Source organism: Melozone crissalis, unplaced genomic scaffold, assembly GCF_028551555.1.
Source record: "Melozone crissalis strain CALT ecotype California unplaced genomic scaffold, PUWL_Pcris_2 ptg000023l_1, whole genome shotgun sequence".
In the NCBI taxonomy this organism is placed as follows: domain Eukaryota; kingdom Metazoa; phylum Chordata; class Aves; order Passeriformes; family Passerellidae; genus Melozone; species Melozone crissalis.
In genome coordinates, this window is record NW_026535801.1 from 29,543,496 (window position 1) to 29,831,853 (window position 288,358).

Sequence of the window (288,358 nt, forward strand, 5' to 3'; positions counted from 1 at the left end):
CCAGGGCACACATCTTCTATGTGATCCCCTACTAAAACAGCTGGAGCAGTGGAAGGTAGCATGGACTGTGAGCAGTCAGTATGTGTTCCTTTTGTTTGTGTGTTTCTGTTTGGCTATCAAGTCCTCCAAAATATTAATATGAACTAATCCTTTCATCTTAGACATTTCTTTTAAAACCAAATGCAATCTGTTACCCCAGATTACATTATTTGCTAATTAAGAAAGCTAGATGGAGTACTGCAAGAGTATGTATTTTCACCTGAAATATTTCTAACAGCCCTTACAAAGGGAATTACTGTGGTGAGTAACAGTACAGTGAAAAAGGCATTTTGTCTATCTCTGAAGAATAATTGTGGTACAACAACTGCTGAGCAACTCCCCTGTATGTTGCTGGAGATGTCATTGCCTGTGATTTAAAGCTCTAGACGAACTGTGCAGCCTTTGGTTAAGCAGCTTGGAAGCAATGGTTAAAATACCCTTCAACTGCACTATCACTTTCCTTTTTAAAAGTTAAAACAGGTCAGCAAAGGTGACAGAAAGTTCTTTTTTCTGCTTGCCTTCATTAAGCTTTTGTTTAAAAGAGAAGGGAGAAGGGACTGAAGCATGCAGAAATTGCCTCAATACCCCTGCAGCAAACTGCCAGAAAGTTTTCCAAGGCTCTCATGCAATTGAACCGGGTGAAAGGAACCTACTCCCCTAGTCCTGCCCACAGCCCTCTTTAATAAAGTTGCTGGAGGTTAGGGTTTTTTTTTCTGAACACTTAATTGTGTAGGTCTCCCAACAAACTGGTGCCAGCCTGAGAGAATTGGAGCTGATGTTGATAATGGAGAAGGGAAAAAGCCGAGCTGGAGGGAGGACGTTCAGGGGTGCGCGGCAGAGTGGGGACCAGCAGGCTCCAGTTTCCACTGCTGGCCAGAGTACAGAAGTCACCAGTTATGATTGGGTTACAGCTCATGACTATTTAGACTTGGACATGGACTTGAAGCCACTTGGTGTCAGTACAAAGGGAGGAATGTAACACTGTCTCTCCAGTGCCAGGGGGGAGAGATTTGTAGGTTGGTATGTGACCTTCACTACTGGCCCATGCAGGTGCTGTTCAAAGGCTCTCCCCATTCAGCTCTTGATACTGATACTAGATTAAAAAGAGAGAATGAAAAAAGTCCTTGTTAAAAACTTTCCTCTCTGTTTTTTCCCTTTATCTCTGTGAACAAGTTGTCTTTTGATTTGCTTGGGTTTGTGGGTTTAGGAGGCTGTTTTCCTTTCAAGGACTTACTCTTGTACTATGTATTTTTTCCTTTAGCAAATAACATTTAACTCAGTGAAAGAAGATTTGTCTTGAGGCAATTCTTAGGTATTAAAAAAAAAAGGGTTTTAATTTGTGCCCATGCTGTCTTGTCATACTAGCTTTTTACATTTTTAATTTTAGCTCCTTACCTGTGTTCCAGTGCATGTGTTAAAAGAATCAGAACAAGAAACAGAGAAGTATTCAAAGCCAGAAAATCAAATCAGCAGGGCAATTAAAACAATGACTGGTAATAATCTTACTGACTACTGGTCAAGGAAGAGACCAGCACCCTCCCTGGTCTCTGGCACCATGTTCCAAGACCAGTTGTGTTCCCTAACAGCCCCACTGGTGTGTGCAATCGGGTGACTCACGGTGTTTAAGATGCCTTCAGAGATGATGTGTTTGTGAACTGTGCAGGGACTGTGCCTCACCATCCTGTAGTCAGAAGCAGAACAGACCAGCCTTCCTCACCTGCGAAGCAGACAGCAAAGACTTGGCTTAGCACAGATGTTCGGGACTAACTTTTGTACTGGAAAGATCTCAGGATTTCTGAGGAGCAGGAGTGTGCAGCAGAGCTAAGTTTATGTAAATGTCTTGTGCCAGTAAGCACTTAGGTCAAATTTCTTTTCACAGCCTTTTGGAAGGCTGCAGAACTAGGATGCCCACTTTTAAAGATGGTTCTTTTCCTGTGTGCGTGCTGAAAGGACCAAATGTGTAGAACAGAGTTTCTCCTTCTGCTTCCAAATTCCCTCCCTGGAATGCTGTGCAACCGAGCAAGCCTGCCCAGCCTTAGCAGCAATTTTTCCTGAACCCTCATAGGGTTTTTCGATTGAAGTGGTTGGTATAATTAAAAAGCAGCTTGACTGCTGCTGAGTTTCTTTGTTTTATATTTACTGGAGAAAACCACTGGGCTGTTGATCTGTGAGTTTTATGTTATTATTTAATTACATTGAGGGAAGATCCAGCAATTTGGATAATTTATTTTGAGTGCTATATTTTCCAGGGCTTCGTTTAATTCTCGTATTAATCCCTTTCCTTCACAGAAGTTTGCATATTGTTTTGGATTATTTATACTTCACTGTGCTTCCAAATCCATTATTAATCACACAGGTATTGAAATACATTTCACAGATAATACTGGACATACTGCTGTATTGTTTGCTCACATAATAGTCATGCTTTCACTCGGCAGGTTTCTCATACATCAAATTATCATTAGATAAGAAAAAATGTTACACTGAAGATTTGCCAACAACTTAATGCTGAATGCTCAAGCAAAACCCTGATGTTTTCCATTCCAGGTGATGACTCCTGGGGACAATAAATGAGCAGATGCTCTACTTAGATGAGAGCATATCACCTTCAGGGATGTGAACAGTGCAAGGTTCTGCTCAGTGGACCTAAAGGAAACCTCTTGTTCATTTTTTCTCCGGCAGCAGTCCAGATGACTAAACAAGAGAGATTTCTTTCATGGTTGCATTTTGGTCAGTAGAAAAAGTATTTTAGCTTTGAGATGTCCTGCAGCTATCAGTGTCTGTAAGCCTAAGAAGGTAGGGCTGGAAAGGACCATCTGGGTCATGGCATCCAGTTTCTGGGTCATCCAGCCTCTAGAAAGCCACAGGCTGCAGGCCATGCTTACCCAGGCTCCACTGCGTCATCGCAACCTCACAGCAAAACCCCAAAAACCTCAACTAAAAAGAGAGGAAAATCAAAGGAAAAAAACAAAAGTGATAGAGAGTTTTAGCAACAGTCTAGACCCTTGCAAGAGCATAAAATATTGGATAAAACTCCTTGATGATCCCAGCAGGCAGCCCTAGCCTACTGCACAGAGGAAGACAAACTTTCCTGTCCCATTTTCTTTGCAGGCTTTTCCATTGAACTCTTGTATAAAAATGGCCCTGAGAGTTTGAACAAGTGTATCACTCAAACCTTGGGACCCTGCTGAGAGCTGCAGCATTTTCCACCCTGTGTTTAGTCTCTGCCTACTGGCCACACCAAGGCCAGGTGTTTTAGAGCCAAAGGAGAGCACAGCTTTGCACACTGGAGACAGCTAATCCATGAACACATTTCCCTGCACTCTACAGAACAGGGCTGTTCAGGGGAAAGAGGTGCAGATATGCTGTGCAACACAGAGCTTCAGGCTGGGTTCCTGAGACAGTTTTTCCACCCTCAGTGTGGCAGAAATCTCAACATGGGTCCCTAGCTGTGGTATAGCATGGCACTGGCCCTGGAGTCATTCTGAGCTGGCACTGGCTTAGGGAGATAAGTCTGGGCATAAATACAGTGCAGGGACCATGGAAGAGCACACGAAAATTGGAGATCTCAGTGCTGTTCCCATGTCAGAGAAGAATCTTCAAATACCTCTCTTTTTCCATTTCCACATCTGTACTTGAGGGAGAGTAATTGCACTTTGACACAAAAGCATTTTTCTGGTCCTTGGATGGATGGTTAGTGCTGACATTAAGACATAAATCTGTTAAAACTGAGGATTGGTTAAATAAGTAAAATATTATTACAGAAACTCTCTTAGCTGTTCAAAATGACCTTTCTCCTTAAATTAGCACAAGTGAAAAAGGAATAATTGCTTTCTGTCTGCCCACAGATTCAGGCACACACTAAGTCCTCTAGGTTTATTAGACTTCACAACAGAGTGGAGGACATCCACTGTGTGATCCTCAACAGTTCCTGCAGTCTCTGGCTCTTTTCAGCACAGTAAAAGGTTACTTTCTGCAGACAAACAGCAACAGTAATAATGTCTACATCACTCAAATGGAATCTCTTCTCTGTAATTCAGAGGAGTAGCAGCACAGGTTTATAGAATTTCCTTCCAGTGATCTCAAAGGACTCTGCAAGTGGAAAAAAAAATCTCAAAATCCCCACCCAGTCACTGGGCCCCAGTGTGACTGTTTTGCAGGTGGCAAAGACATGTCACAAGCAAGAAGTGACTCATCAGATATACACATGAGAGTTGGGGCACAGCAAAGAGCAAAAGAAATTGACTCTGTCTCTGTTGCCTGCCTGTACTAGGAGCTGATCTTTAAAAAATGAAAAAATAAAAGTATAAAATAAAAGTAGGGATTTGCTTCTTATGCCATTTGAATTTAAGTCATGTGTAAATGACTGTGTATCCTTCCTTTTAGTGCAACATTGGCTTTAATTTGGCTTAGCCTTTGGGAAGGATGTTTGACTGAATTAGAGAAGGAAGCTCAGTCCACAGGTGACTCTACCAAAACCATTTTAAAGATTGGCTTAAGTTCAGTCCATTTTGAGGATTCATGAAATCTCTTTATATGGTGATATCTATAATTTATGTGCAATGTTTTTAATCTTTATCATTTATATGATTGTAATACATTAATGTGGTTGTTGTAGATTCATTTTCCTGCAGACAAGCACCACTGTGCATCCCAGTTACAGCTGGGCCAGGGTATCATCCTCTGACCCATCAGTGTTCTAGCTCAGAAAGGCCTTGAAAGCAGGAACTTCAGCTTGCCTTTAGGAGTTTCTTGGTCACAGTTTTTCCTCCCAGAACTTTGTATGAACTTTCATTGTTTTACTTGCTGGTTCAAAAGCCTCTACACTGCCTGCTTTTAGACTGTTATTTCTGGGCCCAAAATAACAGGATTGCCCAGAAGAAGCACAGGCAATTTCTTGGGGTGGAAGAATGTCTTCACTGGGTCTAGATGCAAAGCTCTCTGGGGACAGCACCACCTTCATATTTTGTCGGTTGAGCACCCAGCTCACTGGGGACTTGGTCTGGGACAAGAGATTTTGCCAAAAGCCATTTGGGTGCAAGACAGTTTGGAGCAAAAGAGCTCAAGAGTTTGCTTTTCCTGAAAGAAGGGAAAAGGCTGTAAAAATCTGAAGGGAGAGGGTTGCTGGATTTTTTTTTTTTTTTAACAGCAGCATCATGACCCCTTCCATGTTTACGTGTCATTACTTCTGTCAAAACTTGAACTATCTCCTCTGTGTTCAGGTTTGGAACATCAAAAGGACCATAGAACAGTTTTCTTTGATGTTAAATTTTTCTGCTGATGCCGTCTGTGGTCAGGTAATACCACATGATTAATGTGAAAAGATTCAATTTGCTTATTTTCCCATGTTCACTAGCAAAGCAAAGATGCAATGCATCAGTGGGATATGAGATACAGTCAATCAAGAAAATCCTCCATATTATAAAACATAATTTTGGCTTTCCAAAAATCACCCCTGATGCATTTTCTTTGGTTTTTTATTTTGTTGTACTTTTTTTTAATGTGTATGTTTGCATAATTGCTTAATATTAAAGAGAGCGTGGTTTGGTCATTTAGTTAGTAAAATGAGGCCTTGAGACTGAGAAGAACAGGCTCCTCTCACTCAGCTCAGCTATTGGCCAGGACAAGCAAGTCACTTTGCCTTTTTATAAAGTAAGGATAATGGTTCCTCCATTGTAAAGATGTGAGATCTACTGCTGAAAAGCAGTACATGAGAGTTAGGTAATATTATTTCTGGCTCTCCTACAAATGTACTTAGTGTTCAGTTTTCCCATCTGTAATGTGGGGATGTTAGAACTAATCTACCTCCCAGGGTTGTTTTGCTTAATTCCATAAAGTACTTGAAAACCTCACATGGAAAGAGTTATAGGAGCACAAGGTTTCTTAATAAAGCTCATTCATGAGTAATGTATTTTTGAAGTAAGTGACTTGAACCTTCACCCATAGTTGGAAACCAACATGAGCCAAGTCTTCTTTGTTGTTCAGCAAAGGTTGGTTGATCTTTTTTTTTCCCCTTACATATTTAATTCTCATACGGCTTTACATCTCTGGTTTCTGGCTATGATTGAAAGCAGAAATTCCAAATACCACAAGAGAAGACTGGGGTTTTTTACTTTTTTCCCCTGACCCTTCCAGAAGCTGGTAGTTTTGAAACATATAAGAGTCTCCCCCACCATCCAGTTCTCAGTCCCCCCACCATAGATGGGTGTCTGAAGTAGTTTTCTCTGAGAACTGAGACTCAGCCATCCAGACCCAGCCTGTACCCTGCACCCTTGCCACCTGCTCAGCCACCTTGGAGGTGACAAGTGACTGAGGTGTGGCAGGGCTGCTTTGTGCAGTCACTGGGTGCCTCATCAGCCCTGATCTGCCCTGCCTTCACACAAACCACATTCAGTCTCATCTGCTGTGCTGTTGTTGTTGTTGATCGCTGCTCAGAGCACGGGGAGGCTCTTTAGAGGCGCTGCACAAATGCTGAGGCTGAGATGGTCTTTACGTCAAAGGGCTGTAAGAGAAAAGTAGCCAAAACTCATTTATCTCCGTGTCAAAATTCCTCCTAACTGGGGAGGAAGCGAAGTTGGACCAGGCTGGAGGCTGCCAGGGAGCCTGGCCATCACACCGTGGGATGCATTACAAACCCGGATTTGCGGGATCTCTGCCTGCAAATAATCCACACTCGGAGTGCTCTGCACATATCATTTGATGTGTGTAACAGAGGGATGGTGCCAGGAGCACAGAAGCTAACTTGGAGCTTGGGGAAGTTTTCAATCGGTTTTGCCAGGGTTTCCCTCGGTGGGAAGGCAGGACGGCTTTCTCCTGCCCCCTCCTGGTGCAGCCCTCAAATGTGGCTCTGGAAGCGGTAGGCTGGAAAAATGGCACCTTCATTTTCCAGGGGATTTGCACCTGGCATATATGGCAAAGCTGGTCTGTTTTCATGGCGCGAAAAGGAAGCCTTATCGTTATTTTTATTTTTTACTTCTTGGCATTATAAATCCAGTTGAGCTCTGTAAAACATAACTGAAGCTGGGTCGTGTCAATGCCAGTCGAGGGGAAAGCAAAAGTTAGAGTATTTCAGAGGTGTGTGATCTAATGCCTTTCATCATGGCAGTACACTGCCTTGCAAAATATTTCTGTATTTCTTTTTAAGCTGGTGTGATACTCAGCCAACCAAAAAATAATGTAGTGCAAATAATTTAAAGAAGATAGATAAGATTATGTATCTCCTCAACGAAATTCTTTATTCTTTACTCTAGGAGACAGAAGCAAAATTTCTCCTGAAGAGTCAAACTTGGCAGTGGCTGCAATGCTCCCACCCTGCTCTTGAGCAAAAGGCAGCCCCTGGGCACTGCACTCTGTGGAGGAACAGGCCTGGGGGCAGTGCCCAAGGGCCCAGACTCCTCCTGAGCTCTGCAGCACCACTGGAAGCACAGACCAATGCAATCTTAACTTTTGCCACGGGTACCCACCAGTAAAGCATTAAATCAATTAATAGTAAATCAAAATAGCTCCTGTATGGGATCACCTCACCCTTAAACCCTTCAGCCTTTTGGATTGAGCACAAGTGTGAATACAATTGACCATAAACTAAAACAGAGTTGCCTAAAAGTGGACATCCTAAGTCTAGGCTATCATTCTCTCTTCATATCCGCATTAAACTTATTTCACTTTGTAAAATGATTATTGTTTACAAAACCAGAAAAAGATTTTCAGTCCTTTTGGTTACCATATTTTGAAATAAGCCTAAGATTTTCCTGTCTGTGGACTCAAAACTGTGTTCTGCTCTCAATGTAAGTTCTCTGGACATCAACATGTTTCTTAACCAAAAAAAAAATTCCATAAACTTAGTGTTTTTTAATTACAGAAAAATGCATGTATATATATCTGTATATGTATGTATGTATGTATGTATGATTGTATGTATGATTGTATGTATGTATCAGGCAGTTGTGATTGTGCTGCATTTTCAGAGGCTTTGTATTTCCTGGGAAGGTGTTGAACTTTGGTTGTCCAAACTGCTGGGAGCACGCTTTCTGCACAGCCACATCCTGAGCTGAGCTGAATGAAGTTAGTGCTCAAGAGGGTGTTGTTTCTTCAATATATTTGTTTGAAAAGCACATCTTGTAGCACTAATGATACCGATTTGTCTCACTTAAAAATAGTACCTTTTTTTGTAATGTGTTTTGTAATGTATTTTGGCTGAGGAGTTTCCATGTGAAGTGAAGCAACTCAGCTCCCTTTCTGTACAGAGCTGGAGAAAGGTGGGTAACACTGTGGTGCTCATGGCTGTGTAGCTGCAACATTGGGCCTGAGGAGACACAGAAAATCACATCATTTCTGCTAAATGGACAGTATCAGAGACAGGAAAAAGAGGTAGGAGTTTCCTTTTTTTTTTTTACTCATGTCCATTATTCTTAAGGAGAAGGTCTGGCTGCACAAATCTTTCTCTGCCTGAATATTGTTTTTTAGGCAAATGTGCAGAGAGTAATTCCTTTCAATGAGTTTCTCTGGGCTTTCCCATTGCAACTTGTATCTGACCAGTTTTTGAAGGGCTGTGACTCTCTGATCCATTTTGATACTATCTGAATCCATCAGTGTATCTCTTGAAGCTGAAATGCATAGAGAGGTCTGAGCAAAGCCACAAAAATTTTGGGAGGTGAGTCATTTGTTCACCACTCAAAAATTCTATTAGGGGTGGACTTTTGAAGAAAATTTTCCATAAATTTATGTTTATATGCAACAGACCACAAAGACAAAACAATTTCAAATCAAACAAAACAGTTTAGTCAGACTGATGAAAATAACTTTTTTTTTCCCCCCATAGTTCTTTCCATCAACAAACAGACATGAACTTCACTTCAGGGCAGTGTGAATGTATTTTCTCCCTTCAAGTTCACCTGGCAAACTGAAAAATTAGTTATTTGTACAAGCCTGGTTGTGAATCATCTTGACTCAGATGTGTCCCTGCTGGGGAGGACACGTTAGCCCCTGCCACCTTTGCGTGGTGCTTTGAATTTTCAAGTTCACCATAATCCAGTTTGGCCTCAGATGACCTGAAAAATACCATTTCTCAAAAAGCACTTGAACTGCTACAGGGCTTCAGGGCAGGTAAGTACTGAGATAGGTATTAGATAACCAGAACCTCAATTTCTGATCTCAGACACTGGGATAACAAAAAGCTGGCTGATGGACCTTCTAGAGTAACTGAGCTAGAGAAGTTTTGTAACATCACATAATGTAATGCTCAAATTTTTATTCTGTTAGACCTTCTGCATAACAGAGGTCCCATCTATCCTCATTACTTTTAGCATCATGACCATGACTTTTACTTGAACCATAGCACAGAAATGATAGCAGTAGGTGGGACTCAGGAGGTAATCTGGTCCTATCCCTTCCTAATCAGAATCAGTGTGATAGAACAGAATAGACTATTCCAGTTGAAAGAGACCTACAATGACCATCTAGTCATGACCAGTCTGGAGCTGATCCTTGTCGGTCCCTCCCAACTCAGAATAATCTGTGATCCTGTGACCAAAAGCTAAAACCTGTTAAGGACATTGTCCAAATACCCCTTAAACACTGACAGGCTCAGGGCATCAACCACCTCTCTAGGAAGCCTGTTCCAGTGTTTGACCTCCCCCTTGGTACAGAATGGTTTCATAATGTCCTGTCTAAACCTCCTCTTAGAATAGTTTTGAAGCATTCCCATGTGTCCTATCACTGGATCTCAGGGAGAAGGGATCAGCACCTCTCTCTCTGCTTCCCTTCCTCAGGAAGCTCTACAGAACTACGAGGTTGCTCCTTACCCCCCTTTCCTCCAAGGAACTGAAAGTGTTTGAGAAAAGAAGCTTTAAAAACTTCAAGGTTTCTACAACTTCCTGAGAAAATTAGTCTGCAATGTTTAAAGCTATAAGCAATTAGTTCTCTGTCTCACATTTGTTTTGGTTTTTTTTGTTTGTTTGTTTGTTTTGTTTTGTTTTTTTCAGTTTCAAAAAATTTATTTTTAAAAATCCAACCTAGATGTACAGTTGTTAGAGTTGTAGTACCATCAGCATGTCCAGTGGCTAATAGTCACTTTATTACTAATTTTTTGCTCACTTTCAAGTTTGGTTTTAAAATCTTTTCCTCTACTAGATTGCATTGTTCTACCAGACTAGAGGTAACTTTCTTGCAGACATCCAGAGATTCTGCACTCAGAGAGGACCATGCAGTCATCATATTTTCTCTCCCACATGTCACAGACTTTTATATTTTTTGCTGTTACCCAATACTTTGCATCTGAATTAAGCATAGCTTTTATTTTGGCTAAAGTATGTTTTCTGGAAAAGCATCTAATTTTGATATGAATACATCAGGAAATGGATAATCAATCATTTCCTTTAGAACTTTGTTGCAGTGGTTAATCGCTGTCACTGTTTGAAAAATTGTGACCGTTTTGAATTTCTGATTTCAACTTCCAGTTACCGGTTCTCATTATGCTTTTCTCTGCCAGATGTAAGAACCCTTTAGTATCCGTATGTTCTTTTCTGCAAGTAACTACACAGTGTAATCAAGACATCACTCATCTTTTTCTTCACAGTAAACTCAGTAGATGGGTCTTTAAATCTCTCACAGTCAGGTGTCTCCTTCATTCATCAGGTCAGTCTAATACCAGTTCTTTCTTGCCATTTCTGTTGTTTATAGAGGTTGGTAAAAACTGGACCAGACTTCTGTGAGATGTTGCACTGTGAGAAGAAAAAAACACATAACTGCTTGTTTGTGGGTATATGGATCATAGGGATAACCCATCCTTTTTTATAGACTTTCTGGAATTAGAATTTTCATGGGTTGTTACTTGCCCACTGTGATTGCCAAACCATTCTCCAGAATCACAGCTTTCCAAGGTCCTATCAGGTTGTTTTGCTCTCTGCCTTATAGCTCAGCTTTGTACTTGCCTGCATTTCGTTCAAATGGGCTCCCTTTAACAAGTGACCCAAAATACTCTCAGCATTAGTATTTTCTCCTCATCGTTATTTACCAGGCTGCTAATATTTGTGTCAGCCATCTGTCTATCAGTGCTGACTTTATATTCCCTTGCAGAGCATCAGTGAAAACGCTGAATAGCACCGAGTATACTTCAAAGCCCTGCGGAAAGCCAGCAAAGAATCCTCATTTGATGATGATCTGATTGACGCAGCTGGGTTTTGAGTTATGCTAAATAGCCATGTCTTAGCCATTTAACATAAGTTTCCTTCATGTTATAGAGTGTTTATCTAGTAAGTATGTCATGCACTAAGTCTAAAGCCTCGAGAAAGCCTGCTACATCTGTACAGTTGGCTTTTTTTTTTTTTTGCAGGCAGAACATGAAACCAGTTTTATTTGAGCTATTTTCCATAAACCCACATTGACTGGCAGTAATTAAAATCTTGTTCTTTCATGTTTTAGCAGTTCAGTCCTGTCTCAGTTTTTCCACTCTTTTACGTGGGATTGATGTGAGGTTAGCTGCTCAATAACTCCCCTGTAATTGCACTTGGTTTCCTGTTCTCCCTCTCTCCCCTTTTCTCTCTTTATCTCTATCTCTCACTTTCTTATTTTTTTCCCCCCAGGTTACTACCCTGCTTCCAGTCACCTGGAATCCCTCTGATATTAAAATGTATTAAAAATTAACATTAGCAAGCCAGAGTTCTCCTCAGTCAAATATTTTAGGACCCCTGGGTGTTATTTATCCAGGCCTGCTGATTTAAAAATGTTTATCTCTACTGGATGATGTTTAACATCCTGCTTATTTCCTAATGGGCTGGAAAGTACTTATTCAAACTTGCTCTCGTATAAACACCATTGAGATATTACTTTTCAAAATACCAAATGGAAACATTTATTGAACAAGTCTGGCTTTTCGTATTGTTGTTCACAATTCTACTCTATGCAATTCAAACACTCCTCAAAAAATCCTGCTCAGCATTGCCATGGGCTAGTTTTTCACAATCTTTTTATTTTCCAATATAAGTTTTCCTTCACTTCAGACAGTTGCTCTATTTTTCCTATTTGTTGAATATTTAAAACATTTTCAGTTTACCAGTGGAGTAGTTGAGCCAGTCTGTCCTTGATGATGCTGATGGACTGACTATTCTGAAAGAACTTCTGATTTCCATTCATGTTTTCCTCTCTGATTTCTTCCTCCCACTCACTGTTTTCTCATAATTTTCCTCAGCTGGAGGATATTAGCCATTGGGAAGTACCAGCTACAATTGTCTCAATTTTGTCCACTTTTAATTACCAGCTCTTAGGATAATGTTACTTGCCAGCTGTATGACTGCTACATTCTCTGTTAATCAGAATGAGTTGCAAAATGAGTAGTTGATGTTGGATGCAGTATCTTTTCCTGATGTAAATGCGTAAGCGCAGGTTGTCATCCCATCACTTCCTGACTCTCTTTTGGATGAACTGCCTTGCACCCAGGATTAATGAGATCACTAAGATTTCTCCAGAAACCTGGGTCAGGTCTGGGAATCGTGCAGTGGATTCAGGCCTGAACCTCACCTCCTCCGGAGGATAACAGACATCAGGCTTTGCTTTTCAATTTGGCCTTATCTCATATTTGGTTCATTCCTCTCTGCCTAAATTGCTCCATATTCTGATGCCTTCCTCAGGGCTCACTGCTGCAGATGGTGTATTTATATTAACTTAAAGATTGCATTCCATTCCATCTTTCAAATGAGATTAATATATTTTTCAGGCCATTGTGGTTACCCGACCTGACCTCCCATAAACGCAGCCTATAATTCTTCACCCGGATTCCAGCATCTGGTCCTATAACTCATACTTGAAACACGGCATGTCTTTTTTAGAAAAGCATCTCGTGGACATGTAAAGCCTCTGTCATTTGGATATTTTTCCTTATTTAGAGTAAAATCCAGTCTCTTGATGATGTATAAACATCTCACTACCTATGGCTGTTTATAAGTATACAACAGTGTCATACTTCTAACTGTGTTTCCAACCCTGCCTTCTACCTACCTAAAATACTGCCCTTAGTTTCTTCCAAGTGGATGTTGTTCTAGCCATGAAGATGGGATCTGGAAGTCACTGAAAGATACAGATGCTTAATGAAAGATGCATGATAAAAACCAAAATAATCCAATTATTTATGGTGTCACACTTCTTAGACACATGTGCAGGGGTTGACTGTCTGTATCTGATTGCTATGTTTTACATTTCTGTAATGTCTTTCTAATGAGGATGGAGATACAGCTGCTGGAATTAGGAGAGCATTGTCATTTGCTCTGTGAAATGGACACATGTTTTTGTATGTATGATTAGTGTCAGAAAACAGGAACTGGAGCAGAGTGTTCAACATCTTTGCTAGTACTCTTGGGGTTTACACTTATTTTTTTATTTCATTTAATTTCTTTTTCTCTGGTGAGATTTTACACTGAACCCTAATATACTCCTGCAGAATGGCATTCTCCTGGGCCTATTTGAAATTCTTGATCTTTTCTGCATCTGTTTAAATCCTGCATTCATGCACGTACAGTACAAGGTCAACCCTTTTGTTTGTTATTTTTATGGAGTTTAAAGAAAGTCCAAATACCTGACCGAGGTACCTGTCTGGTGCAGCCTTGTGACAGTTGCAAAATCTTCAGGCTCAGAGAGTCACATGATTGAGTGTTTCTTGAGGAACAGAGGGAACCATAAAACCAGGGGTGCTCGCTGCAGCTAACGGGTGGCTGGGGTTGGCTCCCCACCCATGAGAATGCAGGAGGTGGTTTGAGAGTTGCCTGCTCAAAGGAAACCAGCCAAGAGTGCATTGCTGAGTCGTGCTCCAAACAGAGCCCTGCGTACAGGGAGGTTAAGAGCGGACAAACAAACCACAAAGCTTAGCTCTTCCTTGGGTTTATCACCTTCCAATTCAATCTTACCCCACAGCATAGCTGACCAGCTTCAGAAGACCAAAGGGTATGGAAGTAAAGATGATCTGCTAAGAATATTTGGAGTTATTTCTGCAGAGTCTAGGACTGGTAGTTTCCAACTCAATATCGAACTGAGACTTCAGTTCAGTGTTATTAGAGATGTCAAACTCCTAGGGGGTTGTTGCTGATCTCAAACACAAAGCTGGAATGCCTGGTGTGCAACTGTCTGCGCTGCTAAAATCCCCAGAACTTGCTCATGAAAGGTTTAGCTTTGGAATGGCTACAGTTAGCCCTGAAATTATAATTACTTTCAATTTTTATCTGCTTGGTTTTTTTTTGTTTTTCTTCCCAAAAGATAAACTCCCTTCAGACGTTTGAAGGGATTTTGTTATATTTCTGCTACATTTTGTTGGTGTGAATCTCTGGGGAGAGGCTGATGTCTAAAGGAAATTTATTATTAAGAACTAGCTATACTGTTTCCCAGCAGTGAGCTTGTTACTGACACATCTTCGTCTAAACTCTGTAATTGGTAATTATGTTTGTCTGACCTACATTCTTCTGCGTAATTGTACTGAGATATGGTGTCTTTCAATTCCTGAGTAAAAATGTCCACACCAGTTGTGAAGTGTTGCTGGGCAGAAGCTTTCACCCTCAAAAGGCAGTAGTATTTTTGTGGTGGAGGATGCATTTTTTCAAAATGTATGTAGCACTAGAATCCTATGGGGGTAAAAGGCAATGTTGAAATAAGTTAGATATAATGACATGATTTTTCAGAACCTAGGAAACTAATGGTCAATTAAGTCCCAGTGGAGGGTGTGTATTAGCTTCCTAATTTGTTTTGGATCCATGGCTGGAATGTATACGCACATGCTATTCAGTCTGGGGCATTCATGTGAAAGATCCTTTGGGTAATTTAACAGCTACAAATGGAACTTCCATCTAAAATTGTGTTGTGTTTCTGCACCAATTGAGCCTTCAGTAACTGATGATTGATCATCAGTAACCAGATCTGATGATCAGGTTAGAAAATTCTCTCTCCTATTGATTTTATCATCAAAAGAAGGAAAATTCAGATTCCTTATAAGGTTCTTCAGTGAATAAAAAGCCATCCTTTCCACTTAACAAAAAAAAAAAAAAATTATTTCCCATAAATAACATGGGAAATATCTCTCCTACTGCTTCACCTCAGAAGTTTTTCAACATTTTGCACCCATGAAGACTGAAGGAACTAGTGGATTATTAGCATTTCCCAGTATATGGACCAGATAATTTGACCAAAAACCTTGTTTCTGAGCCTTTCACTCTCTGGCTTATTGACCCAAAAGTTTTTCATCCGTTCCTTGGGGGCTGCTGAGAATTCTGATATTTTCTCCATCTGTTTCTCGAAATTTCCCTTGTGAGCACTCGGCATGTTTCCCTGTTCCTTCCAGATGACCCTCTCTTGCTGTTCCCACTGGGTGTCATAAACTCCATGACTCCTTCCAAGAAACGTTAAGGTGAGTCTCATTTTATTTATTGTGCTGAGTAATGCCATTAACACATTCCAAATTGATCCATCAAAGAACTCAGCCTGGAGAGCCTGCTCAGTGAGCAGCTTCAGGTCAAATATTTAGGTGGGGCAGTGCCTTTCACCTGAGCACCCTGGGAAGTTGTTATTGAAGTGTATCACCTAAAATACCCCTTTGGACTCCATGGAGTTGCTGGTCTGTTCCATGAAGTCAACCAGCTGCTCCTTTTAGAGTACCCCTCTGAAATGTGAGCACAACGCAGGGAAATTGTTGTCCCACCAAATCATTCACCTGGAACAGACATTATTAACAAAGGATGATAGACTTCCCATTGATATGGGATGAAGGGATGTCCATTTTATGGGTGGTTTGTTTTATCATGTTTTGAGCCCAGTGCTGAGCCCCTGAGCACAGCCTGGCAGAGGCTGAGTCTTGCTTTAGGGAAAGTGCACAATGTTGACACTTCCAATGGCTGCATTGAATGCAGTCTCTTCATCTGAGGGAAACCAAAGGAGTAAAAAACAACCCAGAATCAGATCATTCCTTGTGATGTATTAGAAATATGAAAGCTGATGTTGGGAGCTTCTCATAAATTACTTATTTGTCCTCAAGCTGTCTGTGGGGGACAAGAAACAGTTATTTGTTCTCTAAAAACCCAAAGAGATTAATTTAATAAAAAGTTATACTAAATCTATTTCTCCTTACATATTTTGCTAGGTGACTTCACTGAAACTCTGTTGTTCCTCTTGATCCTGCTCTCTTCCAGCTGTGCACCCACTTTGGTCTGCACATACCATAATGTTTCATGATCCACAGTTTGGGAGAGGGGGGAGCAACCCTAACAGAAGTCCCAGCCACAGGAGTGCTGGGCAAGCTGGAAACCTGGCACACGGGGGAGAATGGGAAGAACAAGTCCACAGAATGACAGTGTTCCTGGTTACCAGGGAAACAATCCTAAACTGGAGCTTTTTTTTTTTTTTCAATCAGAATATTTGTTTTCATTTGAAATATTTTGATAAGGGGTTTTGGTTTTGATTTAAAGCTAATAATTTTCACGGGAATGTCTGTTTTTAAATTCTTAACCTTTTTAAAAAATCAGTATTTATGACATACAGATTTCATTTAGAAAAAATATGGGGAGCTAAGTCATCGTCATCTTTTCATAAACATCTAACCTTGTACACAACTTCATAGAAATGCAGAGATCATTGATGCAGCTGCAGGGACTTAGAGGGGTCCACTGGTACAGAAGAGGATCAACCACACCTGAATTTCCCCCACCAGGTATTTAACATGCTTGCAGGGAAGCTCCCATTGTGGAGATTCCTCAGTCATCTTAGGCTTCCCTACCCCCACAGTAAGTAATTTTTTTTCTGATACCAATCTAATCTTTGTCACAATTTTAAAACATTTAAACACAAATGTTGACTTCACTCTGCAAAGCAATCTTTTGCATGTTTGCAGATCATTATATATCCTCTGCCTCTTCCAAATACCGTAATGTTAACATTACTTTTCTGGTCAGAGGTCTATAAATCCATGACCTCTCACGCTTGTTCTCTTAATGCTCTGTATCTTTCTGGAAATGTCATGCCCACAGCTCACATCAATGGTTTTATCCCAGCATGCACATTTCTGATGCAGAAAGGATCCTACTTTTTAAGCAATATCTGCATCTTTTCCTTTGAGCTGAACAGATATCTCACTATATCCAAAACTGTGTGTTTAAACATATTTTACCCTTCATGCCTATATAACAACAATATTTTGACAATGTAATTCGTCAGTAGCATCCTCCTGTTAAGAGCTATCATCTATAATCTGAAGAAGTGATACAAATCTTAAGTACTCATAACCCTCTTGACTTGTTCATCGAAGATGATCTTACGTAGCCTTCACACCTGCCATTTCTCTGGCATTTTCCTCCACAGTATCCATTTGATGCTCATTAGGTTTTCAAGTTATTTTCCCAGCTTTTTAACTATGTGTGCAATCTTGTATTCTAAATAAGGTTGTTTATGCCCCATGTGTTTCAGTGAGTATTTTGGTAACAGTACACAAGCAGGCGATATATTTGTCCTACACATCTTTGTCCCAGCATTCTGCAGTTCCTTCCCACTCGTGCCTGAAAATTGGAGTACACTGGTTTTTTTCCTTCATCTCATCATTGTTGTTGTATTTTTTTTACCCTCTAGCATTTTTAGAACATATTTTCATGTAAGTAGTGTTAATTATGTAACAGTAATTTATATCAGATAAGATCTTTTATTTTTGTTTCAATTTGGCAATTAGAATGCAGAAAATTTCATGCTTTGAACCCTGCCTTTTATGTCAAGTTGTCTGCCCACAACTGATGAGTATAAGTATCTTATTTGCTTCAGAAAAGGAAGTGAAAAAAGTACCATCTGCAAATTTATTGGGAATTTAAATATCTTGGAGGTATGGCTGGAGAAATAGATCAGGGAGTAGTCAGAGCTGTTCTGTAATACTGACCACAGAGTACTTTAATTCAGCATCCTGAGAACCATTATCAAAGGGCATCAAGAATAAATGTAGGTATTGCTTCAGACACAAGGTTAAAGCAACTGGCCAGTGTTTGATGCACAGAGAACTGCATAGCAGGGAATCTAAATGAACCTTTTTTGCTCAGGCATCACAATTTATTGGGGTTCTTTGAAGAGGTCAGCAAGCATATGGATAAGGAAGAGCCAATACATACATACCTGGATGTCTATTTATAATGCTTTTATGGGAGCTGAATAATGGTTGGAGAAGAGGAAGGACTGTTGCATGAATTAAAATAACTTAAAATGTGTAAAATAGCAGAGTAATTGGCAACTCTCAAAGTGGATTTCTGTAGGGCTATGTAGAAATGCAAATGGCAAGTCTCATGGTTGAATACTACAGAGATCTGTTTTAACCTCTGATCTTATAACCATCCCTGAGTTCTAATTTAGTCAGTGCACCACTTGCTTGATCCAGGACTCTTGACTGAATGGTAGGTCCTCACATGTCCTAAATATGTAGCTTCCACATGAACTCCTTTAACATGACTTCATAAAGATGGTGTTTGTTAGGGAACCAAAACCAGTGGGGACTCAGTGCTCTACTGCTTCGTCAGGAAGCTCAAGTTCTAACTTCAGTATCAATTACAGCAGACAGTTTAGTGCTGGGTACACAGACAAATTTGATCCAATATTCTCTGGCTCCCTTCCTGCAAATCTAGATGTTGATGTTGTGTCATCTTTAGGACATGGATGTTGTATTATCCTTAGGAGATCTTACTGTGTTGGCACAGAGCAAGCACACTAGGTTTCCCGATAATACTAGGATGATCTGTAGCACACTTCTTTATTCTTTTAATCTTACAGAAAGCATATTTAGATATTCATCTATCTCTCACCATCCCTCAGAGTACCTTAGTGACAGAGTTATCACAGTCACAGACCCTGATTTAGGAATTCTTTCCATGTTGGTAGAACACCCATGTTCTCTATGCACGGCCATGGCACTGCTGTGCTATGGAGGATGTTACTCACCACACTGTATCTATTGCTGGCAGATTTGACTGTCCTCATCAAACCAATCAGCTGACAAATAGAATGTATTGCCTTGAACGTCAGAGTAGATTTTTCTAACTAGGTCTAGCTACTGAGCATATGCAGGAGCCAGAATAGCAGTTGCCTGCCTTTATTTCATCCTCCTCCTCTGACAAAGCTAAACTAGCTGATGCTCCCTACCCAGCATGATCTTTCAGGCCTTTTAGCATCCTCTATTCAAACAACTCTAACTCTGATAAAGAGAAATTGTAACTTCAAGCCTGCTGGGAGCAGATGGTGGAGAGGAATTACCCAGGGTGGGAAGACTCTTGCACATATATGAATCAATAGATGTCATGCATTACCAAGAAATATAACCTCTAGATATCTTCAAATATGGACTTTTCTGACCTTGAACAACCACAGAACAGGCATTCTCATGACACTCTAGGCTGCACATCTAGAAAGGAGTATAACTTCATCAGTGTCCACTAAAGCAGAGTCTTTTAAACTGTTACTTTGAAATGCTGGCATTGCTGGCTCTCTGCTGATCTGCAGCAGAGCTCCTTGGTGTACAGGAAGTCCTGATGACACAGAGCCCTGATGACCATCACTCCTACACCCAGGCAGTGGCAGATCTAGCTTAGCAGGGCAAAGTTTTGTTTTGGGACCTGAGTATTTTAGAGGGGACACTTTCCAGGGATACATGGGGCTGAGGGACATGACAGCACCATAGTGCTGTGAGTAATGCATCTATTTGGTGTGTTTTCTTCACATGGCCAGGCTTAAGTCAGTCACCAGGTTTGGGCTGAGTGAACACCATTTCTACAGCAGGAACCAACACCTGTTTCTCCTTCCTATAGTTTTGTCCTTTTCTGCAGCATGGTGCACAGTCCATTTCCCAAGGACTGTATGTTCCAAATCTTGTCCACCGTATCCACCTATATAAAGTGGCCAAATAACAGTTATCAGTATTACTAATCTGAGATCACCCACTCAGTTTCACCTACAAATGCCCATGAGTCACAGAGAACCACCCCCCACCCCCAGCAGGCTGTGTCATTAATTTATCCTGTATTTGTCATCTTGCATGGTCCAGTTTTGAAGTTTTAGATCTTTGATGAGAAAGTTTAAATTGGGTTTTGAGAGCTGGTTTGTGATTAGAGATGTCTAGAGCTGGGGGGAAGGTAAAGGAGAAATGTATTTCTTTCCTTACTCACCTTTCATATACTGTGACAGGGACTGTAGAAACCTGGTCCTGATGACCCAGCTACCATGTTCCAATTCACTTTTCCCCCTCCCTTGAAGGACTGTAGCTCTTCAGAAAAAGGTAAATAACCCTTTTTCCTCTGACCCAGAAATACTTATATGAGTCATAATGTTCTAAATGTGCTTGTTGGTGTAAAACTACATGCTGATGTGAAATCCTTCTCTGGCTTTTCAAGGTTGCTTAAGAACAAAGTGGATTATAATTCTTCACAAATGTTTTACTTTATTGTCCTTAGAAACGGGGATGAAGGGACCTATATGTGGTTTTATTAACACAGAGCAAATATCTGACTGTTTACTTCCAGTCTTGTAGCTGCACCCTGATGAGGAAAAGAAGGGGAGATGAGGAAAGGAGACTGCAGAGATTTAAGCAATTCTGACAAGGACAGGAAAGAAATCAGTGCTTCTAGAGAATCTCTGTCTCCTAAATTTCTCTGTAGTGCCTACTGGACCATCTGTAATTCCCACTGAGCAGGATCTTCAGAACTATTGGAGAGGCCACTGAGACTTGAAGTCTTTTATAATTTGTCTTCCTGAGCCAGAGATACCTCTCAAGTACCTAGGTGTTATTCAGAATAAGGTTATTCTGACTCAGATAAGCAAAGGGAACTCACCTTCTAATGAACTCAGGTGGACACAACATCTTAGCTAAAACTTGTCTTAAAACTTCAAGTTCCTTTAAACAAACTCCTTTGCGAGTGGAATTAAAGTAGGAGAGAAGGGGGCAGACCAAACTGAACAATTGCTGGGAATGTGAAAATTATATAGGGCCAATAATGTGTTTATCATAAAGAAGAGGTGGCTAAAAGCTGTAGGAGGACAGTGACAGCTTGCCAGGTTTTCTTGTGGGTTTTTTTTTTTTCTATCACTATTTTAAAGTTTCAGAAAAATTATCTGTTCTACAGAAATAATGCTTTGATTCACTTTAAAATATATGTTAGCCAGCATAGTTTCTTGCAGCTCTGGAGGTGTTGTTCTTTCTGTTTCTGGAGAAACTGTGACCCTGCAGGTGTCAGGTAAAACCCCTCTGTAAGTACAAATGCTCTGCCCCACGTGGACTTTACAGAGTTGGGAGATGCTTAGCTACTTTTGGCAGCCTGGATCTGAACCTTGAGTGACTGCAGGAGGGGAGGAGGGGAGTAGAGACACCAAATGGCTCTGTCATAATTATTCAGGAGGTATTTAAGGTAGTGCCATGGACTGTATTGCTTTGTGTTCCACGTTTGTAAGCAAAGTCATGGAAGACAAGAGTTCCTCATCCTGCTGCAGATCTAAACTGGAGTTGTGAGTACAGGTAAGCAAAGTGTGAGGCAATCCTCAGTGCACCAAGATATCAGGACTAAAGAAACAATTGGATCATGACAGACCTCAAAAATTGCAGGCAACCATATTAACATACATGAAAGTATTAAAAGTCTGTATGTGCCTCTTTCTCCTGTATCAAAACCCATCTCACAGGCCATAAAATACTGTCAGAAACTTAAGAGCAATAGCAAAGGGTGTGAAACAAACTAGAACATGTTTCTGGATTACAGCAAGAAAGAGACAATTCTGCTGCTGTCCAAGGACCCTGTGATAGTCAGAAATCTCCACTGGAAAAAACTCACTAATGGCTCCTGGGAAGCAGATTATGGTACAGAGTATAGAGAGGGAGGGGAATCAGCAGCAACCCTCCCAAAGAAGTTCCCTCCACATTCAAATATGGTTGTCAGCTTGAAATTTGGGTCGGTGCATGGATACCCTGACCATGAACCAGATTTATCAATTGGGAAGAGAATGGTACAGGATGTCAATGATTTGTTACAGGCATGAAACAGAGATGAAGGGATCCTGCTTCCTAATTCTTGTGCTGATTTTACAGAGGGGTAAATTGAAGAAGAGAAACAACCATGGAGAGCCTTGAATTGTGCTTGCACCTGAAGATGCAGGGATCTGGATTTTGCTAGGAAAAATGATCATGAGAAAAGATATTTTTGAGCCAAGATCAAACATAAGGGCTGTAAGCAGGAAGAACAGTGTGATTTTGTTTTCCTTAAAACTGTTTTTGTGCATACTGTAACTGCTGTACATTGGTGCCATCTACTGCCTGGCCTGGGGCTGTCCCTGCCTGGATCTCTGAGGGCATCACCAGAGACAGGTGTAGCAAAAGTGCAACAAAGGTAGAAAAATCTTTACTCTGTTGATGCCCTGACATAACAAGAAAAATCCTACCTACCTGTCCTGATGAAAGCAGCAGTTATTTAAAGAGAACAGAGATGTTAACCAGTGATACAGCTCACTTGCCTTGGAGGTAGGACAGAAACCATGGGTTTCTTTGGCCTGAAGGAAACAGAAAGGAATCAGCTGGATTCCTTAACTATGACCGTGTACTATGGCAAAATAAGTCTCATCTGATCCCATACAGATGCCAACAGCAGTGAGACACTCTGAGAGACAAAGGGCATCCTGCAGCTTTCACAATGCTGATGGTATATGGCTGCTTCCTGGGGTCAAGACAGAGGTTCATGTGGCATCTGTGCCAGGAGACTGGCACTGGAGCATAGCCCCCAGCTCACACCCTGCAGCGACTGTGATTGTCACCAGGAGCAGGAGTACACTTCTCAAACTCCTCTTTGCACGCCAGGGCTTCTCTGTAGCCCTTATCTCTCTTTTAATGCCATTACCATAACCCACCCATAAAGCTTCCATGGTGATCCATGAAGCTGCTGTTCACAGTGGCTGTAAAAATAATACAGGTAGGGGGTGTTTCCATCAGCTGGTCTGAGCTGTACAGCACAGTTCACATTATCACAGCTAACTCAGCTGAGGCTGCTCCAGGAAACTTTGTCTGTAGTGAAGGTGGGAGAATGATCAAATGTGAGGAATTGCTCAGGCTGGTAACAGTGCTCCCTTCAGGTGGGACAGCACAGGGATCAGGAGCAGGACCTGGCATCCTTCCCTGGTAGAACAGGAATAGGGTTCATGTTCCTCTCAGTCCAAGGCATTTGTTGTTATTAGCCATCAGACTGACCATTTACAGGGCCCTCAGCACCACTGTGGTTAAGGGTTTCATCACTACACTGTGCCCTCTGTCAGTGTGCTCTCCTCCTTTCGCAGGCAACTGCAGCCAAGATTCCAGTCCCAGGTTTGTGACCAGCCACCAAGCCAGTGCCCAGGCAGCAAGAGCACAACCAGCAGCAGCAGGAAAATGCCATCTTCCAGTAGACCTGCCCAGAGGAAAAGGAGGAAGAGTACTTGAAGACAGACGGTGTTTGCCTGACTCACAGCTCAAGGTGAAGGCTCATTTAATGGCACAGGTGTCTGCTTACTTTGTAACAGAGATTGTCTCAAATATTTTCAATCTGTGGGTAAATGCTGACTTTTCTAACATGTCATTCTGAAGCCTCGTTTGATCATTATGTTTACAAGGTAATCTCATAACCAAAGACTCTTTTAAGTGCTTGTGGAGTGCCTGAGTTCAAAAGGATCTGTCTTAGTTTTCTCTGCTTCAAATGAAAATCAATACCCATCATAAGTATCCCAAAGCCAGTTCCTATCCAAGGATAAAAACTTTTGTAGGTACGAATGTATATATTTGTTATTATGGAAATTATACTTTAAAACTGTACAAATAAAAGGGGTTTCATTCTCTTCTTTAGAAATTACCTTTCTTAATAATTCAGTTTTATACAAAGTGAACAGAAACTCTTTCTGAGAACGTGAGAAAAAAGAATGAACATTTTCTCAGAGCTGCAAATCAGGGGAGACTGCCTTTCAGGAGAAGAAACTTGAGTTTCCCACTGGGAGCTGATCCCACATATGACTTTTAGGAAGACCAGCCATGGCCACCAACAGATACACCGTCAGAGCCAAACATAAGCCTTTGGGGGAATGTGATCTGACAAGCAGCTGCCACTGCTGAAAACTTTCTTTGTAGACCCTGACATCTGGTTTCGTCAGCTGCCAAGCTTGGCCTCCTCCAAGGTGCCGCAGGAGACACATCTCTGCAGCAGGTAGGAAACTGGGAGGACAAAGATCACAATTTGATGTGACTGGGAAGTAGGAGATGAGCTTGGCTGGATGTAAGGCACTAATTTGCATGGCCTTTGCAACACCTTTTATTTTCTACAGGTTTGTTCAAGAGTTTGCAGTTCTGTATGCATAAATTATTTTAGTAGAAGAAGGGAAAGGGGAAGAAGGGAATGGGAAGGGTCACATCAGAACTTTCAATCTATGTTTATATATTCAAAAGATTGATATAATTTGATGTGGCTTCAAACCAGACCTCCAAATCCAGTGCCTTGCTACATCTAAAAGGATGTGCACACCACTATTAAAGGTGTCAGCAGAACAAAATTAGATAGGACAAATGCAAATTTCACAAATGGGTGAAGGTTCAAAATGTGTTGGTCTCTTGAACCCCCCTGAATGCTGTGGTGACTGGAGACTCCCCTGAGCTCAACGTGGCAGTGTCCTGCTGCACTGGAGCAGGAGCTGAGCTCCCTGCCAGTCTGCAGTGGTTTTGTTTGACACACAGACCATGAGCACTTCAATCCTTTATAAGGTGTGGGCGAGACCAAGCTGAGGCTTTTTCAGATACTGAGTAAGCCAAGGTTTCATTTCAAGAGGGGCTCACTTGAGACCTGAATGGGGAGACAGGGTGAAGGGAAGTTCATGTTGCTACACTAGGTGTGACTGCAACGTCACAGTGAGAACAAGGTGTTTGTTTTCCCTGGCTTGCCAACTGCTAGCTGTACAGGGAAGGAGGAAAAGACCAAGATGAGTCACTCTCTGAAAGTAGGATTTCTTACTCCTTCCTCTGAAGTGCCTGTTCCCAGTGTGGGAGACAGGCTAGGTCACTGGTTTCAGAGAGGAAGCTACTTTGAGTTGAGTCTTGGCACTGTGCAAATATCAGTTTTCCAAAAAGGTTTAGATGGCTCTTTGCTTTATAATAATTTTTGCATATAATTGACTGAACTGCTTTGTTTAAAACTTGGCTCCTGCCTAGACCTCAGTGAGGAGGAAAAGTAATTGCCTGAGTTTAAATAGTCCCCTGTTTATAATCCAAACACTGCAGCATGGAACCATTGCATGAGAACTGGGAAGTAAACCTGACTACAAGCCAGCTCCTCACAAATGTGAAACAAATGTCAGCCTTTCATTATCCAAGGCAAAATGTAAAGCAAACAGCTTCTGAGGTAATTCACTTTTTAACCTATCTCATTGAAGGATAGAGGTTTTGCCTGACATGCAGAGGAGAATATTTACTAGAAATACTTTACAATGATGAAATTATAGAATGGTGTGGGATGGAAAGGACCTCAAAGACCATCTAGTTTCAAGCCCCATGCCTTTGACAGGGACACCTTCCACTAGGCCAGTTTGCTTAGTGCCCCATCCAGTCTGGCCTTGAACACTTCCATGGATGGGGCATCCACATCATCTCTGGGCAACTTGTGCCTTTGTCTCACAACACTCAGAGTGAAGAATTTCTTCCTCGTATCTAATTTAAACCTGCCTTGTTTCAGTCTAATGCCATTACCTCTTGTCCTATCACTCCATGACCTTGTAAAAAGTCTCTCCAGATTTCTTGTAGGCCTCTTTCCGTTACTAGAAGGCTGGCACAATGGGTCTTCGGCAAACATATTATATCCAGTATACAGAGTTATCGCCAGAAATTACAAAAGTTTAAACAGTACCTTTTAGGATCTACCACAAGATGGCAGAGTTGGACTTAGAACAATTACAGTTTTGGGTAAACTGATAACTCTAAAACTTCAGACTAAAAAAAGTCTTTGTGTCCTGTAGAAAAACAAAAAATCAAGAGCCAGTTATTACATCTTTCCATGGCATGGAATCGCACATCAATATAATACCAATAGTAGCAAACAAACTCATCAGATCTGACTAGACCTGAACTGGGACAATGAAATGTGGGCTCCCTCCTGAATACCCTGGCCACAGTGGAGGAAATTACCAGGATGGTGACATGTAAGAGAGCTGAGGAGTGATTTGGTGGTATCTCTTTGTTTTCCAGGGTCAGGCAAAAGCCAGCCAGCAGCAACTGAAAGTTAATTCCACAGATGCCAGAAATATATGTGATGCAAACAGCCAGTGTTACCATTAAACTTCCACAAATACATTTACCATAAACAAAAAGTTACTCTTTGACCCTTACAGATTGTCTCTCCTAAGCAGCTCCCTCCAAAAATGCTGTTATCCTACAGCTTCAGTAGTGTCTCCCACACAAAAAAGTTGCTGTCTTCAGGGGTACCCTGAGAATCAGAATTCCTGTGCTTCAAAAGGGTGGCATGATCCTCAGGATGCTAATCACCAACAGAATGATACAGGGTCCTATGGGGAAATGTGGCTCTGTATACACATCTTGGGGCTGCTCTGAATCCACGTGCAGCCTCCCTTAGCTGTGTGAGATTTTGTTGCTGGGTAGCCGGAAGGTGACTTGGGCTGTGCTCAGTTATCACGTGGATGGGACTACATGGTGACTTTTAGCCAATGTAAATACACAAGAACATACACAAGTAATGTTATGAGCATCATATATGGAATAAACACATTACATATTCATATTATAAATTTATGGCCAGATTCACTGCCCTTGGGAGGTTAAAATGCTGACTGAAGGTTGCTTCTCCATAGAGAGCCTTGTCTGTGCAACTCCCAATTTTCTAAAAGAGGTTGTTCCACTTTTGCCAGGCTTCACAAAGGTTTTTTTGCCGTCTAAGTGCCTGGTTAATGTGTAAATTTCACTTTCCCACTAGGTGGCAGATTGTCATAGTTGAAATACTCGTTCAGGTCCATTCCATTAATTGAGCATCGTCCACTTGCCAGCTTTGTAGTTGAACTGTTTTATGTATGAATAGATTGGAACCAGAATAGATATGGTGATGTGCTCTTCACCAATTAGTTTAGAATTCAACAAGTTTGTTTACTCATTGATGGATCTCACCTGAGCTCAGTTTGACATTGCAGTACCTACACTGCAGGACGCATGGTTCCTGAGAAATGATTGGCATACATCAGATACACTTTGCATCTCCACAGGACCCTCTCCACAGCTCCTCCGGGGCTCTGCAGGAAGGAGCGTGTTGGCCAAACCACTCTCCTACAGATCTAGGATGTGTGTTGTGGCTCTTTCAGATTTCTGGACACAGGGCATCTCAAAAAGCCCAGCACTATGACACAAAACAATTTTTTTCCTCTCTGATTGCTAAATGAATTGAACATACTTTCTAAGAGCTGGTAGCTGTCTTGCTCCATATTCCAGAGTTTTTCAATGCCTTTTTCCCTTGCAAGTGATGAACTCTTTTCATTTGGGCAGGTCCAGGACTTCAGAAAGTTGCAGCAATAAAATCTGCAGTCCTGATGCTCCTGTGCTTGCATGACGTTCTTCAGGTTCCAGTTCTGGCTTCAAAATTCAAAGCAAACTCTTCTATAACTACCAGATTTTTCTTGTTTCACTCAAACCCATAAATTGTTAGATACCTGGAAAGATAACCTTGACTCACAAGACACTTCTTCTGGGTGCAGATTTTCTCCCCTTGAACTTGTTACTTATAACCTTAACAAATTCTGCTGGAGCTTGTGCTAGTGTCATGCACTGAGTTTAATGGACTTTTTCCTGCCTTACTTTGGTGCAACATCGATGACAGTTGGTCCTGGTGACTTCTCCCTTACCCATGACTCAGTTTGCTACAGTGCTCTCCTGGCTCTGCAGTCTGTGCTGAGGAAGCAGATGAGCCATTTCAGGATCAAGATTTCTCCAGCTAAAACTGCAGCACAGATTTTCCCAACAGTGTTGGGGATTTAAGGTCCATTAGCCACTAAGCAGGCACTGGCACTTGAAATTTCACTTCTGAAGGAACATGTGTGAGCTTTGCATACAAAGGCAAATAACAAATTACACTTCAGGATGTGTTAACTTTGTCATGTGCTGTTGTTTCAGCAGTGGGGGCCTTTTAACAGTCCCAGAGAGGTGTGATGTACTCACACCTATCTGTATCTGTTTTCCTAACTCTAGTGCAAGTCTTTCAAACTTTCATTTGAGAGGATCAATACTTCCTAATAGGTTTTCAAGGGCATGGAGCATACTCACACTTTCCTGTGACCTAGGTAAGAACCTTGGCATCTCACAGAATTGACTGGAGCTTGTTACAACTGGACTGAACTGTTGTACCCTGGTGGCATCAAACCCATACAAGTCACACAATCTCTTTTTGAGAGGAGGAATGATACCCCAAACTGGCTATGTCCTGGAAGGTGGTGATCTCCCTTCTTCACACATCTAATTTGAATTACTCCTGTTGTGGCAGATTAGCACTGACTGGACACAATAATCAGGACACTTCTGGTGCCCCATGCTGCTGGGAGCTTCCTTGCCCTTGTTACACGGTAATCTTTTCCATGCCTTTTGCAGATGTTAAGCTGTCAAAGCAATTCCCTGGGTTTGTTTGTTCTTTCCCTACTACTAGTTTTTCAGTGTAAAAGGTGGATTTGCAGATCCATCTCTGGGGGGAGGGTTTGGCTCTTCAGAGAGCTGTACAAGTCCAGCAGATAGAGGCATGTGGAAATCCTTCATTTCCCCCAGATGCAGCCCTTCCTTCAGGCTCCCAGCCTGCTTCGAGCCCATTCCTGTTTGTGTCCATCTGCAATTTGCTGCAAGTCTTTTGTTGCCAAGTGTTTTTTGACTGCATACAAACAGAAGGTCCCTCGAAACTATCTGAATTGATCTAATGGAAATCTGAAGACTGTGGCAACGAAAAGCCCAGTTATATGGCAGTGACAGTTTTTCTGTGCATAAAAAGCTTGTGACTAAAAGTCCAATACTTCATAGACTGCAGAAGTGGGAGCTTTATATCATTTCCAGCTCACTAATAGTGTTGCCAACTCTCATGATTTTATCATGAGTCTCATGATATTCTTCTTAAAAGCTTAGTTTCTGAAGTCAGGCAATTACATGAGAATCTTTCTCTCTCTCTCTCTTTTTTTAACATTCTTTTCTTAGCAGCAAGTTTCTAGCCCTGATGCTTTCAAGGGGGAAAGAAGGGGGAAAAAAACCAAACAGAGAAAGCTTTAAAAGATGACCAGGGTTTGTCCTGAAGACTCAAAAACACCAAGAATGCAAACCAAAAGAGGTACATAGATATTACTGTTTGCTTGTTTCTTTTTAATCTTGTGGGCTTTTTTAAAGCCAGCCTTATGTCCAACTCATGATTTTTGAATGCCTGGGATTGGCAAGTCTATTTTGACAGGCCTAATGCCTATGTGTAGCACTGGAAGTCCTGTTATGGTATTTATTTTTAGAAAAGCTATTTTAGCTCATTTGGCACATTCTTTATAGCTTCATCCACCTCGTGTAGTTCGACTCATGGGGCCAGATCCTTTACTGGAGCAAATTAGAGCAAGATCTGTGATTTAAACCATCTGGAGATCTAGCTCATGGTGCAGTCATCTGGCTTTACTGGCAAAGGGATACAAAATATAGTCCCAATAACATTTTTAAAAACTCCATAAACTGTGCCTAAAATAGTCTTCTGTCGTTCTGGAGCAGATGTGGTACATACAGGGAACACAGGATGGAAAGCTTCAGAGGGTTTTCTTGCTGCTTGTGTGAGTGCATCTCCATAGCTCACTCCATCAGATCTGCCTGTCATGAGTTTTGTACTCTCCCCATGCACTGCACCACAACTGAGCTGCTGCTTAAGCGTGTCTGTGCTGGGTGCTGTAAAATCATCTTCACAAATGTGATTTCCATACAGGGAGATTCCTACTGTGCTTCCTTCTCTTCATAACCTTTTACTCATTGCAGTGGAACGATGTAGCTTAACATGAATGAAGGAGCCCCTCAGAGAGCAGCTCACATGGAAATGTCTTTGTGCTGGGCTCCCAAAACCCTCTGAGGGCAGACAAGGTCAGTGCTGCTCTGAGTTGGATTCCTCAAGGACCACAGAGGAGCTGCAGGAAGTGGTCTTGGTGACTCAGCTGATGGCAATCCTCCTGCTGGGTCAGCATTGAGACAATGCCCAGCCTGATGGGAGAAGGCAATGTTTGCTTCAACATCCTTCAGGTGAAGGGCAAGGTGGGATCTCTGACCATTTGTTTCCAAAAGATCTTACAAACCATTTTGTAGGAACAAAAATTGGCATACCCTTTCAAGAGACTGAAGTAGTCAAAAAAATATGGTAAATCAGAAAATGGATTTTGTAAAAATGTATGCAACTTATTTCCAGCCCAGGTGTTCTACAGTGAAAGTCCCCACAGCACCATATAGTCCTCCTGAACGTCACTGAACCTTTTCCCCTTTGCTGGCAGCACTTCATGGGGCTGAGCTCCCCTTGCTGAGCTGTTACCATTGTTGACTGGAGTTGTTTAAAGCCGCTCTTCCACTTCATTTTCTGTGACTGTGATGTTGGCACTGCACTAGAAGATGTGAGCCCCTCTCCTGCTATTCAGTGATTCCAGTGATGATCAGTGCTGAGAAAATTCATCATCAGTGCTCAGAGTCCTGCTGTACCTTCTGCTCAGACCCAGCTGCTTTGTGGAAGCTGCTTTGCAGTGCACAGGAGCTGGTTTTGAAGGTGGTGGTGGGAAGGAGACCACAGCTCAGCAGCTCAGCTGCCAATTGTGCAATCCCTGAACCACACTTGTGGCTGGAGCTCTTTGCTCCCAGGAAAGCACTGTATCTAGGATGGCCCATTTCCTCAGGGACTGTACCCAAGCAGGGCCCAGGGCTCACTGTGGTCTTCTGAGCTGCTGGGTTTGTTTGTTGTGGCTTTCTTGTGGTTCTGCTTGCGTCACTCGTGATTGAGTTATTCTCCTACAGTACAGTCTGGGCTTTCCACCTCTGGACTACAGGGTGTGCACTGTCTCAGGTTACATCAGCTCCAGCCTTCTGTGTTTGCTTTGCATTTTTCTCTGGACTCATCCAGAACCTAAGTTACTTTGTCCTGGGCAGTTAACTCTTTAGAAAAGCTGGAGAAAAAGGGCATTTTCTAGAGAGCATTTGGAAAGGAACAGAGGTGGGCTGTGCCTAGCACCCCTGGGAGTGTGAGTGACCTAACCCAGGCTGGTGGAAAGTGCTCTGCTATAATACTTTATAGATGCACCCTCTTTTTTTCATGGTCTTCCAAAGTGTGGAACACTTCAGATGGCAGGTGTAATGTTCTGTAAAGTTAAGGAAAAGCCTGGGCTAGGACAATCCTTCAGGGTGTATGTGACTACTTTTACTATGATTTTTTCTTGTGTGGTCAGAAGGGGAAAATGTAATTTAGTGGCACAATAAAAGGCTTACGGGGTTAAGTGTGTTCATTTCAGAAAATTTCAGGTTTCACATAATTTGGGGAGAGTGTGTTCCTGAGGGAAGTCTGAGGATGTAACAAACTGTTGGGCTGCAGCAGGATCCCATGAGTTACCATCCCAGTTCTGGGGATCCTACTGTTGCTTAGGGGTGCTGCAACCAAATGATAGAAGGACTTTTAACAGTATTCTTTCTGATATTTGGAATACACTCATAAATTGGGACTACTGGGCTGTATTCAGTGTTTGTCAACTTCTTTAGATGATCTTTGAAGAGAGGACTGTTGTTCTTTGCACTGATTAGAATCTGCATGGTCAATATGGACATGTTCATGCCATAAGCTCCTGTGGGGGAAGCTCTGCTCTCCTTGGGGCTGCCTGGATGAGTCATTCTCACCATGTTACATTTAGCATTTGGGTTATGTCATATCAGCTCTGCCAGCTGGAGTTGAGACATTTGCAGTGATACTAGAAGATTAATTGTCCTATTAAGAGGTCGTATTATCAAAGAACCAGATTTACCCCACATTTTTATATCAACATAATACAATGGGGTTTTTTTCCTCCATGTTTTATGCTAAATAATTATTTGATTGTTGATCCTGAGGAAATCAAAAACTTACAAACTACACTTTAGTAGCATAACCTCTCTTCTTGTGTGTAAAATTGCTACCAGTATATTTTCTAGGATTTGTTCACTCCAAATTTTGGAAGTCTTTAGGGATGGAATTTATTTTGCCTTGGTTTTTTTATTAGTATAAATATTGTAATTTTCATTCTGTTTTGGAAAACTTTATTTGAATCCATGCATCAGAAACAATGGATTAAAATGAATGGATGGTTAGGAGGTGGTAGAAATTAATTAATTTCTAATTTGGACTTTTGGTGAAAGTTTTGTGGTCCTTGCTAGTGACCTTCTGCTGATGCCATTGTTCTTTAAATATATTAACAGATCTTAGTTGTCTTGGATAATTAAATAGCCTCTGCATTTAAGAGAAAGATGTTAATTTTGTGCGTGGTTCCAATGTTTATCCTGCCTATGGTTATGTGACCTAGTGTATATATTATGTTCCACTGAGGACTTTATCCCATCTGCTTACCCCATGAGACATGCACAGACCACCTCCTGTGTGTAAAGCCAGCAGGATCTAGGCTATTTTGGAAATGTTTGGGGTGTTCCAGAAGAAAATAATCATATTAGTATTATAGAGCTCCCTTCCTGTGCTTATTATCCCAAAAACCACTAGCAGATAGAGAGGTGCTTTAATTCTGTGGAAAGGTTTGATGCTGTGTGCGTTTCAATGGAAATAACTTTGTCTCTGTGGATGTGTAGCTTTATAGCATCAGTCCCCTAAGTATATGTAAAACATATTCTGCTGGCAAACCACTTTTTGTGTAGTCAATATGCATATTTATTGGTAAAACATATGCACACTGTCATCTGTCCAATGTTTTACGTGTTACCCAATTTCAAATGAATAGAATAAAACAACTGCATTAGGCTGAAGTACATTGGTAAAAAATATTTATTCTCATCACAGGGAGCTCTGAAGCTCACGAGTGACTGTGGTTCCTAACACCAAGCCCAATTAAATAGGGTATAGAATGTTGCCACGGTGGCAGTTTGGGTTGTGTTCCCTCCATGCAGAGCACAAAGTAACACATTAAGTTCAGCAGCGGATCCAGAGAAAAGGGGCATCCAAGCATTAATCATTCATTGCAATGCTTCATGAAAGAAATCACAGTGAAAACAAAAGCAGGAAACTCAACTACTCTGAGAAACACTTTGAGATAGCACTAGTTTCAGCTGCTAGGTATTTGCACTATCAATCAAAATATATTTGTTTATCAGTTGAATCATATATTAAAACTCCCGGCTATGCAGAATAAAAGGCAGAAGAGAAATATTGAATGAATACATACAAAAATACTGAAGCCTACACTTTCTAGAAATAATACATAAATGTCATTTGCTGACAAGAAAAACAGATTGTTGTAAAAGGAACTCCAGCAATGACCTGACATCAGAATCACAATTTCCTGTGTCACAGGTTAGTGAGAAATTGCTTCTTTACAGCCTAACAATTCAAGGAATAATGACCTAACATTGTTCCACTGTGAATTGGGGCCAAGATATATATTTTTGCAGGTAGCAACAAATAAGAACAAACCTTTCAAAGAACTAGAATACATAAATCCTAAAGCACACCAGAGAATTCACCAGTTTTGACATAAGCAATCTATAAACAATATAACCAATTTGAAATATATTAGGTATGATTGCAAATGTTCCTTGTCTCTTCAGCAAAACTGGGCTGGACCTCTGTGGGCAGTACATAGGACGGATATTATTTAGGGATTTGGGGTACTTCTGATTCTAGATGTTTGTGCCACTCATTTATTCAACAAATGTAATGGAAATTTACATTGGCTTGATAGAGTTTTAAGACACTTCTTGCCATTCAGCCAGCAGTTTCATATATCTGTGGCCACATTCTTTGCTCATCACCATAAGATGTTAGTCAGAATTTATGGTAAAGGATGGGTATTTTGGATGCTTGACTTGAGATAACTCACAGACAACTCATTTCTGAAGAAGGCAGGCTACTGAGTACTGAAAAATTAGAGCCCTTTCCAGAACTCTTAGTGTTTATACAACTTTGGCTGTTGTTCTGCAACCCCTGGATGTGTTATCTGGAGAAAGGGGCCCTTAGTACACAAGAACTCTGAGATGTCAGTGATGTGGTCATATTCTTATTTCTAATCCTTTTATTCCTTTACAGCCTCCTAAAAACTAGGACTAGCACAAGAGTTCGTGCTTCTGCTAAAATGCCATCCAGCATGGAGGATTTGTAATTCCTCCAAAATACTTAGAAAAAAGTGATTTACAAGAGCAAATAAGATGAGATCACTTTGAATGCTTTATATACCCTTAAGTCAGGGCAGAATAAAGCTGAGCTCTGGCAAAGGATTTCTTTGTGAGACAGCATTATCTAGTAGCCTGAATTTGGGTCTATGAATTGGGATTTCCTTTCCAGCTGTATCAGGGATTCTTTATCTGGACTTGGATTAGATAAGCATTAGAGATCCTAATTAATGGTTATACAACTATGAAGTTTAAATGGATAAAGTTTTTTGGCTGGAGGAAAGCACAAACTTTTATTATAGGCACTGGCCACAGTAGATAATGTTTCAGCAGTCCAACCTCAAGGCAAATCTGTGCAAATTATTTATCAGTATATATACACTGTGTATATGCAATATGGTATAATGTGTACAGCACCAGGTTATACATTTTGTACTGACAAGGATTTCTATTTTTCTGCAAAGCCTAACAAATTTTCTCTTCCTGGAGCAGAATGAAAAGTCTTCTTGTTAGTTTTCCCTCATGAAATATAAATATAGCTTCCAACAAATCTCATTGGCTTTATATCAATGTCCGAGTTTTGCTCTCTGTTCCTTGCCAATTCCAGCTGTTTGCAGTTCCTCACACAATGCCACTTACAGGTATCCCAGTTCCTACTCTGTGCATTCCTGTCCCTGCTCTCTTCCCGTCCTCCCTATAAGGAGACAACAGATTTCCAGTAACCCAGTCAGCCCTGAGGAGAGAGTTGTTATCAGGGCCCTCATCAAATCAAGCATTTTGCTGGGGACAGATGAAGCCCAGAGGAGCCCTGCAAGGCTGCTGTGCTGCCCTGCTCCCTCCTCCACTCCCAGGCAGGCAGAGCCCTGTAGCCCTTTCCTGGCTGGCACAGGGGGCTGCAGTTAGAGGGACAGGGAGAAAAGGACTAAAGAATGAGAAACTGCAAATGATTATGAGAAAAGACCATCCCTCAGAAGCTGCACATTTTGTTTTCACATCCATGCCAGAGAGCAGTGCTTCTGCAGGGTTGGTTGTTTTCCTTTCCCCACATAAGAACAATGCACTGCTGCTTTTCTGCAGCAGGAAACACTGTGAGAAGCATAACTTATCCCTGAGCTTTTCATATAAACTTTCTGCAGTTTGAGCTTGGAGTTGCCAGTCTTAGAGCAAACTGTGCTTCCTTTTTCAGACCTGAGTGAGAAGGGCCCTCTCACAGTGTGACAACAGGCTGGGTCTGGCAAGGGCAGCCACAAGTATGGCACTTCTTGAAAACCCCGCAGACATGATGGGCTCTGTGCACTCTGAAGCTTCTGTCCTTCTGCCAAGACAGGTAAGGATGGTGTGTGTATCCCTGGTCCATTGTGAATGCCCATTCAAATGGCTTATCATTTTACAAGCAGAAATTTCAGTGTATATAGTCATGTGAATAAGGTCTTGTTTTAGCAGGGCATTTCAATTTGAAGTTGAATACAAACTTGCATGCTCTCTGAAATGACAGGCAGGCTTCCAGGCCAGTTTTGCATTAAATAGAAGTACCACCTTCTTTGCTAATATAGTATAGAAGTATCATTTTGTAATGACAGAAGACCCTAAGAAGAGTTTATGGTATTAGTTCAATATTCATGATCCAGTATAGATTAAACCAGCCAAAAATTGATCTTTCCAATGCAGCAGAAAACCTCCCAATCCTCTCCCCACAAACCAAACCAAATCAAACACAAAAACAAACAAAACTAAAGCTGCGACTATCAGGAAATTAGTATCGAAGTTATAATTTGAATATACTTTGGAGACAAGAAAAATAAAATAAGGCTTAATAAAAATGTAAAATACAGGAAGATGGCACCTGCCTTGGGAAACTTTACACTGAAGCTTTAAACAAGAGACAACACATACATGGAGGCAGATAGGAATCAGAGCTGCATATCATCCCCATGAGTATCAGCTCATTGTCTACCCACAGTTACATTTCCCCCAGGTAACAGGGAAACTTTACAAAAAGAAAGGAATTTACTGTGCCAAAAAATCTTTCCCATTCTCTTAGTAAAATTCTGAGCCAGCATTACACATGACATTGTTAATTCATTAAATATCACTGTGATTAATTACATTCAATAGATACGAGGTGCATTCAGGTTCAGTGCAACTTCATTGACCCCAGAGCTGCTACAGCTGTTTAAATCAGGGCAGAAGTGGTCATGTACTACTTCCCACTTGGACTGAAACCAGGCATCATAAAGATATGAGTTGCATGAAACATGGTTTTAGGCTTCTATCTCCTAGTGATCATCCCACATGTAATTATTTTCTACATTCTAAAAGAGAAGCATATTTAAATGTGATTTTTTTTTCCTGGTAGCTTCTACCTGTGAATATCCTTTGGAATACTCAAATGGGCCTTTTAATTTATCATAAGGATTTATGAAGATTTATAGAAATAAATTCTATAGACATGAACAGAACAGACTGGAGCATTCCCCACTGGTTTTTCAACAATTTTCTTTTAAGATGTACTTTAATAAAGAATTACAGTCCATTTTCAGAACTACATCAAACATTTTAATAGCCACATTTGTGCCTTTTGAGGCTAGTCTAACTTCCAGATTCTTTCCATTGACCTAACAGAAATGGGACAGAACCCAGATTAGCAATCCTGGACTTGGCGGTGTGTCAATCTTTTATCATTGTGAGAGGGTTTTTCTAAAATTGTGATTAAAAGACCCTCTTTCCTTAGTCCTGAACATTTTGGAATGTATCTTCTATATCCACATGATAGTGCTACAGCAAGATATAGTAAGTGCACGTTGTCACATGTCCTTACATCCCTACTTGGTTTCATCCCTATCAAGTTGTACAAGAGCAGGAGGGAAGACAAGAGGGAAGGTTTGCACTTTGACCCGTTGTTCATATTTTGGTTCTTTTATGTGTACCAAATGTCAGTCATCCTGTCGTCTATTTAATCTCGGACACCTATGGAAGATTAAGAGAGGGCAGTTCAATGAGCAGAGCAGGAGAGGGAAGGATAGATGAGCTACAGCAGGCAGATAATGTAAAAGCCAACTCAAAGTTCTCAAAAAACTCCAGCCGTCACCAGCCATCGCCAGCCGTCATCCTTCAGACAAAAAGGAGGGGTTTCCATTCAGGCTTAAAAATCTCCATCTTCTAAAAGATTGGCATGTGAGAATTCTAGAAGGGAAAACTGTCCTTCTTTACATAACTCTGAATTAATCCTTTAATTCTTCCTTCTTTTGATTTTAAATATGTTCTTGGCCAGGAGTCTGGATGTACACGTTTATAACTGTGCAGCAGGAATTTAGAACATATCTAGTGTTATTGTTTTGCCAGCTTGTCGTTTTGATCAATCCAAAACCCCGTTATTCTAACCTATCTCCTAAGCTGCTGGGTCATCTTTCCCAAGTAAAGTAACCTGGGAATAAAAGTGAGCTTTCTTTTTGGAGATCAAAGACTTTTTTGACCCCTCTTTTGGTAACCAAAGCCTCCTCTCCCTTGCATGGTGCTCATCAGTAGTAGGTGCAATGAAACTCCTCTCTGCACAAAATTGTCCACTTGGATGGGGCAAGGTTGTGCTGCTGTGCCAGCACCGACTGCATGTGTACCACGGAGAGAGGAGAGAATTTCTTTGGATAAAACACTGAGTGTATATTAATGCAAGACTTTGACCAAAAAAAAAAAGTTGCAGTGTTGGTGGTTGGCAAAATAATCTGCCTCACAGTCTTTCCCAGGCTATCTGAATGGAATAAATGCGATTTGGGAGTGCATGGGGAGCCAGTTGTCACCCTCAGATACTAGCCTTCTAATGACATCCAGAAAATAAGGGGGGAAAAAAGGGAAGAAAAAAAAAAGAGAAAAAGATATGTGTGCAAAATTTCAGACAGAAGGCACCCAAATTGGTAGCTGGTTTTTAGGATTAAAATTGTAGTATGAAGCAGTCCAGCCAGGTTGCTTTGCACAGGCTAGAAGAGGAAGGTTTCTGAGTGGTTTGTGCTCATTTTCCACTTGCCCGGACCTGGGCTGCGTGTCGGGCAAATCCGCTGGCAAATGTTAACACTGCCCAAGGGACTGAAAGTGAAGCTGGGGGCTGATGTGGCATGCGGTTGCCATGGTACTGGCCATAATCCTGCCGGAGTCAGATACCCTGATGATACGGCGAGTTTGAGCTTGCTCTGGAGTACAGCGCAGTGACCCTTCCCAACAGCATCTGGTTGCGTTTTAAACTTTTGATAAATTCCATAGCCAAAGAAATCAAAACAATTTAAATAACAAGCCCAGCCTGGCCAAAGTCCAAGTTCATGCTGCTGCGTTTCTCATTGGTACTGCTGTTTAATGTAGATCGGAGCAAAAGGGAAGATATTCGGGGTGGGAGCGGGGCACTTTTTGGAGATTCTTTCTCCTCTCCTCGTAGCCTTAGTCTCAAAACAAGAGGCTGAAACTACATTCAACCTCCGGTGAGGCTGCTTATCGCGTTTAGGGAACAGTCTATAATGAACGCGTTTCTCCCTCTAGATGTTCCTGGCGGGTAAAGCCGCCCGTGTGCGAGGATGTTCCGCGGAGCTCTGCTGCCTCCAGCCCTGCCGTGGCGGGGGCTTGAAAAAGTCGCGCAAACTCGCGGGGAAAATGCAACCACCAAAGTTGGAGGGAAACCACCCCCAGCTCCATCCCCGCCTCTCCGCGAGCGAATCTGCACAAGCCAAACTTGTGCTGTTTGGGGAGGGGGGGCAGCTTTCCTCGGGAAGGGTATTTGTGTGGGCTCGCTGCAGATGCGCTCCAGCTGAGCGCGGTGTGCGGGGGCTCCCGGCGCTCCCGAGCGGCGCGGCCGGGCCGGGCTGGCGGAGCGGATCCCACCGCGCCCCACAGAAAGCCCCGCTCCCAAAATGGTGCGGTTCGCTGAGGCGAGGGGGCGAGCCGGGATGAAAGGGGCTGGGGGGAGGAGAGAGAAGATCCGGAGCGGTGCGCTGCTCCCGCGCCAAAAGGGTGGGAAGGTTTAGATTTCCCTTTTTTTTTTTTCTTAAAGGGCGGGTGGAAGAGAAAACAGACCCTAGAGCCAGTTTTCCTCTTGTGTCAGGAATTGAAAGCGCTCCAGCGTCTTCCTGCAGGCTGCTCAACTTCATCCCTCGTGTGTGTGCATGTGTGCGTATATCTGTTATATACATAAAGTAGGTGTACGTGTGCGCGCCGTGTCCCGCCGGCGGCCCGGGCGGATGGGCAGCAGGAGCCCCTCACCTCTGCACGCCGCCCCCGGCCCTCCACAGCGCTCCCTCCTTCCCTCCCTCCCTCCCTCTCCCCGTCCTTCCCCGCCCGCCTCCGCGGAGCTGCTCCGCGCCTGCCGCCGGGAGAGCACCGCGCCGCCGCCGACGGGATCCGCGGCAGCTTTTGGCGAGGAGCGGAGCGGAGCGGAGGAGCGGCACAAAAGGGAAGGACGGAGGGAAAGTCCCTCCCACGCCCCCCTCCCCCAAGTTTATGATGGGGGTCCGGAGGAGCAGCGCTGCTCCGCGGCAACCGCTCGTCTGCTGAAAACTTGCTGCTCCGCTTTTTGGGTAAAGTTGATGCTTATTGTGTCTTTTCATTGTGCTTTTTATTCTTTTTTTCCCCCCTCCTCTCCTCCCGCTTTGGCTGGAGCTGCCCTGCGCCGGTGGGGGTGTGTGTGAGGGAGGGTGCAGTTTGGTGAGGGGCTCTCCTCGCTGCGGGTGCCCAGGGGAGCCCGTCCCGTGTCCCCCCGAGCTCGCAGGTGAGCGGGGAGGACGGGGCCGCGCGTGTGTCCGCCGTGTACCCCCCTTACCCCGCCAGACCCCTCCGGGACCGTGCCTCCACGGCCATTGTTTTTCCCGGGGGCTGCGGTGACAGTCCCAGCCCCGGCTGCTGCCGGGACCGCCTTGCCCTGGCTCCCGGAGGACGGCAGAGCTCCCCAAAGCCAGAATAGAGTTTGTCTCTTTTTTCAGAGGAAAAATGAAGTTGCCCCCTCGCCTCCTTGTCATCCCCCCATCCGGGAGGGGCAATCTTTCGACAAGTATATTTGCTGAGGAATTTAAAAAATTCCCTGCTGCAACTTGATCCCTGTGTGATGAGGAGCGGCTTGGAGAGACCCGGACTCCAATCCTATTAAGGACTTAGAGAGTTGAGCTACCCCGGACTCGGTAGCTTTAAAACAATCAGGGAGGAGGGGAGGGAGATGGGCTCATCTAGATGCCTTTTCTGCCTCAAGTGATTGCCATCATTTCCCGGGAAACCTGACTTTTCCAGCGCGGGGATTTAGGGTGATTTATCAGTGGTCCTGCTGCCGGCTTTTCCGAGGTTTACGGGCTTATTTATTTATTTATTCATTTAGCTAACCTGCAGCCAGGGCTTCAAAACTTCCCGGGCCGGGGCTGAGCCGCGGGTGCGGTGTCCCCTCCGCAGGGCGGGACCCGGCTCGGCCCCGCTGCGTGGCCCGGGTGCCCAAATGCGCGGGCGTGGGGTCACCGCCGGCCAGGCCAGTGGAACTTGTGTCTTCTACAGCTGCCCTCGCGTTTCGTACTGCCCCAGGTGCTGGAAAACTTGGTGCTTACAGAAATTAGCATTTTATTGGTGTATGGTGTTTATATTTTTACGGCCACAGATAAAGGCGCTGGTTGTAAAAGCTTGTCTACCCCCTACCAATCCCCCTTTTTTTTCTTTTTATTCTTTTTTTTTTTTTTTTCAACTGAGGCTCTTGGGATGTACAAGAATTTGAAAGTAAGCGTTACTAGCATGTGCATCAAACAGCATTTAAACAAATATTGTATTGGCATGTGCTGTGGAGTTGGTGCCAAAAAAGTTAAGTAAATAAGCCATGAAATTCAAAATACACACAAGTGGAATAGACTGATTTGTTGTAAGACTTGCTGATTTTATCTGCTTGTTCTAGCTACCTTGCTTTAAGAAAAACTTTGGAAGTCTTTTTGGGGTTGGTTTTGTTTTGGTTTTTTTTAAGTTCTAAACCTAATAAAATTAACTTCATTAGAAAAGAAACTAAATTCACCTGGAAAAGAGGATTGTGCTAGATAATTAACTAATTGTTTATGCTGCTGAGATGTTTGAATTGCATGATAATTGCTGCATACAGCAACTACAGTTGGTGAATTGGTTTGGTTCAGCTTTTCTGAATGGGTGGATATAGTAATTTGTATTTTGGCTGTAACGTCAGGAAATGGTGACACCTGTCAAACTTTGAATTGCAATAAAAATGTAGTATTGAATGTTATTGCAAAACTGACAACTTTTAAGAAGCGAATGAAATTCATTATGGCTTTTCCACTGTAAACAACTCCTGGAAATTTGTCATTTGATTGAAAGCGTGACCTATCTGTAGCACTGCAAAGTGCCTGATTGACTGAAGATGAACTTGTTAATCTATAGGTATGTGTATATCCAACCTCTGGTGTGTGTTTGTGAAAGAGTTGATCTTTAAAGCAAGTTGAGGTAAGATTCACTTCATCTCGAATGTTGTTATTGCTTAAAGTATGTGACTTTGAAGTGCCCAGAAATGCAACTGCTGTTCTTCAAAGGAAAACAGATCTCGAGGACTGTTTCCAACTTCCTTTCAATGTCTTTCTTTTTTTTTTTCTCCAGCGTGTCAAAGGGGATGTATACAGATGGACAAATACTATTTGTTTTAGGTCATTCAATTAGAGAAAAATTAGAGCCATAGAAGAATTTGAACTAGATGCATATGTCAATATAAATCTAGCATAATTTCATTGAAGCTGCTCCAGGTTATACTTGGATAAAAGAGAATAGAGCTTGACCTCAGACATCCAATACATAGCAGCTTGTGTTCCCAAATGTTACACTGAAGTCACATTTAGAAAAGACAGCCTTCTGGCTGCATATATATAATGAGCAATATTTTTGTCATTGTTTTGAAAAGCAGTGTGAACTTCAATGTCAAAGAACCATTTTTGATTATGTTTTCTGTGATTCTAATGATCTTACAAGTTTATACCACAACTTCCCTTTCAGTGGCACAGTTGTATAGAAGCTGCACAGGCTCTGGGGCTGTGTGATCAGCTGCACACAGAAAGGGTTATGTAGTCGCTACAGTTTTGTCTGACTTGAAAATACATTTTTCATGATCCTGATACTTTATTTCCATTGAGAATATTTGAATTTTTCAGTCCTCTGGACTCATCTTTTTTTTAGTTTTAGGATAGGGTAGAGCATATGACCTAATAGCAGTTGCATTATTCTCATTCTCTGTTTGCAGGTTAACTTGGTTAACTGCCTGCCCCTGTTTTTGGTGGCCTACTGTAAGCCAGTTGTTTGCCCTGTAGTCTGAAAGGTACACAGATACTTCATGCTTTTGTACTCTTGAGAAGTGCTCTGTTCATAGTGAAGTTTCCAGTGCAGATTAGTGAAGGCAGTGGATTCAGTAAGCAGTCACCAAAATCTGTATATATTTGTGGAGCAAACACCTATCTATTGCCCCATCACAAAGCCTCCACTTAATAATCTGGCCAAGGATTTCAAGGCAGTGAGTTTTTTCAAAGAAGCTACTTAGGAACATTAGATGTGACTATAGCATCAAACTAATTAGTTGCCACTCCATTTCTATGAAGCTTCTAGGGCTTTATAGAATTGCAATATTTGCACTTCTCACTTGCTGCTAAGGCATTGAGGTTAAGCGGTCTCTGCTTTTTGTCCGCTTTCTTGCTGATGGGAAAGATTCCAGGGCATTGTTCGAGAGCTGCACAACCCCCTTATGTACCTGGGTAAATATTTTAAACAGTTGCACATTTGGACAACTTGCCACAAAGCATTAAGCGGTATTTAGGGTTTGCTTCAGCTCTGCTGCCAGGACCCTTGTAAAGAAAACCAAAACAACTTGTAGGTATTTGGGAATTAATTAATGCAACACGAAATAAAATAACAGCAAAGAATGAATCCTCCTATGAATGACAGCAAGAAGGCATTGTGTTAGAAAGGCAAATAATACATGTGTGCCTGTGCATATCTGCATGTATGTACACACATTTGTGTGCATGCATGGAGTATGCACAATTCATGAGCTGTGCATACAGCAGATCCCATATATATGCAACTTCTAGAAACTAACTGGTGTTTGGTGTAAAAGGAATAAAAAATCGCACCTTGCATGGCAATCTTGATAGTTCAAGAGGCAAAATTGCAGGTTTCCCTTGTGAACAAGTGACTGGAATGGAAATAGTGGGTAATCAGGTCAAATTTTCTACAGACCAGCTCCAGTTGGGAGTGAATACATGTTCGATATGTGTAGTCCAGGAGAGGCCACAGAACTTTTGTTCATTCGCTCTTGGCTACTGTAAAACCACAACCCATAATCTTTAACTTCTTATAAACAAAGTGAACCCAGATGCACTAAAGATGAAATGTGTTGCACAAAGGGAACAGATAAATTATCCTTTAATTTAGAAGGTCAGAGCTGTAAAAATTGTTTGGGATTTATGAATATTCAGTACTACAGCAAAAAGAGGCCTCAGTGCCTGGAAGTGGACACCCAAATTAGAAAAAAATTGAAAATAGGCTCCCTTGGGCTCCTATTGTAATGAGTGGAAGCGTTTCTGATACTGTCATGGGCATGACTGCCCAAATACATTAGTCACTGGTGAATCTTTTCTTATCGTTTCACAATTATTTGTGATTGGCTGTCACCTTTCTGCAATTATAAATATTCTAAGAGGAAACAATACAAATTAGAACTGTAGGTACCAGGATCTTTGTACTGGATGTATTTCTTTTTACTTTCTAAGTGTTCTTTTTCATATGAAAAGAGTCTTGCAGCTTTATCCTTATTCAAGTCTTTTCTTTTTGTATCTACTGGGGAGAAAACCATTAATTTTGAGGAATGGTGAGAGTAAGCCTTAAGCTGTCTTTGACATTTTAGTTTAACTTGAATAGGTTAATTTTTTTTTCTTTTTTAAGAAAACAAGTTGGTGGGAAGTGTGTTTTAACTGTGAGCGCCCGATTTCGACCATTAGCATAAGAAAAAAAGTTTTAGTGCATTTACTATTGTATTGAATGAAGAGTTCCAACAGTCAGGGAAAAGAAAGTAAAAGGCTGTAAAGAAATGATGGTCTATTCAGATTATTCAGCAGCCCAGAGCTCTGGTCATCTGCCTCTGAAATCTGTGATCGGGATATCACTTTTATCTTCCTGTGCCTTTCTCTCCTCTATTTCACATGTTCACTTTTGTCAAGGTTTATTGATCACGTTTTCTTCTCTGCAAATCTGTGGAAAATTTAATGAACCAAAAACAACTGAGAAATAAAAGGAACTTTTTATTCATTAGTCACTAGATTGAATTTTGTTCCATAGTCACTACCCTCTTGCCTCCCATGTGCCTCATTGTGTCACTCCTGCAGCACTTACAGTATGTACAGTGGGGATGGCCGCATTATTAATTCTCTTCCAGGGAAAAGTTTGTTTAAAGTTATGAACTCATGGCAGCCCCAGCTCTGCTCCTTGGCTTTTCTCTGCCTTCCTGACATTTGGATTCTTGACTGTGGTGCTTCTGTCACTAAATACCTTTAAGTGTTTATTCGGCAGCGCATTTACCTCTTCAGGAATTAAATGTATTTGCTGCCTAGCAATTAAATCCAAATTTAAATGATTGCAGATTAGTAGTAGTTATTTACAGTCCTGATTGTTTTGGTGCTGTGATCCTTGTTCATTACACATCTGCTTTGCCGTGGTGCTGCGCCAGAGCGCTTTGTGATGCAAATGCTTTTGTTAACTTACAAATAGTTTCAGTATCTAGATCATCTCAGGTGACGTATTTAAGTCGCTTCTTTTTTCCCAGATGGACTTAAAAAAGCTGTAATTAAATGTGGCTTCCAGTATGATTAAGCTTTGCTAACATTTTCCATGGAATGCTTTACTCGAACTCTGGCACTTTCTGAACTTGTCACTGGAAGATTTTTTCAATAAACGCCCCTTTTAACATTAATTTCATTTCATTTAGTGCAGCTTGTAAGTGTAGGGAAATGAGTTAAAATGAAGCATATATCTGCCTGAGAGATTACTTGGATGTTTCTTAATTCTTAAGAACTTTACTGCTACCCCACATTAAATGCAAAGTCGAAGTCCCAGAGGAAGCAAAACCATAGAGGTTCTGTAGAACAGTCCTAAATACTCTCCCGATGAATAGTAGCATCAATCCTGATACTTTTAAAGGATGATCTAAAAGCCACAAAAGGGACTCTGGACTTGGGTTTGTAATTTCAGCTATAGTGATGGCACATCTGTTTTTCTGTGCATGGAGTGACTCTCTGCACTGTAGTAGACACTTGCAAGCTTCAGCTGCCTGTAAATCTAGAGAGAGGACTTTGTGCCCAGCAGAATGAGCCCTGCTGGAAAAATCTGGGCTTCTGGGGGGGAAGGGGGTGGGGGGGGGGGGAATAGTAATAAAGCATCTCCTATCCCCTGTGAAATGTAGGATTTTAGTGTAGATAACCCATTCACATGAAACTAATGAAATCTGTCCAGAGGAAGACAGACACCTTCTGTGGGATGCTGTGCTGCTCAGGGGAAGCCGGTGCGGGTCCAGCCCCTCGGAGAGGAGCCCCCCGTGGTCACAGTCCCTCACCCCCGCCAGGAGGTGGCAAATACCCCCGGCAGGGCACAGCTGGTTCTTCCCACAATCTGCAGGGGATGCTTAGCTGCACAGCGGAATTCCTGCAGTGGCACTGGGAAAACTTCCCGTGTTACCAGTGCAATTCAGAAGAGTGGAGATTCTGTAATATTACAGTGCTGTGGCTTATATTCATCACTAAGAGCCTTAAATACCCAGTCTCTGGAAGTTAAATCCTGTTTTGTTTAAATGTATATTTGATGATTGTAGTCTATTCAAGCAAGCAGATCACCTGGAAGTTGTTTAGCACTGTGTTAAGCAGTTTGATTCTGTCGCTAAAATTCATTGAAAACCCCTTGAAAACATCTCAGCATTTCTTTTTTTTCAGCTTGGAAAGTGGCATTCCTAGCTAGAATCAGTGTATTGCTCCCCTCCACGCTGACCTGAGGAGCTCTATTAGAGCCCTTTTATCACACCGTCTTTAAAAGCAAGGTCTGTTGATTGCAGCGGTGTTAAAAGAGCATCATTTCCCAACACCAAGATCGCTCCTTTTCACAGCCATGCTCAGCAATGCCCCTTTGTGCGGGGGACAATGCAATAAGTCAGACAGGACTTTCTGAGCCACCTCTATAAGGAACTGTAAGGGCTGCTGAAGTACACTTGTGTTAAGTTGAATTGATTGAAATTTAATGGCTGTTAGTAGCTATGAATGGTAATGATTTTCTAGAGTATCTTCACCATGCTTGACATTAATAACTGTAGAGTGTGTATGTGTGACGCTAGTATGTTATTCATTTTTAAAGATGCTTTCTCCCAGCCCTCTTTCCCATAATTTAGTTGTTTTGATGCTTCAGAAAAGAAAAAAATCTTGTGCTTCGAAGAGCACGTACATCTTGTCAACATAATTTTGTGCTCAAGATTTTTATTTTTTCCAATTCTAACATAAATCAGACTACAATATAGTGAGAGTGATGAATTTGTTTTACATGCCATCAAGAATTAATGTTATGCAAATAAAAGCTTTACAGGTGCCATGATTTACTTAATAATTTCAAGTTCTAATATTTAAGCTCATTCATTATGTTTGAGTAAAAAAAATAACACAGCATGTTCATATTTTAAAACGTGAAATGTGAGATTTGTGTGCATTTGCTGTGTATAGTTGCTGTGTAAGCACATTTGATGGCTAAGAAAGAATCAATCAGTGTTTGCATTCGGCATCCTATGCCTGTAGATGTTACAGAGACATTTCAAAGAGAATAATCAAATATTTGTATGGAAGGAGGGGAAGAGGGTGGTGAAATATCCTTCACAGATACAAAGAAGCAGAAAACCGCCAAAGAAAACTTTTCTGGCCTTCAGAATTTGAGCGGGGCAGCACAGTTTTGCTATGCAAAGTGGCCTTTATTTCATCCTGAGCCGTTTGCTCCCGGACCTGTCGCCTTTGCTGCACGGGGAGGATGCACTGAGGAGCTGGTGAGAGCTGTAGGCATCCTGGGTCAGAGGTGAATGGGAATGTGATGGCAGGGTTTGCAGGCTTTGATATGATTTTTAGTGTGCTTCCCAAAGGCTAAGGACAAGGGGGAGAAAGTTTGACACATAAATACATCTTGAATCTCTGAAGATAAGAATAGATTTTGATTTTATTTCTCAAAAATTGAGGTCACAGTGGCCTGATGACAGGCTGAAAGCCCATCACTCAATTTTTTTTTCTGTTTCTTACTTTTCTTTATTTTTTTTTCTATATGAACAGACAGATTTTTATTTTTGATACATTGTACACATCGAGTTAGTGACAGCATATTCAGGTTTTGAAGTTTGGGGCCTCAGGATCAAGGTTTAGCACCAGCATTCAGGCCTCCCTGCCCAAATAGTAGTAATTTTACTGATAATGCCATAAAAGAATCAAACCTTTTAAATTTGGTAACAGTGAATTAAAAGTGAATCTTTATAAAATGCAAGAGGGTCACATTTCTGGGATTGCTACAGCTCATAGTTGGGGGAGTAGACTCAAGAATTGCTCCTTGACCTCTTCAAGTGCAGGGGACCATTGGCCAGGGAGCAGAGTGGTACTTGGCTTTCAGTAATTTTGACAACTTCTCCTTTTGCTCTGTGTTCTTGAGGAACTTGGAGGAGAAACTCATTTGGATGCCCCATTCAAGCCAAGGATTTAGCTGGGTGTTAAAGGGCCATTTGGGAAGTGGCACACAGTGTATGTACCGTGATCAAGTTAATTACGTTGCTTTGGCAACCCCAGCTTTGGTATTTCCTGGCTAGGACTCGTTGATGGAATCATATTCCAATATCTGGCATCATCAACACTAAAATCTTCTACAAAACCAGGTCAGTGTTGTAAAAAAGTTGCAGAAAAAAGAGATGGAGGATTTTTCTGAGAGTGTTAACAATTCATTGTTTTACATGCTTTGTGTTGAAGTAAGTTTCTGTTTAGAATTTTTAAGTATAATTCCATCGTAGAAAATACAGTAGCAATATAATTGCTTTTCTAGTCGACTCCAAGTGATTGTTTTAGAATTCCTTTTGTGGAGAATTTCAGCATTTTGAGGTTTTGTTTCAATTCACAGTAAGTCAGATTTGGAAATCTTAAATTTCTTTGCAACTGCAGTAACTGGATTCTTAACTTTATTCACTGCTTCTGAGAGCTGTAAGGGAGCAACAGGGCTGAGCACAGCACATGTGTTTCTGAACCATGTCCATGGCCAATTTTTTCATCTTTGATTTATTGTGTGTGTTGTTGGGGTCTTTTTCCCATTTTCTGCAGAGAAAAGGGAATGAGGAGGGAAACACTGTGCATATTGGGGTTGCATTATCCCAGCAAAGCTTATAGTTCTTTAGAGACCTTGCTGCAGCACTCTAAATCTCCATTTCCTATTTGAGAAAAAATGTTCCTACTTCTGCATATTACTCCAAGGCCTCTGGCAGGGGTTGGTAAAATTTAAACTATGTGTTGGACTTCTTTTGAGAAATTGACTGATGCTGGAGGTGATTTCATCCCTCTGGGTCAAAGCACATGGGGGAAGTGGGCGTTGAAAGGCAAGTCTAGATCTGTGTTGAGAGGATGGAGATGAAATGGGGCAGTGCTGGAGGTTGCACCATTCTCCCAGGAGCATGCAGGGTGAGGCGTCTTCCTCTTCTCCATTCCAGAGGGCATTTCCAAGGTGCAGATGGCAGGAGCATCTTTGCCAATGCATTTGTTTCCTTTAGTCTCTTCTCAGGGTAGAGGGACACCTGAGAATCAGACTCCACCCAAGCTGTTGAAGGTGGGAGATGAGATCGGCTTTCTTGGTAGAGAGGAACTCACTGCTTGTGAGTTGGTGTTGCTCTCTGCTGCCCACTTTGGGCTGGCCCATTTCTGGTCACTATGGGTTTCTCTGCACCAGGTGGTGGCTTTCCAGGGAGGCACTGCCTCAGTTTAGGCTGGAAACCTTTAGTGCATTGGGTGCAGTCAGGTGATGAAATGCTCCAGCTGTCAGACTGAGGAAGGGGACACAGAACAACTTGGGACCCCTAACCCTGGTCATTTTGGTGTTTTTCTCCTTTGCTGTTGAAGATGCAACTTTTCAGCCATCACCCCACTCCCTCCTCCTGTTATTGCACGTGGAATAACTAGTGCATTAATGGGGTTTGCCAGAATCAGATCTCCAGTGAAGTGTAGGACCCTCTAGTGGAAGTGAAGAAGGCAACCACTTGGGATGTCTTCCTCAAAGTGACTTCTCCCTCCTTTGCTCAGTCACTCTCTCCTTCTGGTGTGGTGCAGCCCAGGAGCTGCTGCCTGGGACTGGCAGGCTGTTAGCCCTGCTCCAATGAAGGGGGAGCAGTTGGGGGATTTTATCTGGTTTATTTTTTTCCTGTCTTGCCGTGTGTTGTTGGGTTGCTAGGATGAGGCCTGTGGTCCTGGTGTGCTTTCTGGGTGTGCTAAACCACTTGTCCCACGAACCTCCCATGTAGGCTGGACGGGGAGTCCTTGGTGCAGCAGTTCAAACAGAGTGCAGAGCTGCAGGTGCTCTTTTGCTGGCTGAGTGCTTCAAATGTCACACCTATCCTCAGCTTAACATCTGTGCTCTTTCAACATCTCATGTGAGCTAATGCAGTTTAGGCATCACCCATTTCTCTCTCTCTCCCTGGAGGTTACAGATTTCCAGACACCCTTGAGATGCAGTTTTAAGGTCATCAGTGGCATTTTTAGGTCACAGAACTGCAGGACCTTGTCTTCTTGCCAGCTAATCAAATGACTAATTAGTTCATATATCGCTGCTGTTATCTTTCTCTCTAGCTTTGGTTCAGCTCTGCAGGATGAAGCCTGCTAGGAGATGACATCTGAGAATTACTTGATTGGAAACTTAGAGGCAGATATGGTCAAGGGAGTCCATATGAGCAATCACTGGTGCCTGAGTTAGTCTCTGTACCCCAATTCATCCATGTGTATTAATGCATCTGTCAAAGCACAGTACTTAAAAACAGCTTTGCTCTAAGCCTTTCTATGATTATGGCAGTGAATACTCAAAATATGCAGTACTCTTAATTCCATTGTAATTTGAGTAATATGCACAAGACTGTATTTTAACAGATGTAGCTGTATACATATATTTTAATTTATTTTAATCTGTGAGCAATTTTACATCTGGGCATTTTATCCTGCACCCTCTTAAATGCTCACAAATAGGGACTTGGGCAGTGCAAGCCTTTGTGCGTATCACAGCCACATTAACCCACTTTATTTCACACTTTTCTCAGGTGTTGATGGCATCTGGTTGTGACAGATGCTTTCTGATAAAGCCTTCAGATCAACATGCCTTTGGAGACATCAGTGCTCTGTGTTGGTACTTGCAGACTGCTGTATCCAAATACTCTTCTTTAATTGTCTTATTAAGTAGAGAATTAAGCTGTGTGCTTTGACTGTTTTGGTGCCAGTGATTCTTATTGCAGGCTTTGGCACGGCACCACGTTGTGTTTTAAAGAGACAGCATCACTTTAATGATGTGGGAATTGAGTTGGAGGATAAAAAAATCCGCTGAGAAAATGGCTGACTGAAAGTACAGTACGTAAAATCTGATTTTATGTTCCACCCCTCAGACTATTAGGTGGGGGGTTTAGTTCAAATGCCTGCAATGATTTAAGAAATAAAAAGCAGAAATTCTCCCTGCTGCCAGACCACAGGCTCCTCAGCGCCAGACTTGCAGACGAATGTCACATGTTGCTGTATGTTTTGAAAGCATACCATGTGTTATTCTTTAGCTGTCTCAGTCTTCCCCCCCAGCTATATCATCTTCCCTCTAGCCAATCTCACAGAAAAACTTCTAATGGAAAAACTTTCCATTCCCCCCGTCCAGCACAGACCCTAGGATGTGTTCCCCTGTACCTGTCAGTCCACGTGAAGGTCTCTGCCCACAAACTTGCAGAAGTGATTTTAACTTGACTTCATGTAACTCTGCCTCTTATGCTTTAAATCAGGCACTTTTGACACTGATATTGCAGCTTATGTTGTGCGTTAGGATCAAGAGCTCACAAATGACTAAACATATGGTTAAAACTTTTTTTTCATGAAATATAATATGTTTCAGTTTAACTCAGCTGTGGGTCTAGATAACAAACCTCCACAGTTTGCCATTAGAATAATTGCATTTCCAGAAACAATTTTTTACTCCTTCTTTTCTACTGTCTTGGATTAATGTTTCCTCCAGCTAATGACAGGACTGGACATGCAGACTGGATTAGAGCATAGTGTGAGTACTATGAGCTGAACATGCTGGCATCTCACTTTATTGCCTGCAAGGTTAAGCGGTTTACTGTGAGGTCGCAAGAAGTAAACTGAAAGCAAAAAGGCAAATTAATCCAGATCTCTTGGGTTCCGTCAGTGACGAGCGTGGCTCCCAGGGCATTTGCCTCTGAAATGGTGTTTTGCCCGTCCCCCCAGCCTGCAGCAGTGGAGCTTTCTGACTCATGACCAACTTGTGCTTAAATGGGAGGTCAGAGTCCAGCCACCCCGCGAGTAGCCGGGTGTCACTCCGGCAGTGTGGCCACGGGATGCCGCTCCTCCTCCTCATCTGCAGTGCCAGGATGAACGTGGCAGAAAAGTTGGCAGCAGCAGCCTGGTGCTGCAGCTCTCCTGAATGGTAAAGGCTGCTTTGCATTAGAGCTGCTCCCTGGGGCTGCCTCCTTGCAGGACGTCTGCTCCCAATTTCAGCAGGGGTAGGAAGCAGCCAGCACTTGTGCTCGACATCTCTATTAAGTTCACTGTACCAAGGAAAAAACAGCTACTCAGGAAAGCCACTGCTTGGGTTTCTGCAGAAAAGAGAGTTGAATTGGTCCAGTGGCAGAACTGCAGATCACTTCTCTGATAAGGAAGAAACTGCTGGGGAATAATGTTAGGATAAAGGATAGGGCTGCGAAGACCAGAGCAGATGGTGCAAGGGATCGTACATGCATCACACCCACATGTGCTAGCTAGACCACTGCTGAAAATTCATCATACTTCATTTGTATTCCTTTTCTTTTTCCTTTTTGTTTGTTTATTTGTTTGGAGTTTTTTGTTGGGTTTTAGTTTGTTGGGTTTTTTTTCTTTTTAACACTGCCATGAATGGGATTTATGCAAGTACCTGCATCCAGCTGTACCTTGTACTTGTAGGTGGTATTTCCACCTATGAGCTTAGGTGCTGGGTGTGCCATCTGATGTCACAGTTTGCAAGTGGACTGGTCATACTGGGGCCGAATGAGTCTGCTCACTTACTGCACACAAAAGCTTAGATTTGAATCCATGTTGGAAGGCTGGATCACAGCCTGTGTTTTAAGTGTGTTGGGCTTGTAATTCTCTTTTCAGTAGAAATGAAAGATTTATTGGTTATCTATGGAAACAATAATAGAAAGTTTGTGTTTCATGCTTAGGTATAGTTATGAGTGTGGTGCTTGAATGATGAGGTGTACTGTGTTCAGAAAGAAACTTGGTACCATCCCACATGAGTGCAGGGCTTCCACTGGGCTGTGTCTCTGACAGATCAATTTGACAACTCCTGCTTTACAGGGACCCCAGTTCCTCATGTTTCCTGGGGAGCTGCAGTGTTCAACTGGACTCAGCAAACCAGCTGTGTTGTAGTAGTAGAAATATTGCAGGGACGTGGCAAGTGCCCTGCTGGGACCACCAGCCTCAGGCAGAATGACTCCTGGATAGGGAGCTGACTGTATAGCTTGTATCTGTGGGGAGGAAAAATGGGTGTTGTGTTTCTCCTCTTGAAGTCACTGGGAACTTCACCAGAGTGCCACAAGGGTGGATGGTGGTTTAGCCACTTCACCCACCAGCTCCCTCAGGACCCACAGCTCAGTCCCTTAGAAATACCAGGAAATGTGGCAGCTCACCAAGGGCACAGGGCTGCTCTTTGCATCCCAGGTTCATGGCAAAGAGCTGAGTGAGTGATGACTGCTTTGTGAGACCAGGTGTGACCAGGAGGGCACGTCCTGCCTTGTGTGTCACCAGTTGCCTCTTACGTGGACCCCTGTGACCTGTTTGTACTGATGTGTTAGATGTGGATCATGGGCCTTGGAACCATGCAGAGCTTGTACTGGAGCAGAATAGTGACTTACCCTGCACCCTTCCACAAGCAGTGATACACACTCTGCTTCCCTGTGCTTTGTCTGCATACAAGTAGGCAGGAGCATTTCAAGATAATTGCTGTAAACTGGAAATGTTCACCATGCTAAGGATTTGCATGGTTGGGACAGACCTTTCCTTTGTGACACTGTCATGGTGGCACATGAAAAGCTACTTGAACCTGATCCTCTTGATTTATGAAAGAACTGGTTGTAAGTTTGATTATTTCGCATGGGGCTTCTCAGAAAGCAATGCTTTCCCTGCCCTTTTCTTATCTGAGGGAGCCCTTCCTGTGGCCTGCGAAGATCACCTTGCTTTCAGGGCATTTGTGGGACATGCATGTATTACAGTTCTAGTTGGTAACAATACCTGCGTGGGTTATCTTAGAAAAACTATTGCATTATTATGTAGGAAGTTCATAAAACTTTCACTGTCTATTTTTATAAGGGAGATCTTTGCCTTAAATTTGTTGCTCTTTAGCAGAAGAGCCAGTCCCCCAGCAGAAGGGGAGGCTGGAATGTGATGTTATCAGCTCTCTGCTCTGCTAGACCTGCGGGCTGGTACAAAACCACAGCCGGCCCCGAGCAGGCGCTTGGCTCATGAGTAGTTAAGGGACATGAAGGGGTCCCAAGGAGACAGATGCACAGACAACCTGGTGGCAGCTGGGAAAACACTGTGGGGGAAAGAAGGGATGTAAGACACCAAACCTGTAGGAAACCAGTCTTCATTATTTCTGTAACTTGTCTGACTACTTGCGCTCTTTTATTAACATTTTATTACGGCAAAAGTGAATAGAATAAAAATAGTCTAAGTGCCAAGGGGATAAACAGGAATTAAAAGGATTAAGTTCTGAACACTTTACTGCTTTTAGAAAGATGTTATTTGATTTACTAGCTTAAGTTAAACTTACATGACCAAATTACTTCTTAACTTAATAATGACTTTTGTGGGTAAAAAACCCCATCTGTTTAGGAGTTTTAGGACTTAATCCAGAATACATCATAACTCTTTAGGCCATTATGGAAGAGTGGAGCAGCTATTCTTTGTGTCATAAGCTAAATGAGTGCTGACTGGGATTTGAGTCTTCTGGAAGTCAGCATGACCTGCATGTGGTGTAGGTAGAGATAACAACTCAGCGTGTAAGATAGCAAGGGAACTATTCCCAGTGTTACATTAGCTTTGTTGCCAACTGTGATATTTTTGATTGTTTTATTTTTCATAAACTCTTGAAATACTTTAAGATAACTTGTTGGGGTTTTTTTAAATATTAAAGTCTTTGTTTTTGAAAGACAGCTCATGGAAAGTTGATGACTGACAGTGGCAATTCTGTTTGAGATCACCTGGAAGAAACTTTTCTTCTGATACCTGTCAATGTAGTCAAGCCAAGCTCCTGCCCTTTATAAGGGCTCAGAGTTGCTGGCAGTTTGTATTGGTTTCCTCTGAATCCACAGTGCTTGTTTGTGGCTCTTTCTTCTCCCCACAGCTCCTCACACAGCACACTTGCATGTTGGACAGAGTCCAAATTTCCTCCCTCCTGGGGATTCCTTTGCTGTTAATTTAAGTGATGGCAAATGCAAACTTCTTGCCAGAGCTTGCTGTGTGTTTTTTGGATGCTTTTTATAGCTGTTCCCTGAGGGGTCAGCTTTTGTCCTTCCCCACCACGCTTTCTGCTGTGGGGAGAGAGGCCTTGAACTGGAGCTGATCGGTCCCACCTGGCTTTGAATGCATCTCTGACATGGCTTCAGGACCTCACTGTCTTTAACAGTTTTTGAAGACTTTTGCTTTGTTGTTGTTTGTACAAAGCTGAGCTTTATAATAACTTAAGTATATATGTAATCTTAAAAGCAGAATTGATCATGCATGCCTATAATAGAGTGTGTCTAAGTTCTTATTAGATGGTTTTCTGCAGCACTGTGACCTGATGATTTCAGATGCTACATGAAAGTTACAATTAGGGAGGAAAATTACTATTTTTAATAGGTATGCAAAATAGCTTTTCTCTTCAAAAGTCATGTGGTGAAGACATGGTGCTGATATGAGACAGAGTGAATGTGTTGAAGAGAAGTGAGTGCCCATCTGCTGTATGCCTGAACTGTAGATTTATGGGATATCTTCTCAAACTGGGGATGTTCACACAGATCAGAGCACAGTCTAGAAAAGCACCAAGTCTCCTTTTTTAGGTAGACCAGCAGTAGCCAGGAAAGCTGAAAAGCAGCTTTTCAGTTTGAAGTCATATGTGCCTTTGCTCATTTCCCTTCAGAAGGTCTGCCCTTGTCACCAGAGGGGATTTGAGTGCCTCCCCCAGCCACAAGTTCTGCTTCCCAGGGTTATTCTCCAGGGCCTTTGTCCTGCTGTGAGGTTTGTGCTTGCACAACTGAGAACCCGTTTAGTTGTGGTTTTAACCCCTGGCAGCTGTTTTCAGCAGTCCTCCTGTGATTTGTCCAGACAGTTTTGTTGAAGGAGCTGTGCAGCAGGATGTGTTCACAGGATAGGGAGAAACAGCACTGGCTTTATGGAGATGCACATGTTGGAGGAATGTCATCTGTTTGTGCTTCATTTTGCACTGGGGTCCCTCAGGGCAGTGTGTGTTCTGTGATCATCTGGGCTGTTGTAGAAGGCAGAACATTTGATTGAGCACAGAGGTTTGTAACACCAGCACTGCATAGCTTTGGTGTCCATTTTGTGTTGAACTGAAAGTCTCTGGTGGAATCAGAGAACCATAGGAATGCTCTGTGAGGGCACCTGGTGAACTAGTGGAAATGATGGTGAAGGAGTTCTCCATTGTGGCATCCTGGATGGAGAAATAAACCCTCGAGTCTGGAAGCAGTGTGGCGGGCAGATTCAGCGTTTGGGGGAGGTGATTTCTGGAGACCATGCAAGAAGCAGCACAGCACCTTAAAATGGGATTCAAGTAGGAAGAACAACTAGGTTATCTGGGGGAAAAAAATCCAGTGGAGTGGGCATCCAGGGTGCAGCATCTATTGGGATACCTAGGTCCTCAGTAATTAATAACTGAGCGTGAAGGTCTTGCAAATTTGCTGCTTTTCATAACCTAAAAAGACCCCCCCAAAAAAGGTTTGCTTGCTTGTCCTGTGCTGAGGCAGCAGATGGGACTGAGGACACAGCACTGGTAACTGCAGAAAGTGTAATGCATTCAGGTCTGCTTCACTCCATTACAATAGAGATTGACAAATTGGAGAGAGTTCAGGAGAAAAAAAGAAGTAACAAGAGAGCTTGAGGGATTGACTTACAAGAGAAGACCGAAAGAGCTGAATATAGATAACTTGGCTAAAGGATGACAAATGGGGTGGTTGAGATATAAATCTACAAATATCTGAAGGGTGTAAACACCAAGGCTATGAAGAATTATTTAGAGTGGTACAATGGGGTGTAACTAGAAGTAATGGGATGAAATTTAAGAGAAGGCAAATTTCAGTTGAATAATGGGAGAAGCTTTTTGACAGTGTGATGTATTAAGCCATGGGCTGCTTTTCCAGCAGTAGTCCTGTTGCTCAGTGTTTAGGGCACAACCCTGTTTGCTTAAGAAGACCGAGTTTTCCAGAGTCTTTATTAGGACAGTTTCAAATCATGCCTTTTGTGTTTTATGTGTTTGATGCAGAGGCATGCAAACCATGCACCAAGCTGCTGCGCCTCTCCACACATGCACCATGTCTGGGTGTGACAGAGCAGCTCCTGGTGTTGTGGTGGTGGAGGTGATGTCAGGGGTGTGAGCAACCCCTTGAGCCACAGCTGAGCCCAGATGGCCCCACTGGCACGGCAGGCTTGGCCAGGTCAGTAGTATCTGCTCTTTGATCAGGACCTTCTTTTACCTCCCTCACTCCTCCCATCCAGGAGCTGTAGTGTTACCTTTTGGGGGTTAGTTCACTTATGGTCTCTGGAATAGATATCAAAGTTATGCTGCAGCTCTCTACCAAGAAATCTCTCACTTTGCTTCAAAGAAATCAGGACAAACAAGCTCCCATTGATGCACACGGTCTATGATCTTTTATAAATCTACAATACTGTACCTTAACTTTTCTTTAGAAACTCCCATTTCTTCTTCTGCTTTTCACTTCACTTGAAATGCAAACTAAGGTCAGAGGATCACTTTCCTACTGGCAGAACACAGTGCATTGTCTGTCATTTTAAAATGTCCTCCACAGTAACTGAGGAAAGATTCGTTTCTCTGCCCTTTATGCTTAAAAGCGACTCTTGAATGCATTTTGGTTTTCCTAATCTAGAAGGGCTAAATTAGAAAATTAGGATAACTAGCTGTGTAAATCAAGTTAGAGTTATCTCAACTAAAATGGTAGCATGGGGAAGATGGCAGATTCATGTAAATAGAGAAACAAATGCAGCTGTAGCACTTAGCACACACTGGAAACTTGGCTATTTTGTTGAAGAGAGGGAGGACAGAAAACTTTAAAGCACTGGCATTCTTGGAGCATAAATGAGACGAGCTGAAAGTGTCTTTTATAATTGTTCTAAATGTGTTTTGTATTGCTCATGCTGTCCCTGAAGGGGTCTGTGTCCATACGCTTCAGGGAAATTTCTGAATTCTATCCTCTCTCAGTCTGTGGGAAGAAAGAACTGCTGAAGGGTTTCATTCTCCTCTGCATGGGGATGAATATTTTTCTTGCTAAAAAATGCAGTTTTGGTCTCCTCAGAAATGGATTAATTTGGTGGATGATTTTCATGGGGAATTTTGTATGTGGGGAAATGTCAAAACAATTGTGTCTTCATTGCATTCCCATTACTGAGGGCTGTGGTGAGAGTACACTCCTGGAGAGGAGGGCTTTGCTTTGAACCACTTTTCACATCCAGACCAAGAGTGGATGTGTGCTCAGGCCCCATCGTCTCAGGAGAGCAGCATAACCACTAAGCTACCTCAAGTTTGCCACCTTAATCTAAGTGGTTTCCATTCAGCAGAAATAAATCATTTATGTCAGTATGACTCCAGAATTATTTTTAAAAAATTGTTTGGTTTCACTGCTGTGCAGGAGTATCAATTATCCTCCCTACCTTATTTCTGAGGCCACTTTAAAAAGGAATTTTAATTATGCAGCTGGGGGTCTCTAATAGCATTTGCAGGAGACATCACTGGAGTTTTTTTCCCCTGGAGGTTGATTGATGATACTTTTGTACCTCTATTAGTAGACTTAGGCCCAACCCCTTTACAAGGCAGACTTTCCAGGCAGGCGCTCCTCAAGAGGACAGTGTAAACCTGGTCAGGTTTCTTTTAATTGTTGCTGCAAACTTCTCTGAACCTTGATAGTGAAAGACATCTTTGCAAAAGCAAGCCTGAGCAACTGAAGGAAGTGTTTGGGGGGAAAGGGTACCTCGAAATAAACTGCAGCAAATTTTGGCCTGGACTGCTAGGGTGACCCCAGTTTTAACTTCACATTGTGATCAGGAGCATTTGGAGTATTCCCAGTCTTGTTGGTCTGAGTTGATAACCTGCACCTGAAGGGCCAGAAGATGGGTGGGAGCTATGAAGCACCAGCAGGAGCAGCAGAAATGCAGCTCCCAGAAGTCCTGGCTTGCAAGAGCCAGCCTGTGCAGCATGGCAGGTTATAAGGCACAGTAAGCATACTTTTTAGTCAGTGTAAGAAAGGAAAAGGCTGCTCTTCCTCCTTATCTGTTGAGGGCAATGAAAAATCTTGAGCCAGCTTGTGCAGGGAAAGGATTAATTTGCTGTGGATGTTTGATTAATAAAGCAGTAGTCTATCTCATTACATTTCCCCATAGTAACTGCAAAAGAGTTTCAGATGTGCGTGGCCTTTGCTGCTCTCCCCCTACTGTGAAACAGATGTCTCACTGCCCCCAGAAAGGACAGATCAGCACCCAAACCCTCCTTCTGGCAGGACATGAGGAGAAGCCAAAACTGAGGCAGGGAGTCAGCCCAAGTGCAAGGAACGTGCCTTTCTTTTTCTTCTACAATATGAGAAAACATAAACGAGTGTGCATGAAAACCAGGCAATGGAATCAGATTATATTGACTTAAAATACAGTGTTAGTTTTCTTCAGCAGCATTTAAAGGTTGGAAAGTTTTCAGCTAATTTTGCTGACAGTTGCACAGTTTCTTTACTGCCTTTTGTCCTTTTCCAGGGCATCTATCCTTCATTACTCCATACTAGTGCCCTGCCTTTATCTCTTGCAAGTCCTGCTCCTCAGTCCAGCACTGTGGGCCTCCAAAAGTAAATGTTTATAATGTTCATTTAGCTTTCAGTGAAATCTCTTCCAGCTTTCAAAGAAAGCTCTTTAGTTTGGTCTGCACAGATGTAAACTTTCAATAGGAGAAATTCCCTGTGTTCAGCTAATGGCTTCAGGACACCAAGTGCTGCTGATGCGAACTGTAGTTCAGTGTCCTTGTAGCTTCATGTAAAAACTATGTGCTACCTCTGATTTTGAGTTTAAGCATCCATAAGAGAGGATTTAGGCCTTCTGTACATGCAGCATATACTAACAGTACCTTATTTTTGTTTATGTATAAATAAGATGTCTCTCCACAAGATCTGTTGGAAGCCAAGTATGGGGTTTAAAAAGGGAATAAATAAGCAATGGAACAGTAATTCTGTCATAAGGTGCATTGTGTCAGCAGAAGTTTATTTTATTTACCTCTTAGAGTAGGAAGTGCTCTGACTTGTTTGTTTGTTGTTGCTTTCTGATGTGTTGGGTTCTAACATGGTTCTCAGTGACTTTTATTCTGTTTTCCCAAGAAAAGCCTTATATCACAGTTTCAGTTATTTTCCTTGGCAAAACTTAGTATTTTATTTATTGTTAGCTGCCATAAGTTACAGATGAACTAGCTCATGCTTAGAGCTACATATTTCACTCACTTAGTTTGCACATTAATTTAGAAAACTGAGGAGATGCTACCAGCCATAGGTGATGGAAGTTTTTCCCTTGATGCATTCTCATTTCACAACAAATCTAGCTGTGACTGAAGGGCTGAGGGATGTTGTTTCTTTCCATCAACACACATACATGTATTTTCTTCCCATATGTCTCAAAGTGCTTTAAAGAAATGCTTGAATATTATATACAGATACTTGTGTTAAGAAGCTGAGTCACAGATGGACAGTCAGGAGTATCAGGACACCTGATAATAGTGTCAGAGAATGGGGGCCCTTTGCTCCCTGTCCTGGGAATTAGACCACTGCTTCATGGTCCCCTCCTGTCCCACTAGAGAAGTGGCTTAAGATCTGCAAGAATTTCAGGATCCTACATTCTAATGCAGAGCAAATGTTCCAGGATTTATTGTGATGTCCACAAAATCAGCTGTCTTTGCAGTATGTCCACTCTGGATGAATCATGTCTTGTCACTTTTCTCTGACAAGATGGGAGAGTGAGTGGCCGTAACTCTGAGCTGTGTCCTCCACGTCTCCCCTGAGGGCCAGGAGGAAAGGGCAGTGCTGGGACTGGGTTCCCTTGGTGTGGTGCAGCTCCAGCACCTCTGAGCAGGCATCAGATGAGCAAGTGATAAGGCAGGTTCAGCTGGGTCCTGGCAGCTCACTGGGGAGGCTGAGCAGCCCAGGTCTGGCCAGCCCCAGCCCTGAGGTGCCTCAACGTGCTCCTCACACAGCACAGCCATGTCTGTAAATGACTTCCAGAGCTGCAGGCTGGCGACTTACACTAGACTAAAACTCCCTTAGGAATGTAGAAATAGAGGTGGAATAATCAGCAACCAACCAGTGCTGGAACCCCGAATTAGTCTACCTCTGCTATGGTTTACACCCATAAATTCTGATAGCTGTTGTAGGGCCATGTGTGTATGGGAGCAGGGAGAGGAGGAGAGAACTTCTGGTAGTGATCAAACTGCATCTTAAACTCTGGTTTGTGTTGAGCCAGAAGGGTTTAATTATATATATGTAACATGCAATGAAAAGCAACATGGGTCTTGGGTAGACCATGTGTCTTAAGTGCTGCTTGGGATCACTGAGAGCTGCAGAACCAAACTTTAGATTTTGGAGATGTGGTTCAGACACAGAATTGTGCTGGTGTCCCTAAACTTTCCTGGTTTTGAATAACATTTTTGTAGCTGAGGTTTTGCAAGTATGAAGCCTGAAGCCAGCTTAAGGAAAGTTTATGATGTGAAAATTAAGTTTTCTCTAGTAAGCTGCAGTTTGTCAAAACAACTGCACACATTCCTGTTGGGCTGGAGTTTGGCAGGATGCAAAGATTGCATCTCTCTCTTTGAATATCCAAAGAAAATGGAAACCTGGCATGTTAATCTTGCATAGATTTCTGCACATCCCTTTGAACAGCTGGGATAAGCTCCTCTGCTTTATCACACATTTTCCCTTGTGTTATGAATCACCACCTTCTCTTCAGGCTGTTCGCATACAGGATTCTTCAGTGTTTGGAAGTTAGTGTGTTTGACTAAGGGGAACAAAAAAGGTTGTAAAGGGACTTGCCCAAGGATAAGACGGATCTCAAATTTGGTTGTCTGACAAGAAATGAATTGTCATATAATTGGAGCTAGTGCTAACTGACATTTCTGCTTTTGGGGAAAATATTTTGTGAAAATTCACTCCATTTTCTAACAGACCTCTTAAGAGGGTCTCACAGAGAGGAAATTCCATACATTTTTTGCTCTGGAGCAAAAAAAAAGAAAACCCAAAAAACCAAAACTGGTTTTAGTTGATTACTCTGAAATGAAAGAGAACAGCTGTCTGCTCCAACTCCCCACTCCCAGGGAAGGAGGCCTTAAAGCCCCCCTTAAGCTTCATGTAGAGCTTGGATTCATGGAGCTCTCTCACGCTTTGTGCTCCTGCCAGCAGCTTGGGACAGGCATCCCAGCTCCCAGGTGCAGAAGGCAGTCCATGAGGTGGGTTTTCCTGGGAATAGAAGCTGGAGAGTTTGGGTGTGTTCCTGGACAGCTGCTGAGGAAAAAGCAGCATTCTGACCCAGCCCACGAGCAGTTACCTCTGACTGATGCACAGCCATAGACATTTCCAGTGTGGACAACCTGATGATTTCCATTGCAAATCTCTTGTGACAGGAGCTCCTGACCTCTTTTACACAGGTGTTGGTATATATGCAATGTGCAGCATATTGCTGATAAAGCTGTACGGTGCCATTAAGATTTGGAGTATTGCTGGAGCAGAGCTCAGTTGGGGAATCTGCTTTTGCAGGTCACTGTTTGGATTGGAGATTAATGGTGGTATCCAAGCAGTTGTAAGCAGGAGATCAATAAACCAGAAATGTCTGAGTTATTCCCTTTCTGCTTTGTGACCTCGCTATTTTAGAGCTTTCCCTTTTATGAAACTCGCCCCGTGTGAATTCGCTCACAGCTGTAAGAGCGATTTAGTTCCACTCATTAGTGATGAAGCAAAGGTCCATAATAAAAAAGAAAGGATAATACATCACCTAATGTATTTTTTCCCCGGGCTTGATGCATATGGAGCACTTTAAAGTATTAGTTGTTTTCAGATATAGTAGAAGTATTGTGTGTTTTGGAAAACTTAACTGCGTAAGTAATAGGAGACCTCAGCCATACGCTTCACTATTAAATCTTTTCTGAGAAGTATGGAGAAACGTGTTTGCTCTGCGTGTGTTTGTGTGAGTTATGGGCTGTGCAGATCAGCAAAATGCAAATTAGCAGTCCTCTACTGTCCTGTCATATCTCGACTCGCAATAGCAGAGTTCAGAAGTTCATTGCTTGGGGGAGGCAAAAAAAGGAAAAAAAAAAAAGAAAGTTTGCTCTGACTTACTTGCGCTTTTATGAAGACTGTCTGGAGCTAAATAACCCCTGGTGAACTTGTATCCTCCACCCCAGCTGCAGCCTTTCAGCTCCAACAAAGACCACTCACTAAATCCAGGAAATGGAGCGGCGCGTGGGTGAGTGGCTGACTCCGCATTCACACCCTGCCCGTGTTCCGGGGGAGCTCTGCCCAGCCCTGCGAGCAAAACCCTCTGCATGTGCGCCTGGAAAAAATAATTCCTCACCATCCACAGAAAGCTGCGCTTTCCATTGAGTTTTTCCAGCAGTGCAGCTTTGTAGAAACCACAATAAAAACATGGGGCTGCAGGAGTTTTATTCTTTACATTCCTCGCTGCACAAAAAGCAGCACCAAATGTTTTTCTGGAAGCAGGATTTCCAGCCATGGAGCAATGATTTAGGAGAGTGAGAATATCAGTTTCCAAGAATGTTTCGTTTGGAAAACTTTGAGATTTACTTGAGACATCACCAATCTGTCTCCTGCGCTTTGATTACTCCGTTTCGACATACATTTATTTAGCCACCGGCTGTTGTTCTTTTACCCTCGAAAAATCTGTTTTGATGCCCCTAAACATCGTCTTCTTTGTTATGCTAAGGCGGGAGATAGAGTGGCATGCAGAGAGAGAGATAAAAGCAGTGTTGTTTTATGGATCCTACGCAGTGTACTTTGCAGGAACTTTAAAAATAATTTGCACAGTGCTCCACAGTGGGATAAATGTTCTCTAAGATCATTTACAAAACACGAACAAAAGAACATTAACAAAGACGAGTAAGCACAGATTTCCTCGTTTCACAGGTGAAGAAACAAAGCTTTGTAAAACTTATTTGTTGATACAGGGCCTGGTCAGGGTTAAAAAGGGTGAGGCTCAGCCTGCAGGGCCATCATGTCCATATATCACGGGAGTTGCAGTGAGATGGGAGTTTAAAGTGGCTGAGGAAAGAAGTGGCTGTTTAGCAGTGTAGTCATTGGACTTTGCTGCTTGTGTAACATGACATTTTGGAGATGCTTTCAGGTGATGTGGATTTCTGTCATTGGGGTGTAAAAACAACTCAGAACCTCAACTGCCCCTGTCAGATTCTGTAATATTTTTTCTTAGGGAACTTTATATTTAAAAAAAAATACATTTTGTGGTTCTGAAAGACCAGAAGTTTCCTTAGGAACTTCAACACTGCAGCCTGAAATGAAGCAAGGGGGTTGTTGTGCCAAGGGGGAGAAGGTCCCCAAAGGAGCAGCTATGGAGGAATGGCTGACTGGCCTTGGCACTATCCATTTGCACTTTTTATTAAACCCAGTGATTAGTGGTTTAAAAATAGTTACGATAAAGCTTGTGAGAAGAGGTTAATGCACAGTAGCTGGAGCTTTGCACATCTTCTGACTTGCTGTTGTTCTCCAGCTGCTGCCCGGTGGCCTCTCTTGGGAGGCAGATAATTTTCAGACTCACTGGACTTGGGGCAATGCTCTTGGCCAGTGGCAGATTCACAGGAATGCTGTCAGGATGGGACTTGGAGCCCACATGCCTTGCCTGGAAACCATCACTGGTCCCCCCAGTGCAAATGCCTGCCTCTGAGAGGCTGAAAAATTGTCCACGGTGCCTTGTGGAGCCACATTCATGGACTTTGCTGGCCCTTCCACTTGCACCAGGATGCCCTAGTCTCTGTTACTTGTGAGATAATGTATTTAGAATTTTCCTCTGCAAACTATTGGTCAAAGGCAACTTAAAATGATCCAGCTGTTAAAATTGTCTTTCCATCTTTACCCTTCTGGCACTTTTGTGGTCATACATTATACACATTCTGATGCTGAAAATAGATTTTTAAAAAATTCTTCCCAGAATAATGTTTTTTTGGCTGGATCAGTGCCCTGAACTGATTGACACTGTTATTGCATTAATGTGAGCACAGGAGAATGGGAGGGAAGATGGGGGCAGGCGGGACAATGGAAGTACAGCATCCCAGGCTCAGTTTGGTGTAGACTGTCTCCTTGGTTGCTGGATCAGGCTGTGTCTGTGGTGGCTGGTGAGGCATAAATTTGAGGATAATTTGTGCAGGAGAATACAGCAAAAAAAATCCACTGACTGACCTCCCAAGCCAGTGGAGGAAATCCTGTATCTCAGCTACTACACAGCCTAAGTGATTCTGTCTTTCAGATTTTTTAATTTATTTTTTTAATCAGTTGGTTATACAGTGGTTTCACTCTATGTCATCTGTGCTTCTATGTTAGTCGTGCTTCTGCAGTGTGATCCTGCTTATCAGTAACTGGGATTATTCTGTAGCTGGAGCTGAATCTCTCATTGAGCAGCTCCAGGAGGAGGGCTGGTCCCCAGAGGCTGCTCTGAGGAGTACACCAAGGGTTTTGCAGCCTGCAAATGTCAGGCTGATTTTTTTCCTGTTGCACTGGACATTTCTGTGTCCTCATAACTGTAGGTACAGCTGCCTTTCTTCAATCACCTACCACATCAAGACAAAAATTGCTTTGGCTTTCAGTGCTTCAGGCTGGGTTGCTTTTCTCCCTCCTGTCTGGAGGAGTATCCTGGGACACAGAGGACTGTCCTGGCCTAGCCTGTCTGTGAGCTGTTCTCTGCACACTTCTAGCTGTGCTTCAGTCGAGTCTCCCAATGGGCTTGGAAGTAAACTGGAATCATCTGTCTTGCAAATGGCCTTGTCTTTAATTTGAAAATCTTTAATGTCGTCAGAGTCACACGTGGATGCCAGAGTTTGCAGCTATATAATGTAAGTTCTGTTGGCTTGCTGGTTTTGGGCATAAAGTTTTAAAAAATTATCTCTTGAGCCTCAGGATAGCAGTATCCATTGAATCCTGCTTGCAGATTTTCAGGAATTAATTCTGGCCAAAAAACCACCCCCTCTAATTCATATTTTTCCACCAGTGAATCACTAAAAAGGTCTTTGATTCATTTTCTCATCGTCATCCCCAATGGCTAGCAGACTGTTTATTTTCACCGTCTCTGTACAAGTGCTAATGCATTTTTTGTTTTGTGTTGTGTTTTTCTGGTTTTGTCCTGTAGTTAGGGATCCTGAGCCTGTTTGCTCTGTGTCAGGCATTAGCTTGTTTCCTATCAGTGCCATGCTTTTCCTGGCTGTAGCTTTTGTGGTCTGGCTGCTGCTGCCAGGTTTTGTGCATATCGTGTGCTGGGTGGCACTGAGAGAGTGATGTGACTCCAAACTGCAGCCTCCTTCTGATGAGAGACTCTGGGAATGCTGTGACTGGAGCCAGAGCAGAAGCCATGTGGGCTTCTTGGTGTACCCTCCCAGCCTCTCTCATCCATGTCCATCCTGTGTTATGGGATCCACCTTGTGCCAGGCTTCGAAGGAGCCGAGTCCAAGGGCAGGACCTTGGGTGAGTTCTTTACCAATAAAGGCCTTGAATTTTTTCTGGTTTTGCAGGACCTAGAAAAGCACAACCATGGCTTAGCTTATGGGGTTGTGGAGGAGAGACATAGCCCAAGCCTAGATGGACCACAGGTCTCCTGTTTCCTTTTTCATTCCTATAAATTGTTCCTTTATATTATAACATGAGGAAATGATGCTACTTTACAGAGGCTAATATTCCCAACTTTGGCAAACATTTTGTAGGCAAAGCGTGTTGAGTTGTGCAAAAAAAATTATTCATGAAATAAAACAGCTTCATGAGAAGTAACACCTAGTGCTTTGTCTGTGAAGGAATCAGTCTTTTATGAAAGACTATGTTCCCTGATTTATTTATTTATTTTTCCATTCAATGAGCAAGATTGTTTTAAAAAGGGTGGTGGGGAATGTCACTGGGGAAAAGCCCCCTCCTCTACTCACTCATCGATTCTTATAACATTAAAAAAATTAATTTAAATTGCCACTTGCCTCAAAATGAAGTGTAAAGCTTCCATAGTTCTGTTGTTTAATTTCCCAACTGGATATGAAATTAAGGAAATTGTAATTGTTTGACCTCTCGCATCAGGGAGTCTAGGTATTTTTTCATCTGTTTCACCGGAGTACATCTATATGAGAATAATGGCTTCCCTGGAGACTCCATTTCTTGTAAAATACAATCTAATGAATTAAAATACAATCTAATGAATTAAAATATATCTCCTCTTCTTGGTGCCTTTTCACGCTGTGACCTGCCTTGGGTTTGAGTGCAGGGTGGCTCCTGTTGAATTGTCTGAAGGCTCTCAGCATACTTCCTCCTGCTGAATTGTTCTTCCTGAAGTTTGCCCATTGATTCCATCCTCTGCCTTGGGTCGGTTGTCTTTCTTACACGGTTCACTAGTTTTTCCTCACTAAGCATTGCTAATGTGCCTTCCACAAACTTGCAGCTTTTTAAGCTTTGATCCAGGAACCTTTCCAAAATCAGCAAAAACATCTAAAGAAGCAGGATTTTTTTTCCCTCCTCCTTTCTTTGTGTCCTTTGTTACTGAAGAGGAGTGCAGATATTTAGTACAATTTAAAGCCAGACAAAAAAACCTCCTCTCATTTGGTGATTTCTCCAAAACACCAGTTGATTATTGTTGGCAGGGATATCACACTGAAAAGGACTAGCTGTTCTGTGTGGTTTTGAGGCCAGAATACTGCTGGGACTGTCCTGGTGGCTGGGTGGAGCTCACTGGGTACCTGCCTGAGAGCCACAGCGTCCTCATGCAGCAGATGGACCTCTCTTGGAGGGAGGGAAGAAGTTGACACCAAAGAACAAAGCTCTTCTCCCCCAATAGGTAAAAAAATACATTGAATATCACTGAGAAAGCAGCAAATATTGGTCTTGAGATCTCTGTGCTCTGTATGTCTGATCAGATGGATGCATGATTTTTCAGGAGGTCTAATACACTGTCTTTTAGAAAATAGCTGGATATGTCAGAGTGTGAAGTAAGGGAAAATTAAATTCAAAATTTAAAAAATGCATTCATTTTGAAGGCTCTTACAGAGAAATTTTGGCCATAAAATCAGCACTGGGAGAGGTGGGATTGGAGGATGAGTTGACTTGCCACCGGAATAAGTGTATTTTGCTCTTGAAGAGAAAAGGTGAGCAAACATCAATTTCACTGATGTATTTAGCTCTCAGTGATTGCAAGGATGAGTTTAACTGGATCCATAATCCCTTGCTTAGCTCTTATTTCCCAAACAGGCCACACAAGTGGCCTAATGCACACCCATAGCAGCTGGCAAAACAGCTCCACTTGCGCAATGGAAGAAGTTGGCAGGAGGAGACTGTCAGGAAGGTTTTGCCAGGATTTCATGGCAGAGAGGTGACTTTGTCAGTACCACACAAAAGTTGGTCCAGATCCGATCAGAAGTCAGGATCTCCTCTGAATCATTTCAGGTATTAGAAGCTCTGGTTTATGTAGCATGTGTATCTGAGCTCTTAATAGGTAAAAATCTTTGAATTTATTTCCCTTTCTCCAATCCCATTGCTTTAAAAGGAGAGGAAGTTTTCAGCGTGCCCCAAAGAAGAAGGTGACAAAAAGGCTGGCAGTGGTTGAGGGCAAGCCCCTCCATGCCAGGCTGGCAGAGGAGGCTCCCAGGAGCGGGGTGATGTTTGGGGTGCTCCGTGTGTGCTGAGCAGCAGGAGCAGAGCCTGCCCGTGGCCCACAGGCAGCTGTGAGCCAGCAGCAGCAGCAGCTCGCTGCCAGCACGGCTCTGGCACTGCAGAGAATCGAGCCCTTTGTATCTAACCACCCAGACCTAATACACTGACATGGTCGTCATCAGATACAGTTGACACATGTTTAAAGAGTGTATCTCGCTGCTTTGAACAAGTGGGAAAGTGTTCTTGGACTGCTTTGCTCTCTGCATTTCTACAGAGTTTCCCACTGTCCATTTTCCATAGTTACTTACAGCAATTAACTGGAATCCAGGGCTGCAGCGGCTGCATGCATAGTCTCTCAAACCACACCTGTGGCTTTTTTGTGTCACATATAATTCATGACTGAGTGACACTTCCTGCCTTGTCATCTTTAGTCCTGGATGAATGAATGGTGTAGCTAAATCAGCTTAGTGCCGAACTGAAGTGGTGGTTCATGTTCAGCTGCGGCTCTTGCACAAGTCGTGCAGAAACTTATTTGTGTTGGTATGGCTGGCTGTTCACTGGAGGCTCCAGCTCTTTTGATATCGGATCCACTCACAGCTTGCATGTCCTGCCTCAGCTTTATTTTCCCTTCCAGAGGCATAGATACTGCATGAATCACTGTGTCTTTGCAGAGGCTCCAATGGGCAAAGGTATTTGTTCTGAAACCTCACCAGGCTGTAATTAATCTGTAGACGAAAGGAAATGGTTTTGTGACAGCTAAATGAAGACCAAATAATGTGATGTGATGAAAGGTATGCTCAGCAGTCGGATTCAGGATCTGAAGTTATATGAGTTTAGCTTTATGGTGAGCTGAAAAGGGTATGAAAAAAGAATCGCCTCTAGTCCCACTTAGCAGCAGACAAAAGCAGAGGAAAACCTGCATGTCATTATATATTAATATGGAGAAAAGTGAGAAGAGATTAAAAAAATTACACTGTGTTATCCTGTGTATTTGAAAACATTTGGAAAACTTACCCATAAACTATATGGAGTGCTGTACACAGGAAAGCATGTGCTTTCTGCATTAGATCTGTGAGATCAGCATATGTGCCAGTGAACAGGCTGTCTTTTCTTTGGGCTTTAGTTATGCTGAGATAGAAGACATCTGATAACCTTAACAAAAATATTGCAGACTTCTGTAAATTAGGCTGAGGAGTTTGTTTTTCTCTCCCCTCTCCCGCTCTCCCCCTCCCCAGTCCCCATTTTGAAGTGTTTTGTGAAAGGAAAGAAGTTGGTGATCATCTCATTTGAAAGTTAAATATTTCTCCAGTGAAAAGTTTGGGGTTATCTTTTTGTTTGTTTTTTAAGAAGGAAGAAATATTTTAAAGTCATGTTTCAGCTTGTTCATCATCAGTTGCACCTTTGATGCAGGTTCTACTTCACGTGTAGCTGGGATTGGTTTTAGCAAAAAGGCTCCATGTTAAATCTGGCACCTTCCCTGAAGTTTGCTGACTCTGACCTGTGGGATAGGCACTCAGACTGGTTGATGCTGAGCATTTCAAGCAGCAGCAGCAGCAGTGAATCCTTAGCTAACTGGATGATCTTCCAAAGCACTGAGATTTTTCATCTCCACTTCTGCAGGATCACAGAATCCCAGAAATTTCAGGTGACAGAAAGCTAAGGGGGCTCTTTGCCCCCAGCCTCCAGCCCCAGTGGGGCCTGCCACCAGCACTGGGTTAAATTGGTCATGGCTTGTTTAGTGGAGTCTTGCAAACCTCTTTGCAAAGAGGTACCTCAGCCTCTTGAGGGTGACCTGGTCCAGCACTGCATGGTTTTCCTGGAGAAAACTTTTTTGAACACCCAGCCTGAACTGTCTGGGGAGTGTCACATCATTTGCTGCTACCAGAAAAGGTTTGGCTTTGTTATAACTGCAGATTTTTGCATTAGGTCATGTGTACATGCTTATTTTCTGTTTTATCCTAAGACTCTGATAAGGAAACTTCAGTTAGACTGTATTTAAAATAAAACCTGATTAGGATTACCAAATTTTAATGAAATCTTAGTTTCACTAGGGCTACAGCATAACTATTCCTTAGTAGCATTATAAGACTGTGACAGTATTTGTTTTCATCACTATCTATCTCTATATTAATCAGGAACATACTATTTCAGGTTGCTATCACTAATTCTGATAGCAGAAAATTATTTTTATGACTGGACAGAGTTGCATAACGGTAGGAGAATGAGTTTGATTCTCTTATGACTTCAGCATCATCAACAAAATGATCAAGTACTGTAAACTTACATTATAATTATGATGTCAGAAACAATATAACTTGGTTTTCAGGTTGACTGAGAATCTGCCTAGGGAATTTGGAGGAAATATATTTTTCTCATTTGGAAGCTGAATAAGTCCTAACAGAAGTAATTCAAGAATATTTATGTAGTTCAGTGATGTTATACTCAGCAAGTATTTTATAAATAGCTGAAGTTTTAAGACCAGAGCATCTCATTTTTGGTTCCCATTTTATTTACTTGTCATAAATGAACTCAGGACTCTGCACCTTTTGTTTTTTTTGTTTCAATGTGATTTGCATCCTACACATCTACAGCAATACTTACTTTTCTCTGAGATGGAAATTACTCATTTAACTAAGCAGGTAGTAGATAATTTCAATCTTGAGAAATGAATGTTGAAGGAAGAGCTGTTTCAGTGTTTCAGTTAAGACATAGGACAGTACTTTCCAGTCAGTGTAGAGAATTGGCTGCCAGAATTTTAGGGACACTGGAATACCTTGTATGTGCAGTGATGGGCCAGGTATCTTAACTCCTTCTGGCTCTATAATTTCCTTAAAGCATCTTGTCATGGACATCCAAAATCTTCCAGAAATGAACAAAGGTGATACCTGGGTCACTCTGATAGAGAAGATAATCCAGAGCTATACAGGATGTTGCCTGCTTTTCCAAGTCACATGAAAGGGACTGTTCTTCCTCAAACCAAATCTTTGTACCTCTGGTGACTTAGAGTGTCAGAAGGGCTTTATCTTCAAGATCTTTCTGGTTCTTCCTTAACCAAGGCTCCTCTCAGTCCTGCTTTACAGGTTTTCCAGGATGATCTGGAGGAGGTGGTTAAAGCAAAGGACACAGTGGTGTGGAGAATGATGCCATCTCTCATACCACAGTGGGTATGTGAGCTCATCTGCTGTGGTGGGAAGCAATGGCCCTTCCTTTTTGCTCCTGTTGGTGCTGGTGTCCAATACCAGCCACCTGCTGTGGAAACAGACAGCACCCACTGGAGCTGGGCGTCCTGGCTGTGCAGCAGCACAGCTCTGTGGGTTTGCTTTCTTACCTTCGTGCCTCTCTCCTCCCCTTCCCCCACAGTTTCTGCCATGCTTTCTCTTGTAGGCAGCAATATAGGATCAGACTGCTTTTCATTTCCATCACTTTTCCCTGCTGTGACTGAATCTGTTGCAATTAAATTTTAATTGAGATGCACACTGCTTAAATAGACACAAGACAGCTACAGCTATCGCTAATTAATTTTCTTCCAAAATGACAACATTTAATAATTATATTCCTTGTCACTTACATTATTTATACAAGTTTAACTCTGGGAATTTTTTTAAAGACGCGTCAGCTGTGAAAGTGCTTTATGGTGTTAATCTCCTGTAAGGCAATTGTGATTAACTTCAGAAGTGGAAGTATGTTTATGGTGCATTTATTAAAATGTAGCTCTGCAAGCTTCAGGAAAGATTGAGGTATTTCTGCAATAAGGTAATAGTGTTTCTGGTTGCAGTATACAAATCTGGAGAAGCCCTAATGGTAATAATTTGTGCTTCTGTATTATCTCTGATCTGATGATCTCTAAGCACTTTCTGACTCCAAATGAACAAGTTCACACCTTCTGCAGAGATGCTTCCCCAGTTTCTCACTTCATCTGACATAGCACAAAGAGATCATCTGCTGCCCCAGCTTGCAAGAGTCCTTGCCCTCTGCTGCCTTGCTGTAATACTGGGCAAAGCAAATGACCTTTTTGTATTTTAGTCTGAGGAATCCATCACTGGTTGCTGTCAGACAGGGTGTTGGATGAGTGGGACCATTTGTCTGTTGCCGTGTGACAGTCCTTAGGCAGTGCTGTGACAATTTGGGGGTTTGTCTGTGCTTGAATACATCACTGCTGCATCGTGGCATGACTTTGGTGTTTGCAGAGAGGTGCATCATCATCAACCTCCGAACTTCAAACATTCACAAAGCAGGCAGAAATTTCTCAGGACAACTGTGAGGAGAATTTTTCCAGGCTCTCCTGTGGGGATGTGTGGCTGTGGTGTTCCCTCTGCAGAACAAAGGAGCTGGCTATTGAAGGTGAGATGCATCAGCCCTGGGGTTTTACTGACAGATCAGGAAACTTTGGGAATGACTGAATAATCAGAAAGGCTTTTTTTTTCCTCAGTGAGAGTCATATCTAGGGTGAAAGTTTAAGCCAGAAGCTGCAGCAGAGGGATTTTCTAGGTCAGAGAAATAAATGTGGGAGGGCAGGACAGGTAAGACTTGGATCTCTTGGAGGACCCAAGACCAGTAAAAGTCAAAACTAGATGTGAAAAGTGACTGCAAGTACCTGGGTGTGCATATTTTCTCTACTAGCATCAAGTAACTCTTTAGAAATCTTCACACCTTTGTGGTCACCAGCAAAGTAAAGCTGCCCTGGAAACAGAGCTCTGGGAAAGTGTGTGTTTTCATTTATTAAGGATGCTGGGGATTAGTACTGATGTTGCAGAGCAGAATTACTTGGATAATGCAACCCCATTCCAGGAAGGCTCAATAGAGAGTTTTTCCAAGGATGGCATGAAAAGCAATTGTACTGTGTGCTGTTGTGACCAGAGGAGGTTAAGATGGTGTGGATCTAGAGGGCTGAGCAACTGGACATTTGTGATGACTCAGCCAAAGGAAATTAATTTAAATATGTTAAATGTGCATATAACAAAACTATTTTGTTGGACATTTGAGACTGTCACAATTATTACATAAATTTCAGCAGTTCTTGAAGCTATTTTTATTCATTTTATAGTGAATATATAGCATAATATATATATATATATAACATTTATATATATATCCAAAACCATTTACCTCTGTATTAAGATGGATTTGAATGAAAAGCTCTCTGGTCATCTCTCTATCCTCATGAACTGTCAAAGCAGCAAAATTGCATTACAAAAGCTTTTCATTGTCACTACACTTTATTTTCCCCTCAAGCTTTACAATAGCAAAAGAGACTGGGCAATATTTTGTGCTGTTTTGGTATCTGTTTGGTTTCTTGTGCAGTGTTGTACTGTGGCAGGGGCAGGTAAGCCGGGAAGCTGCATAGAGGATTTTTTAGAAGCAATGGAACCTTTTGCACCTTTATTTTATCATATTTCTCACTAGGCTGTAGTTTACTACACTCTTCCTAAGAAGGTGGTGCAGTTAATTAATTTTGTGCGTATTGGTAATACAGTCACAATTCTTGGCAGAGACACAGGTCTGTGTAGCGCAGTGGGGTGGGACAGCAGCGTGTTCCTTCCAAGTGGGCCTGTTCTGGGAGCTGAGGTCTGCTCCCTTGCACCTTAAGAGACAGGAATCATTTATTTCTCTAACAAATAGATCTCTTGCTATGTGTGTTTTCCCTGAAGTTACACACTCAGCCATTTGCTTTGAGGCCTTGCCTGCTGTGTAATTTGCGCGTGGTGCTGGAGTTGCGGATGGTTCGTTCCCGTGATTGCGGATTCTCACGCTCTGAGAAAGGCCTTCAGCTGCCAATGCCCTTGGCTGGCTGTGGGGGGCTGGAACCCCAAAAGGCTTTGGGAAGGGCTGTAGGTTTTCTGCATGACACACAGTGTGAGTGTCCAGGTCCCAGCCAAAGGGCCAGGCAGCAGCCACGTGGCCTTGGGGCTGCGATGTATCATTGCACTGATCTGCAAAAGGGAAGGTCTCAACATTAAGCAATGTTCGCAGCCAGCAGTCCTGTGTTCTAAAAATCTCAGTGGGCTGTGACAATGGAAACCAATCCAGCACATGCTTCAGGTCTTTCTCTGAAGGCATCTGCCTAAATATGTTCTCCAAATAAAGAACAATCTTTGCTTACAAGAGTGCTAAGGGAAGGCATCTACTGTTTTCTCAGTATGCCACTGTTGATTGGGGGATGTCCATCAATTTTTGTTTTCAAAAACTAATTTTCTCTGGTTTTTTTTCTTTTTTAATTAACATTTATAAGCATTTATTAGCAATAAACCTGTGAAGTGCTGAGTTTGCAGTGATGATACTATCTTCAAGACAGAAAATATGTTGAGATGTTTCACTTATAATACATGAAAGGCTGGGAAGTGCCCAAGAGTCCAAATTGTACCAAATGTTGAGTAGCTATGGATATGGTTTAAAACCAAGAAATTGTGTGGTCGTCTGTGGCTGGTGACAAGTCCCCCATCCCTGTGCCTTCAGTTCTATGAAAGTTTGGACTCAAAAGGATGAATGTAGAGATGGGGAAAAATAGATGTTTAATTTCTTCAGTAGAGAAAAAGATAACTGGGTTTTCAGTCAAGTGCTAGGTTGTGACAGCAATTAAAATGCACACTTGAAGAGGTTTCTCAGTGTTTGTAGTGTATAATTTTGAATGTCACTGTGTGCTATGCAGAGAGCAAGGGGATATAAGAAGTAAAATCTTTCTTTTGGTGAGGGACAAGTGAGTTATGATAAATGAGTTATGCAAGTGATTATTCCCTTACAGGAGGAAGAATAGCATTAACTGTGGAACCCTAGTACTTCTGAAAACAGAGCAGGAAAATCAGAACTGGTTCCTGATTTTTTGAGGGGATCTGGGTCTCTTATCTTGGAGACCTGTAATGAAACAGAAGGTAGCTCAAGTTAGTAGTTTTAGTGGAAAACTAATTATGAATGAGACTGGGAGTGGGCAGATATCTCTGACCTGTATGACCAAACCCACTCAAAGAACACGTATTTAGGCCCTGATGGAAGCAAGTGCATATGCATTTGCTCAAGTCTTCCTGAAGCCAGTGAGATTGAAAGCATAGTGTGGTAGGCTTTGATAGGCTTTGAAAGAGGAGACAATGGCTGAGGCAAAACAAAAGAGCATGCCATCAAAGGATGTAAAGCAAAGTGACAGGAAAAAAGTGACAAGCTAGGAAAATGTTCTTTGTTCCCACATTCTGAATGGCTGTGAAATCAGCTTTGTACTCATTAGAGCCAATGTAAAGGAACTTGCTGTAAATGAAAATGAATGGGTTAGAGGCTGGTGTTTTGAGTTCAGATGTGTAGGTGAGTGGCAGGAAGCTCAAGGAAATGCCAAACTCTGAGACACTGTGCAGAAGGAAGAAGCAAGAGTCAGAGGTGGCCTAGAGGCAGAATCTTACAGTGAGGTTGGAGGAATCTTGAGGACCACCCCAGGTTTCAAACTTGGATAACAAACAAGATGCTATCCACTTCTACAGCATTTGGCATCCTTTGCTAGCTTCTAACCATGGCCAGACTTCTGTGAGAAATATTTGAGAGATAGGCTGAAGTTTCTGTGTGGTTGGATGGAATTAGGTCCAAACCAGGTCAATCTGACAGTAAAATGTAGGTAAGATTTAGTGGAGAGAAAGCCCAGAGGCAACTGGGCTTTGAATACAGCTTAGCTGTAGTGAACAAGAAGGAAGATGGAAAGAGTTATAGACACAACTGGGATTTTGGGTTTAGAGGGAGGCAAACCAGAAAAAAGAGGAAAAAAGAAGAGAGAAAGAGCAAGGAGAGCAAAAAAAGATGATTGTGCAGGAGTGAGGTGATTGAAAGAAAGAGTAGATGAAACTTCAGGAGCAGGGAGGAAGTTGTAGATGGGAGGTAAAATAATTAGCTTGTTTTTAGTGTTTTCTCAAGGAAGAACTCAACAAGCTTGCATGCAGAAAAATATATGGATATAGAATATAATTATGTGCATTAATATGCAACAGAAATAATGTACAATAACTGCAAGGTATATTGTAACTGTTTTAGTAGATAGTTGTATATTAGTTATAACTAAATAATAACTGTAACTACAACCAGATGTATGTGTGTGTATGTATACACACATGCTCCTGTACAAGAGTTCTGTCCAAAGGAATTGATATGAATCCTTTGCATTTTGTCTTAAATTAGAAACTATCTAGGAATGAAAGCAAATAAGGAGGCAGGATTTACAGAATCTCCTCAGGCTAGCCTTAATGACTTGAGTCGTATGTAATGAAATAGTTGAAAGAATCTTCTTGTGTCTAGTGGCCACATCAGTAGCTGTGCCCTGAATTCTGGTACAGCCTCTGAAAATCTGTGCGGGCTCAACAGGTGCAAATGCAGTTTCCAGTGCTCGGGCCCTGGCCTGGCTGCCACCACACATGGTTCTTCTGCTTCACTTGTTCAGTTCCCCTGAGCCATAGCAACCTGCTGACATTTGCTACAAGTTCACTGCTGGCCTTTGTTTTGTTCCAGTAAGTTTTGGGGACATGAGATACTCTGGCTTGTCAGCCCAGCTTGTTTTGTATATGAAGCAGACACTTCAGGGCTGCAGAGGACCAGACCTCCTCATATTCCCAGTCTTCTCTGCGCTGTGGAGACACCGCTGCTGGGGTTGAGATGGGAGGTTTTCCCCTTAGCTTTTTTAACAAGAGAATGAAATAAATTACAGTGTTGTTTCTTTCCTTTTTTTGATGCTGGCAGCCACTTACCAGATCAAGAAATGAAGTGAGTTCTTATAGGCTACAATGTGAAGATTGCATGATACTCTGTTGGTGAATGGTTTTATAATTTGTCTTAGTCATCAAAATACTTGCAGCACAGTAGACATAACTGAATAGTGAAAGAATGTATATTCTGCAACATTGCCATTGGCAGGACATAAACACCTGTCCTGAGTCCTTAGCACAAAAGAAAAAAATAGGGAAGCTGGAAGGTAAACATTAGTTTTGTTGTCAGCAGAGACAGACATGCTAAAATTTAGTCATAATAAATGCAGATGTTTGGATGTGTGAAGGTATGGCAGACCAACCATTAATAATACCCTGATACATAGATGTACAGATGATCAAGGTACTGATCTAGTCTGACCTTCTCTATAATACCATCAGAGGACTTTCCTGTACTTCAACCCAAAGTGTAATTAAAACCCATGTCTTGTGATAAGTCTTACACTACAGCAGACCTCCTGAAAAATACCTGAACAAAATGTCAGCTCTGCCATGCTAGAAAGTCTAGCACCATCCTGAATCTAGTGCTCTTTTCTGTTGAAACTGGGAGCCTTGTTTCTACTCTGAATTTCTCTAGTTTAATATCTGTCTCTTAGCCTTTGTGGTTGCGTATGTGTTAATATTACTGATCAGGTCATTCTGCAGGTGCATCTCTGTTGACCTCTCTTTCATTTTTCTCATGTGTGGCCCAGGAGCCTTGGCAGTTTTCATCTCTCTGCTTGGACTGTGGGCACCAGAACTGCACATACTGTCGGTTCAGGGTTAGGCCGAGGGGCATTACAGCCTCCCAAACTTGGGGTAGACAAACACATATTGCTTTAATCGTTTTAATGTTGGTACCCTCCATAGAGCTTCTCAGCCACTGCCTGCCCACCATAAACTTCAAGTAATCTTCAGTCAGTGTTCCTCAGACAGTTTTCATTTTAATCAATTATTTTCCAGATGTGTGGCCTTGTACATGGTTGCTTTAGAACCTATAATCTTTATCTAGACCATCTAGGCATGGAGTGCATCTCACTGGTATAAAGCAATCATCTTTATTTACCATGTCAACACCCATTTGTCACTGACAGGCTTCATGACTCTGTGTGTTTCCAGTCCCTGATACACAAAATGATTGTAACTCTCCATTCATATGAATGTTTCCACCAGATTCAGTAATACCAGTCAGGACTAATTTGTGTATTAAAGGAGCTATTCCACTTCTTGTTTATTACTCATGTTCATAGTGTTACAGTCTACACAATTAAGGAACCTCTTCTCTTTGAGTCCCTTGGTACCTTGATTAATTTTAATCTTGACATCTTGATTTCTGGCTAAATGAGTGCTCATTTTCACCCTTGTCTTTTGTCATTAGCTTAATACCCTCCTGAATACTTTAGCCTGTCTCCTGAAAGACTTATTCCCATCCTCTGTAATGACAGCCAGCCACACTGAACAGTTTCTTTTCTCTGTAGAAGATGGACCTGCACTGCTGAAAACACAGGAGTTCTGCCAGTCGCCACTTACTTACCTGTTAATTTCTGGAAAAATATATAGCTTTGTAACTTGAGTCACAGCTCACAGAAATGGAATACTCTACAAAGTATTGATTGCATTCTTCCTTATGGAACGTTCCTTGCAAGGATTCTTGGTTCTCCTTGAATTTTTCTTCACCAGCATGCTTGTGTCCTTGCAGACTAGTCTTTGTTGTGGTTCATGGGCACATCCCATATAACTCTGACCTCTCCTACAGAAGCAGCTGTCAGATATTGCAACAGTTTTGGGTTTTTCAAATGTTAGTTGTGAGCTTAAGGCTGACCTTGATGACCTCCATGGTCCCCTTCCAATCCTAGATGTGTTCCTTTGAGAAACTCTTCTCCCTTTCTCATCTGGATGAATTTTTCTCCAGTCTCCTGTTTATGGACTGCCAGCCATTTTATGTGGTCTGCATCCTGCCTTCAGCTGGCAACTGGAGTCTTATAAAGACAATATGTGGAGTGGAATAAAGTGTGGAATAGCAGTTTGTGTGGTGTGTGTGTTCAGCAGAGGAAAATGAGCCAACTGAAGTGTTGCTTTTTTGTTTTTAATTACATTCTTGTTTCCTTCCCAGGCTTCTCTCTTCTGCATGCTTACATGTGTTCCTCTGGAGGCAGAATTCAATAGGCTGATGAACAGAACTGTAATGTTTAAAAATAAACCAAAAGTTTGTAATGAAACATGTTCTGAAAGAGCCTAGTTGCTATAGGGATTTTTGCAAGGATGCAGTCCTTCATCTTTCATTGCTCAAAATAAAGATTTTCATTTCTTGAGCCAAATGAGGGGTTTCTTATCCAAGCTTTGGAGCCTGTTCAATGTCATCTGGATGGACTAGCCACTACAAGACATTATTACTCATCCCACCCCTACATAAAGCAAACCCATTAAACTTCAGTCCATGTGGTTTGTATTTTGGGTTTCATTCATGAGAGTTGAAAGTGCCCCAACTACTGCAGCACGGAAGTGAAACCCCGAGAGGATTCTCCTTCAGTCACCAAGCCAGCAAAACGTTCACTTCTCAAAACCTCCCTTGAATCCAGTACCAAGGCAGCTCTTCTCCTGCTAGACAGGTCTCCTGTGCTGACCCTTCTCTGCTCTGTGGAATCTGCATAAACATCTCTGCTCAGAATCAGTTTCTGCTCCTCTTGTAGTGTGTGTAGTTTACTTTTGTAGTATCTTTTACTCATAAAACCTGATGAAAAGTCATTAGCTTACTAGTGATTTGCAATTAGAGTCTAATTTTGTTGTTAACAGTTTAATGGTCCTCCACCCTGGTCTTCATGCAGTCTGTCACCCACCCTGTTTAGCTGTAACCCACCCTGGTGTAGCTGCCAAGCACCACAGATGTTCTCTCTGACATGTCAGTTATTAGCAGTTCCTGCTCTTGTTGGAGCATGAAGACTTGATGAAGGGGGTGTTTGGGGAGTTCTATATTGCCTTTTTTTTTTTAGTTTTCTATTTTGGTGTGTGAAGGTTCCCTAAAATGAAAACAATACTTCTTCATTAGATACATGTGTGCACACATAGGTAGTATTTGTATTTTTGGTTCTGTTTTTGGAAAAAACACGGACAGTTGTGTAACAGGAAATTGAAAACTTCTTTGGATTTACATCAAAAACACAGATGATGCTTTGCCACAATTCTCTCACTCTTACAAAAGCAAACAAATAAACAAAACCCAATGAAGATTTGTGGACCAGTTATAATGGTGACGCATCACTTTTAAGCAATTTTTGTTTACCTGGTGGCATCCTCCCATATTTTTTGCTGCATGTTAATACGGATTCTGACTGCAGGAGTGTCTTGATTATCTTCTTTGACGGTTTTTTCGCATGTCGGAATTTGCTTAGTGGAAATTTTCTCATGATAAGACATGTAGGATTGGTTTTGTAAAATCACAAGCATGACTGTTTTCCTGTTCTACCACAAAAGACTCTTCCCTCCAGCACCCACTCCTCCATCCTCTGAGCTCTTCCAAAGTAAGAAACAGAGATAACTTCTGAGGGAAAGGAGGGAAAGTCAGGTACCCCAGCCTGCATGCCTCGGCATGGACCAGTGCTGATTCTGTGTCTGGCTTTGAGCTTTTATGTCTGTTAGTTTGTTTTGATGATGTATTGTGATTGTTTTTAACCCAGCATCTGAAAGATAATTTTTGTTCAAGGCTCTAAGTTTGGCAATTTGAAAATATACTGGAAGTGGGGAAACTATTCAAATGTTCTGCTGTTTTATAAATCAGACTGGTTTGTAATGAAGCAGCAATATTAAAGTGACATTAGTGTTGGTGAAAAATAGAAACATCAGGCTAAACCTGAAAAACAGCTGAAATTTTAGTTCCTCTCTTTAATATCATCTCCTTCCCAATAAATGCAGCCCAGAAAGTAAAATGGCTTTAGAAAGGGAAAAATCATTTATGTTGCAATACAGTAGCTTCAGTGCTGTCATTTGGTGCCACAGAGCATCCTAGGATAGCCTGGCCTGTGGTGGCCATTCCTGAAGGACATGTCTCTCCCACAAGTGCTGTGCCACCTCTGTCAGCCCTGCCCAGGAGCAGGGGGCCCAAGGGCTGTCTGTCCCTCTGTGCATGCTGGCATTGCCCCCTTGCTGCCCAGCACCCATCAGTGACTGGCTCCTGCTGGAAGGTCTCCCAGGAGGTGCTGAAGGCTGCTTCTTGAGCAGGTAGCTGAATATTTACAGACAGTCCATGTGGTGCTAATTTCTGTGTTACCACTAACTCTGCTGTCCTTGTGTGATGTTAGGGGAAGGCTGCTGTGGTCAGTGTCAGCGTAAGCAGGGGGGACAGCACTTGTGACTCTTTCTGAGATGTTTCCTTTCACATGGCTGGGACCACCTGAAGCAGTAAAGTCTTTTTGTGCCTAGACACAAAGTCTTGGTACTCCATGTACAAAGGGTGTGATGGAGCAGGCTGGAAGGCCGCATTCTTTGAAGCTGTTTGCCAGGCATGTTTCTTCTATCAGAGACCCTTGCATTTCACTTTTCTTCCATTTGTCTCTCTTCCCTCTGTGCCCTGCCTCCCTGTCCTGTCCCTGCCACAAGCAGATGTCATGTTGTACCTTCCCCAGCAGTGCATGTGTCTCCATCTCTTAGGGAGTCAGGTCTGCCTACAGTCTTGCTTCTTTCTCCGTGCTTCTCTGTTTCCACAGGATTTGCTATTGTCTGTGCTTCATTCACTCATACTCTTCAGTAAGCCTTTAAGGTCATCCCCCTATCCCTTTATTTCTTGTTTTCCAGGCCCACGTCCATCTTCAGGAACTTACTGCTCTTTCCACATCCATCCAATCATCCTTTCAAACATCCCTCCTTCCCTCATGCCTCCTTCCTACCCTACATTTTTCCTTTCTTTACCTTTTTGGACAGAATTGTGCCTGAAATATCCCAGGAGTTGTGGAGCTGGCTGGAGGTGATGTTAGCACAGTACAGAGTGACTCTACCAAGCCCCAGTCGGTTCTGGGTGCACTTTGACCCCTCCCAGGACTGCAGAGCAGCTTCTTCCCCGTGCTTTTGGTTTGCTGTTGCCATATGGAAATGGCAGATGGTGTTGATCAGGAAGTTAATCTAGAAGTGTATCCGTTTCATGCCGTACGCGAAGGATTTGTTCATTAAACTTAGAACTCTAATTTAAAGCCAATTAACAGAGTGATTTGAAGAGACTTGTTGTTTTTGAAGTTCAAAAGAGATGCTAAGTCTCTGATTTCAGCCTTTGTACATTCCAGAACCTGTATAACTATTGCAGTTTTGCCAACCCTACTGAGGGTATTTTTTGTCTCTTTTTTTTCCCCCCTCTCCTTTTTTTTTTCTCTTTTCATTTTTTGGAGTGGTACAACTTTTACCATGGGCTGGAACTGTTGGGTCAAGCTTTCTCAGATTTCTCAGCAATTTTAGCCTTACCTTTGGGAGTAGGCAGGCAGAACTTGTGTGTCTTCCTATCCTGTTTGCTGCTAGCATAGCTCCCTCCTCCCTCCCTTTGGCAGCCTGGTATTACTCTCCTCTGAGCAGGAGTCAAGGTAAGGGGTAGAAAAACAGCATAACCCCTGAGCAGCTCTGTGCCCTTCTAGCCCTGCTTCTGCCAGCATGGATTTGTCTCTGCTTCCTTTCATCCCAGAAGCTGGGAGGGCCCCACTGCAGAAGGTTTTTTGAGGGGAAGGGGCAAGAGTGGCCCCCAGAGAGAGAGCTGCTGCCCCAGTGTACAGCTCTAATTTCCATGTGTAATCAACACTATAGGATTGGCCGAAGCAAACCATTCCTAAGAAATGTCAAGATGGGAAACCTTGTGTCAAGAGGACCTCAAAAGTGATTAGTTCTGAATTAATATTTATGCTGCTTTTACCTGAGATTGATATTCTGTAAACAGTTGTAGGTCCTTCAGCAGCAGACAGCCTGTTTGGGTAGTCCCAAGATTTACTAGTGGCATTTAGACAGAAAAAAACCTTTCTTTCGTAATTTGAAGCATTTGCTGATATAAAAGAAAATAGAAGGGTCAAGTTTTGCTGTGGTACAGAGCCTATGACTTCACCAGGTTAACTGCTGCTACTTCCATGTAATTGAGAACATAATTTGGCTCAAACCCTGGGAGACTGAAAAGGATCACGGCAGCCACTGTATTAAGCCAGTGTTCAGAGCAGTTGGCTCACACTGAATTTCATAAGTGGATCATGCATTCAGATGGCTTTAGCTGTATGACACAGTCCGCTGAAAAGAAGAGATGGTGGGAGTGTGTCCTTGTTTATCTTAACTAAAGCAGGACACCAGGAAAAGCTGTCAGACCTGGGGTTGTACCTACATAGGGCTGATGTGGCAGAATTGTCTCCCTGTGGGTGCCTGAGCACAAACCTGGCAAGGGCTGTGCAAAGGCTGCCCTTGGTTATCCCAGCTCCCATCAGTCTTGCCAGGAGCCAGCAGCAGTGGTAATGGACACTGGCTGTGGTGCTGGTGCCAGCAGCCAGCACGCGTCCAGCGTGTCCCCTGGAGGTGACGCCACCTCACTGGCACTGCTAGGGCTGTGTGTGGGGAGGTCAGGTGGAGATGAACTCAGAATGAAGAGAGAATGCACACTGGTCTGAGAAAGCCCAAAATATTCCCAAAAAGTGAGATGGCTTCTGGAAGCATGCTTTGCAAATCCCTTTCTGCCCCTTCCATGGGGCGATCAGGCTTGAAGGTGGCACTCAGGGTTGGATCTGAGTCTCAGTGTCGCTGGCAGTGTCTGCCCTCTGCCTGAGAGGATCACTCCCATAGTGCTGCTTGCTCTTTGAGTAGAAATAGGCAAAATTAGTCATTCATTTTTCACAGAGAAGAAAAAAAAATATGTTTTCTGCCCTGTCTAAGGGAGGAGAACGGGGTTTCCTGATGAAGGAACAATCCTGAAGAAGGAAATATTTGCCTTTTTAAAAAAAAAGAGTGTGCAGAGGATATGGCTGATGAGTATCTGTTCATTCCTAAGTTTGCCAGCAGTCCTGCTCAGGCTGATGCCCTCCAAAAGAGACAGGCATTTTCGGACAGCACTTCAGACTGCTCCTCAAGCACTTGGCAGGAGGGATTGTTTTATTAGGAAAGTTTACGGCTTCTTGTTTTCCCTCAAAGGCAAATGTGACTTTGTTGTTTTTAATTCTGTTGGGATTTCTCCCTTTTAATATACAACACAGCTGTTAAAATAGCTAGGGTTGTCTAGGGCAAATCATATAGCACTTTCCTTGTTCAGATCTCAGATGGCTGCCTTTTTAGTGTCACTGCAGAATTATATTACAGGGCATATGAATAGTGCTGGTATTAGTGTCAAAATCAATTACCCAGCCCTCCTCCTGCAGAGAAAGCTACAAACCTTAGGAAAAATCTGAGTAATCCATTCTGGTTTTCTAATTCTGAGTAATGACGGAGGGCAGAGAGTTGTGCTTGAATAAGTGCATAGGGTCTTTCTCTGTATAGTCACTCCTAAATGCATGCTCTTTACAGGAAAAAGCAGGCTCCCTGTGAAACCCTTTTTCATGCCAAATGGCTCACTGCTAAGATTAATCTGTCATTGAATTTATAAATTCTGTGTGGCACAGAGCAGCAGAAAAAGTTTAGCATCAAACAGAAAGCAAAGTATGCATTGCTTAAAAAATGAATGTTGTGCTCCTGGATAGTGTGGATTGACTGCCTCCACCAATATATCTTCTTATACTGGTAATAAAAACACTTCTATAGCCTTGTGCCTCAAAGGATCTCAAAGCACTTTGCAAATAGGGCAAAGTACTATTTCCTATTTTATGGCTGTGGAAACGGGTTGCAAGAGAGGAGTTAAGCTTTTTGCCCAGGGACACTGAGGAGACTCTAGCAGGTCCATGATGGGGACCTAAATCTCCAGAGTTCCAGTACTGTGTCCTGGTCACACACTGCACCACAGGGAAGGCTGCTGGTCACCAGCTCTTGGCTGCTGTCTGTGAAACCTCAGAAGGTGGGATATGAAATCAGTGTTGGCGCTGCTTTGCTCACTGGTCTCTGTTCCTGGTCTGTGGGCAGAGGTGCTGAGCAGAGCAGGATCTGGCAGGAAGGATGCTTGTGTCTTCCTGGGCTGAGATGATCAGCTCTGGCTGTGGGCTGCTGTGAAAGGAAAATGACTTTTAGTTGCTGCTGACTTGGGGAAAAGCTCAGAACCTCGTAGTCAGCCTGCTCTGCCCCAGGCACCTTTACAAAGCAAAAATAATTATAGATTTATTACCCTAAATCCTGTGAGATTAGAGTAGTTGCATTATGTATTTTTTTTCTAATCTGGTATTTGAGGATTTACCTGTTTAATACAACCATTTATTACAAACACTTGAATATTGTTTTAAATTCATAATTCATTTGAAAAGAGAGCATTAGAGCTGCAAAGACCAGATTTTCAAATACAGGCATGATCTCCTGTCACATTCCAGTTGGATAAATGACACGTCTGAAAAACTGGGTCCCTACTGAGGTGTCTGTGGCAGGGATGTAGAGATTTTGCTTCAGGCATCTCTGGAAAAAACCCATGTCTCTAATCTGCATGTTTCACAGAACAAGTCCTGTTCCCAGTTCCTTCCTTCCCCTGGCTGGCTGCTGAGCTTTGCAGTGCCCGAGGATGCTCCCTCAGCCCCGGGGCTGCCCCCAGGGTCAGGGTGCCCAGAGAAGGGGGTTGGGCTGCGAGGGCCAGCTCTGGTTTCAAACAAAAGTGCAAAGCCTTGAAAGGAGGGACTAAGAAGAAACAGGTGGGGGGTTAGCCATAGAGCCTCTGAAGTTTATTTGCTTAACGAACAGAAGCCCAGGCTGTCAGACCTAGGTCAAATACTCCCGCAGTTTGGGTGTATTTATTTCATACGTGGCCTGTAACCCAACCTGATTCCTGGATTAAACCACTGTAAAGTCCTGGCCCCAGGAACACATCCCATGCTTGCCATCAAGCCCAGCACATGCCGGGGCAGGACCTTGAGGGGCCACCTCGGTGTTCAGCGGAGCCTTGTGTCATCAGTAAAGCCCGTAATTGTGGGTCCTGTCATTTCCAGTGCGAGCTCTGCAGTTTACAGCTGCACACTGTGACCACAGATCCATCACTTCGTTGTCCCGTTAACGTGAGCCACTCCTGAAGGCTCCAGGGATGAGCTGCTCAGGCTGCAGCACACAGCTCCATCGTGGGACACCGCTGTCCCAGAGCCAGGCAGTGGTGACAGTCCTCCACAGCCACCACGTCCCTCACAGGGTGGGAATTCCTGAAATCTTTGTGCTTTCAAGTTTTTAGGAGAGTTCACCTTTTCGTCTAGTATGTTCAGGAGTCAGTCAGTCCTCCAGAGAAAAGGGAGGGAAGTTTTGAATTGGCACAATGGGGTAAAACCACCTGCACACACACAAAAAAATGTTCTGGTTTCCCAGATATTCCCCCGATCCCATTAATTCCAGTAAGGCAAACAGCCAATGTGCTCCAGAGTATTGCAGGGCATGAAAAATTTGCATTTGAAAATTTGCATGTGAAAAATTGCAGATCTGCATTAAAATTAGAAAGGAAAGAGGAATTAGCAGTGGGTTTTCCCAAGCCCAGCCTGAGGCTGGTAGTGCCAGGTAACTGTGCTGGTTGTGTGCAAGGAGGAGTCAGGTGGAGACATGTGAAATCAAACAAGGTAAAATGAGGGGAACAAAGTATTTGCATTCAGAAACAAAGTATGCCTCTTCATTTAAGAGAAACCCCGTTACTACAGTAAATTTGGGATACCCATATATTTGCTTTTAAGTCTGAATCATGCAGAAAAAATGGTCAAAAAGTTCAGGAGCTGCTATGTTTTATCAACCTAAGTTTAAAAAACTAGGTTATTTGTATCTTCTTGTTTTGTGGATATTTCATGGCATTTAATTCACTATTTGTGGCTGATTTTCAGATGCAATTGGTCAGGATAGAAGAAGAGTTTTGAGAGAGAGAGGGATCAGTGTTTGTTAGACTTCACCAGTGAGAACTTGATGGGATATGGGATACCTGCCGTGGCTTATCCATAAGCATTGCTGCAAAGTTCTGATCATGACACTGGTTCCATACCAGCCCACAGAATAGCCACCCACTGTGGGATAGAAAAAACCCCTCACTTTGAATATATGTTTATTTGTATATTATTGGAAATTTTTCACGGAGTTTTTTCTTAGGATGGTCTAGGTCATGTATACAATGGGTAAATCCATGTTATGTGTGCTAAATATTTGTATCTTACCTGTCCTACAATCCTGGAAAGCCCTTTGGACCTGTAAACTTTACTGTCTAGCCCAAGTTTAGCTGGGGATTGTTTTTTGGCCCTGATCTTTGTAGGTCTGTGAGAACACCCAGTCCTTTACATGGTTGTGGCCTTTGTGCCTATGACTGCTGGAGTTGGGAACCCAGGAATTCTTTGCTGCTTGCCATTTGGTTTTGAACTCTGCCGAACCGTCTTATGCTTCATGGAGTTGATTTTTCCTGTTTTGTGAGTGGTGACCAGAATCTGGTTTTGTTTTATGTCCTGTAGGGTTCCTGAGCTGGAAGATGCCCGTCTAAGATGGAAACTTCTGCTTCAACAGCTGCTGGGAAAAAAGAAGGGAAAGGTGCTGTTCTGGAGGGGAATGGCTTTACAGAGACAGGGAAGAAACCCCCTCCTCTAGCAGCAGCGGGAGCAGCAGTGGCACAAGGAGGTACTTTGTTTTCCACAATTTGAAAGCAGCAGGGGTGTTTTTCATTAGACTGTAAGAGTTTAATAAGTATGATGGCATCTGTCTTCCTGTGAACACGCTGAGTTTATTGGGGTTTTTGGCTGTCAGAGGATCTGGAAGCTGTGTCCCTGCATGGCATCTAAACGTCACTGTGGTGTGATGGAGAACTGGACTGGGGTGAGGGAGGGGATGGGTGGTTAAGGGTGGCTCTGGGGGCGTTGGGACATCCCATCAATGCTTGCCACCAGCTGACTGGTGCTGCACAGTGTTGGCAGCAGTGTGCCCTCCACTCCTCCATGGTTAAAGAGCGCCTGGTGGGGCTGGCTGGAGATGGGGAGCACCTCATTATCCTGGTCAGAAAGGGTGTCATGTGCCAGCTGTGATCCTGCTAATGAGCTAAACAGACTGCGTGGTCTCCAGTCATTGCTGCTGGGGTTTCACGGTTAGAGAGGAATTTGGGAATGTCCAGACCCAGTGCAGGAATGTTCATAAAGAAACCCCTCCACTTGTGCTGTTCCTGTTCAAGTCAATGTGTTAAGCAAGATTTTGGTCTTGCTGGTTTTGAAGTCAACTGGGAAGCTCTTGTGGATACCTGCAGGCGTGGAGCCATTACTGGTGGATGTAACTGTGGTGTGCAGGGATGTTGCTCCTGCCTCCTCCTGCTTGCTGTGGCAGGCAAGACCCACACCCATCTCTGGTTCACGTGTGCTGGTGGATATCCAGAGTAGTGCCAGGGCCCGTTGTGGTGGCACAGCTGTGGGCCAGGCTGTGCACACTGAGGAGCCACCATCGCTGCCCTTGCTGGGGACTGCTTGCCATCTTTGGACAGGGTATAAGAGACAAATTTAGTCTCCACCAGTTTGGATGTGACAGGAGACACCCCAGCTGTGTAAACTTTGCAGGCAGCTTTTTTTTTTCCTTTTTGAAATACATGCTGTTGCTAGTCAGAGTCTACCTCAAAATGATCCTGTCATCTCCCCTTCCTTCAGTGCAGGGTGGTTTTTCATCACCCCAGGAGGACAGAATGACTCTTCTGTGAGCTCCTCTCTTTCTTACCCAGATTGGCTGGAGAGTTTGAGTTTTTTGTTGCCTGAGTTTTGAAGATAGTTTCTGACCAAAAAGGCTTAAATCTGCTTTATCTCTCCTTTTTCATAAAGTTTACTACTCAGGTTTCTTTTTCCAATTGACCTGTGAAGATTCAGATGCACAGAATAATGTAGGAGTGGCTAGTAATCTATCAGATTAGTTCATGTTTTTGATAAACTTTTTCTTAAAAGCAACCAGAAAGTCTTTTAGAAAATTGTTTGGAGGGAAATGCAGTTTTGTGGTCCTGGACGGGTCTGAGCCACTTTCCTTGTGAGCACTGCACAGAGTGGCAGAAAGGAAGGCTTGCCAGGAAGCAGAAATAGAGGGGATAGCAATGTGCAGAAGTTTGGCATCCCCCAGCAAATCCCTGAAGAAGCAAAGGCTGTAGGACCTACTGAGGCAGCCCACTTGAGGTATCATCTCAGTGACTGGCAGACCTGAAGGGTTGATTGGCCCCAACATAGTCCAAGCATGTTCTAAAATTCCATAGATGTGCTGTTATGAATAAACACCTTCTCCCCACTTGGCACTTGCCTTGGGAGTGCCTCCACTGAGGAAGCAGTCACAACCTTTCCAGAGATCCAAATGAGGATGCCCTGAGGTGGAGTGTCCATCAGCCCGTGTGGCATCCCTGGAGACCTAATTGGTTTTTAAGCATCCAGTATAATATGTTCTGTTAGCAGTGTGCTCTCACCTTTGGAAAAAAGTGATTTATGGGCTCAATATTTCTCCTTTTAGTAGGAGGAAGTGGAGAAGTAAGTTGAGGATTGTTTGAAGATGTCAGGGGAATTGTGATAAAAGCGTTGTGTAATGAGATGTAAAGAGTGAAATCTCTGTCACGCTGTGAAGAAAAGTGCTCATAAATGACCCAAAATGGCAGCAGTGGAGCAGCATGTGGCCGGGTGCTGGCCCCGGGACGCTGCAGGTGCTGCACGTGCTCTTGTGGCTCCAAGTGCTTCCTTTGAACTCTGGCTAGACATAATACAGGCTCCTGAAAGCCAGCAGCGTGCTTGTGTGTGTGCTTGGAAGTAAAAAAATGGATACAGAGTTGTCTTCTAACCTGAGTTAACTGCAAGGTGTGATTTAGCAGGTGATGACAAAAAGGCTGGGTAGAGATGAGACTCTACTTACATGGTATTCATGCTAATATAACATGTTTGATTCCCTAAACTGAAGTAATTACTCACAACAGGCCTGAACTATGAGTATTTATGCTCATATTTTTACAGAAGAAAGCAGATGAGGCTTGGAGATTAATTAGGAAGTTCAGCTTGATGATGGCATCATCTTTAAAGGGGGGGCCTCTGAGCTCCCCACCCTGCTTTGGGGCCATACGAGCAAGTCTTTATTCTCATCCAAGACAGACTCTTGATTTCATTTATTGCAGAGGTTTTACTCTTTGTACTAGCATATGAGAAAGTGGCAGTGAGGCTCAGCCAGTGCTGCAAATCACCAAGCTGCTCTCCAGAGCCAAACAAATGTAATTTGCAACACATTTCTTCTCCTTTATTCTACTGAGTCACATAGAAGGAGTGCCATCATAGCACGCTTTGCATATTTCTCAGATCACAAGGTTTTCTTTTTCCCTTGTAGGAATTAATAGATTCATAAGGTTTTATGTCTAATTAATGGAAGGAATAAACTGAATATTAGTTAAATAACTGAAGAACAATTTGATTCTATTATTAGTTAGACTGTATTATTATAAGGTAATATGTTCAGTCTGCATTTCTAGTTCCCTTGCTTTGGGTATTTTTCCAAAATGTTTCCAGCCTCTAACAAATTAAGTTATGGCTGTGGGAAAAGAGATCGATACTGTTGATGCTGGCAGTAGAGAAGAGTCCTTTTGTACTAAAAATTTGCATCCCAGTCTTCTGAAGCTGCCATTTTAAACATCATGCACGACAGTTTTTTTATAGTAACTCATTGATCAGATGTTCAGAAATTGGCTTCACAGATATGACATCAGGGAAGTCTCTCCTAATTTTATGTTTTTCCATAAATCATGTTGGCCAAGGAGTCAAAGCTCCTCTTTTCACTTGCAGTAGGGGCAGCTGTGTATGTGTGACTGAGATGGAAAGTGTTTATAATGACAGCATGTAGGAACTATAGACAAGTTAAATCTGTAGAAGAGGCTCTTGGTTTTATTGTCTTCTACTTCTGAAGGGCAACTTACAACAGTTCAAGTTCAGAAACCCCTTCTGTTGAATACCAGAGTCCACATTGCTGTGTGGGGTGGGAGGGTTTGTGCAGAGCACCACGAGTGGGGCTGGGTTGTGTCCTCCAGGCTGGCTCTGACATGTCCTCTGTACCTACAGGCATGAGGAAGCCCAGGCACATGACTGGGGGGGAAATTCAAATGAGCCACTCTTTCAAAGGCAGAGATATTTAGGAAGATAGGTTTCTCATCTCGTAATAAAAATTAAATACAAATTCTCCTAAATGCTAACTGCCCAACTTTAACAAGGTCCAGAATGCACCTTTCCCTCTCCACCCCACCCTCTGCATGACACAAACTCCAAGTTCCCAAATTGATGGTGTTTATGTTTGAAACATTTTTCTGATGTCTGGCTCTGTCAAGACTAATTTTAGCATTTCTAAAGCTGGGTAAAAATACAGCCTCATTACTTTGATGTCAGAGCATAGTTTACTATTAGTATATTCTGGGGTTTATCATTTTAGTCATGTTTAACACAGCTACAGCAGGCATGCACTATTAAATCTGGCTTATTTTACATTCCTGTCCGAAATTATTTATTTGGAACAATTTCCTCTCTATCAAAAGACACGGCTAATGCTGAGTTTTAATGTGTTATTTACACACAAAATAACCTATTTACAACTCAGTATCTGCCGCAGGGAGAATGAATGGGGCAGTGCTCCCTTCATCCTGTTGTATCTGAGTTTAACAATCTGGATTGCTAATAGAACCATTTATCACAGGGTGGTAATTTATTTTATGTTAGCTGCACAGGTCTCCCTGCCTCTGATCTATGGAAATACTTTGTATATAATGAAGTTCAACAAGTCATTTGGTGTAAACATGGGGAAGCCAAGCTGCAGAACTAGTAAGGCTCTGGCTGTGCTTTTTTTTTTTTTTTCCAGGAGGTAACGACTCTCCTCTGATATTAAGGCTTCAGTTGATGAAATACAGCTCTTTGCCCTGTGTGTGCTTTAAAGGCAGAGTATGGGGCTTTTCTGCAGCGGATCAGATTGGGATGGAGTTTGCTCGCTTGATTTATGGGCTGGCAGGAATGCTTAGTTCTGCAGAAGTAGCACACTCAGCCCTTTCACAGGCAGAGGAGAAGGGCAGGGAGCACCTCCCATCGCTCTCCAGAGGTCTTCCATAAGCAAGCCCCAAGTGGCATTGGCAGGGAGTCCTTATGCAGTTCAGCTTGTCTTAGTGCTGGATTATGGGAAGACCATGTAAATGAGGAGGAGGAAATGCCAGCATCCCAGCACACCTCAGCGCTCTGAAAAAATATATAGTCTGTGTGGCCCGAGACTCAGACAAATTAGAATGAGAACAGCCCCAATGAAGTCATCTCCTATGTCCACCCTGGAGGGGCAGGGATCTTCTTGAAGAATGTTTTTCATTCAGTTCACATTTTCCAGGAAAAGGAACATAACCAGTACAAGCACATTCTTAGTTTCTCTGCCCTGCACTGCTTTGCTGTGTACATCTTAAAATACTGAGAGATGTATTCAACAGAAGAGCTGGAACTGGCTCCAGGGGGAGAGGGGGCAAGTGGTTAAAACTGAGTGATGGGAAAATCCTGTAATTCAGACTGAGAAATTCTCCTACTGCACAGACTTCAGTGGCCCCCACCTTGGGTAGAGCTTCAGTGCAGTGCTGCCACAAGAGCAGCAGCAATCAAGAACTGTATTTCTTCTCTGACTGTTTCTGTCAGCCTTTCATGAAACTAATTCTGTTGGGTTCTAAGGTGTATTTCTTTGCTACTGTAGCCCTTCTGAGTGGGCAGATTGCCTACAGTCCCTTGTGTACCCACTCATGTCCCTTTGGGCAGCTGGATGTCTCAGATGCTCGGACTGGTGCAGTGCTGAGGCTGTTCCCCAGTCACAGGATATCAAGGACAGTGACAAGCTTGCCAGCTTTGTCTCATGCTGGTCACCTGACACCTGCTCTTTGGGTTGGTTTAGAAGGATTCGTGTAGAGATAAATGAAGTCAAAGCCAGGCTGGACCATTTTTGTGTTTCGTGTGCAGCATCTGGGGTGTGGGCCTGGCAGAGAGCTCTCTGGGAACAGCAGGTTTAGTTCTTCAGTTACAGTGGCAGAATTTTGATAATTAAGATTGCCATAAACTGTGCTATAAAAGCATGTCTTGTCTTCTGCCTGCCCTTTCTCTTCTATCCACAGCTTGCAATGCTGTCTCCCTAGTTTCTTCCTCAAAAGAGTCAGCCCAGGTAATCCTTTGCTTTGCTTAAATGTGTGATTGGAGTCTGACTTCTTGGTTTGTTTTCTTTTTTCCCTCATGGGGGAAAGTCCTTGCCCAGGCCTCTCCGCTGACTTTGTGTGGGAGCCAACCCTGTGGGCAAAGGTGTGACCTCAGAGTGGATAACCATTAATGTTTACAGACTTTTTCATTCAAATTGTGGAGCCCTTAGATGACGCAACAGCTTTATGGTTGGACTTGATGATCTTAAGTGTCTTTTCCAGCCTAAACAATTCTATAATTCATAGCATCAGCTAGCATTCTCTAATTGCATACAGCTCCTCCACACTGTTACAGCAGAAGTTCCTATAATTTCAGCTTGTTACAGATGCAAAGGTACTTTTGAAGGCAGTAATTGTATTTCATCCCTAACCATACTGCAGGTTTGCACGCCAAGTTGAAAAGCTTTTATGACTTTAAAATAGAAAAAGTAATTCTTCACAGGCTGGTTCTGGCATTGGTGATCCCAACCATTAAGCACCACCTGGAAGACCTTTGTATTTTGTGAGTGTATTATCTTACCATTAATAATAACTGTAATAATAATAAATTCTGCATTTCTATTACTCCGTAAGCCCCATAAGTTTATTCTGGCAAATACTGGTAAGTCTTCTTCTCTGGGGACCCAGCTTAGACTTCATTTAAGTGCCCCTCAAAGGGTACCTAAATATCACCTTTTTAACTGGTGCTAAACTTATCTATTGTGGATTGGTCAATTGTAGTCAAGAAAATCTAGTGGTGATAATGGATTATCTCCTGGATTGTCTCTTCTCCTAGCATGTTCCCATAGCTTGAATTTTTAGTATCTCTGGCAGCTTTTTGCTTGAATATCTGTGAATTTGTGCAGGTTTTATAAATCAATTCTCCCAACACCACCCATTAGCCAAGGCATTTGAGCCTGCCATAATCATGGGAGTTATTTTGTCTAAAGTTGGCTGCCTAAGTGTTAGGTGTCTAGTTTGGGATGCTTTTGCATTAGAGTGGAGTGAATCACATTGTGCCTGCTTTATTCCTTTGAGGGCTTCATGCCTGATTTAATGTTAGGTGGAAAAATCCCAGTCTTCCCAACTTTGCCAAAATTGCAGAGTGGGGTTAAAGGGAGAAACCCAGGTGGGACTAGATTAATATTTGAAGCCTTTCATTCATGTTCATCAGTCCATAGCCTGATGAGCAGTCTGGGAGCCCTGACTGCCAGCTCTGAACTGAAATCTCACCCTTGGCTTCTCAAGTTAGAGGCAAACTCAACACCCAGATGTCAACACAGCCAGGGGGGCTGCTTCCCAGAGCTGCTCCTGCTTTACACCAGGTTTGGCAAAACTAGTGTTTTAACAGCTCATTTAGAGAGATGGGAAATTTAAAATCCCCACTAAAAATACAAGGGGAAAAAACCATAGTAAATTCTCAAGGCTACAAAAAGCTCCTAAAAATAACCCAAATGGAGGAAAGCTATTAATGCAAAAGTAAATAATTATGTTAAGGGAAGCAACTAGAGAGGCCAGTTGTGTAAATCACTTTAAGGGGAACAAGCCTTAGATAAAATCCATCCTTTTATCACACAGATTAGGTCTACCTTTGGATGCTAAATAATTGATAGGGTTTGGCAGAGTGTTTCATGGCTGCCTGCACAGAGCAGTGGGACTGCTCCTGAGGTCAGACGAGTGGCAAAGAAAAATGTTCCTAGAAATGCTGTGCATCCAATACCAGCACCAAGAAACAGGGCTTGTATTCCCAGCACCCCCTAAAGAAATGGCCTTGAGAAGGCATCCATAGACCTTGCTGTGAAAAGAGGATTTGGCATTGTTCCTCACCTTGTTAAACTGCCCCCCATGAAATCAGGTTGTCTGTTTTCATGGTTTTGTGTGGTGATGAGTGAGGTGCAGAGACCTGAGAGGATACAGCCAGTTTCACTGGAGCTTTATAATTAGAGAAGATTAATTATGCTATATGGTGGCTTGTGGGAAGCCCAGGGCTTGTGGGGGGATTTCTTGCTTTGTGCAGCCCCCACACAGCCTCAACACCTCAGCATCTGTCTGCATATGAACATCCTGGCAAGACAGGGAGATGTCATTGCTCCCATTCTGCAGACCGGGAGCACAGGGGATTTTTTTCCAGGGTCAAAGTGGCTGAAATGGGTTGAGCTGTTTCAAGAGATGTCAAGAAGTGATTATCTCTGGGACTTCAGAAGTTCATATGTGGTGTACATGCAACGTGGATAATAGTGCAGAGGTCTTAGCCCAGGTTCCTTGGTTCACCATATCCACTAGCAAGCCCTTCCTCTCTCAATGATATGCCGTGTAATCATGGTCAGATGACTCAAATCCTCATGCCCATCTGCCAAACGGAGGCGTTGTTTCTTTCCCTTCAGGAGAGATGAGCACAAGTTGTGTATGCATCATCCAGAGCCTCTGAGAACATCACGATGCAGCAGTCAGCTCCATTCCTCTTGGTTGCATAAGGGTATGAAAATGCTCAGTAGCACAAATAGGTTATCACTGAATTTAAACTAACTCAGCAGTGCCTTTGTTCAGTACCTAGCACAGGGGGCTCATAATTAGTGACTACAGATTTTTCCAGAACCAAGTGAGACAAAAATTGCAGAAACCTTACATTCTGAAATAAATTGATATCCCATGAATTCTGTGTGGGGACTGTGCTTGACAGGATGAGTTCTCTGATCATAATGGTAATGACAGAGAATAAAACCTCAGCCAAGATTGTAAATTTAGCTCTTGAGGGAATGAAGGGGATATAGTATTTTAATGCAAACTTCTTCAGAATTATGTTAAACTCGTGACTTTACATGTGTTGGAAAATGACCTATGCTGGATGTTCTGTGACTCCCATAGTAGTGTTGGGTTGAAATCAGGCAAACCTTGCTGGAAAGAACTGAGCAAAACTTTGGACACATAGGCTGAGTCCAAAATGAAAATTTAAAAAATTGAATGTGATCCCACATGACCACAAACTTGATGGAAATCAATTCTGCCTTCTCTGTAGTTTGTTAGAGAGCTCAGTGGGGGTTTCTCTCCTCTTTTTTTTTTATACCTCTTTCCTCATCCTGGAATCCCAGATCTTTTTAAGATCATCCCATTGAAAATGCTTTCAATTGAAAGTAAATCATAAATAAGAACAGGAGGATTATAAGCAAAATATTTATATTTACTGCCACCAGTATCTGATTTCTAAAATACAGTGACATTTTCAGGGATTGAATGGTGCCATTTTAGCCAGATAGCTGTTCTATTCTGTTCTCTCTTCTTACAGTGATTGGCTCTTGACTGACAGATTTTCAGAAAAAATCACAGCTGGCAACAGATGCATCCTTAAATAAACAGTTAAAGTAGATGTTTTGATGGCTTCAGTTGTATTGATATAAAATATCAGTGTCTGACATTCCTGAAAACTATCCAATAGAGGAGGTATCTTCTTCTAAGCCCCTGGCCCCGTGTGTGCTGCTTCAACAATAGTTTAATCTTTTAAAGAAAGCAGAGGTTTTATGCACCTGTGGGGATGCTCTGAGCCAAGAGAGAGTGATAGGGGGTCAGCACCGCTGACCCTGGAGCCAGAACGTTGGGTAATATTTAGATTTTTCTGAAATTAAATTTTTCTATTTATGAGGTGATGAAATTACCTTTCTGACTCAGTTTTTCTACCTGAGACTCACCCTGGTTTATGGCTACTCTTTTTGGGATGGACCAGCAGTGATGGTGGGAATTTCCTACATCCTGGCTGGAGTGAATGTCCCTGTCCTGTGTTAATGTGTGCAAGTGCCTTTGTGCAAGTGAGGCATGAGGTTAAGCTAAATCTGTTTGTGTTGGTTTGCCGGTACAGCTGATGATGTTCTTTCAGAGGCATTTACTGCCACGCTATAAAGTAAAACCAGAGAAACACAAAGGTGAGGACTTTAGGCATTGGTTTGCACGTCCCGTTTTAACGAGAGGAATTATTATGTGTTGTGGGAAGCTGATCCGACTCCCAGAGGCTGCTTGTGTGAAGATACCCAATTTTTTGGTGGCTCCCTACAGTGAGGGCACAGAACTGAGCCTGGAGAAAATTAGTTTCAGTTCCTGATGAAGTCTCAAACTTCCTTCATGATTTTGGGAAAGCTGCTTGACTTCCCTTTGCTCCCTCATTTATATAATGAACTCGGGTTGTTCTTTGGGCCTCCAGGCCCATCCATCAGCATCTGGTTAGCATGTTTATGGCATTGGTCACAAGGAAACACTTAATGGGTCAGACTGTGGGGAGGTGACCATTTCCCACTCCCCACCAGCTGCAAGAGGGTGCTGCTGCCCCTGGGTGCTGCCTTACAAGTGACCTTGTTCATATGTCTTAGGTGTCACATGTATTGTCCAAAGGGGATAATAAAACAGTTTTTTAGGGTTGGGGAAGAGAAGTTTTAGTTCTTGCAGTAAAGGTGTTTTCAATATCTGCAGCGGAGAGATCATTTGGGGAGATAGAGATTGAGTGTATTCCAAAGGGCCGGTGCTTGCTCTGAAGTGAGGTGATCTTACCTGGAACTCAGCTGGAGAGCATCAAGTTGTTAATAACAACTTGTAAATGTAAATATTCTGTATCAAAACAAGAGAAAATTATTTTTCTTAGTTCAAAACAGTTTCTTATGTAAGTAGTCTGTGGGTGAGCTCCAAATACCTCAGTGTGAGTTTTGTACACATCTGGATGAATTTACAGAGACTGTGGAGAGCTTCATGGTTTACCCTGACCCAGGCAATAGACACCCAATAGACATGTATATTCACCCATTCTAGCAATAGACAGTGGTCTTAGCAAAGCCCTTTGTAATTAGACTCTTGCATGCTAGGTGATGGAAGGATAAAATAATTGTCATGGGATAACAGCTTTGGAGAGAAACTTAGTTTCAGCTTACCTTCCCATTAGTCTGCTGTGCACATGCAAGCTCTAATACTGTAATCAGCTGCAGAGGAGCTGGCAGTGCTCTTGTTTGGTGTGATTTTTTTTCCCTTTGAAAACTCCAGAGGAACCTTCTTGTGCTGTTAAAAAGACACCCTTAAAACATCTTTACTGCAGGGTCCTGTGTTTCAACTGCTGGAGCAGTGACTCTTAAAATAGATATGAGATGACTGAATGTGTGAAAAACATTTGCATCTCATATTCTGAGCTCTATGCATTCTGCATCACTTATGCAAGCACATTAAAAGGGTGGAGAGTTTTGCAAATTCTTTTGCTACTTTTAATTCCACTCAGAGCAATGTCTTTGCAGGTGAAATAATATCCAAGGCTATCTTTTGGTCACACAGAGTCACTGACACTTGAAACAGGCTGGATTTATATGTAGTTACTAAAAAATATATAGCAAAATTAAAGTTTCAGACACTGAGTTCACATGCATTGCCCATTGTAAAGATAAGTAACGGCTGTTATAAGAACCCCTAAATGGTTACCTTTGGGACATAAAAGGGATCTTTGAAGACAGTAAGTCTTAATACAGAAATGTTTACTCATAAAAAATACATTTGGAATGGGGGAGGGGAACACATTTCCTATTAATGCAGGGTTTGCCTTTTATGGCAGGTTGTAGCAGGTCTTTAACCTCTGTAGCACTTGAGTGAGGATAGAAATGAGCTTCTCTAAGTATCAGCCCACAGGGCCTTTCCTCAGTGCCTGTATCTGCAGTGGTTTTAGTTTATTCTTCCTTTCTGTGACCATAATGAAAAACTATTCTTTTCCAGCCTCAAATCCTTCCCATAGTTAAGTCCTGAGGGCAGAATAGAAATGTCCTCCTGAATTTGCTTCACTTAACCTTGTGTTTTGTGAGATACAGAGCTGATGGCCCAAACCAGTGGGGATTTGAAGGCAGTGTCAGCTGAATAAGGCACGAGAAGAGAAGAAGGAATGGACCTTTGAAAGCCATGGTTATGGATGCCAAAAAGAAGGGTTGATGTCTCTCTAGACACTTGCAAAGGGTGCAGCTGTGCCCAGCATTCCCAGTCTGTGCATAATTGGATGGTGGCTCATGTCACCTATGAATTTTCTGGTACCAGTTCTGCAGGTAGTTTTGAAATTATTTTTCCAGGCAATTATGATGTTCAGTGAGGCAAAAGAAAATGCCAGGAATATTTGATCAGCGTGAACCCCATAACTAGGGAGGATGTGATTTCTGCTTCAAAGTTTTGCAAAGTTATTACTTGATGGGGTAGGACACAGGGTGCCAGTAACCTCAGAGTAGTAGAGAGAAGCTGAGAGTCCTTTATGGAAATCATGGTGGACTAAAGTCAAAAGGTTTTACTCAGATACCATAATACACAGAGCAGCAGAATTAGCCTGGACAAATTGTGTGGGAGGAGGACTGAGCTGTGCAGAGGGATCTGAAGGCCTTTGACCAGCTGCTATACAGAGATGTGAGAAACAAGAATCTAACAGCAGTGTTAGAGCCAACAGACACCATTTTGTGGGATCCTCAAGGGGAGAACTTGGTAGCAAAGGGAAAAGTTAGGAAATACTACACACTCAGAAGTCTAAGAAGAAATTGGCTGGGTGCAGAAAAAGACAAAAGGTAGATAAGCTGGAAAAAAATACATGTTGTGAAGATGAGGTGAGATGACTGGATTTCTGATGAACCTTTTCCCTAAGCCCTTGGACCAGTGCAAAATTAGTTCTTCACATGCTAGTGACAGGGCAGAACGATTGGTGGGCTTTGTTATTCTTGTTCCAGAGCATCATGCTCATCCAGGCAGTAATCTTTTTAGGTGAGTAACAGAAATTAGGTTTTAAGTCACATACTGACCTGTCTTTGTAATTAATACAGCGTGTTCTGGTCACGTAATGAGAGAGAAGACAGATTAAATGAAAGACAGGCAGGATTTTCATTCAGGAAATTGGTATGGTAATGACAGATATGGAGTCTTGGCATGTTTCAGATAGGCTTCGTCTGGCCTCTTCAGGTAGCAGATACAAGCACGGCGCTCACTTATATTCACCCAGTCAAGCATGAGGAGGTAACAAGTTCTCCAGGGAGGCTGGTATTTAATATCTGCCAGAAGCCTGCTGGAGAATACTAATACAGATCCCAGATTTAGTGTGCCCTGGGAATGCAGATGGTTGGTAGCAACGTGCCTGGCCCAACAGCCACATCTCCCTTAGCTCCGTGGCAGAGCTGCCTGGGTTTTTATCCCCTGCTGTTTGGATTGTAAAACTGATGACTTGGCCAAAGAAGCCTTTTCTGACTTCCCTGGGAGGAGGGTTAGCAGGCAAGAGAGGGAATGACACTGGGGTTTCTGTTGGGGTGTCTCACTCATGGACAGGGGGAGTGGCACCATCAATTCCCCTGGATGTCACTTGGAGCATTCTCTTGGGCAGAACAAGCCAAGTGCTGTGAGGCAGTGAGGGCCACAGGGAGGATTTGGGCTCGAGGAGAAGCTTCAGCCAGCTCCTGCAGTGTGTGTATTCCCCTCTGAGGGCCACAGGGAGGATTTGGGCTCGAGGAGAAGCTTCAGCCAGCTCCTGCAGTGTGTGTATTCCCCTCTGAGACCACAGCAAGGGCAGAGGGAGGGTGGCAGAGCTGTGGAGATCCCGCAGCTTGTCCTCAGGCTGCAGCAGGGAAGGAACCTGGTATGAGTTTCACTTTCTTACCAAATAAAGGGAAAAAAGCCCCAAACCCCTGCAAGGCTACTTATAAATCAGGGCAATAAAACTACCGGTGGTCATGATCAAATTATGTGGTCTAAATCTATATAAAAGAACCGGAGCAGGTTCAGTGCAGCACAAATGTCCTTCGTGCTGTAAACAGTGAATGGGGGGTGAGGAGAAGGAGGAAGGGCAGGCACTGGGCTCCCAACACCAACACACCGGGGAAACAATTTGCTGAGGTGGTTGAACTACATGTTTTCAAAATCTGTTTGTGTCCATAAGGGTTTAAGAAAAGGATGTCGTCTGCTTACTCGGTAACTTGTGTGTGGCCTGTGAGTGGTTTCAGATGCCGGGCCAAAACCAAATAATCTCTCCTTTTAGGAAATTTGAAAAGTATGCATGCATCCCAAAAAAGAACAGAGATTTTTCACTGATGTCCCATGCTCGAGCCACAACGCCTTGTGCAATTGTGGCACTGTGTGCTGTTGAGATGGGGAGAGAGGTTGCTGAGCCGCCTCTGCTAGAAAGAGACCAGAAATGACTTGGGCTTTCATGAGACTGAGTTAATAGGTTGTTTTTAATGGGAGAAAGAGCTACCAGGGTACCTCGTATATCTTCAGAATTTAGCTGAGTGCTGCAAAAATGTCCATATTAGGACATGTTCCTTACTAGAAGTGAAATAACAGAACTAGTGAACTTTCACAGTACGAAGAACTTGTGGATGAAGTTGAAATTTCTGATGGTGTAGGAGAATTTTAAATTGAAGGGTTTTGCTTCTTTTTTGAGTACCTTGGTCATGCTGATGAGTTCATAAATCTCTGTGGTGTTTGACTAATATACCAAGGATCTGCACTGTCCTACTCAAAAGTGGTAGCAGCCATCAGTATTAATTAAGGGCTATATTAGAGAAGAGCAGGGGGAGCAAGAGGGGTCTTTCAAGTCTGGCAGCCCCCACTTTCAGAGGAAATGGGCAGAGACTGCACACATGCAGTCAAAAGCCAGTGTGACTCCCCATGTCTGCACAGCAGCTCCCTGGGGCCAGCAGAAGGTGTGAAAGACTCCTTGGCTGGAGGGAGAAACTTAAAATTTTCTGGGGCATGGGGGTAAAAGAAAAAAAAAGCCAAGAAGCTAAAAGCAGTAGCAGGTTTAGGCACAATCCATAGAAGACCACTGCAGGCACCAAGAAATTTAATAACCTGTTATATTTATGTAGCACATTTCATCCTCAAAGCGTTTTGCGAACTTAATGATGTGCAAACTATGTGCACACGTATCCTTTCATCTGCCAACGACTGTAGCCGCCTTCAGTGTGAAGCCTGGTGATGGCTGCTTAGCCATCACAACAGTGTAGAACAGCAAGTGGAAAATGCCTGAAGTGCAGGAAGATTTAGGGAGGCAAAACATAACCTTTGGGCAAGACAAAGGGATTGGGAACACTTGTGCTGGCAAAGTGCACATATCTTCTGTGACTACAGTCGATCAGATCTTTTAGCAATCCCATCAGATAGAGCTTTCTTTCGGGAAAGCTGGAAAATTCACCTTAGCTGTCTGGAAATCTGGTGTGAGCTCTCTTTTGTGCCAGTTGGCAGTCTCCCACCTCAAAAAGTAGTTGCTGACTTGGACTCACATGAGCTGCTTTTCCACCTGAGATCCAGTGGGATCAGATGACAGTGTTCTACAGATGGCCTTGTGATGTTGTCCATTTCTTGAATTCCACTTAATGGCATTCTCATCTCAAAGGAAGAGTGTTTATTTTTTAGAAGGGTCAGTAAGTGAGTGTTAGAGATCCAGGGAGAAGTACAAGTTGCTAGCATCTCAAATTTTTCAGAAAGGGAAAAAAAAGTTCCACACCATTATCTTCCCAAGGAAGTTCTGTATTGTCAGGCGTGATAGTTTTCAATGTCACCCTCCCTGTAAGAGTTTTGGTGTGCCATCTAATCCCCCAACCTAATGAGTTCTGCAGGGATGCACCATGATAACTAAAGATCATTTACCTGAATTGCTTTTTAATTTCTGGAATGGGAAGCTGCTTGTGCAGCAGGATAATTACATTATAATTTACAGCAATCCAAAATCAATAAATTTAGTCATATTGGGATAGAGAAGGAGGATGAAAATCCCCCCCACCATTAAATTATTCTACACTCTGTACTTGATGATCCAAGAACTCAACAATAAACTTTGGGGGATGGGAGAGAGGGTTGCAGAATCACTGGCTTCCTGAGGCTGGCCAGTAAATCAGCCTTGTCCGGTGATTTCTACAGTGAAATGACACGTGGTGTGTTTGCAGAAGAGGGCAAATACAGCAGATAATGTCCTTTTTCTGATTTATTTTAATTATGGAATATTGAAGGAGAGAAAATGCTCTGTGCTCTCTGGCACCTTATTCCAGTGGGGAAAAGCTGATGAGCCACCACCAGCTGCGAGCTAAACCTGGGCATCTACCTGAGCTCTGCTCCCTGCCTCAGTGTGACAGTGGAGTTGAGTAATTATTGGCATGAGCCACTAAGGGAGCTGCTGGGGTTTCAAGCTCTTGATGTGTTCATCAAGATAAGATTGGAAGCTTTCCTCCAAGTTAGTATTTTTGCCATGTACGAGCTGTTTGGCTCATTGACTCATCTCTCACAAGGAGAGTGGGCTGTGCAACATCGGGGTATCGTGAGCTTCCCTGTCTGGGAAGGGCCACTTGAGGGATGGGTTTTTCTTTTGGAGTGTTGAAAACACAGTAGTGCTCTGGTCACTGGAAACACTGAAGGAGGAGGAATGACCTCCAGTGAGAAGGTTGGTCTCAGCTGGCCCTTGCAGCTGCTGCCAGCCCCTCTTTGGTGCAAGCCAAGCCCTGGCAGCAGCAGTGCCAGTGTAGCCCCTGCCTGGGCCACCAGCCCTGCGGTGTGCACAGTGCTCCATGTTTCCAGGAGTCCACCCAAGACTCAGGTTTGGTTCTGGCAAGTGAGAGGAATAGCAAATAGACACAGGTAGCCCAAACACACCCCTCCCTGATTTAAGAGAAATATTATTTGAGCAGACAGTTCAAAGGAGTTCAGTTGGGCACATGGCGATTGGAGCTGTGGTTTGGTCTGGGATTTTTCCTTCTGTTTTCTTTAAAAGAAAGTATCTGGTTGTATTAGATCCCACCCATGTCTTCACTGCTGAATTTATCTCACAGGAAGATGTATTAGATGTTTCTGGACTTCCCCCACTCAGACTGACTCAATTTTATTTTTCCTTTGAAACCACAGAAAAGCTGTCGATGCTGCACCCAAAAAAGGATGCTGTATGAAAAGGAAATCACTTTGTCTCTTGTATTTGAGGAGGATTATGATCTGGCATGACCTCATTATGGGTTAGGCGAGGATATTTCTGGAAATACTAATTAAATACTTTTTCCATCCCTTGTGCCCTTGCAGCAAGTGTAGACTTTATAACAAGAAAAAGAGGGGAAAAAAGCTGTCTGCAAGGAATTTTTTCAAGCTCTTTCTCCACTCAAATGAAGGAAGTACAGTTACAGTCATGATAGCAATATTACAAGCTATTAAACAAAATTTTCCTAGTTATGATGAACTAGAGGAAAATAATTATCTGAAAGAAGACAGTAAATGTGGGATTCTTTTGGTGCTTTTGTCTATGCCTGACTTCAGGAGTCTGAATTGATCTTGTTATTTCAGCACGATTACTCTGAACTGCTGAAAGCATCCTACCTTGTGCAGTTTTTTTTGTTTAGTTTTTCTCCCCCAGTCAGGTTCAGTGAGCACAAGCAGCAGTGCACAGCCCCACAAAGGGTCCCGTTGGCAGCAGCCGGCAGCGAGCTGGGACATGGACTGCAAATCTGTTACATGGGCACAGCCAGGGATGAAATTCCATGGTACCATGTTTTAATGTATTTATTAATGGATATTCTCCTGTTATTTCTCTTGGTGGCATTTTCCTCCTGGGTTTACCCATTTTGCTCTCAGAGATCTGTTCTCAACTTGTGGCATTTCAGTGAGTTAAAACAGCTCTGAATCCTGCCCTGACTGTCTGAGCTGTTTCCTATTGAGGTCAGTGGGAGTCTTCCACTTAACTTCAGTGGGAGATGGACTTGGCCACTGACAAAATGTCTTCAAAAATTGCCTTCAGCAAATAAGCTTGTAAATGTTAGCACTAAAATAGCGACATGCAGGCCCAAATATGTCTGTATTGAAAACACATGCTATCAGATAAAAATGTGTTCTGACAAAACCTTCCGACATCATGATGAAGAGGCTGTAAAGATTTTTAAAATTTTTTGATCATATATTTAGCACTTTGGTTTGTTGTTCTGTTGTGTGGCACACAGGATTGAGTCTAATGTGGCAAACACCAGACTTGTTTGAACGAGCGGTCAGTGGCTTTTGTTTCCGGTTATTGTTCTAAGTCTAGAGATGTGGTTCTTCTTTTCCATGTGAATGTGAGATTTTGTCCAAATTTCAGTATTCCTCTGGTATGTAACAATATCCAGTCCTGCATGTTGTTTAAAGTCTCATTGCCTCCATGGGAATGAAACAGGACTGCTATATTATAGCCAAAGGAGGGAAATGGATGCTTTCTCACAATAACTTCAGGAATTGTTTCTTGACCTGCAAAACCACAACCTTGCATTGAAATATCACAAATAGAGAGAAGGTGTGTGGGAACTGTCCACATTTTTACACTTTTGCTCTCTCTGTACTTCACAATGGCTAAGGAAAAATGAAAGCTGTGGTTAGGGTGGCTTGGGGCAGCTGTTGAGTGGACCATGGCTTGTCTGTCATCAGCATTCTCAAGTGCTGCACTTGAGTGATGGTTAAGGCAAATGGAACTGGGTGATGGCTTAAATGCCTGTTGTAAATTGTCAAGTCCCAGGAGTGGATTGATAACAGATAACTTGATTCAAAGCAAAGCAGAGCATCTGTGGAAGTGGTGACTCCATCAGCCATCCCAAGCCCTGCTGCCTCTGCCCATCAGTGAGCCAGAGACACCTGGCCTTCAGCAGAAGAAAATCAAAAGATTTTATCCTGGCTCATCTGAGATGTTTGGTCTAACCATCTCCATCCTCCAGATTCAAGTCAGCAATGCTTGAAAACTCCACCCATCCACATGGGTGATGCAAATGCTGTTGTTTCCTTTGTTTCTGGTTCTCTTGCAGTAGTAGGTCTTTGTAGGGATAAAAATCAAAGCTCGTCCTCTAAAGTCTCTTAAAATGCGTTTTACTCATTGCCTGGAACAGGGAAGTATTTGTCGGGGTAAATCTTGGGGAGCTAATGGAAGCTGGAGCTCAATGGATAAAACATTGAGATGAGCTGGGGTTTGCCAAGACAAACACTTGCACTTTTCCAGACCAGTGGGACATGCTCACATACTCATATCAAGGTGTCTTGATGGGTCCCTGTGTGTGTGGTGGCAGAAGCAGCCTTCTGGTGGTGCAGCTTTTTGCCTTTTTTTTTTTTTTTTTTTTTTTGGCCAGAGCGTCTGTCTGTGCTCAGGACTTCAGGGGGTGGAGCAGAGTATGCAGGAAAGGTACCAAGGCCCATCCCACTGCAAGGGAGCTGAAGACATCCACAGTGCTTTGCAAATTGGATGTGGGGTGGCTGGTTCAGCCTGGACCCATTATATCAAGGGGAGGAGCACAGAGAGACACTGTGCAGAGAGTTAACCATGCCGCAATATTTTTGGCTTTGCAAGAGAAGGGGTCCCATTCTTCCCGTTAGCCTAGAAGGCTTTTGAGAAGCTTTGACCTTCTTCCTCTCCAGCTCTTGAGCTGAAGTAGGGCTGTTCCTTTGGGTAAATGCACTTGTAGGATAAAGGTGCAGATGGTTCAGGTCCTGGTCACTGCTGTTACAGCATGCTGTGAGACTAAATCACAGCTTGGCACAGCCACTGAGCCCAAGCCGATTATGTGAAAAAGTAACACATGAGCAAATTCAGGGTGAGGCAGGAGAACAGTATGGGATTTAAAAATCTCAGCTCTGTTATTAATTTCTCTGGAAAAGGTGAACTAATGATACTACTTTTAGTTCATTAGTATTTAGGCTAAAAATATGTTGGCTTTGAAAGAAAATGATAAAGTAAAGGGGAAAATGTAATAAAATCTCCCCCCCACTTCTCCTCTTAAAGAAATGTTTTGCACAGAGACAATTCACTGATTAGAAATGAAAAGTTGTGGTCCCGTGGGGCCAGGTTGGAATTACTGCATACCACTTGTCTTTGAAATCAAGGCCTCCAACCTTAGTGTCCAGGTGGGGAATTCCGGTGGCTTTACTCTAATCCAGGCAAATCTGAAATCCAACCCTGTTGGGAGGAAACAATGTGGGAAACAGATTCATCTTGATCTCGGCTTTGTGCCTTGGAAAACGATTAAGACCAACTGTTAAGCAGCTCCCAATAGAGTTCACAAACCTGCCGGCCTCTGTGTGACACAGATTTCTCAGTTCAGGCTTCACCCCTTAAAATAACAGATGGAACTGATACGGTTAAGCTACAAAGTGGATTTCTGTTATTCCCCAGTTGTTTAAATATTACTTTTGTTGTTGGAAATTATTTTTAATCTGATTGATTTGCTGCAATTAATTATTTTCCACTTTCTATTGTTACTTTAACAAAATCAAATGCAAACAATTTAATGCTACAGACAGGCAGCCACTCTGACTTCTGTGAGAGTGCTGTCCTGATACACTAAATCCTGTGCAGCATTGCAGAGGTCACACACATGGTCCTATCAAAGTCACCCAGTGGGGATCCTTCTGTGCCCTTTTTCCTATCCTGATCTCAGTCAAGATAACTGGTTTTATAGCAGCTTTTGAGGATTTCAAAGTGATTTAGAAAATCAAGTCCTTTGAGGTAGAAAAGTATTCATATTCTGCACACAAATAGAAGTGGGAAGCAAAAAAGCTGCTCTTTGTTAAAGCTTATTTAGGCAAATCCATGAAGAAAACCAAGGACTCACAAGTCCATTTACTGAAACAGTTGTTAAGAAAACATCCTCCAGAGAACCTGCTTCTATAAAATTTCAGGCCTGGTGAATGCTGGAAGAGCATTCTGGCTTTGCAGAAGCCTCCTGAAAATGAGCCTTAGAAAGTCTGGAGGTCTTTATGTTCCTGCAATACTGATTAAGGGAGTGTGTTAAGAAAATAGTAACCAAACATTAATGTAATCTTTGTTATTCTTATTTTTCCTATATTTATTGGATGTGATTACAATCAACACCCATGGGTAGCAAAACTTGTTGCTGGTTTGATTCTCGAGTAATTTTGCAAGTACTTACTAGCAGATTTGTGAAGTTTGGCACCAGACTGTGCTATTTAAGGGTGGGATTTCAAAAGCTTCCAATGGAATTTGGAGCACAGATCCCTCCGTTTCTCCCCTGCAAATAGACGTTTTGTTCTTTATAGTGGATTTATCATTATTGCAGTTTTGGCAAGAATGTATCAGCAAATTTTGTTTAACGCCATTCCTCAGCATTCCATTACTTAAAAGGCATGGATTGCTTTGTTCTCCCTTTTTAGACAGCCCATCCAGTAGGTGATTTTTAAAAGTGCAATTAAGTGTGCAGTATTATGCACCTCTTTTACACCATGTCAAGGATAAAGGGATTGATTCTAGTCTTCTTTTTCTTTTTATGCTGAAGGTATTTTGCTGCAGTTCTGTGCGTGTGTGTATGTGCATGTGCTGGCCACCAGTCCAGCTCCATGCTGTAGGCATAGTTCTTATCTCTTGCTAGGACCAGGAGGAGCCAAGAAATCAGAAGATTCATAGAATGGTTTGGTTTTGAAGAGACTTTACAAATCTTTTGTTCCAAACCCTTGCCATGAACAGACATAATTTCCACTAGACCAGGCTGCTCAAAGCCCCATCCAGCCTTGCCTTGAACACTTGAAGAGATGGGGTGGGTGCCACTTCTCTGCAAGTCCCTTTCAGCCTTAAAATCAGGGCAGAAGGTTTTGTCAGTTTCCCATGGGAGAATGTTTCTCCCATTAGTGGGGTTCTCAAGGTCAGGTTTGTTTTCCTCTTTACCAGCCCCTTTTTCTCCAAAGATTGCTCCATTTCACCCCTTGGAGGCTGCCCAGACCCCGCACATTTGAGCTGAAACTGGAGCTCTCTGGGTTTGCATGGTAGCTTGCAGACTCATCTGCAGCCCCACTCCCAGTGTCCAGCAGGGATGAGCAGGGCAAAGCCTCTCGCTAATCTCTTTGAGAGTGGAGGCCAGGCTGTGCTCTGCTGCCTGCAGATGCTCCTGATTCTCCTTGCAGGGTTCCAAGCCCCTTCTTCACCAAATAGCAATCCCTACCCCGCGAGTGTCAGTGCCCTGCTTCCAGTGCACTTTGCTGTGGTTCCTACTGAGTTTAGAGATATCTAAGCTGAAGTTTTGAGCACAAAAGTTGGGCAGAATGGGGATGTCAATGTAAAAAACATTATAAGGTTCTGCCTGGTTTTGCCCTTCACCTTTGCAATTCTGTACAGTTGCTTGCAGTTAAGAATAGGCGTTTCCTTCTTCTTACATGCTGGGAATGCAGTAAAAAACTAGAGAGCGTAAAAGGGAGCTCTGTTAGCACCGAGCCAGAAGTCCAGCCCAGGAGAAGCTGGAAGGAGTTTGAGAAAAAATTCACATCTGTAACTGAGTAGGTTTTTATGTAGCAATATACATACTTAATTTATGCTTGCAGCGACAGCAGTTGTATATGCAAAAGCAGGCGTGCAGTTACATGTGCACTTCTGTTTGGGATTCCAGGACTTAAGAAAGAAGCGATTATGATCATGGATGAGTTATACTGTAACGGCTCTCAGTGTTGTATAAGCAGCATCTGTATGCTGTATCATGCGCATGTGAAACTATTTTTATTATATTAATTTGATTTCCCTGGGAGATTGCATAGTAACCGTTTGTGTTTCATGGCTGCACAGAAACTTGTCTTGCAAAGAGCATGCTGTTTGTGTACGTGGCTCTTGATAAGGCAGAATGTACTGAGATGGTTGACATTTATGCACTTACAGTTAGTGTTTTTAATAATGAAAAATCCAGTTTGTTTGCCCCAGAGGAGTTGCCTTGTGAGATTTTCATTGTAATTCCAAACATACATCTTGCCAATTATTCTATTCAGGTGCATTTCTTAATGAAGAACAAATTTGTTTTGATAAAGAGTTAGTCCTCTGCTCAGTAATTATCAATGAATGGTTGGAGAAGATTGGCTGTGGAGGAGCTTTTGCAGTTGCCTGTGTGAGATCTCTGTTTCTATTTTTTTTTTTTTTAAATTTTATTTAGTTGTATGTTTTGAACAATCATTTCCTCTTAGACTTCTCCCCATGATAAAACTCACTTTTCACAGGATGTAATTTACTTCTTTTCCTGGCTCTTCTAAGGCTTAGGAAATTATGGTTTAGCAGTTCAACCTTCTATATTGAGCTACCTCCTTAAAAAACAGATGCACGAGACTTTGCCTCAGAAGCAGTGGAGCATTTAAACTTCTCCCCTTCCCAAGTCCATCCTTTAACTTGATTATTTACAGTCAATGGTGTTATCCATACAGATGTGCTCAGGTATTGTAAGACTTTTCCTGAAGTTTTGTCCACACTAATTTCTTATGGCAAAAGGTTCCCCTGGGAAGCCACGTGCTAAAATCTTTTATATTGCAGTGGTGAGTGGTGTGTTGCAGCTGACTGTCTCGAGTGGAGACTTCAGGGTTGCATTTGAACAGCCACCTTTGCTTCTGACTGTGTTTTTTCTGAGCCTGACAGCTTCCAGTTTTGAAACTGCCTCTGTCACAACCAGGAATTTTTTAACTTCAAAAAAAAACCCAGGGGAGGGTGCATGGATGATCAGCTCCTCATGGTTTTCATTCTTTGCAACACAATAGCAGGATAAAAAAATTACATGCAGAGAGATGGATTCTAAATATTATGTTGATTCAGTATACAGAGATATGCCAAGCCTTGCCGCAGAGGTACTGATGCTCTGTTTTATGTGGCTTGTACATAGCATAGAGGAAGCCTCATGAACACCACAACAGGCTTCTGAAATCTTCCAAGCGCTGTTCCAGTATCCTACTAGTCCCCTTCCAGAAGTAGTGCTCAGGCAGAATGGTGAAATCGGGAAGTTGCTCAGGACTGCAAAGAAAATTAATGTATTTTAACAGAGTGTAAAAATTTTTAGGGAGGTTAAGGTTAGTTTTGGCACTGGTAAAATAAATGTTCATCTCTGAGTTTTGTTAAAAAATATTTAAAGTGTACAGGCAGTCAATTGTTGATGTATATTTCCTTGGGGGGGCTCTTCCCATTCTTTTTCAAGGTCTGTGTTTAATAATAGTAATGTTCTTGTCATATATTTTAGGTAATGGTCATTGTATTTTCTTGACTCCTTAGAGACACTGTGAAAATTAATTAGCTAGTGTTTATAAAGGAGGACACTCAGATTCTGTTACTCTGACTAATTACTCTCTGAATACCTGTATTGATTTATAGGAGGAGTGTCCCCAGGATGGGATAATGTTCTGCAGGGAGAAGATCATCAGTGTCTGACTAGAGGTGCCCTGGGTTGCCACATGCTCCTGGTTACCCAGCCAGCTGAGGATGATAGTGACAAATATCTGATACTTACATATGCCACCTCACCTTCTCCTGCAGGATGCATTTATTGCAATGATTATCTCCCATGGTTTGTTAGATCACATAAAACATGACTTGAGGGGGAAGTCCTCAGGTTTCAGGGTCTGACCGTTGAGGGAGGCAGTGTCGATAGTAGGCCAGTGTATTTGAGTGTGTGTGTTTGGGTGCATGGATAATGTTTGTGCATGTCAGATCAGGAGAAACTTATTTCAATATGTATATTTTTCTTCCTGATCTAACAAGTACAAACTTCAACTGGTGGTAAGAGCACCACTTTGTAATTGTATTTAATAAGGAAATGGCCTGGAGCCAAGCACTCAGAGATCCCAGTACTGCTGGGTTTGGGAATGAAGCAGGTCTCGAGCAAAGCTCTCTGGTGCAGACACATCCTTTCCCTGTAGTCCATCCTGGCAAGGGCTCTGGCCCCCACTGTGGCTGAGGGTATGACCACTCCAGCTACATTTTCTCACCAGAGAAACCAGGGCTTCAGGCAAAAACTAGGCCTGAAGAGCATGAGCTGAATGGAAAAATCTGATGAATAAACAACCACCAGGTTCAGTGGATCCCTGAGTTTAGCAGGTTAACAGCTGAACTTTAGTAGCCCACACTGCAAAATCCACACCAGCCCTGTGCAGAACTATCCTGTCCTGAGGCCAAGCTCCCACACTTTATCTTGGTACAGATGAGCAGCTTCCCCCAATAAAGGATGAAAGCTGTGCATTTGTACCAAGGGGCTGGAGAGCAAGCAGCAGTCACTGGTGTAAAGGGCTGTTAGCCCTGAGCATCCCCACTTTGATGGCTTGCAGTGTCCAGGTCACAGTGCAGAGCAGAGTGTGTACAGAGCAGCGCCAGCTCCTGTGTGTGACTTGTAGCCCATTCTTTTCCTATAACCAGTCTCAGCTGAAGGAGAGTGTATCCCAGACTAGGTATGCAGTGAAGGATGAGTATTTCAGCTTGCTATGACTCAGAAGCAAAGTAACAGCTTGGGTCTGGCAGAGGTGGAGCTGGGTATATGTTGCAGCCCAAGCATAATAAAGGTCTGGAGGCTATAAGTGGGGAAAACCATTCAATCCTGACTTGGCACAGCTCTTTAAAACAGAGCTCTTTGCCCCAAGCCACAGTGCCTCCCAAATCTCAGTTGGTTCCCAGAATTCAGACACCAGTGTTCCTACAAGAAATGAACACACAGAGTTCATTTTAATAAGGATTGAATTGGCAGCTGCATGGAGTATTAGTTACAAGAACATAATAGACGCAGTAGAGGGAATTTTTAAGCCACTAAAAGTGACTACAGGGAATATCCTGTCACTCCTGGAGTCATTTTCCTTTGGCTTCTTCCAGTCATGCAGCAGAAGTGTGCAATTTCAAGGAGGTGAACATGTGAATACCTTGTCAGTGGGACAGTGCTGCTCTTGAGGCTTTCACCCCTTCCTCGATTGCATTAATGGCTGTGCTTTGCTGCAGCCTTTAGAGATATCTCTGCTTTTGTCGACCTTTCCATGTCTGAATATATTCTGGGAGTTGTGGCCTTTGTGCACAGCATGGTTTTGTGTGACTCTTATGATGCTGCCTCCTTTAACAGTAATGTGGCATCATCTCAGTTTTGCAGCCTCAAGGGTCAGATGTTGTGATGACTCAGTTTCTGCAGGGACAGAGACTATGTTCACCATCATGGGAGTTTGTTCCTGCAGAAACTCTGAATATGCGTGTCTATACATACATTGTCATGGTTTATTCTTCTTTAAGCAGTCTGAAATTTATGTGGATTCCAGACTAGATGCAGTGAAAATGTAAATGTGACTAATTTCTAATTTTTTGGGGGACTTAATGGCTTTTCTTATTGGAGCAAGATGTATGTTGTAGAAGAAAGGCCTTGGATAAGGTACTTTTACTGTGAAGCTGAATAGAGAAGCTTTCCTGAAACCACAATAAATCTATTTTGGACATGCTGGTGGTGGTGTACAAATGAGCAAACTTAAGGCTGGAAAGGTTAAGATCCTGGCATCAGAGGAAGAACATGAAAACTACAAGTTTCAGCCCATTTGACAGCATGTAAGAGAAGAAACCAAAGTTAACTGTTTCTCTTGATTTGGCCATTACAGCCACTCAAGTAGTGCTGCAGCAAAGTGTCTTCATATGAGACAGCCCCCTGCATTGCCTGGATAAACCACAACAAAATATCCTCGTCACTAAGTCTGCAGATCTGGAGGGGAAATAAGTGAGGGATAGAAACAATAGATGTTTTTTGCTGGTTGCCAAGATTTATAATGATGATTACGATGATGATGAGTAGCTGAAGGAATGTTGCTCGCATTGTAAACCACTGATCTCCTGACGCTCATCAGCAGAATTTCAGCTCTCAGACATTTTAGTGCTGGGGTGTTTTCTGTCCTTATCCAAGTGGTTTATTTAATACAGCTGCAGCCAAACCTCCAGCATGGTGACTTCCAGCTGCAGAGCCTGTGAACCCCCTTCCCAGGCCCCCCTGAGCGGCTGCTGTGCTGGGAGCCCGGCACAGAGAGGAAAGGAGGCAGATGTCGCCAAGCAACATATCTTGTTTATCTTTTATTTATTGCAGGTATTTATACAGGGCAGGTCTCTCTGCTCCCAGCTCATAACTTTGCACCAGTGGCGGCTGCCGCTTGCCAGGCAGAGGCAGGGGAAGGCAAGGGAAGGGGCATGAATAATGCAGCGCAACATATTTATCGACATTGTCAAGTTGAGCCTCAGATCAAGTTTAGTGGGTAAAGAAGAGGCTTTGAATTCCTGCCGTACTACACATTAAGATTCAGATAACTTGATTTCGTAAAATAAGTGAGTCCAGGAGGCTGAAACACAGGAATGCTGTGTACAAAATGCACCTAGTTTTCTTCTTTCCTTTCTTTCCCCTCCTTCTTGTGTTACTAGTGTAGCATTTGATGTGGGGTGTAAATTGCCTGAAAAATAGTAGCTGGCCACAGACATGCTTCTCCCTTCTCCACTGCACATCTCTCCCACCCTGCAGGACTGCTGCTGTGTGTGCTGAAAGCTTGTTCCTATGCCTTCCAAACCCTCATGTAAATTTTGGCACTTCTTTGATATGCACCATCATTAGTAATTGTCAAGGCAAAAGTAATGAACTATTCCAGTAAGTAGGTGCGGGGTGCGGTGCAGCTCCCGGGAATGGCCATCATGCTGCAGTGCTGGTGGGGCAGCCCTGCCTGCATCCCTGTGCTCACAGCAGCCTGGGCTTCCCTCACTGCCCCAGTCAGCTGCAGGAACAGTGCAGACTTCTCAGGCTTAGAGAACAGTGATTTATGTATTTATTTATCTATTATTTATTAGAACACTGGACTAGGCCTCGAGAGTTACATTCTGTCACAAACTACTCCAGTTGTTTTGAACGTGTCATTAGGGCTGGGATTTCCTTAAAGCAGGTGGCAGCGGTTCAACTTTTCTGCTGTTTGAAAAGAATGACAGCAAGTCTTGAAGAACATCAAGGGGTGGGGAGGAAAGAAGCGAAGAGCAAGTTAAATTAGCACTGAGTACTTCAGAACCCCCCACCCTTCATGTTCCTATTTTCATCCCTGTGTGACATTTCCTTACAGCGCAGAGAGCCCGAAACATAAGCCATCCTTAGCTGCAGCACTGTGGACACAAATAACTTATTTCAGAAAAAATTTGATATATTTTTATATACATAAGAGTGCGTGTAATTTCATTTTAATATGAGTTGCCAGTTACATAAACTGCCCTTGTGTTTTGAGTCCTGGACACCTTCCAGGAAGTCCAACTTCCCTATGCTCCTGCTTTTGTTGTTACACCTTGATTTGTCCCCTGCATTTGGGGAGGCAGGTGCTGGTCCTGGGCTCTGAGGTTAGGAATTCATCTGCAGCTGCTCACCCACAGGTAGCCAGTAGTTCCTTAAGGCACAGTTCAGGGGACATTTCTTGATTGATAGTCCTTTTGGCTGCAAATAGTAATTGCAGATGAAAAAAAACCTCAACAAAACTAGTAAAGGTAGGTAGAAGCCAGACTGGCCCTTGTGTGGTGTGAGGTACTTTACTGGCTTATAGCCTCTGGTTTTCAAATGTCTGTCAAGGACACCCTGTTGTGTGTATGTGTGTGTGAAATTAAAATAGGATTGTTATTTAGCCTGCATTTTAAGTGCCTAACGTCTCCATTCTGAAGACTTCCTTCTGCTTTGTGGGAAAGCTCATACTCTTTAAATTGTATTTTTTTATTGGGGGTGGGGGGAAGAAGTCTGCAGGGAGTTTCATGGACAGTTCACACTGTCAACTCAGCATTTCTGCGAACTAGAAAAACATAAGTCTTCAGAGTCACAAAAAAACCCCAAAAAACCAGAAGAGCCCCTGAAGAAATTATCTTAATTCTAAGCAATTTTCTTTATTTAAATGTGAAGGGCCTGGGATTTTTTTTTTTTTATTCAAACAAACAAATATTTTCCAGAAAGGAAACATAATTTCACTCTGTCTACGGCACACAAGGGAAAGAAACAAATGATTACTTGACCCCAGGACAACGCGATGCTCTTTTTTTCCTCAGTTGTCTGGTTGTGGTGCTGGAATGTGCGATCTGCAATCAGAACTGGCAGATGCACAACTTTTGTTTGTAAAACTGACTTCATTATTCCTGCTTTAGGGGTGGGCTGGCTGAAGACATTTGGGATGCTGACAGTTTCTGGCCTTCCTGTTGAATCATCCGAATATTTGGCCTGAACTGAAGGAGCAGTAGCATCGCTAAGCTCAGATCCAGTGTCTTGGGAATCAGGGAGCAGCCAGCATGTTTTACCCATAGATTTTTAGCACTAGTTGACATTATCTCAGCCTTATCGTGCTTTTACTCCACCCTGTCCCTCGGGTTTGTTTTGACAACTGCTGAGACTACAGACTTTTTGGACCAGGGTCATCTTCTCACATCACATGCAAAGAGTAGAGCAGAGGTGGTTTTTACTTCAGCTTTACATAGCACTATCACATTACAAATAACTATGATCTAATGTTATATATCACCATAGAGCTAAAAATCCCAGCCGCCCACCAGTACTTAGCTATATTTTACTCCTGATGGCTTGTGCAGTGCTGTACTTCCTGCTTGTATCACTCTAATGACTGTCTTCCCTTATTTACCTTCTCAGATGTCTGCCCTAGTCTGAAGTGATTCCCTTAAGGTTAAGACAAAGACATTGGGGACAAAAATGTGTGATTATGTAATTAAAGCCTGTATTAATTTATGCAAGGTAGTCTGAGCAGCCCAAACTTCTGCATTTCCTTTGGAGTTCTTGAATCAATCCTCCTATTTGTCTAGTAGGAAAGACTTATATTTTTCATCATTTTCCAAAGTGAAATTTCTTTGTTTCCTTAATAGAAAATGCCAGTTCCACTATGCCCAAAAATGATATTTTTGTTTCCTTTGCAACCACCCATGGGGTTTGAACCACAGACCTACAGCATTGTAACAGAGGTCTCTATCATGGGCTAATTAAAGGGATTCAAACCAAAGTCAGACAGAGGGAGAAAGCAGCAGCTTGGGGCCAGGTGTTGAAAAGGGGATTTGATTTTGGGGCACATCACATCCCCTCTGTGGCAATCCCTAGCTGATCATGCTGTCACTGACCTTCCCATTTTGTTGCCTGTCCCATTCCAAGTCTTGTTTGGAAACTTTCCCTTCCCACTGCTATGGGACTGCCTTTCTCCCTCCTGTTTCTGCTATCATTCATCCTTCTAATTGTGTAAAATGTTTTGGGCTGTAGTTTCCATAAAGGATGCTATGCAGAGTAAAGTTAGTGCTGTATATGAAATCGTGATCTGTAATTTGTATTTACTTCACTGTATAACTCAAGTTTATTAAATAAGGATGTGGCTGGATGTAGTTCTTAATATCAAGTAGACAATGCAATTTGGTTTTACCATTTCCTTTTGTTGATCCCTCTTTATTACTTTTCATCTCACTTAGAAGAACAGAACATTTGGATTGTGGCTTTTTAGCATCTTAACAGTGGGTCAGAGATGCAGGAGATGGAGAGGATGCCAGCAGGAGTGATGTGTCTGTGACTCAAAGTGACCAGCAAACCCCCTGGGAAGAGTTCAGTGTCTGTGAATCTCATCACCCTGTTTATTTTATTTTGCCTTCCTGGTATTTAGTTATTGCTAACACTTAGAAATCCTGTGCTTAGGAATCATGTTGACTTGGGACCTAAAGTACTGAACACTCATTACTGTAGCAAAGCTCACCTCCTTTGTGTCTCATGATACGTCTGCAGCTCAGTGACCTGGTTGGTGGCCCTAGCAAGGCCTCTGATCCTACCTTTTTGTTGGCATAGAGAGAAAAAGAAAAAAAGGGAAAAAAAGGGCATTAAAATTAAAGTCTCATGACTGTAATGAAAAGGTTATTTCCCCTTCTCTCTCAAGTTAAGTTCTGTGCAATTGCAGCTCACTTTGTCCTGTCCATCTTGTAGTCTCATTAGCTGCTGGGCCACAGAGGAATTGAGGAGAGAGAGTTGGGGGTTTTATCTGCGTGCCGTACCAGCGTAGAAGATTCAATGAGATGATGGCTTGTCATTTTTTATTAATGAGTTGGAGCCTGATTCATTATAGATGTGTGGAATGAGCTCGGTGTGGCTGCAGGGGGAGGGGAGGGACTGTGCAGTGAGGAGTTACCCCGCCGTGGGTGTCCCTGCAGAGCCCTGAGCAGAGCGGCCGATGGGTTCTGCCTTGCGCTGTGCCCTGAGCGCGGCTCCGCTCGCCGGCGCCCAAACCCGCAAACCCACGGCTTCCAGCATCCCCAGAGCAGGAACGAGCCTTCCGTGGTGCTCAGCAATTAGGCCTTGCTAAAATGGCACTGTCCTGCAGGGTCTGGCTCTCTGTCAGGCTGGTGGCTGAGAAAGTCTTAGAGACTTTCTGTTTCAGTGGTAGTTTGGCGTGGTGGATCAAATCATGTTTTTGCCAACGGAAGCAAATAGCTGTGTGTCCTTCAGTCCTTCCTTGCATGCTGCGGGCATGAGTCACGTGTATGTGTGATGTGTGTGCATATAAATACATACATATACACTTGTGTATATGCAAAAAAAGAGAGAAGTTATTGTTTTTTTCAAAAGCCATGTGGTCAGAAGAAACCATTTGTGTTCAAAAGGAGGAACGCTAAGCGCTGGAGATGTTGAGAGCAGGTGACCTCTTGCCCTGGGCAAATCTAAATTCCTTTGAGTAGAAGTGGTCACTGACACTCTGAGGACCCCCTGGCCACACCACCAGAGGAAACCACTCCTGGTGGGCCCAGGCAGAGGTTGGGCTGTGCCCTGGCACTGCTGCCTTTTGCTGGCTGCTCCTGGCTCTATGTGCACAGGCTGTGCCCATGGTGTGCCTCTCCCTCACTGACCACACATGCCTCTGTGAGATGCTTCCTTGGGGGCGAGGAATTTGGATAGCAAGAGCTGTTGAATGTTGGAAAACAGGATTAAATACTTAAGGAGTATTTAAGACCAGTTTAAAGAGTGTTTAAGCCAGCTTTAAAAGCCCAGTGTAGGCTCTTCTCTTTGCACAAATGTAGTTAATTCCATTTTTGTTGCTTCTGTGTTTTCTGCCTATTTCTAGAAGCCCTGAAAATCTGCAAGAGGGGCTTCTCTCTCACTTTTTGTGCTATTTCTATGGATCAAAGAAGGGCAAGTAAATATCCCAGCTTTTGGAAGTGTCTGACAATAATCTGGCCTTTTGGAGAGTCATCAAATTGTAGCTGGAGGCAGAATAGGCATCATTTAGCTTGCCTGTTGCATTTTGTTTATTATGTGTTTAAATTTTTAAGCTCTGTGCTCTTTTCAGAGATAGGTGACAATTCAGCATTAATCTCAGTGGAGGCTGTCAGAATCATGAAGTTGCAGTTGTCTCTTCTTAATCTGCAGTGAGGTCATGCAGGTGGAAGTTATCTGGCTCTCTTTGTACACAGAAAAGTGTAAATTCTGCATGTTTGGCAGTGGTCTCCCACTGGGCAGATGTGGTGTGTCCCCCTGTGCCATACTGGTACACCCACTGGCATACAGGTTTCTTCTCTGTATCAAAACACCAAGAGCAAATTAGGAAATATTCTCGTGGATCTTGGAGGATCATTAATTTAACAGCTCTTGTTGAATAAGGGAAATTTTCCCTACTTTGCACTTACACTTGCCCTCAGATAAATTCTGGCTGAGGTTACATTCTGGTGATGTACAGAGGACAGAATGTGCTATTTTCCATTCTTGTTATTTATAATCATGCAGTGTGGTTCAAATATTTGAGAGGTGGCTGCACAACTGGGTACACAGGGAAATAAAGATATGCTGTTCCTGTCTTTGGTGAGAGCTTTCTTTTCCAACATTTTTTCTGGATCCACAAGTATTTTGAAATGGTTGGGTGTACTATATAGAAACTTAAAGAAAAACTCAGGGTGCTGTTTGTTATTCTCTGTTTGCAAGAAAAATAAAAGATCAAACTGTCCCTGCAGTAGAGGTGCAGGCTTGAAAGGGTTAATGCAACAAACAGACCTAAAGGAATCTTTTCCCCTTGTAAAATATGCAGCCGTAGTGACAGCAGTATTCCCAGAGTCAAGTTATCTTTTACATTAGTGAATGTTGTTCCTAAAGCTTTAGCTGAGGTAATAAATGATTCATGGTAACCACACCTTTGTGCACAGCCGTCCACTTGATGTTCAGTCCATGTGCGACTTCAAGAAGCCTCGTGCAGGAGCTCCACAGCTCCAGTTCAGCAGCTTTCTCCCAGTGACTGTGACAGGGAGAAAAGCATTTGAGTAACAAATGGTAACTCGAAGGGAAAGGTTTCTCTTCTGCCTCTTAAAGTGTAAATTAGCAGTGTTTGCTTGTGCTTTCTGTGCAGCCTAAGTTTGATGCACGTTCCTGAGAGTCGGGATGTGGAGAGGAGGCGGCTGAGTCTATTCTCTTTGGAAAAAAGGAAAATAGGAAGGGAACTTGAAAAGTTCTGTGTGTCAGTTCTCCAAGCACATGCCCAACATGCAGCTAATGAGACCTCCCAGTGAGTTGGTGCTGCAGGACCCCCTTGCAGAGGAGCTCCAAGTCAGATGACATTCAGAGGTGGGCTGGAGTGCAGGTCTCCTATTCCCTGACCTTCTGCCAATGCTGTTAAATGTCCCAAGTCTCTGGGCTCACCTCAGACCGTTTGTGCCCATGAGGAGTGGTGGACCCAGGTTCCTTTCTCTCCCAGGAGAAAGTGGCTGACCCAGGTGGGATCTCAGCTCTGGGTTTTGAAAGCCAAGGCTCAATCCCTACCGTCTCTGCTGGGATAGTAATTTGATAATTAATTGTGTCTCTTGATAGAACATGTCGGATGTGTTCACTTAACTTGGCCCAAAAGCACACAGTTTAGTATGAGCCAGTTAAGCCACTGGCACAGTTATAGATGCACATCCAGAAAGTTCTTCATCTGATCTGAAGGATGGATTTCTAAAATGGTTGGGAAAATTGCTTTTGGAATATTCCATCCACAGATGAAAGGGAACTAACAGAAAGTTGCACATACAAGAGATGGACCCTGTCTTTCCTCTTCCTGGTTGCATTTACACAGTTGAAGGGGTCAGGGCACATCATCTCTGGTCCTGCAGTCCAGTTTAACCCTCCAGGTCCATGCAGCTACCCTGCAGAGTAGCAATCCCCAGAGCACAGTGGGCTTGTCTGCACCACACCCTGGAAACAGTCCCAGGCCAGTGCTCTCCTCCGAGATGTGCCCGCTGCCTCCTGGCACAGCACAGCGGGATGGCTGCACTCAGTCAAACAGGGGACACACTAGTTCCCTGGTGGGACTTTAGCTTCACTGATCCTGCTCCAGGGAAATGACTGAGAAGGTAACCACTAGATGCTGACACCCTGTGAGTACTAAAGATATGTTTGTCCAAGCAGTCAAACTTGTGCAAGATTAAAAAAAAAAATCTTGAAGTCTTCTTATTGGGAGAAACAAAGAGGCACAAGGTTGACCCTATTAGAAAGTGGATATTGTTAACAAACCATGTCAGGACACTGGAGGATGATTTAGACCACTCATTTGTGTTCTGAGATCCAGTGAGAAGTGAGTGGAAAGAGGAGGTATCAAAAAGCAGTGTTAGACTAGCCTGAGAAGTTTTTTAGCGGTTCAGAGAAGAGCCTAGGATATATATAAGGGCAGCAGTCATTCAGGAATGACAAATACTAATGAAAGGAATTTGTCCCAGTTCGTTTAGTTTTCTCTGCAAGAAGATGTGGGGGAGGTTTTGGTTTTGATCTTGAGTTGACTTCCAGCAGGGTAGGCTTTAGGTGTGTCATTCCCTCCTGACTGTCCCCTGCACGGGCAGGACGCGCCGTGCCGAGCGTGCAGCTGACTTTCCCAGAGCCACGCTTCAGAGTGCCACGCTCTCCAGAGCAGCATAACGGATTGGGGACCTGTGCTTTATGTATCTCTCTCTCCTGCAGTTCATGAATAGTAAGCACAGTGGGTTTTACAAGGACAGATATGGAATGGCCTCCATGGCATTTGAGTAGAAAGTACAGCAAGCAATTGATATAGCTCAGTCTTCGGGCATTTGCTGGTTTGAAAGAAAAAACAATTTCCAACAATTGAGGGGTCTTTTTCTTAGCAGACCAATCACAAACTTTTGAAGCATGAAATGAATTTCACTGGTCCTTGCCAATAAGCTTCTTTCTCTCATATTGGTTTTTATGAAATGGCTATAATCTTTGCAGGTAATGAATGAAAGCTACACTATGAAGTCCCACCTAACATTCTTCTTCTTGATTTATGGCGTATTGGTCAAAATAGTAAACTGATAATGATCACAAAATAGCGATAAATCACTATGGGATGATGTATCAGAAACAATAGAAAATATTCTGGAGGAAGAAACTTGGAGCTGTTTGGGGAACAGCTGGGTGTTCTGCAGATATGAAAGATACCAGGGAGTCCTCAAAAATACAAATTAAAAGACTCTTTCCCTTTGTTTCTGTCAAGACTGGGCTGTTCCTTGCTTCTGCGTGAAATAAACTCAAGACATTTATGATGAATTAAGGCTCCCACACCCCCAGTGTATCAAATCTAATTAGAAAGTGCTGGTGGAAATCAATTTAGGCCAAAATCCTGTCTGGATCTGAAGTTGAGATCTGGATGTGATCATTCCAGTTTGTACAATTCTGCAGACCACTGGTATTTAGAACTCACTCCTGCCAAAAAAATGACCCTTCTAGATAAATTTATGCATTTAATAGTTTTCTCAAGATGAAGCAAAGGAATGTTGTTGTCTTTTCTCAGCTTCTACATAATGCCCCTTTTTTTGTCCATCAGGTGTGTTTTCAGACAGTCTGTATTTTTTTGTTGGCATCATATAATTGTAATACATTCTGTCTCAGATGTGCTTTGTCTAATGATGTGCCAATAGATAAAATAACAGGTGGAGCAAAATCACCCCAGCCTAAAAGTAGTTTGAAGACACCATGTTGTCTCCTGAGAACCAAAAAGTTACCCAATCTTTTGGGGACTTGATCTATCCCAAACATATCTTCCTAGAAAGATTTTGGGTTATATTCTCCCTCTTGTCTTGTCTCATAATGGAAACTTTCTGTGGATTTGGTGCTAATCATACCAATGAGGCAGCTCTGATTGGTACTAGCTTGCAAAAGGCCTCTTTTGTTCTTGTTAGAGTATCTAACCTCTAAATCTATTTAATACCCTTTCCCTGGTTGTCCATCATTATGACACATGATTTTCCAAAGGATTTACTATTAGTTAGCAGCACAGGGCTTTCTCCCTGGGGTAGCAGCTACTTGCAGTGAAGAAAATGCATGTTCGATGTAGCAATTTGTCTTTTTTTATATATTTATTATAAGAGTAAATGAGTTATTGTGGGAGACTTCAATATTATTGCAAATTAGGTGCTACAAGCCAAGCCATGCACATTTGTTATGTTTCCAGGCATACACAGCATGCATAGCAGTTCAAAAATCAGCAGTCATATTATATCTAGGCCTTTTCCTGGGCAGCTGCTACTTTGCAGGTATTTTTGTAGTGTGACTGTTCCATAACTCTGCTTACTTCAAATGAAGGGAGGGGGGAATGTGTCACAAAAGTGATTGCTATAAAAAATGTTTTGATGAGCATGAAGGCATGAATTATAAAATCTCTCAAGATTTAGTTTCTAAAGTAGGTATGGGCTAATGAATATATAGAGAGCATTGTTTGTCATATATTTCTTCTATAATAGTAATTTATTAACTGGTTGGGTTTTTTGTGGTTTTTTTACTTGTGCCTTTCTGGATGTACTTGTAAGCTGGAAACTTATCAAAGTTATAAATTGCTCCTCTATTCAGAAAAGCGTGCGGATTCAAGCAAAGCAAACAGAATCAAATCCTATCTGACATCTGTTTCAACAAGGGACATAATTTAATTGAACTTTAAATCAGCAGAATTAGTCAAATGTTTTGGTTTCAGCGGCTCACCAAAGCTGAGGTATCTGTTTTGAGGAGGGACTGAAGGGAGTTCTGCCCCAGGTCAATCCTCTGACTTTCTGGTGCGGGGAGAAACAGACTCTCACCACAAAAATTCCTTTTTGTGTAATTTCATCTCACAGGGATGCAGAAATGGGCAACCAGGCAAGAGCCTCATGTTCACATCTTCTGCTTGAGCCCTTTTTTTCTATCTTAGCCATCAGCTTAATCCTGGATTTAGAAACTAATCTGGATTCAAACTCGGTTTCTTTTGATGTTCCTGCAGGACGGGTGGTGTCTGGTGGGAGGGGAAAGCACCCTGTGTACTAAACAGTAAGGAAAAAAATTCTGAAAATCTCCCTGGCTCCAACAGATTTCAAAAGAGAGGAATTGATAAGAATGTAGAACCCTTCTGCATCTTTTCTACTTTTCCCTTTTTTTTTTCCCAAAGAAGAGAGCCCAATGTGTCATGTTTCGTGTAACGCTGGTTATATTCATCATAGGTGACCTGGATCATTTGTACTTGTGGTTTATAGTCTCTCAACATGCATTGTTTTCTCTAGCTTGAAATATAGCACATTAATGAGGAATGTATCTGTTCAGATGTACGCAGTCAGCTCATGAAAGATGCTTTGGTAGCACTTAGACTAGTTTGTCAACAGTGAGCATTTTGGCAGCTGCAGAGAAAAGCATCCAAAATTCATACAAGAGACTAAGAAAATCTGACATTAAACTTTTGTGAGCCATCTTTTTCACATGCTGAAGCTAACTTTGTAATTAGTCACACTATAACCTCCCTAATCCAAGCTCCAGTGAAGCAGCTGTCATTTTACAGTTAAATGCACATCCATTTCTGATGGGTCTGTATTGATACTTCTGTTCTCCCTGTGTTGTTTGTGGACTGCAACTAAGGTAGCCAACAGCCTGAAAAGGTACAGCAGCCCTGGAAAATAGCACAGGGTTGCTCACAGCGGTTCATGTTAGGAATCGAGGATGAGCATGTTTGCTGAGAGAAGCCAAGGATGCTGGCAGCATGGTGGAAAGCCTGGGGAGCTGGTGGCTGCACCATCTTGTGACCTCCAGCATGGGAGACTCACACTAGCTTTGGTCTGCGTGGGGTGGCCCATGCAAGCAGCGTGTTCTCTGGCCCTGTGGGCCCCCCATTTGTCCTGTGCTGTCCCATTGAGCACCAGCAATCAGTTCTGGCAGTGCCCAGCAGTGGATCTCCGTGCTGCTCGCTGTTCCTGGTGCTTGCCGTGGCTGCGGTGGCATCTTTGCTCTTCCTTATCACAAAAAGGGGTCACCTTTTACTGTTTTCCTATATAAGATCTGGAATTGTTTGGTGGTGAGAACAGAGTTACTGGGAGGTGTTGGGACTCCTAAATTTAGCTCTTTATTTGGCCCCAGGTTATTACTCTGTGAGTACTTGCTTTAGCAGGGCCTTGGAAGGCTGTTAGTGTACCAGTTTATAGCTGTTGACTTCAGTAAGCGTTGGACTAGGACCTATTTGCAACGTGATATTAGATCTACAGGAGCATTGGGAACAATTTGGATTGTGTTTCCAGTTACCGAGGCAAGCTGGAAAGACCTTTCAGACAAATTTGGGAAGGGAAAAACATTATTGCTATTTCTCTGTCAGACAAAGAGAAAAAAAAGAATTTCCTTAGTAAGCATTTGTGAGGTTTAAGCAGTTGCGGAGTGAAGTCCTGTGACTGCAGATGAATGCAGCTTTTTCTTATCAATATACAATCATCCTGAAATCTGCCTCAGTTTGGCAGAAATTATTTTATTTGCATGCTGGTGCCTTATGTATTAATAGATTATGGGTGCCAATCTGGAGTGGCATCCTAAGGACAAAGAACATGACAAACTACATCTTGAAATCTATCTAAACTTGAATAGTTCAAGTCTCAAGAGGCAAAACTCTGTTATAAGTATTCCTGTTGAGTAGTAACAAGTCGTCCCATTAAGCAGGAGCTAGAAATCAGCATGTCTCTGAGACAGCACAGCAGCATTTATTCAGACTGAATTGTGGGCGAGATGAGCGGCGCTGCCTTTGTACTTTGCTCTGAAATACTTATCCTCCTAACATCCCTCTGAGCTCCCGGGCTTCCAGAGGCCAGGGCTGCCTCTTAATCTTTGTTTGCATTCACCTCTCGAAGATCAGTATTTTCTCATTACAAATTGCTGTGCTTTTTAAATTACAATAAAGGTAACTTTTAGCCCAGAGATTGAGCCAGTTGTTTGGTTAAACTAGGGGTATATATTTAGGGGCTTTCTGATTCACAAGAGTTTTGTGTGTATACATTCTTAGGAGAATCTTTCCTGTCAGGGACCTTTTTTCTTTGTACAGAGACTCTTATCAGAGCTCATGCAGCACACTTTGTAGGAGCTGAGACCATAAGGAGTTTCTCCCAGCTGTACAGAAATCTTTATTGCCTTTAATCATTTAGTATTTCACAGAAATAGTATTGTCGTCATCTTTTTTTTTTCCATGCGCCACTCTAATATAAATGCATCTTTTATGTTCACAGATTTGACCAAACCAGTATGTTATTTCAGCTACTTTTCATTAACAACTTGGGGTATTTTAGCTGTGCTTTAGCTTTTTCATTGTGTTTCTATGCTGCTTTACTGTTGAATGAAATTTAATACATTGCTTATAATTAGCAGTGAGGAATGTTACCCTCTCATCAGTTTGCTGCTATGAGGCTTGCTTGAAGATTTTAACAAAGAAAATATTCTTTACTCTTGAAATGCTTTGCAGTTCTGCTCAGGCTGCTCAAAATAAACATTGTTTTTGAACCAAACTCTTCCCTCCTTACCCCCCCCCCCCCCCCCCCGCCTTCCAAAACAAACAAAATATCTTCAGTGGCCATCAGATAGAAATTTGACCCTAATTACATGCTTTGTCTATTCATGCCATGTAGTAGGGGTCCAGAGACTGATAGTTTGAAACTGAATGCACTTTAACATACAATCAGGTGCTGGCAGAAATACACAGCATGTGTGTTGAAAGGTTTAATGAGAGTTATGTGCTCTTGTAAGCTTCAATTTGCATATATGAAGTGAAGTGGATTTTTCTTCTATAGTGATTAGCTCTTCTGAGCCAAGCCCAGAAATCCTTACTCAGCTGTAACTCCTGATACTCAGTCATTGTTCTGGTACTCGTGGGGTAAATGAACTTTTGCATTAGTTGATTTTCCAGAGACTATCCCATTTCCTGCATTGCTGTGGGTTTCAGTTGTCTTTCAGACAAACCTCCAGTGCTCAGCTCTGCGGTTTTACTTGTCACCTCTTGCTCCAGAATCAGGATGCTGAATTCCAGGGATGGGGAGGTGTCCCTTGGAGCAGCTACCCAGTTTCTTTGGTTAAGTCACACACACCATTGCTTGCACTCCTGGGCACTTCTCTGGGAAGTCTGGGAAGGCTGATGACTTCTGCTGATCACAGCCAAGGTACCCCATCTGTGGCTGGGTACCTGCAGCCCCAAAAGCACCTGGAAAGGGATCTGCCCAGTCCATGCCCTGCTCAGTGGGAATTTTTACAGTCACTGTAAAAATGGGAAAGCATCGAGTGCAGTAGTGGTGGTTCCCTTGGGGTCAGCTGGAGGATCAGCTTAGCAGATAGGAACATAAACAGCACCTGTGAGGATCGTGATTTGCCTATGACTTTGCTTATGTCTGTGTACACCCAAGTGATGTGGGTTGGTGTCTCAGACCTGAAAGGTGCTGGAGGTTGGTGCTGGTGTGCAAGTGCCCACATGAAAAGCTGAATCACTCAGCAGAAGGAATTCTTGGTTTTCCCTGGGTTTTATTGCCTTGTTGCAGTGTCTCAGTTGTTATGCCCCCACTCCTCTTACAAAGCTTGGTAAGCCACACTAAGGTTCTGTCCTTCCCAAACTCAGCGCCTCCTCTTGAACACAGATAAAAACCAGTAACATTAACATTGTTTCACTTCCTTAGGTGGTTCTTTTTTGTTTGTTTATTTCCTTGTTTTGGATTCAGTTTATGACTTTGGTTTCTCAGATGTATAGGAAATTGTTATGGTAGCTCTGCACAGACATTACTTCTAGTCAGTGACCTAAAACAAAACAAGAGGCAGAGAGAAAAAGGAGGAGATTGTCTCTTAGTTACAGAACAGCTAGTTCCTATTGAGAGAGAGAGACTAACTCTTAAAGAATGCACTGTAATTTGTATTGTAGATCTAATTTGTGTGAGTCTTAAGTGCAACCATGCATTAGTGTTTGCAAAAATTAAAACTTAGAGATGTGGGAAGAGATAGAATTTAGTTTCTAATTTGTGCAAACATTTTAATCTCCCTCTCACAGAAGATTTGTGCAGTCTCTTCAAGCCTAGAATGTTTAATTGTTCAGACAGAGCTTTTTCAATAGGCCCAAGGCAAGCAGGGACAAACTCACAAGTGAAAATCACATCCTTGGCCTCGTATTTGACCAAACCTGTGCAAGAAGTTTGGCCAGCAGGTTGAAAGGGGTGATTCTGCCCTTGTAAGACCCTACCTGGAGTGCTGCATCCAGCTCTGGGGTCCCCAGCACAAGAGAGCACAGAGGAAGCCACAGAAGTGACCACAGGGCTGGAGAACCTCTTCTGTGAAGACAGGCTGAGAGAGTTTGGGCTGTTCAGCCTGCAGAAGAGAAGGCTCGGAGGAGACCTCATGTGCAGCCATTAAATACTTAAAGAGATCCTACAAAAAAGGTGGAGAAAGACTTTCTGTCAAGGACAGGGTGTAATCATTTTAAACTGAAAGAGAATTAACATTACAATTAGCATTAGGAGAAAATATTGTACTGTGAGGTGGTGAGGCACTGGAGCAAGTTGTCTGGAGCTGGGGATGCCCAAACGTCCAAGGCCAGGTTGGATGGGGCTTTGTGCAACCTGGTCTAGTAAAGATGGCAGAGGTGTTGGATTAGTTGATCTTTGAAGGTTTCTTCCAGCAGAAAACAGTCTATGGATCTGTGATTATAGGTTTTCAGGCTTGAAGCCTGAGTGCTGAATGTTTCACCAGCATGAGACACAAGCTGTCTGAAAGCAGCACAGAGTCTCAAACTGGACTTTCAAAATCTCTTAAAATGCTCTTGAAATAAGTCTCTGAGTGTGCTGAGGCTCATTACACCCTCTTCAACCTGCTCTTAAGAGGATAGAGATTTGGAGTGTGGCTAGCCCTAAAGGCTCTCCCCCAGACAATTTGGATACTGTGCTCCTGGTAATACTGAATGGTGTGCCATAAACGGGCTATTTTCTATTTTGCACACACCCGGTCATCAATGTCTTCCTGCTTGGGAACTGTGGTATTCACACACTTCAGCAGCAGCAAAGATATGTAAACACATTTACCCCCTTTAAGTCAAGGCCAGAAGAATGTTGGCCCATCCCAACTAACAACATAATAATTTGCTCACTAGCACAGGCCCAGCTGATGCACTGAGGAGTTTTCTGGAGCAGCCCAGACTGGTGGCTGCATCCCAAGGAAGCTCCGTGACGCTGGAGTTGACTGAAGTAATGGCTAATTGCAAAGCCATTGCTGTTCTCTTCTTTCCTCTGCTCTGTCATGTGCTTGAGGGATGATGGCCATTTTGGCCATAGTTTATTCCAATATAGTGTTTATTTCCCAAAGTAACCATTGGGTTGCCAGTTCCATTTCATAATGGAAAGACAAGCAGAAATGACGCTGAAACCCACCATCGGGATCTGCTTGGGCAAAGCCCTGTTATTTCATAATCAGCTCTGATGCTTTTGGCCCAACTGTTTGGGAATCAGTTCTCATCATCTTAAGAAGCCAAATTTCTGGTTTTTTCTTGGTTCTGGCAATGCTCCTGCAGTACTGTTATGATGTCTGGCTCCAGTGACGCTTGCAGTGAATTTGTATTGCCGACTGCTCAGGATGGAGCAATCATACCCAGGCTGTGCTTAAACAGAGGCTTCAGTGGAGTACATCACCATGCCTTTGGCTGACACCACAGAGTGGCAGTTCTGTGCCTGCTGCATGGCAGTCTTGCTTTGTATTGGAGTCAATATTTTTGTACCTTCATGTGTATAAGTGCCAGCAGGTACCACTTTACAGGCACTTCAGTATCAGTGCTCCCCCCTCAAGATTTCTAGAGTGCTCCAGAATAAGCTCCAAATGGCTGAGAATATGGGCAGTGAAACCAGACTCTGAGTGCTTATTAGCTGATCTGCTGATTGATTTTTAGTGCATTTTGAGGGAATGTGTGGGTTTTTTTACAAGAGGCAACTTGGTATTGCAGCTCCAGTCTCAGTGGCCTTAGAGGACTTCTGCACACATTTTACAATGGGTCTTTGAAGGCAGTGACTCATAAGTGGGTTTGGCCTGACTCCATGGAAAAGTGATTTTGATCCCTTCCAACAAGGGGCACCACAGCCAGTCTGTGTCAGCCAGCACACGCTCCTTTCTCCTTCTGTGTGTTCATATATCCTGTGAACCCATGACAAATTTGAGCATGTGTGTGGTGGTGTTTTTCTTTTCTAAGCTAAAAAATGCAGTAGCGATGGTCCAAGTCAAGCCAAACCTAAGCACTTAGATACTTTGGGAGCGTTCCCATTATAACAGATAGGAAAACTTCCACTGCACAGAATAGATTTTGCAAATACATGTGAAAAACAACAAATAGAAAGCTCATTAGAATATACTCATTAATTCTTGAGTTAAATTAACATGGTTAAATATAATTTAGTGAGTTTCTCAGAGTAGGTCTGCCCGATTCATTAACAGGAATTTAAAACAAACACTCTGATAACCACATTTCTTAAGAGCTGCATCAAAAATGCTTTGGCAGAAGGTCAGCCCTGGATCTGTGATATTTTGGGCTACCGTGTGCTCATGGGACCACTTTCAGTGTTTAACATGCAGTGAATAAATAAGCACTCTGGATCTCTTTTTTTTTCTTTGTTTTTTTCTTCCCCTGAATGTGAAAGGCTCTGAGAAATGGTATTGGCAGCAGGAACACCTAGTGCAGATCAGAAGGAAAACTGCTCTTCTGACTTGAGCTGACTCCTGCTAATTATATGGCTGGAGATGGACTTTAGGGAAGCTGCCCCCGGGCATTGTCCTGGACAATCCCCACCAAATTAGGGCCGGTCAGGCCAAATGCAAAGAGAGTGGTGATTACTGAGATTATTTTCTTTTCAAACATGCTCCTTAGCTCTACTTTGCTGGGTGTTGGTTTTCAAAAGGGCCTTATAATAAATGTGGGCCATCTATATATAGCCCAACTTTTGTTCGTTTGCACAGTTCAGAAAGCCTACTGTTTGAGGTTAGCCTTGAGTAAACTTGTACCATTTACTTTGGAGCATTTCAAAGGGAACAAAAACACAAATCATGATGAGGCTAATAAGAAGTTTGGGTGTTTAGTTTAAATGTGTACACAGCAATCATTGTAGAGGAAGTCCTTCTCTTTGGGAGTACATTATTATTAAGCAGCATTGCTGTTTGCCTGGTTTTGTCTGGTCCGCAATTTGCATTCACTTGATGGATTGCCAGGGTCGGAGGTGCACTACTTGGGAAACACTGAAGTGCCGTCTCAGCAAACTCTTAAGAGGAAAAGAACACTAATACAAGCATTTGCCCAAACTCCTTGAGTCTTCTTAGGCTTCCTTAGGCTGTGCTAGATCAATATGACAGTTTGCTAAGAAGCTTTGGACATGCATTCACAAACTCTCTCTATTGGCTTTCTTGGCATGTTATTCAGAAGGTAGTTGCTAGTGAAACATGTCTGCTACCAGTACAGAAGATTTATACATGCATTTTCTTCTCCTGCTAAGTGATTTATTTACTAGCAATAATGCCTTGCAGAGCTGCTTGGTCCAGTTTGCAAGACTCATTATGTCGACCCTCAACAATCTATAGATGAATGGGATCACTATCGTGCTCTCCCTCTCTCTGGTTTCCCTCCCTCTCTTGCCTTTTCCCTTTCTTAAACAGTGGTCACATGGTTCCAATCCTCTTGTTCAGTGGAGGTGATCCAAAGCTTCCATTTCTTTTCCATATATGCACAGAGGTAAGTTTTCTTATGCCACCTGTCTCAGAGCAATAAGGGGTTTCCTAACTTGCTTGCTTTAATTGTAGTAATTTGCTTTCTGACTTGCTTACTGTCAGTTGCTTGCAAATGGATAAGCTTATATGGGTGACAAGTTATATGGCTTATTTCCTGTGATCTACAATCCCTGCAAAATAGAGCAAAAATGCAATTTTGTGGAAGTTTTTAATGGCAAACACTTTGTACTGGTCTTTATTCACAGAGCACTCAAATCTCTTGTTCTTGGGCCACCAGAATCTCATGCTGGTGCTTTTCAGTCTTTCCACTCATTGTCTGGTTTTAATTCCTGCCTCTCCCGAGCACTTGATGAGATTTGGCTCTTTTGCTTCCCACTGGTGAAGGATGGGAAATTGGTTGCTCCAATAGCTCTCACTGTTGATCCCTCTGCTGAGGAGATGATGCAAAGGTGAAAGGTGACCAGATTATTCATGTTTTTATCTGTGAAGCACTAGTGGTGCTCCTCGTGTCATGTCCAGGAGCAATGGAGGCAGTCTGGGCCCGTACGCACCAGGTGTTCACCTTCCCCTCAAAGCCCTGTGGCCCCCCATGCCAGGGAGATGCTGGCCCAGCTGTGACAGCGCAGAATTCCCAGCAGCTGCCCTGGCTATGAGCAGTGGGACCTCTCCATTCACCATGGAAGGTGGTGGGAAGTGCAGTTCAAGATTTGGGTCTTCCCATCCTTTTGGGGAATGGGGTCTTTCCACTTCACACGAGTCTTTGTTTAGTGAGCTCCCCAGCACTTTTGGCACTATCTCCTTCCCCTAATGCCTCAATAGATACATGATTCCATGGACATGTGATGTAAAAATGTTCCAGGGCATCTTAAACTGTTCCACATTCTGTTAGCCCTGCCAATTTCTAAGCACACCTTGAATAAATTCATAGTTGGTGGTTGTGGCGTATGTACCTTGGCTACCGTGGGTGGATAAAAAAAAGTTTTATACCCCCGAGGAGCAGCAAAAGTGTGAGTGAGTTCCATGCAGCAAAGGGAGGGAAAAAGTTGGATTAAATCATGTCTGTCTGCCTGTGGTTGAACTAGCAATGAGGCATTTTCAATCAGAGGTCAGGGCTGTGGTCACATTTGTGCTCCGGTTTTTGCTTGCCGTAATTTTCCCTCATACCAGATTCTCTGTGAAACACCAGAAGAACCGAGACACTCTGTGTCTGACCTTTTGGGGCAGATTTTTCAGACAGTCCTGTTTCAATTGAACTCGCTGCCAGAGCATGCAGGAAGGAAGCGACATGTGTTAGTCATACGCCCTGGTGTGTGTTTAGCATCCAATTTGTGTACAGTCCAGGAATACCCCGGCATAATTCTGTAAAGCTGGACTCACACTTAGATGTTTTGATGTTTGGGCTAGGAGGGGATTTCTTCAAACATGAAACAGGCTTTCGGTGCTTGGGCAGGATCAATACCTCCCCCGGGGAGCTCAGGCAATGAAAATATTTTGGTAAAAGACACCGGAGCTCATCCTGCACGCAGGCATGCTGTGCGAGCATGTTTCAAAGCTGAAGTTTACCTGCCCTTACCCACGCAAGCCCACCAGGTGGGCACCCTGCCCTGGCTTCACAGGCACATCACACCCCAGGAGAGCTGGTGTGTGCCAGCCTGGGGGAGCTGATGTGTGCCACAAAGGGCAGGTTGTGAGAAGGGTGGGAAGAGCCTGAAGCGCGCTTGCCTTGCTCACGCAGCCTTTGGAAACAGCGCTGAGGGCAGCCACGCCAGGCTTGACATCTTGAAACAACATTAATTAAAAGTAACTTTTTAATCCTTGAGGGAAGAGAAACTAGAAGTGACAGTCTCCTGGCTACAGCCCTTCAGTTTTAATCCCAGTTTTGACTTTTTGCCGGGGATCAACGAGCCACAGACAACAAAAACATATTTTAAAAGTTCAAGTTCATTTCAAGGCAGACAAATGTTAATCATGAGGGTGGGATTTTGGGATTTTTGGTTAGGGTTTTCTGTGTCTTTTGGGATGGGGTTTTTTTTTTCCATTTTTTTTCTTGGTGTGTAGTTTCTTGGGTTTTTGTAGTTTTTGATTTTGTTGGAGTTTTTTGTTTGTTTTGGTTTTGGGGAATTTTGTTTGTTTGTTTATTTTGGGTTTTTTTGACTGCTGTTGGTCTGAAGGACCTGGAATAGCGGAGTGCCTCACTTTCAATGGGTATCATTCTGCTCCTTTATCTAGGACAATATTTCTGCTCTTTGGCATTGACAGTCATACATTCTGTCTGGCTATTTTTGGGACATCAGGCTGCTGTGCAGATTGGCCAGGACTTTGTTTCTCATGAGCATGATGCTGGGATGGTCTGTGTGAATTATCCTTGACTGTGGTGCTCTTTGATGGGAGGAACTGGGGTGAGGCAGTATTTGGATCCATGTGTTTGTTGTCCTTGAGAATGGGTTCTGAAGCCAAGCTGTAAGGAGAGTGATCCAAGAGAGGCTGGAGATGCTGTTTCTCTTCTTGCTGCAAAATCCCACACTGTTTTCCTTCTGACACATCGTGCTAGTCTCAGTACATTTTTCTCCCTCACAAGGCCTTGGCCCATTAGTAACTGGAAACACTTCAGCAGACCTGCTCTTCTCTGCTACCTGTTACAGCAGCAAGCCCAGGATTTCCAAATAATCCACTGATCCAAAAATGTGTGTGTGCAGTACTGCAATTAACATTCCTTCTGAGTGCCTTGCATTAAGCATCTCTGTATGTGTCTTGAAGGAAACCTCTGAGAGATTGTCTTTTATGGAGGAGTTATAAGAGATTTCTTATGGCTGAGTTCACCTATAGAAAATACAGAATTGTAAGTCTATGTAGTTCAAGAAAGAAACTGAATTAGCCAGACCCAGACAAGAATAAGTTAACAGTACTCACTAAGGAGCCTTGAGTGGAATTAGAAAAGAGAAAAATGGCATGCTGATAAAAACAAAAGCTTAAAAACTTGAAAACCTTCCTTCCCCCATCCCCATCTAATCAGTCCAGGACAGAGCTGGAGCAGGGGTGGGAGGGAATGCGGGATTTACTGGATGTTGGTGGTGTATCTCCTCCTTCCCTTCTTTACTTGACCCTCTTTTAGAGGAATGTTTAGCAAAGCTGTTTATTTTGCATAAACCCGAGTAATAATGTGGCCCTGGGTGACAGGACCTGAATGAAGATGACAGCAGTTTGATTTAACGATTAGCCACCTGACCCGATAGCACCTCTGGAATCTCAACTGCAGAATAAATTCCCATTCTTCCCACATGGGCTGCATGTTAATCACGGGAAGAAAAGCAAAGGGTGGTTGCAATAGGGCCATTGTTCCTGGAGGCGAAGGCTTGAAAAGAAATTGCCCGTTCCTGCCTGCTTTGTGCTGGCTTCACGCTGAGTCTTGGACACTCAAGTTTCTTTTACTGCTTCTGTATGCCCCCTCCGCCAAAATACTGATTTCCAGTGGGGTAGATTCAGTTGAGTTCATTCAGCGAGGGACTTGCCTTCCCCCTGAATTATCACTATGTAGTTTCTAGTATTTGTTTCAGCTGAAAATCAGTGCTCACAGCACAGGAGTCTATTTGCAGAGTTAGCGGAGCAAGTTGCTAAGGAATCCCTGCTTTTTCCAAGCACTCCCCAAAGCAGCTTAGCAAAGTGGTAGGGCTTTGTTTTGAGGGAAACCAATTTGGGGAAAATCTTGCTGTGCTTTTTGTTTCCTCCCTCCCCTCCCCCTGCCCTCCAAACTCTTTCAAAGCTGTCGCATTAAGCACAGCTGCAGTGGTACAGCCCTCGCCTTAGCGGGCTAATATTCACTTACAGTTCAGCCTTCCAGCTTGGTAGCACTGGGAGAGATGTGGCAAAGGGGAATTAAAAAATGATTGCAAAGTCAATGGTTTAAAGAGTAATTACAGAGTCATTAAAGGTTATTACAGGGAAATGTTCAGCTGAGCAGCGATTAGCATTCCTGATACCTCAGGTTCACCATGGTTTGAGGACACATGTGAGACGAGTTGTTGAGGTCTCTGCTGTGAGGGGATGGAAGTGGCAGTGAGCCCTGCAGCTCCTCTGGGGCTGGCAGGCTGCTGCCTTGGCTGGGCACTCAGTGCTGGCCTCCTGCCTCCCCCAGGGCCACGGGCTCAGCCAGCAGCTGCACCAAACCAATCTTACCAGCTCCAAACTACACACGGCCGTGCTCTGCCCAGAGCAACACTCACTCAAGTTGGCTTGTGGCTGCAGATTCCAGCCAGCCATTCAGACCTGCCTCAGTCCTATTCTGATTCCTTCCTGTGCAAAAACCTTCAGGTGCATCAGGATTCAGCTCTCACTCAACATGGGGCTTAGAGGGTTGCAAGCTGCCATTTATACCTGCAAGTAATTTTGGAGGTTTAAACTCCCAGCAGGCAAATGCTTAAAGCCAGCACTTGAACATTGCCCTTGCATGCTCACTGCAATGTACTCCTGTGGCTGTGTCACCTCAGTGCCCAGAGCTGCTGGAATCTGGGATGCTGTCCCTGACATGGATGGGCCTTGCTCTGCCCCTTTGGGAAGCTGGGAAAGCCTGGTGTCCCTCCATACTGTAATTGTGAAAATCTTGAGGTGCAGCAAGAGCAGAGTGCTGTCTTTTGCATTTTTGCATTTGTTCATATGTAGTGAAAAAAAAACTACAAATCAAAGTCAGGTCTATTGGGTCAGTTAGAGAAGAGTGAAACACTGGCCAAAGTCCCTGTTGTTTTATCGCAGGGAAGGCCAAGTAACTATTTAAACAGATAAAACACATAAGTAAAATAAAAGTAAGTATTAATGGCAGCATTTGCAAATTATAAATATTTAGGTATAAAGCAGGTACCTTTCTCCCTCCTCAGATGCTTGGCTTCTGGTCTGTGCTGCTGTTTGGATTTTCTTTTGAGCCTTGAAAAGAGCATTAATATGTTGCCAGGAAATATTATTTCCAAGGTAAATTAAAAAAAAAAAAGAAATGGGCAGAGGATCCCAGCTGGAGCCTTGGGATATGCAGAGGCAGACCCTGCTGGAACCCAGCATCAGGGCAGGAATGTGCTTGTGCTTGAAGGAGAGCAATGGATGAGTGCATCCAAAGTGGGTCTCTGGGGCAGTGAGGAAGACTCAGACTTTCTTCTTAGGTAACATAAAATGGGATTTGTTTTCAAGGTTAAAAAGAAATGTATTTAAAAAAAAGCCAGGGATGATAAAAAAACTGTTTTCCCCTCTGAGGGGAAAAAGCAGTTAGTTTGCTTACCAAGCGACACCTCAGGAGGAAAACACTGCCGCCCTTTCACCACAGCACTGCCTGTGTGTCTCCCTGGGATGGAGAGACAAGGCACGTCCTGCCAGCCTCCCCAGGGACCACAGCCCATCCAAGGAGGGAGCCTGCCCTCTGAGCCTGTCTGGACAGCTGGTATTCATTTCTGTTGTACAAGTAAGTCTCTCACTGCAAATAGCTTTTGCAGATCTCTAAGATGTCGGAGCGGCACAGGAGGAGGCCTCACTTCCAACTGCACGGGGCTCACACCAGGCCCTGTGTTCCCCCTGTTGGACCCATCCTAGTCTGCTGCCACTGGGGGGATTTCCACACTGACGTGACCAAAGCTCATCCAAACACATTCAGTTAATTCAGTTGCTTTAATTATTCTTGTAGACTGCTTCTACCATGTCTTTGTAATATCCTGTGACATCTGAGATGGGGAGTGGCGAAGGCAAGAGTTGGTATCCTGGCCTTTTGAGGCACAGTAGTGGCAGAAAGATAGCCATGTGTTCCAGATGGAGTGTGGTGCATGATAACTGCTCTGCATCTGAACTAGTGACACATCTGAGGCCATCAGCTCTGCCAAAATATCAGGGATTGAAGTGTAACCTCTTGCTGATGCAGAAGAGCCAGCTCCCAGACCAAAAACTGGAGTGCAGCTGGGAGTTGGGGATTACAAGGGGCTACCCTTAACACAGAAAATAGCAAAAGGGAAGGATCCCCAGTTGCTGCAGGCATTTGGAAGTATTCCTGACCTGGGTTTTTCCCCCATTGATGGAAATACTGGCAGCTGTAGATTAGTTCAGATGTTTAGCTGCAAAAAAGACAGGAGATAAGGAAGACCTGACTCAAGCAGGCATTGCTATTAATGCCAGGCTGGTCCCTTCCCAGCCTCCCCACTGCTTCCATGTGCTGCCAGGCTGTGTCAGAAAAGGGTATCCATGAAATTTAGCTCAGGAGCAGCAGCATAGGTCGAGGTCAAGGTCTGTCTCCCTCTTGACTCCAGTTTCAGAGAGGCAGGAGCACTCAGTTGCAGTGCAGGTGTGGAAGCAGCTTCCTAGTGGTGTTCTCACAGCCTCGCAAATGCTGCAGTTCAAGGACCAGCTGATTTCCAGGTGGCATCACAGGATTTTTCTTCCATGAATTTGTAGTCATTTTCTGAAATGATACGTCCTTTTAGTGTGAGCACCATCCTACAGCAGTGCCACAGATAGGCTTTGAACTGTGCAAGGGAATGCGTTTGATCATCGTCAGCTGCATCCTGTCTGTGTTGCCTGGTGGCTCGCAGGTCTTCCTTGGGAAGAGACTGTGAACTAGCAACCTGTAGTGCTGTCTTCATCCCAACCACAACCTGCTGAACTTCCTTAGTTGCCTGGGGTTTTTTTTCTGACTGATGAGCACAGGTTTGCTCACTCTTTGCATTGAGCCTCATCGCAGAGGCAGAGCTTTGCGATGTTGGTCTCCTCTGAGAATCCAGGATGTACTGTCTTCTCTGTTGGCTGCTAATGGCATGGAGTCCTATATTCATAGTGATCCAAATGTATAGCTTCGTGGTGGGAGTCCTTTCTGCATGCTTTACCCCTTCGGTTTGTATTTTGGTTGCAGGGGACTTGCAGTCCTTCCCTCAAACCCATCCTCCAAGGAGCAGTATGTTTTACCTTAGGAACAAGATGCAAGCACAGAGTCGTGTTCCCTGCGTAGTCAGTAATGCTGGTGACGCTCAGAGCACTCTGAGAAATGCCTGGGGCTGTACAGAGCTGCTTTGTGCAGACCTGAGACCTGCTGGCTGTCCACTTCTTTGAAAATATTATGCATGCGTGACGGTGCATGGGGAAAGTGGAGGAGTTGGAGGAAGGGCAGGAACCAGGTATTTTTGGGCAGGGGCTCACCACATTTCTGCCAGCTCAGCCCTGACCTTCTCTTTCTCTTGCCTTTTCCTGCCTTGTCTACCTGGGAGCAGCAGTGGGGCTGGGAATGCAGACAGGCGCCAGTGGGAATCTGCAGCCCCTCTGAGTTCAACCCACCCAGGCTCTGAGCACGGGTCTCCATGGGTGAGTGATCAGTGCCTTAAACAATTGCACTGCGCTCTGCCGCCATCTCATTACCAGCACAAAACACTGCGTAATAATAGATATTGCAGAATAGCTCATTCTCCTGGAGGATTTGATCCAAACCTCAATGAAGTTGGTGGAAAGACTCCCATTGATTTCAATAGACTTTATGTCAGGCTGTTAGTGTGCTGTTGTCTGCTTTGCTGTTAACTGCGATACACTTTTCCCAAACTTTTTCATTTAAAAGATCTCAATTTTATAAATTATTTCCTTGAATCAAGGAAATGCCATCCTTTTCAGAGCAGCTGTTCCTCTGTCTTTTATTGTGGTGGTGATTGCCAGGAAGATAGCATTGTTTTTGAATATCACCTAGTTTAGCTGTAGTAATGACAACTGATAGTTACTTGCATTTTTTTATGTTCCAGTAAGTGAAGGTGTGCAGGAGTTTATCCTAACATCATACCATTTCAGGAGCTTGGCAAAACATTTTGTTTGCTTCCTCCTCTGAAAGCACACATGAGGGCTGATGTATACACTACAAACACTGTTCTCCTGTGCTTTCAGTCCTTGTGGCTGCAGTCTCATTAACATTGCTGCATGTGAAAGACTCCTAAGACTGTTTTTGTAAACTGAAGGTTTTCTCATCTGATATTTTCATGAGTATCAGGAAAATATTTCGATATAAACTGGTTGAGGAACAGTGGAAGTTGTTATAATTTGTATTGCATCTTTTAAAAAATTTAATGCTTTAAAATTCTTATTGTCCTGTGGGATTCCATCACTACACACTACTCTAGGAAAAAATGCTTGTGTCTGACTAACACAATTATGTCCCTTGAAATAAACCATTTTCTTTAGGAAACTAAAATTTAAAAGTAGATGATGTTCCTTTGCTTCTTCTTGGTTTGACCCTGGTGACCCTGGTGAGGAGGATGTGAGAATACCGTGCCTTAGTGAGGACTTTGGCTCAAGGATCAAAATGCAGGGAGTGAGCCTCAAAAGTGCTGAGGCAGAAACAACCTTGACTGTCATGGAGAAGGTGTTGGGAGGAATGGTGCACATCTGGTAGGGAGAATGCTTTGGGGTACCTGAGGGTGGTGGAGATGTGCCTTAGAGCAGTGACAACGTCCATAGGGGATAGAAAAGGGGTTTGATGGGGAATCTGGTGGATGCTGGTACCCTCAGAGCTGGGAAAACCCCTGGGGAAGGAGCTGGAGAGGTGCCCAGGGATGGAAAAGGGGCAGTAGGGGCCTATTGTTATCATGTTTAGGGAGACATTATTGTTACCATGTTTAGAGAGGCCGTAAATTAAGCAAAAGGAAAATATTGATAGAAGGACATTCAGAGCTGCCCCAGAGGAAGAAGCCTGGGAGAGAACACCCAGTGGGTGACTTACCCCAGCCAGATGCCATCAGTGCAGGTTGTGCAGCTGCTGAGCACAGCCCTGTCCCAAACTCAGAATTTCACGAGCTGTCAAAAACAGAGGAAGAAAGTACCAGGAGGGAAGGTTTCACTGCCTCTGTTACCAGCTGGGCCAAGGAGGAGGGTGTATCAGCCCAAGAAGAAATCCTCTTTGATCCCTGCACTGGAGCTTATCCCAGCTCAACAGGGAATATTGGGCTGTGTATAAACTTCAAATTACAGCCATTCTTGCACACAACTACAGATGTACCTGGGTGGTGGTTTCTGTCTGCTGGGCAGCCAAGCCTGGGGGACAAGCTGCCCTGAGCACCACTCTCAGCCTGACATGCCAAGTCCAAGAAAAACAACACACTTTGCAGCCAAGAAAGAGACAGCTAAATTTGTCTTCAAACTACAAAGATTTGGAGCAGGATCCGTGCAAGGGGAAGCTGGTTCGTCACGGTTCAGATGATTATTCAAAACGCATGAAATTTGCGTGGAATTTCGTTAATCTGCCTGTATAGGAAAATTCCTTTCCCATTTCCTGAGGGCAGGCCTATATTGTTGAAGGCAGCATTCTTCAGCAGGGGGATATCATTTATTATAAAGGATCATGGGTCAAAGTATCTTAACCCAGATCAAGGGCAAGGTCTGTGGGGACTGCCTGGAGCCTTTCGTGATAACTCACAATAAAGAGCCAATTACAGAGCGAGCGGCTGACACCAAACCCACGCCGTGGCTGCAGACAGTGAATGCACCTACTTGGGTTGTGCATCCTGGGAAGAGAGAAATTACTGTAGGTTCAAATTCCTGAGCTGGGTGACCATGGCTACCTGACTAATTATGCCTTTTGAGGGAGAGATCCGTGTTGCCTAACACTCGCTATATTTTTCTCAGTAGTTTAACCTTGATATCTTTCCTGGGATTAGAGAGTGATGAAAGGTTGAATTATTTGTCTCTGAACTCCCCCCGCGAGCAGTCTGACTGCATCTGTTCAGGTTCCTGGTTTCTCAATATAGGTGTTGCATGCGATGCTCTGAGAGTGTAAGACACCAAGATTGTATCACTCTAAACTACTTTTATTTGCTTGAGATACATTTTACAATTTGAAAGAGTCAGCAGTTCCAGGAAAAAAGGATAGACACGTGAATGCCATGTAATTGAAAAAAAATTTAAAAATTAAGGGGTTTTGCATACATATTCACAGATTTCTGTCCAGTCTTTTTTAAAGCCATTTGCAGGCAGTGGTATTGTTGTTAAGAGATTCTTATAAAAATAAGGCAGTCTTTTTTCTCCTGTTCTGCTGCTGGGCAGAGCTCAGAAGGGAAACCTGTGAAAGGTCATTAGATACGAAGGCACATCTCTGGCTCAGGACCCATGATGGGAAATTGCCTGGGGGGAGGACTCTAGAGCATGATCGTAGGCATCTTCTGGCCCTTTCCCATCTTACTGCTGGAGAAGGGACACCATGAGCTTTGTCTGACCTGGTGGAGCTGCTTAGAGGTCCTTGGGCACTGCAGGGAATTGCAGCTTCTGGTCAGGAGGTTGGCAGGAAGAGGAGGAGGCTGAATGTACCATCCACTTCTAAGCAGTAAAATCTGCTTATTGTGCTGTTTTGAAAAGCCAAACAAAACTTGTGGAGAGCTGTGTTTCATTCCAGTTTTGTGCATACACTTTGGCATGTCCAGCTGCTTGGCCAAGGCAGGTGTTTTTGGGTGCAGCCCTGGTGCACAGAGCTCTGCAGGGGAGTGAGGGCTGTGGGAGGGTAGAGGTGTGTGGGATGTCTAACGCTGCTCTCAGTGCCAGGCTGTGCTGGGGGGTACTGCAGCCTCTCCCTATGTCATTAAGGCATATCTTTGCCACAGACAGTTATTGGAAAAGGCTTTTTGCAAGGCTGAACTGTAAGCAATAAAACTTGCATTCTGATGCAGGCATAGTGCACTTAGGTAATAAAAATAGCCTTGGTGTCAAAAGGTTTCAGTAAATGTGGCTAAAGATATTAGCAGTCACTGCATTCGCCTTTCATTTCTCTGTAGACCCGGGATGAGGTGAGGTGATAAAAATGGTCATTTTGTTTCCACTGGGAGCCAGAGTCACAGAAGTTTACTCTAGGATGGGAAGGGATCAGTCCTGATGTTTCTCAAGGCAGATCATCTCTGGGCTCTTCTGCCTCCTTGATAGCTCAAATATGCTTCCAGCTATAATGGTTTAATGTAGAGTGTCCCAGTTTGGGCAGCAGAATTGTCTTTTCCTCTTGACCCAGGGTGGAAGGCTGGAGCACAGGAGGGTGCCCGACGAGGGTGGATGGAGACCTGGCCCTGCCTCTCTCACCACCTCTGCATGGCTGGGGTGTGTTATGTGACTTGAAAGTTCAGGCTGTGAAAAGAGGAATAGCTGTGCTGTGATGGAGATAAGGATATGCACCATCACTTTCCTGAATTGAGAGCTGTTTTCCAAAGTCTGAATCTGCCATCCAGTCACAGCTGGAGCTCCCTTAAGTCAGTGAAACTGTTTGCAGACTATGGTATTGCAGGACATAAGCAAATGTAGCCACGCTTGACTTACAAATAACAAATTAATGATTTCTTAGCACCAGACACTGATAAAAAGGAAAAAACCTATCGTAGCTGAAAGTGAACGATTCATTTCCCTTATTTGCCCAGCTGCTAACAGATTTCTTTCATGTGATCACACAGTCATTTGAATCAGAGGAAAATGTATTAACCAGTTTGCCTCCATTTCCCAGTTGTATGTCAACCACATGGTATTTGCCAGGGGAGGTGATAGGAGTACCTGGAATTTGGATTATACTCTAGAAGTCCCTTCTTGGCTGGGAGCTGTGGTTGCAACAGCTTAATAATATTAATTACCATGTGTATGTACTATCAAAGCTGTGTTTGGCAACTCTTTTGGGCTATGGATGTGGTTTGCCCTGATACTAGATGAGATAAAGTCAAGAGAAGATGAGAGAAAAATGGATTCTGAGAAATAGAGAAAACCCAGCAATCTGGAAAATTGCTGCACCCACAAACACACTTGCTGGCCAGCCAAGTAACTGAAAATCTCATAGGGGTGAGTGTGAATAATTAAACATAGCCATAGTGATTTGTGGCCATTGGTGTTCAATTAGCAGTTCAGAAAGGTGGCTGCAATAGCCTGTCATCCCTTTCCTTCACATCACAGCTTCCCTTGCTCTATTTCTTACACCTCTTCTTTTTCTTCACTGAGTGAATGTTTCAGGATAAGTACCACCTGATTCCTGGAGAAATGGAATAGGGCTCTGTGAACTCACCAGTGTGGTTAGGTCTGCCATGACCTCCACCAGTTGTGGCTTTGACAACTCGAGTGATGCCAACACGAGTTTATCTTGGTGCTTTCTTTCCTTCCTCCTCCTCAGCAGCCCCAGCGATGTTTCAAGGTGCTGGTGCCTACCTGGCACTGTTGTTCCCTGAGGAACAAAAGCACTCTTCTTGCAGTGTGGTTTCTTTGGCTCCACAGTCCCTGACCCAGATCCCTTTTCCTTTTGAGCGCACACAGGCTGTTTGTTTGCAAGTGAAGAGTTGTGAAATCAGGGTTGGTGCTGGGAAAATGCTCATTTAGCTGTTCAAAGGCATCTGCTGCTGCAGCTTTGCTGCTCAAGATGCTCCCAAGCAGCAGGTACCCTGTGTGAGGGATGTATTCATACTGATACCGTATTTGTGGGGCTGAAGGAAGTATTCCTCGGATTGGGAGCTGGGAAACTGAGCGCTGCGAGAGCACTGACCGCTGCCAGCAAGGTCGCATGGGTGACATGACATGTGAAGACATGAGTGCAGAGATTAAGGCACTACAGCTTCCTCAGCTGTCAGTGCAGCTTCATTCACATGCATTAGAAATTCACTTATAATTTTCAAGAGGATAAGTGGAAAAGTTCCTCTGAAACGACTCTCAACAAGAGCGTCGCCAGCTCACAGGAGCGCTCATGTAGGCCATGTTTGAGTTATCAAACCCAACAGCTAGAGGCAAATGTCAGCTTATCATAACTGCTCTGTAAACAGAAATCATCACGTAAGCTCTTGTCTCAGCCATCACATGCAGGTGACAGCCCAGGAAGCCTATTAGCAAATGCCAACACACCCACCACACCGGGCGGGTTACATGCCTGGGTTAAACACCACGAGGGGAGCACGGAGCCTCAGCAGGGGAACAGCAATGAGTCACCTCAAGTCAGAGAAGTGCTAAGTGATTTTCTCATGGGAAAAACTGAGAGCTAGCATCACTGGGATTGAAAACGTCTTCTTCTTCTTCTTCTTTTTTTTTTTTTCCCCTTTAAAGTTTCTTATTGAAAATACCATGCAGGATAAAAGAGGGGCACAGAAAGAGGGTGCATATACCCATACCACTCTGGATGGGTGTATTACAGACTGAATTTTTCCAGTGGGAAGATAAATTATAGAAGTAACCTGAGCCAAATGAATACCAGAGCTGGGAGTAAAATTGCAAGAATTACAGTACATACTTCAAAGTAAAGTGCTTGTACTAAAAGCCTGATAGCAGAACCTGTTTCAAAGTTAGAAGTGTGTTGTCAGTAAAACACAGGGTTCACAGATGTTTTGATCTGCCACTACTGCATTTCTGAAAAATTTAATATACCCATTTTTGCTGTTACCCCAGTTTGTGGGCCCAGTTCACAAGTGGTTGTGTAGATCCCATCCTGAAATGGCCCAAGGGGCTCCAGGCAGTGGGTCAAAGCAAATCTGAGAGTCTTCTCCTGTCAGGATGTCTGTCTGTTTTTCCTGAAGGCACTGAAAATGAGAGAAAAGTTCAGTATGATGCTATAGCCATTGTGCAGTGGCTTTTCAACTCAAAGCCTGTGCTAGTGTTGCTTTCAGCAGATGATGAATGAATAAATTAAACCCTAAATGATATCTGAAGCTGTTTGCCATAGGAAGTTCCCCATCTTGCAGATCTCTCCAGGTATCTTGAAGTTATCAGCACACATCAGCTGGGCTCTGAATTGAAAATGGGGAAACAACTCTGTTTTCTGCTCACTGATAGAGAGACATGCTACAGAATCACCGAGCTTGGAAGTGTAATGAGGTCTTTTATGCATGGGGAATTTGCTATCAGTGATAAATAGAGTAAAGAAACAAAAAAGAAGAAAAGGGCAATGCGTTAACCACAAATTATTAAACCCATCCAAATTTATGTAAAATATGAGGTTCCAGAGATCTGGCTCGCATTTTTAAGTATTTGCTTTTTGTGTATCCTTTAAGATTTGATATTTTCTAATAAGAGAGACTCTCCAAAATTGATTGTGGGCTGAGATGGTTGTGGTGATGATTAGGTTTTTTCAATAGAAATGTATTTTGGTTAACTGTAGCTTAGCCTGAGACTCTGTTTTAGGCCCCCACAGTGTCACTCCTAACCCAAGAGAAAGGGGTTTGCACAGGTTGCCTTAAATAATAAACTGCACATAAATGAAGCAGCACAGTTTTGTGGTTTGATCTGGCCAAAGTAATCTGCTTCACTTCCCAAAGTTATGGGATAGATTGACTGGCTGAATTAATATGAGGAGTGATACAGGATATTTGAACTCTTGTCAGTTATTTCATTCTGCTTTTTCCCAGCAGTAAAATGGATTTGTTCTGAAACCTGGAAAAGAAAGAAATAAACTTGGCAGATGTAGCCAGTTTATGATTTATTCTGAGTTTGTAGCCTGATCCAAAAGCCACTGAAGTCTACAGAAATCTTTTGGGGGATTTCAAAAGGAATCTCATCAGACTCTTGATTAATATGCTGGGGAATTGGGGGGCACACGTTTGGGGCCAAGGGAGTCTTGCAGATCTAATCCCTTCTTTTCCAGGGTTTGCATTCTCTTGGTGTACATCCTTTCATGCAAGTCTCTCAGTGTTCCCTGAACCATATGTATTTGGATTAAAAGGTAATATGAGAAGTGCTAAGAAAAGCTGGAGCCAATTCCAATTTTATTGCAGGAAGGCCTTGAAATGATGTGAGGAGGGACAGTGTGACATCTGGGGCTGTGGGAACGTACTGAGCGGCTGCAGTGGACATGGGGGTTCCTTGTCAGTCCTGTTTCCCTTGTGTCCAAACTCCTGTGCTGTGTGCCAGCTGAGAACGTTCGTGGGTGGAAAGGAAACGGGGGACGAAGGAGGAGAGGTTTGGATCGTGTGATCTCCCAGCACGAGCCCCACTGCAGGCAGGCAGCTCGTCTCGGGCCGGGGGTGGAACAGGGCAGCTCCCAAAGTCCTGTGCTCTGGTGAGCTTTGGATCTCAGTTTCATGAGGCAGTGTAAGTGTGTGTGACCTTAATCAAGCTGATTAACCTTGCTGAAGCATCTGGAAATGGAGATGAGAAATAATTGTCGTAGAATGTAGCATGCAGCATCTTTTAACTTTGCAGTTATCTTCAGTCTTTTCTGGATGGGAAAATTTCCAGATTTTTGTAGGATGGGAAAGGCCACTATGTATGGAAACTAAACAGGCTTTGCATCTTGATTTATTCCCAATCTTATTATTGTGTGACAGGATCAGTTATCTCTCAAGGGGTGGTATTAATTAATGTTTACAAAACACTTGCACTACTTGAGGAGAAACGCATCACAGAACTGTGTTTTTACTTGAGCTATTTATTAGATGGCACCCTAGGTGTGAAAACCCCTCCTTGTAACCACGACCAGGTTTGAGAGTACATTGCGAGCTTTCAGACTGCTTTTGGAAGAGCTTGTCTTTTAAAATCTTAATATATTTTCCTTTTTTTTTTCCTCCCCTAAAGTGGGAGGGAATCACAGATGATCTTTCACATGATTCTTCCAACACCCAGTCATTCATCAGCAGAGACTTAAAGATAATAAACTTTTTGTTTCAGGCAATTACTTAATCTCGACAAACTCCTGTGTTAAGCAGGGCTATTAACTGAGCAGGCTATAAATCAGCGTGTTGCCAGGTGGGTGAGTCTCCTGAACTGCAATCACTCTTAAGGACCTTCCAGAGACCCCTTACAGTCTTAAGCACCCTCATTACACAAGCAGCATGCTAACAACCAGCACTTTGCATGAGCTGCCCAGAGAATCTGCTGCAAACTGCACTGGGACCATTTTTAATACCAGTCGGAAAATTTTCATACGAAGGCAGGATGATACATGGGAGTTATTAGCCTGCACCAAAACCACAGCTGGGTAAAACAGATAACTTCCTCACCCCTCTCCTCATCAGACCTTCTGCTTAGTTAAGAGCAGCAGGCTGCCTTATGCCTGGTTAAAAGCCATCTCATGCAGTATCCTCTCAGTCTTTATCAGCTAGGACTGCTTTGGGGACTGGTGTCCTGAAGCATGAGAGCTCCCAAAACTCTTCTTTGAAGGCTGCCTAGATGTTTATCACCCGGGTATAAGTGCAAGAAAGAAAAATACCCAGCCCTGCAATTTTATCACAACTAGTAGAGAGCAGACATCTTTTCTTCCATTTCCAGCAAGAAGTTTGGTCAAAATGCACAGCAGACACTGCAAGGGCTTTTTCCAGGCTCGATCTGTTCAATTTTACAAATTACATAAACAGACCTTTCATACGAAGGGGAAATTTTTCAAGCCATTGCCTATAGGAACAGTTTGATTTCAGTTTGTTTTAATGCCTGGAGGAGCATATGCATAAAGAAAGCAAACTGACTCCTGTGGTTTGGATTAGAGAGGCTCGAAATGCCAGCGCTGAATTTGAAGCGCAGCCTTGTCCTGAAAGATTGAGCAAGTCTTTGTGGCATGAGGCAGTACAGGTGTCCCCACCAGGGCAGCAGGCAGCCCTGCAGTGGCAGAGACCATTCAGGTAGGTCTGTGCTCAGGGCGGGCTGGCATGCCCTTTCTTGTTGGCATTGGCACCTGAGCTTTCACAGGATTTAGGCATCTACTTGGGAGTTTCTCTTCTGCAAGACAGCTTTCCAGCTTCTGCAAGTTGTGTTGGCTGGTTGAGCAGACAGCTCGCAGCGTGCTACCTGATGGATTGGGGGAAGTGTATTTAGTTAGCAATGGCCAGTCAGCCCCACTGCTCCATACATGCTGAAGCAGCTGTGCCTAGCAGGACCTGCAGGCTGGGCTGTGAGCATCAGCTGCTGAGGAGGTATATGTTATCTTTCATTGAGATGTACTCCTCAGTCCAGTCAGCCCTGCAGTCACAGAAAACATCCTGGCCACCATGATAGGGTGTGCTGTGTTGTGGGGACAAGTGTCCAAGGGAGGTCAGGGCTAATGCTTTCAGTGGCAGCCTGGGCTGGAAGTGGCTGCTGAACAGCAGCCTAAGGGTTTTTGCTTTTTCTTCACCATTGATCTCATGGAAAACTGGTTCAGGGAGCTGATCCAGCCAAAACCCATGCAATAAAATTTTAGGTGATTAGTTTTCAACTGGATGAACTCCCTGAGCTGGCACAGTGTGCGATTGAGTGAGTGCCAGTGGCACCTCAGGGGAGGGGTGTGAATGCATGAAAGGGGGCGTGAAAGCTAAAAGACATCTCCATCTGTAGATCTGCTCCTAGAAATGTGCCTTGGGATGAAACTCCTCAATAAGGTTTTATTTGCATGAGTGGAAGGTGCATGGTCAGGGCTCTGCTAGATTTGCTGCTCAGATGAGTGTTGTCCAGAAGGTGCTGGGTGATAGCTGATGTGCTCTCCCTCCATCTTCATTTACTGCCTTGCCCTTTGGTACTCCACCAGTCTTGTGGTTTCCAGTCTGAAGTTGCTCAACTTCCCTGTCCATCACATCTCACCAGCAAAAATCCTGGGCTTGGTCAGGTTGGATACAGCTGAGGGCAGCAGTGTTGTCTGGTGCTCTTGCTGCCTCCTGGTCATAAATGCCAGTTAGTGCTTTCTCCCATAACGCCTCAATCTAATGGCAATATACACTTTAACCTTGTATAATAGGTGACCTGGAGCATTTGCACTTCAGGGAGCCAAGGAAAACTCCTTTGGAAGTTTGGAAGGAAAACTGCTCAGATGTACACTCAAGCTCCAGGAACACCTGAGCAATACTGAGCTACATGCTCAGGTAACTGTGGACTCAGGCCCTGGTTCTCTGCTGCCAGGGCCATGTTTGCACAGGCATCAAATGCATTTCTCTCTCCTCTGGATACCCAGAAAAAGAAACCTGTTGAGCACTTTGGGGACTCTCACAGCCAGTGTTGGGGACTGTGAGAGAAAGGCAGGGGGTATTGGAGAGCTGAGGTTCACATTCTCCCGTTACACCAGGTGGCTTGAGATGAGGTGGGTTCCATGGTGAAATGAGCTTTACTGTGAAACAGGCAACGTTTGTCATCCATTGGCCTGGTCCCAGAGAAGTTAGGAGAAAATCTCTTTGCTTACTTATTTTCGAAGTTGTTACATCAGCTGGAGGCTCAAGCAGTTGCTGAATCCTAGTGGCTCCCCAGGGAGCAAGATGATAAAAACTTGTGGAAAATGTCTCTCCTTATAAGTTTTCATAGAAGTTTTTGACAAACTGATTTTTCTCTTCCTGCCCGTCCAGGCAGGCACAAGCTGAACCACCATCTGGTCTGCCCCACCTCCCTGCCCGCCCCTCGCGTGCCGGGATTTCTTCCTTCCTGCTTGGGATTTTTCTTCTTTTTTTTCTTTTTCTTTTTCTTCTTTCCATTCTCCAGCAGCAGCTGTTGGGAGAACAAGCCCCAAGATCCATCTGGTCCTTCGAGCTTATCAGGCTGTGTCTTTTCCCAACAAAGCAGCAGTGGCTGTGCTTTCATACAAGAGTTACATCATATAACAGCAACTTGCCTGAAAAGCAAACTGCCTTTTATTTGCTTGCGCTGCCTTTCTCCCTTTAGAATTGCAGCCACAGCCGAACCACAGTGTAGCCTCAGATCTGAGTCAGTCTAGAGGGCTGCTTTTCTCTTTCTCTGTTTCTGTTCTTTCTTTTTTTTCCCCTTTTATTTTCTTTCCCTCCTCTACTTTCTGGAAAAGTTGGCACAGCCCTGTGTTATTAGGACATAAGCTAGCTTGTTCTAGTGGAATTTCCTGTCTGATTTTAATTTCCCCCTCTTTTTTTTTTTTTCTCTCCTCAAAGTGAGACAGAAAAGCTTTTTAATTGCACTGCCGTAGGTTGGCCTTTCGGGATATGATTATTCTTATTAAGTACTTCCTGTTGGGAGGTGGCACATGAGTAGAAATAACAAGGATCTCGGTGCAGTCAGGGCTTGTGGCCTCTTTGTTTGTTAATAACTGTCAGATTGGCAGCATCCTCAAAACACATCTTGGCCTGACAGCCTGGCAATTAAGTGATTTTCAAGACTCTCGGCATTTGCAGCTCACCTGTGGAATTAATAAGCTGCATTAGGCCTTTCCTTTTTGGTTTCTTTTCTGCCATTCAGTGATCATATCACCTTACCCAGCTAATACAAAGCTAGCACTAGTGGGAAAGTCTCACTCTGGAAATGCTCAGCATGGATGTAGGAACTCCTGATGAGGTATGGTGGGGTAGACTGGTACATCCCAGGTGGGATTGGCATCCTGCTGCTTCTCCAGCAGCAGTGTGTGAGTGGAGCGGGCTTCCTTTGCAATGGAAATGTGCAGTGCAACTGTTTCAGATTTCATTGTGTTGCAAAAAATTCAGTGCTTATTTAGCAGAGAAAGGCAATTTTGATTTCTTTTTAATTTTCCAGGAAGCACAAATGCGCAGCAGTCCCTTTCAAATCTTTTTCAGCAGATATTGTTGAAATAAAGTCAAGGCATTTCAACTTCATAACTTCTATATTCTTGCAGTCTAAAATATGATGGATCTTAAACCATCTTAATCTTTTCTGTGCTGCTTCTTACAGAGGGTGCAGCTACCTGTAAAACATTACCTGATGAAAAAGTGTTCTGCCCTAAAGCTTCTCCCAGCTCCAACTATTTGGGATTGAAGAAGGTGGCTGGTGGCAGCAAGGCTGATCAAGGGACTTTTCTAATTACTGCTCTTCGAAAAGCCATCAGAGATTTGGTGTTTGGGCACCCCACTGCGGGACTTCCTTGTGCTTGTGGGGTTCCTCCCAGCCACAGGAGAGCTCTGCTTTCATCTTATTTACTATTCCCAGAGGTATAAAAAAATAATGGGTAGTCCCCCTAAGGCTGCCATTTATCAGTAACCTGAAGACCCCAGGAATTCTTGCAGAATAATAGTTAATGCATTGCCGTCATGCAGAAATGCTAATCTGAATGCTTGAAAATACTTCTTTAGACCTGAATATATTCATCCCCCACACTATTTTGAAATTTTCAAAAGTTTTGGGTACAGTTTGTTTTGCACAACCAAATCCAGGACTTCCCATGTCAGCAGGCTTCAGAAAATTCATTTTCTCACCAAGAAGTGAAATGCCCCATTTTTGGTCACACAAGAAGGGTGCTGCAAATCCAGCTGCTGCATGGCAGCATGTTGAAGAGATTCCTGGGGTCCTCCTGTCTCTTCCAGCAGGAGCTGTCCCTGCTCCTTTGGTGGATGAGGCAGAAAAGCCCCTTATGATGAGTTTCAGAGATGTAGATAGCAATGAAGGAATTTCAGGGTTTGATTTTTTAACGACAGTTCTGTGTTCTTATGGAAAATGTCAATGAACTCTTCAATTTTTAATCTAAATTTTCCAGTAGAGGGAAAGGCCATTTTTAGCCTCACTGTAATTGTTCCGTCTCTTTTGCCCAGGAAAAGATGGACAGTTTTAATGCCCTTACCAAAGGTCAGGCTGTGCATGGGAGAGAGCTGAGCAGAGCTGCCAGGAGCTTCAGGATGGGTTAGACATCAAGCTGAACAAGAATATCCTACTTCCATTAGGGCCTGAGTTCATTTAAGTGCGCTGTCTTCTTCTTGGGGGTGGGGAGGAAATTTATGGGCAAATTCCTTCGGTGTTGCCTCGAGTCGGCCACGGGGCTGCGGGGGGAGCTCTGTGATCTAATCTCGCCCCATCCCAGCTGCAAGAGCCAGCTCGCTCGGCAGCCTCCTGCCTGCCTGCCCGCCCGGCTGTCGGACACAGCCCGCGGCCCCGCGGCGCTGCCGCAGCTGGGCCGGGCTGAAACGAGTTCTGCTGCACGGCCCGGAGAGCCCTGAGTGTGCCTGCCGTGTGCCAGCAGGGCCTGGGCGCTGGGCAGGGCTGGGTAAGCCTCAGCATCTTCAAATGAATTTTTTTTTTTCTTCCACCTGAGCTGAAACAGCAGAATAAATTTTGTAAGAGGATAAGCTCCTCTAGGCCATCCCCAAGAGGATGGATGGTTGTTGTGATAGGGATGATGGAGAAGGGGTATCCTGCCATTTGCAGTGTCTGAGGGAGATGTTTGCTATCTTTCATGGATTTCATAACGGCATTTTTTATGCAGGTAGCCCCAGAAAGGGGCTTTATTCTGTGTCAAGTAAGTGTCCACATGTGCATGCAAAGTCTGTGTCCCTGCAGGGAGCTGAGCAGGGAGCCCAGTGGCCCCTGGGTCTGTCTGTGGTGGTGAGGTGCATGCAGGGGTGCCAGCAGTACTGCAGTGGAGAGACAGATCTTATCCTCTGCTTCTCACTGCAGCCCAACTTCTCTGAGTGTGAAGTCACACTGACTCTGTCCTGCAGGTGCTTTGAGATGTCAGTACAATAATGCTTTTCAAGGCATTATTTTTTGTGATTTTATAGCTACAGGGCAGTGTGTTTTAGTATTTCTTGTTTACTTTCCACAAATCTGCATCCCAGCAAGGCCCCTTCTCCTTCCAACTCTCCTACAGGGCATTTACCATTACTTCAGCTGTTTGCCCAACAGAAGTTAGTTGTGTGATCTTTATTTCTTATCTGGATGGGATGCTGTACCCAACCCACCGTTAAACTAAGCATGTTGTCTTCCAACATCCTGACATGCATTATCTGAAAAACATAGTTTTGTAAATCAGGCTACCAGCATCTTTCTCCATTAGTTATATTATAAGAAGGGAAAACTTGTTTTGCATCCCTTTGGGTGGCAACAGCTGGCTGGATGTATTTCAAAATGGTCTGTAGTGCCTGGGGCAGGAAAGAGGTCTCCCCAGGTGAGCTGGTGGGGGCCTGCCTCCTGCTTCTCCTTGCTATAATGTTCCCAGTGGGCCAAAATGAATATTTCCTATTATTCTTCTTGTGTAGTTCCTCTTTCATTTTTGTCAAAGCCATAGAGCAGGTAATAAAACAACAGAATAATTAACTAGTGATAATTGAACTATGCTGTATGAAAACCAAACTAAATGCTAACAAGCCAAACAAAAGGAAAGTAGGCATGGTGCAGCCCTGTTTATAGGGCTGTCTGCTAGAATCATTATAGACGTTGATATAATAATACTGAGCACTTAATTACCACACAATTTTTAAAGAGCTGTATAAACATTAACCAAACCTCTGAGGTAGGGAGGTATTATTATATTCATTTTAAAGAAGGGAAATTCTGACAAAGCAAGGTTAGTCAGTAATTTAGTATTGTGAAGACAGGCAGCTGATGGGGCAGGAGTAGGGGTTGCAGCTCCTTCCACAATTTTGGAGACAGAAAAACAGAGCTGCTGAAGCACCTGTTTTTTGTGAAATGCATAGTGCTGCTATTCAGAGAAGGGGCACACTTACCCAGACACCTCTCTATGCTTAGAAAATTCTCAGATTGGTGTAATTGGCCATTTTATAAGTATCCCTTTTTGAAGGAGGCATATGGTGTATTTTGCAAAGTAGCTAAACAACATTAAAGTCAATCTCTCAAAGGGGCACTAAGAGGCAGTCACTGCAGCCTTGTGTGTCTGTTCCTGTTCTTTCCCATATTGATCTGAGTGGTGGTTCTGGGAATGGCTGTCCCTGCACAGCCCTGAACATTCTGCATGGTGGTATATGACTTCATCCGAGGAGAATCCCACGGACGCATCAGCGTGATCTGCTCTGTCATGTTTCTGTGACCCAATTTTCCCTGTTCTTTGTCTCAGACCTTCCCTGACCCCAGGCCTATTATCCCTTCCAATAATTCACCCAGACCATTATTAATGGTGCATTAACTTTGGCTGCGCTTTCAGTGAAGATGTTTTTCTTGTGCTCATTCATTCGCTCAGCTCACTTAAACAGCTAGATCATTATTCTGGGGACGTCACACAAACACAAAAACATCTCCCTTGCCGACACCTACAGTCCTGCAGCGCTTTGCCAGAGGGGCGGCCATCCAAACACAACAGTGAAACGCCCAGGAGGGACTATCAAAGGGAGTCAAGTAGCCACACACAGACTCAGTGCTCGAGGCCGGGTTTGCCTCCCCTGCTCACAAACTGAGACTGTCCAGGGATGCTCAGAACTCACCAGCTCTAGGAGAGCTCTGATGTGAGGAAAATCACCGCAGGAAAGCTGAGGAACAAAGCACTGGCCTGTCTTTGCTGTTTCACACATCCTGTGCTTGTTGGATGCCAGGATACATCTCTTTAAATATATACTGTGGATGAGTAAAATTGGGACACTAAAACATGTAACATGAAAAACTAATGCTGCCTAAGATTTCTTTCTCACTTGATGCTTTGGGCTTCCCTGGGAGATTACTGAGTGAAGAACACTCCATGTTTGTTGTACCTTTACCTTGTTCTTGAGAAAGAGATTGATATTTGGACATCTGGGAGAAAATGTGGGCAGCAAGAAGGGCCTCTGCAGGAATCCGTTGCTTTACAATTATTTTTTTCAAAGAAGCTGGACCTGGGAGAAAAAAAAAGAAGCAAAAGTTGCTGTAAGTTGCTGTGCCACACCGGGTGCCGTCCCACCTTCCCCAGTAAGAGGGATTTGGCCTCTGACAGCACAGCTCAGTTCACCTGTGGAAGTACTGGTGAAATCTCACAAGCATCCTCTGGGAAATCCCTTTCCCATTTTTTCTGTCGGTTGTTTGTGCACAGCTGCTAATGACACTGCAGTGACAGGAGAGTGTGAGCTGGTGTCTGGAAAAGTTTTTTGCCCGCTGACACAAATCAATCCAGTACCCCAGGGCTCTGAAGCTTTTTAGAGATAAAGTTGATAAAGTTGCAGTTTCTGCCTGCTGTGATTGAGGTTCATTGGTATCCTGCTCTTGTTTGTGTACACTTGTGCAAGTTATTTTGCATTAGCCTGCTTCAGTCCCTGTCGAGTTAAAAAACAGCATGGTTTTTCAAATGCATGTTTTCTTCCCTTCCTAAAGAGAGGGGAAGCTTTGTTACTCTTTGCAAGGGATCTTGTGATCCCTTTATGAAAGCTGTGTCCCATGCATCACTGACTCCATAGGAAATCAAACCAAAAGGCATGTCAAGAAATCAGAATTTGTGTTTCCTCTTTTATAACATATCAGTTTTTTTGGGATCTTTTTTGCAAATTTGTTGAGAAAAGCACAACAGGTACTGAATTATCCAATGATATTTTATATTTTCCTCAACAAATGACTTTCACTGTTGATTGCAAAATATTTGTGCACTATTTCTGATGGCAAAGAAGCCTACTTACAGGATGGACTGCTTGTTCCCCCAGGAGACTGTTAGACACCCATAGGAAATGTGTATATTTTTTAGCCCATATGGTGGCCTGCACAACTCACATGTGCTTCAGATAAAGCAGGGGGAGCCCAGTGCATTCTGTGTGGTACCAAGGGGGTGTGTGGGGCTTTTCAGGGTCTCTTCCAGCCAGTCTTGGCTGCATCACCACAGTTGCAAGTGGCAACTTCTTTAAGTCCTTTCCCAAGGGCTTTCTGAATTGTTTTTGTCAAAGCAAACTGCAAATGAAACCCACTTCAGTGCCGTGGGGTCTGATTTCTTTTCTCCTTTTTTTTTCTTCTTTTCAGCAAACGTGTGTAAGCTGAAGTATTTGGAATAGAAAAAACTTGCTAGACCTTTCCTCATTCTCACTTTTGAGCTCAAGAAAGGTGCTGCTATGAGTGATGTCAAAACAGCTCCTTTGCTCGCTATGCAAACCCATACAGGCAGTCTTGTTTCTCTTGAAGCACAGACTTATCTGTAGAGATAATCAAAAGCCTGCATCATCCTCAAGTAAGGGTTGTTTCTGATGCCTCCCTCACTGATTCCTGGGATTTTCAGCAAACGGACATCCCCTTGAAACCTGCATTTCTGCCTCCTATCTTTTCTCTTTCAAGCCAGAGGGTTGGCTGGCCTTTGAATAGACAAGGATGAGAACACAGCAGTGGGAGGTCCGCATCTTGTTCATAAACCTTGGCCAGAAAATCGGCTCCGACAAGTGGGGACAGGTAGCAGCATCTTCCCCCTTATCAAATGGCGCGGCGGAGCAGACACATTCCTGCAGGAGCCCGGTGGGGTGGAAGGTGGGGCCTCCTGAGCGTGCCTTGTGCTCTGCTTCACCAACTTGGTGTAGAACTGTGTTGTTTCTGTGCAAAACACGCTGTTCTCTCATTGTCCCTGCCCCTTGCGTGCTGCTTTTGATGTGTTCTTTGGCTTTCTCTTCTTCCAGCAGAAACCAGAGAAAATGTTTATCTGTGGTTGCAGTGCCTGGGGACTTTTGGAGGTGCCATGTCATGCCTTTGCACCTCAGAGTATTGTATTGCATGGCTTGGTACGGCCCAACCTTTTCCTGGGGAAAAGCTTTCCCCGGGCCTCCTACTAAAATCTCCCTCCCTCTTGTGTAAAGCAATTATCATTAGCTCTAATTGGGCAGCTTTGGGGTTAAATCTACAAAGATTGCTTGGGTTTGGTAAATCCTCTGCCACTGCAAAGCAGATAATGCTAAACAAAAGATTGCCTTGATTAGATTAAAGTTGGCAAATTCATTGCCCTAATCATCATGTTGCCCTTCCCGTGGCTATTCAGAAATACATCACCGTAACTTACTTGAAGTAATTGAATATAATTGTCTTTTTAACTCGTATGTGTAAAACATCCATCTTTGTTAACAGCGTGTGTTGCTGTCCTGCTGCCAGCTCACAGTCCTCTTCTGGAGGGGTGGGAACAAGAAGCAGAGCCAGGCTGACGTTTATGAATTGGTAGTTGATTGCCTATAAAACCATTCATTATTTCTGACCAAGCACCTGGAAGAGAATAAAAATGAACAGGACCAGCCACTGGGGCCCGTAGGCTTGGCTGGTGCTCCCAGGCAGGGAAGCAGAGGGGAAGTCATGAAGGGGAATGCTGCAAAGGGATATAAAAAAAACCAACCCTTTCCCTTGCCCTTAGTGGCAGCGAAGGGCACATGGTGAGGTTACAGTTGGGAGTGTGAACCAGATACCCAAGGCAGAGGCACTGCTGAGCTTCCCGTGGGCAAAATAGATTGAAATGCTAAAAACAAACCACGAGTGCAGTGGAAAGGAAGAAGTTCATGGAAATTTTTTCTCCTATTAATAGTCAGAGGTGTGAGGAGGGAGAAATTCTCTTCAGATGTCAATTTTATACCAACAGATAGCTAAGAAAGGAGGCCAGGCAGCAAACAGCCCGCCCGTGTTTTCTATTTCCCAGCTCTCCTGATTGACAAGGAGAGACTCTTTTAGCACAGAAATTTCCAGTATTATCTCAGCAATCAATCATGTAAAAATGCATAGGTACAAAATAAAACATAGCTGGCCTGGCTTTTAAGAGATTCAGTTTGTCCTGTTTTTAGTAGTTTTATCATTATTAATAAATTAAATTGCCCTAGGGGACAGCCCAAAGGATTAGGGTGACTCTCCACATCATTAAAACTCAGCTGCAATGGCCAATACGGTTACAGCCCAGGTCAGCTCTCACTTTCCTGCACTCTGGGGATTAACTCAGCCCCAGACCTGTCCATTAGAGGCAGAGTGACCAATCTGCTTTGGAAGGTTGCTAATCTTCACTGATAGGGATGCCACCAGCAGCAACTTGGGGTTGATCCCAGGACCACAGAAGTTTTCTTGCTCCTTTTGGTTTATTTGTACAGCACAGATATGGGGTGGGCACTGCAGGAAGCACAGCCTAGGGGTTCAGGCTGGAAGAGATATTTGTGTTGTTTGCCACTGAATGTCTGTGCAGGGACAGTTGATTTTGTGACCATGCTTTGTATGTGATGATGTAAAAGCTCGACTCCCTCTGGTCCCCACAGCAGCCGTAGGTTGTGGCAGGGAACAGCAGTGTCCCCAGGGAGGAGGACAGCAGCTGTAGGTGTCTGCCAGCCTAGGCTGTAGTTTGAGCTGAACATGGTTTGGAGAGACCAGAGGCTTTACCGTGCTGTATGAGCAGGGGATAGGGTGTGACAGCTAAACTCTGGTGTATTTTTGATCTGGAAAAACACGGTTTGCCTCTTAAAATGAAGAATCCCTACAAGTGCCCTTATGTAACAGATCGTCCCCTACTCAGGACAGTTAAAGGGTGAATCTTCCTCCTGCAAAAGCAAATCCTGAAAGATCCAAGTTCATTCTCTCCCTGAGCTGCTTTTGGGAGAGGAGGGGAGGGGGGCAGAAGCGGGGGAGGTGGTTAACAGTTACTCTACTGTGTCCTGACATTAGGCGAGCTGCAAAAATGCTCCCAGTGTATCAGGTAGTGTGAGGTGCCAGCCCTTTGCTGGAGCACGGAGAGCAAGTCTGCTGCAGAGCCTTAAATACTTTCCACCCCGACTACCTTAGCTTAACGCCTTTCAGCAGAGTTGGCAGGAGGGTTGTTTTTGTGTAGTCTCTCACCTCTCCCAGCAGCCTGGCTGACGCGCCTGTGCCGCGCTGTGCTCAGGGATCGAGCGTTGCAATGGGAGTAGGAGCCGCAGATCCTCTCGCTGATATGCCAGGAAAGACATATATGAGGATTACACGCAGGCTTTGCGCGACGGACCCACGCGGAGCACAGCCCCGCCGGACACCGTCGGCGTAGCTCTGGTGCAGCTGGAGTCACAGATGCAAAAGGCTGAATTTTAAGGTCTTTCGTAGAAAAAGAGTTTGGCATTTCTGAAGTTTGCTGAGCGACAGCGAGAGACTTGGCCCAAGCCTTGACACTTTGGTTTTGGATGGTGCTTCCCCAGTCTCCAGAGAGATGGTACCTGTCGCGGAGGCAAGTTACAGTGAAATACCCAGCACAGGCTGGGTTTTGAATTGCTCACTTAGGAGGTTGGGTTTGTTTTATTTTTGGTCTCCAGCTAGACGGAAAGGCCAAGAAGCCAGAGAAAGAATGGTAAAACCTGCAACAATATTAAGTAATCTTTAATGAAGAACTTCTGACTGTTTGTAAAGGCAGAGCAAGACCAGCCTTTTACCTTTAAGCTGGTCGCTGCCACAAATGTAGAAAGGGGCATCTTTAGAGACGCGCGGAGCCCCGTCAGAGGGTGATTGTACGGGATCGCTATTGCGGTTGTGCGGTATCACTGTCGAGGCTCTGCTAATTCTATTTCTTTCTCTAGCTTCTATAATTTTAGCAGGAAAGGCCCAGGTGGCCAGGCAGTATTGTTGGGGGTGGCGAGGAGAAATAACCTGATGAATTTTCCATCAGCTCAACTCACTCAAATATTCTTGCCGTTAACTTTTGGGGTCAATAATAAATATTAAAACCTGTAGATTTAATAAGTCAATGTAGGTGTTCGCTGCCTTTTGAGACCACTTTATCTTTCCATCAAAGATGAAACAAGCCTCTCAAATGAATAAAAAATAGGGCCTCAAGTGATTACAAGTGAGAGCAATTTGAGCTCCTCTCTCAGAACCTGGCAGTAGGCACTTCTGAGCCTCTTCTGACTGCCTAGACATTCTGCTTTAGCGCTGCTCTTGCTGTTATATTTTTAGGTAAATATTTCCAACTTGTGTGTACAGACCTTCAGGAACAGTGTTTGCTGCCACTCCAGGCTGGAGGGACGATGCAGGTCTGGATCCCACCAGGCTCTGTTGAGTCTGATTTGCGTTGCAAGTCTAGTTTTCCTTGGTGCTTGCTATAATCTCCTCAAGTTCAAAGAGCGCTTAGCTGCTTGTCTTTGTCAAAAACCCTGTTGGAGATCTTTTATGTCGAAGATGTAGGATTTTTCCGCATGACTTTGATTATTTATTCATTCCACTTCTCTGGTGTATGATAGCGCTGATATCATGAAGACCCCTTGTCTTGCACTGCTCTTGCTCTGAAATTCATGGAGATTTAGTGCCTTTGAAATTGTTTTAAAAGGGAAGGAAAAGTTTTTGAAGTCGCTTTTTTTTCTTCTATTCCCCATAACAGTGCCGCAGCACATTTTTCCGGCCTTCCACGCTCCTTTGCCAATTGACATGCGCCACCAGGAAGGACGATACCATTACGAACCTCACTCTATCCACGCTATCCACGGGTAAGTCTTACACCTCCACTCCTGTGCTAAATGTCAGCCACCTGCAGTATTCCGAATCCCACTGCTAAAGTCCCTGGGACTCACTGCCCTTCTGGCAGCCTGGCCCTACTGGCCACCCTCCACCTCATTGTCCCCATCCAATGACAATACTGACCTGCCTGGCAGGAGGGCTTTACAGCTCTGTTAAGCTGACAGAAGTGCCCTATAGCAGCAGGATGGGAGTATAGGGCTCCTTTGTCATTATCCAGCTCAGCTCACAGGAACAGGCTTGACTTGTGTTTTTGCACCCGCCGTGTTTCTCACATAGTGCCTTGCCTGGGTCATTTCTGTCACCATCTTGGCAAAGACCCAGCGCTGCTCCCTCTCTCTGGAGACCTTGTGTACCATTCCTCCCTGCCTGTCAATTGTGGGGATGGTGGCAAAAAGCTGCTGGGAATGCCGTAATTCAGTTTGATTTCACTGGACAACAGCCTGACTGGGCTGGTAGCATTTTCTAAAAGCAGTAATTAGTCAGGTTCTCATGGGGGTGTCCATGTCCACCCTGGAGGGATAGGACTCTGAGTTTTGGTGGTGACCACCTCATGAAATCCTCCTCTTGCTGAGGCAGCTGATGGGCAGTGAGCACAGAGACTGGTCAGGGGCTACACCCTGAGAGGGGAATTCATGGTTAATCTCTTCATCCAGGGACATTACAGCTCAATAGTTCTTGATGACTTAAAGGAGATGTTTACAGAGAGATCTGTTTTCACCTCCTGTGAATTTTGATCACAACAAGGAAAATGGAGCCAGCAGGGACGTGAGCAGTGGTTCTAGTGATGGTGGGGCTGGAAGTGTTTCTTCTAGTCCCTGACATGTACCTTTCCCATGAGATGTGAGGAGCAGTGTGATGGTGTTGGCAGTCCCACGGCCATCCCAATATCCTTCAACCCGCAGCTGTAACACAGGGCTCAGACATCGGCTGAGGGACAGGTCCCACAGTACTGGGCGTAGGGGACCCACTGAGGGCCAGAATAATTTTTCAAGAACAAGGAAAGAACAGCTAGGGCTCATCAGTTAAAAACCTTCCATTTGATCCCCTGCAGTCCTGTTGCAGCCTTGCTGTCTGACCAGGGGCTGTGCTCACCTAGGTTTGCTGGAGCTGCTTTTGGAGCTGTGCTGCTTCTGGATAGGTGTGAGCAGGGGAACAGACCCTGGGAAGCAAGTAATGCAGACAGCAGCAGCCAGATCTGTGGAGCCCCACAGCTACCACAGCTTTATCCTGCTTCCAAAATACTGCAAGAAATAAACGATAGGGCATTCCCCCGGGATCCTGTAGAAGACAAGTCATTGTTTCAGGCTGACAGTCAATTTGACTGGATGTTTAAAGGGGCAGAACAACTTCTTCCATGCTGTGTGCAAAGGGAAAATGACAAAGCAAGTTGCTAACGTGGGAACTGGGGGGGGGGGATTAGGGAGGCTGCATGAAATAGTTCTGCTCTTTCATGCAAAAATTGTAGAAAAAAAGACAGAATAATAACTTGCTGGGAGATAGTTATTTAGCCAGAGCTCTGGCTAATAAAGCACATATGGAACAGGGAGATATTCAGAACAGTGGTTAGAAGAGAGGCTGGCAGATGTCCTGATGTTTGTCGCAGGTTATTTGTGCGCCCCACTCCGTGTTCTCCTTCAGCCCTCACGAGGAGGTTTGGGGGCACTGCATATACTCTGGGGCTCCACACCAGTTTCTGTGGCAGGGTCATGAGGCAAGGTCTTCTACAAAATGCAACTGAGAGCTTTCCACTGATGCTGCATACCTATGAATCATATCCCCAGTAACCCCAGTATTTTTTCATGTTGGCTTTGTCCAGCTGATCGATCCTGGCCAAGTGTACAGCCCTGGCAGATCAGGTTTCAGTTCATCTGCACCAATATTAATAATTTACTGTGTTAGCAGTTACCACATTTGTCTATCAGTGCACCAAGAGTATCCTGCTTAGTATTTGGGTGGAATTGTTGGCAAATATCTATTGCATTTCTTCTTTGGGATTCCTCTCCTTTGCAGCAACTCCTCTCACAAAACTAACTTGCGAGGTACGGGAGAGAAAACTTGGTTGCGGGTCTTAAAGAGAAAACATACTCCTCTTTGAAGCTACCTGGGCACTGCACTGAAAGGTGCCTTTGTGGCTGGAGATGCTCCAAAGCTGCCAAGTGCTTCTGGGCTGTGACAATTTTGTAGGGTCGAGGGAATGCTGCTTCCGTTTGTTTGTTTGTCAAGAAGTACCCTGCATTATGGCACAACCCTCTTGGGAAAATTCTCTGCAGCTGTGGTCTCAGTCCTTTTTCCTCTTCAAATTTTATCTGTCAGCATCCTAAAATCATGTCTTGTCCTTTACTCTTCTTGTTTTTTATTCTACGTCTCTTTTGTCTTTGTTCTCTCTTCTCCAGTCTGTGCTCTGGAGGTCACACTGTAGCGCTCACCCTCCTTGCTGGAGGATGTCCAGTGTGAAATCATCCAGACATGGTGGTAGACCTGGGCTAGAGCATACTTGGTGGTTGCATGGCTCTTGTCCAATACACTGGGCAATTTATGCCACCAGCTCATTCGGGCTGTTGTCCAGTGAAATCAAATTGAATTACGGCATTCCCGGCAGCCTTGTTCAATACTCTGTGGGCACAGATGAGCTTCTAGAATTTTGTACTCTGTCCTGGTGGGGCAGAAATCAATCCTTCTTGTTTTGAAAGTAAATAACCTGTAAAAAAACCCCAAGGGCATATGCATATTCTCACTCCAGAAAATTATGGCAAATGTTTGGAAGAAAAATTGCGTCACTGAGTTTTGGCTTTATGATTAATGTGATGGGTGCCTGACAGAGAGCCCCCAATTCATCACGTCTATATTCTACCTGTCTGCTGCCTTGACGGTACCAAATTTATCTAATTATGTGAACGTTGCACGGCAAATTAAGTGCAGTCTCATTTCTTGCTAACTATGGGGTCTTATTATCTGCCTGCTGTATTATGTCAAAGGTTTGTTTCCTGATTGCTCGATGTGACCAGGCAGTGCATTCCCCTTCATCACTGTTTGCATTCGGCCTAATGAGAACATACGTTATTTTATCTCAACTGGAGAGAACTCATCTGCAAGGCTCTCTTGAGCAGAACCACCTGTGGGACCCTTTGCTTGGGAACACAGATGGGAATGTGAAAAACTTGAGTAAAAAAGGACCCCCGTGCCAAGACGGGCCTGAAAGACTTGCTGCGTTTCTCCTCAGTACTGTCATTCCTGGTGTCTCAGATTTTCTTGTCAAGCAGCATGACAAATAATTTTCAGGACATGAGTCTTCTTCTAAACCACTGAGGATTTATTATATATGCCCAGAAGCAGATTATGTTGGGGTTTCCTTGAATTCTACTTTCAGAGATTGTTTTGGTGTTTCTCCAGTTGTTAGGACAACCCACTTTTCTGTACAACTACTGTTGGTTTTACTTGTTTGGTGGTGAATTTTTTGGACATCTTTAATATTTGGACTTTTTTTTCTTGGTATTAACAATAATTTGGCAGAATTGTGGTGCTTGCTTGGCTTGTGTAGAAAAATAAAGTATCTCATTCAGATGATTGTCCAGGATTGCAATGATAGTGTGCCTGTGGTAATATGGAGGATAGAGGGAGAGGCAGGATTGGAGTTCAGTGGACACCATAAAGAATGCAATGCAGAATGGAGTGAGGCTGGATATGGGATGAAATCTATTCCAGGAATGTAGAACTAGAGCAGAATGAATAGAAGAAATTTTATTGGTGCATAAAATGGTATGAGCCAACATTTCCACAATATAACATTCATTTAACAGTAAGTAATACTACAATACTCAAAGGCTAAGAAAAGACAGAAAAATAAATTTGGAGGTTCTGCCTTATTCTGGAGATACTGGATCAAATTACAGAGCCACATACTTTTTTTTTCCCTCTGATCCTCTCTTCCAGAGCACAGGATGGCTCAGGCTCTGTGGAAGAGCAGTGATGGGTCTTATATGCATTTTCTGCATGCAGCTTTTACTGATTTGTCAGAATTTCACTCTTTGCTGCTGGTTTTAGGTCAGCATTATTTGAGCAAAAGTCATCAACCAGGTGTGTGCAGGCTCAAAGCTGAACCAGAGAAATTCACTTCCTAAGATAGTACAGGTCCTTTTCTAACAAAAGGGATATTTTGTATTTTAGTGAACTTCTTCACAAAAACCTAATCCACTGGGCCTGGTCTCTGCTTTAAGCTAAGGGGACAGGATCAGCTTTGCAAGACCAAGCCCTTGACTACAGAGGAAAGTTGCTGGCAGATACGGAAGGTGATTACATGCTTACCTGTTCTTTATTATTATTGTTTTTTAAACAAAAATAACTGAAAACTCCTTAGCTCAGCTTAAAAGTCCCTGCCAATGCAAGAGCCTTTGGGGCTAACCCTAGTAAACAGCATGCCTAGGCTTGACTCAGCAAGAAGCTTTTTAACAGTAGCTCCTAAACTGTGGTTAAAACCCATCAGGCATTATGCACTGTAAAAAACAAAAGCAGCCTTGTTTTTCTACCAACATCCTGGCGGTGTTTTAGGATGCAGTTCTGACATTATTTATTAACAAAATATTGTGTTGCTCTTCTGTCCAGACATAAAAATAGTAGAAAAAACCCCAACCCTGAGCTGATAATCACAAATTCCATGGTTTTCATTAGGATTGAATTATCCTAAAGACCTAAACATAGAGATGACTCCATCTCCATGATAATGTGGAGTTGCCCTTATTTTCCCTCTGGTAGGGATTTTATCTCTTTTAATCAAGGATATTCCTCCATTTCCCTGAAATCTTAATATATTATTGCAGATTTTTCCTGATATCCAGCCTACACTTTTTTCTTTATCTGATTTTATTACCCCTCCCTGTTGAAGTTTGTTTCCTTTTTACTGTGTTAAAAATTACAAAATACTTTTTCAGGACCAGTTAAAATGTTCCTGAGCTGTTTATGCAGGGTGATTCACAGGCAGAGGAGTTGACTGTTAAACTTTTCATCATAAAAAGACTATGTCTCAAATGTTTACAAATATGCCAAATTTAATGTCAAGCCCAAGATTTTCCATGTTTAATATCTGTTCCAGTCTGGTTCTCTCTTTCCTTTGTTGTTTTTTGTGAGATTCAGCCAAGGGAGGCCAAGTGGGGTTAAGGGAAAATATGTTGTTTAGCCATACAAAAAATAATCATCATCATCTTATAACTGCTTTTAGAAACACCAGTGTCTCTTGATTTAGAGCTGGAATTTTTTATTGTCACAGATGTGCCTTTTGCTGTTCCCATTCCACAAAACACACACAAAGTCCCATCAATTTTGCCAGATAGGAATCCTTTGAAAGGTCTTGCTTCCAATGCACGCATTGAAGGGGTGTCAGAGTTTTGCAGTGAAATTTTGCGACTGCCCTGTGGCCCTGACCACGCTTCAGCTGAACCTTGCCAGGGCTCACCTGATGGTGCTCCCCGTTCCCTGCTGAGGCCTCTCTGCCGTCCCTTCCATCCAGGGGAATTCCTGACTCCCTGGAGGAGAGGAGCTGCTTGCAGAGAGTGCTCTGGAAGCTGCCTTTGTGCAGTATGCAGTGTGCACAGAGTACCTTGGGTTACCCTCCGCGGGGCACCGCTGCCAGGGGCTGCAGCTGGGCTGGGGATGGGACCCCTGGTGATGGTCATTGCTGCAGCAAGGATGCCTCTCAGCTGAGCCACAGAACGCACATACCAATAAAACCTCTGTGTTTTCATATTTACATTGCTACTGGAGTAGAAAATCTTTGGCAGGTCATGATTGATGGTACTGTGCTGCTTAGGAGACAGAGCAAGCTCCCTCCGGAGTCAAAGCAAACAGCTGCTCAGAGAGGCCTTCTTATGTGTTTTGCAAAGTTTTACGACTTTCACCAAATAGATACATTGCTCATTTGGGAAACAGGTTTGGGGGCTCCCACATCCAATTTATTCTGTCCCCTTCTTTCCCACATGCTTCTTATATTTATTTAAGAAAATCAGAATGTGTCAGTTTTCAATGGTTTGCAGGGTCTGGTCCTGTCCAGAAGGCTGGTTCAAACCTCTCCATGATCTGTAATTAGCAGGAGTCTGTTGCTTTGAGGTGGCTCTTTGGTAACCTACAGGAGATGATTTGGGGGACTGTCAGTTCCAAGATTAATACTTGGTGACTCAATGGTCACTTGATCTCCATCTCCAGGAGACCACAGATGAAATACTAGGCTTCGGCTGTCATGTTCTGGGAGCTGGAAAAATTACTTTAATTCTATCTGTGCTTTATTTTCCTCATGTCTAAAATATTGTCAGAGTAATACTCATCCTTTTGATATCTTGAGAGCTAAGACAAAAGATTCCTTTGGCTTCCAAGATTGGTCTTGTAGCCATTTTCAGGCACCAGGGAAGAGGTACACAGCGCTACCTGCCTGTGCAGAAACTGAGAAGCTCCATGCCTAATTTCTGGCCTCAGTGAGAGGACAGGCTGATCAGGTCTTTGGGGAATGGGGAAGGCATAATCCAAAACACTGATCAGGACTAGTATGTTTCTGGAGGCTTTTCCTGTCTTATAAACTATTCTGCAAAAAAAACCAAACCAAAATGCAAACAGACAAATAAACAAACAAAACCAAAACCAAACCAACGAAATACAAACCCCCACAGCTTTCTCTTTTGAATCTTTTTAAAGTTGTTCAAGCATATTCCATTATGAGAGAGATTTACACATCTGTGCTGTTCTTTAAATTCAGGATAGTTTTGTCATGTGCATTTAGTTAAATAGCCTTCAGAGTACTTTGAGTAACTGAAACCTGAAGTCCAGAGGGACCTGAAGGGGAGTGGTTTTAGACTCACTAAGCTATGCAATGAAATGCAGATTGGGCTTGGAAATGTGTGGGCTGGGTCTCCAGTTGCTGAATGCTGTGCCATGGGGCTGGAGTGAGTGAGGGGCCTGGGTGAGCTCAGAGGGAGCTTTGCCCATTCACACTTAGTGAAGATCTGGGCCACCGAGTTGCTGGTGCTGTGAAAAACTGCGCCTCTAATTTAGCCTGATCACCGCCAGAAGTTTAAAAATGGCTAAGAGGTTTTAGTACTGAGAACAAAAGCATGATCTTTGAGGTCTTTTATGTAAACCTCTGGCATGTGTTCATTTAATATGATGTCACTGTGTAATCCACCATTGCTTTTAAATGTCATTCGCAGAGCTTCATGTCAGCGAGTCTTAAGTGATAATCCCTTTGCTTACCTCACCTTATAGTAGATTAAAAGTGACTTCATGCTTCCACCTTATCCGCTGTTAAGCTTGTGCTTTAGGAAAAAAAATTATTTGAACTTTCTTTTCCTGCTGCTTTCTAAAGAGTTTCTAAACAGAGGGTGCATGTCTTTCAGAAGCTATCTCAATGGGATTGCCCATTCTCCACTGCTTTCAGCATCTGTGAAAATGGATAAACGTTCAGTGCCAACTTCCTGCCCTTTTAAACTCCAGTGTTCTGAGTTTGTTTCTCAAGTTTTCTCTCAGCTAAATGGGGAGCACTGCCCTTCCTGGCCTCTTCTTTTTCTTAATCCTAAATAAATCACTTCTCTAGATGGTATTTCACCTCTTACCAGCTTCTTGTGGTCATAAAGATAAGAGATGCTGGGACTTGTTGCAGTGTTCTTTTCCTCTGTAGCACTTTCTCTTGTACTGCACAGGGGTCTGTGGGCTCCCTCTTGTATCTCCTGGTCTTGTATTTCCAGGTTGAACTTTTACTCTATCCTGTAGCAAATCCTTTCTCAGTATTTAAAGCTCTCCATGCAGTTCATCTTTCTGGCCCACCGTCCTTTTTTTCTCTCCCCAAATTTCACCTTCCTGCTGCTAGCACACCTCCTTGTGCAACACGTCCCTCCAGATATTTGCTGCATGTTGTCATATCCTCCTCCCTGCTCTAATGAACTGGCCAGGCTGCAGCCTGCAGCATATAGTCAAATATCAATCCGCTCAGCCTCTTCATTTTCACTGTGTTTCTCTGAAATCCTTCCAGTATGTGCGAAGATAAATGGACAAAATGCATCCATCCCATTGGCTTGTGGAATGAAGCCTGCGGCACATCACTTTTCAGGTGCTGGTTAATCAAGATTCCCAGATACCAGTGGCCATGGGGAGCAAATTACACAGGCTGCTGAGAGATAAAAACTAATGGCAGAAATGCTGGCTTGTGATGTTGGCTGGAAGAAAAATGTAGGATTTTTAATGTCCATACAGAGCGGAAATTTTCAAATCTCATCCAAAAGTTCCCCCCATGCGGCAAAGAGCAGGGAAGTCAATTTACCCTGGATGGATGAAGGACTGAGTCAATTCTGCTGGGATTAGAACATGTGGTTTGAGGGATCCTAGGTATTTTGGGTCTGATTCTTGGACCACCCAGATGACTGGGGGGAAACTTAAAAGAAAAATACCAATGTGAAAAAGACCCTATTTGGCAGAAGTGAGGATCTGGATACCCTGCGTGCAGCTGACACCTTGCAGGCACATCTGCACAAACCAAGGAGGCTGCAGAAGTGGGTGCTGTTACCCTGGCAAATCTCAGACCTGCACATCCCTCCCGTGGGAGCGCGTGTGTTTTAGCGGGCTTTCTAGAGCCCTGGCTCTGACACTAAACCACATAAGTATGTTTTTCTTCTGTGTGCCAGACCATTTTGAGAATTTGTGATTTTACACAATTTTCTGCCTTGGAGACTCTTGATTCCTGTTCTTTTATGTTTCGCCATTGATATTAAATAGACAGCTCACAGCTAAAATGTAGAGCATTTCTCAAGGGTCAAACTTTTAAAAGTGCCTGTGTTATTTCAGATCATAAATCCCAGTGTACTGGGTCTGGCTAATAGTGTTTGAAAGTGGGTGTTGTGGGTTTCAAAATAGTGTTGACTCTTAGGTCTGGCTTGTCAAGTGCTAGTAATGCAAAGGCTCAATGGGTTTTTCAAACAAGCTGGATCCTATTTAAGGTCAAACTACTCCAACCTCTGTTGAAAATCAGGACACTAAAGCCATCTGTAGTAAAGGAGTTAAGTAAAAATTCATAAAGTGGCTGGAGTGGAGTTAAGAAACACAGACATGTTAATGAGGTGGCTTGTGCATACTTGGAGCCCAGTGTGCATGCCCTGGCCATGCAGCTCCCTCAGGATCAATGGGGGTGTTTTCTGCCCTGTCTCCTCTCTGTTGTAGAAGCATGCACATGGCAAATCTCATGGGAGGATGTGCTGTGGAAAAAACACATTCAAGGTTTAGATTATATCAGTTGGCCAGGCTCCACTTCAAGAGCAAGTTTACTGCATTCCCTGCTCCCACTTCATTGGTGTATGTGGGGCTGGGTATTGATATAATTGATGGTGGTAGCTGATAGTGAACCAGGAGAATGCGAGCCTTTTGATGATTTTTTTAAGTAGATACTTGTCGGAATGGGGAGTGCCTTAGAGCATGGTAGGAGCTGTCCTTTTTCACCCCCTGGGCAGCAGAAAGACCTGTACCATGGTTTCCCTGCTGCTGAGCTCGTGCTGTTAGACTAAAGGTGAGAATTAGGCTCCACCCCTACCTCCTGCCCTTTCTCTGGCTGCAGTGGTGTGCCTGTGCTTTTGCACAGGTGGAGCCTGCTCGCAGCAGGGTATTTCTTCCTGCACAGCTCATTTTATCTCTTACACCTCTCCCTGCTCTGCACACGTGAGCCAAAGTCACTTATAACAGCACCTGGGTACAGCCAGGCAAGACTGAAAAAATACATTGTGACTGTATAAAATGCAGTCACAGTCAGCTTTTTGAGTTTTAAGTCTCTCAGGGAAATAAATGTGCATTCTTAAATCCAGCAAGGGCCTTTTAGATATTTGCCTTTTGATCCTGTGAAAGCATCCTGGAGAAGAATTTGTCTTATTCCTTCTCTTGCCCCTTCAAAAGAGACTTTCCTATCTTGGTTATGGGGCTACTTACATGGCTTTTGATTTGCAAACCAGCTGCTGGACATGGTACCTGCTGATTGAATGCTTCATGTGAAAGCTTCTTAAGATCCCACAGAGTAACCACACATCCCAAAGTACCACTGGTAGAGGAAGTCTATCAGAGTGTGGTTAATACATTAAAAATAGGAAAGTTTCAAGCTTGCAGCTGCATTAGGGTGATGTTCTTACATGCACATACTTGAAGGCTGTTTATCTTCACTGTGAGATAAAACACTTCATTTCATAGGCTGTCTTTCATTCTCACTCAAGTGAAGTAGGATATTTTACAAGAGAAAACTGCATTGTAGATGACAGAAAGCAGAGTGTAGAATGATAGGGAGGTGAAGGAATTAATGCATTCAGTCATCAAATCAGTAAATTAAAGGAAGATCAATCTAATGAGGAGTAGTAAGAAGGAGAAGATTTGTAGAAGGTACTTGAAAAATATCTTCTTGAAAAGTGTCATCTAAAAGATGAGTTGGTAATGCAGAGGGTCACACAGAAAGTGCTCTGGGCTAAAGAACTGTTTTTAAGTCTCTTCCTATTCAGGAGAATGTGTGACTGTATGCTTAATTAGAAATGCCTGTTCAGGTCTGTTGACTTCAGAGAAACTTTAATGAACATTCACATGCTGTCCTGAGGAGAGTGCTCTTCTGAAGATACCACAGAACAGAAATGTTTACTAAATCCTGCTTGTGTATTTGTGCTCTAAAATTAGTTCATATTAGTAATTTTTCTTGTGTCAATATAGACTTGGCTGTTAACTTCAGACCTCTTACAGCAGTGGATTATTTGCTGGTATTGTCATGAAAGACTTGTTATGATTTTTTAGATGATTTTTGCAAAGTATAAGTCCCAGTTTAATGAAGAGGGACTCTAGAGCTGTGGTGGTTACTTCCACAGCATTGCTGTGACTCCAGCATCATCACAGAGATCCCAGAAGTGGTGTCAAACAGGCCAGATTGAGGAGTCCAGCCATGTTACCATGCAGACAAAATATCCCAGTGTCTGCTTCCTACCATGACCAAATTTTCAAGAAATTACCAGTGTTTGAGGTGCTGCTTTGTGTAACTGATAATCCCTCAGGTCAGACTGTGTTGGTGCTCAAGGAGCCAATGTCATTTTCAGTTCCTCTGGCCTCTGAAATGAAGTCTTTGCTGCTGTTTTACCCTGATTACAAGGTACACATTTGTGATGACATCTTTTGGGGATGAAGGTACAGCATGAGAGTTGGTATATTATAGGGATCAGGTCAGGGTGAATAATTCTATTTTCTGTAGACCAGATAGAAGGATTTTGCAGTTAGTTCCCAGGAGAGAAATCATATAGAAGTGATTTCTATTTTCCTCTTTTTTCCTAGTCCTCCAGCCCAACTGATTCTCTGTAAGAAGTATTGCTAGGAAGTGATGGGCAGTGAAGTATCTGCAAAGCTTTATCCAGTACATTTTGAAGCTTCAATAGTTACAACCTGTTTTTACATTGTTTCCAGTAGAAGTTTCTAAACAGAAAAATAGTCATATGAAACCAGTGTTAGCAGACCCCAAAACACTTTATTCACTTGACAAAATAGTAGACTTCCAAAGTCAAATAGATTTCTAGCCATCTTTGGAAAAAAAAAATTGTACACAAACACATAACCTAACCACTTTTCAGGCTAGGTCAGAGAAATTCAAACCCTCACCCAGGACAGGAGATGTAAGAGGCTAAAATGGAATTGAGCAAGCTTAGGTATTTTAGAAGTCATGTCTTTTCAGGGTTCCAGAGGATCTTTACAGAGGACAAATACACTGGACTTGTGGGCTGTAGTGGCTAGCAATGAAAACCACTTCATAATCGTCACCCGAGCATCATCATGTGGCCTTGCCTAGTGAGTCGGAGGGAAAGGCATTCTCCCCCAACACCACTTCCTCCATGTCCTGGGATTGTCTGCTCAAGGCTTGGCTGGGTCTTGACCTCTCTTGGCATGCAAGATCTAAACCTGGTATGACTCCAGACTTCCCTCAGCCGCGTCTGGTTTGAATCCTGTCAGTGCCTGGATGAGTGTTACCACAAGAATAGGAATCTCTTCAAAGAGTTGTTTGTTTGTTTGTTTAAGAGATGACTTCTGCCAAATGTGAAGAAGGTAGGAGCTCTGTGAGCTGTAACTTCTTTCCCTTCAAGTCCTGATGTACTGCTGGAGCTTAGGATTTTGTCAACCTGGTTTCTTCCTTGCAGAGCAGGGTTTGCATTTCTGGTGAATTATGTGACATTTTCTGATAAGGATGGATGGTGAGCAGAGACTTGGGTTTGATTTCTGTGCAGATGTCACATTGCTTCAGGTATGTCACTCTGGTGCGGTGTATTGGGTGAGTTACCCTTCCCAGGGTGACTTAGTAAGTAAATGGCACAAATTGAGGGACAGAAAATTCCGTAAGGTGCCTTGTGCTGAAGAGCAGCAGACTGTGCTCCCTGCCAAAGTCTTGCACTGGATGCAGTGGTTTCTTATCCCTTCACTTGGTTTTTGACTGTATTGCCAAACTGGACTTTTTCCAGGATCTGGTTTCTGTGATTGACTTCATTACTTTGTGTTCCATAAACCCAGCCCTTCCAGCTGTGTGTTCACTGGTGCTTTTCTCCCAGGCAGGGCAATTTTGTGGTTCACACATTCACCAGCAAATTTGCTGCAGTCTATGAGCTTCCAGTGCAGTAAGGATTTGTGTGTGCACATAGGGTGTGTGTGGTGTCTTCTTTACTTAGCAGTGTAAGGTCTCAGTGTAGTCTCCTGCTCCTGTTACCAGCCTCGCTGGGTGAAAGCTGGGCTGAAAGTCATCTCCTGGTCTACCACCATGGTGTGCACTCCCCAATCACATTTGAGATTCAGTTGAAAGAGCCAGTGGTGTCCAGGAGGAAATCTTTGATTAAAATGAAATTGTAGACTTTCAGAAGCTGTTATTGAAGGTAGAAGGTGGATATGCAGCCCAGCAGTCTGGCATCTTGGGAGGTGTTAAAAGAGCTTGACAAATATGCCTGTAAAAATTCATGTGTACAATACCACAAGGTGCATTTGTTATTAATTTTTGACTTGTCAAACTTTTATCCTCCTTCACTGAACAGGAGAATGAGACCTTTCATGTGGGAATTTTGTAATTAAATGTTTATCACCTACCAATAGGTCCTTGCACTTCCTGCACTTGCTCTGTCCCTCAGATACTCTATGACTGACCTTAGAACATGGCCTGTGCATTCTTGTACCTTTTTAGCATTGGCTGGAAACTCTTTTGTAGTAGGCATGAATGGTTGTATTAATCCTTACGGTTTTCATGAGTACTGAACATGTACTGCATGCTGGGTAAGAGCAATTATATTGCCATTAGATTATGAGCAGCTTTCCTGTACTGTGATGTGACATGCACAGATAGAATTGTGAATATTGGCAGTTCAGATCCACATACTTGAATTTCCTTGGTTCCTACTAATACTTTAGATGATTTAAACCATAAAATATTTTTTAAATCAACATTAGTTTCACCTGTTACATCCTTTGCTTATTTAAACAAATCAAGCAGCTGATACAACTAAATAAAAAAAAAACCCAAAACATGCAAAGTGCAGGATCTTAAGTTCTATTTTAAAACTAAACTGCGGATAGGAGAATTTCTTATCAAAATCCTGTCTACAGCCTTTTCCTACAATGAAGGTATGTAAAAGCTTATACCCCACTGAAACCAACTTGGGCTGCAGGTGATACTTGGTGGTGCAAAAAGATGACAGATGGGACTTTCAAAAGCTTCTATCACATGGAAAACCTCACAACTGGGATTTCAGCATAGCTTTGATTGCCAGGCTTGGTTTGTCTGCTACTGAGTTGTCTAAAGTAAGTAAAGAAATCCACTGCACCTGAGCAGTTCTGATTTCTCATTTCCAGACCACAGTACAAAGGCCCTGTGTTTGCCTTTTCCAAAACCAGAGAGAAATGTTTAAATAACATTTTGTGCTGAATTATTAAAACTGATGCAAATGTTTTCATTAAAATTTGAGTATGTTTAATATCCCTTCTCTTGAATTTTAAATAGAACCAATACTTGGTGACTTAATTGCCCAGCAATATATATTTTTTAGATTTTTGCCTTATATTAATAAAATGAGTGTATTTACATAGTTCCAACCTAAGCACATCTCGTTTTACTGACTAATTGCCTCATTTAAAGGGCACACAATGTTAACACCTTTTGGCTTGCCTGAGACTTTACGTCATGCTACACGCTGAATCCCACAGTGAACTTTATCCTATGCAAAAAATAAATCATGTTTTCCATCTTTCTTGATAAAATGTTCCAAAGAACCCCTCCACAGCTCTCTGGTCGTTTTAAACTGTCCCCATTGCAGTGGGGTTGTGTTCAGACTAGCTAGATGACCATCTCAGGCAGAGCGGGGCTGCTGTTGTGGAAAGCAGTGGCTGTAACCTGTGAGTTGAGCACCTGCCCTTGCCCATGCAGCCATCTCTTCCTTGGCCCTGCGTAGTGTGAGTGTGCACAAACAGGGCTGGGGGTCTCATCCCTGTCACCACTTTAATGCCATGTGCACTGGTTTTTGGTGAGATGCAAGAAGGGTGATTTTTTGAGGCTGTGGAGTGATGAAGATCCTCCTGTTTCTGCCCCTCAATCAGCAGTACAGGAGGCACCAGAACTGTTAGTGTGAGGAGTATGTCTGGGGGCCTTTGCCAGCACTGATGCTGCAAAACCCCCCTGTTTTTCAGGCAGCACCCCAAACCCAGCTGCAGTTCCCTGGAAGGGGGAGCCTAAAGAGTGGCTGTGCCTCTGCCATTGAAGCTTTTAGGAGAGAAACAGTTTCAGCTACTTGGCATCAACCTTGTGCTTTTGGGAATTAGATGTGACATTTGAGGTCAGGTTGGCATAACTTAAGGGTCAGCTGAGGACTGGATGTACTGAACTTGCTGCTTCTACCCAGCTGAGCTTAGTGCCCAGTTGTAACCTGAGGTGAAGGAAGGTCGGGTATTGATGGGAGGCCCCATGCAGGCAGAGGGGCAGGTGAGAGCCATGGCACAGCCCTAAGGACAGAGGCCACTGGTGGGTGGTGGCATGGTGAGGAGCTGTCTGTGGCCAGGCCCCCTGTCCTGCCAGGCTGGTCAGCACCAGACCTGCTGGGCACCAGCACAGCCACAGCAGGTATGCAGGGCTGGGTTCTTTGGCCTGGATAGACCATGTGCATGTGTACATCACTCTCCAGCTGCAATGACAACGGCTCTTTGAAATGCTCCTCTGCATTTGCATTTACAAAAGCTGGATAAGCCTTTTTTAAAAAAAATCTGATAAGTAGCAGGCAATTGAATTAACCACTGTTGACTGTATTGCTGTCTCTTAACAAACTCCATCTGTATGGTCTCCCTTTGTAGACACAATTTTATAACTTAATTTCCCTACCAAAACATCAGTGTTTACTTAGTAAGAAATCTGTTCTTTGTCAGCTTAAAACAGTGATTTCTTTATTACCACTCTGCGCAAGGAATGACAGCACAGAGTTGGCACTGGAGCAAGTCTGGTTGAGTCTACAGCGTTGTAATGGAAACAGGGTGAACTGAGGGTCAAGTATAATGGGATTTGTATACAGAAATGTGTCTGCATAAGGAATAGCTGCATGAGATAAGAGAATGAAAGATGAGGCCCACAGGTCTCCCTTTGCATGGTGTTGGGAAGGAGGCATTGCTGTAGGTACTCAGCAGACAGGAGATGGGGTTACCTCTGCACCAGCACAGCAAAGTTCCCTAAATCACATGTGCCTGCTCCTGCACCGCCTGATGTTGGTGGGTGCAGGATGGATTGGTGCAGACATCAGGGATTACTCTAAGAATGTTTTGTATGTAATTTTTACTGATTTTGGGAAGCATAGGGTCAGTGAGGGGTTTTCAAGCTATTACAGTTTGTGGCCTTCCTAAAAAATTTCTAGCAGAGTTGTTAAACATAGTATCATGAATTTGGCCTGAATAACAAGAGATTTGCAGAGATTTTTCGCTGTCTTTCACAGCCCCTAAAGGAGTTTTTAGTGCTTCCCAAGGGTTTTGCGAACCACAGGTTGAACAGCACTAGTGTAAACTTCCAGCAGTAAACAGCTGGGGAACATCAGATCCCTATTCTTTCCCTGATAAATGTGTTATATTTTCCTATGCCACTGAAAAACTGAAAGAATAGGAGAGCAGCTGTAGTCAATGACACCAGTGGATCTGGGAGCAAAGGAGTTTTGCAAGGAAGGCTCTTTGGGTGGTTACGTGGCAGATGAGATATGAAACACCTCATGTTTTTTTACCATGAGATGATGATTTGGGGCGCAGGGGAGGCATTCTGGCTCCTTTGAAGTATGTTCAAGTTGTACAGTGTGGTGAGCAGGACTGGGGTTTTATCACAGGACTGAGCTTCTGTTTATTGCTTTTACTTTCTCCTGCCATAGAGCCTTTCTCAGTCTTACATTGCAGGCATGCCAGTTGTTTGTTGCAACAAATTAGTTTTGTTGCAATTGGAGAGACTCTGCTTTCTTGGAATTTTTTGTGCTCAGCTTTTCTCTGTGAAAAATTAAACCCTAGTGGAATGCTGTCCAGATTTTAAAAAACCATTTATGTCTCATTCATGTTCATTTTCTTTCTAATGTTAAAAAAGCAAATAGAAATGGAAAAAAAGTGATAGGTTAAAAAGAAGAAATAAATGTTGAAGTGCTGATTTATTGTTAATTCTCTTATTTTGTACAGAAAGCTCCAGATACTTCAAGAGAAAAGCTTGTTTGGAATAAAAAGGGTTTATTCCCTACAGTCATATCAGTGAAAAACTTTTACCTAGTTCTGCTCTTCACCATATAATTGCTTGCTTTTCAACATCCTCGTTGCAAAGCAAAGGCTGGTTAGATCAGCCAGTCTGCTGGATCAGATCTTACATTACATCTTGAGCTCTTTGAGTGCCATTAGCATTTCCTTTTAGAAGTGAAGAAATATTGACAGTTTGGTAGGTTATCTCGCGTTTTACTGCACGTTAGGGCACTTCAAAGTCTTTATGTAGTGATGGGAACTGTCATGAAGTAGATGTGAAAAGGGCTTTTGGTCCAACTAAACCTGTCAGCAAAAAGATTTAGGGCAGATGGTTATTATTAGAAATCAATGTATTTATTATATATTGTTCAAGAATATTTCCCTTTGGAGGTTACTGTGAGTACTGTTGCTGTTTAAAATGTGTCAAATACCAGTAAAATTAATTCCTGCAGAAAACCCAGGGAGCCCCAACCAAAAGCTTTGTTATTATGGAAAGGCATGTCTCTTACTCCTTTGTGCTGTGATGCACCAGAGGCAGGTAGGCACACAGTACACCAGCAGAATCCCTGGCATGTGTCTGTGTGTGTGAGAGATGCATTTCTGCACAGCTATCACAATCACCTTTATGTACTGACAGAGCTCCTCTGTCTGCTGTGTCTGGAAAGGCTCTGTAGAGATCTGTGCTGTACCTGTTCCCATTTTGTTATTTTCCCCTTTGTAAACTATGGGGTTTGGTTACTTCCAGTTAGTTACAGCAGCTTACTGCTGCTTAGGGCAAGTGTGTCATTTTTCTAAGGCTTGAACACCAATGGTTTTCTCCTGTACTTTAGTAAAGAGAAGCAGGATATTTCAGAGTTTTGTAATTAATTGGATGTAGGTTTTCCTTCCTTAGTGTCTTGTTCAGCTATAGGTTTTAAGTTATAGGACCTTGGATTATGGGAAGAGGACATTCCCAACAGAAAAAGAAGCATATTAGCAGAAACATTAATGCTGGAAGTCGTTGTCCTGGAACAAAGATTCATTTTCCATTCACCCCGTGATTTACAGCACATTCCAACCAAGTGATTTGGCTATGGTCTTCTGGCATAACATTGTTTGCCCTTTCCCTGACATTTTGCATATAAAGAAAAGTTATGAGCTTCTTGGGCATTCAAGGTACCAGGAAATGCAGGAGTCTTACCTAATTTGTTAACATGAAATTATAGATGTCAGACACAGACTCTGTTAGTTAACGTTGGTTAGAGTAATGCTGCAGCCGGTTGATTGTATTACAGTCATGATGAAGAGGAATGGTCTTTTTTTGCTTTTCTGGGATATGACAGGTATGGAGCCAAGGCAGATTTAAAGTGTAATGAATGAATAAGCATTTTTTGTGGTTTGCCTGACTCTTCCATGAGCCCTGTTGTCGTGGTCTTGCTGCCACTGTCCTTATCTCTCCTCAATGGGTTAGTGCTGGCATAACATGGAAACAGAGTTTCCCAAAGTAGTATAGGAATTGTCTTTTAAATGCTAAACCCTTCCGTAGCACTTGAATGTTATAACCTTTTAAGGGAGAGAAGCCTCCACCCAAAAGTAGCATAGGAAGAAGACACTGGGCAGGGATTCAAAAACTCAGATTTCTTCCCCACAAACATGCACTTCCATTTGTTTTCCCAAGATCAATTTCTTCACAGCTACAAGCAAAGTATTCACTTGAAAGTGCTAATATCCTCAACATGTGTCCCAAGGGAAAACAATGAAATGCAGAGAAATGGCTGTGTCACATCTGACACATCTCTCTGACACCCGTTTCCCACATCCCCACACCAGTGTTGGCTCCTCTCAGATCTCCCTCAGCTCTGCCATCAGGATCTGGTCTGTGTCTACACCTCTCCCCGTCTTTTTCCCCACCGATTCCCACCTGGCTTGCTCCTTCAGTCAGCCATGCCACAGCCCAGCCTTCATCCCCTCCCCACCCTGACCCTGCAGCGTTTTGACACCCCAGCTCTCAAAATTTGTGGCTCCTGGAATCAAGTTCTCATGCATGGTGGTTTCAACGTGAAGCTTACATGCCTCCAGGCTTCCACTGCTCCTTAGGTTTGCTTCCTTTCACTGGCTCCTACACTTCTATTCATGCTTTCCTTCATGCCTTTTCTCTCACTTTTCTTCCTTCTCTCCCCCTCAGCTACCTTCCTTGAAGTTTCCCTTCTTAAAATACGCTTCTTCTCTGAAGGCTTTCATCATTAATCTCTCAAGAAACTATCTTAGAGCCTCATCTGCTGTGCTTTGATTTATTCGTTGTGCAGTTTTTTTGGTAAGTATCTCACAGGAACTGAGCTGGTCATCCTTCTACCTCCATTCCTAAAGGAAAGCTTGTGTGAAAAGGTGGGCTTTCAGAACTTAAATTAAAAGATCATGTAAGTAAGATAATTAGATTAAAAAAAGGATATTAGGATCTGAAACAGAATGTTTACTTGCTTTGATGTGCTTTTGGAACATATGTCTGCACAGTGGGTTGTGTGGCTGATTAAGTATAAAACAATCCGAGAAAAAATCACCACTATTAAGCTTAAATCAAAGATCTCTCCCTAAGACACTAATTTGATTTGGGTTTGAAGGTCCCATATCAACCCTAATTTCTACCTTTGATGTCTTGCTTCTTTGTGTGTTGTATAATGGAGGGCAACCTTACTTATAAAAATTAGAGGTTTTCTTCCATTTTAAAAGTAAATATTGTTACTGTTGTTGTGTTGCAGTTGTGACTACAAATGTCAGCCAATACTAGACCCTTGTGATAAATGCAGCGCAAATGCAAAGAGATACCATATGTGGTCAGGAGAGTTTTTAATCTGAGAACCAATCCCTGTGCTCAGGTTCCCAACTTTGCTCTCTCCAAAAGTTGTCCCTGTCCCCACTGAGGCTGCCAATAACCTGTGAGCTTAAAATCGTTGTTAACTTATGGTGAAACTTAGATGAAAAAAGGTTTCAAGCTCTAAACCAAAACAGTTTTGATTTCATTATTAAAAAATTATATATATCAGGTGAAATCAAATAGGTTGTTTGATTTGTTCTTGGATTTAGATATTTTAGGTATAGGATTGAAGTCAGGTATGTTTGACTGTGGAATCATCCTTCAAAAGGAAAAATGAAAGATATTTACCACTGTTTTTTTCTACTTTTGTAACAAAAACTTATTTTTCTTACCTGGAACAAGTATTTTAAATTACTCACATGCTGGAAGTAGCATTAAGTCTAAGGCATGGAAAAAATAATCATGTAAAGAAATTGTACCTGCCTTATATTACAATACTGTGTAGATGAAAATCATAGGAGTTGTGTTGGAGACGTGTTCTTGTTGCTCCTCCCATTGGTGGCAGAGTTGTCTTTGATTTCAGTAGTACAAGATTAGACTGAAGGCATGACAGCTACCATTGCCAGTGGTTGTGGTGTGGGATTTTCATAGTGTCTACCTAAATCCTTCTCAAAGCGCTGCCCAAACCACAAATTCACAAATAAGAGATGTCATATTCAGAGTTTTTTATCTGTTAAGGCCCAATGGAATTACCACAGTTACCTGATCTGGCAAATGCAACGCTGGCCATAGGATTTCCCTCTTTAATTTCTACTGTGGGAGAAATTACTATTTCCTTCTATTAAAACTCCAAACCTTGCTGTTCACTTAAAGCTCATCTTTTTAAAAAGCATCTGGTTTTGTCATACAGTCTTGTTGCAATGCTGAATTTAGCAATTCCATCTATAAACCCATCTAATGGGAAGTTACCCGTGTTGATAAAAATATCTTTTAAAATCAATATTTTATTGTTATAAACCTTTTATTACTATTACTATTACTTTTATGCTTCCTTTTTTTGCTCAAAGACATGTTTGAGGGGAAAAGAGAAAATACGAGCTCCATGAAGCACATACCCATTAAATTTCTGCAGAAAAGCTGTAACAATTTTTGTTCAGCTTCACAATCTCTATAACATTTTATAAGTGAGGGCATTAACTGCTGAATTAGCTGTGGTAGCTCTGATTTTCTGTATATTCCTCTTTGTGAGTATGAAAAAAAATATTAACCTTATTTTAGAGCTCAGAAATAGAGGGGAAAAAAATATTACTTGTGTATCCCGATGGAGCAGGGGCTGGGAGGTAGCAGTGATGTCTCTGGAGTCCCCATCTCGATCTCTTTGTAGAGGGACACAGAGGCCGGCTCTCCAAGTTGATAGTCTTATATTCGATCATCAGGTCACTTTACTGGGTAATTATCAACTTGTTGCAGTGCTGGGAAAGCTGGGAAGAGCGAGTGATTCCCCATCGCCTCATTACCGGCGATCCCTGGAGCGGCTGCGGAGAGGCGGCTGCGAGGCAGCTCTGTGCCGCTCCTGCAGCATCCTCTGCTCTCCGAGCTGAAAACACGGCAGGGAGGGAAATCTGTGAGAATGGTCAAATGCCATGTGAATTTGATAGTCGTGGCCCAGGTTTGACCTCTGGAAGTTACCTTGTTTTGAGGGACCTCGTGGGGTTTGATCCTCAGGGTACCGCACAACTGCTGCGACCTCTCGCCCTTCCTGTTGTAAGGGACTTTAAATCAGAAATAAACAGAGGTGAAGCTGAGGGGCTGCTGAGAGCTGTTTAGACTGAAGCATTTAGCATGAATCCTGGGGCATTTTAGGTTTCCTGTTGAATACAGCTCTGGCATCCCATCCATACAGTGTCTGCCATGAGAGCAGTCCATTTTTCAGTTGTCTTTATGGCTTTCCTCCTTCAGGCTAAAGGTGGTGTTCTGGGTACACAGCACTTGGAGAAACAGGCTAGGAAGTTTTATGTAAAACAAATTGAAAGGAAGTTTTGGGATTTAAAAGTGGGGTTTAAAAATTATTGTTGCCTTTAAAAGCTTTTTTTAAATAGCAAAACTTTACCAGAGTATGATACCCCTCCCCATGAGTAATTCTGTTCCTTGCTTCTATGTCTGTTTAGCAGCTATGAGTTTCTTTATTGTAGAGCAAAACAATTGCCTTCAAGTGTCCATATTCCATTAAGCATATGGAAAAGTATTCAGCCTTTTGTTTTCTGCAGAATGAATTTATTTGTCACATAAGTATTAATTTAGACTAGTCATGGAACATTAGTGCTTGGTAATTGTCCACATTTTTCTGGGGTTTATTTAACTGATGGAGATTATTTCAGAAATGTGCAACTTCTTTAACTGTTACATTCATTGCTGAGTGCCCCTTGCAGAGGCTGCAGGCTCACAGCAGTGGCAAGATGTTGCCTCATTTTTGTCACACAAGATTTTAGGATTGCTGATGCATGTCCACTGAGGGAGAGCGGGAAAAAGTCACCCCAAGGCCCTTTTCATAGCAGCCAACACTGGTTTTGCCAGTTCCAGAGGTTTTCCCTTCCCAGGAGCCCAGCCCAATTCCTCAGAGAGGATGCTGCTCCTGTGCCATGGGACCACAAGGCTTCTGTCTCAGCACTGCATCCAGCAGCAGCATCAAAGACAAGCACCTGCCAGGCTCCAAGGCACACACAGGAGAATGGTGCTCTGCCTCACTGAAAACCACAGGCTGAGGTTTCCTTGCCTTGGTTCTCAAAGGAAACTGCCAGCTCCTTCCCCCAGACTTTGGGATGAGACTGCAGTGCTTCAGATGAGCTGTCACTCCTTTCAGCAAAACCCAAGAGGCGAGGAAATTAAGCAGATCTCTTTTCCTCCATGAAGGACTGTTACAGAGTGACAAGCTCCTAGGAAACCACCAGAAGTCTCCCAGTGTCCCACAGGCAGTGTGTATCTTGTCTCAGATGCTGGTATCTCTCCTTTTGCTGATGGTGTTTCTCTGTTGTCAGGTGTTACCACAGCCCCACAGTTCTGCTCCTCAGGCAGCTGAAGACTGGTAAATTGTGCCAGGATTTCTGTTCTCCCAGAAGGGTCATCCACTGCACTGGTGAAGACCTGCTCTGTAAAGCCTTTAGTAGCTTGTATGCCCCCAGCACCACCATGAGGCCCTGCAGCTTTTAGGTGGCATCAGGTGATGTCTCCCTCTGTTAAAGAGCAGCAAAGGAAAAGCCTCTCCTGGGTGGGGGAGGAAATGAATCCAGGCTCACGTGCTTCGTCAGAGATGCAAATTGCTCTGCAAATCCTGAGCATTAATTATAGAGCTTGGGCTTCTTGTGGGAGCCACAGGGAAAACAGGCCCCTGGCTCACATTAAATTTAATGGTGTTTGGACACCCAATTCCCTTAGCCTATTTGAAAACCAGAATCCCACTTTCTCCAGATATATATGTGGTCAGGTGAAATCCCTCATCCCACTGCAGACAGCAACATTTTTACAGCATTGTGTTCAGCAAAGCCAGGAGCTTTCCCTCTGGTGGTGGGGTGTTTTCCGCATGCTATCTGTGAGATCCAGGAAAGAGATGGGGAGTGACATGGCTAGCAGAGGTCTGGACAGAGAGCTCTATGGACAGGCTGAAGAACACAGCTCTGGCACCATGTTTTCATTGCATGGGGTGATTCACCACACCAAGCTGAAGGATGTCCCACTGCAGGGTCTGGGGCATGGGCATGGAGAGCCCTGCATGCCCTGGATGTGAGCAGGACATGGGGACAGAGCTGCCTTGCCCCTGCACTGCTTCATCTCTCATCCACTGCCTCTAAAGAGCAGGATGTGATGGCCTCCTCTGCAAGGAGCAGACCTTTGCGGATACAGCTGCCTCTCCCCGTGTAGTTGCAGTGCCAATGTGATGGCTCAGTGTGGGATGAAACAATGCAGTTGGGAAAAAGCGGGGAAAAAAATCAAACCTTTGGGGAGTTAGGAGCAGAGGATGCCGCTGGCTCAGTGAGTTCCTAGGAGGCAGCTCCTGGAAGCTACATTATTTTGCAACATGCTGCACTGTGGGATGTTGTTTTGCTAGAATTGTAGATGTACAACAGCGAGAGGTGATCTCTGCCTGGGAGGGCTCACAGGAGCCAGATCTTGATGGGAGTATGGCTGTCCTAGTCCACAGACGGACCAGTGAGCAAGGACAGGCTTTAAGCAGAGCCATAAGGAGCTGCCTACTCTCCAGCCCAGTCTTTGTGCACTGTGCACTTTGAGGGCCAACCTCATGCTCAAACACCAGCTGCGTTTCCAGCTGCATGCATTTTGGGGAAATTCTTGATCTTTTTCCCAGTGTTACCTCTTTGTTCAGGGTGGAGTTTTCCTGTTCTGAGGGACTCCAGCATTTCTGCCTAATTTAGCACAGAGAAAATGAACAGCAAACCCTTCATATTGTTATACGCATTTTAGATGTCGGCCTCACAGTTTGATCAGCAGAGGCTCCAAAGGCTCGTAAACCTGGTAATACATAGTTCCAGGACTGCATCAAAGAAGTTCACAACCCTTTTGGGAGAAGCTGTGAGTACTGATGAAAGAGGGAACTTATTGTATATGTAAGAAAACCTCTTTCATGGCTTATGTATTAAGGCAGGCTCTGTGGCCCAGGGAAGATTGGGGCTGCTTTTAATTTACATCGCCCCTCACTTATATTAAGTCTTCGTCAGAAGAAAAATTAGTCAGATGTTTTCTTAATGACATCATTTTTTTTAATCCTGTTTCATTTTTTCCAGATGAGGCGGTGGAGATTATTAGAAATGAATTGAAACTAAATCTGGAACAGAGACTTTGATTCACTTCTCCCTCCTCCCCAGTAGAAATAAATTGGTCGGCTCCGTGCTCGGATGCCTTTATTAGCAGCCTCGACAGAAAGCAGCCCCAGCGGCCTCAGTGCAGCTTCCTGAGCTCGCTGCCGCCGCGGCTGACGTCATGGCGAGAGGCACCGGGGAGTGACTCTGGTCACCCCATAATTTTGGTAATGGAAGGCCATGGCAACACAGGTGGGGAGGTTGTGAGGGCTAAAATAGCCATGCCATCATCAGTTTGTCTTTCAGTGTCAGGAAAGAAAACAGGGTCGATGCTGGTGGGTGTTACTCTGGCAAAACCCCGACCTGGCTCTGATGAGCCACCTGTTTTGGTGGCTGTGCATCTCCACAAAGCCTTTGTGTGTGACAGGTTTTCACTGCCTGGTATTTCACACCACCGAGCCACAGAGTGCATTGCTACAGGAAAGTACTTTGAGCTATAAATATTTCAGAAGGCATTTAATTTACTACCCATCAGCAGAAAGTGTTCAAAAAGCCACAAGGTTTACTAATTTATCAGAAAGACAGAGAAACACATAGAAGATCAAACAAAGACAAACATGCTTCTTAAATTGCTGAATAAGTCTGCAAAGCTTATATTACATTTCTGTGTGGTTTTGTTGATATGCAAGTATTACAAATAAATTAAAATGCACGTGAACTGTTGATAAGGCAGGGTGTGACTGAGATCCTGAGGTGCTGGTGGCGTGTTGAAACTGCTCAGACCATCGTGTTTGTGGTTGTCTGTGGATGGAGAGACAAATCTTACACGCACTCACTAATGGCATATTTGGATAGTCTTAGTGGAGGGCCTTTGTAGTACCCTCCCTTAGATCAGCCCAGATCCCAGATCCCTGACCTCCAAATCCCTGTTGTCTTCTGTGCTCAGGGTGCAGCCCCATGGGGTGCACATCCATCTCCCTCAGCTTTGCCAGAGCACCCAGTCAGGGACAAATGCTGTCCCTGCTGTGACCTGTGTCTCAACACCAGCTCTGCTTCCAGCCGTCTATGAGTACAGAGAGATCTAATACAAAGCAGATTTTGCTCTTTTGTTTTGCCTAATGTCAGCTCTGCCTCCTTTGGTGTCTAGCTCAGATTTTCTGCTTCTCAGGTCAGGGTGTGTAACTTTTTCTCCTTTGCACCCTCTGTGGTTTGTCTAAGAGGCTGGAGGGTACAGTAGGGCACGTGTCTGGGAGAAGTCTGCAGACTTTCTCTTCCATCCTTGTTCACCCTTCAAAAAACTGCTTAAGTGCTAAAGCATGCATGTGACATTTTTTTGTTACCTGCTGAATCCCTCAGTATTTACTGACTTTATTCTCAGGTAGCACTTGGCCTGGGGAAGATCTGAGGGATTTGAGAGAGGCGGCCCCCAGAAAGCATGCAGTAAAACCTCTCATGAACTTTTGCCCTCTGAACCGTACCACCGACCTGTCAAGGAGGTTTGTGCTGGCCATGATGGACAGCAGGAGGTGGGGCTGCTGCACCAGCAGAGACCAAGCCACACGTGCTGGGCTGAGCAAAGCACGGCCCAACATCACATAAGTTCTCCTTGCAGCGTTTCCATCCTTGCACACACTGCCCTGTCTAGGGCTTTCTGCACATGGCAGCACTAAACATCTGGATATCCAGGGACAGCAAGGAACTTGCACACCCCAAGTTTGCCTCAAATATCATTGTGTGGCCAGCCTCCCTGTGCAAGGAGATGGGGTGGGATCTCTAGCACAGGGTGTGTTCCATGCCTCCTCTATGTGCAGTCACTGCCTAAAGCAGCTCATGCCCCTTTCCACAGCAGCTCAGTTGGGGTGAGCCGGCCTTGCACAAATACATATTTAGTGCAGTACTGGTGCATGTCCACAGGAAGCTTGGGAACTTCAGACTCTGTGTATGCCAAGAAGAGAGGATTGTCCCATGACATGCTTGAACTCCTCTCTTGTGGGCAAAGGTGGTGGGGCAGGACAGAGAGGGGTGGCAAGCAGTTGTGCCTGCTCGGGGTGGCTGTGAGTGACAGCGTGTCTCTGTTTTCCTCCCCAGGCCTCCTCCTCTGAGCGGCAGCCCTGTCATCTCTGACATCTCCCTCATCCGCCTGTCTCCGCACCCTGCCGGGCCCGGAGACTCTCCCTTCAGCCCCCCTCACCCCTACGTGGCACCCCACATGGAGCACTACCTCCGCTCTGTGCACAGCAGCCCCACGCTCTCCGTCATCTCCGCTGCCAGGGGCCTCAGCCCTGCCGACGGTAAGACACTCTGCTACTGGTACTGCAGCGATTTTGTAGCTCACCAGGACTGAAATTCCCTAAAACCCGGGGATTTACAGCTGCAAAGACTCCGCAGCTGCTCTCTGAAGTGGGAGGGCTGTCTCTTTTTCTTTTTGTTGGTTTTTTTCTTCCCCCTTTAACTACACATTTGTTTTGCATCATCGCACTGAGAAAGCAGAGCGTGAGAATAGCTATTACTGCTGGATCATATTATAAATATTTTGCTTAAAGTACGTTCCTTTCTGCAGCGCTCTCTTTCTCTCTTAGGAGCTTCCCTGTTCTTATGTCTCTGCTGGGACCCAGCTTTCCCCAGAGGGTCACAGTTGTTCTGGCTGCCTGGCCTGGCTGAGACTGATGTTACAGAGGAGACAAGGCCAGCTGGGTTATCCCCTGTTGGCTTTGTGTCTGGGGTCAATGTGGCTGCTGAGTGAAGGCAAGGGGCCATGCTTTCTTCCTCCTTATTCCTGAGCTGCTCTGCAGCAACCCTCAGGGAAGGCAAGGATATGTGTGGAGTTGGTGCTGGGTGCAGGCAGAGGTGATCATGTTCTCTGAGCCCTATCAGACCCCATGTTGGGGAGCTGGGGACATCCAACAGGGAAAGGGGAAAATACACAACACTGCTTTCACTTGGCAAGGTGTAAGTCATGCCTTACCTCATCAGAAGAGCTTCATTACACAGTTGCAGGTGGCTGGCTCAGTGCCCAGGGAATAGCTGGGGACCTGGTCTCTGCATGCCCAGCAAATCCCAACATCCCTTGGCTCCCAAGCTGCTGCAGGGGCCAGCGGCCCTTCAACACTGCAAAGCAAAGTGCACCAGAGAGCAACAAGGACCCTGGATTAGTGTCTGGCAGCATAAAACTGTCTTGTATAGCTAAAACAACATCACTATAGTGATGGGGACATGCATATGTCTTCTTCTTCCCTCCCCTTGAAACATCATTCCAACTCTCAGACACCCGCCAGAGAGAGTCTGATGGCTTGTGTGTGTTTGTGTGTGTTCTGCCCTGTCCTCTCCTTCCAAAACCAGTTTCATTGTTTGCTGTGGAAGAAAGGCATTGCGTTTTGGGTTGCTTTTCTTTTCCTCCTTTTTTTTCCTTTTTTTTTCTCCCCTTGTTTAAGGTGGTGGTAAATAAGTTAATGGGGCAAGCGGGTGGGGAGGCAGGTTTGAAAAATTACAGCTGGGAGAAAGTGAGTGTAATTGGCTTTGGCAGCCAAAATGGTTTTATGCTGCCAGACACTAAACCTAGTTCTATGCATTAGACCTTGGCTTTAATTTCCTCACGCTGCTATCGGGAACTGGGCTGCATTTGTCTTTCCTTCCTAATAGGCAGGGATGTTAATGCTGACAGGGTTACTGCTGTCGGCAGCCTGGGCCCTCTCCCCCCTCCCAGGGGTGCTGGCTGCGTCCGAACGGGAGGATTATTAGAAGGGGGAACGAGAGATTGTTTATAAATTTGCGGAAATGGAGGAATGCAGAGGCCCCAGCCTGGTCTCCTTTGTCCACAGAAGCACGCCCAAGCGCACGTCACGCGCGGAGCCGTGCGCATGGGGCTGCCGGGGGGCGCGGGGGGAGCCGGGGCCGCCAGCTCCAGGGTCTAACACTGCACTGGGAACCTTCTCCCCATGTTTCTCTCCTCGCCCGCGGCTCCAACAGTGGCTCACGAGCACCTGAAGGAACGAGGCCTCTTTGGGCTGCCCCCGCCACCACCGGGAGCCAACCCTGCTGACTACTACCACCAAATGACGCTGATGGCCGGCCACCCAAACCCCTACGGGGACCTCCTCATGCAGGGCGGGGGAGCAGCCAGCACAGCCCACCTCCACGATTACCTCAGCCCTGTCGATGGTGAGTAGCAGCTTGGGTTTTTCCTGGCATGGCTGAAATTTTGGGATAGATGGATGGGACTGCCCTCCAGGTGGAGGTTGCTGAGTGTGGTCACTCAGCCCTGCTGGAACCTTTGGGTGCCGCACTATTTTTTTGGCTTAAAAGGTCACCTCCTTCCATAGATATATATATATATATATAAAATATACATAAACTAAAATAGGTATGTTCTGCTCTCTTAGGGAGGATGGCATGGCTGCAGCATGGGTAGGAGATGGGCTGGTCCAGCAAGCTGGGCATTGCTGCTGTCCTGCTGCATTGACCATGGGTGACCAGAGCGTGCCTGGGGATGAGCTGCATCTCTAGCTCCCCATCCCACCTTGTATTTTGCCTGCTTGGTGTCTGGGGTGAAGTTGGGCCATGTGCATGCAAAGCTGTGCTAGGCACAGTGGACATCTCATGTTGGTTAGGACCTCTCAGGTCCACAAGGAGAGAAAATATCTGAATGGGGAGACACAGTGGAAAGAATAAAATAGTACTTTGAGCAAGGAAATTTAAAAAAGCAGGAATGTGGTATTTGTGATAGCCTTGTGTGTTATAAACTCAGAAAACTCTCTCTCCTGGCTACATGAAGAAGAAACAGAGTCATGTTAGGCACTGTAGTGCTGAGTCACCCCTGTGGCCTGTCTGCTGCCCTGGGAAGAGTCTGTCTGGAAGCATATATGAGGTCCAAATGATTTTTAGAGCCGTTAGAAATGCCTTTCACTTCATGCTACATCTTGCAAGAACTGGGTTGTACAGATATTACAGAGGGCAGTTTGAGGATTATTTCTGCTGCAAGAAGGAGAAATCTCAGCTCAACTTTCAGATTCAGCGTCTGTTTCCTGGGATGTCTTCCGATTTGCCTGTGGACCATTACAAGTTTTGGAGTGGGGATCTGCATCATTTCATTACCGCTTCAAAGTTTCTGTTGTTGAGCTTTTAAGATGAAAGACTTTGTGGTCTTTCTGCTTCATAGAGTGACTGGTTTAGAATGATAAAAGCTGTTCTGGCTTTTCAGTGATGGGAGTTTACAGATACTTTTAATGGAAAAACAGCTTCTCATCTGTGGCTGCTGTGGAAGTTTTACCTGAGCAGTCATTTTGTGCTGCCAATTCCTAGATTAATTTGGAACCTGGATCCCAGTCAGAGAGAGCACAAGCTCCTTGGTACCATCCTGCCCTCTAACACCCAAAATATATCTCAGGCTTCACTGCTGCAAAGCAGCTGGTCAGTAAGACTGCTCTGTATTCTCTCCCAAGGGTTAATGCCTCTGGTTATAGCAGATGGGTGCAAACGAGCCCTGCCAAGTTCTCCTCGGGCTCATGAGCAAGACTCCTTCCTCCTTGCCTCCTTATTAGTCCATCTCTGACCAGCAGTGCCTCACTGAAGTGCCAGATAAACAACCAGTGAGGGAAGCAAACACGACTGTTTTCATGGTGGTACAGGCTGGCTCCCAGCACACCAAAATGCTCATCCTGTAGTTTGCTGAAGATCAATCTTTATCTGAGGTACTGAGATACTCCCCTTGGCAGAAGACTCTCATATTGTTTGCCTTCTCCTGAAAACAGCTCTATGGTGAATCATGTATCAAAGGTCTCAGTTTCCTGCAGCCAAGCTCATAACCATGATTCACTGCAGAGCCAGGGCTCACCAAGAATTTATTATGATCTTTGTAAAAAGCTTTGTTGGTGATTAACTGGAAAGCCTTTTCTGGGCCTTCTCGTGGGTTCTGCATGAGATGGAAACTTTCAAACATTATGAGAATGTGGCACTGCTTTTTAAGAATGTGTAAAGGAGCACCAGTCCAGTACCAGTCCATGTGCCTGGGTTTATCCATCACCCAGAGAAAAGAGAGAATTGTACATTATTAAAGCAGAGAGTAAAATGGATGGCTCTGAAATGCTCGATGAGGAGACAGTGTCTCCTCTTTTTAGAAAGTTATTTCAAAAATTTAAATCATCAAGGCCTAAGTAAATAGTTGAAGAGATAATTTAATAAAGCATCCTCTTATGGTATTTTTCTGAGACAAGAATATCAGTAGCATGCGTAAACCCCCAGTGAGTCACCACCTCACTGCATCTGTCATTCAGAGAGCCCTTTTCTTCCCAGCCTGGGAACATAGAAACTTTACAATAATTATTTACTGAAAATGCAGGTAGCTCTTGTTAAACCACATGCAGCACCATCATTCATCTGTGATAACACTGGCACCTGCAAAAGGAAAAGCAGGAGATAAGCATATATTAAATCTGGCCTATTCAGTGTCACATCACTTCCAAACATCTGCAGGTTGGTCCATGGGAGCTGTGGACACTGGCTGTGGTGGTTCTTCCACAGACACATACCTGTGTCTTTCTGGTTCCTGTAATTGCATTTCTCAGACAATTTCTCAGTGCCTTCATGTTTTTTTCAGTGTTTTTCACTCCATCATATGTCTAAGGTCAGGAAAAGTAATAGGATATGAATGTCAGCTGGAGTTTGTTGGTGACATCCCTGTGCCAGGTCTGATGAGTGTTCACATGGTGACTGAGCTGGGCTGCCCAGAGCTGCATCTCTGCTGGGTTTTCAGTGTACAGCTAGAAGTTAAAGCAGTGACCAGATTTAAGTTTTACGTACCAGATTGCTGTGGTGTTCACACCAGTCCCAGTGGAGACTAAACAACCATTCAGTTGCTTCTCCTGTTCCACTTCATCATCCAAACAAGGACTCAAAATCCAAGAGTCGAATTTGAATCTAGGCTTAATCCCATTTTCTGGAAAGCCTATACTTTCAAATCAAAAGTTAATCACTTTCCAGTGTCACAGCATTGCTGATAGGGTACGTTTGAGACTATCTACAGGTTTTATTCAGCAGACCAAAGCAATCTTTTGCATTTCTTTTTTAGAAGTAGTGCTACATGGTGGATTATTCCAGGTGACAGAGTGGTTGTGCAAGAGCATCCCTGAGGCAGGAAAGACTGGTGGGAAACACAATGACTCTGGAGATGGCTACCACTTTCATCTTTATTACTTCCAGCTGCTTTTTCCCCTAGACACAGGGCTTCCTGTGGTTACCCTCAGCCCTTCAGGAGGAGACATTTTCTCTCAAGAGGAGTCCATCTACACTGACTTGATGCTGCTGCTGTTATAGCCCTGTACACCAGCAGATCTCAAAGTGCTGCACAAGCAAAGCCATTTCATCACTGGAGACCACAAAGAAAAAGGAGACCAGTGAGTGGAGTAGTGGCAGCTTTAGGAACAAGATCCACATCTTTGGAATAATGCCAGGATGGAAATTAGAGATCATCTTTAGGTCCATCACTTTGCAGAGCTTTGAGAGTGTTATTGGGTTGTATAGATGTGTTTGTGCAGCAGTTACCAATAGCAGGGATGAGCCTGCAATGCTGTCCATTTTGTCCAGTTCTGGAGCTAGACGGGGGATCCCTACCCTGTGTTTTGCTGCCTGGAGCCACAAATGGTGTCACAAATGTCTTGATTCACAGTCAGCAGTTTAAGTGATAAAAGGCTTTGTTCGGTGCAGCATAGCCAGCAGGCCAGCAGCTGGCACACTTGCCTGGGATGTGGGCAAATCACAAAGTAGGATTTTATTGCCCCAAATCAAACAGTGATTCAGCTTCACCAGCCTCTTTCAGTCAGTGTTGTTGGAGCCTTTCTCCTTGAAGGAAATTATTTAATAGCCAGCAAGGTAAGGAGCAGGGCTGGCAGTGCAGCTGGGTGGTGACTGCAGCCCGTGGCTGGGAGAGGTGAGCTCGGGACTCTCTCCAGCAGGAGAGAGCAACTGTGGAGCAGCTGCTCCATCAGGACAAAAGCAGAGAGCCGAGCCTCATGGGGACCTAGGAAGGAAGTGCTTCCCCTGGGGCTGGAGGGACAGCAGCCCTGGTTTGCAGGCTGGATGTGCTGGATCACAGATGACTTCCCAACCAAGCCAGCTGTTGGCTACTCTGGGCAGACGGCGCGCCCTGTAGTCGCTTCCTTAAAAACTCTCAAAGACTTCTTTTTTTTTTGTTGTTTTCTTTGTCCCAGCATAGAATGGAAACTTGCTGAAATCTCAGAAAAGGTTCAGAGAATGGGAAACAATTTCCCACCCATTTCTAGCCAGCAGTGCTGTTTTCCTCCCCAGAAAAATATGTGCAGAAGAGAGAAAAAGTCCCAGAGCACCCCATAAGTGCTGTGTCTGGAATCCTGCTGCACTCTGGTTTCTAAAGAATTCAATTTACATATGCAAGTTGAGTCGACTAAACAGTTACCTTGTGGATTGGGAGTAGAAGAATGCAGCCTTGTCTTTCAGCTAGGATTTGAGGGAAGCATTAGTATTCCTTGAACTGCAAAGTTGATCGGCCTATGGAGAGAAGAAAGAAGGGTCCCAGGGCAGTGTCTGGTGCCAGAACAAATGTCCAGCATCTGCTGCAGTCTAAAAAAGAGGTGTGTTGCCTCTGCAGAAGGAGAGAGGGAAATAAGGAACTGGTTACACAAAGAGTGTTTGTAGTTTATTGCTGCTTATCAGTTATGGGACCATCCTGTGTTTTTATGGGGCCCTTGGTTTTAATTTGATGATGGGAATGGAGGGGATATTTCTGAACACTTTGGATGGAGTTTTCTTGGTGAATGGTGAGGAAGGGGGACCATTTTGATAACACACTATTTATCCTGGGGCTTGGCCAGGGGATGGAGGGGAAGCAGTGGCTCTGGCCAGATTTCAGTGAGGCAGGAGGAGGGAGCAGGGTGTGAGCCATCTGCAGCCCATGTGCCTCACAGGCTCGTCTGTTAGGGAGCAGATACCCCTGAGTGCTGTCGTGAGCACAGCAGCATGTTTGTCTGTAAAGGGTTGCCTGAAATTTCCTTACCCTGGAGGAGCCTCAGAGGAGCTCCCACTGAGTGCCTGGTGTTTCCTTTCAGGAGGGCTTTGCTGCTGCTATTCCTAGTGTGACATAAGGTCTGAATTCTCGCTACAGAAGAAAACATCTCTTGTAGAATCCCTCTGATAGCCCACAGCCACAGAAGTGGTCAGAGCAGGATACCTCTGCTCCCACCTCCCAGACGAAGTTGGGATCTGATCCTGCTCTTGGGCCCTGGGATCAGGCACCACAGTTGGTCCACAAGCTGCCACATGTAAGAGGTGACCATTTGGTCATCACTGGCCTGTTGTGGATTAATCTAAATTTGGGAGGAGTATCCCAGTTTTTGAGCAACTTGTGGATGTGATAATTCATAAGCATCACAGGAAAGTGCCAAGGCTGCTGTTCCCTTCTAGCAAAGAAATCTGGACTTTCCTCCCAGCTCTAAGCTGTCTGGGGAACTTCCCCCAACATATTTTCCAACCATCAAAAAATTCTTTAAACTAATCCTGTTCATTTTGAAAGGGGAGAGGAGAGAGGAGTGTTAATGATAAATGTTCCCAAAGCTTTCCATCTGTGTGTCTGAAAAATGGAACCCACCTTTAGTTACTTCTCTGGGCACAGTCCCTGCTGAACAGGGACTGTGTGTGGCTTTTCTTTTGGAACAACACTGGATCTCAGGCAGCAGAGGACTTGGCTTATGTGTCCCAGTGGCTGTCAGTCAGCCCGTGTTGACCCCCTTGCTATGTACAGCCACACAAATGCTGACCACTGCTGCTGCCTGCTTCCATTTAACGTTCTTGCTCCATGTCCTCAGATCAGAAGATTCAGGTCTGGCAAACTTTATTATTTAGAACAATCCCAGTGTTGTTAATCTGCTTTTGAATAACAATTTTGAAAATATTCTCTCTTCTTAAATGCACTGGTGAGCATTTCTTCATGTGCCTAAACTTCTTTTCTGTTTCCCAGACGAATCTCTTCTCAGGCACCTTGGGCAGGCTGTCATTAAGAAGGCTGTTCATCCATAGCACAATTTTAGGTCACAGCTTTCTGTGGAGGCCTGCAAGACCTGAGAGGCTTTCGTGTAAAGCATGAGCCCAACCTATTGGATCTGCTATCAAACATTTCAGACAGCCCACAGTACCTGCAGGATCTAAATTAGAGTGGACATTAACACAATGCATATTACTGTTTTGGGCTGGAGAATTCCCAGGAGAGCTTGATAATCTGACAGCTTTCCATGGAGTTTTACATGGGGAAAAATAGGATACCTGTGTGCAGCAGGGAGGAGTGCCCACGTTGTCTGCACTGCTAAAACCCAGGTTTCTGTTGGACATCAGGTCTTCTTCCCTCTGCAAATTAATGGGGACCAATGGCTGATCCAGCACTGTGAGCATAAATCATGTGAAGGAAGAGCGAGAAATGAGTACAAGGCTTTTCTTTCTATTTAGTAATTTATCAAGGGAAGTGGCACATTAATAAACAGATCTCCCTTGAGATGTGGGAGTAACAGAGATAAATATGACTGTCAAATCTGGCCTGCTTCCTTCTGTTAGAGAAGGAGGAGACTGTGGGAATGCAAATGCAGGAAACAATATCTATATCTGGAAATACGCATATTATTTGTAGGACAGAAATCCTGACAACTCATCTGAGATGGGGCCCCATCGCACTTGGTGCAGTTTGTACAGAATAAAATACAATCCCTGTCTAAAGGAGCTCATCTAAATAGATGACACTGGGAAATAGGGACACAGAAAGAAGCAGCAACTTGCTCAAGGAGGTGTGGCTGAAGAGGACTGAGAAGAGCACCCAGGTCTTTCCAGGTTGTGGTGCATGTATTGAATCAAGATTCCTAATGGCCAGAGGACCATTAAGGATGGCCAGAGGATCTAGGCCCAAGCAACCTTCATGTTGTTTGGTCCCAGGCTCTGGCAGGGCTCAGATTTCAGGAACCAGATGTGAAGTTTGGGAAGTCTCCATTTCACCCTTTCAGGCAAGCCTTTGCTGAGGCAAGTTCATTTGCACAAGGAATGGTTTGATCACACCAGCAGGACACATCTTACCTCCTTCTACATCCCAGTCAGCCTCTCACCTACCAGCACTGTCATCAGGACAGAAAATTCATGCTCTTACAAAGTGCCAGGCTTGTATTTGGTGATATGCAGCCAAAATCGGTGCCTTCAGACAGCTAGAGGAAAATGGCTCATACTGCCTGTCTAGGCAGTTCAGTGTTTTATTCACAGTGTTTAATAGGATAAACCCATAGGATGCTTTCTGGGGAGACCCCCACTGCAAAAGTCAGGTGGTGATACATTGCTGTGCTCATCAAGGGAAGGAGCTGGAGTAGCTGAGCCCTCCTGCACCCCTGGGTGGATGGCAGGGATTACCAGCCAGGACTCATTGCCAAGTGCTATATTTCATCCTTAGATATTTTTTTTTTAATACACAATCCAAACACTGCTTGCTTTGGAGGGATGAGTCATTCCAGGCAGGGTTTGGATGTGGTACCCTGGTACTGAAGAAAGTTGTGATTTGGCCCATCTGCAACTCCCATCCACACCACCCCAGAGATCTGCAGGTGGGTCGGGCCTGGGCAGAGTTTCCTTTGGGTGAAGTCAGTAGTTCCAGTTAGCGGTACTGAAACACTGAGAGATGCCAAACTTTTACAGTATTAACCCATCATGTATTGCAGATCCATAAATGGGCCTGGCAGGGCTGGAAATTACTTCATGCCTGAATGATTGACAATTGCTAATAGGGTCCAGGCACTGGCAGGCCCCCTCAGAGGGGTAGAGCTTGAACTTTGTGCCTGAGCTGCCAAATTGGTTTTCTTAAAACTCTTAATTTACTTTCAGGGTTTCTGGAGCCTCGCCTCCTTCATTAATTGGTTGGTCAGCATTGTGCTCATGCTCGTTTGGTTTCCATTCCCCTCGTGCACGGGCACACACTCACCGTTTGCAATGGGCACCCAGCTTGGATGTGCAGCTCCCCTGGCCTGCCGCTCCTGACACCGAGTCAACAGGCAGGGCTGCACTCATGGAAACCTTGCTGGCCTTCTCCCTTTTAAGTTAATTTAGTGCCCATGGAAGGGGGTGATGGACAGGATTCTGTTTCCCCTGAGGACAGCAAAGCAAGCGGGCGTTCATGGCGCTGCCTGACCCCTGTGATTCAGCGCCCAGAAGAGAGGAAACCTCCCATCAAAGGGCACTGGGTCCCTGCGCTGCTCCTGGGTCCTGAACACCCCGCAGCAGTCATGAGTGCAGCAATTCTCAGCACTTCCAGCCCGCCTGCAGGAAGGGAGCAGCCCACGGGTCTTGTCTGACAAAGCCTCTCTTTCCTGCAGTGTCCCGGTTTTCGAGCCCGCGGGTGACTCCGAGATTAAGCCGGAAACGAGCCCTGTCTATCTCCCCGCTCTCTGATGCCAGCATTGATCTCCAGACAATGATCAGGACCTCCCCAAACTCTCTTGTGGCATATATCAACAATTCCAGAAGCAGCTCAGCAGCGAGTGGCTCCTACGGCCATTTATCTGCCGGGACAATCAGGTAAAGCTCTGGGATCAGCTCCATTCAGCTGAGGAACCACCCGCACGAAAGAAGGGATGATCCTCCTGCAAGGGAGAGCTTCCCTTCCTTGCAGCCTCTGCTTTTGTGCATCACGGCTGTGTAGCATAGTAAATCAAAGCCCCCATCTGGTTTTGGATGTGGAAGGGTATTTTGTGGCATTTGGGGTGGGGTTTCTTTGGCTGGATTTGGGTTATTGGCTACCACATTTCCAGTAATTACAGTATGATCATGCGTCCCTGCAAGCAGAAACAGATAATAAATTTGTCTTAAAAAATGCTGATTGTGAGCAGTTTGACTGGTTAAGAAACACTGATTTAAGAGATTGCCCCAAAGTACTCTCCAAATTGCTGGCCCACATTCTTAGAAAAAATGTTGCCTGGGTGGATAGAAGAGCCTAATTCTAAAAGCATATTTAAACCAAATCTAAACCCTTGAGTAAAGTTTTGTTCAAATCTTAATTAAAAAGCACTTACATTAGGCAGCTAGCTGACTGTTGTCAATCCCTACTGTGATTGCTTCACCCAAGTTTCACAATGTTATTATTCTTTTTGTTACTTAACTGTCAAAAATGTTAGATCTAATTAACACTGATATGGCAAAGCAAAGGGTTACAAAGATTATGCATGCTTAAAGCTTGTGGGGGAAAACAGAGATGTTTTTATTAATAAGTGTAGCAGTAATTATGTAAGTTACTTTATCCAGCAGCGTAATTTAGAAATTGACTGTAAAATCAAACATAAGACTGACATAAACAAATTGCAACTTCTTACCTGGTAATCATATTTTTTCTAGCCTTTTTACCTGTTGTCATTAGCTGCACATACCTGTGGCATCTCAACTTACACTCGAATATTAAGAGTACTATCTGGTATTTTTAACAAATCAGTAGAGTCCAGGGACTGACCTAATGGTCAACTTTCAGCCTCCAAGGGAATAATCAACTAATAATAAAGAATTTGAACTGCTTCTCGGTGTTCTAAAAATATATTCTAAATGTCAGGATTTGTAAAATGGGTAACATATATAGCAGCATAACTGCCAGAAATTTGGTATGAAAAGACTTTTTGTTGTTATTTTAACAGCATCTTAAAGGCAGGAATGAAATACTCTCTCCAAAAGCAAAATTGGTTATGAAGCGTGTTTCTAATTATGGCCCTATTCTCTGAACACTCACACCTTGGGCAGTTTCTGTGGTGAAAATATATGAGGGTGAAGGTTCAGGGCAGCCACTTCTTGAAGGTGGCAAATAATCAATTTTTGGGCTGTCTATGCTTCGTGCATCACTCATCTTGAGTTACCACAGAGCATCTCCTGTGCTTCTCCTTCTCTGCCCAGTGGACTTGCTACTGGGAGTGAACCCCTTTTTTCCAAGAGCAGAGTTTTGTTTTTACTGCTCCCCACTGCTGCATCCTGTCTCAGACCTGTTGCCCCAGTCATTGCCCAAGCAGCCAGGGGGAGTGGTGTTCCTGGTCACTGCTGACCTAGATTGGAGATGAACCAGTGGCCTACATAGGAAGGATGACATGCTTCAGCAGTCCCCTGAGCCAGCACTCCCCTCACCTGAATGCAGAGTAAATTGCATGGTTTTGGACTATGTTAAGTGGATACTTATTCATCCCTGCTGTAATCTGTGCCAGGTGAGCCAGGTGATGCTTGTTTTTCATATCCAGGTTAGCATAACCCCAAAGCTGCAAGTTTGCAAAAGAGATCTGCCTGGGAAAACTCAGGAGCCTTAGGGGCAGCAAAGCCAGATTTACCCAAGTTCTATCCTCTTAAGGACTCCCAAGGGCTTTTGTTGGGTTTTTTTACATAGAAAGCAAGGAAATTATGATCAGTCTAATGCTTGGATCAAAATGATTCACAGGTTTGCTGAGGAACATTTAAGTCAAATGGTGACTTTGCAGTAAAGTAGGCAGTCAGGCTTATCCTGGCATTGAAGGCATCTATCTAGACATTGCAGCCTGGTTCCTGCAGTCTCCAAGAAGCCAAACTTGAATCAGTGACTGGCTGATACGATAAATATTGTTTAAAATAACTCCTCATCATTTCTCTTTCTCCTGTTGCTGCAGTCCGGCATTCAGCTTCCCCCACCCGCTTAACCCCGTGACATACCAGCAGATCCTGACCCAGCAAAGAGGCCTGAGCTCAGCCTTTGGACACACTCCTCCCCTGATCCAGCCGTCCCCAACCTTCCCCTCACGGCAGCACATGGCAGTCATCTCCGTGAACCCATCACCAGCACAGAGCAGCAGCAACAGCAACTGCATCTCTGACTCCAGCCAGGTAGGGACAGCCATCCTGCATGGCACATGTGGAAGTGGAGGCACCTTCTCATGAGACATGGGCTGGTTGTGGGAGTTTTAGCAATTCTCTTTTTTACTCACACTGTGCCTTTATGTTGCTTTTCTTTTTTCTGGCAAGTGTTTCTGAATTAGTCACAGACAAATTTTGCACCCATCTCCCTTCCTTGTGCCTACCCTTACAGAAACCAAAGGCCTTGGTCCATCAAAGTATTGAACACAATATGCAAGGCCATCCCAGGCAGGAAATCTCCTTGAACATGCTATGTCCTATGAAATTGAGGAACATCAGTTGCTGTAGTGTTTTGCAAAAAAGACACCTGTGAACCAAGCTTCTTGTTGGGACCTTCACCAATCCTTCCTTCCTTTTTTGTACTGATGTGAACCATGATGATGGTCCTAATCTTTAATGTGTAAGTGCATCCTGTGTAGGACCTCTTCACATTTTACTTGCTGTTCTTCTTTTTCAGTAGGTTTTCTCTCAATGTGTCCCTGCTGTCAATTTTTACTGCTAAATTTTGCAAATCCAGGGGCCAGATTTTGAAAACTAGGAATGAGATCCCACACTTTAAATGCATCCTTACTAATACTTGTGGGCACACAAACACATGTATGTGTGCACAAGGCCCCCACATGCACTGGGTCAGTGAATATGTCTAGCACATTCTTAATCATTTTTCTTTCTACTTACATTCCTTCCAAGTCTAAATTGCACTTGCTTTTCTCCCCGAAGACTTACTTCAGCATATGTCACACCCATTTCAAATCGTTGTTTTAGTAGTATCATACTGAACTTTTCAGACTGGTTTATTGTTTTAGGGTTTCTCATGGCTGCTGCACTGCAAACTCTGTTTGTTATTGCAGGTTATTTGATTGATTGGTTTTGTTTTCTCCTTACAAAACTGGCTACCAAAATAATGTGGCTGGAAGAGTTCTGCCTCTGTTCAAAAATTTGCAGGCCCAATCTTGAGCATTTAGCAAGAGTATTTAAAATGTTAATGTTCCAATTTTATGCACATACAATGGGATGGTTTTTGTCCTGAAGTTGTTCTTATTTTTTAAGAGCTTAGCAAATTACACACATAGTCTTTCATTGACACAGCATGCCAGAGCCCTCACATATAACCAGAGCCCCCTGCTTTCCCCAGGAATTCATTTTCTCAGCAAATCATTTTGTCACATTGAGAAATAAAGCTGGCTTGGGTGGGGGTTGTATAAGGCTTTGATAGCTATGCCGTGGACTGGATTGCTCTGAAACAGCAGGAGTGGTGAGGCCAAGCTCACCAGCGAGCCTGAAGCTGAGGCTGCCCTTGGTTCTTCTTCCTCTCTCCCATCCCTCTGCCTTGCACAAACCCACATGAGCTGTTTTTCATATGAACCCCAGGCCAATCCTGCTGTCCCCTGCCACTCCTGAAGCTCAACCTTGACAGATTTTAAAGTTAGTTTCCAATGAGGAAGTGGGCCACTGTCTGTGTGTCATCCCAAACCCCAGTGCCATTTCTTGCCTGGTTTTCTTTCCTAGAGCAAGCAGAGCAGTGAGTCGGCCGTGAGCAGCACCGTCAATCCAGTAATTAACAAACGCAGCAAAGTCAAGACTGAAGTTGAGGGCTTGCCCCCAGTGTCCCCAAACACACAGGTAACCTCCCTCCTGTGAGCCATGTTGTGGGGTTGAGGCAGCGAGCTGCTGGGTCTCATCTTTGGGAATGATCCTCTTGGCATCTTTTGTTGTAGCTGGGAGCAAGGCAGCAAAATCTGCCAGGCAGGCAGGTGTCTCTTGGAGCACAAAGCCCAGGAAGGGATGGGGCAGAGCTGCAGTGACTGAGTGAAGCATTCCATGGGTACTTGGGACTCAGCTTGCTGTTGCTGTGCTGGATAGGAAAAAAGAGAGAGCAAATATATCAAGTGTAATAATGTAAAAATGATGTCTGAGTTTTCTGTGCTGCAAAGCAAGCAGCATTAGTGTCTCAGAGCAAACATAGATTATGAGGGAAGCTTGCATGTAGGTAGAAAGCTTGCAAAAAAAGGACGACTTCTTGATTCAGCAAGGAATTGCTCCTAGAAACATCCTTTACACTGGTGACACAACATTTGACACCAAGAAGAGCCCAGAGGCCTTTGCTTTCTTTTTGCAGCCCTGTGATTGCAAACTGCTTAATGGCTGACAGTATCCATCTGACCGTCCTTTATCACAACTGTAAACTATCAGGAGTGTTCTGGGCACTTCATTTTCATGAAATATTAAGCCGTGTTATTGTCAAGCGAATGGAAGAGTTGATGACAAATTTCTCCTTCTGCCCTGGTTCAGGAGCAGGTCTCAGCATGATGCATGGGGACAGCAACGTGTGCAGTCATCAGGGGGCTGGTAAAATTGATGAAGATAGCATATCAGGGAAAGATAAACATGCTGTAGTCAGCACGATTAGGGCAAAGAGGCACCTCTCTGGAGCTTTGGGTTTAGGAGTGCATCTACACGCTGCTGCAAAATCACATGCCCTGAAAAACCAATCTGGCCACTGCCTGGGCTAATAGGGCAATGTGTTTATTTCTTGCAGCAAATGAAAAAATATTTGAAAGCCATCAGTTGCTTTCTCAAAGCATGTGTTATGGAGGAGCTGTGGGACAGACAGCTGCTCGCTCAACCACTGCCATCCTCTGTGCACTGCTCCATGCAAAGCCGTGTGCGCCCAGCTTGGGAATGCTTTGGATAGCACCAGCCTGGCTCACCCCTGCAGCCCTGCTCCAGGGGTTTTATCCACTGGATCTTAAAAACACTGAAATTGGCACTGAATGGAGCGGTTTAAAGCAGTGCAATGAGGTTTTATTAGAATAGCAAGGTGAAATTAGGGGTAGGAAAATGGACAGTGATCATCTAATAGTTCCTAATGAGGCGGTATGTGAAGTAATTCCCCAAGAGAAATGTAGGTTCCACATCCTGCAGTATTTCAGTATTGACTGGGAAATTACTAGAAGGTACCATGTAAAAGCCCGTTCTTGGCAAGGAGAACAGATTAAAAAACTGAATATAGTGTGTGTCTACTTTGGTCTAAGCAAGAAGAATTAATTAAATTTAGAAATTCCTTTTCTGCAGGAGACTGTGCTGAAAGTTGTGTTACAGTCAGTTAGTAATTGACTGATCCACTTTATGCTGACTGTGAAGTTCATCTATCCCAAAAAAGGTCTATATTTTGTTTTGGAAATGCTGCATTTGAAACACCTCATGTGAGTTGTGGTTTGGATGTTTGCAATCCTTGACAAGACAGTATCTCCCATGATGGTTTGTGCTGTAAAAAATACAATCAGACAAGATTTGTGGGACACAGTGAAGTACCAGGCATGAGGGACCTTGAGTTACTGAACTTCTGCAGTGCCACAAGAGAGCTCCAGTACAGATTCAGACTAGCATTGAACTAGCTAGAAATAAAACAAGTCAGTCCTTTTCAACAAATTAAATTGTTACAGTTCTGTTCCAACAGAAAATATAAAAATTTTGGCAAAATAAGATTTTTAGTAGAAAATTACAGTTGTCTGGGAACTGCACTTTGCACAGAGACAAACATTTTAAAAAACTTAGTGTTTAAAGCTCGACCAATAGGAATTGCAGGGAAAAAAAGCTGCTCTTTGAACTTTCTCAGACTATTGCTCTGGGCTCTGGTGTAGTTTGAATCTCCAGAAGTCTTTCTGTAAATTACTACAGTTTCCTGTCCCAAGAGCCACCTTGCAATATCTTTTTTTTTTTTTAAATAAGAGCTAATTAAAACAAATCTCTTCTGTCTGAAGGAGTCCTGGAGGCAGGATGCTTGTGCTAGGCAACAGTAGCATCTGGGAGGAAAGGGAATGAAGGGGGTTCAAACCTGCTGGGTTTTGTCTTGCTAGATTCCCAAGCCAGTAGTGGGTGCTGATGGCCTTGTCTGTAGTGCAGGTGTCTGATGCATGCAGAGTTGACAGTTGTCCTTACTCACATGTATACTAACTATGTTGTATGTTACACTATTGTGTAGTTGCCCATGCTTTAATCCTAGCAGCCATAACAAAAATCTTCTGTTTAGCACTGAGGATCTGGCTAGACAGAGAAGTGTACCCAGCATAAAAGTAACTCATTTATGAGGCCAGGGTCCCAGGAGCTCTGTTCTGCAACCTACTCTTCACTGGGTCTTGCTTGAGCTTTCCAAATTCCCTTCTCAATGAAGTGCTTTGAGACCTCATCACTTCATCCCTGTGGAGCATCCTGCAGGCATAAATCTTTGGGTTAGGTATCATTTTCTCATCTACTGAGAGATGCAGGAAACAGGAACCCCCTGCCCAGCCCATGTCAGTGAGTGGGCTCTGGGCTCCGAGTGCCCTGTGATTTCTTTATACTCATGTTTCTCCACTCCGCCCTGATTGATTGTTTTGCTCCAGCAAGGAGCACAACCAAAGGTCAGAAGCCAGCTCTTTCCTTTTTTCAGTTTTTCCTGGGACTGCTCACAACCCAGCTGAATCCAGGCACTGCTTCAACAGTGACTTTGGGGTGTTTCATCTTTTTTTGTCAGCTGTGATCCACTTCTGCCAAAACCCTGTAGCTCCTTATTTCACAGTAATTGTGGATGTTATGTAGCCACAAAAAGCATGGTTTTGTGATCAGTTGATACTTGCCCTGTAATCTATGAGTGATGGAGGAATTCAGATGAAAGAAGTTCACCTTATACAATGCACCGTTATGTGTTGCAGGAGCATCTGACAGACCTGAAAGAAGATCTTGATAAGGATGAATGTAAACAGGAGCCTGAGGTTATTTATGAGACTAACTGCCACTGGGAAGGGTGCACAAAGGAATATGACACTCAGGAGCAGCTCGTCCATGTGAGTAATGGTTGGGAGGAAACCCCAGCGATAAATTTGGGTTTCTGTGCACTTGTCCTCATTTTTTATCACTAGCTGCTGTACAGCCAGAGCTCACCCTGGGAGCTACTAAAGGTGCAAATCAGAGATACGGTGTGTAAACACTGCCAAAGCAGGTCGCTGCTCCCCGAGGAGTTCAGCTGAAAGAAGGCTCTCATAGATTATGTGATATTGCTCCCTTCTCAGCTGCTGAGGCTGCACTTTCAGTCTCCCTTGTGCATGGCCCAGTGACAGAAGGCTCAGTGCAGAAGACTGGATCAGAAAATGGGGAAAGGGGCTGAGCCCTCTTCTCTTCACTGGCCATATTCACTGAGCCTTCCCACAGAGCTACACCAGCTATGGGTCAGGGATCATCCATGCTGTCCTCAGTCCTGGTCCAGGCTGGGAAAGCCTCTAATGCTGCTGTTAATGAGCTGTGGAGCTATATCACTCAGAGGCTGTTGACCTACTCAGCTCATCCCTCCCACAGAAACAGAGCACTTTCAGACTTTGGAGATATGCTCCAGTGTCTGAAATACAGAAAGTGGGTTGATTTTCTAAAACTTGGGCAAGGGGGCTTCCATAATCACAGTGATGTTCCCAAACCAGTGTCAAAACTGCTCTCTGAAGGATCCCCAAACCAAGTCATTAATCAGATTTTCAGTTCTAATTAATTCCAAGAACCTTTTGTATGCTTTGCTTCATCTGGGTATCCACCATTTGGTTTCCTTTGGCTTCTGGGGTCAACAAATTCCTCATCCTCAGGGAAGTGCCTGTGAAATCAGACATGATCTGTGTCTAAGCCTCATTTTGCTCCCAGCCCAACACCTCCCTAGTCCTTATTTTGGGTCTATGGTGCAAGTCCCATTTCTTTGAAGCCAGCCCATATCTGCTGGGAATTCACCAGCCCGGCAACCCTGATACTTGCAGCAGAGTTTTGGATTAAACACATTTTGCTACAGGAGCTGCTACCTCTTCCTTTTCCTTCAGCCTTCAGCTGCTTGTCTCTAACAGGCTCCCAGCTTGCCAGGGGCCACCCATGTGCAACACTCATGTAGCCCCCTTCCTGAGGGCTTGTGTCTGCTTTCACCATTTTTTATATATCTTCATTTTGGATACGTTTAGATGCCCCCAAATTGGCATCAGTCACCATTTGCCCATGTTCTGCACACAAACATTGTGCAGAGGGACTACACTCTAAATTGCAATTTTGGTCACATGTTCTTCTTCCATCTAAGGCTAGTGCCTGCCCATCTCTGCCAGAAACCACTGGTTTAGTGTATCAAGTCCTTGAGTACAGACAGATTTGGAAATGGTTTTAAGGCCAGTTGAGTGATCAGGTGCTTAATGGGTTGCATATTGCATGCTATGGGGCATTGCTTTTTTGGGGTTAAACCACAGCATGCCTGTCAGATGGGCTGGGCTCACATGTGTCCAGCAGTTTTTGTGTGTTTCCCTCTCAGATGTAAGAAAAACTAACTCTGCCCAGAACAAAGTGCAGAGCACCAGGCAGCTCAGCACAATTTCCAGAAAAAAACTCCAAAAATAAACAAAGAAAAACATTTGATGAAATATCCCAAGATTTTCCTAAATTTAGAAGGTTACAAAAATTGAGTCTTCTGTACTGTGATTACTAGCAACATGGAGTTGTGGATTTGGGATGCCCAAAATACACATGCAAATGAAATACAGATGTTGTGGGCCAGCTTCTGAGGAGGTGCCATCTCACCATGCATGGAAAAACTCTAGTTTGTGTGCAAAGTACCTGGGTAAGCAGAGTCTGTTCCCCTTACACAGTGTGGTTGTAGGAGGAGTGCATGTCAACAGGGAGCAGCAGCAGTGATGACATATTTTTGCAAGCACTGCTGCTGCTCCCAACCTCAAAGGTCACACTCAATTTGAGAGAAGCCCAAGCAAAGCCTTCAGCCAGGTAGGGGCTAAGGAGCTATAGCTGAAGTGGAGTGAGCTGTGCAACTCCTCCTACCTCATGTGATGGGAAGCAGATGTTGCCTAGACAGAGAGTGAATAGTCCTGAATGGGGGCTACAGTTCCCTTTCTGTAAATGTTCTTCCTCTGGCTCAAACAAGACCAAAGGGTAAGCCTGTGCTCTTCCACACTCCTAGCATTGCTGTGTGTAGTCTTGGTTGCAAGTTAGACTCCCACACAAGCAGAGCCTGGAGATGTGTCTCTCCAGGCTGGTCTGGACATGGTTTAGCATGTCCATGGGTCTCTTGGGAGGTTCATCAGATTTCCATCATCTAAGGCTAAAATCTCACACCAATGGCACATTGTGAAACCAGAACTGTAGGCAGCAAAACTCTAAACCCATACAAAACCTCTCTCAAACCCAGGCTTCCCAGCACACATCTTTGGCCCTCAGTGTTTATGTGTGGTGCCCAAGAGACCAGCTGAGCCCCACACACCACCTCCTGTCTCTGGGTAGAGCTGGAGGCAGCAGGACCTTGACCCCAGGATTGTTCTGCAGCACACAGAACACTGAGACTGAGTTCAGCTGGAGCTGTGAAGGCTGATGAATCTGTTTTAATGTGCTTTTGTGTCCTCATGCTGCCTCACGGCCCCAAGAGAGTCTCATCCCTAGCTGCAACATGTGTGCCTGGCCTTGGCCTGGGGACGAAGGCGGGGGCTGGAAAAGATCTCAGCACAAAAAAGCCAAAACCCAAAACCAAAGTGGTTTATTTTAGGATTTCCTGTCAGTGAATGTCTTCTGAAAACACAGGAGCAAGGACAGGCATTATTTTTGGCAATGGGACCCCATTCAGAGAGACAAGGCCGCCGCAGGAGCGGCGCTGCCGACGGGCCGGCCCCTGGCTCTGTTTATTTTCGGCAGGGCTTCATCTGCCCTGCACTGGGACAAAACAGCCCACTTCTCCCTACCAGGGTGGATGAAGGCACCATTCTGGGCCTGGCTTTTCAACACTCCAGCACAGAGTTTAGTGGGCCTGAGCAGTTAGCAGTAAATGAGCTCTCCCTGCTGCATAGCTCTTAGATGCTGTCATTTCCTGCCAGCCACCAGCTCTGGACGGCAGGTGGATGTCATGGGGCCAGCATATGGACTTAGATGCATAGGATCATTTAGGTTGGAAACAACCTTTAAGATTATTGAATCCAACCAAGGCTTGTCTCCTGTCCGTCATCCTCCAGCAGCATCTCAGGAAGGGGTCTCAGGTGTGTAAATGCAGCACAGGAGGGTTCAGCAGAAACAGAAATTACTCTGTTATCCCTGTCAAGAGTGGCATCAAGCAGCTGGGGATGCACTGAGAGGGCTCCCTGCTCCAAAAAGCTCCCATTGCTTTTGCAAACATCTCATTTTTAGCCTGCTTTGTACCCAGTGTGCTGGATGCTGCACACCTTTCTCTGCAGGGCACACTAGACCACAGTGCGGGTCCACATCCCTGGTGTCACCTGTGCACCTGGCACCCAGGTGCTGCAGTGCCTGACAAGCACTGGGAGGGAACATCTGGCTTTCAGAGCACTGTGCATGATTCACTGGCATCAGCTCTTCCAGGAGTGACCTGGTTTTCCTTTCTCTCCTACCAGCACATCAACAATGATCACATCCACGGGGAGAAGAAGGAGTTTGTGTGCCGCTGGCAGGACTGCACACGGGAGCAGAAGCCCTTCAAGGCCCAGTACATGTTGGTGGTGCACATGCGAAGGCACACGGGGGAGAAGCCACACAAGTGCACGGTGAGCTGGCAGGGGACATCTCACTGGGCAATGGGACACCAGGCTGGGGTGGTCACAGAAATGTGATTGCAGACGTGGTCATGGCTTCAGGTGGGGCTCTACCAGGCCAGCCACTGGCAGCTGCTCAGAGCCAGTCCAGCACTCTGTGCCTGGGTTACAGCTACTTGCAGGTTAGACCCTGGGGACAAGAGGACAATAGGTTAAGGAGTGTGGGTGAGGTGTTAGTGGGCAAAACTGCATTTCCTTGGGAAGAACTATTTCAGAACTGCCACAGAGATCCAGAGCAGCTCAGGACAAGTCACTTAAGGTGAAAATCCAGCCAATTTAGTTGCCTACATCCAAGACAGAAATCCAGTAATGCCACGCTGTGGGGAGGTGCCTAACCCAGGTTGTGTCTAACCTGGCATCACCCACTACAGCTGCTGGGAATGCAAGATTCCCTCACCCATGGACCCAGGCATACACACATGCCTCTTTCTAGCCTGGGAATCTAGGCCAGCGGCTCCTGCCTCTGCTCTCTTAGTCCAGAGGTGAGGTTAAGCCAGAGGTGCTTAAACCCCAAAGAAGGACTCAGTCTCCAGACCGTCTGCATACCAGCAGCACTGTGTCTAGGGTTCAACACTGCCTGAGGAAGAGTATGGGGTGCTGTTTTTTGCATCTCAGCCCTGTGGGTGCAGGCTCACTGACCACATGGGTGAACTGGGCTCTTCTTCTTAGCCTCAAGATAGGAAATCCCAAATGTGCCTTCACACTTGGAGCCTCTCACCACACTGCTTGTTGATGTGGGGCAGCCAAGGATGCCTCATGCAAGGCACAAGAGGGAAACGAGGTTATGGAGTTCAGTGACTGTGGTCAGCTGTGGGGAGAGGTGTTCACAATCTCCCTCCTCATCTCCTCCAGCCTTTATTCCTCCCAAAGGTCTTTTCCTCCCTGTCTTTTGATATCATCTGCTCTCTGCCTTCTCCTCCTGATGGCATTTCATGACTCCTCTGCGGTCAGCATTTTACACTGTTCCTCTCCCCAGAGTCTTGGGGATGAGTCTCTTCCTGCTCAGCAAATGTCTGAACCCTCCTCCCATATCTCCTCCTCCTCTGCTCCATTAGCCAATTCCAGCCCTGCTCCCTCCCTGGCTCTGCCCCAGCTTCTGCTTACAAATATTAGGATATGTATGATTTGCCTGCTGCATGACTCCTTTATCAATCTTCCAGCCTTGTGTTCATTTAATTTAGAGCATAAGCTCCCCCGGGACACAGGGCCATGTCCTTTGTTTTAATCTTCTAAAGCACTTTGCCCAGTCTAGTGCTTTACCAGTCTTCCTTAAAAGTATCAAGAAATATTGATTGTTGGTGCATACAAAGTGAGCACTGAGGGCGAGTCTAGCCTGCCCTTGTAGGCAGAGGGACTCAGGAGACAAAAACAGCAGTGGCTGAATCCTCTTTAGTGCTGTGATGGAGCAGGAAAAACACTGCTGCACATCCTGCCCTTTTAAAGCCTCAGTTTCGTCACACTGGGGCAATGGCAAGGCTGTGTTTGAGTCTCAGGTCATCCTCTGCCTCCTGGACAACTGCAGGCCCTCCATGTCCAGTATGTTGCATGTCCCCAAACTGGAGAGCCACCATTTTCCAGTGGCCTGGGATAATGGCAGTTCTGCAGACGGTGCCCTTCTGTGGCACAGCATTCCTTGTCCAAGTCTGGCAATGATTTTTCAAAGCAACAATGGTTTCAGACAAGAAGTTTGTGGTGTACATAAAGCTACGGATGAGCCCAATTGCAGCCTGGGATTTGGTCAAGGATTATTTCAACAGATGACAGCTAGAACTCCCATTGCCATAATCAAATCCACACGTAAGAGAACAACTGCTTTGAACATGCACAGGCTGCTTTGCTGAGAAGCTTTTATTTGAAAATGTGGCCTTAGAACTTTTGCTCTTAGTAACTGCATTTTTGTGTCCGTATCCAGCAAAACTAGAATGGATGCATGAGTTGTCTCATGCTGAGTTCCCTTTGTTTTCCAGCAAGAGGAATGATGTATTTCAATAACTGTAAAGACTTGACTTGTAAATGATTGTTTGTACAGGGCAAGAGAAGAAAGAGATATACTGTGCTACCTCAGAGCTGTGGCATGTTCTGTGGGACAAATGGGCTAATGAAAGTTGTCTGAGGAAAAAAAACTGGATCCATCCCACCCTGACAAAACTGTGGAAGGAATCAGCTCTTGCAGGATGCTCCTACTGGTCCTTGAAGAGATGTGAATATCTCAAGAGCAGAGCAAATCTGCCTTATGTCCACCATCCCTATGCTAGACCTTAAAGGGGATCTTAAGTAAACATGTACCTACATGCTTCATGGATTTCGTGAGCTGCATGTTTGCCTCCCTCCCTAGCAGCCCAGCAGTGCATGTGGAGCCCAAGGCAGCAGGTGCTGTTGCTATTGAATACAGGTGCCTGTGACCAGACCTTTGGATGTGTAGAACCACTCAGCTGCCATGGGAAAATCAGACACAGCGCATGACCTGTCCTGCTGTGGCTCCAGTTTCGTCACTGGCCAAAACTCAAGCAGAGTAATGTGAAGTCTTGTCACAACTGGACTGAACTTGTAGACATGTTTAAGTGATGTGACTGGAATACAACACATACATTACAGCAGCAGGGGCTGCTTGTTGAAATTTAAAGGGTGTTGTTTTGTATAGGAAGTACAGCCTGGGCTTTTCAATGCTCCCAGCTGAACAGGCAGTGCAACATTTAGCTCGAATTTCCAAGGGAGCCTTGCATTTCTTTGTTTTGTCAAAGAGCACTTCAGAGACTTTGGTTGGAGGTGAAGCCCTCCCATGCTGGGATGGGGCAGGTGCAGGGAGAAGTCTCCAGCCCAGCCAGAGTGGAGGGTGGCAGGACTTTAAAGCCTCACCACGTCTCCCAGGCTGCTCCTTCTCATTGTGTGGGCAGCTGGTTTCCTTCCACAAGGAAGGTTCCTGGCCTGTTTCGTCATCCAAAAATCCATCTGTCTTCAAGATTGAGAGTCTTGTTTTTTAAACTGGTAATGTCAGACATCCTGACCACAGCGTCCTCCAAGAGTAAACCCAAGCTGTAATTTGGGAAACTTTAAAGCTTGCTAGATTTCTGTTTGTGTGTTAGGGAACTGTCTGCTCTTTCCAGTGTTGGTGCAAGTGGAGTTGCACGGCTGGTCAGACTGTGGAGAAGCTGTCAGTTCCCTAGGTGGGAAGGAGAGGGCCCCTGTTCTGAGTGTTTCAGATGCAGAGGGTTGGCAGGAGGGGCTGAGAGAGCTCTGGGAGGAGTGGAGGGGTGTTTAGCCCTGCTGGAAAAAAAGAGTCACTTGTTGAAATGTCAGGTGGGTACCCAACAAGGAGTAGCACCTCAAATATGACTCACTGCTGAAACTCTCAGCCTGCCTAGGGAAGCAAATTCTCCCAACAAAGTGGATGTTGTTCCCTAAAACACAAGCCCTTTAAAAAGAAGAAAAAAAAAAAAAGAAAGAATGAGAAACAGATTGGAAGGGTTTAGGCAGGGGGAAAATCAAATTTTTCTGGTTAATTAATCACTCCTCATGTGTTTTTTTTATTTTAGTTTGAGGGTTGTTCCAAAGCCTATTCCCGCCTGGAGAACTTAAAGACACACCTGAGGTCCCACACTGGAGAAAAACCTTATGTCTGTGAACACGAAGGCTGCAATAAAGCCTTTTCCAATGCCTCGGACAGAGCCAAGCACCAGAACAGGACACATTCCAATGAGGTAAGCCTGGGCTCACCACAGCTCAACGGAGGGCTTTTTTTAAATTTTGCTGACAATAAACATACACTTTACACACTGGACGCATGTAAAAAGAAACCTACTGTAATGAGAGGTTTATCTTATTTTTTAATGGGATTTATTTTTGCTGGGGAGCCAGACCACATTAGCTTTATATTTATGAAAGCTGTGTTTGAAATCATAAACAGATGTTAAAGTATGCAAACTTTTTAATCGACTTTGGAAATGAAAACAAGCATTTTCCAAACATATAATTTTTAATAGCACAGATAGTATAGTACAGTTGTGCAAGTGGAATTTAATATTACTGTGGAGCAGACTTGCAGTAATATAACAGCTACCCTGGATCCTGATGCTCTGGAAATAACAGTCCCTCCATCATTTGATGTACAATGATAGAGCACAATCCAATGCTTTGTTAACCTTGGATAATTAAGACCCACTATTAGTAGTTGGGGAGCAGAGGAAATTGCCTTTATTGTAACGCATGTGATGGTCTGTTGCAATCAACCACGGCCGACGATTGAAATTTATATTACCACTAATTAGCTGACAGGGGAAGAAAAACAACACTCTAAAGTTCTAATAGTGTTTTCAGCCATGAAGAATTCAGTCTGTAGCCTAATTTGCAACAGTTAAATATAGACTATTGGAGAATGGAACACAGTTGCCACGGTTGACAGCCTTTTGAAGCGATGCTGTGTCTACAAAGGGTTTGTTGGGAGTATTTTTATCTCTGGCATAGTATCAGTCAGTGATAACCAAAGCTCTGTAGGTTTCAGAGATTCCGTTTGAGTCAGAATGAGGACTCAAAATCTAGAATCCTCTTCCAGGCCGAGATGATGCTGAGATGGACTGATGAATGACTAGGATCCCAGAGTTGTTTGAACTGGGTTGGGTATGAACCCAAACATCAGAAGTGTTCTCCACTAGCAAGACACAGGTTAAAATTAACCCATATCCACACTTAAACAGGATAGTTTGGAGTTGTTTTAAAGCTACACCAACCTTGAGGCCAGGAGGGACTAAAAAGGTAGATTGCAGCTTCTTGTCTGCTCAGCATCCTGCATTCCCAGTAAGTGGAGTTTGCCTACATAATTTTTCTATGTTAAAGCTTCTTCTCCTGAAAGGTAGGCAATTGTGGCTTAATCTCACATTTTAGGTGTTGGAAATTGCTCATTCTCCAGCCCTGGATGTTTTTTCTGCCTTCCTCCTGTGCTGGATCTATTGTCCCTTTCATTGTTGATATTTCCACTTCTTAATTTTGCAGTGCTAAGTCACTCTCTGTATTCTCAAGCTAAATAAATCAATCAGCCCCCTGAAGATTTACACTTTTGCAACATTGTTTCCTGTCTTAAAGGAAATTTGCATCTTCCTTCGATTCCTAAGGATTCTCATGTGAATGCATCACAGCTGCTGGTACAGCTCTCAGTGCTGGATACAGACTCACTCAGCCCAGTCTGTGCACATTGACAGTATGTGAGCGACTTTTTTGAGTCACTCACATAGATCACGTGAGCTCAGATCCCTGGAGCTTTACCAGGAGGTTTGCTAGGCAAGGCAGTTTCCCATCTGAGCCAGCTAATGTCCCATGTGGAATTTTCATTTTGAATGTGTTAGTAAATGTAATTTCTTCAATGGGTTCAGATTCCCAAGTGTTCCAGATCAGGAGCTGCATTGGATCTGGGATGACTCCTCGCTTATCTGAGCAGAGCTTGAACACACTTGAAGGTCAGATCATTTGGGTTCCCCTTGTGCAAGAAGGTGAGGCTGTAGGGCAGGAGCATCCAGCTCCATGTCTCTTGTGGACCCTGATCTAAATATGCTGACACATGGCACAAGCTGCCTTCAAACACAAATCAAAGACTCAGACAACAGATAGGGATTTTATCCTCTGCAATTGCTTCTCCTAAAATACACCTACCCCTTCTCTGGTGTAGGAACAGCACAGCCACTAGTGGAGGATTTGTACCAGACCAGCTGACCCTGCCACAGGAACTATAAGGCACTGCCACTATCCAAACCATCTGACATTTTGCATTCATGCTTATTTATGAACTGCTGTTCAACCCTCCTTGATGCAGTACAGACACACCCCAAGATTGTGGGAGATCTGTAGGCTGCGTACAATGGCTCTCTGGGCCATATTTTTGACACCCTCTTTGTGAGGATCATATGACGCAATCCTTTACACCAGCTGGTATGCCTCACAGCAAAGCTCCTCACACTGGGCAGCAGGCCCAGGCAAGGGTCCTGTGTCCAGCTGTGGCCATGACCACTGGCTTAGCAAACTGTACTGAGACCTTGGCTCACAAAACCACACAAATGCAAAGCAGAAGTTTGTGGCTGTGAATATTTCCCATTACCCATTGGTAACTCTATTGTGGTTCCTAGCTACCTTCTAAATATTTTCCTCTGCTTGCAGTGTTTACTTGGAGTACACCAGTTTCAGAGTTAGTCATGCCAGTCTCCTCTAAGGGGGAAGTTCCAGGTTCCCTGTGTTTGTCACTATCATTGTGTGACAGGATGTAGGTGTATGGTCCAAACATGCTGAAGTTCAAGGCTGGGGATGTGTTACCACACTGGCTTTGGTTTGATTGTTGAAATGTCATACACACTACATTTTAAACTTTCAGTGACTCTTTGAATCCCTTCAGGGGATACCTTCAAAGTTACACCTGGAAAAGGGGCTTTCATCCTGTGACCCCTCTCCAGTGCATACACAGAGGAGTGCCTTGAGTTTATAGCCAGCCAGAGACTCAGAGTGATATTTTCAGCAACTCAGGCTGAACAAGGGTAAAACACATAAATCCAGTTCTGCTTTGTGTGTGGGGAGTTCTCCAGTTCTCCCACCCTCAGGGGTATCACCCTGTATGTGCATGAGCGTGGGAGGGAGGCATCGGAGACATCTAAACTCTTGATTTCACTAGGGTGAAAGATGTCACTAGATGTCAGAATCTGGATAACCCAGGGACAGATGAAGGCACACCAGTGAAACAGCAGTTGTGCTTAGCTCAGTTGCAATGGGTATGGCCTGATGAAGAGGATGATTGAATCCCCTTAGGTGGAGTGTCTGCTGTCTAAGCAACAGTGATCATGTTACCCTAATTGCTGGGGTCTGAAAAATCAGAACTGTTGCGCCTAAAGGATATTTATAAAAATTCTTTGAGCTGCTCATATACAGGAATTTTTCAGCACATGTTGTGGGGATTCTGTTCTTTGTAATAAGGCTTAATAACAGTAGTAGGATTTCTATAATGCTTGTCCAAGAGGTTGCATGGTATTTTTAAACAAACTATTTTAATTTTTGTGCTTTGGTTTACCCAGCTTTAAAACACATTTTACCTCAGTGGGGTGTAACGTGGATTTAGCTGGTTTGAATGATGTGCCAGGATCAGTCAGGAAGCATGCTTTTGAATACAAAACAGACTTTCAGGGTTTTTCATGTCTTTCTGCAAGGAATATATACTCCTTTTTATTTTTTCACTTAAGTTCCTGGACAAAATTACAAAACAGATTTTTTAAAAAATTAAAAGGAATGGTCATTTTGGGTAGCCTTCAAATAACATGTCTGTTTTTTCTCATGGATCTATCCTGCATTGGTAGGAAAATACATAGAGTAGTTGTGAGACCAAAAGTGGAACTTGGAATGAATTCTGAGCTTCCAGTGCAGCAGCACCAGCTCAAACAACTGCAGTGCTAATACACTTTGGAATTGGAGACTCAGTAAAATAAAAAAAGTTTAAAGGAATAAGAGTATCTGTTGCCGATTTCTGTTTCCAGAAGTATGGCTTCAGCCTTGTTTTCCTGTGGCAATCAATGATTCATGAATTCGGGGTAGAGTGCTGTCGTCTGAAAAAAACATTGCATGCCTGTGGTTTGTTTTGCACAATAGCAGATTTCAAGGTGACAGGTGCTGGAGTGGTGTGATAGATTGAGTAGGGTGAATCCAGTCTGGCTTGAATTCACTGGACTTCCATCAGCCAAAAGGTTTCAGACATTTTCTTGGTGTAGACCCCACCTTAGCAGAGCGAATGTCTTATGTCCAGTCCGCTACATCACCTCCTTCCCATCCTTAATCAGGAAACATTCCTGTGGCCACCCGAGCAAATACATACATGGGAAAGTAATGCTAGGAAAGTATTTTGTGAATTCTTAGCTGTCTTTTGATCCAGAACCTGAAAACAAGAAGTTTAGCCAACATGAAATGACAAGCCAAGTCTGTGTGGATCAGCAGCAGCCCATATATCACATCTTCCATATCTCAGTCTTTGCAGAGTCCTGTGGAGCAGATGCTCCACATTTTGCTGCTGCTGTGCTCATTGTATTTTCTTGGCCCATACACTGTACCTGGAATATTTGGGCTTATACTAAATATAACCCAAGGTTTGTTTGTGTTGACAGAAGCCCTATGTGTGTAAAATCCCCGGCTGCACGAAGCGGTACACGGACCCCAGCTCCCTCAGGAAGCACGTCAAGACGGTGCACGGGCCCGATGCGCACGTCACAAAGAAGCAGCGCAATGACGTCCACCCGAGGCCACCTCCGCTCAAGGAGAACGGGGACAACGAGGCCAGCGCCAAGCAGAGCAGCAAGGTGGCAGAGGAGAGCCCCGAGGCCAACAGCACCACCAGGAGCATGGAGGATTGCTTACAAGTCAAAACAATAAAAACAGAGAGTTCTGTGGTAAGAGCAGTTGCTTTTGGCAGAAATGACAGAGATCAGTGGCTCCTGATCTCTCTGATGCAGTAGGGGCATGACGCATTTGTATTCCATTTACCTCTCTGGGCAGGTGCCCTTCAGCCCTAAAGTTCAAGTCCAGAAATGAAACTGCAGGTCAGGGCACAGTCAACTACATTTTGTACCTTCCTACCCAGCATCATAAATTCCTGCCCTTGTAGTCACGAGGGCCCTTTGCTGAGGTTGGCATTCCTGTGCTGTGAAAGTGGGTAAAACCCGAGTGTGGTCAAATGAGCTTTACCTACCTCACCAGTTTAAATTGAGCAATGACCACAGGGCACAGATTGATGAATGCTTCTAGAAGCGAAGGTCCTGGCTTAAGCAGTCCCTTTTCTCCTCCCCCCTGCAACCTTCTCTCCTTTTCTTTCTAGTGCTGCTGTTTGATGAAGCCAGTGGGGATAAAACTAGCTGTTCTATTTTTGTTGAGTATCTTAAAGCAAGTTCAATTCCTTGTCCACCATACACAGAAACACAAAATCCCTAGGGTTGTCAGGGACCCCTTGAGATCATCTAGTCCCATGTCCCTGATCAGCCCAGGTTGGCTGGAGCAGATTTCTCAGGAGTGCAGAAATTCAATACATGGCTCCCAGCTGCCATAGAAAATTGTAGCGAGGTGATGGGGCAGGGGAGTGAAATTAGGAATAAACTGTGGCCCACAGAGTACAGACTGTCACTCAGCCATGATCAAGCTTTACAGCTCCAGCACCTGAAGCAAAGACCATTTATCAGCTTTCTGTCCATTACAGCACCTCCACAATTGGCAGTAGTGTGGTCAGGGGTACTAAGGAACTGTGTATAGTGGTGCTTTCAGATACATCAAACCTCTTCCACCCCGTCCAGGATGGAGGAGGAGATGGAGTGTTGCAACACATGAATCACTTTTACCTTTTGATGTTTCTTTTCACTTTTGTACCCAAAGTTCTGATCTCTTGTATCAGCTCAGAGTGGGACAGGGTATGGGCTGGATACAGAAGAAAAGACCTTCCCCTGCAAAGGAGTGTTCACATATTCCCCAGACTTCCCACTTGAACTGAAAGGACTTTGAGCTCCAAAATACATATTTTCTTGATTTGAATCCAGGTGAAAAGATTGTTATTCCTGTGAAAAACATGCCCTGGAGCTACAAAGATTTTCTCAGAAGGGTTAGGGGATGTGTTGTTGGACAAATTACTAATGAGTAGCATGTTTCAGTTAAGAAAAAACTTAGTATTTACACATCCAGAATGTCTCTAATTGACTAAAGAAACAGTTTCCTGTGATGAGGTTCTGTACTGTGTTACAAAAGCTGAGTGTGAGAACCACTGGACAGAATGACCTTTCTCCAATACTCTTCCTCCATGTGTTTTGTTGGTTTTTTTCCTATGAAAACACTGACACAATTAGAGCTCCCCATCCTGCTTCTCCTGAAGGTATGGGCTTGTTTTCCTAGCACTCTGTGCTCCCAGGGCTCCAGCCAAGCCATCTCACGGGCAGCAGGGCCCTGGGCCGTGTGTTTCTCTTCACTGTCCCTCTCTAGCACTGTGCACTTCCCTTGAGCACCTCTGACAGGTGCCATCTCATCTGGTGGGTCCACATGCAGCTCCTGTTTCATGGCTAAGGTCAGGGTGGTGGGAGGGGTGAGATGCCTCACTGGTTCCCATCATTCCCTGGCTCCTTGTTTTGACCCATATTTGTGTGTCACCCCAAACCCATAGAAACAGGTAGAAAGTCTCTCCTAGGGGCTTTTATTTGTGCCCCCAAAGAGGGAAGGCAGGGAAGATGGGGTATGGGAGGGGGGGATATGTTGGTAATTTGTGCTGTATTCTGCATTTCCCTCTTCCTCCTTTTACTAACCTGGTCCTTTTTGTTAATGCTGTCTTTGTCCTAACAACCTGTTCTTTATTCCCACTTACCCTTCCTTACTCTACCTTCCTAAGGACAGTCGGTACTAAGGTGAGCAAAGAAATCCTTTGTATTAAAATAGCTGTATAAAGCATGATCTCCTGCAGATCTCTGTCTCCATTTAACCCTCACAGGGTGGAAGTGGAAGTATGTGGGCCAGTGGGGAGGGATAGGAGAAATTTGCTTGAGTGCAGAAAGGGGGAGGATGCAGTGCCCGAGGATTCCCTTTGCCACCTTTCTCCCAGCATCACAACTTGCCATTAAATATTGGGATTGCAATTGCCTAGACTGAAGGGCAATCAGAGCCAGTCAGCCCTGCCCATGGGGGGCTGCTGTGGAGTAAAGAACAACACTGCAGCACTCCCATTCCCACCTTGGCCCAGGGCAGAGTACTTTGCCTTTTCAGCACTCCCATTTTTGGCTGGAGCATGGGCCTGGAGCAGAAAAGCCAGGCATCCTGTTTGGTAGCAGCAGCAGAGCAAGTTCAGACCATATAGTGTCTGCTGCAAATAAACTACTCAATGTGAGTAGTTTACATTCCTAATGTAAATAAAATAAATATTTATGGTGCTTATCTGCCTTATCTGCAAGTGGGAGTTTGCAAACAGTGAGCCAGGTTTTTATCTGGTGGGGAAGTTTGTCAGCTAACATAATTATATGTTAGGGTATTTTAAAGACAGAAGTACGTTGTGTCTGAAATACTTAAGCCTTGATCCCATGTTAGATACACCAGTGTTTGCTGCAATATACCTTGCACAACCAGGTGACATGCTGCTTTTCTTCGAGAAACATCTGCCCTTCTTTTGGAGGAAGAACATTTGGTTTTCTCTCCATCTTGCAGTTGAATCCCCATAGTTTTTCCAGCTGTGGGGTGCTGTCCCATCCTCCTCTCGCAGAGAGGAGGTATCTGCCTTTTGGAAGAGCTGGGATCCTGCAGCAGGGAGGGGTAACAAGACAAGGGAGAGCCTAAGATGGGAGCTCTCCTAGCCCCCAGGACGAGCACTGGGGATGTTGAGCTCCTGATTTCTTCCCATCCATGTTTTCACCTGCCCAACTCTTTTTCCTCTTTTCCCTCCCCAAGATGTGTCAGTCCAGTCCTGGTGGCCAGTCGTCATGCAGCAGTGAGCCATCACCCCTTGGCAGCACCAACAACAATGACAGTGGAGTAGAAATGAACATGCACAGCGGGGGAAGTCTGGGAGATCTGACGGCGTTGGATGACAACGCTCCTGTCGTGGACTCAACAGTCTCATCTGGTAACTCAGCAGTCAGCCTGCAGCTAAGGAAACACATGACGACGATGCAACGACTTGAACAGCTCAAGAAGGAGAAACTCAAGACAGTTAAGGATTCCTGCTCATGGGTGAGCCCAGCTCCACAAGCCAGAAACACCAAGCTGCCTCCCATCTCAGGAAATGGTAAGCCCTGGGCCTGGACCATGTCCTGTAGGAACTTTTCAGAGTTTGACTCTGGTTTCATAACCAAGAGTCTGCCCTGGAGGAATGTATATCATTCCTTATTGCCTCTGAGTCATGCTTTGATAGATTAAGATGTCAGGTAAAATGGACAGCTTGGGTGTAAACACAGCCATCTGGTGATTTGCAAGAGAAACCCAGGTGCCCAGTTCTACAGACCTGTGAAGGGAGACAGAGGTTTTGGTGTCCTTGTTCCTGAGCTTACCCAGAACCCAGACACAGCTGTCCTCATTGTCTCAGTTACAGCCACAATACTGCTGGCATTTTTTCTAGCAGTAGGAGTTCCCCGAGGGCTAATGTGCTTCTTGGGAGACCACTGGAGCACAGCAGCAATCCACACAAGACCTCCCTCCATAATCTTGCTCTGACAGAAGCCTTTTGTCACTCAGAAACTCCTGGCTATTGCCTCCAGCTTCATATGCTTGTTTCCCACTGACTGGTAGATTCCTGGTAAAAGCATCTCTTTGAACCTTTTAGAAGTCCTCTAACTTTGCCAAGAAATCCAAAGGCATAGTGCCTGGGTTATACTAGATCTCAGAGCTTCTTGGGTTGCTCTTGGAAGAGCCATTGAATGTCAGCTTTTGGGTCCTCAGGCTGCTCTCCCTGTCTGGTGTGCATCTGTCCCAGAGAGTAGCTGTGGCTGTGGCTGTGTGCTGTCCCTGTGGCACTGTTCACACCAGTCCTACCTTTGTCCTGGTGAGGGAAGCCCATGTGGAGACATTTCCTCAGAAGCTGAGTATAAGGGTGTACATGTTACAAACGCTCTGCAGCAGGCACTTTTTAAGTTCTCTCCTGAGCCTTCTTGCTCCCTTTGCATGAACACAGAGCTAGAAGTGAAGCTTTGAATTCACTAGCACCACATGAAATTCATCATCACCCCCATTAAATATTTGGGGATGGCTTTGTGGGTCTGTATTCTGGCACCTAGAACACCACAAAGTGAAATTTCTCAGCTAACTAAACCTTTTCCTTCCCTGCAACCTTTCTTTCAGGCTCTGTTCTAGAAAACAGTGGTGGTTCTTCAGCTATGCTGCCCAACCCCAGAATAATGGAGCTGTCTGTCAATGAGGTTACGATGCTGAACCAGCTCAACGAGCGCCGTGACAGCACAACGAGCACCGTCAGCTCTGCCTACACTGTCAGCCGCAGATCCTCAGGGATCTCCCCGTACTTCTCCAGCCGCCGTTCCAGCGAGGCTTCCCATCTCGGGCACCGCCCCAACAACACCAGCTCCGCCGACTCCTACGACCCCATTTCCACAGATGCCTCCCGCCGGTCGAGCGAGGCGAGCCAGTGCAGCGGGATGCCGGGGCTGCTGAACCTCACACCAGCTCAGCACTACAGGCTCAAAGCCAAGTACGCTGCTGCCACAGGGGGCCCTCCTCCCACCCCCCTGCCAAACATGGAGAGGATGACCCTGAAGAACAGGATCTCACTGATGGATGGACCAGACCCCACCTTGCCCTCCGTCCGCCTCCCACCAGGCCCCAGGCGTTGCAGCGATGGTAACACCTATGGCTACCCATCAGCTCCAGCATTTCCCCATGAGGTGCAGGGCAACTGCACGAGACGGGCAAGTGACCCTGTGAGGAGACCTCCTGGAGACCCCCAGGCTCTCCCACGAGTTCACCGCTTCAACAGCACCAACAGTGTGAACCCCTTCCATCCTCCACAGCCCACAGACAGGAGGAATTTTGGTCTCCAGAGCTATGGGCGCTCAGACGGGAGCCTGCCCCGGCACTCCTACTCACCCCGACCCCTGAGCATCAGTGAAAACATTGCCATGGAAGCCATGTCTGGGGAGGCAGACGTGCCCATTGGAGATGATGACATTATGCTGCCAGATGATGTGGTACAGTACATCAAATCCCAGAACAATGGGACAGTGGCCGAGAGCACTTCCATGGGGTACAACAATGAGATGCAGAACTTCCAAGGAAGTGGGAAGCTGCAGCCTCCAGCCTTGCCCAGCCAGCGCAGGATGGCAGTGGCTGAGGCAAGCATGAGCCACTTGGGACCCATGATGGCAGAGTGTTCCATGAGTTTTGATACTTCTTCAGACATGAATAAAAATAACATGCCTGTCCAGTGGAATGAAGTCAGCTCAGGCACAGTTGATATCATGTCCAACCAGTCAAAGCAGCAGTTTTCACAAGGGAACTTAGCAGTGGTCCAGCAGAAGCAGAACTTTGGTCAGTACCAGAACTACAACCAGCAGCAGATGCAGCTGCCAGACAACAGCATGAATGCAACTCAACAGAGCTTTATGCAAAGAAACATGGGCATGGATGGGCAGAGGCTAAACTGCACGCAGCTGCGGCAGCAGCCCATGAGCCTAGGTCCCAGCATGAACCCCGACATGGGCTTGCACGCAGGGTATAACCAACCACACCAGATGCTGAGCCCCAGTGCAGTCAGTGGCAACCCAAATCAGATCTCTCCTAATTGCAGCAACATGGCAGCAAAGTCTGGACTCCACCTTCACCCTCAGCAAATGGACATGGCAGCCAACCCTTCCTTGATGGTCAGGAGCAACAGTGAGCGCACAGCGCTGGGACAGGTCATGCACGAGCCAAGTCAGCAGAACTACTCATCTCAGCCAAGCCACCTGAACTTCCCTGTGGCCCAGGAGACCTTTCCTCAGCCCATCATGACCTCCAATCAGCCCAGTTTTGAGCCTCAGCAGAGCGTGGTGGGTTCAGCTGCGCAGGCATATCCCCCTGGCATGATCCAGCCTCATCCTCCACCGGAGCCGAACCCGGGCAGCAGACCCCGAGGGGTCCGCGCCGCCCAGCAGCTGGGCTACATGAGAACTGCCCATCCTGCAAACACCATCAGCTCTGGCCAGGAGACAGCGGAGGCCATGCACAAAAGAACCAGTGACATGCTGCTGGCACCACCCCAGCAGTGTGGGGATGGCACGAGGGACAGCAGCTTGATGTACTATTACGGCCAAATCCACATGTATGAGCAGAACAACGGCTTCGACAGCCACGCGGACTGTCGGGTCAGGCAGCAGCAGTGCACACAGAGCAGCAAGCCAGCCACTCTGCCTTCCCCAGGAACAAACCAGGTGTCCAGCACAGTGGACTCTCAAGGTCTTGAGCCGCCCCAGATAGATTTCGATGCCATCATGGACGATGGGGACCATTCAAGCCTGATGTCGGGCACCCTGAGCCCCAGCATCCTGCAGAACCTCTCCCAGAACTCCTCTCGCCTGACGACTCCACGAAACTCTCTGACACTGCCCACCATACCTGCGGGGATCAGCAATATGGCAATAGGTGACATGAGCTCCATGCTAACCACGCTGGCAGAAGAGAGTAAATTTCTAAACATGATGTCGTAACGGTAAAGCACAAGGCCTTGGTGCTATCCAAGGGGCTCTGCGTGAAGCAGTTGTATGAATGTGCTTTTCAAAAATAATCTGTTTCAATAGAGTAGGGTTTTTTATAAGTGTTAAATACATTAAAGGATTTCAAAGTGAAAATTTTAAAAAGTCTGTGTACAGAATTATGTAAACTTTATGCAGGCAGTTCAGTACCACAAGGGTGCACCTCTAGTATTATTTTTTTGGCTTGGTTTCCCAGAGCACTGAACAGTATCACCACCAAGCTAGGAGACAGCATAAAGGTGGTTAGAGATGAAACCCTCCCTTCTGGGAAGCCCTGTAAATAGCCCTCCCCATCATTTTTCCATTAGTTACATTTGCAAAAAAATTCCATTTTCAACCCACCCCAGAAAGAAATGGGAGGATGCATTTTTGGTTAGAATAAAAGCCATACTATGTATTCTGCTCTGATGAGAGTAGGGTTTAGTTAGGTCTCCAAACAAGCCCTCTGCCAGCAGTATTGTTTTACACCGTAAATACCTTTGTACCTTGCAAAGAGCGACGTTTCCAAATGGCTTCTCAGCAAAGTGCCTTACCATGCTTTCTTGTTAAGTAGCCAAGGCCTCTCTTCCTTTAAAAATCAAATGTAGTGTATTGTCAGAAGCATATATAAAATGTACATTTATAAAAACATAGTGGTGTTTCTGAGAAAACATTGGAAAGACACATTGATGAGACACATAAAAGGTGAATGCACACTTTGATCAGATGTGTTTACAACGTGGTTTATATCATGTGCAGAGTGGAGCAGAGGTCTGGGAACAGCAATCACTGGGAAATAATCCCCCGTGGCAGGAAGGCTCTGCCATGCAGACTGACACACATGCATAACTTTGCACCTTCTGAACGCAGTGACTTTCTGCCAGTGCCCCACATGCATCTTTAATGTCAGAGTGCTGGAGCACACGTTACTGGATCCCTGTGCAGCTTTGCAGCAGCTTTGCTCTCTGGTGGGGAGCTGAGGTGCTCACATAAACAAGTGATGGTGATGGAGAGACTTCTACAATTGTTCCAGCCCAGTGTGCACTGTGGCAGCTCTGCGGGAGCAGGTTAATCTGCCAGGTTCATCTGCGTGTTGTGCTCAATGCAGGGTTCTGTCTGGGCTCCATGTGCACAACAGGTGCCTTGCTGCACTGATATGGGGCCAAACATAAGCCAAAACACCCTGCCCCACAAGCAGGCTTGTTGGCATGCACCCAGTGCTAGCTTAACATGTCCCACAGCATGAAAAGACTGCTGTATCCAAAAAATATACCAGGGTCAACCTGAGTTGTTCATTTGAGTAGCAGACTGCACCTGCAGGCTGCAGCACCTGCACCAGCAGACTGCACCTGCAGCACTAAACATGTGTATAGTCTCAAAACAGGAATTCGAGTTAGAATAGTAGCTTGGTCAGTGAGAATCATCATTGGGGAAGAGATGGGAGGAGCAGGGCCTCCTGAAGTCAAATTCTCCACCAGAGTATAACTGCTCATAAAATAGTGATCAGCTGTTTCCAGGACAGTCCCACCTGCCAGTAAGTTGATCTTTATTGTATTATTTATTTTTGCTGTCGTTAGACAAAAGGGTAGGAGCAGTGGGGTGCATGTACTTGGGAGGAGGCCTTGCTTAACTTCAGACTGTGTTGGACAAGGACAACTCCTCTCATCCTGCTCTCATAGCCTCAAATACTTTGTACCTGTATGTTGAAGGGCAGGGAACAAGTGTGACATCCCCCCCAGGTTTTTACAGATGGACTGGGTAGAGCTTCACTCTTTCCTTGCCATCTCCCTGACATATCAGTGTCATGTTCTCATTTGCACCTACTCTGTCCCCTGCACAGGACCAGGACAGCTCTATAAAGGTGTTTTCTGGTGTCTTTGCTTTCCTTTTGCACAAACTGATGTCAGGATCACTCTTCCCAGTATCACCAGGGGCTGACATGGAAATGCCATGTGCTACCTCCAGGCAAACTCTGTGATATCAGGTGGGCAGGAGCCGTGCTTGGCAGAGGTGGATCAATCAGGACAGTTTGCTGCCAGGTATCCCTGGGTATGGCTGGTGCAGGGAGGTGCTGCTCAGCATCCTGCAGTCTCATCATCCTCATCCCAAAGGCAGAGGGTGCTCTCAGCCCTGCCCTTCACCCCTCCATGACTCCTGCTGATGTCCAGGGTGCATGAGGACAGGGAAGCAAAGGTGCCTGGCTGTTTATTTGTGTCTCCTGTGAAAGTTGTGTTTAAAGGGATTGTTTTATAGTCTGCTGTATATATTCTCCTGCAGTTACTGACCTTGCCCTTGCCTTCGCATTTATGAAAAGAGGGCAGTACATGTTTTTAGGACATTATATGTTGTCCTGGACGCTTGGAGTACAACTGGGCATCCCTTATGCTGAGATGGATCAGGCTTTCATGTGTCCTTTGATTGCTAATGACTTTTTTAACAGCTGCATAGGGCAGCAATGGCTCCTGAGTCCCTCCTCACAGATATCTCATTAGCAAACATTCAAATACAGAAGCAAAACCAAATCTCCAATGACTTGAGATTTTTTTGGACTTTCCAGTGGTGGTCTTCCTTCATTTACTGAAAAAGTATTATAATAATCTTTCCAGCACTGTATATATTATGTATAGAAGACATCATTACTAAAAGTACTGTAGGTGAATTGTTCTGTCAAATTTATATCCTAAGAACATTTTTAGCTGTTTTCTACATCATAAGAATGGAGGTAACATGCTGAACCTGTATATAAACCTTTTGTACATTAAAAAGTAATTTTTTTTCATAATTCATTGTGTCGTTATTTCTTTTTATTGACAAATGGTGGCTGGTCTTGGTCTGTTGTTAGCACACCAACACTGTTAGTTGGACTCTGGTGGTGCTTAGGAACAGTTGGTGAGGAGCTGGTAGGGCACGTGTGTGATACAGCACAGATGTGGAATGGTCTTGCCTTGAAGAACTTCCACTCAACAGTGAGATGGAGGTGGCAGAAAGAGAGGCAGCAAGGTCAGTGTGTGCTGCAAGCTCAGTCCTGCTGCCCAGGTGTCTTTCACTGCTCTTGGCAGAGGTGATCTGAAGGACAGTGGCAGTGCAGCAGGGATTGTACAGTAGAGGGGCTCAGAGCAAGGGCTTGGCAAATTTGTCAACCAGAAGATTTATGATAAAAATGGCTTGTTGACTGACTTGGTCATTGTCCAAAAGGAGACAGAAATGGGACAGATTAGCAGAGCTGTGATGGGCCATGACAGTGGCAAATTGAATATTGAGTTTGGAGAAAGGAGAAATTAATCTGTGCATTATGTATGTAATGGGAAGCAATTATTGGGTGAGCAACTGATAGATACATCAGTTGTGACTAGTTAGTGTCTCATCCAGCTCCTTGATGAGAGATTTAATTTGGCTGCAGCAGGAGTTAGCTCAGCTACTCAAGAGACTGACTTTCCACTTGTTTTTGTCAAGGTGTGTTGGTGTGCACAGGGCTAGAGCCTTAAGGCAGGGTGAGGAGGCTCACAGGTGATCCTCGTGGGCTCAGCAATGAGTCTGGAATGAAAACTGCTGAGAAAGCAGCTGGCCAGTGAATCAGTGAATTACACTTGCTGCAAACGAACCAGCAGTTTAGTGCAGAAGCAACTGAAGGGGATACACTCCTTTTCCTCTCTGTGGGATCCTCCTGAGCTGACTGGCAGAATCAGGTATGTAGAATCAGGTACATGTGGGACAAACCCTCACCCTGTCCTCAGGATCCCTATATGCACCCTCCAGGTTCCTTCAAAGTCCATGGCAAGAGATTGGCACATCCCTCTTGTGAAATTCATCTTTCCTGTCTTAGACACATGGAATGGGGTGGACTTTTCCTCTGAAAGACATATGATACTCTCCGTTTGATTACAGAGAGACCCCCAAGGAGGCAGCTTAGATGCCTTCTGCAGTGGGGCAAGGTGAATCCCATACTCCTGTGGATCTCTTACGCCAATCTGGGCACCCGCAGCATGATCTGAGGCTGAGTCAGTGGAAGTGTTAGTGATCCTGTTAGCCTGTTATTTATTGGATAAATATCACACCCCTCTGTACTGTCCAAGAACTACAGAAATCACAATAAAAATGCAGTAATTTTATTAAAAGGAAATTGTTCAGATCTTTTCTATTGACAAAAGGTTTTGGAGACTCAGATCAGCTCCTACTGCTTTTCTACTTCAAACACCTAAAGTAGGTTTCTAATCTAGATCAAATGATGCTTTTAGCTGGTGTTTCTCTTCAGAGTTCAATCAGGGCACACCTCTGCCAGTGTGAGAACATATTTATTACTTAAACTGGGCTAAGATTTCCTAGGAGCCCCCCTGAGGTCATGTACCAGCATGTGCATTTTTACTGCTTTACCATCCTGGAATAAACAAGGAACGAAAGGCTTACTGCTCCAATTGTAAGCAGGTAATAACCCTTCTGCAGCAAATGTTGTTTATAAGCCAGAGCTTGGAGTTTATACTACTGTGGCAGCTGCATAATATTCAATTAACCTTCTTTTTAATCAATCATATCCCTTATGAAAACAAACCGTCCTAACAGGTCTGATTCTGACCTCCTTTGGTGAGTGTTAACCTCACTCCACTCCCAAAACCAGTGGGAGCACAGGAAGAGTAAGATCCCACTCTGGGTAAAACCATCACAGCTCTTTAATATTGCACTAATATCTCAGGTTTTCCTGGAGGGGAGAAAAAAGCCCATAAAAGCTACTGTTGCTGGATCTGATTGCACTTACAGAGCACAGAGTCATTCCCACAGCTCTTTATTGCAGTGGTCTCTGTAGGGATGACATAGGGGCTCTTGTTCTTTACGAGCTGCTGGATCTGCTTGGAAGCGCATACGTGTGGTAAACAAATGGTGTGTTTTATATTATTGGAAGGACAATTTATGACCAACCAAGGCCTCTTGCAGACAGCCATTTAACTTGTAAGTAAAATGACCTAACACTTAAGAAATTTAGAAGCTACAAAACAACCCATGTTGTGCCCAGTACACTTATTTCTCTTTGATTTATGCTTCATGTAAAACTTGAAATGGCCATATTAAATATGTTTGGGGTAAAAAAAAATAAAGAAAGAACAATGCAATGTTTTCACATATGCTGAGGGTTTGTGACTACTGTAGCTTCCTCCAACTGCACCAGCACTTCTGATTGATTACATGGGTCCCTTTGCCTCCCTTATTTCCATTTTCCCCACACTGACCTGTCAGGCAGATATGTAGGGGGCATGGTGGCATGCCTGCTGTCACCTTTGGAAGGGCTGCTGCACACAATACAGTGCACTTGCTGGAAACATCTCTCCAGGTGTTGATGGCTTACCAAAAAGCAAACTCTGGCTGATATCTTTGCCTGTCAGAGGCTGTTTTACCTTCATGTGTAGGGTGGGTATCAGCAGGCAGCAGAAGGTGTAGCAACGCACCACAAAAGGCAGCTTCTGCACAAAAAAAACAGGGAATAGGGCTACATAAATATGTGATCTACATTCCTCTACCCAGCTTTAACTCTTAGTGCAGCTCAGGATAGTCTTCATGGAAAAAGGATGTTTAAGGAAGAACTTTAAAGCAGAAGCTTGGTCTGATGCTCTGAATGCCTTCTAAAGGACTCTCCCTTTTCTCCATTCACTGTACAGAAAGAGTACAGATGAAGAAAACCTTCACAAATATCCCCTCTCTCCCCTGCCACTGTCCTTTTTCTGTTCCTCTTTGGGAAGGACCCCGGAGTGCTCTGCCCATACAAACATCTTCTCTGCCAGGCTTTGACAGACAGACAGACATTTTTTGACTCAGGACTATGAGGAACAGCTTTCCTGACACCTGTGGAGTGAATCATGCAGAAGAAGAGCACACATTTCACAGCTGGATGTTGGCCAAAGCACCAAGATCTGTGTTCCAGAGTGGTGGTATTGGTAAAATAGATCAAACAGAATGAGGAGAGCAGCAGGGAAGGAAGCAAAACTCTGGACAAAGGTGGGCTCATTTTCTTCATGGCTTTGTGTCTCCCAGTGTGTCTTCTACTTGGAAAATTCCATGGACCATGACAAAAACAAAATAAAGAAGTGATGCTTATGAGGATGTAAGAGAGATCTATTTTTGAAGAATTTAGGTCTGTAAAGTTTGACATAAAGAACTTCTGGAACAGGAGCACCACTTTTAGTTCTGTTACCTCTTTTGCCCACTACTCTTTTGAGCAGCTGAGCAAGCAGCCATGCCCTGGGATGGAGCTGTGACCAGAGGGCTCAGCCACCTGCTCCATGGGAATGGCCGTGGCAGGGACAGCCACTGAGGAGCGCAGCTGGGATGGATTTGGGATTTGCAGCAGGCTTGGAAAGGCGCTGCAGCCCCAGGCCTGGAGTCTGTAGGTGGGCTGCCCCACCCTTTGGCAGCACCAGCATCCTGCCCTTGGCTGGGAGCTCGGAGCAAAGGCACTCCCAGGCTCTGCGGCTCAGCCAAGCTGCAAGAAGCAAACGTGCCTCTGCCTTTCTGCCACTGTTACTGTACAGCACCAACCTGGAAATCTCCAGGTGGCTTCACTGGGCCCCTTCCCAGCTGGCAAAGCAGCCCTCTGAGGAGGTACCTGCCTGCTGCACTTACCCATCTGATTGGCATCTGAGCAAAGTGTCTCCACGGACTCAAAACTGATGTATTCTTTTTTTTTCTTTTTTTTTTTTCTTCTTTTTTTTTTTGAGCAAAATGTCTTGATGCGAATCGTTTAACCTCTGTGTCACTCATCAATAATGACGATAAGTGAAATTCGATGAAATGCACAGAGGATTAGACATCACTCCAGGCACACTGAAAGAGGGCTGTGTATCTGGGAGATCTGAGGGAGGGCTGAGAACATGGGCCTTGCTCTGCAGCCCAAAAGGCTGAACCCCTGCAGCAGCAGCACCAGCTGTGGGGAGTGCTCCTGGTGGTGACCCAATCACACCCTGCAGGCCAGGGGATCTGCCCTGCCAGCAGCCGTCCTGGAGCCAAACTGGTCTCACCTCGCCTGAGGACCTCTCAGGAAATGATGGCTTGTCTTAGCAATGTCAGGAGATTTGTCAGAGAACGTGAAAGATGTTTTCAGGGAATGGAAACTGGGGCTGAGCCAGGTGAAGGTTTCTATTTAATTGGAAAAAAGAAAATAGATCCCAGCATTTCCATCATTAACTGGAAATAAGTGGGAGCATTTTGTACAAATCAGCAGTGGTCTGTGTGTTGAAAGCACCAATGACACCAGTGTGTTTGAGAACCTTTCTTAGAGACAAGAGACAGCTTTGTGGTCAATGAACAGTTCCAAAAAATTGTCTGTATTTGCCCAAATTATGAGGGAAATTTAAAACCTGAACCCATTCAAATTCCCCAAAATTTAACATCTACTAATAATACATCAACAACTTTATCCTAAAACCCTCAAATCTAAACCTTGAATTTACAAGAGCATTGGGCTGAGACATGACTTCTTAAGTAGTCTTGGAAAAAAGAAACATCAAAAAGATTTTTCAACTAAACTACTATCTGCACATTTCTTCAATAATGTTTTAACTGTCATTTATGGGCTTTTTTTTTTTTTTAAAGGGAGATTTATTATGCAGAGACATGGGCTGGCTTAATCACAGGTGAATCAGTACCAGAAAAAGTTAAGTCTCTAAGGAGCTCACATGGAGTTGTTTTCCACTCCTGATCTTTCTACAGAGTTGTTTCACTTGCAGGAAATTGGGATTGAGAAGATCTCACAAAAGAAAAAGGTGTAAAATAACGTAAGTGGCTGAGGGCCTTTTAGATTAGCATCATCCTTCCTTTTAACAGGAAAAACCACATTTTTAGCGGTGTTCAAAATTATTCCAGATAACACACAAAATACAGTATTGTGTTACAATTAGATTAGCTGAGGTAAAACCTCTTTCCCAGCCCTTATTTAAGAGCTGGCAAAGTCCTTCAGGCAAAGCACTGGCCCACAGATGTTCCAACAGATTCAGAAATTGGTTTTTGTGAGCACAACTGGTGAATAAAAAGGGTATTTTCTCCCCTCAGAATAAATCCCAATGATAGACAGGACAAGGTTGATTATTTTAAGATATTTCCAATGCCTTTAGTACTACTGAAAAAAAAAATACATTTTTTGAATAAAAATAGCAGGAGAACCATCAGGGGATTGCAATTGTAAACTAGATCTGGTGTACATGCTTCAGTGTTCTCTATTACAGTAAATGAAAAATACTCAAATTAGGGGGGAAAAATCCTCTAATGACCTGGGATTTTTGGTCATTTGTTTTTTCTTAGGACAACAAATTTTGAGCCTACCATTTCTCACAGTTAAAGCACAGAGCAGCAGTACCCACAGGCAAAACTCGCTCAGCCTCTGTCCCACAGAGCAACTTGCTGCTTCCTTTAGGAGTAGGCTGATTTTTTGATTTTTCCTACCTTATCTTGGAGTTCTTGTTTTGAGGTTGGGTATTTGGGTTTTTTTATTTATAAACTTGCATGTATTTCTTTTCTCTCAGGGGAAACTCCCCCTTTACAAAGGAAATAGCCTTTGTCCAAGCTGTAATCAGCAATGGGAAAAGAACAAACCAGTTAGTTTAGGTCCAGGGCCCAAACAATGCCAGTTACAGGTGTGTGCCTTCAATGGAGAGCTTTCCTTCCCCCTCTCCAACTGCAGAAATCCAGCTCAGAACAGAAAATTCCTGTGAAGAATGTGGCACCTGTTGGGAAAAGTCTTTTTCACTGGAAGTTGTAATGAGAGACAGGACCATGAGCATTAGAGAATCACAGAGTCATTTGGGTTGGAAAAGACCTCAAAGATCATAAAGTCCAACCATAAAACACAGCCAGATCCACCCCCTAACCATGTCCCAAAACACCACACCTGCATTTTGTTTTTTTAACACTTCCAGGGATGGTGATTCCAGCGCTCCCCTGGGAAGCCTATTCCAATGCTTCACAGCCCTTTCAGTGAAGAAATTTTTCCTAATATCCTCTCTAAATTCTAACCTATTCCCATGAAATGCAGCAGAAAGCAGACAAAGAAGCAGGGGTAGGGCTGAGCTTAGTGGCAGAAATGAGAAGGACCACGAAGATGCTCAGCTCAAGGTGTGGCACCAACCTCCTGCAGCCCCCACAAGGTCACACCGAAGGACAGCTCAGCATGTGCTCCATGTGTAGGAAGCAGGAGATGGAGCAAGCCAGGGTATAGCTTTTATGGGACTTTTAAAGGACCACTGGAATGTGTTGGAGGCACAATGACTTTGGGTAGGTTTTTTTGGCAGCCACAGGAGATTGTTTTTTTGTTTTGCAATGTACTGGATGAGACAATGTGGGTACCATCAAGGCTTCATCTCATTTAAAAGTTTATTTTAATGAAGTCACAATAAGGCCTCCAGCTGGAAAGGTTATTTATTAACCTCTTATTTACAAATTGAGCCCTGATTTGAAAATTAAGGCATTGTAATTTAATATTAACCCACATGTCAGAAAATAATGAGACAAACTACAGGGAAAATTGCATTCCATATTGCAAAAGACCCATTTTATTTATAATGACCAGGATTACAAGTCGTGCCAACATTGATGGATCATACTTTAAAAATCTTGATAGCTCATTCATTTCTATAATTATATTTATTACAAATTAAATAAGTTGCGGACACCCTTGATATACAAAGAGACAAAATTAATTTGTGAATCCGTATTAATCTGTCATCAAACTAAATGAACTCCCTTTCTGGCAGTCTACTGAATGTAATGTACTGTACAGACTTTACTCAGGACACAGGAGCAGTGAACTGCAGGTCCAAGCTGTGGAAGGAGCACCTCTTCAGCTGGATGTGATTGCTCAGTGTGGCTTTTCAGCAAGAGATTAGACCACAATAGAAAACTTGCCTGACCAACTTCTGGAAAGCAAAACAAAGTCTGATGATTCCAATCACATCTGTTCTTTGCCTCCTCTCAGGTCAGTAGTGAGATGCAAGGTGAGCTCTTCAGCACCTCTCCTGTACCTCCATCACACTGGAAGCTGGGAGGCTGGCACATTCCTGCTTCCTTTCCTGACCAGACAGGTCCTGGGGCCCTGGGGCACCGCTGCCCTGTGGCAGCAGTGGGATGTTTGTGCTGGATGTCAGCCTGAGCATCACGGGAGACGCTCACTGCCCTCGGCCAAGGGAGAAGGGGATGCTCAGATGCTCCTGGATGAGATTACAGACCTTAATGCTCAACAACTGCCACTGTGCTCAGCCAAAACCTGTGCCCATCTGCTCAGGGGTTTTGTGACTGCAGACAAGGAGTTGTGCCAGCTTCAGGAGAACCCAGGCTTGCCTCCAAAGTATAAATTTGGAGAGGAAAAAGGGAAGAAAAAAGGACAAAGAGTCAATGCTGCAGGTTACAGCACACAGTCCCAGGGGACACAAGCAGAGATGGGTTGTGGCTGCAGGTCCCCTGCCTGCACCATTCCTATCCCAGCATCACCCAGACTCAGTGCTCACAAACGAATGCTTGGGCCATTCCTCTTCTAAATAGGACATGACTCATCCTGAGGCAGTGGAAGTGTTGCATGTCTGTGGAGGAGGAAATCATCCCTGTGTTTACAGACTTATTATTTTTAAATTTCCACTGTATTATCCCACCCCCCTTCCTCTTGAGTTAATCATCATCAACACCCCTGGAGTTCATCACCTCAAAGGCAAATGTTCGACTCTAGTGGGTTGGACCCCATCTAAAACTGCCCAAAACAACTGAACTCCCCTGCCATAATCTGCTGATCTCTCCATGTCATTTAGCAGCTAGGATCAACTAATAAAGTGCAAGATGTAGAAATGTCATTCAGAGTTACCTACCCGTAACTAAATAACTTTGTAATGAATGAAAGGCCATTTTGAGCTGCTGCCTTAAAGACTAACTCCATCTCCATAAAGAAAGAAATATGACTCAAGCAGAGACAGCCTGCATGTGGCACTAACAAACCCTCTTTGTTTCCGTAGGAAAGACTGACACTAAGTGAGTTGAGTGCTTGCATCATCTTCGCCTTATTTTCCTTAAAAACTGATGACTCCACCTCAAAATATTCCTGCAATTTTAGGGCTGCTTCCAGGGAGCAGGTGGGCCCCTTCACTATGAAATAGAGAGCTCTATAGGTGTTTCTGAGCTTAAAAATTTTTCTTAGGTTAACTTGAGCTAGAGAACAAGAACAGTACCTGTTTTAGTAATATAACAGTAATTAATTCTGTCTGTTCATAGAGGAAAAATACAGTGTTGCCAGAAGAAATGATTTCTACATTTTTATATGACAGTGTTTTTCCATTCACCTTTTTTTTTGAGCATTTCCTTCAAAAGACATTAAGCCCATACATTACTATTTAAAGAGCTTAATTCAACCCAGGCAATAATGACCCATAAATATTCATGATTTTGTTTAACATTAAAATAACATCTGTTTCAAAACATCTGCAATCTGTTTTCAATGCTTGGGTAACATTTAAATTAACTGTAACTAATACAATAAACCACTATTAGGGATAATGATAATGAAGGATGCCCTATTAAGAGACAGGAACAACATGGAACTGAATGAAAAACAAAACAGGGGGTGGAGGGAATGAACCCAATGGTCAGGTACAGAGCTCCTTGGAACTTAAATCCACCACTATGGGAGAGTTTCCTGAGTGCAGGGCTATTGTTTAACCATCCCAGCTGCTGTGTCTGCACTCTGCTTGGTCATGCTCACATTTCCACTGCCAGAGCAGTAGTTTATGGTGCAGGCAGTGTGGCTGTGCCGGGCTGGAAGGGAGACTCACTCTCTGCAGCTGAGGGGGCCACAGAGTGTTTCTGAGCTGGGGAAGGAGCTCAGTGTGCCCAGGGCTCTCCCAGCCCTTTGTGCTTCTCCAGCCTGCTGCCCTCCCTCCCTCGGTGCCGTGTCCCTGTCCCCGTGAGCACCAAGGGCCGGTGACCGCGCTCGCGACTGTGCCCCAGGCCACGGGTTAACCAAAATTAACAACTTCCCTCCAAAAGGGCCATTGTTTCTGCTGTGATTTCTCCCTGTGGCCAAGGCAGATGGCATCACTGCACATCTGTATATAGTACAAGGGTGCAGGTGAAGGTCGGGGTGTGACGTGCAGGGGAGGGAGGAAGGTTCCCATCCTCTGACTCTTGGCACTCACCTCCCTGAGACCCACACGGACCTCGCACCCGCAGCCCCTGGCTGGAAAGTTTTACTTTCATGGAAAGCCTCGGTGGGTCACCAGTCATAAATTAAAAATTATATTTAAGGGGTTTTGTGGCTTGTTTAGTTTTTTTAAGCCAGCCCTTCTTCTTTACTTCTCCCACACCCTGACAAAAATCCAGGAAGCGTTTCTAATCTCCTGGACATAGTGCAAAAGGCAAAGGAACACAGCAGCTGGTTTTGCTCTTATGTGATGATTTCTTTAGAAATAAATTCTATATTAAAACACATTTTTTCAGTCCAAACAAAGCGAGGACTTGCCGCACATCTGTACAACCTTGATGCTATAAGAGCAGCTGTTTACATTGTCAGAGTGACATATTTTTACACCGAAATGCCCAGGCAATCTGAAGAGACCATTGCACAGGCACAAAGAGCTCCAGGAAAGCCCTGGGGGCTGCTCATCCTCTCTGGCCCTTGCAGCGCACCCCTGGCACACACCCTGCATGCTGGCTGTGCTCCCAGCCCCTGGCACCGGCTGCACCGGGTCCTGGCTGGCCACCACGGAGCCTCTGAGCATCTCCAGCAGTGGCAGTGGCCCCTGGAAAGCAGAGAATAAATCCAAACCATTTAAAGTGTGATTAAGACTTCCCCTGATTACTGCTCTGCATGATATTGAATGCTTCGGCTGCTGGTGATTTATTGAAGTAATATATAATATGCTGCATTCAGTTAACAGTCCCCATCAAGCACAATCTAGCTGAATAAAAAAAAAAGAGTCAGAGAGTGAGAGAGTGTGCTTTAAGAGGAAATCTCCCTGGATTTAAAGGAAATTGAAATATGTGCATGGTAATCTGTGTCCAAAGCTTTTAGCGCTTTAAAAAGTGCCAGTTGCTAATACCACTGGCTAAAATCAGCATTTCTTCAATCACTAATGGTCCCAGTGCCATCCTCACCCACTCCTTCCCTCCACCACCACCAGCTGGCTCCTTCACATGCACTGCTTTTGCTTTTTGGTTTGTTTTTTTTTTTTCAGTTTCATTCCACAGTGAAGTTTCAGGTTCTTCAGCAAAAGGAAAGCTGCGTCACAGTATTTTTTGTATCACCACCAGCACCAAGTCAGGGAAAATAAGGTAAAACTGGAGGTAACTGTAGTCTGAAAGGAAATAAACAGGCTGTCATTAAAAGGAAAAAAAAAAGGGAAAAAATAGTAGTATAAGCACTCAGTATAGTTACAGTGCTTTAAATACTTCAGCTTTAATAGCAGAAGTAGCCATTAGTTATGCAGGGAAGAGGTTTATTTATTTTCATATATGGTACTTAATGTATTACTGCTCCTTTAGGATCTAATTCAATGAGATACCTCCACAGTGGGCTAATTTTAAGGTGTCATCTTCAATTAACACTGATCTCAAACATAAACTTTCCAAAATAAGATGGCTGGCTTAGAAATTATAAGATTATTTTTTAAAAGGGTTTTATTTGACATTTTCTTTTGAGGATTCATGCCTCTAAGTTGTTGTGCGCTTTGTTTTTTTCCCCCCATGGAGGCACAAACTTTGGAAATTTCCTTTTAAAACCAGCAAGAATGAAAGCAGATACTCTCACAAAAGCACTCTTACTCTGCTGCCTCAGGCTTTCACAAAACCCAGATGTAATTGCCAGAAATCATAGGATTTTCAGTGCACTACTCAAACTTCAGCAAAAAATAAAAGTGAAATCTGAAAACACACAAGGCGTTGGGTTTGGTTTTCCTTCTTCAGTTTCTAAACCTGATTAAATAGGCCCAGTAGCAACCCTGGTGCTGATGATAAGGACTTTGCTTCAGCTCTGACGTTCCTCACAGAAGCTGCAGAGGGTTTTTTTGTGCACTGCAGCAGAGAGCTGACTTACAGTGTGTGGTGGACATTGGTGCCCATGTGCATTCCCCTCTCGGAGAATTAATGGCTCAGGTGACAAGGGAACATTCTTGGCATTGCCCTGTCTTGACTGGCAAAGAGTGAGACTTCAGCTCATGTCTTTAGCTGTTCTTCATTCTGGATGCAGAGAGACATCTTCCATGGCAACTGCCAGGAGACAGAGTCGCTGGAACAGGGCTCCTTCCCTCCTGTTAGCTGAGAACTCAAACACAGTGTGGCTGCTGGGCTCTAACACCGCTAAAGCACACACTGACAAACAATTTTTTTTATTCCTGCAGTTAATGTGGGTGCATTTTGATGGGAGGAGCAGCCCTGACCTGGGGGCAGGCACATGCCAACTGTTGAGTTCTTGCTTCAAGGCCCAGAGCCCTAGAGCTTCTCTGGAAAATGTCTGCAAGAATATTTTAGCTTGGGCATCAGATTTTCCCTTAATCTCATTCTTACCAATGTCATCATCATTTTAGCTTGAAACTTTCCAAATTTAACTCAGCCCAAGGCAGGGACTGTTGAAAGCCTGGCAAAGTTGTAGATTCTGGGTCTTGCAACGGGAAGACTCAAGTCAGCCTTGCAGAGAGGTCCCAGCTCTGCTGATGAGCTGAAACATCATGTGGTCCCTGAAACCCAGAAAAGTATCATCAGCCCAGAGCCTGGGCACTACAAATCTCAAAAATGCCGTAGCAAAAATATTGCTATTTCTCAGCCCAATAAAGCAAAAAATGCATATGCAAAAAATTGCCTTATTTTGTTGGGTTTTTTTCACAGTTTGATTATCCGTCATGATAAGACATTACTTAAAGCAGTGGTGACACTGTCTAATCATTCTTGTGAAATATAGACTTCTCTCTCCACTTCAGACACAGCAGACATTAATACACATTTATGCAAAGCAGAGCTGGAGCTGTCAGGGGCTAATCTTTACAAGTATGATAAATGATGTTTATTTTCAGTGATGGAACGAAACACCCGGGCTGACAATAATTGTAATAAAAAGGACAGATCAACTTCTATAAAGTGATTGAATTACCAGTCTATTGCATTAATGCCTGATCCTGGCTCTGTCATAAACCTGCTTTAGGTTACCAACGACTGCACATTGGGGAACATCCACCTTCAAACCCACACCCTGCCCTTGACCTGTGGCAGTGCAGGAGAGCCACTGCTGGGTGCAGGGCTTGGCCATCCTTGCTTAACACCTGTTTGCAGTAAAGGGATTTTTCTTCCTCTTAGGCCAAAAAAGCAGCAACCTGTGTCTCTTAAGCCTTGCCAAAAATGGAAAGAGGTCAACCTTCCCCACCTTCCTGGGCACAGGGATGCTACCACTGGATTTTCTGTGATTGCCCTGAAAGAGAAATAAAAGGAGCTTGAAGTCCTGTCATCCATGGGATGACCAAAACCTCTCATGAGTAACTGGGTCAATTAATTGCTTTGTAATTAACTCCATCATAGGAAGCAAAAACAGCTTCAGTTTATAGAATGGGACAGATGGTGTAGGAAAAAGAAGAAAAGAGACAAATAGAATAACAACTTACAGTTATACCTGTATATGGTTATAAAAACATTCATGCATCTACTGCCTGGATTTCCCTCCAGCTAGGATTTCTGACATAACACTAAAAACAGAATAGGAAAGGTAAAATTTGGGTTTGGCAACAATCTCTTACAAAACAATATTCTGAAAACACTTCCTTTCAGGCCAACTGAAGTATTTTTTGCATTTTTGGAGTTCTTCTTTTCCATTCCATTATGCTTATATTTAATGTACATTTCATATTTTGAGGATTCCATGTTTCTATTCCAGTCCACATTTGGATAGTATTATTCTGTTTCGTAATTCATTTTGCATTATTTCATGTAAGAATTTGTACCCTGGTATACATTAATGCACAGCGGTGCCAAAGAGAAGGCATTTGAGACTGAAAACTTGAAATGTGCCATTCTGACAGCTGACTGCTCTGAATTTATTGAAATGAGTTATTCTGGGGGGTTTTTTTCCCCTAAACTTCAGTTTGTCCAAATTGACACACTCCCATGGGGATGGCTCAACTGTAGCAGAGCAGCATTTTCTGACAGCAGACACTAAGCAGGAAATTTCCAACCTTCCTCAGCTGTGTGTATTTGTCAGGGTATGAGCGTGTGTGCTGTGCCCCAGGGCAGGAGCTCTCTGGGGTGGGAGCTGCAGAGCAGAGCCGGGCAGCCAGGGCAGGATCACAGCTCAGGGGATGTTCCCAGCAGCCCTGGGTACCACCAGGTGATGCTGGAAGGGTGGTGATACTCCTGAAAGTCCCAACAAAGAGGGTTATGATTTTGAAATAATATTAAAAAAACAAAAAAGTAAATAGAGCTGATCTAGAAAGTTTGCTGACTTTATTGAAGACCATCTCCTGTATGAATTTTTTAATGAAATAAATTTAATTTCACAGAATCATAGAATTTCTAGGTTGGAAGAGACCTTTAAGATCATCGAGTCCAACCCATGTTCTAACACCTCAACTAGGTCATGGCACCAAGTGCCACATCCAGTCTTTTTTTAAACACATTGAGGGATGGTGACTCCACCACCTCCCTGGTAGATGATTCCAGTATTTGACCACTCTTTCTGTGAAAAACTTTCTCCTTAATTCTTGCCTGTATCTCCCTTGGATTTCAGCTGGATCTGTTCCTAGCATTGCTATCACAAGGTTTCAGCCTCTGTGGATGTACCTGCAGTCAGGAACGTGACAGTCCAAGGTGCAGTGTGGCTTCTGTGTGCAGGCCTGGGAATATCTGGGAAGCCAATTTATGTGGCAGGTTCCTGGGAAGGTCCTTCAGCCACAGGGAGAGGGGAGCAAGGTGGGAGCTGGGCTTGCTCATTCAGCTGGAGACAATTCTGGCTCGAGGCTGGAGACAATCCTCGTCAATGGATCAGGGCAGCACCTACACGGGTGTAGATATTCCCCGCCCTGCACTGAAAAGGGCACTCAAAGCTGAGAGCTCAAGTGTCTTTTTCTCCTCCCATTTCCCACTCTGAAAACTGAGATTTTCTAACTATTAAAAGGGGGTGATGTGCATTGGAGGTTATGTGCAAGGGGGTTTTAACTATTAAAAGGGGGTTATGTGCATTGGATGGGCATCTCATAAAGAGGGCTGCAACCTCTAAATTACATCATACCCCAATTTTACATGTCACATAACACTGTATATTCTAAAGGGTGAACTATTGTCAGAGTGGAAGTCAACCTCATTGGCAGCTAAAGATTTTTTTTTCCCCAGACAGCAGTGAGAAAAGATTCAACACAAAGTCCTGACCATTCAGCACTGCCTGTGTCTACACTTTGATGTCAGAAATGCTTGAGGGCTGAGTCAGAACAGCTTTAGCTGCTTCTGTCATGTCCCACACATCAAAAAGACATGTAGGGGTTTGTTGCCCCGTCATCCAATAATGTCAGCAAGACACTGGCACCTCAAAGTATTGCTGACCCCAAATGTGCTGGAACTCATGAGCCAGCTATGCAAAGTGCACATTTTAGCTATAAGACAGAAAAAAGCATTTATTTTTAAAGCCATGTGTTTGAGATTTTCCTCTCTCTGGCCTTAGCTCAGTATTTCTGAGCGCACTGTAGAGAGCAGGGACAGACAAGGGGGCAGGAGCAGCCAGGGTAGTGCTCCCACAGCTTTGCCCAAAACAGCCTGGCCCACTCACATTGCAAAAGTTCTGGTCCAGACAGACTTGGGTGAGTTTTGCCTGGGAGAAGGAGGAAGGTCTTGCATGAGCTGCTCTGCGCCCCCAGCAGGGATGCAACAGCCCTGGAAAAAAGAATCATAGAATCATAGAATCATAGAATCCTAGAATATGCTGAGTTAGATGGGATCATTGAGTCCAACTCCTGGCCCTGCACAAGCCATCCCAGGAATTCCACCATGTGCCTGACAGCACTGTCCAACCACATTGAACTCAGACAGGCTTGGTGCTGTGGCAACTTCCCTGGGCAGCCACTTCCAGCACCCAAACACCCTCTGGGCAAAGAACCTTTTCCTGATATCCAACCTAAACCTCCCCTGACTCACCTTCCTGCATTCCCTTGAGTCCTGTGCTCCATCAGGAGATGACAAAGCACAGAAAGTTCCTTCATTGCACAGAGCACAAGAAGGGCATTTCACTGCAGCACAGAGCAGCTGAGTGAGGCTGGGAGAGAGCAGGGCATCAGGGGGTGGGGACACTCAGTCACGGGCACTGCAGGGTGGAGGGGACGTGTGGGGGCTTCTGCTGGGACTGCCAGAGCACAGAAAGAGGCTTTGACACTCGAGAGGGTCAAAAAGCAGCCCCATCATAAAAACTGTGCAAACAGCAGGAACATTTCTTTAATAAGTCTCCAGACAGATAAATCACAGCTTAAGGAGAGATTGCAGTGCTATTTATTAGTCATTTGTGCATGATTTGCTCACTCCATTGGTAGTGGAATTTCTTTTTTGGGTATTTAATTTTCATCAGCAATGATTTGTGTGCTGCACAGCGGCTCACAGCGACACCACTGCCCTGCACAGGCACCTGTAACCAGCACCTACAGACAGCTCCAGCCTCCAAGAAAAGTGCTGACAGTGACCTCCTAAAGGAGATGCCCCACTGGTTAAATGCATCGGCTTTCACAGGTACCTTTGTTATTTTTCAGAGCTCTTAGGCTTCCTTGCATGGCTGGGCAATACCCACCAGGCAGCACACTCTCCTTGGAGCTGGGTTCCCTGCTCCAGCCATTTCCACATCCCAGTTCCACACTGCAAAACAACATGCTGGGTGGTAATGGGTGACAAGGCAAAGAATGAGAGCTAAAAGGCTGGTGTAAGGAAGACAGAAATCATTAAACACAAACAAATTACTTTCTAGAAGATTGAGTTAAATGCTACCACAGTTTGTACCTGCTGTTAATCCAAGGGGTTAAGTCAAAGCTGAATTTTCTTCCTGTATGTAACATCCAGCAATAAAACAGTGACAGGACTAAAGTGACAGTGCAGAAGCTCTAGAGCAGTTTTTGTTGTACAGGACAGATCTTGCTATTTGATAGTGCTCCAGAGCAAATATTCACAGGTTTTGGGGAAGTAATTAGCTGTCTGTCAGAGATACTCATTGTGGGACCTGATGATTGTTGGTTTGGCTGCATATATTGTTGGGCAATTTTTACATTCCCACTAGCAAGAGGCAGCAAAGCAAGATCTTGCATGGTTGCCAGAAGTTTTCAAACTCTCCAGGACTAGCAACAGCAAAGACTACTTGGAATAGCTTAACTTACTCACAAGCTAAAAATTATCTCGATTTCTTGTTTTCTGATAGTTCAAGACACATTCACTCCTTCCCTCAAAGCTCCATTTCTCAGAAGCAGCTGTTAACCAAAGGGTTTGAACTTTGGAAGCCATTAATTGAGAAGTATGAGGAACCCCAGAGAAGGCTCTGCCCTCATGTAAAATCCACTTTTAACCTTATTCAGACACAGAGAGAAATTTAGTCCCCAGTCTACTCCCTGCCCAAGTCCTTGAACTTGCAAGAAAGACTAGCAGATGTTCATTAGTGCATTGGTAACTGGAGAATTGGAGGCACTTGTCAACTCTGTGTGTGATGAATAAATGCTGGAAAGTTTCTGCTGGGGAATAGTACTGGTTTGGGGCCAACTGGATGCACTCAAAAAAGTGTGGGAGGGGCAGGGGAATTATGACCAGCAGTTCCACTTTGTTGCTCCTGTTATTCATTTTAATAATAAGTGTTAGCTGCCAAACACCTGAGAGTATCTACCCCCTACCTAAACTTTGGAAATAGCAAATATTTGGGTGAGATTAATGATCTTTTCGAGGTTTAATAAAGATTTGGCTGCTCATGGATATGTGTATAATGTTCTCCTGCTCCCTGGCACAAGAGCCTGGACATCACAGTGACCCCCCAGACCAAGGAGAGCAAAGCTCACACGGGAGCACTGCAAACACCCACGTCACACAAGGCCATAAAATGCCTTCCAAACCTGTCTTCAGGCCTGCATTTACCTGGCAAATCCAGGATATTTGCCTCCCCTGCAAATACCTCTCCAGAGCTGGAGCTCACCTCCAAAATCCAGCAAATATCTCCCACTCCTGTGTGGCTGTCACTCACACCAAGTATTCCCTTTCAAAAGGAAAGAGTTCCTTTCCTCAGCATTGAGCTGTGCATGTTCCCCAGGCTGGGCTGGGACTGCAAACAAGATAACACTGCAAAGAAAACTTCTGAGCTGCACAAGGAAACAAAGGCTTGGTAGCAGAGAAACTGCTTCACTTTGAAAAACTCAAATACCTAAACACTTCTTGGTAAAGTAATTCAAAAATGCAACCCTAGCCCAAGAGGAGAAAAGCCAGTGCTGCTCCCCAGGCAGCTGTGTGAGCCAGAGCTCTGTCTGTATGTGGGAGTGAGTAGCTGCGCTCAGTCTGTGAGCAGAAAAACAACAGAAAGTGATCTGCTGGAGGCTGTCTCCACACACAGGCACGCGGACACACAGACACGCACACTCTGAGCTTTGAAATGTGCCTCTGACTCAGTTACAACTGGCAAACACAAGGGCTGGATATGCCTGAGAACCATGCTTGACAAAACCATATCCCACAAAAGAGAACTCGGTTTCCCAGAGTAAAATAAAGCAGATAGTGGCCACATCTGGATTTCTTCTCACTCTCACATCGCTCTGCATTTCCTGCTCAGAACTGGGATCTCCCCAAGAGAGGCTTTTCTTGTGGTATTTCTAGCTGGGGCTGGATGCACCACAAATCTCCTGAGAAGGTCTTTCCTTCCAAGATTCATGAGCTGGAGGCTCATGAAGCACAGATAGTTCAGGGAAGTGATTAACTTTGTGTTGTGATGCTTTCCAAGCTCTCAGCCTTTTGGGGGGTCCAGTAGCACTCACAGAGATAGGGGGTCACAGAGATAGGGGGTCACACTCACAGTGATGGGGGATCACAATCACAGTGATAGGGGGTCACAGAGATAGGGGGTCACACTCACAGTGATAGGGGTCCCCTCTCACCCCCTTCCCACCAGCATGGACACTTGACATCACAACTGTCTGGAAAGCTCCTTACTCCAATCATTACCAGGGAGACAAGAGGTCCCTCTGGGTCTGCCAAGCAGGGCTTGGGGCAGCCTGGCTGCTTCAAGGCCCTGCAGCAGGAGCCTCAAAGCAGCTGGTGATACACCAGGAGCAGAGGGATGCCACCAAATCACCCACCTGCTGATTTCCATCCAGGGGACACCAACCAGCCTTGCTCTGTGCTGAGCAAAATCCAGTGGGAGCCTCAGACCTTCCTTTGCAGGAAAAAACCCCTCAGGTCAACACGAGCTCTTCAATCCAGTCAGTTCTGGTACAATCCACCTCCATAGCAGACATACCCCACTCTGCTGGCCTCTGGGTTTTCTGGAAAGGTAAAAAATAAGCACTTTCACCAGCATTTAGTTGATTGTGGGACACAAAGGATCTCAGTTCCCCATCCATAAAAACAAGGGGGAGAGAGAAGCAGCAGCATTTCCCAGCTTCCCTGGGATCTTGTGAAGATTAATGCATTAAAGAACAAAGTGTGTCAAGATTGTCCATAGGAAAAGCAAGTTAGGTCAGAGTAGCACTGAGGAGGAGTGTATTTCAACACAAAGCTTGTTTATTCCGTGCTGTTACTGTCCAAGGGAGGTTTGAAGGTTCAAATTAAAGCAGAACAAATGCAGCTCTCTCTGTGCTCCAGAGGGGACTGCACAGTGTGTGGGTATCTGGAATGCTCTCAGGAACAGGAGGTTTGGAAACTATTGTGAAAACTGTGCTCAAGAAGAAGCAAAACTCACTGAATTCCCCAAGGAGCCTTTACTACTCAGAGCCACTCAGAGTTCTCCCTGTGGACAGTCTGGTGGTTTCAGACTTCCCTGCTCTTGGACCCAAATGCAAAGATTGGAGCCACATAGTCTGAAAGGGCTCAGGCACCAGGTGTCAGATGTGTCCCTCCTGTGCCTTGCTCTGTTGTGGCTCCAGGGCAGCTCAGACCAAACCCCCGAACCCAGCAGGCACCTCCTGGCACAAAGCTCCTGGTTAGAGACCCCTTTGTCCTGTGACCCCACTCCCTGAGCACACAACCCTCCCTCCTTCCCCTTGATCATCCTCAGACCTGAAGCCTTGTATCCCTGCCTGTGCTGCAGGAACTCTCACTCTGACAGTGTGTTTTGGCACAGCACGCCCTGCCCAGGGTCACAGCACGTGGGGACTGTGGTTTTGTGTTTTAGCACAGGACAGTGAGGCTCCCAGGACCTCTCCTTTTCACACGAGGCAGCACCACTATTGCAGAAGTGTGGAGCCAGCTGGGAGCTGAATGCCCTGCAGTTCAAGCTGCAGCACCATGCTGCATCTTTATTTTCCTTCTGCACCCATGAGATGCACATTCCTGAAAAAAGACATTTCTCTCCAGTCCAGGCAAGTTAACACTCTATGTTTAGGCCTCCTTCAACTGACAAAAAAAAAGCACCTAAAATTCTGAAATTCAGGTCCACCATTCCTCAGGCTCTTTTAGGAAGTGTTTACCATTATCATGATCCTATCTAAAGAAAAGTGAGCTATTTCCAGTTAAGCACTTATCCTAGACAACTCAGCACAGGACACACTGCCTCTGAACCCTCACGCCATGAAAACAACCACCTCAGGGCTGCAGAAACCTCCCCGAGTTACTGCAGGTACCTTCAGATTGAAAGGCATTGCTGGTCCTTTCAGCTGGGTCAGACCTTGCATCCTACCCCATCCCAATCAAGACTGGTGTGCTCAGAAGAAGGTAATGAGCCAGTGTTGTGCAGTGCTGGGATCACAAGCACTCCAGGATGAGCCCAGCCCCAACTGCTGAGCGCACAGCTCCCACTCATCCAGTTTGCCCAGAAGAGCTAAGACAGAGTCCCTCCTTTCATGCCATCACATGCAGCTCATCCATCCAGACTTCAGATAACTCAAAGAAACACAGCCAGCACTTCCACCCTCCTCTGAATCACCAAGGTGGGCAAATACAGATCCAGGCAGGATGTTTGAGTGATGGGATCCTGACACACCCCCAGTCCACAGCACCTGTCAGCCTTCATCCTTTGAACTATTATTTCAGATAGTGCAAAAAATTCCTAAAGTGAAATGTGATACTCCAGAGTCAGGGAAGAGCAGGGAATGCTGAGGCTGCTGCCTCACTCCCTGCTTCAACCCCTCACTGTGGGTCCAGCTCCCACAAAGATGCCTGGAAAGCACAAACTAAAGCAAGCAGGTACTGAACATTCAAGCCAGTCTTTGGCCTAGCAGGAGTCAAGTGTCCTGGGTGCTGATCTGTGATTGTTTCATCACTTTGCATGGATCTGCTGGGCCCAAACTCCAAGGAAGATTTGGATAATGGGTAAGAGCACACAGAAGATGTGTGCAAAGGGTAGAGGTAAGATCAGGAAATACTGGTGTGGAATTGGGCTTCAGATATATAATAAACTATAGTCAAAAGGAAAAAACACTTTTCCTGCCCAGGGTGTACTGCAAAAGAAGTCAGGGGCATCAAGTGTGGCAAAAAAAGAGATTAAAGTTAGACAGCAAGAAAATATCTGTAAGCATGAGGGTAGTGCAGACTGGGGGCAAGCTGCAGAATTACCTCATTGGAGCCATTAAAGCACTGGTCAGATGAACAAACACCCGTCCAACAAGAGCCAGGTGTTTGTGGTCCTGCCTTCAGGTGTGACTTCTTGAAGCTACTGCCACTCCTCTGATCTTTCAGGGTGTGGAAGAGGAGCTCAGGCAGTCCTGTGGGGTGTCTGTGAATCCCAGCCCTGGGCTGTCTCTGTGGGGACTGGAGATCTCAATAGGAAACCACCTTCTTGAGGCATCAGGGCTCCTCCTGCCACCTTCTTGTCCCTCTGTCCAGGCTGGGCATGAATCCTGCCATGGAATAACTCCTGTGTCTAGTTAAAACCACTGCCAATGAAGATGTATTTGACTTGTGAGAGGGAAAAATCAGGGAGTTAACATCAGTGGAAAGCACCAAAGGTTCTGTCACTGCTGTGCAGGCAGTGCAGGCCTGTGGGCAAAGCTCACCAGCTCTGTGACAGCCTGGGGTGATGCTGGACCTGCAAGTGCTAGATGAAATCAGCATGAACACTTCCCCTGCTCCCCTCTTTCTTTTATCAGATACAACCCATTTCAAACCATATTCCCCAAAACCAATCAGTAAAGAGTCATAAAATATCCACAGACATAAAAAAAAGTGTGCTCCCAGTGCCTGGCACACAGTGGCTGGTGACGAACAGGACCCAGTGTTGGCTGGGTGGCACCTGTGCCCTGCTCAGCCACCCCTCACCTGTCCCCAGCCCTCTGCAGTGACACGGCTCCTACATTTGCGCCTGCTGGATTCTTGGCTAAAACAGAGGGCTTCAATTTTTTATAACCCCCCTTTCTTGCTCAGCTGTGAGAAGCTGGAGGATTTTCAGCCAAGCTCTTCTCTACCACCTAGTGGGAAACAGAATTTTTCCTGTCATGATGAGCACAGAGCAGAGTGGGATCTCTGGTGTGATGCTGAGCAAGCCCTTTGCAGCCCATTCCCACTGGGGATATCCCGGTGACCCCAAAGGCCAGGGCACCCCCAGAAATGGTTTCTTTCCTGACTCTCAGCAGCACCCTGGCTTAGGGGTCAGAAAGACTTGTTGGGAGAAGTTGTCCCCTCCAGTACTCCCTCTTTCTAGTGCAATTACAGTCTGGCCAAGAAAAAGGGCACCTAAATTTGCATCATCCCAATGCCTCTCAACGCAGCACACACATAAAATGCAGCATACAAATAAAACTGAATTTCCCCCTTGTGCATAAATTCTCCATATTTTCATGCCTCCATCCACCCCAGACAAGGTTTGGGCATGACCCACCAGGCCCCAAGCAGCCTCCAGAGCTGTGTTTGACCCCACAGCCCCCGAGCCCCAGCCGCTGGCCCCGTGGCGCTGCTGCAGGAGCAGGAGCAGGCTCTGGCCAAACTCCAGCGCAGGTAATTGCAGCCTGTGCACTGCAGCTCCCCTGCAGATGCAGCCTGTGCTCATTTCCTGTCCTGAGCTGTGGCTGGCGCTGTTCAACAGCTGCCACGCGCCTCGGCAGTGCGTGGGCTTGGCACGGCCAAGGATGCTGAGAGCAGCAACAAGGGCACTGGCTCAGGCTGCTGCTTGCCTCCCCAGCTCCCCAGCATGGCTTAGGCACTGCTGGCTCTCCCTGCTCCTTCTCACACAGCCAAAATCTGGACACCACCTTCCCCTTTCCTGGTGAGCAAGCGGCCATAGGGAAAGTTCGGCTTTTTCCAGCAGCTGCCGGATGGGGGGAGGCAAAGGGTTAATTCCACCAGCGAGGGAGGGTTCTCCTGGCAAACTGGAGACCCCTGTGAGTTTTATGGGGAGGGCTATATGGAGGGGGTAGAGGGACACGGCGGGGGGAAGAGAATTTGCTTTATGGCTTTGACAGGAACTCCCATCATGGTATAATTATGGAAGCGAGAAGTCTGTGTGTAATGAAGACCATATGCTGTGTTAAAACACACATGCACAAATATTAGGCTCCCGTGAGGCCTGTGGGGGAGCTGGGGAGGGGATTAGGAAGGGGTGGGGGACCCAGCCCTCCCCTGGGTTCTCCTTGCAGATCTCCCAGCCCAGGCACAGGCAGGGCACTGGGGATGTGGAGCAGGTGAGGAGCCCAGCGCAGACAAACACGGCTTGTTTGGGGTGAGAAACATCCGGTTCAAATAGCATTGGGTGGAAGGAAGAACCTCGGTGCCAAAAAAATGGGGTTTCACTCTACATTGCTTCAGACAGCCTGAGAGCAAGGTTTCCTTCAGCAATAATTTTTCTACAGCTTCTGCTATGATTTTTCCCTTTCCTTTCAAATGATGCCCTCACTGCTCTTCCCTCAGTGGAAAACATCTGCACACAGCTGCCTGTGGAGGCGACCAGCCCTCCTCCTCCTTGCCTGACCCAGCTGTGCTGGTGGAGCAGCAGGAGGCACACAACATCCCCAGGCAGCTCCTGGGCTGGGAAGATGACTTCAGCAGGCACCAAGGCCACCCAGCTGCTGTTTGAAGTCCCCGTGCCATCCTCTCCATCAGCCCGCCTGCGCTTCATAATGTGAAGCTTTCTTGGCTGTGGCATATTAATCTCTCCTTTCCTGATCTCACATGTCTTCTGCTTCACATCTCCCACTCACTGCCTTTATGGGTCCTTCAGGCTTTTTGAGGCTGTTTCTTCCTTTGCTGGTCACATGTTCCCAAGATTACTTTGCTGCTCACTTTCTGCATCCGCCACCCTGCAGGTCCCTGTGACTCTCATGCCCAGCAGCACACACTCACCTCAGCACGCTCAAGCACCCACCACATCCCTCAGGGAGCCATTGTCCATGTTAACCTTCACAGGGATGGACAGAGGCTGTCCTTCACAAGCCTTAAATCCACTTACTGTGTCCATCACCCCCATCCTTGTCCATTCTTTTCCCTGCAGACAGGACCGAATTTGGTCTGGAGCAGATGATCCTGGTTTTCCTTACTCTGGACCATTTTCACCTTGCTGGTGGTGACCTAACTGGGAGTCCCTGGCAGCCAGCCTAGTTTGCTCTTCCAGCTATTTTGCCAGCAGAACAGGAGCTGTTGCTGTTGTGTAGCAGGGCTGGAGGTGAGAGCTGTGCAGGAGGGGCTGTGGGCAGGGATGCTGCTCTCTCTCCTTGCCAGGCAGCAACAAGGGTGCCCAGCTGCAGGGCTGGCTGGGGCAAGCAGGGCAATGCAAGGCTATGGGAAAGCAAAACTGATTAGCTCAACATAAGCTCTCCTTGCAGCAAATGAGGGAAAAACACATCCCTCTGCCTCTCTGGTAGAAAAGAGAGGTGACAGGAAAAATCCCATTCCCTGTGGAAGAAATACCAAGTGCAGCAGAGGATTATTTCAGCTGGTTTCACTGGGACCGGCAATGTGCAAGAGAAGAGAGCCCATAATTTGTATTTTTCTTCTCTTTCATACTGCCTCCATTTAAAATACTCTTTTCATTCATCTATACATATAGTTTCGTCTGTTCTCCTAAAAAAGTTGCTGCTTTCCACCACCCATAGATGCACTAGAGATATAGGGAAGCACAACTCCCATAGCACTGCCAGGCAGTATTAAAAGGTCAATCACTCCAGGAGGGAAGAGCCTGCATTTCCCAGGCATGAAAAGGGAATCCCTCCAAGACTACAGCACAGAAAATGCCTAGATGAACGCTGCTGCCAAACGCAAGCTCATTTTAGGATCTATCTGTCCCCCTCACTTTATCAGTCTAACTTCTTCCCTCACGTTTCCTGCCTGCAACTGCTCTGAGGCAAAGCAATCATGAGCATTCAGTGTCAGGAGCAAAATCTTTAATTGTTGCTCTGATTAGAAGTATCCCTGACCACGGTGGTTAGAGGCTGCTGATGCTCAGCACTCATCCTCCTCAATGCTCACTGCTCACATGCAGCAAATCCTCCTCTCTGCTGCCCCGTGCCTGATGAGAAGCAGAGCCATCCCCAGACAGGCCCAGCTGTGATTCTGTGAATTTTCCAGGGTTCCTGCAAACCTTTACACCCATTCTTACAGGGCAGAGCTGCCCCGTGGAGGTGAGTCACAGGTGCAGTGCCATGGCCTCCCTCGCCTGGGGACAGCAGGGTGAGGAGCAGCCCCTTCCCCTGCCAGTGTCCGCTGCGATCCGCGATTCCCGTCATGCACACAGTGTCATTTCCCACGAGTGCCTGCCTGCTCCTGCCATCTGCCATGATTTATAGAAAATGGGCAGTGATTAATAGCCCAGTCAATGCCGAGTGAAGCCATTTTCTTTCATTTACCTGCTCCCTGACCTCCCTGCACAGTCCCAGACAGGGGCTAGGAAAGTGTATTAATCATGCACTTAAAATATATTTAAAAGGGGAGATTGGCTGGGAGCTCGGTGGTATTTATGGAGTCATTTTCTACAGAGGATGCAAGCTAATTGCCAGATAAAACAAATGGGCTCTTTGAAATGGAAATGAGTCACTTGGAGGTACTGGATGTTTGGTCCTTGAGTGATGCCCCAAACCCTCATTCCTCCTGGGGCTCTCTGTCACCTACCTGACTCCAAGTCCAGTGGCAGCTGCAGCTCTCAGACAAAAAGGATGGGGGATGCCACACCAGCTCGGAGTGTGAGCATGGTGCTAAGAGATCCTTGGCACCAGAGAGGTTGTGCTCCCACTGTAGCATGGTCACAGCACTGGGCAGGGGCTGCAGGGGTACAGAGATCCTGCCAGGCTACAGTCCTCCTGAAGAGTTCCTGCAACAGAGAAAGGCTGTTTGTGGAAAATACCTTGATTTCTTATGGCACGAGCTGTGTCACTAGAGCACATGGTGGCATTTGGCCCCTCTCTGGACCCACAATATTAACAGCCAGTAGGCAAGCTCCAGGCCATCTCCCCAGACACAAGGCAGGCTCTCTACACCATCTCTTTATGAGCTCCAAGCAGCAAGACTGGGGTTCCTCATCCCTCAGCAGAAGTAGATAACTTTTGGGGGGATAAACATCAGTGTCTCTTGCTTCCCCCTTTCTTGAGTTCTAGCTCAGAACTAGAGCCCACGTTCACCTCTGTGCCACACCTGGAGTGGCACCCCCAGAATCGCAGAGCAGGTGAGGCTGGACAGGACCACGGTGGGTCACCTGGTCCAACCACCCTGCTCAAGCAAGGCCACCCCAGAGCCACATGGCACAGAGTCTTGTCCAGACAGTTCTGGAGTGTCTCCAGTGAGGGAGACTCCACAATCTCTCTATGCAGCCTTTCCCAGTTCTTGCTTGTGTTCATTTTCTTTCCTTGTGTTACAGCCTCGGGGCAGCACCACACATGCTATGTCCTGTCCAGTTCTGCATGACCTCTCAGGAAATGCTGCTGTGCCATGGGCCCCCAAGGACAGCTGGGGTTGATAGCAATAAAAAAGAAAATCCCCTGTCAAGCTGAACAAAATTATTGAATTATTCTCACCAGCCGGAGACCAAAGGTTTGTTGACAACTTAATTAACTGTGTTTGTAATGAATTTTTGGCCACATGCAACAGACTAATTATCAAAGCAAACATTAATCTCTTTCTAGGTACATCAAAGTGTTGAGAGCACAAAATATTTACATGAGCCTCAGATAAAATTCTTTGCACTAATTCTAACATAATTAAAATTATGTTGGGGCTAAGGTAATTATGCAAGGTGCTTATGTGACATAACAATGCAATACAACACGGTGCTTATTTTTACCTAGAGTCAATCAGCAAAGTTCTCAAACAAATGAAATGTCTTTTAAATGTATTTTCAAGGGAGAGAAAACAGCACCACTTTTGAGCTCAGTTAAGGCATTTTAAATAGCCCACTAAGGCTGGATGAGATAAGCACCTACATTATTTGTACTATCTGAGCTTTTCCCAGCAATAACTAGACATGAGTAAAATTGGTGAGTTTTAAAAGGACCTTGCAGCATTTCCAGCTGTCTCTGTGCAATAAGTGATAGTTTGCTTTTCTTTGCTTTGAGGTGCTGATCTGAAGTTGATGCCTGAGAGGTGGTGCAGACTGTGTCCACCCATTATTTCCTAAGGGATGCCCTTCCCAAGAGCAGGCTGCATGAAAGGAAAAGAGAGAAGAGAGAAGGGAAAGGGAGGACCTGCCATTTTCTGGGATGAGCTGTGGCAGGACACCTCCTTGCTCTGGAGGGGGAGGCACTATGCCACAAGGCAAAAGTGGCTTTCCAGATATCCCCAGGTTGTAGAAACAAGGTGGCCACAGTGAGCTCAGCACCTGCTGCAGGTGTCACCAACAACTGCCTGCAGGGCACCAGCTCAGCCTCTGCATGAGCAAACGACCACAAGGCAAGGTCACTCCCGGGTCCCACCTGCCATCTGTGCTGAGAGTCATTTCTGCTGTCACAGGAGGTGACCCAGTTTCAGGCAGCAGGTCCCAGAGATGTCACCCTGCATCCCCCACCATGCCCTGCTGTCCCTGGGCCCAGCACACCTGCACTGCTGTGACTGAGGGCATTGTGGTGTGAGCTATGCACAGAGGCCATGGTGACCCAGAAAATCCTTCAGCTGATGAGAAGGCATGTTGTCTAGATGCAAAAAAAAGTTTTGAAATACTGCCTTAGATCCTTGTCGCAGTACTGCAGAGACATGGTCCCTGACTTGCTTGATCCCTGATGTGGTTGTGCATGTCTGCCTGATGCTCTGACCCATCAGGATGAAATCTCCACACAGGAGGCGCACAGCTTGTACCTTCATGCTGGCACTCTCCTTAGAAACTTGTTAACTTTTCTCACTAGTGTGTGTTCCTGCTCTGCCAACCAGTGATGGGCAGAGGTGGAAACCTTCATGGGCACAGCAGCCTCGTGGATCTCATGGGCATCTCCCAGGGTGTCCATCTGGCACCTGATGCACAACAAGGAGGGTCACCTCCGTGTGGGTTGTACTGGGCAGAGCCTCCAGCAGCAGTTAAAAACTGCCCATTCCTAACAAAACATGGAGCTCAGCTCCCCTGTGTCCCACCACACTGGGTAAACCAGCAGCAAGGCCACAGCACATTCAGTAGCTGCACCCCGTCCCAACACCATCCTGACATCCCACCTCACATGTCAGGACATATGTTCCTGTTTTGCCAGCTACTAAAATCAGCTCCTTCCCATGGCCTTTGGAGACATTTGCTGGAGGAAAGGCTGCCTTTGAACAGATTTCTGCCTAGGTTTCACTTCATAATTCAAATCATTTCTTGACACAAAGCACTGAGGACTTGCTGGTGGTGCAAGGCCAGAGAGCAGGGTCATGTCGAGTGGCTCCAAGGGGCTGCCCAGTGTCATTCCCACAGATACACAGCCTTGAGGAACATGTTAAACTTTCAGCCTGATTTGCAGACTTAAAAAAATTACCAGGTAAGTTTGGAGCAACAACAAAAATGAGTTTTCCAATATCAGCTGGTGTTACTATCCAAAAGACAACTAACTTTACACCAAGAAAAAGAAAACAACATCACATCTCAAGGTCCTCAAAAGGTGACAGAACTATAGAGAGACTTTCTGGATTTCTTCCATGTTGGTGAGGCTTAACCCAGAGTTACTCAGGAGACAAGCCCTGCTGTTTGGCCATATGAGAAACCAGCCAGCTAATTGCCCTGATGAATCTGAGGGTGGGACAGAAAAAAAAACTGGTCATGAAATCTGTGTGCAGGAGAGAGCTCTAACAGCCTTTCCCCTCCCTGACTCTCTGGCCAAACAGTTTTGGCATTTGTTCAGAATTTGAATGGTGAAGCCAAGTCCAAACACTCAACAGGCTCCAATGCAGTGCTGCTCCTCAAAGTCCAGCTGCCCAAAAGACAACTCTCACGTTCCTCAAGTTTCTGAGCAGCTTTGTGTCTGGGGTTTTCTTAAAACCTTCAAAGCTCCTACAGGATTAGTGCTTGGCTTAACCTCTGGCAGAATTGACAGAGGCTTTAGGAGCTGGAAAGATTTTAGGGCTTTGTCCTTGGCCTCTCAGCAGAGGCCAGAACCTTTATATTCAGGTCACCTTCCAGCCCCAGAGCTGCTGGGGGTGCTCTCTAGTCAGAGCCTGCAGGGAGAGGAGAGGAGCAGTGCGCAGATGTTACCCTCCACATCTGGAGCAGCTGAGATAAAAATAGAGCTGCAAAGGGAGGCAAGCTTTAAAGTACAGGGAAAAGCAGAAACATTGGCTAGGGGAGTGGCAGGCTACAGTCTGGTATGAATATCTTGTGCTCAGGTCGCTCTCAACAGAAAAAGGCACAGTAATTTCCATTTGTTGTCCAAAGACATTTGTGAGAGCTGTTCAGCACACTGAGCTTTAGCTGCTGCAAAAGGAAATGCCCTCACTGTGGCAACTGAACAGCTCCTCATAGTTTTTGGGAGTCTCCATACTGATAAAATTCTCTCAAGATTAGGGGGTGTTAGCCCCATTTTGGTAATAGTAAACAGAGACAGAGAGAGCTCAGGTGTCTAAAGGGTTTTTAGCACTGAGGAAATTACTCAGCATCAAAAAAGATGCATGGACAGCTCTATATATTTTAAGAAGTTATAACAACTCCAAAATCAAGATCAGAGCATGGAGAGAGGTAATTTTAAAATGTATGTTTGTAATCTTTTCAACATTCTCTTTCCAAGTTATAAATAATAAAGATTGGGAATTAAACAGACTTCTGATGTTTTTCCACTATTTAACAGGGAAGTGATCTGAAAATCTGGTGGGAGAAGGGCTTGTAAAACATGAAATTAAAGAAAAAATAAATGCATGAACATTTTCCATTTCACGGCTACAAAGACTTTTGGCCTTTTCTCAGAGGATGTGGGATCTCAGTCTCTCAGAACTGGGGCGCAGGGTGAACAAGACCCCCCCTGGGGGGCTCGGGAGTCCTGGAATGCTGCCAGAAATGTCTGGTGGCTGGACTTTGATCCCACATGGGAGATGACATCAGTATGAGGACGGGAGGATTTCACTGGGGTGAATGGTGAAGGGACAAGTTAATTGGAGTGTGAGATACAGGGTTTAAGATCCCTGTACAGGGGGGTCTAGAGAGGCAAGATGGAGGGATTGGGGCGTGCCCTTCTCCTTCTTCTTCTTCCTCTAGGCCTCCATCTTCTGTGGTGATGTTGGCACTCCGGGATTGGACCTTACTAGGGGAACACTGGTTAATAAGGGTAGAGGGTATTGGAGAAAAATGATAAATATTGTATACGTAACTCCGGGTATAAAGATAGGTGACCGCCCCAGGGGCTTTCAGTGTGTGCCCATGGCTGACTGCTGATTTTTGCAGCTTCTCCCGGCCGGTTTTTTCTTTTTCTTCTTTCTTTCTTCAGGCTTCCCTCCTCTGGAGTTATCAGTGCTGTTCTCTTGGCTCTTCAGCTCTTCAGGGCTTTCCCCCCCCCGAAAGGTTTGGTGGGAGATAGCCCGCACAGCGGACGCCAATTGTGGGATTTCTGGGCTGTTCAGATGGTCTGGGGAAAAGCCCAAAGATGGCCTTGGGCCCCCGGGTTCGAAAGGACGAGAGGAAGCTTCAGATTTGTTCTTGGTCTTGGTGTTTATTAATTGCTTATCTAAAAGATTTTCTCTTGGCCTGACAGAGTTCTGCTCAGCAGTCAGCCATGGGCACACACTGAAAGCCCCTGGGGCGGTCACCTATCTTTATACCCGGAGTTACGTATACAATATTTATCATTTTTCTCCAATACCCTCTACCCTTATTAACCAGTGTTCCCCTAGTAAGGTCCAATCCCGGAGTGCCAACATCACCACAGAAGATGGAGGCCTAGAGGAAGAAGAAGAAGGAGAAGGGCACGCCCCAATCCCTCCATCTTGCCTCTCTAGACCCCCCTGTACAGGGATCTTAAACCCTGTATCTCACACTCCAATTAACTTGTCCCTTCACCATTCACCCCAGTGAAATCCTCCCGTCCTCATACTGATGTCATCTCCCATGTGGGATCAAAGTCCAGCCACCAGACATTTCTGGCAGCATTCCAGGACTCCCGAGCCCCCCAGGGGGGGTCTTGTTCACCCTGCGCCCCAGTTCTGAGAGACTGAGATCCCACAAGAGGACAACAATCTCACATTATTCCTAAATTGTCACTCCCATCACCCTGAAAACCATGGGATTTGTTTATTTGACTAAAAACTACAAGATTGCAAATGGAGGGGAGAAGAAGGTCTGGTTCCAGCCTTTACACCAGTCCCTGCCACCAGCTGCCCTCTTTTGAGGCCATACATGGGAAACAAAGATGAAATAAAGAGCTCAGGGTGGGCTTCCCAACCAGGATGGACCAGACAGAAAATTCTCAGGGCAGCAATCGGCCACCTGCAGGTTCTGAGAATGCCCTGGACCCCCTTACCCCTTCCAGCCTGCTCAGAGCCACAAAGCGCTGGTCACACCAAAAGCTGCCCTGGGGCCGGGAAGGACCTTGGCGGGCTGGGAGCAACACCTGGCATTTCCCTTCCAGCTGAATCAGACCTAAAACTTTCCTGCCTGCTGCAGAACAGGCTCTTCACTCACAGTTCCTTAAGCCCCTTGCGGCGAGCCCCAGGCCGATCCCAGCGGCGGGCAGGGAAGGCCCCGCAGCCGCGCTCCGGGACAGCAGAGGGAGCTGCGGCACCGCCCGTGCGAGCCCAGCGCTCCGGGACACGGCGCGAAATGAGGAATGTCAGTGTCTGCCCCGTGCGGCCTTGGGAGCGGCTCCGTCCTTGCCACAGGGAAAGAGAGAAAGACGAGAAGAAAAGAAAAGAAAAGAAAAGAAAAGAAAAGAAAAGAAAAGAAAAGAAAAGAAAAGAAAAGAAAAGAAAAGAAAAGAAAAGAAAAGAAAAGAAAAGAAAAGAAAAGAAAAGAAAAGAAAAGAAAAGAAAAGAAAAAAGAAAAAAGAGAAAAGAAGGAAAAAGAAAGAAGAGGAAGACAAGAAAGAATGGAAAGAAAGGAAAGAAAGAAAAAAGAAAGAAAATAAAGAAAGAAAAAGAAAAGAAATAAAAGTAAGAGAAAGATGAGAAAGAAAAAGAAAGGAAAAAAAGAAAAGAAAGAAAGAGGAGAAAGAAAAGGAAGGAAAAGAAGAAGGAAAAGAGGAAGGAAGGAAGGAAGGAAGGAAGGAAGGAAGGAAGGAAGGAAGGAAGGAAGGAAGGAAGGAAGGAAGGAAAGGAAAGGAAAGGAAGGAAAGGAAGAAAGGAAAGGAAAGGAAGGAAGGAAAGGAAGGAAAGTTGGTTGTTTTTCGCAGAAAAGACAGATGTTTTGAGGTTGGGTTGTGGTGTTCGGTTCCCGGCCCCACTGCCACCACAGACTTCATCTGCAGCCTTCCCTGCCTCACTCAGGGGACACCATTTTCCAGGGAACTCAGGTCATTGCCCAGCAAATGGACTCTGGAGCATCCCAGCTCCTGCTCCCCCAGTCCCCCTGGCAGCCCCCCAGGACACCCACCATCCTGACAGCTCCTGCAAAAGCTTTCAAAGGTCAGAAAAATCCTTCTGCTTGCAAACAAAAGGCAGAGCCACAGCTTACCTAGGCAATTTGGGGATTCCTGGGGTCAGCCCCCAGGGCATAGTTAGAGTTTGCCAGCTCTGAGTCCCCTGAACAAAGAGCTCTGGTGCTGGCCCCAGTGGGTGTTCCCAGAGGTGCTTCTTTAGACACTTGCTTTGGTAGGTTATAAAACTCCCTTACAAAGTAAGTGATTACAATTAACTCAGGTTTTATAGATGTGGAGTGCTCTTTGATGGTGTTTGGCTCACAGGAAAGAATAAAATAAAATGAATGATGCAAGTGTGCCAGGGCCAGCAAGGCCAGGCTGACCTTGCAACAGATTCATTCATCTCCCCCACCACATGCTCAACACAGCAGCACCTCAGGTTGTGAGAGATTTTATAGAAGAGTAAAGCAATAACTGAAGTGTAATAAGCTCACACACAGCCTTCCTTAGATTAATTTTTAACTGTGTGAGTGACAATCAACCAGCAGAATAAAACATCTGTGGGGGGTGGGTGGATTTGACCCAGATTTGATCCATTGATCCCTCAATGGATCACATCCATGTTCTCCTGTGGGATTTTTCAGGTGTGGCAAACTCAGTTTCTGGGGCAGGCCTGGCTGACACCCCAGTATTTGACATGGGCGTACATAAAACATTTTAAAAAGAAGCCCATTTAAAGATAAGCTGCATGCATGCTGTTAGACTGAACTCACTGCTGCTGCAGTAACTGCAGTGCAGTTCCATGCACGCTATGCTGAGCTCTCACACCAGCCCAAGAGCCTCAGCACAGGGCTGGGTCCCAGCCTGAGCTATCACAGCACACAAGTGCTGGCAAGCTTGGATGGAGCTGTTCTTCAGGCCAGGCCCAGGCCATCCCAATTATCATCTAATTTATGGGCTCAGGGCAGCAGAAATGGGAGAAGGTTTTTGCTCAAGGCACATGTGAGCCAACATATGATTGCAATGGCTCCTTCTCACATTCTCATCTCTGGAGTGCTTCTGCACACAGGAACAGTAGGGAACTGGCCGTTTTCTCCATGAGCACAACCACAGCCTAACATTGCACGGAACACGTAGGAACAAAAATAAAAGCATGTTCTAACCATGTTGCAGCTATTGTTCTTCCACAGGATTTTCATCTCTTGGCAATTTCTGAGGGAGTTGAAGTCTTTGTGGTTTCTTGCATTTGGGGGGAAAAGAAGATCAAAGCACAGCACCCTCTGAGATCTGGCCCTGGCGACACTGTCCCCAGATGACTCGGTGTCGTGTGACAGTGCATCCTGCAAAACAAGCTTCAACAGGGCAGGGCACACCAGTGGCTCAGTGCTGGCTGCCCACTGTGGGGATGAGCAGCAGCACAAGGTGGGTGGAGGCACCTGAGCCCTCCATGGGCTGTGGCAGAAGGGACAGCTCTGTCCAGAGCAAGGGCAGCGCAATGTCCTAAAAATCCCATCCCTTGACACTTCTGCCCTGCTGCATCCCAGTACCATCTGCCCTGGGACAGGCAATTCCCTCACATCCCAGGTCAGCTCCCACTCACCAAGAAAGAGAGATTTTTAAAAGTTTCTTGAAGGAGAACAGCCTGGGAAGCTGTGGGTCTCAGGGGGGTGTCTCACAGTGCCTTGCCCCCCTCCACAGGCTGCAGGCATCCAGCCCCTGCACTTCCAGCACACTTCCCTACAGGGCCCCAAGCAACCTACCCAAAATCAGCACTGATTATAGCAGGGATTTGGACCAGAGACCTCCTGAGGTCCTTCCAGCCTCAATTACTATGCAATGCTACTTTTGTGTGCCACAGGAGGTCATCCCAGGCCACCACTACCTCTTCCTATGGGCTGCCTTTAAGGCTAAACCACTTGGTGCTCCAAACCTTGACCCAGAGGCTTTGCAGGCTCTGATATTTAGCTTATCCCTTTGGCCAGCTCAGCTGGTACAGATCACTGCCTGTGCTGGCACAGGATCTGGAAGAGTCCATGCATCACAGCTGACTCAAGCCCAGCCTTCCCAGGATTTCTTCCATTTGAGCCAAACCAGAACAAACCCACATGCCCCAGAAACATTTTGCTACAATCAACCAAGATGATGCGAAAAATCCAGGGCTTAAGTACTGAGCCCCTGTTAAGTTTGCAAGGCTGAAGCCTGAGGGAACAGACATTAAAACCCTTCATACAGCAGCCTCAAGAGGCAGAGCAGAACTTTGAGCCTGGGAACTTTGATCACTTTGGTAAACAAGCAGGCAGGCATTGGGAGACTGGAGGAGGACTCCTCCAACATCCTGGTCTGCCCATAAAATGAAAGAATAGGATGTACTATTAAAAACTTTGCATGTTTTATGACATTATTGTCTGTAAACCTGCCTAGTTTCCTTAGTAATCAGAAAACCGACGCCTTTAATGGAAACGCAGTGTACTCGCCACAAGAGCAGAGAATGAAAGTTGGTCTCCTATGCAAATAGTTCAATTATAATCAAGCACAAACACTGGAAAAGGTCAGGTTCCCAAAAGGATGTGTGTTTACATTATAAATAAGGAACTGGGAAACAGGAACAATACGATAACTTTACTACATGGGAGCTGTGACTTGTAAAGGTAAACTGCAGTTTCACAAGGGGGCTCAAGGTGTGACAAACTCCCAGTGGCCTTTCATTCTTTTTCTTGTGAGAAGCTGCAAAAATTCTTATTCTTTTCCACAAAATCATGAGGCTGAATCTCAGAAAAGGTGGCAGGGTTTTTTATTTGGATTTGTCCTGGGTGTTTGCTTAGTTGACCTGAAATCAGCACAAACAAGTCTGAAGAAAGCAGAATTTGTCATGTAAATTCTTCACTGAAAATAAAATAATATTAAAGATGGGTCCACATCCTCAGGTACAAGGTGAAATCTGTTCCTTGTAACTATTTTTTAACTCCTTTTGGTCCCCAGTCATTGTTAGTACGGTCAGACTTTTAGTCATTTGAGCTTTCTTGGAGTAACAAAATCAAAACCACTAAATATTTTACTATTTATAAGTAATCTGTTACAGGCAAATAATGAAGCCCTACTATAGCTTTGAATTAATGTATAACTTAAATAATGGCTAGGCTGGTGCTGGTGTGCTGGTTTACATCCAGGAAGGCTTTAGGCAAAAGCAAGGCCTGATGGGGATGGTTGAGTAATACAATAGACAGAAAGAAAGCCTAACATAAGGAGGGAAGCAAGCCCAGTATAGAGAGTTACAAATATAAGACAAGAAATACATAAAGAAATACAAGAAAGCATGCTGTAAGCAGACAAAGATTTCCCTCTGTCACCTCCCAAGAGGAGCCTCAAGTTTTGAGGGCTGCAGGCTGAGCACAGAATGAGCTCTCAGCTCCCAGCTGCAGGAGGAGGTCAAGGCTGGAGATGCTGTGTCACAAACACCGTGTAGATGTAGAGCACTCATCTCAAGAAACATTAAAATGAACTCAAGTGCCCAGCAATGAGCCGTGACTGCTCTGCCCCAGAGCCCAGGAACAGCACTCTCCCAAGCCATCCATGTGCACTCTAACACACCCACTCACAGTGGCTGCTCCCAGACACACAGCAGTGCTCATATTCCTCCTGTCTCACCATCCATGCCCAGCTCCTCAAAAAGCAGGGATCTTTCAGGACTGTTGTGTATGTGACAGTTTATCCTGAGGAAGGCAGCAAAACCCCTCCCAGGGACATGGAGGGCCCTGTGCAGGCCTGTCCAGCCTGACCCTGCCCAATAGGTGCTGTGTTCTCAGCTCCTTGTGCTTCAATATACTTTGCAGAGCCAGACAGTGATTATGCATGATTCATTTTATCAGCATATTTTAAACTGCATTAGCAAACTATTTTCTACACACCATTTTACAGGTGGAAAAACTGAAAGAGAAACCAACAATCTTCACTTTTGATATACTTTGCTTTTGATATACTAAGTAAATTTCACTGATTTCACGGTTTCTTTGGGAAAAATCCACGTGAGGAAAAACTGTGGAAAAATCCATGTGAAGAAAAACTGTATGTAGCCAGTATCAAGTGACAGAAGGAGCCCACATATGTCCCTGCCTCCAACTCCTGAATCAACTCCCCCACCCCCAATTAATCAGCATAATCACCAAATTTCCAGCTCACTAAAATCACATTAAGCATTGCAAACTTTCATGAGCACTTGCAAAGCTGAATACAATTTCCACTTCCAAACAAACAGAACCAGACGTACAGTGCCTCCTGCCTAAGGCCAAACTACCAACAACGTTGTTCTTTTACCTCCCTTAAACAGCTCAGGGTATTTTAAGCTTCAGGAGAGTTTTGGCCCAGGTATGTGGTCTCTGCTCCCAAATAGATATTCACCTTGTAGCTAGAGTGACTGCAAAGGTAAAAGGACACGGATCCACATGCCAGCAGGGCTCTGAGCCTGCCTCCTCTCCCCACACAGAGCTGAGTTTCAGCTTTTCCTGGGACAGGCAGGGATCAGCTGCATCAGGCACATTGGGTCAGGCTGGTTCTTGGCCCAGATGCAAATGTCAGAAAGGGAGGGAGCACACACAGACCAAAACCAGCTGGTTGGAAATGTAGGGTGGTGGGACAGACCTGTGAATGCAGGAAAACTCAAGCATTGAAAACACCCAGGAGAAGAAAAGGGATGGCTTGGAGGGCTGAGCAATAGAGAGTCTTTTCTCCTCAGAGTCTGAAGGAGAACAGTCAGACAGGGACAAACAATCTTGCTCCAGCTGAAAGAGGGATTAGGTACTGCTTCCCAGAGGAAGGACCCACCAGTAAATTCAAAGAGATTCAGCAAGGATCACCGAGCAGGACCTAGATCACCTGGACTCGGTGATCTTTGTGGGTCCCATCCAACTCAGGATATTCTATTACTGACACCAGTTGTTTACTGTGGTCTCACACAAACTTAAACAGGGCTCTGTTTGCTTCTCCTCCTCTCCCACACATTATCTAACGCTGCTGTGCAGCATTTAACAGCTGCCATCCCAATCCCAGGAGGTGGCTGCACACCAGCAGGGTGAGCATGGGCACACAGCACATTGAATGCACACGTCTCTGTCTGTGCATTAACCACTGCCCCAAGCTGGCTGCACAGCGACATCCGTGTGACACTCACTGCCAGAGCTGCACAGCCATTTGGGTAGCTTGAATGAAGAGAAGGCACAGATGTTTTCCAAAATCCTTCAGGACATTCTGACTGTTACCAACAGCTGGGCAGCCTTCCCATGGTAACATCACAGCAGACAGCAATGCAGAAGTAAAGGAGGAGCTGGGTCTGAGCTGCCAGCATTCCACCAAGTAATGTTATTTCAGTTAGGAGCACAAATGCAGATGCTGTTTCTGAGCAGAGTAGAATCCTTCCCCACCAATTCTTTGCTTGGAGCTTGAATTTTGAATTTTCTACCATGTCTCCCATAATGAATGAAGTTATTTGTGTGATTTTTGCTACTGTATCAATAGCCTGATATGGAAAAGCAAAAAAAAAAAAAAAAAAAAAAAGAAGGGCAGGTTTAGGTGTCTCTTGCACCCAGGTCTCTGTCTGAGTGCAGTCACTTGGTCTCCACATGTAGTGGGAGATCCACAGGATCTGCAATCCATGCTGGGCCCTGTGCCGCACAGAGCAGAGGGGCTGCTGCAGTCAGGATCCCTCTGCGAAGCCCAGGGAGGGGAGCCCTTTGCCTGTGCATTATAGTCACAGGTGCAAAGCCATTCTGCCATTCTCTCTCACAGCAGCAAAGCCATTCTGCAAATGCTGATCTTGTTTTCTCACACCCTGCCTCTCCATCATCTCACAGACAAAGGCTTGCCAAGATCACTGTCTTTGCTGAAATGAACCAAGACCTCAAACAACTTCCCACCAGCCACACAATACCAGAGGACCAAAGTGACCTCTCTCAAACAGGCCTTCAGCATTCTGAGAAATGCACACAGTTCTGCCACATCTTTTGAACAAGTTTGTTCCAAGAGGTGTGCAGAGGAAGGAGGGGCAGGCACTTATGGGGCTAGCTCTGTGCTTGAAGAGATGGAATTAAAGAGTGAAAGCCAAATTACATCTCAGTGCCACGTATTAACACAATATATTCAAAAGCTCAGAGGTTTTACCAATAGAAAAAGAAAAACACAAATGTAGCAATACAAACTTGTATTGTCACATTACCACAGCTTCTTTCCAACCAAGAAAAAAGCATCATAGCAAGTCAGTGTGGAAGAAAGCTTTTGGGTTTGGTTTTGGATTTTTTTGTAATTAATCCTGCCTTGCAAACAAACAAAAATAGGAGATTGGCTGGATTTGTGGGAGAGTAACATCAGGGAACCCAGAGCTACACACCGCACCTGAAAGTCATTCTGTCTGTGCTTTTCTTTCCTCCTCTTCTTCAACTGCTGTCAGGCCCCATAGACAGCATCTTAATGCAAATATTCATGTATCATTAATACAAATATTTATTCTACATATTGAGCTGGAACCTAGGAGTCCTCCATCACAGGCAGTGTTCTCACTGGGATTGGTGCTGCGGAAATGTGGAAGCACCAACCAGTTCCTGATCACACTAGAGGTAACAGCTATCCAACACGGAAAGCTCTATAGGACCAGCCAGTCCCTATGGAGCAGAGTCAGAAATAACCTGTATTCTTTCTCTCTAGTCCATGAGATCCACAAGCAGAGCACACAGACTTTGGGACCAGCAGAGTTGCTTTTCTGGCCACGCCACCTCTCTCTGAGGTTTGGTCCACTGTCCAAAGTGCTTCTACTCTCTGTTTTAATTGAGAAAAATGCAGAGAGCGCCGCAGGCTCCGTTTGTACCAACTTGCAAAGCAATTCAGTTACAGTTTAACTTCTCCTTGAAAATGAGGTCAAGAGGTGAAGCCTACAAGTCAAGGAGAAGTCCTCCAGCAAGCACACAGTTATTGGGTGCACCACACAAAATCAGCTCTGCCATCTCCAAGCACTGCCTTATGATTCATCACGTGCACAAGCCTTTGCAATCTGCTGAAGACAGCTATTGTCCCTGGGAATACCAGCTAAACTGGGTAAGAATGTGATGACTTCATTGTATTCATTAGGGGCTTTCTCCTACCAGATGTGGTACTGGGCAGCACAAATTTTGACCCAAAAGAAGCCAAACTGGCACATCAAAGCTTGCAGGGATCTGTATGCCCTCAGTTCAAAGCCATCGCTTGTTTTCATTCTGCCAGGGCTTTTGGAACTCTAAAAATGTCCTAAGGCATGCAAAATACAACTTTACAGACTGTGACATCCCTCTCTCTATTCTCTACAAACAGGGAAGGCCCTGTTTCCTCTCACAAGCCTCAGACCATGTCATTCATGCTGAAAAGCACAGAAGACCTCAGAGAGTTTAGGCAGAGAGGCACCTGCTGTTGTGGAAGGGGAAAGGCACCGTGAGTGACATTTGCCAAAGCAGGGCACTGTCCAGAGAAAAGCACAGTACCCACTACCCTGCAAGAGACCTGGGCACAAGTGACACAAGCAGATGTGGTGGCACTTCCACAGGGCTCCATCCAGCAAGGGACATGTGCTGTCCTTGTTCAGCTGACAAGGGGACATCAAAAATGCTGAAGCTGTGAGTTGAGGCTTCATCTTTTATCTGATCCCACACTTCTGTCACATCACTCAGCATCTTAGCACAATCTCAAGCTTTTCTTGGTAAACATTTCCACAGAGCAGCAGTGGTATGTGCTAACTCTTTCCATTTGCCCTTTGTATTTCTCAGGGTTGCAGGCGATTTCCCATTCAGCGATGCTGAGGAGGCTCCCCTGAGGATATCACCAAGCAGAGCCTGTTTTTCTCTCTCTCCCTTTCCCTCTGGTGATGGCTCTGCCCTGCCCTTCCTGTCCCTCAGCCCAGTTGGACAAGGCAGTCAGTCTCCAGTCTGACCATACTCTGCCTCCCTTGCCCCTGCACATTGCCTTCCAGCATTTACCACAGCACAACAAAAGTGCATTTCTCCAGAAAAACTCTGCCTGACCCACACCTGCCCGTGAATCCTTCTCAGAACCCATCTTCCAAGTTGGGTGGAGGTATTTCAGTAGGCTTACAATGTTAATGTGGCCTTCACCCACAGGATTGCAGAATGAGCTGGCAACCCTTTGTATTTTCTGGGATCCGTGGAAAAAATGGAGATTTGACAATTATATCTGGATTTTTTTACAAGATAATTCTGCATCTTTGAAGAACTATTGAGCTTGGGAATTAGCTGTCAACCTAAATAACATTTAACTGGAAGATTTCTCTCTCCACCCATCTCCAAACATCTGGGCAGATCTTCAGCTGATGTAAATCTGTGTGGCTGTGCTCAGTTACTCCAGCTGAGAACCTGGCACATCTTACAGTTCTTCCAATATTAAAAACACATTCTCTTTTTATGTAAGCACAAATTTTTATGTGATGTTCTCTGCACAATTTTGCACTTTTTTTGGTGCAGATTAGTGTCCCCCAAAGAGATGGGTAAGTAAAATGGTTGCAGCACTCAAGCTTTATTCAGTCCCTGGGTTCTCTGTGTCTTCTGATTCTTGTTTGCATTATTGTTTTAATGATGTGAAGGGTACATGAAAAAATCCATGTATGGGAAAGGAACTGATGAAAGACCAAAAGCTGTTTACAGATGAAATGCAAAGTACTTAGTGGAGTTAATACCAACAGAGCCAAATAAGGCCAGTTGAGTTAAATGGCTGTCATTCTTGAGTTCAGAACCAGATTTTGTACAGTTCTAAATCTTATGTGCCAGGTCGCTGCACTGGAATACATCCACAACCATTGAGATAATGGTTATATGCTCATTTACATCAGAGGATGAACTGGTCACTTATCTATATATGGAAATGTATTCATCTCCCTGAGATTGCCCCACAAATTTATCTTTAGACTTGGGTCACATTAAATTGAATTTAAAAGTGTCACTGTAATACCTGAGTCGCTTAAGTATAAAATCCAAGCTCTAATAGCCTTTTGCAGCATCCCTGCCCTGTAGCCATGCAGGGCATGACTGCAGTTCACTGCTTTTTACAGTTTTTGATGGCCATCCTATGAATACAAGGACAGACTTGCTTGATGACTTCTGAATCTTGACTGAAGTACATCACTGTTTTTCACAATGGTTGTTGAAAGAGCTGCATGTTAACTACTACATAAATCTCCTATTTCCCCCAAACACAGACAGTTTGGAATCTTCTTCTGTGTGACTATAGAGGTTTTTCCTTCCCATCAGTCACACTAGATAAGTTATTAAAAACAGTGCTTTTAATAATTCCCAGAAAGCTATGTATTTCCTGTACATGCCTGGCTCACAATAAAGGCTCCTTTTCAGCAGTGCAAGAATGCAAACCTTCCATCATCTGCCAGGAAAACTATACCTGTACTCAAAGCATCAGAAATGAGAGAATTAAAAGAAGAACCTGTGCATATTTTCTTTACCAACCAACTTCCAGCTGCTGTGGAAAATTTACTAGGAATGAGATTTCTACGCATTTTAAAGCCCACAGGATTCCTCTGTCAGCATCAGAAAAAAAATCTTATTGCAAAACCCCTCTCCATCTTGTCTTGTCTGCCTACAGAATGAGCTGGCTCAGAGGCACGGTTTACTTGGTTTGTCACAACATCTGGAAGTCATAGTGACACATCCAAGCAAGTGAGAGCTGGAGAGCAGCAAGCCGTGGACAGAATGAACGTGTCTGGCAGACCCTCTCCCAGACACCACAGTGCCCTGAGGGGAGATAAAGGGAGCCCAACTGGGAAATGCAGGTGCAGGAAAAGGGTAATGCAGGTACACTCATCTTCATCGTGCCAGAGGGCCCAACTTCAATTTGTGTTCAGAAAGAGAGATGAAAGTTCATACTGATCAATGTGTACATTTCTATGCAGGAGGTTAAGGGAGATACAGAGAAATGCTGTAAGGAACAATTAGAGAAGCAATAACTCCTAAGCTTCATTTTTAACTCACCAATTGAGTTAAAGAATGGGTCTCTCTGTTGGCAGACTTTACTACCCTAGTAGTCATGGTTGCTGTGAAATTACTGGAGACAGCATCACACCTTGCAAGTAAAGCTCTGTTTGTACCTGGCATTTCTTACAGAAAGGCTATCAGCTGCCAGAATTTCTATATTTCATAGTGCCTCTTTTCCCATCTCGGCATCACACCATGTGAGATGCTCCAACTTAAACTTCATCACAATGCATCACAGCACCAGCATGAAGTGCAGTTCTCACATGATTTTATCTATATTACATCTTTTAGGTAATCTTTCTGCTCTTGCCTTATCATCAACACTGTAACCCCGTAACCCTGGTGTGGGTAACCCTGCATTTGTCAGGGCTGATTTGTCCTTAGTGAAGCCATGTTGGCTGTCACTAATCACCTCCTCAGTTTCCACGGGCCTTTGCCCAGTTTCCTGGTAGATCTGCTCCATGATTTTGCCAGGAACAGAGGTGAAGCTCACTGGCCTGTAGTTCCTCAAGTTTCTCCTTTTGTCATTTTTAAAAAATGGGGGTTATATTTCCCCTTTTCCAGTCAGTGGGAACTTCACCAAACTGCCATGACATCTCAAATAAGATGCACAGTGACTTAACTACTTCATCCACCAATTCCCTCCGAATATGCAGATGTATCTAATCAGGTCCCAGGGAATTGTTCACCTTAAGTCACTAGAGTGAGGCATTAGATTGATTTTAGGACATTTGTCTTCTGGCTAAATGTGGTTTTGTGTTCAAGATATTTATCGACAGCTTTTAGGGTACTGGAGGCAAAATTTGCCTCAAGTGATGGCAGGCAAATTTGGGATAAAGGACCAGATCCTGCCCCTGAAATGCTGTCTCTGAATTAGACTGCAGAGCAGCATTTGGATGAGGGAACAGGGAACAACCATCTCCTGTGCAGAACTTCCTTGGAAAATGCACATTGAAGTGACTGATTTACAGTGTAAAGTTACTTCTCTATACAGCTGTGGTCACAGAAAAGCAAAGTACCTCATTTGTATAGGTCTTAAGAAAGCTTATTATTGTTTATAAAGAGTCCATATCAGCTCCTAAAAGCTAGACAGGCAGCCTGCCTGCAGTGCAGACAAGTAGCACTGCCCATCTGTATGTCTGCTGATCCTATATTTTGCCAAGACCACTATGTTCTGGTAGGGAATAATTTTAATTTTTCATACCCAGAGGAAGCAAGGAGCTGTTGTAAAGGCACATCTGGGCCCACAGCATATGGCCCAAATTGCAGAATGTAAAAATTTTAAGGGCGTGGCAGTTACCCATGTCTAGTTATTGCACTGAATTGAATTTAGGTTGCATTTCAGGAGCCCACCTGAAATTGAATGAGTCCAAGAAACTCAGCCTATATACTAAAATAGTCAAAGAGCAAGTACTGCATAAAATACAATAAATTCTTTTGGTCAGATGAGCAACAGACTGGTCTTGATTTGATGCAAATCGTTGTAGAGCTTTGTTGCAAACACTGTATTTTGCGAAATGGAAACACCATGCAGGTATTTAATTTGTTTTTACCCTTGGCTGTTATCATCCCTCTGGAGCTGGCTCAGGCAGAACCAGGTCAGTTGGTTCCAGTCTAACCTATCACAGGGAGAGGAAGAAGGAGGGACCATTTATTTGCACTGCTAAGCAAAGCCAGTCTTTCTATCACCATCTGCCCTGCTCTTTTGCTAGATGACTTTTTTTTAAAGAAAAAAAAAGCATAGCTAGAAAGAAAAAAAATATACCCCAACAGCCTGCCTCCACTACATAGCTGCCCTAATCAAAGGTTAAAAATGAACTCAGGCCAATGAGATGGAAATAGAGAATAAACATGCAGAAGCATCTGAGATTTACTGCTCAGATAGGACTATTTTCCATAGGATTTGAGTAAGAATTCCTGGCAGAGGAATGGAAGGCAAATCTGTCCTTTGAATGGAATGGGGATTTTCAGGTCTTTCTCTGGCTGAGTAAGTGCAGGCATGTGCAGCTTTCTGTGGATTTGAGCAGATGTAAATACCATATTCAGCAGTAAAAGGTTCAACATAATCTTGCTGCTTTCAGAGGTTCTGAGATTTAAACAGAGCCCATAAAGGCAGCAGGGCCCTTCCTTGACTCAAATGCCTGGTCCCAAAGCCTAGGGAAGCAGCATGTCACCTGAGTATGGATGATCTCCTCATCCTGAGTATGAGAGTTTTCACTGAAATTCACTATGAAGTTTGTAAGAAATGTTGCAATAATTAGGGGCAAAATGTGCAAATTTCCTTTACTGTTCTTCATATCAGCTAAACAACTTCAGACCTGAGCAAATTCCAGTTCTGCAGCTCACATCCTCAGGAGATCTCTCTCAGCAGTCACAGACACTTGTATGTAGCTCCCAGTATAAGACAAACCTATTTTTATGCAAGAACACTTGTCATTAGAGCAGTAAGTCTTTCCCAGTCTGGGAACACCATACATCCCTAATTGGCATGTCACACAGACAGGATATCCCTAATTAAACCCCATATAATTATGCCACTCCAGGCACCTGAGTGAGATCCCTATAAGGTTTTCTAAGATATGTGGATGTACCCATCTCCCCCAGGCAGGTGTGGGTACCTCCAAAAACCCTGCCTGGCACAGACTGAGCTCATTGCCACACACCTTCAAAGAGGAGAGGCATCCTTTGACTCAGCCAGCCTCATGAAGGATTTCCTTGAAGCACAAGAGACCAAGTCCTCAACTGGTATTGACTGGTACTAATGGTACTACCAGCAACTGGTATTGACTGGTGAGATCCACTAACACCATCCATTTATCTAACCCAGTTCAGTGTATTCCATGGGACTGCATCATGCCTGGCAATATCCCCCCTGTTCTATATGGGCTCTCAACCAGCACAATTCATGTTGGATGGAGGAGATTTCCAGCCAGAGCACTGTTAGGAGTTTGGGATTTGGAGGTGGCTCAGCAGGTGGAACATCCCACATGACCTCAGTTCACAGCAGTGGTCACAAGCAGAGCTGTGCATGCTGGATGTGCCTGAGAAAATCCAGAACAAACAGCAAACAAGCCAGACCTTGCTGAGATCAGCAAAGAGAGGCTGTGGCTCAGCCTTTCACAGTGCACTTACTATGGGACCATATAGGTGCATCAAGAAAGGCTGAGAGGGAGAAACTTCTTGAATGCTTTTGACTGATCCATGAGAAGTCTTCCACTTGTTACCTCCTTCCCTCAACATATCTAAATTCTTTATATGATTGATCTTATCAAACTGCTCAATGGGGTAAAGAAACCTCCTATTTTCATGGCACAGTTGCATCACAGATTCACAATGTCATCTTGAAAGCATTCAACATCCTAATTCTTATCAGTGTACCCAGACTTCTACTTAGGAACCTAAATATCATTGTGAAATTTAATCCAAATTGACTACTTATTTTCCGACGTGTTGAGTCAAACATGGAACTAAATAACCCTTTGAGCCTACTTATCCCTCAGCCAAGGTGGATCCATCTAGCTTCAGTGGGTCATGCAGGGAAAAACCCCGGCAGAAAATCTCACATTCTCACATCTGGATTCCTGCACAAGGAAAAGTCCTCACCTGCAGAAAGGTGAATTTGGTTTTTCCTGGAGGTGGATTTCCATCCAAGTTCCATGCAAACTGAGCTGAAGAACAAGCTGCTGCACCTGCCATGCCCATCTGCCACCCTGAGCACACAAGTCCATCTCTTGCTCCTGGCGTTTTGCATCAAGCAAAGGTGAGGACAGAGGCAGAATTCTGCTTTTACCGCAGCTCTGCACACACACAGCAAACTCCATGAATGCTGTGAGCACTCAGTCTCCTCCCTTCTCCACCGTATTTTGACAGAAATTTGGGAATTGCTTGAATGCAAGGCAACTACTTGAACTTAATACCAACAATCATAACCAAGGATTGTTTAACACCAGCATGGACATAAGACACCTACAACAAACAGCACACCTTCACTAATTGTTTGGACGTCAAGCTTCTGTTCAGGTCTGTGTCCTCAGAGACATCCCTGTGTTGCTCTGTAGTGTGTTTACACTGAAGGTAGGAGCTTTTGTCCTTATCAGTGTGCTGTGCTAAATAACCTTCTTGTAGCATTGCTTTTTTTTGCAATTTTTTGTTTGTAACAGAAATTCAATATTCACAGGCATTATGAAAACAAGAGTGAGTGAAAACAATGATCCAAGAACACTACAGTTACAAGCTGTAATAAGGAAGCAATGACCTGAAAAAATCTCTTTCAATTTTAGTGTAAATATTTAAATTTGCATGAGTAGCAATCTTCATATACTGCACGCAGCAACATTTTTGGGTGAAACTAGGACAGGAAGAATATGGCCACAGACTCCTGAGGAATCTACAACACCTATCCCATGTTTACCCCAAAATATTTGCCTATCCATAATGCCTACTTTCTACTAAGATTGCAAGCTTTTGGATAGACAGAGTTCAACATTTTGTTCCACCACAATATTTTCTTTGCTGTCAGCCCAGCAGATCTTTCTGCATGTTTATGAATCCTGACAGAAGGAAAAAACCCTTCAGTGTATGTCAAAGTATCTAGTAAAGGAAGTCAGTGTCACAGTTCCTGGTTGACAGAGGGGGAAAGCTGAGAAGGAGAGGTCCTCCCTGTCCTGGTTTGAGCAGCACAGGCTCCCACCTGCCCTTCTGTGCTTAGCTCTAAAAAACCCAGCTGGCCTTGCCTGGGGGCACAATAAGTGCTGTGTGTGCCTGGGTGGGTGAGACCATGCCTGCCCTGGATGATGCCTCAGGCACAGGCTGCTTGTACAGAAATGAGAATGGCCTGGAGGCACACATTGCCAAGCAGAGAGCACAGACATCCCACAGACCCCTTCTCAGAGCTGGGAGAGGGACTTGAGATTCCAGGTCCTGCTCTATGTCCTTCTGTTTTCCAGTCAATAGGCATTTGAAATACCTCCCAGCTAATTTAGAGAAGTTTTCTTTGCAAGGTACTGATATCCAATCTGAGGATAATGATTCTTTAGCAGCAAAGAGATGGTCAGAGTGTCCAGCACGTGTGATAGTGACATTTGTATCAATACCCTGAGTGCCATACTGAGTGCAAAGAAAGGGATGGGTGCTCGGACAGCAAGGATAACTTGCAGAAGTTTTCTGGTTCCCTCTAAAGCCAACCCTCAAGATATATGTACTCTGGAACAATGGGATTTAGAAGAACAACTGGGACTTATCAAAAATTTTCTTTTCCTTGTTTTGTAAAGATATCATGCCTGACACTGTTGCATGTGCTACCATACACAAAGGCAAAAAACTGGGCCGTAGTATAACATGTTCCAAGCGCTTAAAAAGGGCAAAGGCATCTGCGAAAGGTAAAGTCTGATGTTTGAACACCAGAAGTTATCATTTAGGTGTTCTGATAGGAATTCTAACATGACAGAGACAGTCAGAGTACTTGTTCCAGCTTCAAGCAATGTTCTTTAGATAAGTGTCTGCTGGATATGCTACAAAGAATTGCTCTAATCATAAGGACTGTGGGTTTTCTGTGCAGACTTTGAAGGCACATAAAAAGTTAGATGTAACCAGACTTCAGTCCCACCTGTGCTAGCGCACAGAACAAAGGCATCAGGCTACTAAGAAACTAATTCTGTGGCAAAACAGGTATTTCACACCAATCAGGTCCTGTTTCCTCAATATAAGGTGCTAGAAATGTGTCTATAATAATTAATGTCAGATGTGGTACAGGACTTGAAAGTTCATTTGGTGTGAACACCTTTTATTCCTTGTATAGGTCCTCTCCTTGGAGGAATCACTCTGAGCAAGAAGCCCTAATCACCCACCCCAGACCAGATAATGCTCTTCACCTGGCCTCAGCCACATGCTAGCTCTTCCCCACACTGAATTCATCACACTGCTAGTGATTCACCCACTACTGTAACTGGAACAAGTCAAGGGTAGAGTTTACTCTGACTCAATTCAATATCCAAGAAGGAAAAAGAAGAAAATCCCCAAAGGTTAGAAGGACAGTTATAATGACAATATTCACTTAATTAGAACAAAACTAACTGAGTTTTACTGTAAGAAATTAGTCTTTTTTGCTGCTTCACCAGTGTACCCTTCACTATTTCATCCACAAAGATGACAGCTTTTTATATAATTTTCTGTGAATCTCAAAGGATTGGGTTAAACAATCCAAAACTTAAAAAGCTTTTCCAAGCTATTTGACCTTCTGAAGTCTGCAAAGTCTGGTACCAAATACTTAGTTTACATTTCCAGCCAAAAGCAGAAGTGCAAAGACTCACACAGATGAAAAACAAAGGTGGGGAAGGGCATGCCTTGGTGACTAGAATTGATTACCCTGCTGATTGTACAGAGCTGCAGAAGTCACCAGCCACCCTCCCTTCTCATGTAACAAAGCTGTGCACTTGAAGGCAGAGGTCTAACTACTACCAAAGGGCTTTTCCAATTGGTTTCTGACCCAGCTCCTTTCTTACAAGCAGTGATGCCTTGTCAAGGCTGACCTAGAACAGAGACCAGACAGAGTTAAAGAGTAAAGTAGGGATTTACTAAACAGACTCAATGGATACACCTTGGGCAGTACAAGAGCCCTGCCAGGGCTACACCCAAGATGAACCCAAAATGGTCACAAAAAATGGACAACTGCTCACAAGGTCTCTCACTTTTATAAGTTACATATTGGAGTTAATTGTCAAATTACAGCTTTAGCTTACGAAGTCCCATCCTTCTTGTTTTTCTCCCTTCAGTCCACATTGTTTATGCTCTTGGCCTGAAATTTGGATCATATGCCTTTGGTTCCAAGCTAGGGAAGGAATTGTTTTGTCTATATACTCTGTGAAGAGAGCTCTCCATCCCCTAACATGAAGCTCAGAACTACTCACTATAGCAGTACAGAATCTGAAAAATATAAAAGCTAAAACCTAAGGCATCAACAGCTCCATCCTTTTTGGAAATTGCTCACAAATTTCTTCAAGGATTCCGTTGGGAGATGAGGTTTTCTAGGCTAAGATTCAACCCAAAAGGTTTTAATTTTAGCCAAATTGATTTGACCGTTTTTGAGTAGTGAAGGAATGGAAGAAAATACTTGTCCCATATGTTCCAGACAGAGGAGCACATTTGCTGAGAAGAAAGAATCGTTGAGGAGACAGAGGGGGAGAGGGGGCAAATATCTCTAAAGGATAAAAATATTCCCAGACACAACAGCACCATGAGCTCAGCCCTAACCTTGCGTCAAAGAACACAGCAGCAATGGCATTTGTGTTTACACCAGCTGAGTATCTGGCCCGTAGGAACGGAGAGAAAAGCTTTCCATTAAAATCTTGGATAAGATACATCAGAATCTAAACAACATGGCAAAAGCCTCATATGTAAAACTCCCTTCCTGTTATTTCTCAAGACCAGAGGACAGTGTATTCCAATGCATGGAGAAGACAATCTGCTGCAAGCCTTGCCTGGACACAGTGAGTTTGTGCATAAGACATCCCTGCTCAGACCTTCCACAAGAGTCAGGACCTCCAGGGATGTGGGCTCACGAACCCCAAGGGTTCATTAATGGCTCTGTGCTCCTGGCAGATCAGCTGCTGGGCCTCTCTGGGTCAGACCAAACCTCCCATCTCTCACCTGTTGCCTCTTGGCTAAAGTGAGCCAATATGATGCCCAGGAAGAAAATGAAAAAGGGCAGTGGCAAATACACCTCAAAATTGGAGTTTCCCCAATCTTAGCAGTTCCAATACAAGGGAAAGACAAACCTGAGAACTGTCAGCCTCGTGTTCTGACCATGGAAGCCCATGGATCTATACCATCTGCCTGTGGTGCTACCTATGGCAGAATTCACAAGGCTTGAGGCATGTCCTGTTGATAAGAGTGCTAGGTTCTCACAAGAACCCAGCTGCACAGCATGAAGCCTAGAAAGTAAAAAACATGGTTTGTCTCTTAACTTACTCTCAACAGAGCCTCTAAAGTTTGCAGATTCTTGGTGTCATAAGCCAAATCCAAGGCATTCCTGTTTCCTCAGCTTCCAAGGAGATTCTCATCAAGAAATCAACATGAAGCTGTGGATAAATGAGAACCCGAAGTCATGACCAGCACACTCATTTTTATTTAGTAATAATATCATTATTAAGTAGCTGTGTCCTCAGTCAAGACTGACAGGTGTTACACAGAAACCTCTGCCTTAAAGAGTTTACAATTTTTAAAGAAGAACAGGAAATACAGGAGGAACTAGGCAAGGATATAAACAGAAATACACATAATTCAACATCAGTTTGCAGTGTGCAAATCTGCAGGTATGGTCACTAGTACCTGTGCATTAACTCCATCTGTGCTGCCCCCCTTAGCTGTTGCTAATCTACTGGTTCTTATATTAGTATTTATTACAGGCATAAACCTTGGAGAAAAAAATACCTGGTTTTCTTCTCTGTTTCTTACAGTCTCCTTTGAAAGCCTGCCATTGAGCTCAGCTGAACACAGGCTTCTCATTGAGGATGCTCATAAGCATTTGATAGGGCACAGGTGAGTGGGGGCACGAGGCAGGTAATGAAGGGGTGAAAGAGCAAACAAGGTCTGAAAGGCAAGACTCTCCCACTTGGTACAGATAGAAGTAGTAATGAAAAAGAAGTGCAGATATCTACAACAACTTCATCAATCAGCAGATTTTTCTTAGTGGTGATCCAGTGTTCATGCCTTTAGCAGCAGTAGTCTGTGGGAGGTTAGATGAAACAAGGAAAGCTTGCAGAAGGCTGACAAGGAAGAGAAAAATGAGAAAAAGATGGGAGAACACTTTCAAAATAATGAAAATAAAAATATTGGCATAGGTCGTATGTGTGTAGCAGAAAAGAGTGACATTATAAAACAGTAGTCATTTAATAGCCAGAAAGATGGTAGGAAACCAATGGGATGGTGTTTTAAATCCCAGCAAAGTTTAACAGTAGCTGGTCCATGATAATAAATAACCCATGTATATTCCATGCCATGGACACCTGGAGACATGAGTGGCTGTAGGAAGATAGCACAAATTTCTCCAGGGTAACTCCACTGGGATGAAGACACATGTGCAGACAGCTTACAAAAGCCCTCATGCTGGGGCAGGTTAGCCTGAGTAATACAATCATCCAAACCAAAGGCTTTTTTTACCACCTTGATTTTTACACAGGAGCTTTTGCCAGCACAGCTGCGCTGGATTTGAACATATCTAACTAATACTGGTCCACAGCCTGGGAAGGTTCTTGGAAGATACACCTGAGGTCCCAACCCTGCACCAGGATTGGCAATGTGACATTCTAAGAAAGGTTTCCTGTATTGCAACCTGCTAATTTACCTGCTATTGTCAAATCTCAGTGATTAAAGACATGACTCACACCCCCTGAGAGCAGTATGTTTAGGTTAAACGTGATGGGGTTTTGGAAACATGTTAGGTAATAAACGTTGGGCTTCTTTTTTAACTGCCTTTTGTTTGGGGTTGTCAGTTCTTCAGGTTAAAACTCTGATTACAGATAAAGGTGATTTTTTTCATCCTGGGAACTGCAGCCAGAGCCAGGTGTGTAGGGTTAGCTCATTGTATGCCCAGAGAAGAGCAGCACTGCAGGGTGAACCCGTGGCAGCACCACAGCCTGCTTGACAAGCCACCCCTCCAGGTCCTGACACTGCTGGGGACAGTGGCATGGGCCACACAAGGTAGGGACCCTGAGTCTGAATGTGGCACAGCTCTCTTTCCCAATCAATTAGAGGACTCCTGAGCCTGGGTCAATGACTCTAGGGAGGACACTGAGCTCCTTATGTGGCCTTGGCTCCTTATAGGACCTTATATGAACTCAGTCATGTATCTTTGTGTCCAAGTTTCCTGTCCCTCAAATCCCACATGGGACCCCACTTGTCTCAACTATGCAGAGCAGCTGAACAGTATGCAAAAAAGAGGGGAGAGCTTCTTTGCAAACACAATTCAGTCATGGTTATAGATTATCTTTCATTTAATTCAACAGTACACCTAATTTTGGTCCAGAATAAACACATTGACTTGCAGACAAGCACGGGGCACTGAGGTGTGATGAGCAGCAGTTTGCCACTTCCAAAATTCTCAATCCTTGTGAGACAAGTTGTCTCCACATCAAAATCAGCTACTTTGAAGAAAAACAGGACAGTTCTGTGCCATTACTGCAGGGTCTGGGCTGTAGGTTGGTGAGGAAGTCCCTGAGGTTAAACATTAGCAATACAGCAGCGAGGAAAAGAAACCAGAATGAAAAGCAAACCCCAAGCAGGAGGAAAGTAATCACTAACTTGCTGCAGCACTGCAGTAATTGTGACTCTTGAGCACATATCCTCTGAAGACCTCAAAAGCTTCTAGAAGAAACTGGTTACCATGAAGTTTGTGGGTGAAAAAGCAAGAGAAATGGAACCCAAAAATGGTTGCACCTACTTGATGATGGGGCACACTCATCCCCACCCTTCATTTCCTGTACTGCCAGCATCAAGGATTGTGCTGACCACAGACCTTCTAACACCAATCCTGATATCCAGCCAAGATGAGGAGAAAATCTTCCCTGGTCTGGATTTCAGGACTTGGCCAGAAGGGAGCAGAAGAGTCCTGCAGAATGCACGCCCTGGGCACAGCGCTGTCCTGCTCAGAGCCCATCTCTGCTGTCAGCCTGTGGCAGCCAGGCTCCCAGCAGACATCACAGCTGCAGGGTTAAGCAAACTCACCAACATCACCTCATCAGCGTAGGAAATTGTAGCTTTGCAGTTCTCTGCATGTGCAAGTTGTATGCCTACAGTCACACCAGTCCATGTAGACACTCAAAGTTGTCCATGTCCTTTCCCACTGCTGAGGTACTTTCAGTTTATAAATATGTGAACACCAGAAAAGTTCAACCCTACATAAAAAGAACACAAGCCAAGTCCAGTTTCACATAATTTTAGAAAAGTGGAACTGTATCTATGCTTATTGGAAGGTCAGGTCATGACCAAATCTCCCTTTCCCTTCTGACTTGGATACCTTGGTTCCAAGCACCACAAAAAAGATGGCAAGAAGGAATCTGTTTCAAATCATTAGGGACAATATTTCAGAAGAGGTTTCACAATAAGACAGAACAGTAAACATAGAAAACCAAGGGTTTGCCTTGTGCAGAAGTGTTTCCTAGACAGCAGTTCACAAGGCTCTGTCTTGGACACAAGGCTCCAGTTGCTGCCTGGCACACAATTGCAGAAGCAGTCCTGCAGCAAGTTTTACAACTGGTTTCTTGGATGACCAACATTAGCAAAACATTCAATGTAAATATGCCAGTCTTTAACTGCTTAGAGACCTTACAGCAGACTTTAATCTGACAGCAGCTCCCCTCAGAGCATGGACCAGGTCTCTCTGCACCATCACTGAAGAGTCAATGCCTTACCAAGGACATTTTCAGACTTGTATCAGGGTAAAGGAAGGTCTTGTTTGTCACATCTGGTCCAAATGCAGGGTCACATTCTTTGGGAAGGCTCAGAACCGTGGGCTTTCCTCAACATTCCCCTGTCACCTGTGTTAGTCACAGCAGTGGATGCAGCAACTGAGAAAGTCTGGACACCCAACACAAGCATCCAGGAGCAAGTTGTGGTCCATCTGCCAGAGAGCACTCTGACCATTCCCCTGGATCAAACAGTTCCAGAGGCAGCTCTGAGCTAGCCCAGCTGAGTTTGCCCCCTGTGAAAGAAGGCAGAATCACATCAGCACAGGTAACACTCAGGTCTTGACTGGGCACCCTCAAAGCACGATCAGGAACCCCATGGGCTGAGCAGTGGATCCTACTTATTCCTTAAACCCAAAGTGGAATTAGAACACATCACACTTTCCTAGCAGCTGGGCTATATACACAAAACTGGGTGTTGATGTTTACAAGACCTAGAACTCATTTCTGTTTATTTCTATGCACAAAGAACAAAACATTTAGCTACTTTTCCATCTAAAATAACTTTGCTCTTTTTGCTTTGGCCATCCAAGAATGAGGGCTCTATGCTACCAGAAGAAGGGAAGTGCTTGGAAATCCATTTTGTTCAACTGCTGGTGCTCCTTGCTGACATTTAGCCCAGACAATGTGAGCACCACCCTCAGTTACACCCAGCTGGGCTCAGTGACTTCACTGGGAAGCCATGGTGCAGCACGGCCACAAACAGCAGCAAGCACAGCTAAAGGATTCCTCTGTGGAGCATGAGATTCTTTGCTAGATTGATTCCTTGCTCAGTGTATTTTCGGTGCAAAATATGTTACCTTAACCTTGCTGCAGTGCTCCTGATCCCAGGGGTAATGGTGCAGGGAGGATGAGATGGGAACACAGATTCCCTCTCCCTGGCTCTGCCCCAGGGATAGCTCTCACCTCTGTTCCTGTGTTCTTGTGGCTTTGGCAGGACCTTGCAAGCAAGAGAGGAAAGAACAGTGAAGAGGTGTCTGCTGTAGCTGCTGTCATTCACGCCTTCCAAAATATCCAGTGTGACAGTGAATCAGAGAGGGGTGCTTAGGGGGAACATAGCAGACCCTCAGTAGACCTCAAAAATGAGCAGGAATTCAGACTGCTTCTCTGCTGATCAAGCCATGCTGTTTTAGTGCTTCAAATACACAAATTTCTGAAATCAATCAGCGTGGCTAAAACACTGACTCAAACCAAGATATGCCCCAGCTGAACAGTAAAATACAGCATGAGGTGGGGGATGAAGGAGGAAGAAGGGATGATCTCCCCACCAACCACCTCTAGCCAGGAGTGAGCTGGAACTGGCTCGGCATTGCCTAAAAGAGAGCTCTGAGACCCAGTGCAAGAGGCACAAACCCCACATGTTGGGGAAAGAAAACCCCATCTGCAGCCCCTGCAGCCCTCCCCACACACCCCAGTCCCAGTGAGCCTCCAGGAATCCTTCCACTGAGATGGGGTTTGGTTCTTGCTGTGACAACCCGACTGTCCACGCACAGGTGCCCAAGTGCTGGCCGTGGATCACCCCTGTGCCTTGGCTTTGCTCCTTTAGGGCAGGCTCCTCGTGCTGACACATCCAGCCTGGAGCAGCTCCCAGCCAGGACCTTCAGCAAAGCCAGAGCTCCTTAGGAGTGACAGTTTTGCTTCCCTTCGTCACTGGGAGCCCTGCTTTCAATCCCGGCCAGCCTTGCACTGCTCAGCTCCATGTGCACAGGGCAGAGCGCGGCTGAGCGCCAGAGCTCTGTGTGCAATCCAGCCTGCCCGGGCCAACAAGTGTCTCCCCTCACAAAAATCTAGACATAAATAAAAACTTTAACAGCTAGAACGTCCCAGTTAATGATTAAGCAGGCACAGTTGCGCAACTTCCCCTGGAATGTCTCTGCTGATGGCTGCGGTACACTGACAGGCTGGAATGGCAAAAACAGCCTGACAGAAGGACAGGATGGGCTCCAGGTGATGCAGCTGCCACAGCAGGAGATGGGCTGTCCTTCTGCAGCAGGAGCTGCTCCCCTGTTAGTGTGTCAGCCCCCAGCTCCAGGATTTGGGGCACAGGGCTGGGGGTGACCAGCCTCAGCAGGTTGTGGGACCATCACAGGGAGCAGGAAAACACAGCTCTGCTGTGTGCTTTATACAGCTGGTTCGTTTGCAGGCATGGCTGAGTGCAAAGCAGATGCAAACCTCATGCCTCAATGTCCTTATATATGAGTTTAAAAGCACACAGCACACTTATAAAAGGGCTGTGTCTCCAGGCCTAACCTATAAGTGCCAAACAAAAATCCACGAAGATTGATGAGTCGGGATTTTTTAAACAGCATTCAGCACATCTGACTCTATACTGGACTTGAAAAAGACCTGAAAGAACAAGGGCAAATAAATATCTAGAATAAATACAGTCAAATGGGAGTTCAGACACTCTACTCTTCATTTGCACGGGTATGTCCTGTTCTTGGAAATGTGGTAAGCTTTCGAGTCAAATTCCTGGAAAGATTAGCCCAATGCACAACTCCCAGAGCCCACAGCTCATTAGGAAGAGGCTCTAATGCAACACCTTCCAAGCAGTCCATGTGCATGCTGGCAAAGCAGTTTCTTGCGCACATTTGCTGGAGACAAAAGTCTGCTTGGCTGGTCATTGGGTCATTTCAGCTTCAGAGACATCACCCAGCCACAGACAGCATCCACCCAGCGCTTCAGGGTGACAAGGAACAGAGGAACCTAATGCTGCTGCTGGAAAATGGGTTAGTGGATTGATTCATCCAGAGGAATGATGTCCTTGTGACACACCTTTTGCTGGTTCCAGTGGAGGGCAAAAGGGCACACGTGTAAGGGCCAGCCCAGCACGTGGGCTGTTTAATGATGTCCTGCAAAGAAAACTCTCCATTGCCAGCTTACTTCATTACTGAAAAAAGAATATATGAATTCCCTGACACAGCCTGCATGAAGGCATCTGAAGGTGAGCAGGTCATTTCCAGTATTAGCAATTTTTTCCTCTGATAAATTTCAGAAGGGGGATTGCTTTAGAGGCTGTTGAAAAGCTGGCTCACAGAGAGCCAAAGCAGAGAGAGGGAGGTGGTCCCACTGGCAATGGTTAAGAAGGACTATTGCCAGGCAGACTCCAACTTGCAAGCTCAGAAACCACCCCATTTCTCTCATGCTGGAGAAAACACAGGTCTGTGGAAGGACATCTGTTGCCAATAATCCATCTGCACTGCCTGCCATCAGATGCCTAACTCACCTTTAAATGAGCAAACTTCTCATCTTGAGATCAGTTCTGTCCCTCAGCCATGCCTTGGCCACCCACTGGTCCCTGCCTGATTGAGACTGCAGAAATGAGGCTTCATAATTAACAGCAATTATCATTCTGGTTTCGTCACTGCCTTTCCAAGCAGCTTCTGTCTCTGCTGTTTGGAAACAATGCTCAAGGCTACCAGCACCAGATCAATAACTCATCTGGGAACAAACAACTGAGATGAAGGAGGATGGTCAAGGGAGGACCTTTTTGCCAAGGGAAGGTTTTCTGCCCCATGATAGGAACCAGAGATGGTCGTGAGAACCCAGGCACAGAGAGCAGAGCCCCAGCATGGGAGGCCAGGCACGGAGCAGGGGGAGCATTGCTACATTCTGCTGACATCAGTGCTCCTCACCAGCTTGTCTACAGTCAGCTGAGGAGAACACATGGTCTTTGTAGCCATGGGGGCATCATATGTAAACCCCAAAACTCCAGAAAGCAAGCTGATGCAATTTCATAATAATGAATTAATGTACACTCATACACCACTCATCCAAATGTTTCCCAAGCACTTTTCACATGTTCTTGTTTCTTTCTCATGTTCTGAGAATTGAGCAAAAGGTTTTCCTGTCTAATTTTTTCCAACCAGCATATATGAGGATTTTTTTACCAAATGGACAATTAATGAGTGTGTTTGCCAAGAGGTGGAGTACAAAATACTGTACATCTGTAACTCTGTTATCCAAAGGCTCAGATTTTGACAAATATTCAGCCCAATGTTTGCACAGGGCTGATGTCTCATAGAAAGCTCAGCATGGGTCTCTGTCACGTATCACCATCCTCACTGCAAGGCACATCCCTCTCCAAAAGAGGATGCACCTACCTTCCCAGAAAGGATCAAAGCATCATGAACTATATAATAACACTGAATGTAGCAGAAATGAATAAACATCAAACATTAATCTTTGAGCATCTGGCCTTGGACTAGCTGGGTCTTTTCCCCAGACTGCACACTGGAGAAAGGTTCAGTCTGAACTTCATAAATGGCATGGCTGCAAAAACCAGCAGTACCTTGATAATTCAGAGAATTTAAAGCCAGAAGGAACCATATTGCTTGTAAGTTCCCTTTCTATTTACTGAAATGGCTTCTTCTGCTTAAAATAATACTTTGGTATGACTGAAACATACCTTTCAGCAAGGACCTCATGCAGTAGTTACCAAGAGGCAGATAATCAATGCCATCCCATTGTAGTTTGGCTAATCACCTTCCCATTAAAAGTCATGCTTTATTTTTAAGTACCAGCATCCCTCTTCAGCTGCAAACCCTTCATCTTGCTGCCCCTTCCAGAAGAAATGGCATTCTGCTCTTGCTGCTGTGGCTATGCAGGGTGATAAAGGGAGCCTGCCCTACCATAAGCTAAAGACAGAGAGAGTTTCTTACTTCTCTTAGTGTGAAAAAATAGACTTCTCCCAACACCCCTTTTTGGGGCACTTTTCTTTCCCCCATTAATTTTTTTAAATCTCTTTTAAAAGAGATGCTCTAGAGATGAAGGCTCTATGCCAGTGTCAATCTCACCTATACCTGATAAAAACAGCATAACCCAGCTGAACAGGCAAATGAATGATAGAATAAGAAGCTACAAATCTTCTGAAATTTTAGTCAAATACTTGACACTTCCTCACCACTGAAATGCAGCCAACTTCCAAAAGCACTATTGATGCTTTAAAACTACACCTCAAATACACACCAGTTGCTTTGGCTGTGACAAAAAGCACAAAAATAAAATATGACACAGTATAATAAAATATAATTGCTAGAACTGTGGAGATTAATATCCCCTATTTAGAAGAAGTGCCTTTTACAAACTTTTAAGGACCATATCTTAAATCCTTTAACAACCACTTAATTTTATGGTAGTGCCACTATTCTGTGCTGCTGCACGTGATTCTTTCATGAGGCCATGTACAAAAGATTATGTTTTGGTTATATTTTAACTGAAGCAAAAATACAAGTCATACAGCTCTTTCATACACAGTGGTATCTTGTTTGTGTAATGTAATTGAAGTGCTCTCAGAGCTCTTATGGCTGCTAAAGATGTCTTTGGTCCGTAGATTTGGACTACTGGTAATGAATTGGTTATTAAAAATTATTGTGGACGTCTATAGCACAAGGCACATTAGATCACAAAACCACAAGAACAATTTTTCTAGGTCACAGATAAATATATTTGAAACAACTGTTGGTTCTCCCCTCAAAAATGTTTGCAAATTCCTTAAGTATCTCAAAAAATCTGTATTTCTCAGACTGCCCTGGCAGGGATTTCAAGTTTGCACTTCATATCATCACTGAGGAGTTCATAAAAAGCAGACTTCCAAACTGGACGTACTTTTTCACTCCCAGCTACACAGTGATCCTCAAGGCATTGCGTTTTTTCCCTGGATCCACCATAAGAATCAAATCAAATAACTCACAGCTTGTCACTAGATTAGAAATTAAAGACGAGCAGGAGCAACAACCAGACTGACAACTTGCTAATCCAAACAAGATGATCTGATCTTATTACAGGGAAGGTTTTTCTGGAGGAACAGGGTGTTCATTGCTACTGCAGACACTCAGCAGAAACACAAACCTTCAGCTAGGTTTGTAATTGCCCCCCAGCGTGAAAACTGCTGTCAGCACGTGTAACTGGTGGGGCAAACGTGAGAACTCGAACCACAGACCACCTTTGCTGTGGAAATTGATGTTTTATACAGCCCATGTAAGGAGGAGTGAGCACGTGTGAAATCATGTCTGAAAACACAGCTGGCCAGCTCTATAGTCAATTATTATTCATATTTTCTCAGAACAACTTAGAGTCTCTTCAAACATGGCACATTTGAAATTCTATTCACAGGTGTTTAAAATAGGACAGAGGAAATCTGTGTTTCATAGAGGATGTCAATGCTCTGATAGGGATTATATATTGTTGAATATATTGATTTTCAAATATTTTCAGAACTTTTTTAAACCTTATTGGCAGCCCATTGTAAAACAAGTACTGTGATAAAGGAAAGAAAATAGCATTTTCCAGACAGTATCATCATCAGGACACTGTATGTCTTATCTCTAAAAATTAAACCAGAAGATTTACAGTAATAAAGCTCCAGTTACCATATCAATGTGAATGATTTCCATCTTGTCACTAGAAGAAAAAAAGTCTATATAATACTGAGCAAATTACCAAGAAGACAGCAGCAAAATATGGTTGGTATTTCTATAGGTATTTGACTGCTGAAAAATGAGTTGAGATTATTTACTAAGACTTATGTAAATGAAAGTGCTACCTATATGTAAGAGCACACACATATGCATACATGACGTTCATTCTGCAAAAACATACCCAAAATTTCTTTAGCCATGCTGGTTTGAATGGGTGCCATTCCTTCTCACCATCTGTTCTAAAGAGCATTCCTTGGCGTTAAACTGTAATGTGTTTATGGAAAACTGGCTACAACCAGCTCAAACAGGTTGAAATTTATGTTCTCTCTATCAGCAATCAGTCTCTTGCAAGGAAAGCCAAGGGGAAATGATCCTTGACACACTGCTCTGGGTAGCTATGAAAATCCTTCTAATTGTACACTACTCCCAACAGTGACAATAAGCAGATACTATTTGCCAATAATACTGATTGCCATCAGTCTGGGGTTACTATACTTTCACACATGTAAACTGCACCTCAGATAACACCTATATAAAAGCAGGAGTTGTTGTGAGGGTGTCCTCAGTTCACCTCAGCATTTACTACCTCCCACAAGGCTGGAGGCGCAGGCAGGTGCCAGTCAAGGGGTTCAGGCATCGTGGTGATGCAGCTTTCCCTCACGATGCCCTGACATGTCTGTGGTCTCTCTACTGCTAAATCACAGGGACTTTCCTAGGGTGACACATGGATTTATATGTTGCTACTTTCAAATACCCATAAGACAAAAATGAGGGTGCCTGATGCCATGTGTCTAGCTGGGCACACAAAATCCTCAGTCACTTGTCACTCTAGACAGCTTCCACACCCTGGGGAAGACAAAGGAGTGCCACCAGGCTGGTTTAGGTGGCCACAGGAGAGCCCTCTCACAGCCACACTGTGGGCACGGCTGTACCATGGCTGTACAGCAGGCTGCAGTGACAAGCTGAATCACAGAATCTGTTCATTTAGGTTGGAAAAGACCTCTAAGATCACTGAGTCCAACCATTAACCCAGCACTGCCAAGTCCACCCCTGAAC

At 44.3% G+C, this 288,358-nt stretch overlaps 1 protein-coding gene across 1 annotated transcript; it reads left to right on the forward strand.

Moving 5' to 3' along the window:
• Positions 1-39,882: 39,882 nt before the first annotated feature.
• On the forward strand, positions 39,883-225,756 carry GLI2 (GLI family zinc finger 2). Its single transcript, XM_054277787.1, has 14 exons — positions 39,883-39,948; positions 88,048-88,210; positions 161,250-161,355; positions 187,817-188,019; positions 189,695-189,886; positions 198,088-198,289; positions 200,380-200,593; positions 202,133-202,246; positions 205,318-205,449; positions 209,026-209,175; positions 212,757-212,921; positions 217,344-217,625; positions 220,642-220,978; positions 222,028-225,756. Exons 2-14 carry the CDS (start codon positions 88,078-88,080, stop codon positions 224,382-224,384), a joined length of 4,587 nt encoding a protein of 1,528 aa, XP_054133762.1. The 5' UTR covers positions 39,883-39,948; positions 88,048-88,077; the 3' UTR covers positions 224,385-225,756.
• Positions 225,757-288,358: the final 62,602 nt, after the last annotated feature.

Bases quoted from the DNA above. Each gene is read 5' to 3' on its own strand.
- GLI2 (XM_054277787.1), top strand. From the start codon at position 88,078: ATGGAAACTTCTGCTTCAACAGCTGCTGGGAAAAAAGAAGGGAAAGGT. The intron at 198,290-200,379 runs GTAAAGCTCTGG...CTGTTGCTGCAG, and splicing joins TTATCTGCCGGGACAATCAG to TCCGGCATTCAGCTTCCCCC. The intron at 220,979-222,027 runs GTAAGCCCTGGG...CCTTTCTTTCAG, and splicing joins GCCTCCCATCTCAGGAAATG to GCTCTGTTCTAGAAAACAGT.